At 40.7% G+C, this 245,039-nt stretch overlaps 2 protein-coding genes and 1 non-coding gene across 4 annotated transcripts; 2 read left to right on the top strand and 1 right to left on the bottom strand.

The window, feature by feature from the left end:
* Positions 1-8,281: 8,281 nt before the first annotated feature.
* On the bottom strand, positions 8,282-219,979 carry LOC126458450 (CBY1-interacting BAR domain-containing protein 1). Of its 2 annotated transcripts, XM_050095515.1 has the most exons (8): positions 219,836-219,979; positions 171,391-171,492; positions 149,263-149,391; positions 124,141-124,321; positions 93,195-93,419; positions 54,655-54,687; positions 20,579-20,743; positions 8,282-8,432 (listed from the first exon to the last, which is right to left on the bottom strand). In XM_050095515.1, the coding sequence occupies exons 1-8, from the start codon at positions 219,868-219,870 to the stop codon at positions 8,328-8,330; spliced, it is 975 nt and encodes a 324-aa protein (XP_049951472.1). In that variant the 5' UTR covers positions 219,871-219,979; the 3' UTR covers positions 8,282-8,327. The 2 variants fall into 2 exon arrangements, with proteins under 2 accessions (XP_049951472.1, XP_049951473.1); XM_050095516.1 differs by lacking the exon at positions 54,655-54,687.
* On the top strand, positions 128,010-128,084 carry Trnas-cga (transfer RNA serine (anticodon CGA)). The gene has a single exon. It is a non-coding gene; the product is annotated as a tRNA-Ser (tRNA).
* A 102-nt stretch (positions 219,980-220,081) lies between the features above and the next one.
* LOC126458449 (uncharacterized) lies at positions 220,082-221,960 on the top strand. The gene has a single exon (XM_050095513.1). It carries the CDS (start codon positions 220,443-220,445, stop codon positions 221,877-221,879), a length of 1,437 nt encoding a protein of 478 aa, XP_049951470.1. The 5' UTR covers positions 220,082-220,442; the 3' UTR covers positions 221,880-221,960.
* Positions 221,961-245,039: the final 23,079 nt, after the last annotated feature.

Consider the following 245,039-nt stretch of genomic DNA (forward strand, 5'->3'; position numbering starts at 1 on the left):
AACGGCAATAAAAACTAAACGAGCAGCGATAGAAATACACCGTTTGTTGCAATATGCTTGGGACAACAGTACATTTTCAGGCAGACAAACTTTCGAAATTACAGTAGTTACAATTTTCAACAACAGATGGCGCTGCGGTCTGGGAAACTCTACAGTACGACATTTTCCACATATCCACCATGCGTAGCAATAATATGGCGTAGTCTCTGAATGAAATTACCCGAAACCTTTGACAACGTGCCTGGCGGAATGGCTTCACATGCAGATGAGATGTACTGCTTCAGCTGTTCAATTGTTTCTGGATTCTGGCGGTACACCTGGTCTTTCAAGTGTCCCCACAGAAAGAAGTCACAGGGGTTCTTGTCTGGCGAATAGGGAGGCCAATCCACGCCGCCTCCTGTATGTTTCGGATAGCCCAAAGCAATCACACGATCATCGAAATATTCATTCATGAAATTAAAGACGTCGGCCGTGCGATATGGCCAGGCACCATCTTGCATAAACCACGAGGTGTTCGCAGTGTCGTCTAAGGCAGTTTGTACCACCACAAATTCACGAAGAATGTCCAGATAGCGTGATGCAGTAATCGTTTCGGATCTGAAAAATGGACCAATGATTCCTTTGGAAGAAATGGCGGCCCAGACCAGTACTTTTTGAGGATGCAGGGACGATGGGACTGCAACATGGGGCTTTTCGGTTCCCCATATGCGCCAGTTCTGTTTATTGACGAAGCCGTCCAGGTAAAAATAAGCTTCGTCAGTAAACCAAATGCTGCCCACATGCATATCGCCGTCATCAATCCTGTGCACTATATCGTTAGCGAATGTCTCTCATGCAGCAATGGTAGCGGCGCTGAGGGGTTGCCGCGTTTGAATTTTGTATGGATAGAGGTGTAAACTCTGGCACATGAGACGATACGTGGACGTTGGCGTCATTTGGACCGCAGCTGCAACACGGCGAATGGAAACCCGAGGCCGCTGTTGGATCACCTGCTGCACCAGCTGCGCGTTGCCCTCTGTGGTTGCCATATTCGGTCGCCCTACCTTTCCAGCACGTTCATCCGTCACGTTCCCAGTCCGTTGAAATTTTTCAAACAGATCCTTTATTGTACCGCTTTTCGGTCCTTTGGTTACATTAAACCTCCGTTGAAAACTTCGTCTTGTTGCAACAACACTGTGTTCTAGGCGGTGGAATTCCAACACCAGAAAAATCCTCTGTTCTAAGGAATAAACCATGTTGTCTACAGCACACTTGCACGTTGTGAACAGCACACGCTTACAGCAGAAAGACGACGTACAGAATGGCGCACCCACAGACTGCGTTGTCTTCTATATCTTTCACATCACTTGCAGCGCCATCTGTTGTTGAAAATTGTAACTACTGTAATTTCGAAAGTTTGTCTGCCTGAAAATGTACTGTTGTCCCAAGCATATTGCAACAAACGGTGTATTTCTATCGCTGCTCGTTTAGTTTTTATTGCCGTTTCAAATATACCGGTCATTTTTGAAACACCCTGTATAACTCAATTGCCATCAATACTACCACTCTGAAATCATTCCACATCTTTTCTCTGCTTACGTGATCAGAACGGAAGGAGTGGAGACTGTCTCTTAAAAAGGCGATAAGAGCATTTGTATCAGCTTTTTTTAAATAAATGTACTTTGCGTTTCTTTTTGATGGTTAAGGGTGTTACAGTATTCAGCCTAGCAGCAACTGCCTTGTGATCATTAATCCCTGTAACCATCAGGATACTCCCTATTTGTCCAGGAGTATTTGTTGCTAAGAGGTCAAGTAAGCTTTCACAACCATTTACGCTTCAAGTGGGCTCATGTACTAATTGTTCAAAATAATTTTCTGAGAAAGCATCAGTACAATTTTGGATGATGTTTTATGCCTGCTGCTGGTTTTAAACATATAATTTTTCCAGCATATCAAGGATAGATTGAAGTCACCACTGACTATAATTGTATGATTGGGGTATCTATTTGAAATAAGGCTAAATTTTCTTTGAACAAGCATTAAACAATGCAGCATCAGACCCTCGCCAAACATTTATTTGATAAGCACTTATCTAATAGGAAAATGCCTGATTAGGGGGTTGTGCTGCTAGTTCAAAATCTGGGTCATTTTTTTTTTTCGCACTGTTGTAAATTTTTTCTCACCTGCCTCACTGTTTATTTTATTTTACTGATGCTTATTTTAACATACAACAACACATTTTATTGCTGTGTTATCTGAAGCAATAATGAAGGAATAGAAGTGCATTCACAACTGTAAAACAACAGTGGAATGGTACAATACAATGTTATTTGTGTTTGGCACCCTTTATACATAGACTTGTGCACTAGAGGGTTAATTATTTCTTGGTGTCGCAATTTTTTTCTGTCAGTGTGTATAACACACATGATGAAAAGATAGAAGAAATTATATTTGTAAGGGGTAGAACCGTAGCAAGTAAGTTTACCCCTTCCTGCCCTTGCCCTACCTTGCTACATTTCAGTCTGCCTTTGATTTTGTACAGATATGTAACATGGGGTATGACTGCTCAGGTAGTTCATCAGTCCATTACATGGGTTAAGGAATCTCATTTTAAGTCTCTCCCTGATGGTAGGAAGACATTCACATTTGTAATATGCAATCTTGTAATAACTTTTCCGTATTGGCTTCATTTCCAAGCATCTTTCATACTTCCATTTGATTGCATTTTTAATCAATAAAGGGCTCCACTCTTCTGATTTCCAAGTTTGAATTGCTAACAATGCATCTTTCAGAGTAGTGCAGTAGGTGCCATTTAACCTTAGTAGCACTCCTCATTGAACTCTTTTGACTAATGAAGCTGGCTTTACAAGCTGCAATCTCTGAATCCAAAGAGTTTCATCATACACTATGATTGCTGCTAATACATATTGGTGGTACAATCTCCCCCCCCCCCCCCCCCCCCCCCCCACGAGAGTCTAAATTGACTATTTGTGATGATTACAGTTTTGTTCATCTCATTTGTACCTTTTATGCCTGTCTCCTCTACATGATGTGGACTATTGGCTATCGCCTTATGTTAAAAATATGGTTCAGACTGTTGTTATTCTGATTTATAACATTTAAATAGCATTTACAAAAAGTCTCACAAAATATCCGTAATTTTTACGTAATCAAAGCTTAAAAATCATTAAATATCAAGATTTGGTCACATGATCGAAAATGCTCTGTTATTGGCTTACACTCTGGTGACATCACAGACCAGGAGTAAGATGAAGCTTTACACATGTTATAGGAGTGTTAGATGAAATTATGAGGTTTTTATGTACTTTTTCTGCAAACAGTTTAGCTCTTTAGTGATTGAAAATGCAATTACAACTTTTAAGCAACAACAGAAAGTAATTTTGTGAACACCAATGGTGGCAGACTTGCAAAAGTTGATGCGCTTACACTCCACCCATTCGGGGTGGCAGTATGTACAACAACAGACATTATTTTCCCTATTTCCTGCAACATCATTAAACTCGCTCAAAAGTAAGGAATTGTAGAACTTTTGCAAATGGGTCTGTATATTACAACTAGATTGTCGACTGTCAGTCATGAGCTATGATCCAAAGCACAATAAATTTATTCTTGGTAAAACTTGGTGGTGATTTGCTATTTAGAAGACATTTAGCAGTGATAGTTTGTTTAGCATGAAGCAAGTGGTGCAATGGATAGCACAACTGCAAAGTATGAGGTCATATGTTTTTAAAAGTTTTACGCAAAATACAAAAATAGAATTAGCAAGAAGGAACTGTAGCAGCTGTTTTAATTGTGGAACTTATTATATATTGCTTCACATCACTCTCAGCCTGAGAAATAGACAACAGAGGATAAATGCATTTACTCATGAAAAAACAATTCACTTTTTTGGAAAGCATTGCTAGTAGTGACGATATCACCATACGTCCACAGTACAACAATGTGTAGGATGATGAGGTTATATGGAGAGACATAAAGCATGTACAACATGCAGGTAACATAAACGTAAGGGGTGTACTGTTTGTGAGAGTAAACTAATGTTAGTGTCTGAAGCAGACTTACCTTCGTCTGTATGTAAGATGATGAAACAGCAAAAGTTTAAACAATAAGAATCTTAGCTGGGCAGTACAAAGATGAAAACATTGTTTCTAATAAAGTAAAAAGTGTGTGGTCATATTAAGTAGAAAATATCTTTTTGATCGTGATGTGTGAGCAGTGATTGCAAATGTAAGTGCATGTGAACAGCAAGGAAAACACATTGAAGTTTTGTAGTTGTGATTTGTTTTCATGCCAGATGACTGTTGAGTTGTTTTAGAAATTAATTAAAAGGCTCCTTCAGCCTAGATTCAAACCAGCGATCTATGGAATAATCTTATAAAATTCGACAGTCTACCACTCTAACAACTGAGCTACCAAATAACTGAGGTGTAGTTGGGTAACATGACAATTTTCACTAGAAGTTTAATTTCTTTAAATGATGCTGTTCTTCATTGTAACAGTGGGAGAGAACATCTTGGAAGTAAGTTAATGATAACTTCACACTGCGACACATTTTTAATTAAGTTAGTAAACTTATGTGTCAATGTGATGACAATTATCCGGTACAGTGCAACCACATTTTACACATCTTCTCCTTGTCTGGAACTCAAAAACAACTTTTCAGGAGTTTTTATAAATGTATTTGTACAGAATGGTAATACACATTGTTTGTAACCCAGTTTCCAAAACATAAATTACAAAACATGACATCACAGTGAATTAGCATTATGACAGCAGGAGCAACAAGCGAGCCAGTGACATCACAGGTGTCACACGACTCAAATGGAGTATTTTAGTGGGCTTTCAAATTATTTGGATTTCATTTCCAGTTTTATAAAAGAATACCAAAATTCAAGGGGGGAAAAAAGCATGTTAGGAGCATAAAGTGATGTAATTAATCACTTAAGACAATTTCCACAAAATCTTCACATACCCCTACTATAACGTTCGTCCAGGAATACTTGTAGATATCATGTTAGTGCACTACTTTGAAACAACACACTGTTTAATTTTATTTTAGAATTACTTGCTGGATTCCCTTTCAGCAGTAGGTATGTAGCATTGTGAGGTGCTAGTGACAATCGGACACCATACTTCAAATTCATCGATTGCTGCATTATATTTGTCTTCTATACTTCTACTTGAGTCACCACTGACAGCTAACAACACATCATAAGCAAATGCTACCAGTCAATTTACATTACTTCTGTAATGTAACTTCTGTAGTGTGGACTCTAATTCTACATCCTGAAACTGAACAACACACTCATCCTTGCGGACAGTGGTCTTTGTCATTTCCTTTCCTTGACATATTAAAGATACACGTCTCCTGCAGCGATGCTCTCTTGGCAGTTGTGCAGCACTTCTGAGTACTCCTCCCTAAGGCAAGCAAAGAAAGACAGCCACCATAGGTTATCGAAAGTGTCAATAACATCTGCCATCATTGCTAGAGCATTCTTAGAATAGATGTCTGTTGTTTGCAAGATTACATTATAACTGAAACTTCTGTTGAGTTGCCTCTTTTAAACCTGCACTGGCAGGGACTCATCCCATGTAGCATTTTATGATTTTGTAAATTTTTGCCAAATAGTTTTTGAAATACCTTACTGGAAACATTCAGAAAGCAAACTGGTCTGAAGGATTTAGATGTCATTGGATCCTCGTCTTGCCTATTACTAATAATCACAACATCAGCATTCTACCATGGTGCAGAGACTCTTCCTTGTAAGAGACACTCATACATTTCACACAAACAAATATCTAATATGTCATATAAGGCTTGTATTGCTTCAGCAGGGATCCCATCTGGTCCTGGAGATTTTTCCTTTTTCTTTTGGGCTACTTTGAAACTTAAATTAATAAATTCAAAGAAATGTTGTAAACCAAACATGACAGATTTGAAAAAAAAATATGGAAAAGAGTTATTCATGGCCAACATATGGATGAACCACTAACTAAACATCCTAGGTATGATGCTGCAGTCAATTTGGAAGCAAATTTCAGAATAATTTGCAGTGAATTTTGGACACACTGATGAGACAGTTACAAGACAGGTTCACTAATTTGCGCTCTCTGTTATGTTTAGAACTTCCAAATGTACATTTTTGTCAATATAAATAGTGTTTCATAGAATTTGCATTAAAATTACTAAAAGACTACAATGGATCTACTTTTTATTTTTCCTTTTTAAGATCAGAGCTAGTGGTTATGCATATTTCAGGAGAAATGCATAATAAAATTGCTGGTATTTGTTGAGATTTATTAAGTCACATGAACTCCAAACAGTGTACTGAAGAATCGTATAGCACTGTGAACTTATTTTGACTATTTCTGCAACCAGTGGCTCAGTTGAGAGAAGCTTTTCAGTCCTAAACAATAAACAACTATGTACATAGTTCACAAACTCAAGAATGGTTTACAAACTTAGCTCTATTATCAGTGAAAAAGAATCTCCTGCACCAGCTGACGTCTGAACCTGGATTCAAAGAATTTGTGAAGAAGGAAAGGAAGATCCAGCTTATTACATATAAGGTACTTTCACATACAAAAATGGCCTGTTGTTGCTTTGTATCTGCTTACCTTATTTTCGTACACACCCTCAGTCTCCATTTAAGGTTTGATTGTTAATGTGCAAAAGGAACCATATTTAATTAGATTACACTCTCAAAAGTTTGCAGAAATAACTTTAAGGTTGACATTAATGTGCTTGATGCTCACTGCTCAGCAAGGAACTAATCCAGTATGCAATTAACACTCTCATAAACTGCAGTTATCATTGACCTCTTATTTCTGAATCCAAATTGTTCATTAAACAGAATTTTGTTTTTATTTGCAAATTCCACAAGTTTGTCATACACAACTTTTTCTAATATTTTTGAGATGCAAGAGGAAATGGTGATTTCATTGTTTCCCCCATTTCTTTATAAACTGGAATTACCTTAGTTGCTTTCAGTACATTAAGGAAAGTGCATGCTTGAAGTCAACAGGCACATATATGTAGAAGTATTTCAACTAGGTTTAGAACACTCTTCTTTAAGATTGTTGCAGAAACACTATCAATTCCTACAGAGTTGGAGTTTTTTATTCCTTTTATTGCTTTGCTACATCATCTTGTGTGACAGTGCTAATGTATGTTGACCTACAACATGTGCTTATTTTATATTTATTTATGTTTTATTTTATCATGTTTTCTGTAACACCCATGAAAAAGTTGTTTTGTTGGTTATTTCTATGGGGTTTGTTATATTTTTAATTCCTAGTGATGCTATTGCATGATGTGTCACTGTCAACTTGATGAAACTTGGACCATACTTAGAGAGACATGCTACACTCTGGTACAGAAGGTAACTGAAAAGATATGCAATGTGACCAACAGATATCACACTTTTATTCACTGGCAATAATTACATTGATGTCACTGCCATTTATGGTCATCTCCTGGATGTTACAAAAGGTGAGATGAGATGTGGTTCTTATTAGGATGTGTGATCAACTGGATGGCAATGTATGCTCTACAACATTTTCCCATACTGGACGATAAGCAGTTCTTGTGGTACAACATCCCATTCATCCACCAGTGTGGTTGAGAATTGCTGCACTATTGGTGCATGTTGACCTGCTGCAATACCTGTCCCAATGCATCAACATATGCTCAGTGAGATTTAAGTTGGGGTAATAGACAGGACTGTCCATTTGCCAAATATCCTCTTGTTCCAAGAGCTCCTCCACGTGTGCTGTTCAGTATGGTTGCTCAATGTCATCCATACAAACAGAATTAGGGTCGAATGCAACCCTTAAAAGATGTGTATGAGGAAAGCGTACAATGTCACAATAACATAACACCAGGACCACCAAAATGATCATGTCTGACAAAGTTCCTGGGTGTATTATGTGTTTCCACCTCTCACCATATGACAGTATGTTCTTGACTTAAATCCTATATCGCATGTATGGATGCACTGGGGAGATTTTATTGCAACATGTCCGCATCCACAACAACCATCCAGCAGTTGTCATCTGTGCTGGTTGAGGAATGGAATGCACTATCACAGAAGCTTCTTACCAATGTGGAGGTCAGCATGGGAAAATACTGCAGAGCATTGTGATCTGAAAAATAGAATTGGGCACTCTGACTGTTAGATCAAGAGAGAAACAACATACAGATGGAGATATACTCAGTAACTTCTCTGCAGCATTATAGGGAGGTGTCACTCTGTCAGTGTAAAGAAATCAAATAACTGTACTCAGTGAGAAATTCAATGTATTTATTTTTCAAGAAATATAACAGATTACTTAGACCTATTTCTTGAATATTTCTCATATTCTTCCGATGCTACTGATGATGAATCCCCAGTTGCAAAATCTTCTACTTGAGACAGTTCCTTCAAACTTCCCTAGAAACAATAAAAAAAGTTATTTAGGAATTGATGATTCAGGCAATGTATTTTAATAACAGTGAAAATTTCACATAATGCAGGATGTCAAAGCCAATATTCACTATCTTGGCATCACGTGGTTTTGGGTTTTAACCCACAGTCTTGGGCATAGTTTCCCATATAACATTTCATCACCTGCTACAGGGAAGAATAATAATAAGTTATGGAGAAAGGTGTTTGCATCCTACCACATAATCTGCTTCAATAAAAAATACTTCAAGGACTATACTCATAGAAAGAGCAAAAATAGCGAAACATCAGTGGGTAGCTTATTACGATGTTATGCAAACAGTCAAATATCACTAAGTCAAACTGGAATGAGTCCTGAAACTTATTGAGCAGCTGAAATACCATTTAAGTTTTATGTAAAATAAACTCAATTTGACTCTTCTCTCCAGTTAAAAATGATCTCATATTTTTATTTTATTTTTTAAAATTCCTATAATATTTATTTCCAATACATTCTAAATAAATAATGATGATCATTTTTCATCCAAACTGTATGCTAGGTCTAGGAAAGGGCCACATATGATAATAATGAAATAAATTTCGTACAGGGTGCAAGACTAATTATTAGTATGTTAGAACATATGGAGAGGTCAGTGCTTATTCTGCCACTGAATGAACTCCACGGCAATATTTGGATTATTTCATAATGCAGTGGCCACAGCATGTGTATGAACAAACAGTTAAGTGTTCTTGCTACTCCCACTGTTGGAAGTATTTATTTACCAATTTAGTAAATATCATAAAATTTAGAACATCTTTGAATATAGCCTCTGATGTCTGCTAGGCGATAAAATGTAACACAATGAAGACTATTACTATGTCCTAGGTCTCAAGGATATGAAAATTACTTGGTAAATCACAGGACACTTTGATTGATGTGTTTACAGTATAAATTCACCTACATTAAACATATTTGCACTTTTCATGCATATATTAATTAGATATTGTGAACAACACATGTCAGTCATTATATCATCGGGTCAAGAAGTGCGTTAAGAGAGAAACCTAGTAATATACTCACTGTATAGCAGAGATGTTGGGTCACAAATAGGCACAACAAAAAGACTGACAAACAAGTAAGCTTTTGGCCAATACAAACACGCACACACACACACACACACACACACACACACACACACACACACACATGCAAATGCAACTCACATACACATGACCAATGTCTCTGGCTGCCGAGGCCACACTGCGAGCAGCTGTGCATGACGGGATAAGTGCTCTGAGTGGTGTGGGTAAGATGGAGGCTGGAAGAGGCAGTGATAGCAGGGTAGGGGTGGGGGAAAGAAAAGTGCTGCTTGTGGGAGCATACAGGGATGAAGTGTTAAGAGAGTAGGGCAGCTAGGTGCAATCAGGAGGTTAGATGGAGGACAGACTCTCCTATATAAAAGGTACCAACCATTTCCTCCATTGACTCTCCACAATTCCTGTTCTTTTACCACATGGTGCCCTGCTTGACACTATTGATGCCACCTGCCTTTACAAAACATCCCTAATGCCCATGGCTTTGCAACTATTGAATGCCCCTGACAGATTCCAAACCTACAACCTTTTTCCTGGTCACTAAGAACAACTATGTCCTCACTAACAATTACTTCTCTTTTGAAGGCATCACCTAGAATTAAATCTGGCGTATGGAAGTGGCTACTGGCAATCTATTCATAGGCCATCTGGAGGAATACTTTCTACCACCCTGAATCCCAAACTCCTCACCTTGTTTAGAGTCAATGATGATATCTCCACAATCTGGATCAAGGGCGAGACCATTCTATCCACATTCCTCCAGAACCCCAACACCTTCTCCTCCATTTGCTTCACCTGGTTCTCCTCAACTCAACAAGTCACCCTCCTCGATGTTGATCTCCACCTCAAAGATGGCTACATCAGTACCTGCGTCCATATCAAACCTACCAACCTCCAGCAATTAATCCAGTTCAACAGCTGTGTCAATTCCATACCAAGCAGTCCATTCCATGCAGCCTAGACACTCATGGCCATTGCAAGTCTAGTGACAAACAGTCCTCTCAAAATTTAGTAAGGGTCTCACTGAGGCCTTCACAGATCGTAATTACCCTCCCAACCTTGTATCTCCGATGCCTTATCTCTCCAGTCATCCCCCACCACTTCCCAAAATCCCACCATCCAGCCACAGGGGAGCATTCACCTTGTGATTCAATACCACCCAGAACTGGAGCAACTGAATCACATTCTCTGCCAGGGTTTTGACCATCTCTCGCCATACCCTGTAGTGAAGAATGTCCTACCCACTATCTTTCCCACCCCTCCCATAGTAGTATTCTGTCACCCACCAAACCTATACAATATCCTCATCCATTCCTACACAACCCATGCTCCAAACCCCTTGCCTCATGGCTCATATTCCTGTAACAGACCTAGATGCAAGACCTGTCCCACACATCTTCACGTCACCACCTACTCCAGTCCCATCACAAGCATCACCTATCCCACCAGAGGCAGGGCTACCTGTGAAACCAGTGATGTGATCTACAAGCTAAGCTGCAACCATTATGCTGCATTCTATGTGGGCATGACAACCAACCAGCTGTCTATCTGCATGAATGGCCACCTACAAACTGTGGCCAAGAAATAGCTGGACCACCTAGTTGCTGAGCATGCTGGCCAACATAATATTCTTCATTTATGACTTCTTCACAGCTTGTATCATCTGGATCCTTCCTACCAGCACCAGCTTTTCTGAATTGTGCAGGCTGGAACTCTCCCTGCAACACATCCTACGTCCCCTTAACCCTCCTGGCTTCAAACTTCGTTAGTGATTGTTCCTCACCCAACTATCCCCTTTCCTGTTCCCACTCCAGCACTACACAGCCCTCTATTTCACCTACAAACCCACAGTCCTTTTGCTTCTCTCCTTTCTGCTCCCCCCCCCCCTCCCCCAAATAACCTTCTGATTGCACCTAGCTGCCATGTCTTCTCTCCACCTCATCTCTATGTGCTCCCACAAGCAGCACTTTACTGCCCCCACTTCTACCCTGCTGTCCCTCCCCCTCTCAGCTTCCTCCTTACCCTCACCATCCAGATTGGTTCTCCCATCATGTGTAGCTGCTCACAATGTGGCCTCAGCAGAAAGAGACAGTGTTCATAAGTGTGCAAGTTGCATTTGCATATGCCTGTGTGTGTCTATCTGTGTGTGTGTGTGTTTTGTGTAACTCACAGGAAGGCCTTTTGGCCAAAAGCTTACTTGTTTGACAGATTTTTTGTTGTACCTATCTGTGACAACATTTCCAGTATATCGTGAATAGCAATCTACTATTTGCATAACATTGTCATTATTCCATCCTGCATTTTCCATTGTTTGAATCATATTCTTTTACTAATCACAAATATATATAGGTAACACACATGCTTGTTCTTGTAGCATTTATTCATAGTCTTTACTCTTGGGGGACCTGTTTTTACAGTCAACACTTAGTTTTAGTTTTTGAATTGATGTTTGGTGTACACACCACACTGCCTACACTATATTACATAAAAAGAACATAAAACAACGGAAAGTCCAAGATGGAATAACAACAATATGGAGAGGATAGATTTCTACTCATCACAGAGAGCAGGAATTGAGTCACAGACAGGTACAATGAAAAAGGACACACACACACACACACACACACACACACACACACACACACAAACATGCACACACACAGTTATCATTGTGCAAAAAGTATAGAAACAAAAAAGTTTTGTGTAGAGAAACATATAGAAGCATGTGCCTGTGAGCTTAAATTAAATAAAGGCACATTTATAATTGTAACTGTATATAGGTCCCCATCAGGAAATTTTCATCTATTTCTGAAAAATTTGGACTCCTTATTGTGCTATCTGTCAGACAGGGGGGAGCAAATTATTATTTGTGGGGACTTCAATGTAGATTCTCTGAAAGAGGGTAATAGGAAAAATGACCTTGAAGTATTACTCGGTTCTTTCAATTTGACACCCGTTATTGATTTTCCTACTCGGGTGGTAAAGGATAGCAGCTCACTGATAGATAACTTCTTTATAGACCAAGATAAGTTTAACCAGATAAATGCTCAGCCTGTTGAGAATGGTCTTTCTGATCATGGTGCACAGCTAGTTACAATATATGACATAGCTCCATTCAGCAATACTAAACAGTCCTCCAAAGTAGTACGTTCAGTCAACGATTTAACAATTGCAAATTTCAGGGAAAGCCTACAGCAGTTAGACTGGGATGAGGTGTACCGTGAACCTGATGCAAATTTAAAATATAATTTATTTCATGACATTTTTGTAAATGCATTTGAAAACTGCTTCCCCAAGAAAATAGTTAAATGTACTCGTAAGAAACCTTGTAACAAACCATGGCTTACTAAGGGTATAAAAATATCTTGTAACCGGAAAAGGGAAATGTATCTGACAGCAAGAAAGAGTAGTGACCCAGAAACTATCAAAAATTATAAAAACTACTGTGTTATATTAAGAAAAGTTATTAAAAAATCCAGGAGTATGTGTATCATGTCTGAAATCAGCAACTCTGATAATAGAATTAAAACAATTTGGAATATTATTAAAAGAGAAACAGGTCAACCAAGAGCAGAGGAAGACAGTATTACCATCAAATTGAATGAAAGCTTTACGAACAAAAAGTCAGAAGTTGAAAATATTTTTAATAATCATTTTCTAAATGTTGTGGATACAGTAGGATCCAGGTGTTCATTAGAAGATGCTAGGCTGTTAATGGAAGAGGCCATACCTATGCAATTTGATACAATTGAAACCTCACCCACTTCTCCCTCTGAAATTAGGAAAATAATAAACTTGCTTAAAAGCAAAAACTCACATGGAATTGATGGCATTTCCAGCAAAATACTAAAAGCTTGTTCTCAACAGATAAGTAACATTCTCAGCCACCTGTGTAATAGCTCTCTGGAACAGGGCATTTTCCCTGATAGACTGAAATATGCTATTGTTATACCTTTGCATAAAAAGGGGGATAGATCTGATGTCAACAATTACCGTCCAATCTCCCTTCTAACAGCTTTATCCAAAATTTTTGAGAAAGTAATGTATTCAAGAGTAGCTTCACATATCTGTAAAAATGAAGTACTAACAAAATGTCAGTTTGGTTTCCAGAAAGGTTTTTCAACAGAAAATGCCATATATGCTTTCACCAGTCAAATTTTGAATGATCTGAATAACCGAACACCACCCATTGGGATTTTTTGTGATCTCTCAAAGGCTGTTGATTGTGTAAATCATGAAATTCTGCTAGACAAGCTCAAGTATTGTGGCATGAGTGGGATAGTGCACAAATGGTTTAATTCGTACCTAACTGGAAGAGTGCAGAAAGTTGAAATAAGTAGTTCTCGTAACATGCAAAAATCAGCACATTCCTCAAACTGGGGAACTATCAAGAATGGGGTTCCACAAGGGTCAGCCTTGGGTCCTTTGTTGTTCTTATTATATATTAATGACTTGCCATTCTATATTCATGAAGAGGCAAAGTTAGTTCTCTTTGCTGATGATACAAGTGTAGTAATCACACCTGACAAACAAGAATTAACTGATGAAATTGTCAATACTGTCTTTCAGAAAATTACTAAGTGGTTCCTTGTAAACAGACTCTCACTGAATTTTGATAAGACACAGTACATACAGTTCCGTACAGTGAATGGTATGACGCCATTAATAAATATAGACCTTAATCAGAAGCGTATAGCTAAGGTAGAATATTCCAAATTTTTAGGTATGTCCATTGATGAGAGATTAAATTGGAAGAAACACATTGATGATCTGCTGAAACGTTTGAGTTCAGCTACTTATGCAATAAGGGTCATTGCAAATTTTGGTGATAAACATCTTAGTAAATTAGCTTACTACGCCTATTTTCACTCATTGCTTTCATATGGCATCATATTTTGGGGTAATTCATCACTGAGGAATATAGTATTTATTGCACAAAAGCGTGTAATCAGAATAATAGCTGGAGTCCACCCAAGATCATCCTGCAGACATTTATTTAAGGATCTAGGGATATTCACAGTAGCTTCTCAGTATATATACTCTCTTATGAAATTTGTTATTAACAACCAAACCCAATTCAAAAGTAATAGCAGTGTGCATAACTACAATACTAGGAGAAAGGACGATCTTCACTATTCAAGATTAAATCTAACTTTGGCACAGAAAGGGGTGAATTATACTGGCACTAAAGTCTTTGGTCACTTACCAAATAGGCCGGCCGAAGTGGCCGTGCGGTTAAAGGCGCTGCAGTCTGGAACCGCAAGACCGCTACGGTCGCAGGTTCGAATCCTGCCTTGGGCATGGATGTTTGTGGTGTCCTTAGGTTAGTTAGGTTTAACTAGTTCTAAGTTCTAGGGGACTAATGACCTCAGCAGATGAGTCCCATAGTGCTCGGAGCCATTTGAGCCATTTGAACTTACCAAATAGTATCAAAAGTCTGACAGATAACCAACAAGTATTTAAGAAGAAATTAAAAGAATTTCTGAATGACAACTCCTTCTACTCCATAGAGGAATTTTTAGATATAAATTAAGAAAAAAAAGAAAAAAAAAAACAAAACATAAATATTAAAAAAATAAAAAATAAAAAATAAAAATAAAAAATAAAGAAAAACAAAAAAACACACAAAAAATAAAGTTGTTATATTAACTTAAGTATGTTGTTAAATTAACCTAATTATGTCATGTATTGGAAAATTCGACTCGTTCCACATCATTACGAAATATCGTATTCATGATCCATGGAACTAGTATTAATCTAATCTAATTTAATCTAATCTAATCTAATCTAACAGCCACTGTCTCTGAACGTGAAGGCCCGAGTTGGACCACTGTGCAAAGCTTTTACATGTAGCTCCATCATATGACAGTCCACGGGGTAGTACACAAGCTCTCCATGGAACTATACATTCAGGTTACAATTCTTCTTAGACCATGCCAATTGTGTAAATTCCTGATGCAGGAATTGTGGTGATACTGTCCGCAGCTCGTGGTCTTGCGGTAGCGTTCTCGCTTCCTGCGCACGGGATCCCGGGTTCGATTCCCGGCGGGGTCAGGGATTTTCTCTGCCTCGTGATGACTGGGTGTTGTGTGTTCATCATCATTTCATCATCATTGACTTGCAAGTCGCCGAAGTGGCGTCAACTAAAAAGGACTTGCAATACGGCGGCCGAACTTCCCCGCATGGGGCCTCCCGGCCAACAATGCCATACGATCATTTCATTTGTGGTGATACTAGTGGGCAGTTATTGTTTTAGCTCTCTTAGTCTGTTACACATAATGACTTGCTGATTGTAATACCAAAAATTATGAAAAGGACAGATTACTCATTGTAAAGATGAGACATTGTGTTGCAGGCAGGCACAATGAAAAGACTGCTGCACACTATACTTTTGGTCAAAGCCCTCTTCAGAAAATAAAGGAAAACACAGACACATTCCATGAGCAGGCACATCTCATGCACACATGACCACTATCTCCAGCAGCTTTAGCCAGATCGTTGGACTGGAGTATGACATAAGGAATATGATAAAAAGCAAAACTTTTTAATACCTGTGAATCTGTTAATGTTTTATGAGTACAAGGGATGGAGCCTGCCATGTCAGAAAGTGACAATGTTCTTAATACTGAATTACTACATGACTTTGCTTAAGATTGTCAGAATGTAATAGTTGATACTTCCTGGCAGATTAAAACTGTGTGCTAGACTGGGATTTGAAACTGTGACCTCTGCCTTTTGTGGAAGAGTGCTCTACCAATTCAGTTATTCAGAGATGACCCAACCTCACAGCTTTACTTCTGCCAGCACCTCATATCCTCATTCTGGGATAATAGCTAATGATTTTGATGAGTCGGGCTCAATATTACAGAACAGGATTCAATCACAGATGAAACACGGAGCAGAAACAGAGACAGATGTGCGAGTAGTAAGCACATGCAATTTGATTACAGACAATGACCTGAAATTACAACTGGCCTTGCAATTTATGAACCAGGTGGCACTAGGCAAAATTCAGACCAGCAGTTTTCAATTAGGTTTCCAAGTATGGACCAGAAAGTCTCAAATGTGGACCAGAATTTTTTAGATTTTAGGAGTGACTTTGATCAAATTACGTTCTCAATGACAGACAAATTGTATTGAAAGTAAGTATTAAGGGAGGCAGAGAAGCTGGAAAAGGACTGTTCTGAAATTATTTAAGCGGTGGAGACTCATTGTAACAATTAGACAAGAAAATTTAGTGACTGTTGTGACTGACATAGGTAAATAGGAGCATATTGCTCAATAATGAAATTATCTACTGAATACTGCTTAATTCAGGCGAGTGCTCTGAGCAGCTGAGCATGGAGGTCTTTTGAAGCCAAACATACCAAAGCACCAACAGATGTTAAGAGAAGTATCGAGTAGCAAATGAGTGTACTGGAGTCTGTAACTGTATTATAGTAAGGGCACTCTGTGAAGGTGAAAGTATGATAATAGTGATTAGAATGTATGATTGGGGAAGGGACAAAGCAGGTGCTAAAAAATGTTAAAATTTGTGAAATGAATAGACATTTTGTTTTGGTGGGCTACAAGGAGCAAGAAAGTATACTATCCTGATATCTAGGAGGCTACGAAGATGGCTATTGGAAGTGATGTTTGATCTAATTGCTCATTGAAGCATGGTAAATGAAGTACAGATTAAATTTAAATAGGTAAGACAAAAGTACAGACACTACATTTAAAATTGTGGGCAACTGAATTAGAGAGGTCTCCTCTGAAGAGAGAGCACTTCTGTTGCCTTGGCAAATGGTATAATTCAGACTGTCGCATTATGGGGATGTCAACAACTTAAACTGGTGATCAGTGGAATAATCAAGCACAGCATGGACAAGACACATTATATCACTGCATCTGATTGTGATCAGGTCTTAGATTCCTGGCACATAGTCACTCCATCTCTGACGCAGACTAGGCACTGGGCTTTTCATGTGTAATCATATCAAGAATCTAACTTGAATGGAGAAAAATAGCCATTGCTCAAGACACCTGCAGTGGGCAACAATGTGTAAATCATATGAGTATCAGAGGACAAACGGACCATGGTGTAGAAAATTATATGACAAGACAAAAATTCAACCTACGGTCATATAATTTTTACAGAACTCATAAAAGCATTTGACAATGTTAACAGAAATAAATTTTGTAGTACAAGGAAGATAATGAATATTCCAACAAATTAACTGAAGTTATACAAATACACTGATTACATCTTTGCCATATGAACTCTTGGTGAAGGTGACCTGTTAAATTCTTGGAATCTCTAAATGCATTCTCCCAGCTAAATTTCACATGGTCCTATTCTCAATCCCATGCGACATTTCTTGATGTTGACCTCATTCTCAATGAGGGTTAGCTACACACTTCTGTTCACATTAAATCTAGTAACAAACAACAGTACTTACACTTTAACAGTTTCCATTCTTTCCATGTCAAATGTTCCCTCCCACACAGTTTTGTCATTTGAGGCAAACATATTTGTTCAGAAACAGACTCATTACAGCAATACACCACAGTTCTCACCTCAGCCTTCACTGGACATGATTGCCCTATCAGCCTAGTTCAAAAGCAAATTTCCTGGTCCATCACATTTAAACCTGGTAATGCTGATCCCTCCAATAAACAGCTTAGAAGTACACCTTTTGTCATTCAATATTATTCCCACCTTGAATGTATTAATCAGCTATTTGGACAAGGCTTTGACTTCCTAAAATCATGCCCTGAAATGAGGTCCGCTCTGTTTGACATTTTGCCCATTACACTTAGAATAGTTGTTCGCCACCCTTCCAATCTCTGCAATATCCTTCACAGACCCTAAGCTCCTTCTCCAATCATTTTCCTACCTATGACTCCTACCCCTGTGACCATCCCCATTTTAAGACTTGCTCTTTTCACCTTCCTACCACCACCTACACCCGATCTGTAAGTGGCAAAACATGTCCTATTAAAGGGAGAGCGACAGGTGGAATGACATGTGTTGTGTACCAGCTACAATGTAAACACTGTTTGGCCTTTTACATTGGCATGACTAGCACGAAGTTATTAGTTACAATAAATGAGCATAAGGAGAGCGTATTTACTGGTGACACACAACAGCCTGTTGCCGAGCATGCTCTTACAACATGACAGTCTTGATCTCAGTGCCTGTTCCACCAAATGTGCCATCTGGATTACAACCAGACACCAGTTTCTCAGGACTCCACAGGTGGGAACTGGTGATATAACATGTTGTAGGTTCTTAATACCTATCTGGCCTTAATTTATGTTAATTTCTTTGGTCTCACCATTTTCTCTTAGTAACTATTCCTTTCTTACTCCCTTTTAGTTTTCTATTTTTTGACCTGTCAGTAACCCCCCTCCCTGTTCTTTCTACCCCATACAATGCACTTAGCCTTTTGCTCTTATTAACTCATACACAATGATTTGTCAGCAATCTCTGTCTTGCATATTACCTTATTTTCCACCCTTAAGCTTTCAGATTTTCAAATTTCATCCTGTGCAGTCCCCAACAATTAATCTTTTCTTCTCATGCCGCACTATAAGTCTTCTCTGGCCTGGTGTACCAGGCAAATTTTCCAAACTCTCCCCACTTCATAACCCCAGGAGTCCTTTTTTCTCACCCCTCTTCCTTCTCCTTCAACCCTTCTGCCAGAAGACAGGAGCCTTCGGTTAAAAAAGCTACCAAACTTCAACCCTTTATATGTGTTCTCTCCTGCCGCTGCTTAGTGAGCAGTTTTTTTTTTTTTTTTTTTTTTTTTTTTTTTTTTTTTTTTTTTTTTTTTTTTTTAAAAAAGATCTGGTTACACTATATTTTCAGAAGCCTATGCAGAGGAAATAACATAATGCTGCATGGACTCCACCCAGACTGTGTGGTATTGTTAGTGTTGTTTTGGCATTTATATGAGGTTTCAATTCACAGCACCTGCTACACATTCTGATGTAAAGTTGTTTTTTGACCAACATGCTGGTGTTCTGTGACAAGTATTTCTCCTTCACATTTTTAGCACTGATAGGTGAGATGGCTGTTGGGATCTTAAAAAATATTTAATTTATGTTGGAAAAAACACAAAAAAATAAAGTTGTTATATTAACTTAAGTATGTTGTTAAATTAACCTAATTATGTCATGTATTGGAAAATTCGACTCGTTCCACATCATTACGAAATATCGTATTCATGATCCATGGAACTAGTATTAATCTAATCTAATCTAATCTAATGGTAAATAATCTGTTGGATTTTGCAATGAGAATGCATGCAGGTCAAGTTGTCTTTCTGGGCTCATTAGAATCACAGATATACTTTTGGTGAGATATATTAATTGTAAGATATGGATAAAATTGGGTCAACTTTTTAATGCATTTCAAATTCTACATGCACTCTCCCATGAGTTCTCAGGATGAGCATTATACCTAAAAAGTAATATTCAGACTGGGCTGATGAAATGTTGTCAGTTCTTTGTTCTGAAAATCGATATACAGGATGGACAACATAAAACTGGCCCAAAAATTGTGAATGCTAACTGGTATGTGCACAAACTGTTTAATCCATAAGTGAATCAACTCACAGAAGAACAACTGTATGGATATTTTCAGCAAGATGGAGCAAGTGCACGCACTGCCTTGATGACCCAGTCATGACAGCATGAGGTGTTTGGTGAGGAGAGGACAATAAGCAGAGGCAGTGTGATCTTCTGGTCTCCTTGATTGCTTGATCTCTCTCCCTGTGATTTTTATCTGTGGGACAAATTGAATGGTTAAGTGTACTCAAATAATCCTCATACACTGGAAGAGTTACAGTAGAACATTCAAAGTGCTACTGCTTTTATCCCTTAGGCAAAGCTATTACATGTGTCCCACAGTTTGATAAATCAAGCACAGCACTGCATCGATGTCAGTGATGGTGATTTCCAGCATCTTGTATGATTTTCATTAACAAGAGGCAATACTATGTAATCTTATAGTAAATAATTTCTGAGTCAATATTATTTTGCCCATCCTGTAAGTAAATGAATAATAAACTTACAGAAGATTCCCTTGCAGATGATCCAGTTGACTGAAGTCCTCCATGTGTTGAATGAGGTGTAGCAAACAGATTCGACAAAGAAAATGAAGAATTTTTAAATGACATTCTTTTCACTGTTTCCAGTCGTGCTACTGAATCGGGAATCTGAAGTGCATTGCGAAAATCCTGAAAGCATGAGAGACAAAATTGTTACCTTAGAACATAATTACATGCAAACATTTTGACATTAACACAATGGAAATTAATAATTTTTTGTAGACAGTTTCATTTACATGTGTGCAGAAGTGCATTGCGAAAATCCTGAAAGCATGAGAGACAAAACTGTTACCTTAGAACATAATTACATGCAAACATTTTGACAGCAACGCAATGGAAATTAATAATTTTTTGTAGAGAGTCTCATTTACATGTGTGCAGAAGTGTAACAAACAAATATACTCTTATTCTGAAATAAGTAGTTACTCATATACAGTGCTTCAGTGACTGAAATAAGATGAAATGTTCAATGCTTATAAAATATACTGGTTTATATACATGCTTATCCACCAGTCCATCTTGAACATTGGAAATGCTTCAGTAGTTACTTGTTCCAAAAATAATTTGCATGACTTACCATATAATAACACAGAATGACCCAATATATAGGTTATTTAACAAAATTGATTTTTACACCAGCAAACACCTCAAAGAAGACACAACAATGGCAAACTGCTACACTGCTCTGTACGCTACATTATCAGTCATATATATTATTTCTAAACACATTTGTTTTTAAATTAGTGACTGAGACATCATTTTCAAGATTTTGTTCACCATTAATGACAAAAGCATGCAAATAGTTTAAAGTTGCTGTTCTCATTAAAAACTTTACTTTGAAAACATTTTGATAAAAACAATGTAGAAGGTGCCACCTATTGACAGTCTGTTTAACTATCATGAATGCCAGCTGTTGCAGTTGTCTAGATTAGATACACAAACTAGTCTATCACGCGATTTTGGTCGCACCTGTCGATGTAAGGAGTTTACAGAATGCGATCGATTGACAATCTTATGTTACTATTACACACAAATGTGGTTCCAGTTGTTTAATTTCTTTGAGCGACAACTGTGTACTGCACAAAAGTGATGAGAAATAATGTCCAATAAAAGTAGCATTTGCTATGACCATTACCAAAGCACTAGATCAGACAATTCAAAGGGCTGGATTGTATTTACCAGAACCTATGGCTTTGAAGAAGGGACCGGTTGGTAGGACATGTTCTGAGGCATCAAGGAATCACCAGTTTAGTATTGGAAGGTAGCGTGGAGGGTAAAAATCGTAGAGGGAGACCAAGAGATGAATACACTAAGCAGATTCAGAAGGATGTAGATTGCAGTAAGTACTGGGAGATGAAGAAGCTTGCACAGGATAGAGTAGCATGGAGAGCTGCAGCAAACCAGTCTCACGACTGAAGACCACAACAACAACAACAACAACAACAACATGGCTCTGTCAGGAGTTCGCACTTCCAGTGATATTTATGTTTGTCTTAAAGACACATACAGCCAAAAAGTAAACAATGATCATATTCTAACTGATAATATTGTTTTGGAAAATGTTTTCTAAAATAAAGAAGTTTTTGAAACATAAAATTAATCTGACAAGGGCAATATTTGCTTTTTATGTTTTACAGTTAACCATATTGTATATAATGACATCAGTTTTTTACAATTTACCGTTATTTTACAACTATTCAAAATATAATACATTTTATTAATAAATACTTGCATTTACTTATTTGCCTTCTAGTGACTGGGCAGGATAGAGTGCAAATTATTTGCATGAGTCAACTACTTAACTGTTATTAACAATAGGTATCATCCATTAATTACCAATGGTACTGTATATATACTGTATTACAGTTATAAGTATTGCATTTAAAATACATCTGACAACCAAGGAGTGTTTCTCTTTTAACGCAATACTTTGATGCGCAAGTCGCCAAAGTGGCATCAAATCAAAAGACTTGCACCTGGCGAACGGTCTACCTGACGGGAGGCCCTAATCACTGGACACTTACTTATTTAACACAATGCTGTGATGGCCAGAATGCCATAATCAACACTTTCATCAACACTAAAGTGTGCAGAAGTCATATTTTGAAATGAGGATCACAGAACCTAAAATGCATTCCTCAAAACTGACAGCTGCTTGTTTTTCTCCATCTCAACCCATATTTCTCTCACTAAGTTTATATTTGTCTGATGACCTCTGATACAAATTCTGTCTTAAATTAATTCACATATCATTTGTATGACTTTAAGCTATACCAAATGCCAACTTTATGTTGCTCTGACAACTATTAACCATTCAAAGAGATAAATGGTCACAGACAGAGTCTACACTGTCAACAAAAAATGCAATCACAAGCTATGCTCTAAAAGGCAGTTGTCAAAATCTGCAACTCTTATGCCTGAATTGTAACATGGGTAATTTCAGTTCATAGTTTCAACAGTTGTAACACACAACTTGACAGGAGACTTTGCTCCTTAGCATAATAGTAATAACACTCAACAGCTATATACTCTTACTCAGTGGCTCATTCAAAGAAGATGAAATTTTTACTACATATATTTCAAGTTCAATACTTCTTTCTAAAAATAAAATAAAAATGATCACAAAAATTAAATGTAAAACAAATCTCATAGTACAGAAGAAGTATTCATTAGGAAAAGTGTAATATTATGTTTATTGTTCAGATTCCTGAAAGACTGCAGTCCCACAAATAATTATATTTAAGCTAACAATTCAAATGCCATTTCCAACTGAATATGCAGTCTATAATCGACAAACTGCCTATTGGCTTCTGTCTCAGGTTCTTCGGCCGACATTCATCTAATGATTTTACTGATGTTTCTCAAGCATGAGTGGTTGGCATTGTCAAAGCTTCACCCTCCAGTGCTGGTCGTGAACTTAAGCCGAGCTCGCTGCCGCAGCCTACATGTACCTGGCATGCCAACATCCGAGGGGTTCTCCGTGGTCAATTCCGGTGCGGTTCTCCCCTTGCCACCTGTGACAGTCGTTCGCTGCAGTACGGGAAGCCAGGATCTGTTTACCTTAAGGCTTTCCTCTTTCTTGTTGAAGCTGTTCCCGTGTTTGTGTATTTCTACAGCTCCACTAAATAAGTGGGCATGATACTCTACAGCCAGAACTTCCATGTCGGCGAATTTTATTACATGGTCGGTCTCACTCAGTGCGTGCTCTGCCATGACCGATTTCTCCACCTGTCCCAACCTGCAACGACGCTTATGCTCTTTGATCCTGGTGTTCATTGATAGTCCAGTCATTCCGACATAAACTTTTCCACATGTGCATGGTATATGGTATATTCCCGACATTGCAAGTGGGTCCCTTTTCTCCTTTGCTGATCTAAGATACACTTTGATTTTCGTTGATGGTTTGAAAATCGTCTTTACGCCATGTCTGCGCAATATACAGCCTATTCTGTCCATCACTCTGGGAATGTATGGCAGAAAGGCGGTACCAAACATTTCTTTTTCTGATTCCTTACTTCGCCGAGTGTTTGGCTCTATTACACTTCTAATATAATTTGTGGAGTACCCATTGCTCCTCAGAACACTTTCCAGGTGTTGCATTTCTCGTCTGAGGTGCTGCAGCTCAGATATTCATCCTGCTCTCATTATGAGCATATTAATTGTGCCTCTTTTGTGGCTCGGGTGGTGGTTTGATAGTTTGTGCAGGTATTGGTCTGTGTGTGTGTCGGTTTTTGATACACGCTGTGTCCCAGGTTTTTGCCATCCATTGTGACCAGCACATCTAGAAATGGCAGTTTCTTGTCCTTTTCTACTTTGATGGTAGATGTTATGTTGGCATGGAGGCTGTTCAAGTGTCTTAGGAAGTCACTGAACTGCAGCGAACAACCGTCGCAGGTAGCAAGAGGAGAACCGCACCGGAAAGACCACGGAGAAGCCCTCAGACGTTGGCGCGCCAGGTACATATAATCTGTGGACGTGAGCTCGGCTCCAGTTCACCACTGGCAATGGAGGGTGAAGCTTTGACAATGCCAGTCACTCACGCTGGCGAAACATCAGTAAAATCATTAGATGAACGTCGGCCAGAGAACCCGAGACAGAAGCCAATAGGCAGTTTGTCAACAAGTGGCCACAAAAGCCTTAACAATTCAGTCTATAATTGTTAAAATAATTGAAATTGCAGGATGGAAGCAACAATGAGGGAAAGCAATTACTCATCCACAGATGACTGCTCTGTGGCACCTAGCAGATCAGACAATTCCTAGAACTTTCACTCTTTTTTCTTGTGTAAGTACACATACAAGCAAATGCAAATTAGCACACACATGTGTGCCCTTACTTCCCTATAACTGCATTCATCTCTAGTTATTTTAACAAGGACTTGGAATCTTGTTGAGATGTATTCCCACTTACAAAAACATTGAAGTTATTTACATAACTATTTACACAACAATAAAAAATGAAGTATTTTTCTGATGTCCTGCAACTATTTCTTATTTACTCAGAAACCTTTTTTCAGTAAAGTTCCATTTTTTGTTGTTATTTCTATACCCTGCCAAGAACCAATGGAGAATTTAGTTAACATATAAAATGTTATCACATATTAAATCTGTGTACCATGGCACGTACTATGGTGACTGTATGACTAATTTTACTGGGACTACTTTACAAAATTGGTAAACAAATTTCCAACTAATCTGAGTCTGCAAAAACAAAGCAATTTTTTTTATTAGGGTTTTCACTGAGTTCTCTATCATATAGCTCATATTTCTCATTTTTACTAATTTGGCACAGTGGTTAACATACTGAGCTCATATTCAGACTGGACCAGGATTCAAATTCCTATCTGGTAGCCACAGTTATGATCTGTATGGTTTCTTTATAACTTTAGATGCATGCCATGATGGTTGCTTGAACACCGCATGGTCAATTTCCTTTTACAGACTTCAAATGAACTAGTTCTCCATCTCTAATGTCCTGTTGATTGACAAGGCATTAAACTCTAACCTTCTTATCTCTTAATATTTCCATTTTAGAAGTGTGCTGGCATAAGCTGTCACCAGCACATGGGTCAGCAAAGAGGTTGCAAAAACATCAATAATTGGTGCTGCAGCAAGTGCGTCTATCAGGTGTGAGGTCAAAGGCAGACTCAGAAGCAATGCGCCACCAACCCCCTCTCAACCGCCAATATTTAGATCGCTGCTGTGGACCAGAGGGTCCAGTCAGTTGCAGACCCACAGAGTCAGTCACAGGCAGACAGCTCAGTTGCAGATCACAGTCAGTGGCAGTTCTAGCTCAGTCACTATTCTAGTTGGTGTCTGTCAGTTTACATTCCCGGCTATAAGAGTGTAATGTTTACAGCAGGACTTGTACTTCACCAGCAGTGAGGCTAACATGGACTATTACGGAAGAGCCTGTACCACAACACATGGACTAGCTTAAATATAAGTAGCTTTCTCTTCTGGTAAATAAAGAACCCTGTTTCAGAATAGCCTGTACCACAACACATGGACTAGCTTAAAGATAAGTAGTTTTTTCTTCTGGTAAATAAATAACCCTGTTAATACATGTGTGGAGTTGTGTTGCAGAAGAAGATACTGGCCACCAAACAATGTCCTCTCCCTTGCTTCCCCTGGTACAAGAGTCTACAGTGTCAATGACGACATGAAAGTAGCAACGAGGATAATTCAATGCAGAAGAAGATTTTGCTTGCCTCTCTTTTGTTTTAGCTTGCAGGGCTTCTCATTTTGCTAATTTCTTGTTGTGCTCTTGCATGTATTCCAGGAGGGGAGCCACAGAACTAATCACATTTCTCTTTTCCGAGGCTTCGCTTGTTTCTTTGCTATAACGTAATTGTGTAATCCATGGCTACCCAGCCCCCTCCACCCCCTGCCCATGCACCTTAGCTGCAGACAGCCAATGTGATGGATGTAACACAAGAATTTCAGTTTCAGAACCAAAAAATTGCTGCCTTACTGATGACAGTACAACAACTTCTGGCTGCACAAGCTGCATTGGCTACACAACAACAACCAACCGACTGACCAGCCCAACAAGTGCAACTGACCAGCATAACAATGTTCTGACAATTTAATGACACAGTCCCAAGCACATTGTCAAGTCCATAGTGTTCAAGGTACTATAAAGCTACAATACTATCTTTCGATTATTGCAGGGTCCCCAGTGTTCAGGTTAACATAAAAACTATTTCCAACTGTGTCTCCTGGCGAACACAGATATGACCATGTAATCGCTACATTAACTCAATATTATGACCAGCAAGCCCATGTTGCAGCAGCCGGGTATCAGTTCTTTTGCTTGCAGGAAAAGCTGGAACAGATGTACTGTCAATGGTACACAGAGGTAATGGGCATGATTAGGGAGTGTAAATTTAAGTGTAGTTGGGCAATTTTTACAGTGGTTTAATGATTAGGGATGCAATAACATTCAGTGTCCCTGATAGTAGAATATGGGAACAGATCCTAAAGTATTCTGATCCATCACTTCCTCAAGTGTTGCAAATCTTAGAGCAATATGATCTGGGTGCCATAGTGGCTGCTAAGTTTGACCAGGCCCCAATTTGTAAGGTTGAGTTGCCCCTTTCTCATGACTGCCCCCAGCAGCCACAACAATGAGTATACACACAACTGCACTGACAGCTACATAGACATGTAAACAAGCCTATGAATTTAGTGAAGTCTATGTTTTGCTCGCCATAAAAGACAGGACTGCCCATTATGTAACACAACCTGTTCATGTGTGGAAAATAAGGCCATGTCCAAGCAGTTTGATAGTAATAGCACAAAAATGCAAAAATGCCAATCTTACCTGCTCCCCCCCCCCCCCCTCAAAAAAAAAAAAAAAAAAAAAAAAGAAAAGGTGTGACAAAAGTAAGATTAAGGTTGTGCTTCTTTCTCATCCCAGTGCTGTGCAACAGCGTTCTAACAAACTATTTGTCTCATTACAAATTGCTGGCTGTCATGTGAACTTTTGGTTAGACACAGGTTGCTTAATCGTGCCACGTATGAACAATTAGGCTCACCACACCTTTCTAAATCTAGCAGGCACCTCACTGCTTACAATGGACACGAAATTCCAGGGCTTGGACAGTGCAGTTTGCCTGCCACCTACGAATCTCACCCTAGGACGCTGAACTTTACTGTGTTGAAATCCAGAGACAGTGAGACTGTTTTGGTTTAGATGCCTTTGATCTGTTTGACATTAGGATCCACGAGAATATACCATCAGCCTCTACATTTGCATGAAAGACAGTTTTGCTAGCTTGCTTAAAGAATTTCCTGAACTATTTTCAGAAGGAATGGGAAAAGCAAATAACTTTGTAGTGCATTTTACATTGAAAGACAATGTGCCACCTAAGTTTTTCCAGGCCTGCCCTGTTCCAATTGCTTTAAGAGACAAAGTAACCAGTGAATTCAAAGAATTGCAAGATAATGGTGTAATTGCTTCCATTCAAGATAATCAATGGGCAGGTCCTCTCATTTTGTTGTCTGAGCCTTCTGGTATCATTCACATTTGTGTTGACTTCAAGACTACAGTCAAAAGTTGACACTTATCTGTTACCTCGCCCTGAGGAACTCATGGACAGGTTTGGTGCAAGACATTACATTTCTAAGATAGGTTTGTGTGATGCCTACTTGCAAATTCCATTGGATAAAGAATCACAGAAACTGTTCAATGTAAATACACACTTACGACTGTTCAAGTATTTGGGTTTGCCCTTCGTCAGTGTTTCTGCACCCACCATTTTTCAACATTACTTGGAACAGCTGACTGCAAAAGTGCTATTTTGTTCAAACTACCTTGATGATATTGTCGTCTCAGATTGTACACCACAGGAACACATTGCCAATTTGCGTACCCTTTTTTGAGAGTTGTCAGAAGCAGGACTCAAGTGTTACCTCGAAAAGTGTGATCTTTTTCAATCTGAACTACAGTACTTAGGTCATGTGATAAACAGTCAGGGTGTGCATCTCCTCCAATCCCATTTGCTTGCAATCCATGACCTGTCTGTTCCTCGCAATGTGTCTCAACTGCAGTCAGTACTAGGCAAGATGGCATACTACATTCGGTTCATACCAAATACCACTCAGATCATGGCTCCACTGCATTGCTTGCATCACAAAAATGTATGTTTTGTTTGGAGTAAAGATTGTTGAGATGCATTTAAGAAACTCAAAAATGCTTTGCTTGGTGACAGACATTTAGTGCATTTTGACCCTGCCAAGCCAGTAGTTTTGCAAGTCGATGCTTCTTCCTATGGAATTGGTGCTGTGCTTTCACACAGAATTGGTGGTCAAGACTGACCTATTGCTTTTGCCTCAAAATTGTTAACTCAAACTCAGTGTAGTTACTATCAGATTGAAAAAGAGGCTCTTGCTATTGTGTATGGTGTGACAAAATTCCATCACTATGTGTATAGATACAAGCTCTATATAGTTGCAGATCACAAGCCTTAGCAGTCCTTGTTTCATCAGTCAAAGCCAGTTCCTACATGCGCTGCTAAAAAATTGCAACAATGGGCTTTGTTGCTTTCACAGTATCAGTATGAAATTGTGTACAAACCTACGGCAAAGCATGGCAATGCAGACGCCGTATCTCACCTTCCGATTGACTCAGACTCTGATTTTGGTCCCTTTGCCACATCTTGTTACCAAACTGATGCACAGGACTCTGAATTGCTGGAATATTTTCCCTTGCACTACAGAAAAATAACACAGGCCATGGAAGCAGACCCAGGTCTCAAGATTTTGTTGCATTACATTTGAACGTTTTGTCCTTGTTCATTGAACAGTATCCAGAACTCAGTCGTGCACTGATACTTTGCTCATCAGCATAATGTTACAGTTCAAGAATGTGTGATTCTAGTTCAAAATGACGGTGGACAATTGCATGTGCTTATTCCCAAAGTGTTGTAAAAGGATGTAATGTGATTGCTCCATCAAAGACATTGGGAATTGCTTGTACTAAACAGTTAGCGTGCCAGCACCATACTTGACAAGGCACGGAAGCCCACATTGAAAAGATGACGTCACAGAATTGCACATGTGGGGAAAAACAATCCATTCCACCACAGACATTCTCAGCTTGGTCTAAGACTCAATTGCCATGGCAAAGAGTGCACATAAACTTTGCATAAGCATTTTGGTACTCTCGTTGGCCCATAGTGGTAGACTCTTTTAACAAGTTTCCATTTGCAGTGCCTGTGAACTCTACCACATCACATAGTGTGGTATCGATAGCAACGATGCCACGGCGTATTAAAGTTATTAGGTTCTAGGCACTACGACAGACACCGACGACAGTGCCCTCTAGGCGGTGCTGTGCAGATCTACAAGCTCCGCTCCAGATACAGGCCTTTTGATGAAGAGCAGACGGCCGGGACACTCCGCACCACATTGCAAAGATTATGTAGTCTTCTTGCTAGAGTAAAGGTAATTTAAATTCAGACTGCAGTACCAACATGTTTTACCTTTTCCTGCTCCTACCCATGTGCTGCCTTCCAGGCAGGATACAAAACATAGCACAATTCAAGTGTTGTCCTCCACATTTTGCATAGAAGGTTTGCCAGAAGTACTTGTGTTGGACAATGGACCACAGTTCACTTCATGCGATTTTGAACAGTTTTGTGAACAAAATTCATCATCTAACAGGTGCTCCGTTTCACCCCCAGTCCAACGGAGAAGCAGAAAGCTCTGTAGGCACTTTCAAACAAGAAATGGCCAAGCTTCACATGCCCCACACATGAGAACAGGTGTTGCAACTCTTTCTCGCCTCCTATCATTCCCACCCATGAGATAGACCATCACCAGAGGAACTTCTGCATGGTCGCCACCATCAAACACTGCTACACTTACTGCACTCACTACAACATCCAGCGCCACCAATGATCCACAAGTATCACTTTGCGCTGCACAATCTTGTTCTTTTCAGGGTTTATGACAACCGTGGGCACTGGGAAAGAGGTGTGATCCAGGAATACATTGGCTCTTTTATGTATTTGATTGCAGGTCCTGATGGTTTGCAGTGCCGTCACCAAAACCAAATTCGTCTGTCATTTGGCCCATGATTCTGCCGCTTTTCTTCCGCCACTTTCATGGCGTCATGGGACCATAAGGCCTTTACAGCCACCCACTGATGGCACCAGGGCATCCCAGCAGGAGTGGATGGATGATGCACCCTAGCCCCCGCTATACCCGCTCACCGACTCGATGGACCTGGACCTGCCACCACCATCACCATCGCCGTAACTGTCATCACTCCAGGACACGTCCTCAGACCTGGACGTGTGCCCTGGCAAGCTAGATGGTGGAATATAGTTGGAAGTAAGCTGTCCTCCACAGCTATGGCTCCCAGCTCACCTCTACATCCACCATCCTGCCTCCCTCCCAGTTGTCATTTGCAGCCTCACTCCATGACAATGGTGCATCATTTTTTTTGGGAGGGGGGGGGGGGAGGGGGAGGGGGGGGAAGAGGGAAGAATTTGTTGGTGTAAGCTGTTGTCAGCTTGTCAGCACACAAGTCGGCAAAGAGATTGCAAGAAGATTGATAATAGGCACTGAAGCAAGCACACCCATCAGGAGAGAGGTCAAAGATAGACTTGAAGGCAATGCACCGCCAATACCCTCTTGACCCCCAGTATTTAGATCGCCACCGTCGACCAGAGGGCCCAGTCAGTTGCAGACCCACAGAGTCACAGGCAGTCAGCTCAGTTGCAGATCACAGTCAGTCACATTTCTAGCTCAGTCACTATTCTAGTTGGTGTCTGTTAGTTTACATTACCGGCTTTGAGGGTGTAGTGTTTATAGTGGGACTTGTACTTCACCAGCAGTGAGGCTAATGTGGTCTAATACAGAAGAGACTGTACACACAACACATGGACTAGCTTACAGATAAGGAGCTTTGTCTTCTGGTAAATAAAGAACCCTGTTAATACACGTGTGTAGTTATGTTGCAGAAGAGGATACTGGCCATAACATCCTCTCCCTTGCTTTCCCTGGAGCAAGACTCTACAGTGTCAATGACAACACGAAAAGTAGTTTTAAAATTTCCTTAATCAGTAATTTTCATCTAAATGAAATACATATAATAGAGTGTAAAAATAATAATAAAATTTCTAGGACATGTAAAATGGATCAAATATTGAGACTGAAAGGGAGATTATCAAAAGTTTGCAAGAGAAAATATGTATTTGGCCTTGGTAGCCAGAGACTGTGGTCATGTGTGTCTGAGTTGCATATGCATGAGTGTGTATGTTATCTAATTCTTGTGAAGACCTTTTTGGCTGAAAGCTTTCTTGCTGACAGTCTTTTCCTGCGAATCAGCATCTCCACTCCATGGTAAGTAGCAACTATCCTTTCCATAATATTGTCATAGTTGTAAACATATATAATAATAAGATTTTTTATAAATTAGTTACATTAAAAGCAGACTGATGATAGAAGCACCAGATGTTATAAACATACAAACATCAAAAAGAGTTTTGCATCACCCCATTTCCCAGAACTCCTGAAGACATATGTTGACTGTGGATATTGTATCACAGACATAGTCTCTTTGACTGTTCAGAGATGTCATTAAACCTGCCCAAAGATGTAAACAACCATGCATGAGCAGTGCCTATTAGACAGAGGGGGTCTGACAGCTGATCAGTCCCAGTCATTCCACCAGGAAGGAGGTACACAGCTCACATTGTCTGTAGTTCAACCATGCCTAGACAATCACATCTGCATTGTTACTTTGTGTCAGGAAGGGCTCTCAACAAGGGAAGTGTCCACGCATCTCGGAATGAACCAAAGAAATGTTGTTTGGACATGGAGGAGATACAGAGACACAGGAACTGTCAATGACATGCCTCGCTCAGGCCGCCCATGGGCTACTACTGCAATGGATTACCACTGCAGCTCAGAATATCCCTGACAGCAATGCCACCATGTTGAACAATGCTTTTCGTGCAGCCACAGGACATTGTGTTATGACTCAAATTGTGTGCAATAGGCTGCATGATTTGCAAATTCACTCCCGATGTCCATGGAGAGGTCCATCTTTGCAACCATGACACCATGCAGCACAGTACAAATGGGCGCAACAACATACCAAATGGACCGCTCATGATTGGCATTGTGTTCTCTTCACTGATGAGTGTCGCACATGCCTTCAACCAGACACTTGTCAGAGACATGTTTGGGGGTAACGCGGTCAGGCTGAATGCCTTAGACACACTGTCCAGTGAGTGCAGCAAGATGGAGGTTCCCTGCTGTTTCGGGGTGGCATTGTGTGGGTCCGACGTACCCCATTGATGGTCATGGAAGGTGCCGTAACGGCAGTACAATATGTGAATGCCATCCTCCGACTTACAGTGCAACCATATCAGCAGCATAATGGCGAGGTATTTGTCTTCATGGATGAAAATTTGTGCCCCCATCAAGCACATCTTGCAAATGACTTCCTTTAGGATCATGGCATTACTTGACCAGAGTGGCCAGCATGTTCTCAAGACATGAACCCTGTCGAATATGTCTGGGATAGATTGAAAAGGACTGTTTATGGATGATGTGACCCACCAACCACTCTGAAGGATCTACGCCGAATCGGCACTAAAGAGTGGGACAATCTGGTACAACAGTGCCTTGATGAACTTGTGGATAACATGCCACAACGAATACAGGCATGCATCAATGCAAGAGCACATGCTACTGGGTATTAGAGGTACTGGTGTGTATGGCAATCTGGACCACCACCTCTGAAGGTCTCGCTGTATGGTGGTACAACATGCAATGTGTGGTTCTCATGAGCAATAAAAAGGGAGGAAATGATGTTTATTCCAATTTTCTGTACAAGTTCTCGAACTCTCAGAACTGAGGTGATGCAATATTTTTTTTGATGTGTGTAATGTAATGATAAAATTCAAAATAGAAATAACAAAATATACTGAATTAAAGCTTGAAAGCAACAAGCTGAGAGCAAACACATAAGCAATACCGTGCACTGTGTGGTAATAAATATAGATCTGGGTTATCTTACAATTGTGTCAGACATATCAACATATTAGTCCATATAATGACAGATATGCCTGGTGAGATCATTACGTGTGGTGCAGAGTGATTCATCTGGTAGCACCAAGTCATACAGGTAAACAACAGTGACAGATTTAAGGACTGCCTAGGACCGTCTCCGCCATGGCACCCTAGACAGTAGGTGCCAATGACACCATGCGCAACATATCCATTGTGCGGGTTGCAGCAAGCTAAGCTCAGCCCCTACAGTTCAGATACCGCAGGACTTTGCAACCCCAGAACTCAGGGCCCAGGCCAGCAGCTGGCATAAACAGTGCTCCGGCCAGGCTATAAGGCAGTGTACATTGTGATGACAGAGGTCGTTGACAATCTGCACCTCTTCATGGGTTGGCCAAGTCACATGCTGAAAAAAGGCCTGCAAGTATCCTTCAGTGAGGTGGCTATTTGGCCAGTACATGAGCTCTGGACAACAGCTTTGTTGCAGCCAGTAACCGGAAGATCTTCCCCTATACCGCACCAAGGACTCAGCTGCAGCCTTGGGCAGAACACTGCCTCCAGAACCGTAGTACTCTCACTGTTTTGTGATGTGCCCACTGGTACATGGTATAATTTATACCACTGTTCTACTGTCTGACAAGATAGCATCAGACTTAAAGTTTTCTATCCTTGTTAGACTTATAAATTTTTGTAATGGTTGGACTCTTGATACTTCAGCAAGTAACACATCAGTCTCAGCCTCACTTATCTTAGCTTGCTAATGTGTACTAAGTGCCCTGAAGTGGACTTATTTATTATGACCTAGCAATATTCAGCTATTTTTGGGACACTGATATGGGCTCTGTTATTCCCAGCTATCAATGTTGGGCTTGCGCAACAGACATATCTATTATCCTAATGGAGTGCATTCTCTGTTCAACTGCATTTTGTAGCTAGTGTGAGTGCACCAACAGCATGAATGTGGACCAAGAGAGTGGTCTGTAGAGTGCTCCCCAGCCTGGCAAAGTTACAGTGTTCCCCAAAACTAACATTTGAATTACTCAGTTAATCTTCAGAGTGCTTTAATTGTCAAAAGCTATCCACTTCTAGAAGTATTTGTTTCTGTTGGGTCCAAGGACAGTCAGGATCCATTATTTTTTGTGCTTTCATCATCATCATCATCATCATCATCATCAGTGTTCTGCCAAAAGGCAGGTTTTCACGTGGTAGTTCTCCAGGCTGTCTGGTCTTCTGCCATTCTCTTCAGGTCTGCATAATTTCCTCTTCCCTTTAAGTCGTCTATCATCTTGTATCTCCTCCTTCCTCTCAGTCTTCTCCCACAAACCAATCCTTCCCAGGCATCTGCTAGCAAGCACTCCCTTCTCAATGATTGACCCAATCAGTTCTTTTTCCTCTCTCTTACAACCTTCAGCAGACATCTCTCACCAACCCTTTCCAATACTCTTTCATTACTCACTCTTTCTATCCAGATTATTCTCTCCATTCTCCTCCACATCCACATCTCAAATGCTTCTAACCTTTTTTCATCCTCTCATGTTTCTGCCCCATATAGTGCCACATTCCAGACAAAATATTTGCCAAGCCATTTCCTTAGACCTTTATCTAATTTGCCACATAAGAGTCTCCTCTTTCTGTTGAATGCCTCCTTCAATATGGCCATTTGAGTTTTCACCTCCTGGCGACATCTCAAGTCTTCAGTTATTGTACTTCCAAGATATTTAAATGCACTTACTTGGCTAATGGTAGATTGTCCTATTCTAATATTGAACAGTCTGGTTCTTGTACTGATGACCATACTCTTTGGTTTTGCTGTGTTTATTTACATCCTATATTCCACACAAGCTTCATTCAGCTCTTTCAGCATGTTATTCACTATCCGCTCACTTTCTACCACTAATACCGTGTCATCAGCAAATCTTATACATTCTGTTCTCTTTCCACCAATACATATTCCTCTTTTCCCATTTAAGCCTTTCGCAATAATCTCTTCAAGGTATGGGTTAAACAACAGTGGGGAAAGGCAACAACCTTGTCTAACACCTTGTCCAATGCTGCTTCCTTCTTACATTTCATTTCCAATCCTTATCCTTACTTTCTGGTGTAAATACAGATTCTGTATCCATCATCTCTCTTTCCAATCCACTCCTTTCCTCTTCAAAATATCCATCACCTTGTTCCACTGAACTCTGCCAAAAGCCTTTTCTAAATCTATAAAAACAGCGAAGATTTCTCTACCTTTTTCCATATATCTTTCCCCTACAGTACTTAACAGGCCAATAGCATCTCTTGTTCCTTTTCCTCTTCTAAATCCGAACTGCTCCTCTAAAATTCCTCTATCCAGCTTGCCATATACCTTCTATTCAACACTCTCAACAAGACTTTGGCTGCATAAGAAATTAGACTGATGGTCTTATTTTCTCTTTTACTCTATTGGTATAATAATATCTCATTACGGAGGTAGACTATTTCTTTTTTTGCCTTGTTTCCCAGACTCTTCAACAGTTCTGCTGGCAAATAATCAATTCCACATGTCTCCCTATTCTTTGTCTCCTTCAGTGCCTTTTCTACTTCTGCTTCCAAGATGGTAAATCCCTTTCCATCTTCCAGTACATATTGCTCCTCTTCAACCTTAATTTTGCTTTGTATCTCATCCCCCTTATACAGACATTTCAGTATATTCTTGCCATCTGTTCAAAACCTCCTGTGGTTCTTCTGCTAGAGTACCATCCACTCTTTCTATTTCCACGTTATTCCTCTTTCTTTTACGTTAAAAAACTATCTCACTAGCCAGTCTATACATCATTTCATACTTTCCCTCTTTCTTCATTTTCTCTATTTCGTCGCATTTCTGTTTCATCCATTTTTCCCTTGCTTCTTCAGTTTCTCTTCTTAATTCATTATTCAGTTTCCTGTACCTCTTTTTGCATTCTTCAGATTCTACTTTTCTCCAATTTCTCCACTCTTCCATCTTTTTCAACATGTTTTCTGTTATCCATTCTTCCCTGGTACTTTGGGATTCTCTAATTCCTATTACTTTTTTGGCACACTCCATGAGTCCTTCCCTCATTTTTACCCATTTGTCATCAACACTACCCCTTTCCCATTTTTCAATAAATCTGTTTTCCAAATCTGATGCCTTTCCTAACCCTTTGAGTCTTTATGTGTTTAGTCTTTCTTTTGCTTTACCTCGTCAGACTTTTTTCAACTTCACTTGTATTCCTCCCACTAATTGGTTGTGGTCTGAATTTATATCCACTCCTGGATAAGCTTTGGCATTCTTCAAACAGTTCCTAAACCTTTTTTGTATCAGGATGTAGTCCAATTGATATCTTCCCCTATTCAAATTTGATATCCATGTGTAACGTCTCCTTTTGCGGTGTTCAAATAATGTGTTACCCACTGCTAATGAATTTTCTTTATAGAAACTAATTAGTCATTCATCTCTCTCATTTCTTATCCCTAATCCAAAGTTTCCTACTGTATCTTCATCTCTTCGTTCACCCACCACTGCATTCCAGTCCCCCTTGATGATAAAGGCATTTCTATTTTCTTTCTTGATGAGTTCTTGTATCTTATGATAATATTCTTCCACTTCTTCATCTCTATGCTGGATGATGGTTGGCATATATACCTGTATTAACACCAAATCTTTTGAACTACCCTTCAGTCATATTATCATCAGTCTTCCATCATAGAATTTACCTTCATTACCTTACTTTTCAGTTTTTGCCCTATCAATATCCCTACTCCGTTTTCACCGCTCTTGATTTCCCATGAGTAAAAGAGCTTATAATATCCACTTCCTATCTCCCCATTCTCTTCCCATCTCATTTCACACAAACCAAGGGCATCTAATCTGTTCCTTTTCATTTCCTCTTTTGTGTTCTCTAGCTTTCTTGCTTGCAGCGCTGTCCTCACATTCCATATTCCAATCATTATCTTTCCTTCCTTCTCTGTCCCTTTCTTCCTTTCAAATATGTCTTCTCTTAATGTGTTCCCCTCCCAGAGATCCGAATGAGGGGAAGTTTTAACTCCGGAGTCTTTCACATGGAGAGACATACCATGTACTGCTTGGAAATGTAAAGTGGTAGTTTCCTGTTATTTTCCACATAAGCAGTAGGGTGCCCAGCCCAAAATCAGCCACTCACTATGAGTCAGACGCTGTCTGTAGCTGCCCCTCTGGGGTACAGTCACTATGTGTACTCTTTTTGTACCCAAAGAGAAAAGGTGCCTCTTCTGCCTGCTTCACCATTCCGAAAGACTCTTTCTCCGCTGTTGCAATGATTGAGGTCTTATACGTATAACAGGAAATGACAGGAAAAGGACATGGAGAGGACAGGTTTGGGATAGGAAAGGGGGAGCGATAGGCGATTGTGGGACACACTTTGTCTGGCTCCTCTCCTTTGGCCTGTTTGGCTTGGGCGACCCTTCTGATAGCTAAGCTATGGCGGGCATAGCCTTCCGGATCCAGAACACACAAACCTCCTGACCCACAAGGACAGTGCTACATTAAAGTAGTGTCCCCTGAGGAGGTTCAGTGCTTTAATAGCATTTAACTGATATTCAATAAATACTGTGTTGTTGAGGAAACAGAGTTACAATAGTAGTTGCGAAGATTGTTTGGAACTACAATGCACAAATGTAACTTGAAAAATGCTCCTTCTTTCAGCTTTCTGCTAATCACATTGATGTGTCTTTACTGGAAAGATCTTAAAAAGATGCCAGAGAACATGGGCTATTTCCTATATTTCAATACCAAAGAACATCAAGGATATGAAGGCTTCTATGATTAAAGTTATGTATTATGTGTAATTACAGCTAGTTTTCCCTTAAAGAGGAGTAGCCCCATATACTATAAGCATTTATAGTAAATAACTCTGTATTTGAGTTTGCATAATTAACCTCAAAATGTTTTAGAAAACTAGTAATTTTTACCACACGTTTCTGTGTTGCTATAATAGAAATCTCATTTTGTGTAGTTGTTTCAGTTCTTACAGGGAATTAGCTACTTTTTAGCTCAACAGATTAAAAGATAATCAGTGGCATTAATTTAAAGTTCATTTTTCACTGCCTTGTAATAAATACACTGCACCACCCAAAATACAGCCCCACTGTGAATGCTGTTCTTGAACCCGGGTTGAACTGGTTGAAGTTCGTAAGCAGCTGGAAATGAGCCCAATTACTGTCAAACAATTGGCAGCTGCTGTGAAATGCTGTTTTGGTAGAGTTTGTGAGTTGTGTACCTGTGATATTGATATCAGAAGAACCTCAAGTACTACCCTCTTCTGTGTATCCTTTGCCCTCTGCAAAAACAGAGGCTCTGTCATTACTTGCCCACTTGACTGCAAGTGGTGTGGCAATGACAGATCTAGGCATCCTGTACAGTTGAACAGGGAGTAGGAAGGACACAAGGTGTTGTACCAAGCCTCGTAACCAACAAGTTTGAGGTACTCTCTCTCACTGAAACTGAAACTGAGCCAGTTGGGACTCACTTCACCTACTTTGGGGAAACCTGTTCTGTGTGGTGGTAAGAGGAGGCAAACGCAAAAGGGTAGTGGTCTATTAATCATCAGCAGTTCAACCATACGGTGAATGATGGTACACCTCAGAGAAATGGCAGCAAGGGATGGGAAAGGGCACAAGGTGCATTCAGTGTGTATGCCTGGGGCTTCATTCAGCATGTTGAAGAGGCTATATCAGTAGCCATTGAGGGAACAGGGTGCAACCAACTTCAGCTTGTGGCACACATTGGAACAAATGATGCTTGTTGTCTAGGCTCCAAGGTCATACTTGGATAATTCTAGTGACTGGCAGAGAAGGTTGAGAAGACCAGCCTTGCGCATAGAGTTTTAATGAAGCTCACAATTCGCGGCACTGTCCCCAGAACCGTTTGAAGTCCTTGGGTTCTGAGATGAATGGAAGGACTGAACCAGAGACTTCAAAGGTTGTGTGACAAGCTAAGCATTGACTTCCTCGACTTGCACCTTAGGTTTGAGAACTGTAGGGCTCCCTAACTGGGTCAGGTGGCACTGCACATCAGGGGCTGCTACCCAGGTAGCTGATTATGTGTGGGGTGCACACAAGGTTTTTTTTTAGATTAGATGACTCTCCATCCAATCCAGATAATGATAGTTGTAGAAAACCCAGAAGTATCAGCGTGAGACTGAAAGACATGCCTGCTGAAGCATTCGCAACAAACTGCCGGAATTTGAAGTGCTCATGAAAAACAGTAAAGCTCACATAATATTAGGCACAGAAAGTTTGTTGAAACCTGAAATTCATAGCAGTGAGATTTTTAGTGAAATTTTAAATGTGTATCAAAAGCATAGGCAAATGGGAAATGGAGGTGGTGTATTTGTCACTATAGGCAAGAAACTCAAATCCACTGTGATAGAAATTGGAGCTGCATGTGTTTGGGCAAGACTCATTATCAGGGGTGAGCACAAAATGATAACTGGACCCTTATATCACCCACCAGACTCGTCTCCTGATGTAAGTGAAAACTTTAGAGAAAACCTCGGTTCACTTGTACATAAGTTCCCCAATCATATTGTAATAATTACTGGAGACTTTAATCATCCAACAATTAACTGGGAAAATTATAGTTTTGTTAGTGGTGGGCGTGATAAGACATCCTGTGAAACAGTACTAAGTGCCTTCTCTGAAATCAGGCAAATGCCGGGATGGTTCCTCTGAAAGGGCACGGCTGACTTCCTTCTCCATCCTTCCCTAATCCGATGAGACCAATGACCACGCTGTCTGCTCTCCTTCCCCAAAAACAACCAACCAACCAACCAAACTTCTCTGAAAACTTCTAGAACAGATAGTTCAGAACCCCACTCATGATGGAAACATATTGGATCTAATGGCAACCAACAGACCTGACCTCATTGAGGGTGTCCACATCAAAACTGATATCAGAGACTATGACACAGTTCTGGGAACAATGATTACCAAAGTACAATGGACAACTATACCAAGCAGAAAGTTAAATATGTTCAGCAAACTAGATAAAAACAGTAGTGTCATATCTCAATAAGGAATTTGAAGATTTCAGGACAGGGCAGGAGCATGTAGAGGAACTATGGCTCAAGTTTAAAACAATAGTTGACCGTGCACTGAACAGACATGTACCCAGTAGAAAAGTCCATAATGGGAGGGAATCTCCATGGCATACAGCCACTGTAAAGAAATAGAGATTACTGCATAACAGGTGTAAAACAAGGTGTAGGGCTATAGACAGAGAGATGCTGAATGAAACATGTTTGGCTGTCAAGAGAGAATGCATAATGCCTTCAATGACTACCACAGCAGAATATTGTCAAATGATCTTTCACAGAACCCAAAGAAATTCTGGTCGAATGTAAAGACTGTTAGAAGCACCAAAATTAGTGTCCAGTCTGTAGCAAATGGGACTGGAACTGAAATTGATGGTGATAAAGCAAAAGCTGAAATGCTTAAATCCATTTTCAAATGTTCCTTTACAAAGGAAAACCCAGGAGAACCACCCCAATGTAATCCTCGTACCTCTGAAAAGGTGAATGAAATAGGTGTTAGTGCCAGTGGTTTGGAAAGTTGAACAAAGCTCCAGAGCCCAATGAAATACCTGTCAGATTCTATACTGAAATTGTGGTTGAGTTAGCCCCTCTTCTAACTATAATCCATCGTAGATCCCTTGAACAAAAAAGCCATGTCCAGTTCTTAGAAAAAAGCACACATCACACCAATCTATAAGAAGGGTTGTAGAAGTGAGCTACAAACTACCGTCCAATATCCTTGACATCAACTTGATCTACACTCCTGGAAATTGAAATAAGAACACCGCGAATTCATTGTCCCAGGAAGGGGAAACTTTATTGACACATTCCTGGGGTCAGATACATCACATGATCACACTGACAGAACCACAGGCACATAGACACAGGCAACAGAGCATGCACAATGTCGGCACTAGTACAATGTATATCCACCTTTCGCAACAATGCAGGCTGCTATTCTCCCATGGAGACGATCGTAGAGATGCTGGATGTAGTCCTGTGGAATGGCTTGCCATGCCATTTCCACCTGGCGCCTCAGTTGGACCAGCGTTCGTGCTGGACGTGCAGACCGCGTGAGACGACGCTTCATCCAGTCCCAAACATGCTCAATGGGGGACAGATCCGGAGATCTTGCTGGCCAGGGTAGTTGACTTACACCTTCTAGAGCACGTTGGGTGGCACGGGATACATGCGGACATGCATTGTCCTGTTGGAACAGCAAGATCCCTTGCCGGTCTAGGAATGGTAGAACGATGGGTTCGATGACGTTTGGATGTACCGTGCACTATTCAGTGTCCCCTCGACGATCACCAGTGGTGTATGGCCAGTGTAGGAGATCGCTCCCCACACCACGATGCCGGGTGTTGGCCTTGTGTGCCTCGGTCGTATGCAGTGCTGATTGTGGCGCTCACCTGCACGGCGCCAAACACGCATACGACCATCATTGGCACCAAGGCAGAATCGACTCTCATCGCTGAAGACGACACGTCTCCATTCGTCCCTCCATTCACGCCTGTCGCGACACCACTGGAGGCGGGCTGCACAATGTTGGGGCGTGAGCGGAAGATGGCCTAACGGTGTGCGGGACCGTAGCCCAGCTTCATGGAGACGGTTGCGAATGGTCCTCGCCGATACCCCAGGAGCAACAGTGTCCCTAACTTGCTGGGAAGTGGCGGTGTGGTCCCCTACGGCACTGCGTAGGATCCTACGGTCTTGGCGTGCATCCGTGCGTCGCTGCGGTCCGGTCCCAGGTCGACGGGCACGTGCACCTTCCGCCGACCACTGGCGACAACATCGATGTACTGTGGAGACCTCACGCCCCACGTGTTGAGCAATTCGGCGGTATGTCCACCCGGCCTCCCTCATGCCCACTATACGCCCTCGCTCAAAGTCCATCAACTGCACATACGGTTCACGTCCACGCTGTCGCGGCATGCTACCAGTGTTAAAGACTGCGATGGAGCTCCGTATGCCACGGCAAACTGGCTGACACTGACGGCGGCGGTGCACAAATGCTGCGCAGCTAGCGCCATTTGACGGCCAACACCGCGGTTCCTGGTGTGTCCGCTGTGCCGTGCGTGTGATCATTGCTTGTACAGCCCTCTCGCAGTGTCTGGAGCAAGTATGGTGGGTCTGACACACCGGTGTCAATGTGTTCTTTTTTCCATTTCCAGGAGTGTAGAATCTTACAACATGTTCAGATCTCAAATGTAATGAGGTATCATGAACAGAATGACCTCTTCAGTGCCAACCAGCATGGAATCTAAAAACATCGATCATGTGAAACACAACTTGTACTTTTCTCACATGACATACTGAAAGCTTTGGATCTAGGCAATCTGGTAGATGCAGTATTTCTTGACTTTTGAAAAGCATTTGACTCAGTACTGCATCTATGCTTATTGTCATAATGTTTGATATCAAGTGAACTTTGTGACTGGATTGATGACTTTTTGGTAGGGAGGGCACAGCACGTTATCTTGGATGGTGATTCATAATCAGATGTAGAAATAACTTTGTGCATACCCCAGGGAAGCATGTTGGGACCCTTGCTGTTCATTTTGTGTATTAATGATCTTGTAGACAAATCAGGATTTTTGCAAATGATGCAACTATCTGTAACAAAGTGCTATTTGAAAGAAGCTGCATAGATATTCAGTCAGTTCGTGGTAAAATTTAAAAGTGGTGCAAAGACTGGCAACATGCTGTAAATGTTCAGGAATGTTCTGGAACTTTGTCCACAAAATTTTTGTATGTTTGCCTATTACTTATTATGCATGGTCTCCTTTGAGATACTCTCCTCCACAATTGATACACTGCTCCAACACCATTTCCATTGGCTCTTGCTGGATCTTGTGAAGCAGTTTCTGTGAATTTTCTTTTATCTGATCTATCATTGCAAATCTTTGTCCTTTCAATGGTGTTTTCAACTTTTAAAATAAAAAATATTCCACAGGGGGAGGTCTGGAGAGTATGGAGGATGATGCAGCACAGTGATTTCATTTTTTGTGCAATAGTCATGCACCAATAGGGATGAATGTGCAGATGCGTTATCATGATGCAAGAGCCATGAATTGTCTCGCCACATTTCAGGCCATTTCCTTCTCATATTTTCTCAAAGGCATCTCAGCACATCTCGACAGTACCATTAATTACCAGTTTGTCCCTGTGGTATGAATTCATGATGAACTAATCCTTCAAAGTCAAAGAAAACTATCAGCACGGCTATGACGTTTGACCTGACCTGATGAGCTTTTTATGGTCATGGAGAACCTTTCCCAACCCATTGTAAGGACTGAATTTTAGTCCCAACATCATAACTGTAGATCCACGTCTCATCAACAGTTATGATTCTCTAAGCAACAGCTCATTCTCATTTGCGCAATCGATTTCTGGTCTTCACTCATGAGCCATGGGATGAACTTGGAGGCAAAATGATGCATTCCAAGATGCTGTGTCAGGATTTCATGACATGATCCAACTGAAATGTTACAGTCTTCTGCAATCTCTTGGACAGACAGTCTTCGATTGGCATGCACAGTTTCATTCCTCCTCTAACTCTGTCATCTCAAAATTCGCAAACTGTGCAACACAACATTCTACTCAATGCAGCACTGAACAATTACTAACAGACATACAACAATGAAACTTCTGGCAATTATACATTAAACACAGGCATGTGCAGGGATACCAACCACATTTCACTCCAACACACCATTGGCGTGAAATTACGAATGTTCTGGAATTTTTTGAACAGAATCATATTTGGTTAGAAGTGGTACATCAGTATGATAAATATCAGGGTTGTCAGTTGTAGCCACTGGCACTGCCCCAAACCTACACGCTGTGGCCTATGGCTACCTTCAAAAATACCCATCATTTCTAGCCAGAGGTGTTCCAGGCTGGCAGCACCAATCTCAAGGAGAGGGCTGCACCAGGTGACAGGGCAATATGGTTCTGTAAACAGCCGCCACACCTTTGGGCTTCTACCACCACTGGTCCGACTGCAGGCTCTAAGTCTACATGCCTTCCCACTGGCAAGCCCCCTCCTGCCCTGGTGGGCAGCTGTTCAAGATCAATGTACTGCAGCTACTTGCCCTTCTACACTGGTGTGGGCATCCTGGAACTTTGTGCCTTCACTTGCAAAGGAGAGTTCCACTTCCAAGGGCTGATATCCCCTGCAAGAATTACATGTACCTCTGCACTGCTGGCACACCTTGCCACAAGCAGCTGCACTGTGCGTAGCCAGTGCACATGTTGCTGCACAGACTCTACACATAAGTATTATTCTAGTCGCTCATGTCACAGCTGGCCTCTGGATGCACACAGGCCTCAGTAGTTCTCCATATGCTGTCCTCACTGTGCACCAAAGGAGGGTGTGGTCACTGTGAAGCAGTATTATGAGTGTTGCAGCATGAATATGAATAAAAGTTTTGACTATTTATACTGTTTTCATATCTTACTGACAGCCAGCATCCTGACAATGGCCCACTGCTGCCACTCAACCTGGCCACCATAGAGTCTGAGCCACTACAACTGGCATCAGAAGAGTTGGAATAGTTGACCACCACCGACATGTGCAGCCACAAGCAGCATCACATCACACTCACAGCACACAGTGTCAACAAATCATGTGGTGAGTGAATGGACTGATTTGTTCCTCCTATTTTAGTGTGCATGGGAGGTGAGTTCAAGAAAGGTCTGTCATTGGAATTTAAAGATGGCATTTGTGAAGCTGTTATAATCAACTAATTTATCACAATTTCACAGCAATGCCAAGGAACACTATTTGTAACCAAGAAGGTGCTCAAAGGGCAATCTACTATCACTCTGCACCATTACCTGAGTCTGTATGACTGGAGTGTTTTACATGCTGCCATTATGGCCAACTGGTAGGCAATGCACTGAGTCAAAGTAGCTATGGTTTGACACCAGGTGTGTGTGTGGTATGTTATGGTTATTAGTGTGTAAACTATCATTTTGGAGTGCTATTGTTTTGTATACTTGATCAAGTTTTGAGGGTAAACGCTCCACAGTGGCGGAGTCTGGGATGCAGGGTGTTTTTGTGTAGGGGGCAAGTCAGTTACTAGGTAATCGGATAGCGCAGCTGTCGATGGATAATGCAGAGAGGCACAGACAACTGGCAGCTATGAAGGGAAAGGAGATGTTGTCAAATCAGCTAGCCCTCTAATAGATTCAGCTATCATTACTTTGATTACTCCCTTCCATGGCAAGTCAACTGAGGCTGTAATGTCTTTCTTGGATGACCTGGAAGCAGCAGCATAAATTGGGATTAGGTGGATACTCACCTACTGCAAATGGAAACGTTGAGGTTGACAGGAAAAGTAAAAAAAAAAATGTCAGATTCTTGGAGGGTTAAAAAATGCACAGATGTTTGAGGAGTTGAAGCAGGGCCTCCAGCAACACCATAAAAAAACAAAAGTGCAATGTTTTCCCACAGGCAATTAAGTGGAAATGCGAAGAAACACAATGAGACAGAGGAAAGTTTTGCTGACACAATACAGAAAATTAATGTACAGATTTACAAGCTGGGGGAAATCAATGAGGAAACAAGATTATACTCCAAAAAGCTGAGCACAGGGCACTAGATACCCTCCTGAGGGGCCTTCCACTTGAAATTCTATGACAATTCAGACAGGTATCACGAAAGACCTGTGCGCTGCCATCAGTATGGCTATGGAGTTAAAGGAGATTGATATAGTGACAGAGGGGAATGATACACAAGATTTCCACTGACATAAGATGTTATAGGTATGAACAACCAAGGCATGCCCAGAGACAAAGTTGTCAGCTTCAGTGTGAAAAGAGTGGTGTGGCAGGACACTGACAATGGGGTTGTAAAAGGAATGGATGTTAAGTTTTGATGCTACAGATATGCATGCAGAGACTGAATGTGGTGCAGTATGAATTGTGAGGAGCTAGAAACATAAAATTTCTGTTGGACACAGAGATGGCTATGTCAGTGGATCTCACAGGGAGGAATGATGTAAAATCACTAGGTTCAGTGGTATTAACTTTTCAGGTTGGGGATGAGAAATACCAGCAACATGTAGTAGTGCCTCATGGGAGTGAAGGTTACTGCACAATCCTGGGGTTAGACTTTCTGCTCCAGCTGCATGCCAAAATTGACCTTCAGTGACACATGGAGAAACTTAGAGGGCAAGCTGTTGCCAGTGAAGAACTGTTGCAGTGTTTGTGTATCTTAAAGGGCAAATTGGTTAAACTTTGGACAAAAACACTATGGCTTAATTTGCTTGTTATAGTGCATGGTAAGATGCTTTGGATGAGTATGGAGCAGGAACTGCCTGTCGACATGTTGTATGCAGTGCAGCCACTAGAAGAAAATGATATGTTAGATGCATCATATTGTTTTGTTTGGAGAAGCATTGTACACGTACAGGAGACAGAGGTAGCTTAATTTTGGTGCCACTGAGGTGAAGGTGATCAAGGGGCTGCTTGTAGCTACTTTAGATGACCTAGATAATGACAACTGGGACACACAATGTGCAGACCATGTCCAAAGAGAGGAGCACAGAGGGGAAAGAACTGGTGGGTGCACTGGCAGAGAGCAGTGCACAGTAAGGGCAAGGGGGTGAGAACTGAGAGGAGATGGTGGGACAGAGGGGGTGGAAACTGTTTGGTGGAGGGTGTGGGACCAGTAGGTTGTTGTGGGTTGACGCTAGGTTCATTTTGGGAGCAGAAAATGTGTTGTAAGAATAAATCCCATCTGTGCAGTTCAGAAAAGCTGGTAATGGAGGGGACGATAAAGATGGCTCAGGTTGTGAAGCATTCATTGAAATGAAGCATGTTATGTTCAGCTGTATGTTGTGCTACAGGGTGGTCAACTTTGCTCTTGGCCACAGTTCAGCAGTGACCATTCATGCTGGTGGACAGCTGGTTAATAGTCATACCAATACAAAAAGTTGTGCAATGATTGCAGCAGAACTAGTATATGATAGGCAATCAAATTCTGATGAAGGATGTGGTTCAGTTGTTCCAATCTGAGGTGGAATTGGATGCCTAAGGGAGCAGTGCTTTGTAGTTGGTTTTTCGGGTGGTGGGAGTATAGGCAGGAATGTATGGGCATATGGCATGGGAAATCTGTTTGTGGATTAGGTCTGGGGGACATTGTCTGACTATGAAGGCCTTTGTGAGACCGTCAGAATACTGGGCATGGGCATTCTTGTCACTGCAGATAAGCTGTCTCCAAGTGTCCAGGCTGTATGGCAGAGACTTTTTGGTATGGAAAAGATTGCAATTGTCCAAATGCAGGTACTGTAGCTGGTTGGTTGATTTAATGTGGATAGAAATGTGGATGGACCTATCAGAGAGAAGGAGGTCAATGCCCTGGAAAATGGCACATGCATTGAGGAGAACCAGTTAAAGTGGATGGGAGAGAAGGTATTGAGGTTGTGAAGGAGTGAGGATAGGGTGTCTTGGCCTTGAGTGCAGATCATGAAGATACCATCAGTGAACCTGAACCACACCTGGGACTTGAGCTTTTGGGAAGCAAGGAAGGTTATGTACCTTCCCTTCAGAGAAGGTATAGTTGTGTGTTATGATAAAGCTAGTAAGGTGTATGAGGTAGTGGGTTTGAAGTCTGAAGGACATTTGGAGAGTGGCAATGTACCAATGTCATGGGAATGAAGGGTATTGGTGTATGGAGAAATGGCATTAACAGTGACAAGTAGGGATCTATGAGGTAAAGGGGTGGGAATAGTGGAGAGTCTGTGAAGGATGGTTGGTATCTTTGATGTAGGATGCTAGATTTTTGGCAATGGGTTGGAGGTGTTGGTCAATGAGGGCCAAAATTCTTTCAGTGAGGGCACAATAAGCAGTTACAGTGTGGTGTTAAGGACTGTTGAGTTTCCGCGTTTTGAAGAGCATGTACATAGGTGTGCTGGTTGTCACTGGGGTGAGGACGGAAATAGATTCAGGGGATAGATTCTGGGAAAGGCTAAAGGCTTTAAGTGGTGACTTGAGGTCATGTTGGACATCTGGGCTGGGATCACTCTGGCAGAGTTTATATATGCAGGAATTAGACAACTGGTAGATGCCTTCCACAAGGTAGTCACTGTGATTCATAACAGTGCTGGAGCCTTCGTATGCAGGTACTTTGAGTAGGTTAGGATCTGCGTTGAGGCTGTGTAAGGGTGTCTATTCTTCTGCTGAAAGGTTGGTGGTCTTAGGAAGGGACTTGGGAAAGGATGATGAGGCCAGAATGAAAGTAAGGAATTTATCAAAGAAACCAGGAGCTAGTTAGGTGGGGGGGAGTCACAGTTGAATGGTGATATGAACTAAGAGAGGCAGGGTTCAATGTTCAGATTACGTTGGCTTTGGTTGGATGGTGGCAAATAAGTGTTTCCATTGCTGGAATCAGGAGAAAGAAAGTACTCTTCTGACAAGTCCAATACTCCTTTACCACCTGGATCCCTACTCGTCATTGTTGACACCACCTCACTATATACCAGTCCTCATGCCCACGGTCTTGCCAGTATTGAACACTACCTCTCCCAATGTGCTTCAGACTTGAACCCACTACCTTTTGCCTGGTATACCTTACTAACTATGTCCTATTACATTGCTACTTCTCCTTCGAAGGAAAGGTATACTAACAAATCTTCGGTACAGCCACGCACACCCACATGGTGCCCTCCTGCACCAACCTGTTTATGTGTCACCTGGAGAAACCATATTATCCTCCCAAAAACCCAAGCACCTGGTCTGGTGCAAGTTCACTGATGATAACTTCTGGACCTGGACTCAGGGTGAAGACATCCTGTCATCACTGCTTCACAACCTCAGCACCTCCTCTCCCACATGCTTCAGCTAGTCCTCCTCAACTCAATGTGCCACCATCCTGGATGTTAACATCCTTCTCTCTGATAGCTCCATCCACATCTCTATCCAAACTAAACCTACCAACTACCTGCAGTACCTGCATTTGGACAACAGCCATCCCTTCATTACCAAAAAATCTCTCCCATACAGCGTGGTCACTTGGGGACAACATATCTGCAGTTACAAAAGCTCTCTTGCCCAGTATATTGAAGGTCTCACAAGACTTTTATCGACAGGCACTGCCCTCAGTCCTAGCCCGCAAACAGATTTCCCATGCCACATTATAACACAACCATCGCAATCCTCCCACCACCCCAAGAACCAACTAAAAAGCATTGCCCTCTTAGGCATCCAATACCACCTCTGACTGGAACAATGGAACCATATCTTTCATCAGGCTTCAATTGTCTATCATCATGCTCTGAAATGAGGGACATCCTACCCAAGACCCTTCCCACCCCTCCTAAAGTGGTGTTCTCATGCCAACCCAGCCACCCTTTCCCTAAGTCACTCCCAGTGCCAGGCTCTTGTTATTGGGATTATATCCACGTGGAAGATCTAGGTGCAAGACATGCCAAATCCACCCACCCAGCACTTCCTGTTCTGGTCCTGTGACAGGCTTATTCTACCCCACCAGAGACCAGGCTGCCTGTGAATGCGGCCATGTCATATACCAGCTCTGCTGCATTAATTGCACAACGGTTTTATATTGGCATGATTACTGACCAGCTCTCCATCGCAATGAACTGCCACTGTGAAACTGTGGCCAAGATCACAGTGGACTGCCCTGTGGCACAATATGCAGCTGAACATAACTTGTTTGTTTTCCATGGGTGCTTTACACCCTGCGCCATCTGGATCCTCCTCTCCACCACTAGCTTTTCTGAAGTGCACAGATGGGAGTTATCCTTACAACACATTTCTGCTCTCAAAATTATCCCATCCTTAGCCTACTACAAACCATAGTCTGCACACCCTCCACCCTACAGTTTCCACCTCCTCTGTCCTACAATCACTTAGTCCCAATTCATGTCCCCACATTCTCAATGAATGTCACTCCCTAACAATGCACCCATCAGTCTTTTCCCCTTTCTGCTCCTCTCCTTTTCTGCCCACCCCCCTGACCGCTCCACCTCCTCCACAGCCTTCTGACACTTTGCGTGGTAACCTTGTCCTGGCATCTTCTAGTCCCTGCTCACACTCCGCCAGGCACTCCCCCAATCCATACCGTGCTTTCCACCATGTTCCTTGCCTCAATCCAGATTATAGCTTTCATTTACAACAGTTTCTGTCTGGCCAGAGTGGCCAGAAATAATGCTCGCACATGTGTGAGGTGTGTCTGCTTGTGTGAATGTGTGTGTGTTCCCCATTCTTTTCTGAAGAAGGCTTTGGCTGAAGGTTCAGTGTATAACAGTCTTTTCATTGTGCCTGTCTGCAATTGAACATGTCGTCTCACCATATAGCGGAGATGCTGAGCAGCGATAGGCACAATAAAAAGATCCACACAATCTAGCTTTCGGCCATTAAGGCCTTTGTCAGCATTAGACACACACACATACACACACACACACCCACACACACCCACACACACACATGAAAGCACAACTTGCACACACATCTGCAGTCTCAGAGAGCTGAAACTACACTACGAGCAGCAGCACCAGTGTATGATGGGAGTGGTGGGGTAAGGAGGAGGCTGGGGTGGGGAGGGGGAGGGATAGTATGGTGGGAGTGGCGGACAGTGAAGTGTTGCAGTTTAGACAGGGGGTAGGAGAGAAGGTGCGGAGGGGGGAGGGGGTAAGTAGCAGAAAGGAGAGAAATAAAAATAAAAGAAATTAAAAGACTGGGTGTGGCGGTGAAATGATGGCTGTGTAGTGCTGGAATGGGAACAGGGAGGGGGCTGGATGGGTGAGAACAGTGACTAACAAAGGTTGAGGCCAGGAGGGTTATGGGAATGTAGGATGTATTGCAGGGAAAGTTCCCACCTGCACAATTCAGAAAAGCTGGTGTTGGTGGGAAGGATCCATATGGCATAGGCTGTGAAGCAGTCATTGAAATGAGGGGTATCATGTTTGGCAGTGTGTTCGGCTACAGGGCAGTCCACTTGTTTTTTGGCCACAGTTTGTCGGTGGCCGTTCATGTGGTCAGACAGCTTGTTGGTTGTCATGCCTACATAGAATGCAGCACACTGGTTGCAGCTTAGCTTGTAAATCACATGACTGGTTTCACAGGTAGCACTGCCTTTGATGGGATAGGTGATGTTAGTGACCGGACTGGCGTAGGTGTTGGTAGAAGGATGTATGGGACAGGTCTTGCATCTACATCTATTACAGGGGTATGAGCCATGAGGTAAGTGATTGGGAGCAGGGGTTGTGTATAGACGGATGAGTATATTGTGTAGGTTCGATGGACGGCGGAATACTACGGTAGAAGGGGTGGGAAGGATAGTGGGTAGGACATTTCTCATTTCAGGGCACGACGAGTGGTAATCGAAACCCTGGTGGAGAATGTAATTCAGCTGCTCCAGTCTCAGATGGTACTGAGTTATGAGGGGAATGCTCCTCTGTGGCCGGACTGTGGGACTTTGGGAGGTGGTGGGAGACTGGAAAGATAAGGCACGGAAGATTTGTTTTTGTACCAGGATGGAAGGATAATTACGGGGTGAGATCCTCAGTATATTTAGAGAGGGACTGCTCGTCACTGCATATGCGATGACCACGGGTGGCTAGGCTGTACGGTAGGGACTTCTTGGTACGAAACGGATGGCAGCTGTTGAAGTGGAGGTATTGCTGGTGGTTAGTAGGTTTGATATGGATGGTGGTACTGATGTAGCAATCTCTGAGGTGGAGGTCAACATCTAGGAAGGTGGCTTGTTGGGTTGAGTAGGACCAGATGAAGCAAATGGGGGAGAAGCTGTTGAGGTTCTGGAGGAATGTGAATAAGGTGTCCTCACCTTCAATCCAGATAGCAAAGATGTCATCAATGAATCTGAACCAGGTGAGGGATTTAGGATTCTGGGTTTTTAGGAAGGATTCCTCTAGATGGCCCATGAATAGATTAGCATAGGATTGTGCCATGCGGGTGCCCATAGTCGTACCGTGGATTTGTTTGTAGGTAATGCCTTCAAACGAGAAGTTATTGTGGGTGAGGTCATGGAGACTAGGAAGGAGGTTGTTGGTTTGGAACCCATAAGGTGTCTGGAAAGGTAGTGGTCGATAGTAGTAAGGCCATGGGCATTAGGAATGTTAGTGTACAGGGAGGTGGCATTTTATTTTTATTTTTATTTCTCTCCTTTCCGCTACTTATGCCCTCCCCCCTCTGCACCTTCTCTCCTACCCTCCGTCTAAACTGCAACACTTCACTGTCCGCCACTCCCACCATACTATCCCTTCCCCTTTTCGCCCCAGCCTCCTTCTTACCCCTACCCAGTCACCACTCCCATCATGCACTGGTGCTGCTGCTCGCAGTGTAGTTTCAGCTCTCTGAGACTGCAGATGTGCGTGCAAGTTGTGCTTTCATGTGTGTGTGTGTGTGTGTGTGTGTGTGTGTGTGTGTGTGTGTGTGTGTGTGTGTGTGTGGGTGGGTGTGTGGGTGGGTGGGTGGGTGGGTCTACTGCTGACAAAGGCCTTAATGGCCGAAAGCTAGATTGTTTGAATCTTTTTATTGTGCCTATCGCGGCTCAGCATCTCCGCTATATGGTGAGTAGCAACTTTCCTTCTCTCATATTGTTACATACCATCCTGAATTTTCCATTGTTTGATTTGAACATGTCATCTTTATGATGAGTAACAGTCTAACCTTTTCATAAACGTGAAAGTTTAACTGTGGTGTGTTGACTATGTTATCTGTAATTAGTATACTGAACAAATGTCCTGATATTGCATACTGAATTGCAGGCACTGTTTATAAGAGAAGTTATTTATATTTTGTCATGTTGAGTCACACAACCCACAACTCAAGCTGTAGATTTTAAGTTAAGTGGGCTCCTAGGAGACTGGCATGTTTAAATTTGCTGGAAGAGCTGGGATACGCTAAAAACATCAGGACTGTTATATTAATTCTTTCCAGGTTTCAGATTTGCATCATAAAAACATAAATTTGGAAGGAAAATGTTAAAAATCATGAAAGATTATGGATGTCAAAACCAGCATTATTAGCCAAGAATGTGACTGCATGGCAGGACAATGATTATGAGGAAGTGATTTATGGAAAATATCTTTGTGGAACATCATCATTGTGGACACCAAAAGATAAGTTTGTGATATTTACATATTTTCTGTTCAGTTGCAAAGGTAGTTAGTTTTGTTCAAAATGGAAAACAAAAATTGGTTAACAAATCATGAAACAGTTTTAGTCACTGACATAGAAAGTCTTACGAGTTCGAATTGACATTTTTTCATGATAACAAACATTGCAAGAGGTGAAAGGAGTGATAAGTGACAGATAAAAGCTTAGAACTGACAAAGGATCAAACCCTCAGACTTTTAGGTTTGTAATCTGGCAATTACCCACTGAGACACCAAGTTGAGATACCATTAATATTACCCTATATTGTCACGCAATTTACTTCTAATTCTTAAATTGTGAATGTGCTAAGATTAAAATGTTTTTCCATTTTTATTATCTTCCATACATTATTTTCATGGCAAGCATTATGGTATGGAAAATTTCAATTAAACAAAAGATTGCATAACAATTTAAAAAATATGTATATGAAGCCCCCACTTTCAAACTTGATTATATACATGATTCCAAAGTTTTTTACCTTTCTTTCACATTTTTCTTTGCAAAATTTGTGATTCATATATGCATTGTAGCTCACGGTGGTTTATTATTTTATTTCCTCTCCATAATTCTTTCTTGCAGCATCATAATGAGTCTAGAATTAATTAACACTTACTGATTCAGCTGCTAGGTGATATCAAAGTTTGAATGAAAGTGGCTGGCTTTTATTTTTTATTTCTATCTGTGATGAATAGTTGTTGCAAAAGCAAACTGATGTGCAGACAAAATAAGGAAGCCATATCATGCAATGACAGAATATTATAGTTCACATTCAGGATGCGTAAGTGAAGTTGTTGTATGCAACATGCAGAAAATAACAATGTTTTACCCCATCAAAGTTTCCTCTCAACTGCTGAAAGTTCTGAAAAATTACCATTTCTTTTAATTTCAAATAGTCATTAGATACAGAAGATATAATCTAAAATAATACAATCAGTAATAACATTGACAGAAAAACTGCAGTAGTGATAAAGCACCACTAACAAAGAAGACTAGAGACACACACAGTAATAATTTACACTGAAGAGCCAAAGAAACTGATACATCTGCCTAATATTGTGTAGGAACCCCACGAGCATGCAGAAGTGCTGCAACATGGCATGGCATTGACTTGACTGATGTCTGAAGTAGTGCTGGAGGGAACTGACACCATGAATACTGCAGGGCTATCCATAAGAGTACGAGGGGATGGATGTCTCTTCTGAACAGCACACTGCAAGGCATCACAAATATGCTCAATAATGTTCATGTCTGGAGAGTTTGGTGGCCAGCGGAAGTATTTAAACTCAGGAGAGTGTTCCTGGAGCCACTCTGTAGCAATTCTGGATGTGTGGGGTCTCGCTGGGTCCTGCTGGAATTGCCCGAGTCTGTCAGAATGCACAATGGACATGAATGGATGCAAGTGATCAGACAAGATGCTTACATATGTCTCACCTGTCAGAGTCATATCTAGACGTATCAGGGGTCCTATATCACTCCAACTGTACATACCCCACACCATTACAGAGCCTCCACTAGCTTCAACAGTCCCCTGCTGACATGCAGAGTCCACGGATTCATAAAGCTGTCTCCATGCAAGTATATGTCCATCTGCTTGATACAATTTGAAATGAGACTCGTCTGACCAGGTAACATGTTTCCAGTCATCAACAGTCCAATTTTGATGTTGATGGGCCCAGGCGAGGTGTAAAGCTTTGTATTGTGCAGTCATCAAGAGTACACGAGTGGGCCTTCTGCTCTGAAAGCCCATATCGATGATGTTTGGTTGAATGGTTTGCATGCTGACACTTGTGATGGCTCATCATTGAAATCTGTGGCAATTTGCAGAAGGGTTTCATTTCTGTCACGTTGAACAATTCTCTTCAGTTGTCATTAGTCCCGTTCTTGCAGAAGTTTTTTCCAGCCACAGAAATGTCAGAGATTTGATGTTTTACCAGATTCCTGATATTCACAGTACACTCGTGAAATGGTCATACGGGAAAATCCCCACTTCATCGTTACCTCAGAGATGCTGTGTCTCATTGCTTGTGCGCTGACTATAATACCACGTTCAAACTTACTTAAATCTTGATAACTGCCATTGTAGCAGTAGCAACCAATCTAACAACTGCGACAGACACTTGTCTTATATAGGTGTTGCTGACTGCAGCACCATATTCTGCCTGTTTACATATATCTGTATTTGAATACGCATGCCTATACCAGTTTCTTTGGTGCTTCAGTGTATAACAGTCATATTAAGGAAAATCTTACTATGGAACTGGGACACAATGCTCAAATGTGTATCATTTTCTGTTGATATGTGAGTAAGACTATCTTAATAATTCTTCTCTCCAAATTATTTGCGTTCTGCCAGAACTTTTACTTAATATACCTAGTATGTTTTCAGTATAACATTTTCGAAGGTGGTGTGCACACAAGGACTTTTTTTTTTTTTAGATGACTTTCCATCAATTCCAGATAATGACAGCTCTAAGAGATTCCCAAGTGAGTCCAAAAGAAATGAATCCCATAAATGAAATAATTAAAATACTACTTATAAATTGCTGGCGCAATTACAATAAAGTACTGAGTTTGAAGCAGTCTTAAAGAGCAAAGGAGCTCATTTAGTACTAAGTACAAAAGTAAGATTTTTGGGGTAAGTGTAGGTGTATATGAAAAGGAGAAGCTAGTGGGCAATGCAGGGAGTGTTTTAATCACAGTAGACAAGAAACTCAAATCCACCAAGACAGAAACTGAAGCATCTGAATGTGAGATCATTTGGACAAGACTTAGTACTAAGGGAGTGCAAAAACTTACAACTGGGTCCTTCTATTAACTACCAGACTCACCTCTAGATGTAACTTAAAAGAGAACCTAAGCTCGCTGATGTGCGTCTTCCCTAGTCATATTGTCATGATCGGGCAAGGTTTGGACAACTAAATTTTTGTAAAAGGAAGGCTAGAAAAGACATTAAGCAATATAATACTAAACATTTTCTTTAAAACTAATTATAAAAGATAGTTTGGAAACCTACTCATGACAGAAATGTATTGGATTTAATAGCAACGAATAAACCTGACCTCACTGAGGGTGGTCACGTTGAAACTGGTATCAGTAACCATGAGAGAATGATAGAAACAATGATTAAAAGACTAAAATGGTCAATATCAACACAAAGAAAAATTTACTCATCCAGTAACCAAGATAGTGGCAGTAGCGTCACTTCTCAAGGAGAAATTTGAAACATTTAGTTCTGGTCTGAAGCTTAAAAAGGAACTGTGCCTCATATTCATATGTATACTTGATCAAGCACTGGATATCATATTTATCTAGTAGAGCAGTTGAGTTGATGATGGGAAAGATCTCCATGATAGGCAGCCTCTGTAAATTATCTTCTAAAACAGCAACTACTGCACAGTATCAGTAGAACAAAACTAAAGGATATATACAGAGACATTTGTTAGTCAAAAAGGCAATAGATGCAGTCCTCAGTGACTACTATAACAGCATCTTATCAAAACACAACTCATGAAACATGAAGAATTTATGGTCCTATGTAAAGACTGACAGTGGCAACAAATTAAATGTTCGGGCACTTCATCCGTGACACAGGAACAAAGTGAAACTGAGGGCAGTATAACAGAAGCATAAATGCTGAACTCTGTTCCCAAATATTCCTTTACAAAGGAAAATTCAGGAATACTAAGACTGTATAATATTACGTCACTGACAATATGAGTTATTAGCAGCAGTAGCTTTAAGAAGAAGTAAAACTGCTAAAACTGAACAGAGTTCCAGAGCCCAATGGAACTCCTGTAAAATTCCGTACAGAATCTGTGACTGTGTCAGCCCCTCTCCAAACAATAAAGTACTTTAGATATCTCTAACAGGTAACTGTGCCCAGCAGAGGGAAGAAAGCAAACTCCACACCTGTTTACAAAGAGGGTAATAGAAGTGCACCATGCCATCCAGAATGAATTCCTATAACACTGGTGATGAAAAACCAAACTTGTGCTTTTCCCCACACAACACCTTGAAACCCATTGATCAAACCAGTCAGGTACCAAATCAGTGCTGTTTAACAAAAGTATGGAGAGAGAGTTTGTGGATTTAAGACTTAGAGTTGTTAGTAGGTGTAGAAGTAACTTTGGGCATGTCCCAGGGAAGTGTGTTAGGACTCTTTCTGTTCATACTGTATATTAATGACTTGACGAGTACTATTAACAGTAACCAAAGACCTTTTACAGAAGATGCAGTCATAAATGATTTGAAAAACACTGCACAAATATCCAGTCAGATCTTAATAAAATTTCAAATGCAAAGGTTGGCACCTTGCTTTAAATGTTCATAAATGTAAAATTATGAACTTCACAAAAGGGAAAAATGTAGTATGCTATGATGACAGTATCAATGAGTCACCACTTGAATCAGTCATCTCATACAAAACTTGGATTAAATAACTTGTATGGATAGTTAGTTAGTTGTTTACATGTTCCATGGATCATTTTCCGTCATAGATCATAATGAAGTGGAATGAGTCATTTTACATTCACTTCAAAAATTAATTTGTGCGTATGTGTACATTCTGAACATTTCTAAGATGTTTTTTTTTTCAAAAAGATATGCTGATGTTGGATTTACTATCCCACATCAGGATATATTTTTGGAAAAATGCCATCCTACCCACCAACTTTTATGCATCACAACAACAGAAATTCTTCTAGGGAATTGGAGTTGCCAAGGACAAACTTTCTCAGTTTGTTTTAAAATTTTACTTTGTTGTCAGTCAGACATTTTATATAACTGGGAAAGTGATCAAAATTTTTTGTTGCAGCACGGTGAACTCCTTTTTGAGCTAAACACAACATTAATGTGAAATAATGAATGTAATTTTCTCCTCCTGGTATAGTAATTATGTACACCATTTCCTTTTGAGCCGCAGTGTATAAATTACAACAAACTTCATGACAGAGTAAATACACAGTGAATGAGTTATTCCATATTCCCCTTACAGCATGGTTTTGTGCAATGAAGTCTTTCTTTCTTAAAGATGGGTTATCCCAGAACATTATTCCATATGACATTAAAAACTAAACTAAACTCCATCCGAACAGGCCATGAAGGCCCAACAATACTGACTGGCCGCCGTGTCACCCTTAGCCTACAGGCATCACTGGAAGCAGATATGGAGGGGCAGGTGGTCAGCAAACCGCTCTCCCGACCGCATGTCAGTTCACGAGACTGGAGCGCTACTTCTCAATCAAGTAGCTCCTCAGTTTGCCTCAGTTTTCCACCCAGCTCGCCAACAGCACTCGGGAGACTGGATGGTCACCCATCCAAGTGCTAGCCCAGCCTGACAGCGCTTAACTTCAGTGATCTGACGGGAACCAGTGTTACCACTGTGACAAGGCAGTTGGCTCCATATGACATTACTGAATGAAAATATGTCAACTTACTGATTGTCTCTCCCCAAGATTTGCGATGATTCAAAGTGCATATGTGGCTGAAATAAGTTGTTTTAGGAGTTCCAGAATGTGCTTTTTCCAATTTAATTCTCATCAACATGGACACCTAAGAATTTTGAAGTTTCCACACCATTTATTATTTCCGCAGCATGTGTTACACTTATCACTGGTGTAGTACCCCAAGATGTGCAGAACTGAATATGTTGTGCCATTTTAAAATTGAGAGTGAACATTTGCAGAAAACCAGTCAATGATACTTTTAACAACTATGTTTACCATTTCTTCTGTTTCTGTATGTATGCTTCAGATTATTACAATATTAGTGGCATCTGCAAAAATAACTAATTCTGCTTGTTGTATACTAGACGGAAGATCGTTTCCACATATGAGGAACAATGGTGGAGCTTAGATTGAGTCTTGGTGAACTCCATAGATGATTTTTCTCCAATCAGAATTACATGCCTGAACTGTATTGGTTGAATTACTAAGTATAACTTTCTACATTCTTTCAGTTAGATATCCCGTTTTCCATTGGTTGGCTATACCATAAACCCCATAAAACTTCAATTTATCTAGGAGAATACTGTGATTCACACAGTCAAATGGCTTAGAAATGTCACAGAAAATACCAACTGGAGCTGTATTATTACTTAATGCTTGTACAATCTGGTGAGTGAACATGTAAATGGCATTCACAGTAGAGCAGTCCTTCTGAAACATAAAGAGCAACCATTCTGAAACCAAAACTGTGATTTGTTGAGGATATTGGTGTTTATAAAGTGAGATACTATTCTAGAATACATCACCTTCTCAAAAATTTTGGAAAATAATGTCTGAGATTCCTGTGAGCATGGAGGAAATGGACATCAACTGTGGATAGGTGGTGTTCGGTGGGAATGTGCATCAGCCATGAGACGCGTCACGGTAGTTTATGCAGTTGCAATGACCCTCTATCCCGGATGATGCAGTGGTTAACGCAACTGCCTAGTAAGCAGGAGATCCCAGTCCAGTCAGTACACATTTTTGCTCATTGCCATTGATTCTGTGTAATGTCCCAATGCAGATTACACCAGTAATCCCTTCCCTTTCCATTCCTTTCTGCCCCCCTTCCCCTTCAATTTAGATGTATTCTATACAGAAAAGAATAGATTGATACACTCCATATAGAGAAGACACTGAGTGGCCACTCATGACAGACAGCTTGTTAGTCATAATGCTAACATAGAAAACAGCACAGTATTGCAGCTTAGTTAGTAGATCACATGACTGTTTCATGGGATGCCCTGCCCTTGACACGCACAGCAGATGTGATGACCTTGGGTGGCTGAGGTGTATGGAAAAGACTTCTTGGTATGGAAAGGGTGACAGCTGTTGAAGTGGAGGTGTTGCTGGTGGTTGGCAGGTTTGATATTCACAGAGGTACTGATTTGGTGAAGGTTAACATTGAGGAAGGTGGCTTTTTGGGTTGAGGAGGACTGGAAGAAGTGAATGAGGGAGAAGGTGTTGAGCTTCAGGAGGAATGTGGATAGGGTTTACTCACCCTCAGTTCAGATCACGAAGATGTAATCAATGAATCTGAAACAGGTGAAGAGCTTGGGATTCTGGGTGGTTTGGAAGGAGTACTCCAGATTGCCCATGAATAAGTTGGTACAGAATGGTGCCATGTGGGTGCCCACCGCTGTATCATGGATTAGTTTGGAGGTGATGCCTTCAAAGGAGAAATAATTGTGGATGAGAATACCTGGGTGAGGATACTCGTGGGTGAGGATACTTGATCATGATAACCAGGAAGGAGGATGTAGTTTTGGAGTCAGTCAAGCATTGGGAAGCATGGTGCACAATAGTGGCGAGGCCGTGGGAATTGGGGATATTACTATAGAGGGAGATGGCATCAACAGAGAAGAGCAAGAGCAGGGCTCTGTGTGGTAAAGGAAAAGGAACTGTGGATCATTGATGGAGGAAATGGTTCATGCCTTTCATACAAAGCATTAGATTATGAGCAATAAGTTGAAGCTGTTCATCCATGAAAAAAGAGATTCTCTCAGTGAGGTTGGAATTGGGAGTGGCATAGTTATGGACTAGGGTGTTGGGGAGGTTGGGTGGGTGACAGAAAACCACTTTAGAAGTGGGAAGCATCTTGGATAGCATTTCCTTCATTTCAGGGCATGATGACAGGTAACCAAAGGCCTGATGAAGGACATGGTTTCCTTCCCGACACACCAACAGCCCCCATGCCCATGCCCATGCTCTTGCTGCTGCTGAACACTAACTTCCCAATGTCCTTCAGACTGCAGATCCACTGCCTCATTCCTCATACACCCTACTAACTTTATCCTAACACACAACTAATTACCCTTCGAAGGAAAGGTATACAAACAAATCTGAGCTCCTGCATGGTACCATTCTATGCCAACACGTTTATAGACCATCTAAAGGAAACCTTCCTAGCCTCCCAAAACCCCTGGTCTGGTACAGGTTCACTGATGATATCATCATGATCTGGACTCCAGCCCAGGACATCCTACCCTCACTTCTTCACAACCTCAACACTTCTCTCCCTTCTGCTTAACCTGGTCCTCCTCAAACCAATGTACCACCTTCCTGAAAGCTGAACTCCTGCTCTCTGCTGGCTCCAATTTCACCTCTGTCCACATTAAAGCCACGAACCACAAACAGTATCTGCATCTCAGAGCTGCCATCCCAACCACATCATAAAATCCCTCTCATACACCTGGCTACCCAGGAAAAACTTATCTGCTGTGACAAAACCTCCCTTTCCCAGTATGCTGAAGGTCTCCTCAAGGCCTTTACAGACAGGCTCCTGCAAATAGATCTCCAATGCCATTTCCCCACACAACCCATTCCCCCACCACCCACAATAACCAGCAAACAAAGGAGTACCTCCCATCAACACCCAATACCACCCCAGACTGGAACAACTGAACAACAGGCTTTGTCAGGTTTTCCTAGTCAATTGCTATTCCACCCTCACTCCCACCCTTTGCCATGAGGGTCATATTTCTGTGGAAGGCCCAGGTGCATGACTTGCCGAATTCATCCACCCAGCACTTCATATTCCAGTCCTGTCACATACTTATCCTATCCCATCAGAGGCCACTCCACCTGTGAAAGCAGCCATATCGTATACCAGCTCTGCTTCAATCATTGCACAGCTTTTTATATTTGTGTGGCTATCAAACAGATTTCCACCAGGATAAACAGCCACCGCAAAACTGTAGCCAAGAGCTTGGTAGACCAACCTGTGGCACAACATACAGCTGAACATAACACGTTTGATTTAAATGGCCGCCTCACAACCCGGGCCATGTGGATCCTCCCTTACACCACCAGCTTTTCTGAACTACACAGATGGGAATTACCCTTACAACACACACATACTTCAAAGATATCACAATCTAAACCTATGGTAATGCTGCCAGAGATGGTGGTCATGTTTGCACGAGGTGTGCTACAGTTGACACAGCATAAGAAGATCACAGACAGCTCGCAGCGCTGTCGCCAGCTTTCAACTGCAAGGTACTAACAGCTACAGGCAAAACCGGTAACTGCCTATTGAGCTGTGACAATACTGAAGGATTGCTGTAGACACGTTAACGAAATTGTATTACATTACTGGCTAAGATAGGCCCATGAAACTGCCATGGCCAGCCCACTACAACTGTCAGAGGATCAACTTACACTGACTCAACTATAGGTTGTGTGAATGTGTGTGTGTGTTTTTTCATTTCTGAAGTAGGCTTCGGCTGAAAGCTAAACATGTAACAGCCCTTTCATTGTGCCTGTCTGCAACTCAATGAGTCATCTTTATGCTGAGTAGCAATCTATCCTTTTACTAATATTGTTGACATTCCAGGCTGGACTTCCCTTTGTTTGTTTTTAAGAATAGGTCACAAGTGATGATCTGTGATGAAATTTATTATTAAAAAAATGCTAACATAATGTTTAATCTCTTCCATGATAAATTTGTATCACTACCTGAAAACAGCTTTCTGCATTAGCTAATCAGAAAAGACATTAAACAGCCATGTAAAAAACCATGAATAAGTAGAGGCATCAGAATATCTTGTGGAAGGAAAAGAAAACTTTATCTTTTAGTAAGAACCAATAGAAATCCTCCAGTATTTGTACTGTTGTCAGGTGTCCTGCCAAGTACGGTCATTTATGTAACACTATATGTTGACAGCATACCTTGTCATCATCTTCATCTGATACCTGTAGAATGAGCACCTTTGCTATGTTCTGCCTCCCTTATACTCTTCAGCCCCCACCCCTTCCTCCATTGCTGACTACAAGCCATGACAGGTTCAATGGTGACGTGGGAAGGGACCATACTTTGCTGGAAGCTGAGCACAAACTCTGGTCCCTTAGTACTCCCGTGGCCTGCGTTGGGTGCAGAAGTCACTCTCACCTGATACTGTGATTTTAGTTGGCTGAGTGCTGGGTCCCAAGCTTTGCTGCAAGTAAACCCAGTGTCTCTGTTAATCAGCCTGTCAGGCACTCATATTTCGATAGCCTGCTTCAGAACACAGTCCAAAAATGACGAGGTCTGTCTTAACACTTCCATTTCTTCATGAAGTCCCATCAAGCCATACAGTGTTCTGCAACCACAGATTTTGTTAGTTGCTTAAGTTCGGTATGTCTTCTGTGTTCCTTGCGTCTTTCTTCAATTGTCCATGTAGTCTCCCCAATATAAGCATTATAGCATTTACATGAAACACAGTAAATACCTGGTTTATGGAGTTCCAGCTCATCTTTCAATGTACCTGATAGGGCATGCAATCTTGCAGGTGGATGAAAAATGCAATTAATGTGACATCGCACCAGCATTCTGCTGATTTTGTTCGAAACTTTTCTGGCTTATGGCTGGTAAGCAATTGTCTTTTCCTCCTCATCATTTTCTGTCTGATGGACTTGTACTTTCTGCCTGAAAGCACTTCAGATTTCTCTCTCACCATATCTGTTCTTGAAAATGTGCTTAGGATGGTTAAGCTCCCATGACAGGCTTTCTTCTTCCAATATTGCGCAGGCCTTGTGTACCAGTGTACATAGCACACACATCCTCACAGTGTGAAGGATGATGGAAGCTGGAACTGTGGAGATTCAAATCTGTGTTGGTGGCTTTCCTGTGTACATTGTGTGCTACAATGTGGTTCATTCTGCACTTGACTAAGACATACAAAAAGGGAGTTTGTCATTCTCTTCAACCTCCATGATGAATTTGATAATTGTGCAAAGAGTTCAGATGTTGGAGGAACTCTTGAAGTCTTTTAGTCTCATGTGGCCACATCACAAACATGTCATCAGCATATCTGAAAAAGCATGTAGGCTTCAGTACAGCCATTTCCAGGGCTTTCTCCTCAAAGTTCTCCATGAGCGAATTTGCCACAACTGGTGACAAAGGGGACCCCATTGCAACGCCATCTGTTTGTTCAAAATAGTCACCACTGAAAAGAAACAATGTTGATATGAGGACCAATTTGAAGACATTAGTCATTGTCAGGTTGAATCTCCCCTTCACCAACTTGAGGGAATCAGCAAGTGGCACTCTTGTGAATAGGGATACCACATGAGAGGTAAGGTGCTGGCCACAGAGGCATAGTTCTTGCACCTGTTGAATGAAATGTATGGAGTTCCTGATGTGATGCTGAGATTTATCAATTTAGGGGCTTTATACTGCCATTAGATGTTTGGCCAGCTGGTATATTGGTGTACCTATGTTGCTTATGACAGTATATATAGGAATATCCTGTTTGTCAACCTTAGGTAAGCCACAGAACCTTGGTGGTGCAGCAACTCATGCTCAAAGCTTCTCGATGATTTCATTTGGTGGCAACTGGTGCAGAAGATCAATAGTCTTCTTCTTCAATCTGTTGGTCAGATCTTCCTACAATTTTCTATATGCTGGATCCTTGAGTATGTCATACATTTTGTGATTGTACTCAGCAGTGGTACTAGAACTGTGGCATTTCTTTTGTCCACATATAGAATGACTGTCTCAGATTGTTCCATAGTTCTAAAATGGCAACTCTTTCTGCTTTCATGATGTTCGTCCTCAGTGGGACAGCTCTATGGAGGGCGCGGCATGCTTTTTCTGGTGTACCTCTTCAGCATTGTCACTAGGGTGGAAATTACTTGTTCTGCAGCACTGATGAAATTTGCAACAGGTATAGCAGTCGGTGTTGGTGTGAAGTTGACCCCTTTCTGCAGAACTGATATTGCTGCATCCTCCGGAAACATTCCACGTAGGAAAAATATATCTAAAAACAAAGATGATGTGACTTACCAAATGAAAGTGCTGGCAGGTTGACAGACACACAAACAAACACAAACATACACACAAAATTCAAGCTTTTGCAACAAACTGTTGCCTCATCAGGAAAGAGGGAAGGAGAGGGAAAGACGAAAGGATGTGGGTTTTAAGGGAGAGGGTAAGGAGTCATTCCAATCCCGGGAGCGGAAAGACTTACCTTAGGGGGAAAAAAGGACAGGTATACACTCGCACAAACACACATATCCATCCACACATATAAAGACACAAGCAGACATATTTAAAGACAAAGAGTTTGGGCAGAGATGTCGGTCGAGGCAGAAGTGCAGAGGCAAAGATGTTGTTGAATGACAGGTGAGGTATGAGTGGCAGCAACTTGAAATTAGCGGAGGTTGAGGCCTGGTGGATAACGGGAAGAGAGGATATATTGAAGAGCAAGTTCCCATCTCCGGAGTTCGGATAGGTTGGTGTTAGTGGGAAGTATCCAGATAACCCGGATGGTGTAACACTGTGCCAAGATGTGCTGGCCGTGCACCAAGGCATGTTTAGCCACAGGGTGATCCTCATTACCAACAAACACTGTCTGCCTGTGCCCATTCATGCGAATGGATAGTTTGTTGCTGGTCATTCCCACATAGAATGCGTCACAGTGTAGGCAGGTCAGTTGGTAGATCACGTTGGTGCTTTCACACGTGGCTCTGCCTTTGATCGTGTACACCTTCCGGGTTACAGGACTGGAGTAGGTGGTGGTGGGAGGGTGCATGGGACAGGTTTTACACCGGGGGCGGTTGCAAGGGTAGGAGCCAGAGGGTAGGGAAGGTGGTTTGGGGATTTCATAGGGATGAACTAAGAGGTTACGAAGGTTAGGTGGACGGCGGAAAGACACTCTTGGTGGAGTGGGGAGGATTTCATGAAGGATGGATCTCATTTCAGGGCAGGATTTGAGGAAGTCGTATCCCTGCTGGAGAGCCACATTCAGAATCTGATCCAGTCCCGGAAAGTATCATGTCTCAAGTGGGGCACTTTTGTGGTTCTTCTGTGGGAGGTTCTGGGTTTGAGAGGATGAGGAAGTGGCCCTGGTTATTTGCTTCTGTACCAGGTTGGGAGGGTAGTTGCGGGATGCGAAAGCTGTTGTCAGGTTGTTGGTGTAATGCTTCAGGGATTCCGGATCTCTGCCCAAACTCTTTGCCTTTACAAATGTCTGCTCGTGTCTGTGTATGTGCGGATGGATATGTGTGTGTGTTCGAGTGTATACCTGTCCTTTTTTCCCCCAAGGTAAGTCTTTCCGCTCCCGGGATTGGAATGACTCCTTACCCATACCCATACCCCTAAAACCCACATCCTTTCATCCTTCCCTCTTTCCTGATGAAGCAACCGTTGGTTGCGAAAGCTAGAATTTTGTGTGTATGTTTGTGTGTCTGTCGACGTGCCAGCACTTTCATTTGGTAAGTCACATCATCTTTGTTTATATATATATATATATATATATATATATATATATATATATATATATATATATATATATATATATATATACCAAACAAAAGCGCTGGCAGGTCGATAGACACACAAACAAACACAAACATACACACGCCCCGACTGACATCTCTGCCCAAAAAATGCCCAAACTCTTTGCCTTTACAAATGTCTGCTTATGTCTGTGTATGTGTGGATGGATATGTGTGTGTGTGCGAGTGTATACCTGTCCTTTTTTCCCCCTAAGGTAAGTCTTTCCGCTCCCGGGATTGGAATGACTCCACCCTCTCCCTTAAAACCCATATCCTTTTGTCTTTCCTTCTCCTTCCCTCTTTCCTGACGAGGCAACCATTGGTTGCGAAAGCAGAATTTTGTGTGTATGTTTGTGTTTGTTTGTGTGTCTATCGACCTGCCAGCGCTTTGTTTGGTAAGTTTCATCATCTTTCTTTTTAGATATATTTTTCCCACGTGGAATGTTTCCCTCTATTATATTCATATATATATATATATATATATATATATATATGTCTGCTTGTGTCTGTATGTGTGGATGGATATGTGCGTGTGTGCGAGTGTATACCTGTCCTTTTTTCCCCCTAAGGTAAGTCTTTCCGCTCCCGGGATTGGAATGACTCCTTACCCTCTCCTTTAAAACCCACTTCCTTTCGTCTTCCCCTCTCCTTCCCTCTTTCCTGATGAGGCAACAGTTTGTTGCGAAAGCTTGAATTTTGTGTGTATGTTTGTGTTTGTTTGTGTGTCTGTCGACCTGCCAGCACTTTCATTTGGTAAGTCACATCATCTTTGTTTTTAGATATATATATATATATATATATATATATATATATATATATATATATATATATATATATATAATGGTTCATCATTGTTACTCTTCTTGTGACTTGTGTGGCAGTAGCACTGCATTGAGGTCGGCCCCCATGAGCCCAAGAAACAGCATCAGTCCACTCCCAAGAGACAGTTGAAAGTAAAAAAAGCCATCTCTAAGTGGAGTGCTACTAATTCCTTACATGCTGTATCCAGGAACCGGCATGGGTATCAGATCCTTTCCCTTACAAGATCACAGAATCCTGCAATAGCAGCACACTACAAAAACTACTCAAAGTTATTAAGAAAGGTTATTACAAATCAAGGGACATGTACATAGAGTCATAAATTAGTAATTTCGACAACAGACATAAAGCTATATGGAATGTAGTGAACGAAGAGAAAGGATAATCTGCCAGAGAACAAGATAACATCACTGTTGAACTAAATGGAAGGGTTATAAAAGATATGTCACAGGTAGCAAATATGTTTAAAAATAATTTTTTTAAATGCAGCAGAAAGTACAGAGCCAAACATTTTAACAGAAAACTCATAGGAGAATGCCAAAGAAATAACTCTCATACAATTCAAACATATGAATGTATCACCAAAAACCACTTCTGAAATTAAGAGAATTATACATTCACTCAAAAATAAAAGCTCATCTGGTTTTGATAGTGTTTGCAATAGAATACTACAGAATTTTGCTCCATATGACAAGCCTGGTCTCACCTGAAATATGTAATGCATCACTAACTCAAGGCACCTTTTCAGACCAGCTTAAATCTGCCATTGTCTACCCATATTTAAGAAAGGTGATAGGAGAGATGTCAATAACTACCGACATGTTTCACTGCTGACATCATTTTCCAAAACTGTTGAGGTGATGTATTCCAGAATAGTATCACACCTTGCTGTTGTTGTTGGTGTTGTTGTTGTTGTTGTTGTGGTCTTCAGTCCAGAGACAGGTTTGATGCAGCTCTCCAAGCTACTCTATCCTGTCCAAGCCTCTTCATCTCTGAATAACTACTGCAACCTACATCCTGCTTAGTGTATTCATCTCTTGGTTTGCCTCTACACTTTTTACCCTCCACGCTGCCCTCCAATGCTAAATCTGTGATCCCTTGATGCCTCAGAACATGTCCTGCCAACTGGTCCCTTCTTCTTGTCAAGTTGTGCCACAAACTCCTCTTCTCCCCATTCCTATTCAATACCTCCTCATTAGTTACATGATCTACCCATCTAATTTTCAGCATTCTTCTGTAGCACCACATTTCAAAAGCTTTTATTCTCTTCTGTCTAAACTAATTATCATCCACATTTCACTTCCATGTAAGGCTACACTACGTACAAATACTTTCAGAAAAGACTTCCTAACACTAAAATCTATACTCAGTGTTAAAAAATTTATCTTCTTCAGAAACACTTTCCTTGCCATTGCCAGTCTACATTTTATATCCTCCCTACTTCAACCATCGTCAATTATTTTGCTTCCCAAATAGCAACACTCATTTACCACTTTAAATGTTTCATTTCCTAATCTAATTCCCTCAACATCACCTGATTTAATTCTACAGCATTCCACTATCCTCATTCTGCTTTTGTTGATGTCCATCTTATATCCACCTTTCAAGACACCATCCATTCTGTTCAGCAGCTCTTCCAGGTCCTTTGCTGTCTCTGACAGAATTACATGCCATCTGAAAACCTCAAAGCTTTTATTTCTTCTTCATGGATTTTAATTCCTAGTCAAAATTTTTCTTTTGTTTCCTTTACTGCTTGCTCAATATACAGATTGAATAACTTCAGGGACAGGCTATAACTCTCTGTCACTCCCTTCTCAACCTCTGCTTACCTTTTGTGCCCCTCGACTCTTATAACCGCCATCTGGTTTCTGTACAAATCGTAATAGCCTTTCCTGTATTTTACCCCTACCACCTTCAGAATTTGGAAGAGAGTGCTCCAGTCAACATTGTCAAAAGTTTTCTCTAAGTCCATAAATGCTAGAAACATAGATTTGCCTTTCCTTAACCTATCTTCTAAGGTAAGTCACAGGGTCAGTATTGCCTCACATGTTCCAACATTTCTATGGAATCCAAACTGATCTTCCCCAAGGTCGGCTTCTACCAGTTTTTCCATTCATCAGTAAAGAATTCATGTTAGTATTTTGCAACTGTGTCTTATGAAACTGATAGTTCAGTAATTTTCACACTTGTCAGCACCTGCTTTATTTGGAATTGGATTATATTCTTCTTGAAGTCTGTGGGTATTTCACCTCTCTCATACATCTTGCTCACTAGATGGAAGAGTTTTGTCACAGCTGGCTCTCCCAAGGCTATCAGTAGTTCCAATGGAATGTTGTCTACTCCTGGGGCCTTGTTTCGACTTAGGTTTTTCAGTGCTCTGTCAAATTCTTCATGCAGTATCATATCTCCCATTTCATCTTAAACTATGTCCTCTTCCATTTCCATACCTCTATATACTCCTTCCATCTTTCTCCTTTCCTTTCTTTGCTTAGGACTGGTTTTCCATCTGAGCTCTTTATATTCATACAGGTGGGTCTCCTTTCTCCAAAGGTCTCTTTAATTTTCCTGTAGGCAGTACCTATCTTACCCCTCATGATACATGCTTCTACATCCTTACATTTGTCCTCTATCCATCCCTTCTTAGTCATTTTTCACTTCCTGTCAATCTCATTTTTAGAAGTTTGTATTCCTATTTACCCGCTTCATTTACTGCATTTTTATATTTTTGCCTTTCATCAATTACATTCAACATCTCTTCTGTTATCCAATGATTTCTAATAGCCCTCATCTATTTACCTACTTGAGCCTCTGCTGCTTTCACAGTGTCATCTCTCACAGCTACCCATTCTTCTTATAATGTATTTCTTTCCCCTGTTCTTGTTAAACATTCCCTAATGCTCTCTCTGAAACTCTCTGAAGCCTCTAGTTCTTTCAATTTATCCAGGTCCCATCTCCTTAAATTCTTAACTTTTTGCTGTTTCTTCAGTTTTAGTCTACAGTTCATAATCAATAAATTGTGTTTAATCCATCTGAAACCTTCCAGCGTCTCCAGGCCTCTTCCACATATACATCCTTCATTCAAACCAAGTGTTAGCAATGATTAAGTTACCAGTATGCTCTGTGGAAAATTCTACCAGATGGCTTCCTCTTTCATTCCTTACCCCCAGTGCATATTCACCCACTACATTTCCTTCTCTTTCTTTTCCTTCTACCAAATTCCACACCCCCATGCCTATTAAATTATCATCTCCCTTAACTATCTGAATAATTTCTTTTATCAAACAATGGAAAATCCAGGACAGAATGTAACAACATTATGAGAAGGAAAGTTGCTACTCACCACATAGTAGAGATGCTGAGTCGCAGATAGGTACAACAAAAAGATTTTCACACTTATGTGCTGCTGGTGTCAACTGCAGCTGTGGCCGCCCTGCAGGTGCTAGTGTCCAGGCTGTTGAGGTCCACACGACCGCGCACTCTCGCTCTGGTATGCTCTGCACGTCACCTCCACTCTCATTTACCACACTGTCTTTGTCACAGCTTGATGCATAGTCATGCCGGTTCGCAGTTGCGGTCTGGGCTTTTGCCCATGACAGAGATTCTCTTAGATGGCAGGGGCAGTGATGGCTTTGGCCGGCCCTCTATCACCTGCTGGACTGCCTCCTGCCTCACCTCTCTATGCCACTTTTCAAGCAACAACACCTGATCGCCTGCACCAGGAAGATATCAAGCAGCTCATAAGTGTGAAAATCTTTTTGTTGTGCCTGTCTGTGATGCATCATCTCTGCCATACGGTGAGTTGCAACTTTCCTTCTCATAATATTGTTAATTTCTTTTATCGCATCATATATTTCTTCAATCTCTTCATCATCTGTGGGGCTAGTTGGCACATAAACATGTACTACTGTGGTAGGCATGGGCTTCATGTCTGTCTAGGCTGCAATAATGTGTTCACTATACCGTCCGTAGTAGCTTATCCATATTCTAATTTTTTTACTCATTATTAAACCTTAGCAACAACAATATCCTCAACAAACCACAATTTGTGTTTCAGAAGAGTTGCTCCACTGAGAATGCCATTTACATGTCCACCATGCCATTTACACATTCACTCTCCAAATTTTACAAGTATTAAATAATAAAATAGTGCTGATTAGTATTTTCTGTAGCCTATCTAAGTCATTTGATGGCGTGAACCAGGGTATTCTACTAGATAAATTTAAGTTTCATGGGATTGATGGTGTAGCCAACCAATGGACAATGGCATACCTAATCAAAAGAATGTAGAAAGTTGTACTTAGTAATTCAATCAATATATTCTGGGCATGTAATTCTGACCAGAGAAATCATATATGAGGTTCTCCAAGGCTCAACCTTAGATCCACTATTTGTTTATTTGTTTGTTTTGATCCTCTGAATCATACATTGTATAGAAATACATATGATGATATAGGACAGGGTATTTGATACATATTAGGCATTTATAAGAAGAGGTACACGTCTATTAAACTATAAAAACTATTGTTCCTTGTACATGGAAATGATCTTCTGTATAGTATATAACAAGCAGAATTAGTTATTTTTGTAGATGACTATGGCATTGTAATCAATCGAAGCATACATACAGAAACAGAAGAAATGGTAAACTAAGTTCTTGAAAGTATCATTGATTGATTTTCTGCAAATGTTGGCCCTCAGTTTTAAAAATATACAACATATTCAATTCTGCAGATCTGGAGGTACTACACCAATGGCAAGTGTAACATATGGTGAGGAAATAATAAATAGGGTGGAAACTTCAAAATTCTTATGTGTCTTTATTGATGAGGAATTTAAACTGAAAAAAAGCACCACATTTGCTCTTTGAATCATTGCAAATCTTGGGAAGAGACAAATCAGTAAATTGGGATATTTTGCATATTTTCATTCAATAATGTCATACAGAATAATGTTCTGGGATGACTCATCTTTAAATAGGATGTCTTCATGCTGTAAGAATAATATGTGTTGCCCACCCACAATCATCTTGTAGACATCTGTTTATGAAGTAAGGCATTCTGACTACTGCTTTACAGTATATTTACTCACTCATGAAGTTTGTTGTAATTAGTACACTGCAGTTGAAAAGGTAATGTTAAACATAATTACATTACCTGAAGGAAAAATGGCATTCATTATTCCACATTAAGTTTGTCTATAGCACAGAATGAGTGCATAATGCAATAATTAATTCTGATCACTTACCCAGTGATATAAAATGTCTGACAGACAGCAAAGTAAATTTTTAAAATAAACTGACAAAGTTTCTCCTTGACAACTCCTATTCCCTAGAAGAATTTCTGCTGCTCTCTCTCTCTCTCTCTCTCTCTCTCTCTCTCACACACACACACACACACACACACACACACACACACACACACATACACACATGCGAATATATCAGTTTGTGATGTGAATGTAAAATTATTTGTTCCACATCATTGCAATTTGTCATGCTGAGTGAGCCATGGAATTTGAAACAAACAAACTAACTAACTAAGTGTCACATCAAAAATAACATTGATAGTTGCTGCACAAACATGTCCATGACCATGAAACAAGAGTTAAACTGAACTTACATTTACTAAGAAAGAATAATCATAAGACTCAAAATAGCATTTCTACCAAGGCATAAAACTGAACAACAAATTGCCCAGGGAGATTCAAAGAGATTACTAAAACAGTCCTATGTAAAAAGGCAGTTTAAAAAAGCAATACATACTGAACACTGAAAGATTACTCAACTCAGACAACACAGGGTACTGATTTAAAGAAAATGTCACACACACAAATAACAATAACAATAAAACATATATAACTTCACATATCACTTTTACAGTATGTTTTTTCTTCCTTTTGTCCTTTTATGGAAAAACTTACTCCCAAAGCTATGGAATGTATTATACCAACACCTTATTTTCTTTCTGAGCTCAACATCCCACTTACTACAGAGACATGCTGACCCTGTTTTCAGGTTAGCAAATGGGAAGCTGCAGTACCCAAAATGGAAACAGACACTGAGACAATGGCCCTGACATCAGATGAGAGACTGTGTAGTGTTAAGGTATGAACAATTTTTATATCATGTGAGTAGTGTGTGCACTGACCAGGAGTGAGAAATGAATGAACAGTGTAGCACTAACCTTTCATATTATTCAATAACTTCGTAGCAAAATGAATGAGATAGCACTGTTTTACAAATAGAAATACAAATGTTTTATTCCACCATTGCGCATATTTACATGCAATTGGTGTCGTCAGTGTTAATATAATAATAATAATAATAATAATAATAATAATAATAATATAAACTTCAACATTACAAATGTTATTAACTACAATATAATAATCCAGGATGGATACAATACATATTTGTGCAAATTTCAATAACAGGAAGAAGTTTCCCAATAGATCAATTACAAGATAAATGAACTACGTAGTTCAGTGAATAACAAATAAATAATTAAACAGATAATTAACAATAAGTATAAGAAATAGTAATGAAATAGTTGCACAGTGTGGCATATGTATGGTTTGCAATTAATTTAAAGGTCATTCTCATAAGGAATGTGGGTCATTTGTCATATACTCAAGGAACTCTTGAGCAGAGTAAATTACTTTACGTTTGATCCACTTCCAAAGACTAGTTTTGAATTTATTTACTGGCACTGTGCAGGCATTTTCAGGTAATTTTTTGAAGTAGACAGGACCAAAGTATTCGTAGTTGTTATGTGTCTTTGCAAGCCTACCATATGGCACATCAACTGTATGTCCATTTCTTATGTTATGGTCATTAACTGTTCTCCTTAAGTCAAATTTACTCAGATTCAATTTAACGAAGACAAGGCAGTTGTAAAGATACAGGCCAGGCACTGTCATTATATTTAGTTTCTTAAAATAATCTCGACATGATTCATTTGTGCTAAGTTCTACTATGCACCCTATGGCTTTCTTTTGCCATTTAAACACTAATTTTGAGCCTACAGAATTGCCCCATGTGCGGATAGAAGAATGCAAAATATGCATACAACAGAAGTTCTTTACAGATACTGCTCCTCAGCTAGTATAGCAGATATATGGCATGTGCCAATTTGCCACATATCTTCCCTGTGTGGGTATCCCAGCTGAGCTTTTTATCTACATGAAATCCTAATAATTTTACTGTTTTGTTATCATGACTAGGGGCATTCAGACTGAATACAATAGCTTCAGTTTTACTATAATTCTTCTGCAGTACACTTGCCTCAAACCAAGTAGCGCACCTCTCCATTGCCACTGCCATGCTGTGTTGCACATTTTCAAGATTGGTATCACATGTGATGAGTGCTGTGTCATCAGCATATAGCACTGCATCACATGATACAACTGCAGGTAAATCATTTATATAAATAATGAAAGGGATAGGTCCAAGAACAGATCCTTGAGGTACATCCTTCACAACTGCCAGACATTCTGACATCTGATTATTTACCTTAATTGTTTTCTATTGTCCAAGTTTGACTGCATTATGCATTGTGCATTCTCTCTCACTCTGTAGTGGTAGAGTTTTTTTATCAGAATATTGTGGGAGACCACATCAAAAGCTTTCCTGAGGTCTAACAGTGTTGCACAGATAATATCTTTATTTTTAACAACAATTGCATATTTTTGCTACCATACTCTTAACTGCTTTGACTGTAGAAAGGCTAGATCTGAAACCATACTGTGAGGAGGTGAGGATATCATTATGATCAAAATATTGACCCATCTGTTTATGCATGCAATAGTCTATTATTTTTGATATTATGGGTATAAGTGATATTGGTCGATAGTTATCTGGTGATGCTATATCTCCTTTCTTATTTACTGGTTTAACTACAGATATTTTTAAACATTCTGGATAATTACCTTCATATAAAATTTTGTTGATTATTTTAGTCAGTGGCATTAATATTTGTTTTCTAATATATTTAATAACATAATTTGAGAGACCATAGTAATCCTATGCTCTAGAATTACTGAGCTTAGCTACTGATTCATAGACCATCTTCTCAGCTACACAAGTCCAGTGAAAGCTGTCTGTCTGCTTACTGTTCATTTCTGGCAGCAGCGCCTCTGCCTTACTCATATTCTAGATTATGCTGTTACCTGATTGTGGACTGACAAAATGTGCATTTAGATAGAATATCAGGTGGAATTGGTGTCTGGTATACTTTATCATCACAGTTAGTTTCTGTTTTAATGATTTCCCATGGAGCTTTGCATTTATTTCCTGAGTTCAGTATATATGTATCATTTGCTTTGCACTTAGCTGCCTTGATTTCAGACCTGGAAATCTTTTTCACTTTCATGTACATTTCCATGTCAGCATTATTGTGCTTGGACTTATCATGATAGAGTAGCATTATGATTCTTATTCTACTTAGAAGTGGGGTGTAGCAGCTTTTTAGATGTTGTGGTTTGGTGTAATGATTTTGCTTTGATATTTTCTTGTAGCATTTAGGACAACATGCTTCAAAATTTTCAGTCAACAGTTCCAGAAATTTGTTGGTAGATTCATTTGCACCTGCAGTGGTTATTATTTTATCCCATTTTATTAAATTCATTTTACTTATCAACTTAATTGGTCTTATAATTTTTCTACAGTCTGTGGAAGTTTCAGTTGCTTTACTGTTAAGAGTTTGTGTGAGCCATAGCCCTCATGATCTGAAATGCCTAGCTTGATTGTGTTGAATTCTGTTTTGTTTAGATGAAAACTACAAATTATGTTATCTAGACATGCTTCCTGTCTTGTGGGTTTGTCATTTACGCAACTGAAGTTAAGGGATCTTAAAGTATTTAGCAAGTGATCAACCTTTCTCTTTTTAAACTTAATGTCTATATTGATATCACCAAATATTAGTACTCTTTAGTTTTTGTATTTGAGTAGCAACAGTATCAGTTTCTCCAGAAGCTCCACAAACAGGTCTTCATTGTGTGTGTGTGTGTGGTTTTTTTTTTTTTTTTTTTTTTTTTTTGGGGGGGGGGGGGGGGGGAGGGGGAGCGGTATACTGACTGAAGCTATTATAATTTCCTGGTTTGGCAAATTATGGCTGCACCTTCAAATTTTGCTTCTGTGCACAGTCCACTTACATCTATAACTTCATAGATTAGGTTCACACTATTTTTAACATATACAGATACACTACCAAGTTTAACCCTTTGAGTCACACAAATACTTTTGGACTTGATATGCACTGAAATTTGATATTATCCTTCTTTATTGCATTACTGGAGCATACTACAATTTTTTTAATTTTTTTCGATTTTTATAAAAAATATATATAGGTGGTTTCACTATGAAACCAATGTGATGCATGGGGTTGTTCAACATATTTCAAAAATCCATTAATTTTTGATTTTCAATATTTTATTACACTAATGTTCCATTTTCTTTCATACAATTTTTTTTATAAACTGATGTCCCAAAAAATTTTTTTGTTTAATGCAAAATTTCAAAGTACATTACATACACTTGTTTTCTAGTTTTCATGATACTCCAAAAAACAGTTTTTTTAACTGTTAGGCACAATCCGACATCACATACTTTGCATGACCATCTGGTTCTATGAGGCTCCTTTTTTGAACTACAATTTGCACAACGTTTTGATTTGCAATGAACAGGAATACAGGAATATGTGGTTCATTGGATTGTCTTTTATCCACAGAAACTTTCATTCTAAATGTGTTCTTAGATGATGATGGCCGGGAAATTGCTTTCCTTTTCCTGCCAGGAGAAATTCTGCTTTGCACAAACAGACCCTCAACCACTAGTATCCTAAAATCTTTTAATTTCACTGGTATTCTTCCAGTTTTTATTTTATATATGACATAGGTATCCACGACAGTGACATCCGAGCAATGGGAAAATATTCTGTGCCACCACTTCTTGCTTTTCCTGTCTAATTCCTAAGTTGATTTAGTTGATTTGAGCATGTCTGCATTATCAACATAACCCATTGAAGTGTTGTAGTAACATACCACTTTCGGACATTTCATTGCTTCCTGAGAGCCATGTTTCTTTCTTCGGTACACTGTGGCTTCTTGGCTTGGACTATGGAAAATGGAGAGAAAAAGAACAGGTCTTTTGTCCATCCATTTAGTGCAGGTTACTCCCTCCCAGTCCCTCCACTCTGATTCCCCACGAGTATACATTTATCAGATTTAAAATCTTTTGGCAAGTATTTCCTGACACTTTTAATTGTGCCTCAGGCATATATTTTATGTAATAGAAGGTTTTTGAACAATGTCACTGATGTAAAATAGTTGTCTATGTAGATTTCATAACCCTGACCTACCAGTGATCTTGTCAAATCAGTAACAACTCTCCCACCTAGGTCCTTCTCTACCTGGGATCCATTTTTCCCTGCGTAGATTTGAAACTCACAAATATGCCCTGTTTTGTCTGCCCTTACCCACACTTTGTAACCCCTTTTTATGGGTTTCTGTGGCATATAGATTTTCATAAATGACTGCCCTTTGAAATTAATCATTGACTTGTCAATGCCTTGTTTCTTAGATGGCTTGTAACAATTTTTGTAGGTTGTGGAGAGAGAATTTAGTAATGGTTGTAGTTTATATAGTTTCTCATAATATGCTGATCCCCTCTGTGGTGGTTTTTTGTTGTCATTTACTTGTCATTTACATGTAAATTAGAAAGGAGTCACACATATCTATTCAATGGCATTCTTTGGGGAATGTATTCATCCCACAATGCTGGGAGGGATGACTAGTAATCTCTAAAGCTAGGTTGTGCTTTTACACCCATAAGTAAATTAATACCTAAGAACACTTCCATCTCATTTATATTTGTAGGATGGGGATTGATGCAACCAACCTTTTGCACAGCATATAAATTTGTCTGATACACTATTTCCTCCAATTTCTGATTAGCAAAAAGTTCAAGGGAAAAGTCAACTGGGGAAGAAAAATTATCAAAATTGGGCGAAGGCCCAGTTTCCTCCACAAGATTTACATGATCATAATCACCGAACTCATGTGACCACTTTGGTTCTGTCAAGTCTTGGGTGGAAGGAAGTAGTTCACTGACATCAGCTGGAGCTTCAGAAACTTCTTTCTCAGCTGTTAAAGAAGGTAGGAGCATGGGGGCTTCCTGTGCAAGGGCCTGAGTAATACCCTCCAGATTACCATCTTCATCCTCTTCAGATTCTGATAGTTCTGACAAATCGCTTAGAATATCCTCAAAAAGTAGGTTGTAGACAGTAGCCTCGTCTACTTCCACCAAGGTGTATCTTTTATCCATCTAAATAGAGGTAAAAGTTAAATAACTTACTGTACATAAGAATAGAAGCTTTATATGGCAAAGGTATCATATTAGCATAGTGTTTTCACAGTGAAACCACCAACATTTGTGCTGCTCATTGTTTCAAATAATGTGCTATATTCAAACTTTAGACATATTTTATCTAGAACCTATGTTGTAGCGTGTATAAAAATTTTACTTACATTGAATAAAGTACAGCATCTGAATAACACAAAACAATGTGTCTGAATTGAAATATGTCTCACTTGCACAGAAAACACGTGATGAATGCTGGTTCCCGCTCGCAGTCTTGCTCTCTCAAGATTTGTTGAGTTAGTTCATTGAAAATCCACTAGAGTGCATGAACAAACAAAGGTGAGATGGTGGTTTCACAGTGAGTCGTCTATACTGCAAAGGGATACAATGCAGCAAAAAGTGGTTCGCAGTGAAACCACTGTGACACAAAGGGTTAATACTTGTTCTACAGTAGCTGGTTGCCAATTCATATCCAAATGGTACACTTAATTTTAGTTCCTCATTGCTAAGCCAGTGTTCATTTATTGAAATAACAGTGCAGTTTAAGTTTTCCAGCCAATACTGAAGTTCATTAAGTTTGTTCTTAAGAGACTGCACATTAATATGTAAGAACATTACACTTGTACTTATCTTACTGTCGTTTTGCTGTAGCCTTGCAGCAAAAAAACCATTGAGATGGGATGGAACCATTTGATGGTTTTTCCAATGTTGACTGCTCCTTCAGATGACATGGTGGTGAAGTTTTTGTCTTGTTAAGGGGATGAGTGGCTGAACATAAAAAACGTTGGATTTGCTTTCTGTTGCATGTAGGATGGGCAACAGTTCCTGCTGCATGTGTTGATGTTCCAGCTGTTGGTCCTGCCACTGACAATTCTGCTGCTTTTGACAATGCTGCTTCTCCTGTTGCTGAGACTGGTCCCATAACGGTACATGGAATTTTGCTGTTTGCTCTCTTCCTGTTCACAATGATTTCATTTATCGTTTTACAGACAAAGTTGTTTTTTCCTTCGTAATTTAGATGCATTCTGTGTTCTGTATGCTGACATCTGTCTGATTTGCCTATATCAAGGACACTACATTTTCCAAACAAAGAACACATTTGTTTTATTTTAATGTTAGTTTTTCGTATTTCTTTGTTGACACACTAGTGATACATTAGATCATATATGTGTGGTAATGTTGCAACTATTGTATTTTGTTGTTTTAGACAGACTGGCCTTATATTTGGGAGGATGGAGGTTCCAATCTTCATCTAGCCATCCTAACTTAGGTTTCCCATGGATCCCATGAATTACTTCAGGCAAATGCTGGGATGGTTCCTACTACAAGGCCCGGGCCAAGAGTCCTGTCATTGTTGACAGGAATGTCTGTGTAAATGAATTATGTATTTTTCCTGTTCTTAACACTAGAGTGCACATGCCCTTAACACTCATTGAGCATACAGACAGGCTACAAGCGTGGCCCGACAAGAAATTTTGTTATTTACAAATTAGGACATAATTTAAAGAAAACATTTTGTACAAATACCACACATCTTTATCTTTACCACCCTTATACATAAAATTAATGAAATTTAACTTTTTATCCATCATAAACAAAGAAATAAAAAACCCTTTAAAAACTCAATGTTCAAACACCAGTTTTGATGATTTTCACATAATTTTAATTTCAAAAATAATACTTACCAGTTTCTTGATTTATGATCATCTAATGGAACTAATAAACAATTTTTCAAAATCATCTTCATTTAGATGGCATACATTCAGGGCACAAGACAGACTGATTATCGCTACAAATGTGTCTCGTGCACCTGCTGCATTGTTTATGCATGCTGCGATCATGAGACCTGCTACAAAAAGAACAGCAGCCAGTTCCTCCCTGAGTAAGTATAACAGGGTGCATGGGTTGTTCTGGAAGTCCAAGAAGTAGTATGCCTTTCAGTCTGATAGCTCTGGGAATGTTTTGTTGCAATAATAGATGTTCAATATAAAGCCTTGCTAGTGCAAATCCAACATTATGTAGGTAGTGACAGGAGACGACTTTCATTTTATTAAAAACATTGATGCCACACTTTGTTTGGTTATAAAATGTGATGATTTCCGGTTTTATAACATCACCACTAGCAGCATCGATTTTGTCATCACTGTAAAGTGTAAATAACAGAAAAACTACTTTAATTTGCTTTGGCACATAACTGACTAGTGTGTAATCAGGTCAAAATCCAAAAATAGATCGTTTATTTCTCAGTTGTGTATTGTTTTGAACAATTCAGGTATCTCCGATTTATTCTTTCTTAGTGTTCTTATGGCCATAATCTTGTGGGTCAATGTTCTTTACATGTAGGAACACTAGCAAAGCAATTGTCCATAGCGATATTGCATCCACAGCCATATAATGGATTCAGAACTTGATGGACAATATCAGGCACTTGTCATCATTGTGCAGTGTAGATAACAACAAAACTACTTTCACTTTGGCACGTAACTGACTAGCATACAACTGCCTCTCCAGGGCACACCACCTTGATGAAGCACTATCCGTGCGGGTGCAGAGGCTTGTGTATCTGTGAGAAGCTGAGGGCTATGCTGAAGGTAGAGGACCTACTGCCAGAAAGGCCCTAGCTGATGGATCAGACTAAGAGTGTCCTGCAATGTGCTGTCTTTCTTATCCGCTCCTAATCCTTACCCAATTCCCTTCCCAACCTAAGGTGTGATGTGATGTGGGCAACCTCACTGAGTAAGTATACACCGTGCGGTGTTTTCGTGGTGTGGAGCATGTAGATCCCCAAATCTTGTGGGACACAAAAAAAGAAAATAAATTAAAACAAACTGAGGAGCAAACTAAGACCTCAGACACCCAAACATTGGGGTCAGGACTAATGGAGTGCACTCCCACAACTGAATCAGGGTCTAACCTGAGCCAGAAGTGGGAACTGTAACTGAGAAGTCGTACCAGATCAAGAGTAAAGCCTTGTCTGGGGACCAGGGGAGGAAACTACTCAGGGAAAAGAGACAAAAGGAAGGAAAAGAATGGCTTCCAAAACACAAGTGGAGGGAATTAAAAGGGGTCGAGCCTAAGACCCCTCAGAAAAAACTGTCTCAGGTTGAAGGGGATATGCAGACCCCCACAATGTCAAAGACATGTAGCAAGAGGATAAGGGAGGAATTTAAGACTCCCTCCTCCCTGGACAAGTGAGCCCAGAAAAAGCAGAGGCAAGAAATAGGGAAACAGACATTTAGTACTGCAGTCTCAGTTTTTAAGATGGCAGTTATCCAGGAAGGCTATCCACTGGTAGCCATAATCTTGTAGCAGGAGGAACTTGTACAGATGGCCCTATTTGGAAAGATTGGGAGGAGACGCTGGTCCAGGACCCAACTTCAGGAGGGTCTATTTAGATCATGGTGCCTTCTTCTTTGTCTATGTGGGGTGCACATGGTGGAATGGCTTAAGGACAAGGTACCCATGATATCCCCATGGGAGGATGCAAAGCTGTTGATCAAGACAGTAGCAGAGCTTGTTAAGACCACAAAGGTATAAATATGGGTACCAAACATCCTTAAGGATGTCTCTTCGAAGATGCTGTTTGAGAAAATAGGGGTCCAGAGCCAAAAAGTCTTGACAGAGGACTGGAGAGTAATCAACCAGAAGTTTGTACTGGAAGGACGAACCCTGGTGGTGGGTGTCAGAGAGAAGGTCCTGAAGGCGATGTGAGAGCAAGGCCTCAAATTGTTTTTAGGGTTCTCTCAGGTCACTGTGAGGGTAATCAAAGAGCTCAAAGGCAATGATGGCAGCACAGTAAAGGGGCCACTGCTGCCCTGAGCTGCTGCCTAGAGAGACAGGAAGTGGACGTAGCCCTGATACAAGAACCCTACCTATATAAAGGGGGCTTATCGGGCCTTGGTGGCACTGAAGGTAAGCTGATTTATGCTAGAAATCTAAGAAACTCCAGAGCATGCATCTAGGTAAGAAATGGAATTGCTTTCATGCCAATAATGGATTTCTGCTCCAGGGACCTAGTGACTATCAGGATGCAGCAACGTGAGGAAGGTATCACAAGGGACATTGTTTTGGCCTCAGCATACCTTCCTTATGACAACAGCCCTCCTCCTCCTTTGGAGGTGAGGAGACTGACAGAAGCTTGTCATCGGCAAGGCAACCAACTGTTGGTTGGATGTGGTGCCAATGCCCACAACCTAGTGTGCGGCAGCAAGGACACCAACAATAGAGGTGAGTACCTTCTTGAATTTCTCCTGTCTAACAACTTGGAGGTCCTGAATAGGGGCAATAAACCTACATTCAGGAATAGCAGAAGGGACGAAGTAATTGACATAAGCTTTGGCTCCATGATGATGGGCAGCTATGTCAAACAATGGCATGTGGCATTAGAGCCATCCTCATCGGACCACATGTACATTAAATTCAAGGTTGAAATGGGAATCAGACAGACCACGGCCTATAGGAATCCCAGGAAAATAGACTGAGAGATGTATACGAGGGACCTTGCCTTAAGGTCAAAACCTAAAAATTGATTTGCTTATTTCTTGGTTGTGTATTGTTTTGAACAATTCAGTTATCTATGGTTTATTCTTTCTTAGTGTTCCTATGCCTGTAATCTTGTGGGGCAATGTTCTTTGCATGTAGGAACACTAGCAAACCAATTGTCCTTAGTGATATTGCATCCCAGGCCATATAATGGACTCAGAATTCGAGTGATGATATCAGGCACTTTATTTTACTCTCTAAATGGTTCCTCTGGTTGCTTGTCTATGTAAATCTCAAAATTATAGGAATATGGATACTTGACGACCACAACCATAATGATAATGATTTCTTCTGGTTTGTTTGGCATGTACATCATAGAACCACAGCGTCCCTTGAAAGTGGCTAACTGCTCAGCAATCATAAGATTTTCACTTGAAGTGTAATATTTCTTACAGTTCTGAAGCATTGTCGGTAATTTCTTGTATGGAAGCCAATCGGTCATCTGGTTGATGACCCCGCCTGTCTCTTACACCCTCAAAGCAAAGATCTCGCAGTAGGAATTGCAATCTACTCTCTGACATAGCTGTATATACTAGTCCAATTCCATAACTTTTCGTATTGTTCCAAAAATCCTTTAGAGTTCTTTGCCCTTTATGGTAAGTACCAATTACTAATAAAATGTCTGTAAGTGCCTTGATTACTATCAGGTCAGTATGATATGCATCTCTGACTCTGACATTTGCTTTTTATGGTGTCAATGTAAATGTTTGACAAATCAACAAGAATGTTCCAAACATCACCATCAAAAAATAGCAGAAATGATAAAAGAGCTGTTTTAGCATCTTTGGCCAAACCTATTGGGCCTGGTGGATGAGCCAAAATGTTGAGAGATCTGGTTCTGGAAGTGAGTGGTGGAAACTTGCTCCATTGTGTGCCATTACGAGACTGAAAGGTAGCTAAAGCTGACACAGGCATCTTCATCAGCATTGTCTTTCTCGCCTTCCTGTTCCATATTAGACTTGTAAGGAGACACAGGTGGAACATTTTGTTCCACAAACCCTTCTTCCTCCAGTTGCCGTCTCTGATTTTTTTTATTTTTTTTTTAATTTTTTATTCCATCTTGTTTATATGATCCAGCATCTAAACATATAATATACAGAACAAGAAATAACTAACTGCAAAAATGCCTACAAATGACAATACTATAAAATGTGCACTGCTTTTGTAGTATTTATTACAGCAACTGTATCATATTTACCTCAGTTTCACAGCTTGTGCAATCAGAGATTTAACTTCCACGAACAGTCACATGGGCTACAGATGTAGCCAACAGATTTCAACGACAGTTTATTTACACATCCTTGCACCGTGGGGGTCGGGACAATACTAGCAAGAACTGAAATTCTTACCTGAGGAATACATAAAATGTTGGCACTGTAATGCACCAATTGTTGAAAATAAATGACTGTTTTACTCACTGGGCTACACATGTAGCCCGCGTGTGCGCTCTAGTGTTAAGTTGTAATACCAACACATGTCCAATATCATTGTAAAAATGCTCTATGGCTGAATAAAACTTCTGCAACCGTGTGCTTCTTTTACTTGTTGTAAAAGTGATGCCCATGTATTTAAATATAAGATTTTAATTTGCAGAACCTCATGTCCAAATATTTTCGGTCATCTTCCCCCACTACCATATACTCCATCTTTTTTGTGTTTATTGTTAGGGCACATTTTGAGTATCGTTCGCGCAGTTCCCTGAACATATAACTGGAGTCATCTTTGTCTCCTGCTGTCAGGACTTGGTCATAGTGAAGATTAAAGAATATAGTATTTTTTTGCCCTACAAAGACTACCATTCCAGATTTCCTGTGCCAATTTTGCTAAGCGTCCTCTACAATGTCCCAGTTCCATTCCTTTTCTTCTTGTTTTTCAATTGATTTTTATTTTAAATTCCTTATTGTTCCTTTCTTTATCAATTTCTGCTTTTCTGCATTTGTGACTTATATCTTTCATGGTTCTTATCACTTCTGGATTTATTTCTAAGTTCGATTACTCTTTTTCACATTTTGATTGCTTTATATTAATTAACAGCCTGTTAATAATATATGAATTAGACAATGAAAAATGGGAACCAGTTTACAATGCAACAAATGTTAACAATAAATGGGACAATTTCTGTAAACTATTCAATAAAACTTTAAATGAAACATGTCCTTTAGTAAAACAAGTAAACAAAGCTAGTAGTCACAAAGATAAGAATTTCCCTTCTGAAAGCATTGAACTGAGAGAGAAAATGAAGCACAGTTACATACTCATTCAAAATACTACATTACGACACTCACACAACGGAAAATCCAGGAAGTAATGTAAAAATATTATGAAAAGGAAAGTTGCCACTCACCATATAGTGAAGATGCTGAGTCACAGATAGGCACAACAAAAAGACTGTCACACATAAAGCTTTCGGCCAGTAAGACCTTCATCAAAAACAGATCACACACACACACACACACACACACACACACACACACACACACACAAACGCACAAACACTTACATAAACACAACTCACACACATGACTGCAGTCTCGGACAACCAAAACCACACTGTAAGCAGCAGCACTAGTCCATGATGGGAGTGGTGACTGGGTGGGGGTAGGAGGAGGCTTGGGCAGGGAGGGGAGGGATAATATGGTGGGGGTGGAGGACAGTGAAGTGCTGCAGGTCAGATAGAGGTCATGGGAGAGGTGGGGAGGGGGGTGGGGGCATAGTGGAAAAGGAGAGAAGTAAAAAGTAAAAACAATGGGTGTGATGGTAGAATGACAGCTGTGTAGAGCTGGAATGGGTGAAGACAGTGACTAATGAAAGTTGAGTCCAGGAGGATTACAGGAATGTAGGATGTATTACAGGGAAAGTTGCCACCTGTGCAGTTCAGAAAAGCCAGTGTTGGTGGGATGGATGCATATGGCACAGGCTGTGAAGCAGTTATTGAAATGAAGGATGTCATGTTTGGCATGTGGTCCACTTGTTTCTTGGCCACAGTTTGTAAGTTGCCATTCATGCAGACAGACAGCTTGTTGCTTGTCGTGCCCACATAGAATGAAGCACAGTGGTTGCAGCTTAGCTTGTAGATCACGTGACTAGTTTCACAGGTAGCCCTGCCTTTAATGGGATAGGTGATGTTTGCGACTGGACTGGATTAGGTAGTGGTGGGAGGATGTATGCGACAGGTCTTGCATCTAGGTATATTACAGGGATATGAACTATGAGGTAAGGGGTTGGGAACAGGGGTTGTGTAAGGACGGATGAGGATATTGTGTAGGTTTGGTGGATGGTGGAATACCACTGTGGGAGGGGTAGGAAGGATAGTGGGCAAGACATTTCTCATTTCAGAGCATGATGGGAGGTAGTCAAAACTCTGGCAGGGAATGTAATTCATTGCTCCATTCCTGGGTGGTACTGAGTTGCGAGGGGAATGCTGGTCTGTAGCTGGACAGCGGGACTTTGGGAGGTGGTGGGAGACTAGATAGATAATGCATGGAAGATTTGTTTTTGTACAAGGTTGGGATGATAATTATGATCTGTGAAGACTTCAGTGAGACCCTTGGTATATTTCGAGAGGGACCGTTCATCACTGCAGATGCATGGCTGGCTGGGCTGTGTGGAAGGGACTTCTTGGTATGGAATGTGTGGCAGCTGTTGAAGTGGAGGTACTGCTGGTGGTTAGTCGGTTTGATATGGACAGAAGGTATTGATGTAGTCATCTTTGAGGTGGAGGTCATCTAGGAAGGAGGCTTATTGGGTTGAGTAGGACCAGGTGAAGTAAATGGGGCGAAGCGGTTGAGGTTCTGGAGGAATGTAGGCAGGGTGTCCTCAGCCTCGATCCAGATCACAAGGATGTCATCGATGAATGTGAACCAGGTGAGGGGTTTAAGACTCTGGGTGTTTAGGAAGGATTCCTCAACATGGCCCATGAATGGGTTGGCATAGGATGGTGCCATGAGGATTGCTACAGTCGTACCCTGGATTTGTTTGTAAGTAATGCCTTCAAAGGAGGAATAATTGTGGGTGAGGATATAGTTGGTCATGGCAACTAGAAAGGAGATAGTTGGTCTGGAAGCCATCAGGCATTGGGAAAGGTATTGTTCAGTAGTGGTAAGGCTGAGGGCATTAGAAATGTTAGTGTAAAGGGAGGTGGCATCAATAGTGATGAACAGGGCACTGTGTGGTAAAGGGACAGGATCTGTGGAGAGTCAATGGAGGAAATGGTTGGTATCTTTTATGTAGGAGGGTAGGTTCTGGGTAATAGGTTGAAGGTGTTGGTCTACGAAAGCAGACAGTAACCGGTCACAATGGGGCATCCTGGGTGGTTATTTATGGACTTAAGGAAGCATGTAGAAGGTAGGAGTGCAGGAAGTGGTAGGGTGAGTAGAGAGATGGACTCCGGGGAGAGGTTCTGGGATGAGCCTAAGGATTTGAGCAGGATCCTGCTGGATTTCTGGAATGGGACCACGGTGGCGAGGTTTGTAGGTGAAAGTATCTGACAGCTGTCAGATTTCTTCTGCCGGGTCCTGACAGTTCAAAACAACTGTGGCAAAGCCTTTGTCTGCAGGTAGTATTATAAGGTTGGGATCAGTTTTTAGAAGGTGGACTGCAGTTCTTTCTGTGGATGTAAGGTTAGTTTGCATGTTGAGGGATTTGGGAAATGATGGTGAGGCAAAATTTGATGTTATGAAATTCTGTAAAGTTAAAATGGGCTGATTTGGGGGTAGTGGGGATAGACCACGGTTGGATGGAGGAGTGAACTGAGTTAGGAAGGCAACCCAGTCGCCACTCCCATCATGCACTGATGCTACTGCTCACAGTGTGGTTTCAGTTGCCTGAGACTCTGAGACTGCAGTCGTTTGCGTGAGTTGCATTTCCGTATGTGTGTCTGTGTGTTTGTGTGTGTGTGTGTGTGTGTGTGTGTGTGTGTGTGTGTCATCTATTTTTGACAAAGGCCTTACTGGCCGAAAGCTTTATGTGTGACAGTCTTTTTGTTGTGGGAGTCAGGGTCTCTACTATATGGTGAGTGGCAACTTTCCTTTTCATAATATTGTTAAATTGCAATACTATTTAAGAAATTACAAACTGATCAGAAACATTACAGAGCTTCCTTGACTAATCTTAAAGCTCATAAATATGCCTATCAAATAAGCAACTTAACTTGTTTTAGTAAAACTGACTGGAAAATAATGTATAAAGAATGTGGGAGACAGTAATCTCATGAACACACCAGCATAATGTTAAAAGAAAATGAATGTATAAGAAAGAACCCAAAAAAAAGTGTGTGGGAAATTCAAACAGATGTTTAGTACAATTGGCACAAGTGAAGCACATCACTAGGTACCCAATTTAAATGTTACAAATAATAGCCAATCTTTTATTCATCCACAGCATTACTCAGAGGGACCTCCTAACAGTCATTTAAAAACTTAAAGCTAAAATACACTCCTGGAAATGGAAAAAAGAACACATTGACACCGGTGTGTCAGACCCACCATACTTGCTCCGGACACTGCGAGAGGGCTGTACAAGCAATGATCACACGCACGGCACAGCGGACACACCAGGAACCGCGGTGTTGGCCGTCGAATGGCGCTAGCTGCGCAGCATTTGTGCACCGCCGCCGTCAGTGTCAGCCAGTTTGCCGTGGCATACGGAGCTCCATCGCAGTCTTTAACACTGGTAGCATGCCGCGACAGCGTGGACGTGAACCGTATGTGCAGTTGACGGACTTTGAGCGAGGGCGTATAGTGGGCATGCGGGAGGCCGGGTGGACGTACCGCCGAATTGCTCAACACGTGGGGCGTGAGGTCTCCACAGTACATCGATGTTGTCGCCAGTGGTCGGCGGAAGGTGCACGTGCCCGTCGACCTGGGACCGGACCGCAGCAACGCACGGATGCACGCCAAGACCGTAGGATCCTACGCAGTGCCGTAGGGGACCGCACCGCCACTTCCCAGCAAATTAGGGACACTGTTGCTCCTGGAGTATCGGCGAGGACCATTCGCAACCGTCTCCATGAAGCTGGGCTACAGTCCCGCACACCGTTAGGCCGTCTTCCGCTCACGCCCCAACATCGTGCAGCCCGCCTCCAGTGGTGTCGCGACAGGCGTGAATGGAGGGACGAATGGAGACGTGTCGTCTTCAGCGATGAGAGTCGCTTCTGCCTTGGTGCCAATGATGGTCGTATGCGTGTTTGGCGCCGTGCAGGTGAGCGCCACAATCAGGACTGCATACGACCGAGGCACACAGGGCCAACACCCGGCATCATGGTGTGGGGAGCGATCTCCTACACTGGCCGTACACCACTGGTGATCGTCGAGGGGACACTGAATAGTGCACGGTACATCCAAACCGTCATCGAACCCATCGTTCTACCATTCCTAGACCGGCAAGGGAACTTGCTGTTCCAACAGGACAATGCACGTCCGCATGTATCCCGTGCCACCCAATGTGCTCTAGAAGGTGTAAGTCAACTACCCTGGCCAGCAAGATCTCCGGATCTGTCCCCCATTGAGCATGTTTGGGACTGGATGAAGCGTCGTCTCACGCAGTCTGCACGTCCAGCACGAATGCTGGTCCAACTGAGGCGCCAGGTGCAAATGGCATGGCAAGCCGTTCCACAGGACCACATCCAGCATCTCTACGATCGTCTCCATGGGAGAATAGCAGCCTGCATTGCTGCGAAAGGTGGATATACACTGTACTAGTGCCGACATTGTGCATGCTCTGTTGCCTGTGTCTATGTGCCTGTGGTTCTGTCAGTGTGATCATGTGATGTATCTGACCCCAGGAATGTGTCAATAAAGTTTCCCCTTCCTGGGACAATGAATTCACGGTGTTCTTATTTCAATTTCCAGGAGTGTATCTTGTGTCTGGAATGAGATTTTACCTAGGCTGATAAAGGAATGCAGAGGAGAGTTAGTGAATCCTCTGACACATCTAACAAATATCACCCTCTGCCATGTAGAATTCCCTGATCTTTTGAAAATCTCTGAAATCCTACTGTGTATAAAAAGGGAATAAAAACTGACATGAAAAACGATAGGCCTATATTATTAACTTCAGAGCTTGGAAAGTTACTAGAGAAAGTAATATTAAAACAGTTTGAGGCACATTTTGTCAAACATAATCTACTCAAAAATCTGCAACATGGTTTTAGAAAAGGAGATCTACTTTAGCAGCAATAGCAATTTTTATACATGAAGCATTAAACAAACTAGAGGAAGGAGATAAGGTAACAGGATATGAGTAAAGCTTATGATATTGTGAACCATACAATTCCACTGCATAAATTATAAGCATGCAGGATGAGAGGGGTGGCCTTACAATTACGTACCTCCTATTTGAAAGACAGGAAACAATGTGTCAAATGAACTTACAAGTAACGGAATAAACAGTTGGTAACAATCAAATTGGGCCCACAAGATACTTCATTGTGGTGTACCCTGAGAAGGTGTACTGGGGCTTTTTCCATTTCTTGTGTACGTTAATGATTTAACTGAACCCAAAACTGCGTGGTTATAAACTATGCTGATGACATATCTTTTGTCAGCTGGGGCCATGATATGCAAACTACTACAAACATTAGTGAAATCTTTATAATTTTGTGTTATAATATAATAATAAAATATTATATATTTTATAACATATATATAAATAATATTATAATAAAATTATCTTACTTCAAATAAGCTACCTGTAAATAAAGAGAAGACAGTAACAATGCAATTTATGCTTACCTATAAGCAGAACATAAATAATATTCAATTTACACCGCCATTGAGCCTCAGCTAGACAAACAAACACAAATTTTTGATATAATTGTTGATGAACACCTCTTATGGAAAGAACATATAGACCATATCTGTAAGAAAATCAATACAAATGTATATCTACTGAAATGGTCTCAGTCTTCCTGGACTATAACATCCAGAGACAAATATACTTCGGAGTGATACACCAACATCTTCAGTATGGTACTGAGATAAGGGGTGGGCCACAAGCTGTCTTCACTGACAGGCTCTTCAGACCACAAAAAAAGGCAGTAAGAGTGGTAGTTGAGGTAAAAAGGAGAGAGAGTTATAGAGAAATCTCCAGAAAATATAAAATACTAATCATTTACTCTATATACATTTTACAGACCATAATGTTTGTGAAACAAAATCCAGAATATAATGTAACAAACAGTAATCCACATAGATACAATATACTGGGAAGGGAAAACTTTCACAGAATCTCAAGTAAAAAACAAAGGCTGCAGACTGTAGTCAATGTACAGTAGGAACAATCTTTTATAACAGACTACCATCTGACCTCAAGACAGCTAATTTAAACACTTTAAAGAATAAACTTCTCTCCAGTACTGCTCTGTATACATTTAGTACTCGTATGTTTGCTTTTATGTCCTGCATCATATATTTACATTCATGGCATGCACTACACATTTTAAGTGCGCTACACATTTTAAGTAACAACTAATGCAATATGATGGCTTAACCTTCAATCATTTCAACAACAGAAATATATATTATTTAACTGACATCTCATTCATCCTTGAAAGAAAAATTGAAATTAATGCTGTTATCATAATTCTGGTGTAGTGTAAAGATTACTATCCTTGGTTGTTACAAAATGCCATGTTAGTCATTTACCATTTGCAACTATATGAACGTGCAAAACATGGTTCTTAATTTGTGTGTCAACAAAAAAATAAATGCTGCAAGAGGCTTGCTTCTGAATCTGTTATGAGAAATGAACATTCATCTATAAAGCCTAGTATTAAGCACACCTGCCAGAATAAGATTTTGATTATGTTATTTTAAATTTAAGTTACTTCAAGAATTTTGAATACTTCTGAGGTGTTCAGCTGGTTGGTGTCATGCAGAAGGTGTGATATTTTCACAAACCGGCTTCTTGACACCTTCAGGCATTCCTGATGACTGATAGTCATTTTAGAAGTCAGTCAATCATCAGGAATGCCTGAAGGTGTCAAGAAGTTGGTTTGCCAAAATACTGTGCGTTCTGGATGGCACCATTTTGGCTAAATACCTACGAAATATTTGAAATCTGTCTACACTGGGAAAATCTGAAATCTTGCTTCAAGGACGTTTGTGTTAGTTTTGAAATCACTTTTTGTTGCAAACAAATACTATTGCAATTAATGGTCATTTTTGTCGCAAATTTTGCAAAAGATTAAGAAACTCTAGTCTAGAAGAAGGTACACATTATAATGTAAGCAAATATCAATTAATCTGAAATCCCTTGTAATCATCTGTGAATCATATAGCGGAATAACTGCATACCAACCACAACAATAAAATTGTAGTAGATACTAAAGTCAGAGACAAGATCAAGAATTACTTACTCCACTTGTGCATTTCTATTGATGATAATGTAAATGGATACAACTGTGCTTACCTCCATGTCTTCCTCCTCATCCACTTCAGAAACCTGTTGATACGCTTTTGTAAATAATTCTACAGCTTTTGCATGAAAGCTTAGTTCAATTATAATGTAATTTAAAATGATAGACTTAATATCATGTAGCTTTTTCTTCTCAAACATGTCAGTCTGTTCTTCAAGAGATCTGACTGTGCGAGAAAGGTCAGCTGTTGCTTTTAGCAACTCTGACTCGGCTATGCTCTGTAAAATGAATGTTAAGGAAATCGTAATTTACCTCCATGGGATGTGTAAGTGTCTCAAACATTCAACTTTTTCCCATGTTACTAGATATTATTGCATTCATAAAATATTTATATCACAATCTCTTTCCCCACCCCCGTTGTCAACACGTGAGGTCTGCCATGTTTGAAAGTCTTACTTATAATAGTTTGCTTCTAATAAGTTTGTCACTAGACAGCAATTTTGTACATTCTAGTCTGGCAAAAAAGAAATTTAGATTAATTATGAGCTCTAGAATGGGGGGCTACAACCATCTATAGACACAACATCACTGTATATAGTTTTGTTCACAATAGCAACAGCTCATGCCTCAATAATTTTCGCCCTGCCTACCAGATGTGACATGACAGAATTAAACAAACTGCTTACAAAAATGCTTTAGAACTACAGTAAGATGTTAATGTTATGAAATGTGTGTAATTTTGGAAGTGGTTGACAGGTTATACCTTGATACAAGTGAACAGTGTCTCGATACAGTGGTAGCATTATGATGGCTGTACACTCATCATGTATCCTGAACAGAAACACTACTTTGCTATTCAATGCTGTGCACTTTAGTAGTGGAACCCATTAAAATGGTATATCAGTGAAAGCATGTCACCTTCCTATGTAGCAACTTTACTTTAGTGTCTCCATTTAAAACAATACTCAATTCAGGTAGTGAGTGAGAAATGTTCATGCAGTCCAACTGAACTGTAGTGAAGCCTGTCAACCATGGTCATACTTTCACAGACAAAAGACATCATGCTAATACTGCACACAATCACCGTAACTCCTGATAACAGTCAAAATTTGGTGAGGAAGAATGTCCACTAGTTTCTTCAAGTATTCCATATGCAGATGAAGCTGTTTATTGAATATTAGGTCTTACAGAGCTACCGAATTGTGGAAATGCTGATTCCTGTTTCACCCACTGTTGCAAATACTGCCAGACCCTTTCTATGGGTTTAATATAAGGTGATTTACAAAGCCTGTTAAGGCATAATAGGGAGCCTGAATGTTTGTAAAACTGGGAACATATGAGTGCAGCCTTATGAACAAGACTGTTGTCATTCTGAGAGATAGGATTGTGAACAATATACTCATCATCACAAAGTAGAAGAAAGGAGAGCACTTATTTAATGAAAAATGTTGAAGTAAAAATCCCGGTTCATGTTCAAGGTAAACTGAATGACTGGGCCAAAATCACTGTATGAAAAACAACTCCAAAACATAACAGAACCAACTCTGGCCTGGACTATACCCTCCACAAACTGCAGGTTAAATACCTCATTGGGCTGTCAGTGCACTTGACATACTGCATCATTTGGAAAGAGGAAAAGTTGTGCATTGTCAGACATTACACACCTCCATTCTGTTGCTCTCCAGCTTCTGTGTTGTTTGGCCCTTGAATACATGCAGCTTTATGTGCCACTGAAAGCAATGGTCTTCCATACAATCGACTGTCAGGTACTCACTACTTCACTACCATAACTTATGTTAGCAGAGGAGGGTCAGTTCTACCCCAGTAGATCTCCAACTGTGAGTGCAATTACAACAAAGGCTGCCTGTGTAGAGGTGAGACAAATGTGAGGTTCTTGAAAACATGCAGCAGCCTTCTCAGTAGTTGCAGGGATAACAGTCTAGTTGATAAACTGATAATCATTGTAACCTTAGCTAAGATGGTCTTGCTATTGTAGTACTGGGTATGCAGCTCTACTACATGGCTTAATAATGATGACATTCAACAGAGTAAAATACTGCTGAGATAAAATTCTCCCCCATTCCAATCTCTGGCCACAGACTACTCTCGAGAATGGAAAAAGAAAACCAGCATTCTATGTGTCAGAGTGTAGGATGAAATAGTGAATGCAGCAGAGGAAAGGGGGAGAGGGCAGGTCCAGTAGAAATCCTTGGATAGCACACAAGATATTGAATTTAATTGCTGAAAAGAGGTAATATGAAACTGTAGCAAATAAAGCAGGCATAAGGGAATGTAGGCATCTAAAAAGTGGAAGCGACAAAAGGTGTCAAACAGTAAAGTAGGACTGGCTAGATGCAAGGCTGCAGAAGAATGTGTGAGAAGGGTAAAGATAAATGCCATCTACAGGCAAATTAAAAAAGATATTTGGAGAAAAGAGATGCTGCTGTATGAACATCAAGAGCTCAGACAGAAGGCTAGTACTGACCAAAGAGGGAAAGTTGAAAGCTGGAAGGAATATATAGAAGGGCTAGACATGGGAAATGAACTCTATGAGTATGTTATACAGGGGAACAGGTAGCAAATGAATATTTTTGTTGGAAATATAACAATGCATCTAGAGTTTAACAGAGATATCAACACTCAATAATACTTACTGAAGTTCAGTACAATATTTACACACATTAGTATTGTAAGGATCATTAGTTTACCACATACCATAAATTGTAATTGTTATAACCTTTAATCACTAATAAAGTGCGTGGAGATACAAAAGTAGAAACACTCGCGGGTTACATGTTACTAACTCCGTATCTGTCATTTGACTGCCGGGCCGTGACATGCGGCCGGCGCCGTTCATAACCAGGTGGCGCTCCCGCGCTCGGCCGAGCTGCGGAGCGCCTCTATCGCCGTGTTCGCGTACTAACGTAGCGGCACTTTTGAATGTCGTGGCACTGTCACAACACTTTTCCCCCCCTTGAAAAAAAAAAAACGCTCACTTTCGTGGAGACACGGACAGTGCGGAGACATCCATGGCCTCTTGGGAGGTCCCGAGAAGATCCCGCGGAGAAACACGAGAGTATGGTCGAAAATGTCCAGGACGGAAGCTGGCGCGTGGAACGTGCCTCCTGGACGAGATGATGGGTGAAAACTCCGGAGCAGCATCCATAGGTGTCGTGGACCTGGGGGTGTGCTCCAGCGAGATGGGTCCCGGAGAAGGCGGCGTCGCGACTGGGGCCGGTTCCGGCGTACTCGGAAGCGGTAGCGACGGCGGCGGCAGCAACACGCCCAGAAGATCGGCAGCAGCGACAGGACTGGCTTCTCGGGCTGGTGGAGACGAAAGAAGGGGCGGTGGTACCGGCGTGGCCACCACTCGTGGGCGCATCTGGTCGTAATGGCGAACAACCATGCCGTCGTCCGTACGTATTTCACAAAGCCGGCGGCCGCGAAGAGCCTGGACCACCCCTGGAATCCATTTAGGGCGAGATCCATACCCCCGTGCCCACACGTCGGCGCCCACCGGGTATTTTCCCGCACTAGGGGACACAGTACAAGGCCTGACAGGGTGAAGCAGATGCAGTAGGGTGCGCGGTTGGCGGCCATGCAAGAGTTCAGCAGGGCTGCGATCACCCAGAGGCGTGAAGCGATAAGAACTCAGAAATTGCAACAGAGCGTCATCTGTGGAAAAATCACTAAGGAATTTTTTCATTTGGCTTTTGAAAGTGCGGACAAGGCGCTCCACCTCCCCATTCGATTGCGGATGGAAGGGCGGTGCTGTAACATGATGAATCCCTTGTCCAGTACAAAAATCACGGAAGGCCTGCGAAGAGAACTGAGAGCCATTGTCCGTGACAATCGTGGATGGAAGACCTTCTAGCGCAAAGATTTTTGACAAAGCCAGCGTCGTCGCCGCAGTGGTGGGCGACGGACAGCGAACAACAAACGGAAACTTCGAGAAGGCGTCAATCAACAGTAGCCAATAAGTGCCGAGGAAGGGGCCGGCAAAGTCAGCGTGCACCCGTTCCCACGGCTGCGCCGGATCAGGCCACGGAGAGGGCAGAGTACGAGGCGCAGCCAGTTGTTGAACACACTGATCACACGCAGCGACCATGTGGGCGATGTCCGAATCGATACCGGGCCAATAAACGTGCCTGCGGGCCAGGGACTTAGTCCGAGAAATCCCCCAATGGCCCTCATGCAATAGTTTGAGAACAGCTTTGCGAAGAGAGGCGGGCACCACAACCCGTGGAGATGCGCCATCCGTGGCCAGAAGAACAACACCCTCACGAACAGACAGACGAAGGCGCAAGGCATGGTAGTTGCGAAGGGGATCCGACGCCCGGCCCTTGGTCCTGTCCGGCCAACCCCGCTGAACAAAACCAATCACCTGACGCAGGACCGGATCCCGCGCAGTAGCCGACGCGACCTGCGAACCTGTAAGTGGAAAACCCTCGACCGCACGACGTTCTTCCTCATCAATGTGGAAACAGAGGAGTTCATCGCGATCGAAAACCGGGTCGGGGCCCATCGGCAAACGCGACAACGCGTCAGCGTTGGCGTGCTGGGCCGTGGGGCGATAGTGAATCTCATAGTGAAAACGAGACAAGTATAAGGCCCAACGTTGCAGGCGGTGAGCTGCCTTATCCGGAAGCGACGACGAGGGGCTGAACAGAGAGACCAGCGGCTTGTGGTCGGTGATGAGGTGAAACTTAGAACCATACAAAAAAACGCTGAACTTTTTCAGAGCATAAATGATAGCGAGCGCCTCCTTTTCTATTTGAGAGTAACGCCGTTGGGCATCGTTGAGGGTCTTGGAAGCGTAGGCGATGAGTCGTTCCGACCCATCCTCATACCGATGGGTGAGAACAGCCCCTAGGCCATACTGTGACGCGTCAGTTGCCAGAACCAAGTGCTGACCCGGACGGAATGTGGCAAGACAAGGCGCCGACTGCAAATGAGCCTTCAGGCGGACAAAAGCCTGCTCACACTCGGCGGACCAACAGAAAGGAACGTTTTTGCGTAACAGCTGATGCAGAGGATGAGCCACCGCCGCCGCGGAGGGAATGAATTTGTGATAATAAGCAACCTTGCCTAGAAACGCCTGAAGTTCTTTGACCGTAGACGGCCGGGGTAGAGCGGTAATGGCCGCAACGTGCTGTCGTAGAGGGCGTATACCCTCACGGGACAAGTGGAAACCAAGATACACAATGGAGGGTTGGAAGAACTGTGACTTGTCCAGATTGCACTTCAACCCTGCTGAATGCAGAACCCGAAACAGTGAACGCAAATTGCGAACGTGCTCCTCAGTGGAGGCCCCCGTGACAACAATGTCATCCAGGTAGTTGATGCAGCCGGGAACGGAAGCCGTGAGCTGTTCCAAAAACCGCTGAAAAATGGCCGGCGCGCTAGAGACGCCAAATGGTAACCGCTGGTACTGATACAACCCACAAGGAGTGTTGATGACGAGAAATTCCTTGGAAGATGCATCCAATGGCAACTGATGGTATGCCTCCGATAGGTCAAGTTTGGAAAAGAACTGGCCCCCAGCGAGCTTGGTAAATAACTCCTCAGGACGGGGAAGAGGATAAGTGTCAATGAGGCTCTGAGCGTTGACAGTGGCTTTAAAATCACCACACAATCGCAGACTCCCGTTTGGTTTAGAAACCACCACGATGGGCGATGCCCATTCGCTGGAGGTAACAGGAAGGAGAATCCCCGAAGCCGTTAACCTGTCTATCTCAGCTTTGACAGGCGCACGCAACGCCATCGGAATAGGGCGTGCCCGGAAAAACTTAGGGCGAGCCGTAGGTTTAAGAGTAATGTGGGCTTCAAAATCCTTGGCACGACCCAGACCAGCAGAGAACACGGACGAGAATTCAGAACACAAGCCATCCAGCTGGGGATACGGAATGTCCTCAGATATGAGGTGCACATCATCATCAATGGAAAACCCGAACAACTGGAAAGCATCATAACCGAACAGGTTTTCAGTGCCCGCATGATCCACCACATAAAACGTGAGGGGCCTAACAACAGACTTGTAGGCAGTGGAAGCATCAAACTGGCCAACGATAGGAATTTTCTGCTGATTATAAGTTCGTAGATTACGCGTAACAGGAGACAAGGGAGGGGAGCCCAACTCCAAATACGTGCAAGAATTAATGAGAGTTACTGCAGAGCCAGTGTCCACTTGCATGCGAATGTCTTTATCCAGAACACGAACAGTAACAAACAACTTATTCGTTTGAGAAAGCACACAGTTAACATCCATGTCCGAAGCCTCGTCCTCGTCGACAGGAACTTTAGGGGACTGACACACAGAAGCAATGTGGCCTTTTTTCCTACAGGAATTACACGTGGCCCAACGTTTTGGACACGCGGCTCTGTCATGCTGCACGAAACAACGTGGACAAGAAGGAAGGGCGGAACGAACCTGCTTCTGTGGTTGCTGTTTTCGCTGCGAGCGTGGCGGCCCAACGCGACGTTGTTGACGCGAGTGCACCGCCACCACATCGTCGTTTCCCTGTGAAACAGGCACATTGTCTGCGTCGAACGTGGTCTGGACAGCGCCTACATCACACCACGCATCGATTTGCGCACCAGCAGCGTGAGACACTTCAAACGATTGAGCGATGCTGAGAACTTCCGACAACGACGGGTTTGGCAATTGTAAGGCACGTTGCCGAACTTCTTTATCAGGAGCAAGCCGTAAAATAGCGTCCCGAACCATTGAATCAGCGTAAGACTCATGATGACTGTCCGTGACAAACTGACATTTCCGACTCAGACCGTGTAGTTCCGCCGCCCAAGCCCGGTAAGATTGATGGGGCTGTTTACGACACCGGTAAAAAGCCACGCGGGCGGCAACGACATGGGTGTTTTTTCGGTAATAGTTAGACAATAAGTCACACATTTCTTGGAAGGACAGAGAGGCAGGTTCCCGCAGAGGGGCTAACTGAGATAGCAGCTGATAGATCCGTGGGGAAATCCAAGATAGAAATAACGACTTACACATAGGAGCGTCGACAACGCCGAAAGCCAAGAAGTGTTGCCGCAAACGCTTCTCATAATCCTCCCAGTCTTCAGCGGCCTCGTCATAAGGAGGGAACGGAGGCGGAGAAGAGGAAGACAGACGATGAGTAAGCGACGTCGACAATGCCTGAATAGCAGCCGTCAGCTGTGTTTGTTGTTCAATAAGCGCTTGCATAAGCTGTTCCATGTCTGCCCCGACACGAACACACAAGTCCACAACGCAGGGAAAAAAAAATATCCGACCTTGTCGCCAAAAAGTGTTATAACCTTTAATCACTAATAAAGTGCGTGGAGATACAAAAGTAGAAACACTCGCGGGTTACATGTTACTAACTCCGTATCTGTCATTTGACTGCCGGGCCGTGACATGCGGCCGGCGCCGTTCATAACCAGGTGGCGCTCCCGCGCTCGGCCGAGCTGCGGAGCGCCTCTATCGCCGTGTTCGCGTACTAACGTAGCGGCACTTTTGAATGTCGTGGCACTGTCACAACAGTAATTTCATGAAATCTTCTTATTTATTTATAAAAAGCATTTGAAACATCATATGTCTAGCTTGTGTAAGCAAGCTTTTTCAAAAAGAATACACATATTAAAAAGTATTATGTTATTAAAACTATCAAATGCTGTGCCATAGCTTGGTTATTGGAGGAATAAATACATTATTTAGTTTATCCTCACTACCGGTAGATGTTGGTTGTCTTCTGTTCACTTGGTTACCGTCACATGTTGCAAAAATGGCTACTTCACAGCAGAAATCATTTTGTGTTCTCACATTAATGAAGCATAATTCTGCAAATACAGAGCAAAAATGTTTCAGGTTGAGGTACCAAACTGATCCTCTTACTGGATGGAACATTCACAGATGGTATTGACAGTTGGTAGACACAAGATGTTTATGTAAGTAAAGAGTCCTTGCTGCCCTTGTATTTCCAATGAAAATATTGCATGAATCCAAACAGCTTTCCAGCACAATCCTACAAAATCAACTTGTCATACCAGTCAGGAAATACAGCTGCCTATAATAACAACTTGGTCTGTTTTGAGACATCAGTTGGTTATGATGCCGTAGAAGTTACAGCTGTTGCAGGCTCTGTCATGATGACAAATGCAAACATATGGCATTTTTCGAAAAGATTCAGAATGCTGTTGACAGTGATAACACTTTCTGTGATTAAGTGACTTTCCCCTTAGTGGGAAAGTAAACTAACACAACGGTCAAATTTGGGGCCTACAGAACCTACATGCCCACACTAGACTTGTATGGGATTCACCCAAATTGAATGTGTTCTGTGTGATATCCCACTCATCTGTTTATGGTTCATTCTTCTTTGATGGAAAGTAAACTAACACAGTGGTCACATCTGGGGCCTACAGAACCCACATGCACACAATGACCATGTACAAGGTTCACCTAAAATGAATGTGTTTTGCGCGATATCCCACGCATCTGTTTACAGCCCATTCTTCATTGATGAAAACATGGTTAAAAGTCAGCAGTATCTTGCTATGATACAGAACTGGTTGTTTCTGAGGCTCAATGAGGATAACTTCATTATTCAATAAGATAGAGCACCCCCTCACTGAAGTTGCCAAGGGCATGAATATCTGAATGAAACTCTATCAAGTCATTAGATTGATCATCAAACAGCCAGCAACTCAGCATTTCTTACCTGGGCTCCACAGTCATCAGATTTTGTACCCTGTGACCTCTTCCTTTGAGGTTTCATTAAGGGCAACATTTATGCACCAACACTACCACAGAACCTAGAAGAGTTGAAGAACAGGATCTGTACTGCCACAAAATCAGTGCAATGGACATTCTTACCCAAGTATGGGAAGAATTCAAGTATTTATATCATATTATTCATATCACTAGTGGAGGACATATTGAACATACATAATCTAAACTTGAGAGATCAATATCAAACAATGAAAAATCGAGGATGGAATGTAACAATATTATGAAATGGAAAGTTGCTACTCACCATATAGCAGAGATGCTGAGTCGCAAATAGGTGCAACAAAAAGACTGTCACAAATTAGCTTTCGGCCATTATGGCCTTCATCAAAAATAGATGACACACACACACACACACACACACACACACACACACACACACACACACAAGACTGCAGTCTCTGGCAACTGAAGTGTGGCTGCAGTTGCCAGAGTCTGCATGTGTGTGTGTGTGTGTGTGTGTGTGTGAGTTGCATTTGCGTGTATGTGTGTGTGTGTGTGTGTGTGTGTGTGTGTGTGTGATCTATTTTTGACAAAGGCCATACTGGCCGAAAGCTAATTTGTGAGTCTTTTGTTGTGCCTATCTGCAGCTCCGCATCTAAACCTGAGGGACTCATAAATACTTGTCACAAGTTTCATAGCTGTATGTCTTACAGTTTAATAAATATATGCTTTTTTACAATTCGTCAAGTGAATATCACATTATTCAACTGTTTGAAAAAATTAGATCTGATGTGAATAGCCTATGATTTAAGGAGCTTACTTGCCCATAAATCACTGAAAGATACCTGTTAGAACACAATAAACACAATGTTTCACTTCACTGACAGTGCTTGGTACATGCACAGTCTAAAGAACATGTTGGGTACAGAACAACATGCAGCATTATTCTGAGCTCTAAATGTTATAAACCTACATCTACACCATTTCCAGTCTTACAGCAAGCCTTTGACAATGTTGACCGGAATACACTGTTTGAAATTACGAAGGTAACAAGAATAAAGCACAGGGAGTGAAAGGGTATTTGTTACCTGTATGGAATCTTGACTGCAATTATAAAAGTAAGACAGGACTGTTGACTCTTCCTGATGCTATTTAATCTGTATATTGAGCAAGCAGTAAAGGTAACCAAGGAGAAATTAGGAAAGGAGACAGAAATTCAGAGAGAAGACATAAAATTTTTAAGGTTTGCTAGTGGTATTGTAATTCTGTCAGAGTTGGCAAGAGAATTGGAAGAGCACTTTAATGGAATGGATTACAGTTTGAAAGAGTTTATAAGATGAACAGCAACAAAAGTAAAACAAGGGTAAGGTAACCACATCAGTGATGCTGGGGAAATTAAATTAGGAAATGAGACATTAAAATTAGTAGATGAGGTTTGCTATCTGAGCAGCTAAATAACCGATAATGGAGAAAATAGAGAGGATACAAAATGCAGAGTGGCAGTAACAAGAAAAGCATTTCTGAGAAAGAGAAATTTGTTAATAGCTAATATAAATTTAATTGTTAGGAATTCATTTTTGAAGGTATTTGTCTGAGATGCAGCCTTGTATGGAAGCAAAATGGGGATGGTAAACAATTTAGACATAAAGAGAAAATTCTGATATATGGTGCTGTAGAAGAATGACAAATATTAAATGATTAAATGGGTACATTGAACAACTAATGAGGAGGTTCTGAATTGAAATAAAAATAATATATATATTTAGCGCACAACCTGACTAAAAGAAAGGAATAGTTGACAGGACACATTGTAGCAGTTCCACCTGCTTTTATTTCTTCATTTGTTGCTCTCGGTGTCAACATACTGCGTTGCTACACTGGCTGAAAAATGGAGTTTGTAATTTGGACACTGACTATGGTAAACAAGGTATCCGACAGATGCACAGTTACGTTTCACTGACTTTTACTTTCACATTGCACAATCTCCCAATAATACACAGTTATATATGGATGACCAGTGCACTATTGTTTAAACTTTCCATAAGCCTCATTAATAGTTTGCAGGTGAACCTCCACATATTGCTACAATAGTTTACTGTTGAACATCTATGAGCAGTACAAACATGACCAAATAATTCACAGTTCTTGAAGAATAAACAGATACGTATGGAGCAGACACTGTCATTGCTTTTACACATGGCCTAATTGTTTAACAGTTATTCTACAGTTAAGTTGAAGCATTGTTATTGTTCTAACCAACACAGGTTCCTCATCTGAAACTCAGCCATGGGCTGATTGACTTGTGACCAAAAATAGGCCCTTATATATCATCACAATAACAGGTGCTGAAACTACACACTGTTTGAGGTTTAATTTACAGAAATTACAATTAAAACTTAACTCATTAAATTAACTGACTACATCAAAAAATTGGTTCTTTTCAACAATTCCTTCTACTGCAAGGGTTAAGCCAAATTATTTTTTTAAATCATGAAATTAACAAATATAGTTATGCAAACAATACTTTTGACAAAACTGTTAATTACTTTGGAATTAATTCAGGGCTGGTTTTGCTAACATGTTTTCGAATAGGGCCAAATAGATACTTTAAGGTTCTAGTATTTTGTCTTCCAAATGTTTATAATTAGTACAGATTTATATTTGTTTATATGTCAACAGTATAATTTAAGTTACAAAACAATTACTGATTTCACCCTATAATGAAAGATTCTAACTAGTAATAATCAAAATAAATTAGAAAATCAATTACATACATAAAACTAAGCACACTGGTGTTATATTCTTTAAAAACTAAGGGCCAGTCTTTCTCTTTTATGAAAATACAAACTATACTCACATATGTAAATGTTAATTAAGTCAAAATGAAAAAATGAATTTTAAAGAGGCGGATGACAAAACAAGAGGGGAATTAAAGGTATCCCAGCTTGCTTCACCACAAAATCCTCAAGCATCAAGGAATGAACATTTTGATAATGAACGAAGTGAGGTGGTAACAACTGTAGACGAAGACCAAGGATTAAATACTGTCAACCAGGATAACTTTTTACCGGACAGGGTAGGTATCTTTGTACCACTTACCACTTTTGTTACAAAGGCTGTTGCTCCACCCACTTGCATTATTTTGTACTAAAAGTAACTGTTTTATTACCTCTGAGATTTCTAGTTAATATTTCAAATGTCTTTCCAACTTCCTAGGAACTCTCAGGCTTGTGATTGACCTTTAACTGTGTTGGCAGTGAAGAGAGCTTAACGTTTTCCTGAAGGACAGTGCAACTTTGTATCAGACTTAAAATTTACATTTTACTCTGACAGGGCATAGTTAGTATTAAAATTGAAATTTTACTCTGATAGGGCATAGTCAGTATAAATTTTCACTTTTCCAAGCACTCAATAATTACAGATGTAAAATGTTACAGTGTCCATTGTGATGTGTAATTTATTGTGTACAGTATTTTCAAGAAAATAGTAAAAAGTGGTACAAAGTTACCTCAGTTGGCTGTACTGTAAGCAAATTCAAATGGATGTAGGCTGCAGCAGCTACAAAGAGATGAAGAGGCTTGCACAGGTCAGACTACTGGAGCTGCATTACACCTGCCCTCTGACTCAAAACAGCAATCCAGACTGCTTATTACTTGCAAGCCAAGGTTACGCTGTTTTATACTGCTCATGGTACTCACCTGCTGAGAGACATGAGGACAAGTGCCTAAGTCTGTCACCTCGAACTTCAATGCCATGCCACTTGGTTAATGTGACGGGCGGTGAAAGGGGAATTTTGTAAAACAACCACTTTTACAGTCATGATAAATATCTCTATTATGTAACGCCTTTCTTTAAGTCCCTTCCACACCTCACTTCAGCCTCCACTCACCATATACCAGCTTTATGGAAGGAGAGATATCTTAGCCAGTATACCTGGCGTAGAAGAATGAATCAGGAATTTCGCTGTAGATGGTGCTATCCATCATTGTAGGGCCCATGAGACCGTGTCTACAGTGCCATCTGCTTCCTGTAACAGCTGACGATGAATGTCAACAAACAGTAACCCAAGTTCCTTACATTGGTATCAGTTTCAAACCCATGAACATGTTAAGTTTTGTGGCTATGTACTATGATTTGTGGACAGCATTGGTTTGCTGTTGTCATTTGAAGAAAACTGCTGCAGAATCACATCAAGTGCTTGTCAAACCTCTCAGTGAACATGCTATTGGGAAAACACAGTGTTTTGAATGGTTCAAAAAATTCGAAAGTGGTGATTTTAACTTGAGAAATGATGAGCACAGAAAACCACTGAAAAATTCGAAGGCAATGAATTGCAGGCCTTATTCAATGAAGATGATACTCAGATTCAACAGGAATTCTTGGAAATTTGGTTGACAGCTGTGGGAAAGGTGCAGAAAGTGGGAAAATGGGATCTGCACCAACTGAATGAATGACAGCAAGCAAATCAAAAGACCACTTGCGAAATGCTGCTCACCATATACAAACGAAAGTCATTTCTCTGTCAAATAGTAAAAGGTCATGAAAAATGGATATATTTTGAGAATCCTAAGCATCGTAAATCATGCGTGAATTCAGGCAAATCATCGGCATCCAGTGCTAGATCAAATCACTTTGGAAAGAAGACAATGCTCTGCGTTTGGTTGGGTCAGAAGGGTGTCATTTATTATGAGCTGCTAAAACCTGGGGAAACCATTAACACTGATCGCTACCAACAGCAAATGATTGATTTAAATTGAGCATTACATGAAAAATGGCCAGAATATGGAAAAAGGCAACATGTGATAACACACCATTGCATGCCGCAAAACAGATCAGGAAAGAGATTGAGGAATTCAGTTGGGAAATACTTGGGCATGCGGCTTATTCTCCAGACTTGGTCCCATCTGATTATCATCTCCATCCATCACTGGGACACTCTCTCGCTGAACAACACTTCAATTCATATGAAAATGTACAAAAATGGCTTGCTGGCTGGTTCGCTTCAAAAGAACTGTTTTTTTTTTTTTTCTTTTTTTCATGGCATTTATAGCCTGCCGGAGAGGTGGGAGAAATGTATAAACAGCAATGGAGATTATTTTGAATAAAATATTGTTTATCAGTTTTGAACAACAGATGTGTCATTATTGCACCAAACTCTAGTTTCATACTTCTACAAGTGGTAAATGTAGTTTCAATATTTTTTGTACTGCCATCCAAGTTTTACAATTCATTGTGGTCTATCTGTCAAAAACAGGATCATTGCCTCAGCAAATTGGTGACAAAGAATGTGTCTCCTGAACACCAGACATGCACAGCCAAAATGTAACTTTTGGGAGGCATTACATTTCTGTTACTGGGAGCCACTGAGGTCCATCAGCCCCTACCATTTGTTCTTTCATGGGCCTGGACACAACCAGTTAGGATGTACTCCTTTTGTCACTTCTACATGACATAAATCCATACTTTCAAAGTCAGTCTTCAGCACCATCACATCCTGGCCCTGTTCAGACCAGCTGACACATGGGTAGGCAACTTGGGCACACAGTATTGTAATATGTCCAGTAATAAACCATTACTTTTTAAAGAAATATTTTACATTCTCTTTTGGAACAGTGTTACCAACTTCTCAGTCTATTCCAACAGGTACACACCCTGTACATTTTCAAGACAAAGAGTGCAAACAAGGAAGGATATCATGTGTTCACGTACACTGGCCTTTCAAACTGCAACACCATAAAGGAGAACAAATAATATTTTACTTACTGTGCATTTATAGTATAGTAAGAAGAATAAATAATTAAATTTGTACATGATTTGGGGATATACAGGGGGAAAAATTTAATATGCAGAGGTGCCATCTCTGGCAGTAACAATGGCTCTAATCTGGCTGGGTGCGGGGCCAAACTGACCTTGGATGACAGACATAAGTGACATTCCAAACCACTTCAACTCTGTGACAAATCGTAGTGGGCAGCAGGTGTTGACATCTTAGTTTCTTGGTAACCCATAACTATATGATTTCAATGTGTGCAAGATCTGAAGAACATGCTGGCCAGGGCAACAAACTTCTCTGTATCAAAGTAGGTCAGGAAATCAATGGCAATATTCACTGTTGCATCATCTTGTTGAAAGACAATGTAACAACCCACCACTTTAACACATCAAAAATGTAATGGCTACTGTTCAAATTACTGACTATGCAAACCAGACAATTCCAGAATAAATTTCCACTCTGCAGTGGGGTATGTGCTAATATGAAACTTCGTGGAAGATTAAAACTGTATTCTGGACCAGTGCTTTCTTCCAAGAGTGCTAGTCCTGCAAATTTTGCAGGAGAACTGGAAGTAAAGCCATGAAGACAAGTTGTGGGTCATGTTCAGGTAGCTCAGTTGGTAGAGAACTTACTTTTGACAGGCTTAGGTCTCAGGTTCATGTCCCAGCCCAGCATACAATTTTAACCTGTCAGGAACTTTCAAACCAAACCTTACCATTATGCTAGGTGCTGGGCCAGTGCAAGGGGGTAGTCAAAAAGTTTTACAAACTGAAACACTCATTCCATAGTACTGAGCTACACTACCAAGGGAACCAAACAAAATGTTGCAGCCAATATCCTCTTTATCAATGACATTACAGCTACCCCTCATATACACTTCACTTTATCAACAGGCTGCAACATTTAATTTTGATTCAGTACAATCATATTGTACTAGCAATGCAGTCGAGTTGTGACTACAGTGTAATCATCCAGAACAATGCAAATGTGCACCTATGTTTCTGTGCCTATTCTGTACTAGATGCTCTGAAGAAGGGTGTCTTTGAAAGACTAGCAATATTTTTCAATCTTATTTATGTGCCTATTAATTGCCCCATGACACTATTATATGGTAATTTGTTATTTCTGCCCCTTTCACTGCCAGTAAAAGCAGCAGCAAATATGAATTAGTGAATGAAACAAGAAACATGATTCGTATAGCAAGAAGTCTTTATGAAGGATCCAGGCTCATACTTAGCAGAATCGTGAAAAGGAGGTCAGTTAGTGACAAATACACATCCAAAATAAACAGTGCCATCAAACAAGAGTGTGATTGTCTCAGTGCTATCTTCATAGACCCAAACAAATTCCTGTGTGAAAATTGACTGGGAAAGGATGGCACACATTTAAATAGATTAGGTTCAGTAACCCTCACCAGAATGTATGCAGATGTTTGTAAAATCATTAGAAACAAGGGAAACTAACATTGTATAGTGGAGGTGAAAATTAGGAAATCTGATATCCACCAAAAACAGTGATAACAAAAAAGAATATAGGACAAAAACAAACATAGAATCAAGATATTCAATTACAAAAATAATGCAACAGAATATAGAATACATAAAAAATAAGGTAACCCAGTTAGAAATAATGCTAAATGAAGAAACTCCTGACACTCTAGCTCTGACAGAATAAGGTCTAAATGAGCATGAAATGCTAAAGCTTACTGTTGCGAATTACAATGTAACAGCTAGTTCATGCAGGAGGAATAGTAAGAGTGGTGGAGCTGCTATACTAACCCATAACAATATAAACAGAAGCCATATAAACAGCCTTGACTTATGTAAAAAATACAACATTGACAATGTAGTCGCAGTAACAGCCCAAAAAATAGTTTTAAGTAGTTCCTCACTGTATATCTTAAACATCAAAAAGACTGCCAAATGGGTGCAGAGAAACGTTCATTGAAAACATAGGAGAGCTCTTACATATCCTCCTAAACAAGAACTGTGCACTTGTACTAATAGGTGACCTAAACATAAACACATTGCAAGACACCAATGACAGTAGGGAGCTTCTAAGCACAATGAAAACATATGGCTTATACGATGCAATAGCTACTCCAACACGGATAACCGCAAACTCCTGTACTCAAATAGATCACATCTTCACAAATTTAAGGGACTTTCAGTATAAAACTGAAGTTGTAGAAATGACCCTTTCAGGCCATGATGCAATAAAAATATGTCTAAATCATATCACCACAAATGAAAAGACAAAAAATATGGCAAAAAAAGCATAAATGAACAAAACTTAACAGCCCTTAGGATAAAACTTGAAAAACAGGGATGGGAAATACTGAAAAAAGACTCTCCATCAGTGGATCATAAAGTGACTTATTTCATTGACACAACTCAATATTACATGCCCAGTAATAAAAACTAAAGCCAAAACCACAAATAAAAACAAAAATGGATAATAAAAGGCATTTTGGTCTCTAGGAACAAGATAAAAATGATGCACAGAATATATAAAACTAGCATTGATGAAAACTTTAAAGAGTATGCTAAAGTACTGCAAGCAGCCTAACGACTAGAAGCGAAAAAGTACATAAATAGTGCTGATAATAAAAGCAAGGCTTGTTGGTCTATTACAAATACACTTTGCAAACCCTCCAACCCACAGGAACACAGCAAAATACAGTTAATGATCAGCAAAAAAACTATAACTGAACAGAATAAAATCATAAATCTCTTCAATGAGTATTTTGTCACAGTAGGCCAAAATCTAAAAGAAAAAACAAATAACAAAAAAAAAGACAATAACACATGAAAAACTTTTATTAATCCCCAAGGAAAATCAATGGTACTTTTCCCAGTGACAGAAGAACAAACATTAAAGATAATAAAAAACCTAAAACAAACAAAGTCATGTGGAATTAACAGCATATCAAGTATAGAAATTAAACACTGAATGTAGGAACTCAAGAAACCTCTTACACAACTAATCAATTCATCATTCCTAGAAGGAACTTTTCCAAAGGCTTAAAGACAGCACTGATAAAACCAATACAAAAAAGGGGAATGAATACAATCCAGAAAATTATAGGCCTATAGCTCTTTACCAGTCATATAAAAAATATTTGAATGAGGTTATGCACAGAGACTCATTGCTTTTCTGATGAAATATGAAATAATCAACAAGAATCAGTTTGGCTTCCAGAAAGATAAATGCACCATAGCTGCAATAATAGATCTCATCGAAAATGTCATAACAAACTTGGACTCCAAAAATAAATAAGTAGAAGTATTTACGGCTCTAACAAAGTCATTTGACTGTGTAGACCACAAAACTTTAGTAGAAATATTAGGAGTATATAGCATAAGAGGAAATGCAGGAGACTGGATTCTCTCATACCTGACAAACAGGAGCCAACATACTGAAATTACAAAAACTACTGCTGAAAAAATAAGAGCTAAAACAAGAATTTTACACTTCTCTGTGCCACAAGGCTCCATTCTTGGCCCAATACTCATCATTCCATATACAAATCACATCCCAAATATGATTAGGTATGGTAGTATAGTTACCTATGCAGATGACACAACTCTTCTGTTCAACGATAAAGACACAGAAAAGTTAGTAATGAATGCCAAATTACTGAATTAAACCTGCACAACAATATTACTAACACACTTTGTGTAAACTTCAGACTTCAAAACTGTCACAGTGAAGATATCAATATATGCATAGATGAGTGCATAGCAGGTAACACCAAATGTACAAAATTCTTTGGGATAATTATCGATCAAAATGTAAACTGGGATAACAATGTAGAATGTATAAGGGGGAAATTCAGTGCAAACCTATATGTGCTGCACAAACTCAGCTACCTAAAAGATACAGGCATTATGAAAACAATATACTATGCATTAATTCATACAACATAAAGTTATGATGTAATTTTGTGGGGAGGTACCACAAAAACAAACATTAATAAAGTACTTAAATTACAGAAAAGAGCCATAAGAATGATAGCCAACCTTAAATGGAAAGATTCATGTAAACTAGCATTTAAAGCTCTCAAAATACTAATATTACCCAGTATATACCTATACGAACTCCTCTGTTGGACAAAATTCAAATATTCTGCAAATACTAGAGATAAGAACACACAACACAACCATGACACAAGAAAATGGAACCTCTTCCATGAGCCTACACACAAGGCCACAAAATACAAAAAAAGCCATCATATGCTGGACCAAAAGCCCTTGAAAAACTACCTTCATTCTTGAGAGAAATAAACAGTAAAATATTTTCAAAAAAGTCTCAAAAATTTTCTATTTGAAAACTGTTATTACAGTGTTAATGAATTTATGTGCACTACAGCTCAAAACAACTGAAATGCCATTATTGTATCAAAAGAAAAATTGTACAAATCTAATTTAATATTAAATAGCCTTAGCATTATTTTGTAATAAATTATATTTTTTTGTTAAACAGTTGTTGTTGTGGTCTTCAGTCCTGAGACCGGTTTGATGCAGCTCTCCATGCTACTCTATCCTGTGCAAGCTTCTTCATCTCCCAGTACTTACTGTAACTTACATCCTTCTGAATCTGCTTAGTGTATTCATTTCTTGGTCTCCCTCTACGATTTTTACCCTCCACGCTGCCCTCCAATGCTAAATCTGTGATCCCTTGATGCCTCAGAACATGTCCTGCCAACTGGTCCCTTCTTCTTGTCAAGTTGTGCCACAAACTCCTCTTCTCCCCAATTCTATTCAATACCTCCTCATTAGTAATGTGATCTACCCATCTAATCTTCAGCATTCTTCTGTAGCACCACATTTCAAAAGCTTCTATTCTCTTCTTGTCCAAACTATTTATCGTCCATGTTTCACTTCCATACATGGCTACACTCCATACAAATACTTTCAGAAATGACTTCCTGACACTTAAATCTATACACGATGTTAACAAATTTCTCTTCTTCAGAAACGCTTTCCTTGTCACTGCCAGTCTACATTTTATATCCTCTCTACTTTGACCATCATTATTTATTTTGTTCCCCAAATAGCAAAACTCCTTTACTACTTTAAGTGACAGAGGGGCTGGCCAGTACTTACCTCAGCTCAGTACAGCCGATAGATACACATAAAACAGAACTGAAAATTTACATTCCTAGCTTTCGGAACTTTGTTCCTTCATCAGGGAGGAGAGAGGGGAAAAAAGGGAAGAAGGGAAAGTGGATTCAGTTACTCACAACCCAGGTTATGAAGCAACAGGGAAAGGTAAACAGGGAGGGTAGCAAGGATGGAGGCATGGTTGTCAGAGGGGAAGCCAAAGATATTCTACTGTAAGTACTGTGCCAGCTTCAAACCAAAGAGGATGCATACAGAAGTAAAGAGGTATATAGTATAAACACAACTATGTAGGATGAAAAGATGCATGAACGGCTAAAGAGGAAAGGGAAAGAGGAGAAGACTGAAGAGTGAATGGGAGTGAGGTTGTTTAACGTAGGTTCAGTCCAGGGGGATGGCGGGATGAAAGGATGTGTTGGAGTGCAAGTTCCCATCTCCACAGCTCAGAGGGACTGGTGTTGGGTGGGAGAAGCCAAATGGCACATACGGTGTAGCAGGTTCCTAGGTCCCTAGAATTATGCTGGAGGGCATGCTCCGCTACTGGGTATTGGGCATCTCCTAGGCGGACAGTTCGTCTGTGTCCGTTCATGCGCTCAGCCAGTTTGGTTGTTGTCATGCCGATGTAAAAGGCTGTGCAGTGCAGGCATGTCAGTTGATAAATGACATGTGTAGTTTCACACGTAGCCCTGCCTTGAATTGTGTATGTTTTACCAGTAGCGGGGCTGGAGTAGGTGGTTGTGGGGGCATGCATGGGGCAGGTTTTGCAGCGGGGTCGGTTACAGGGGTAGGAACCGCTGGGTAGAGAAGGTAGTCTGGGAATATTGTAGGGTTTAACAAGGATGTTACGGAGGTTAGGGGGGCGACGAAAGGCAACTCTGGGTGGTGTGGGGAGAATTTTGTCAAGGGATGATCTCATTTCAGGGGTTGACTTGAGAAAGTCATATCCCTGGCGGAGTAATTTGTTGATGTTTTCGAGGCCAGGATAATATTGGGTGACAAGGGGGATGCTTCTGTGTGGTCTGGGGGTAGGAACATTGTTGTTGGACGGAGAGGAATGTATTGCTCGGGAAATCTGTCTGTGGACAAGGTCTGCAGGATAGTTGCGGGAGAGGAAAGCACTGGTCAGGTTATTGGTGTAGTTGTTGAGGGATTCGTCACTGGAGCAGATACGTTTGCCACGAATACCTAGGCTGTAGGGAAGGGAGCGTTTGATGTGGAAAGGATGGCAGCTATCAAAGTGGAGGTACTGTTGTTTGTTTGTGGGTTTGATATGGACAGAGGTGTGGATGTGAGCTTCAACAAGATGAAGGTCAACATCCAGGAAGGTGGCTTGGGTTTTGGAGAAAGACCAGGTGAAATTCAGATTCGAAAAGGAGTTGAGGTTATGGAGGAAATTAAGGAGTGTTTCTTCACCATGAGTCCAGACCACAAAGATGTCATCTATAAACCTATACCAGGCCAGGGGAAGCAGCTGTTGGGTCTTCAGGAAAGCCTCCTCCATGCGGCCCATGAAGAGGTTGGCATAGGAGGGAGCCATCCTGGTTCCCATGGCCGTTCCCCTGATTTGTTTGTAGGTCTGGCCTTCAAAAGTGAAGTAATTATGGGTGAGGATGAAGTTGGTAAGTGTGATAAGGAACGAGGTTTTTGGAAGATCTTCGGGTGGGCGTTGGGAGAGGTAGTGCTCAAGGGCAGAGAGACCATGGGTATGTGGGATGTTTGTGTAAAGGGATGTAGCATCTATGGTGACAAGAAAGGTTTCAGGTGGGAGAGGAGTGGGAATGGATTTGAGGCGTTCTAGGAAGTGGTTTGTGTCTTTGATGTAGGATGGGAGTCTGCGGGTGATAGGTTGTAGGTGCTGGTCTACCAGAGCTGAGATACGTTCGGTTGGGGATTTGAAGCCTGCTACAATGGGACGGCCAGGATGGTTCTCTTTGTGGATTTTGGGTAATAGGTAGAAGGTAGGGGTACGTGGGTCAGGTGGAGTGAGTAAGTCTATGGAAGCCGTTGTGAGGCCTTGTGAGGGACCTTGGATTTTTAGGATTTTTTGCAGCTCAGTCTGGATGGAGGGAATGGGATCCTAGGTAACAGCTTTGTAGGTTGAGGTGTCAGAGAGTTGCCGCAGTCCTTCTGGCACATACTCCACACGGTCAAGTACGACAGTTGTGGAGCCTTTATCCGCCGGGAGGATGACAATAGAGTGGTCTATTTTCAGCTCCTTAATGGCACGGGATTCAGCTGGGGTGATGTTGGGGGTTGTCAGGATGTTCTTCAAGAAGGACTGGGAGGCAACACTGGATGTGAGGAATTCCTGAAATGTCTGCAAAGGATGGTTTTGGGGGAGGGGAGGAGGATCCCTTTGAGAAGGCAGTCGGAACTGTTCTAGACAGGGTTCAACACTGGGTCTAGTACTTGGGGGCTGTGTTTGGGTAGTGAAGTGATATTTCCAGTTGAGGTTCCGGGTGAATGAGAGGAGATCTTTAACCAGGGCAGTGTGGTTGAATTTAGGTGTGGGGCTAAAGGTTAAGCCTTTTGATAGAACAGATGTCTCTGGAGGAGAGAGGGATCTGGATGAGAGGTTTAGGACTGAATTGGGACTGGTGATATGTGGCATTTGACTGTGGTTATAGTTGAGATTTGGTCTGTGTGGGGTATGTGCTGGGATGGGGAGATTGAGTAGGGTGGCTAGGCTAGGTTTGTTGGCTATGAGGGGGGTTTGTTGAAGGTTCTGTTGTGGTTGGTGTTTGTGAGGGATAGGGAGAGGGACTCCACTTCTTAGGTGTTGCACTAGCACTGTGGATAGTTTTTTCAGGTGGTGTGTGGCATGGAACTCAAGTTTGCAGCTGGCTTCTAGGATGATGTTCCTCAGTGTGTTCTCCAAGCAAGGGTTTGAGAGGTGGACAAGCAACAAGAAATCGACGGAAATGGATGATACTGGTAGGTGTGGAAGAGATTGTTGGCTGGGAAACAGCGATTAACGAACGTTAAAACTATGGAATGTTGAATAAATAAATCAATAAATAAAAAAGAGAAGAGGACTATAAACGGAACAAGATAATAGGAGGAAGATGAAACTAGCACAGTTGGTGACGAAAATATTTATTTATGTATATATAAAACACTGAAGAAGAGAAAGTGTTAAGATGACAGACGTAAGTGATAGCTAACAAAAGGGACAAAACAATGAAGGATGTGGACCATATAGGTGATCTAAATGATTAATGGAAAATCTCATATAAGATATGAAACAAATACTAACAAAGAGATAGAGGGGCTGGCCAGTACTTACCTCAGCTCAGTACAGCCGATAGATACACATAAAACAGAACTGAAAATTTACATTCCTAGCTTTCGGAACTTTGTTCCTTCATCAGGGAGGAGAGAGGGGAAAAAAGGGAAGAAGGGAAAGTGGATTCAGTTACTCACAACCCAGGATATGAAGCAACAGGGAAAGGTAAACAGGGAAGGTAGCAAGGATGGAGGCATGGTTGTCAGAGGGGAAGCCAAAGATATTCTACTGTAAGTACTGTGCCAGCTTCAAACCAAAGAGGATACATACAGAAGTAAAGAGGTATATAGTATAAACACAACTATGTAGGATGAAAAGATGCGTGAACGGCTAAAGAGGAAAGGGAAAGAGGAGAAGACTGAAGAGTGAATGGGAGTGAGGTTGTTTAACGTAGGTTCAGTCCAGGGGGATGGCGGGATGAAAGGATGTGTTGGAGTGCAAGTTCCCATCTCCGCAGTTCAGAGGGACTGGTGTTGGGTGGGAGAAGCCAAATGGCACATACGGTGTAGCAGGTTCCTAGGTCCCTAGAATTATGCTGGAGGGCATGCTCCGCTACTGGGTATTGGGCATCTCCTAGGCGGACAGTTCGTCTGTGTCCGTTCATGCGCTCAGCCAGTTTGGTTGTTGTCATGCCGATGTAAAAGGCTGTGCAGTGCAGGCATGTCAATTGATAAATGACATGTGTAGTTTCACACGTAGCCCTGCCTTGAATTGTGTATGTTTTACCAGTAGCGGGGCTGGAGTAGGTGGTTGTGGGGGGATGCATGGGGCAGGTTTTGCAGCGGGGTCGGTTACAGGGGTAGGAACCGCTGGGTAGAGAAGGTAGTCTGGGAATATTGTAGGGTTTAACAAGGATGTTACGGAGGTTAGGGGGGCGACGAAAGGCAACTCTGGGTGGTATGGGGAGAATTTTGTCAAGGGATGATCTCATTTCAGGGGTTGACTTGAGAAAGTCATATCCCTGGCCATACTTTTCCTCCAGTCCTGGTTAACCTTTGGAATTACCCCTAAAGGGCTTACCTTAAAAGTTCCCATCTCCGGGTGCAATTCCTCCTTCCACCAGTCTCTCCTGGACTTCCAGAACCTTCAATCCTTAGCCCTTACCCAACTTGTCCTAAATCTCTACACTACTTCATGCAACCACCACTCCCAACAGCTCCTGTCTCTCTTCAAAGTCCTCCACCTCTCAAACCCTTGCTTGGAGAACACACTGAGGAACATCATCCTAGAAGCCAGCTGCAAACTTGAGTTCCATGTCACACACCACCTGAAAAAACTATCCACAGTGCTAGTGCAACAGCTAAGAAGTGGAGTCCCTCTCCCTATCCCTCACAAACACCAACCACAACAGAACCTTCAACAAACCCCCCTCATAGCCAACAAACCTAGCCTAGCCACCCTACTCAATCTCCTCATCCCAGCACATACCCCACACAGACCAAAGCTCAACTATAACCACAGTCAAATGCCACATATCACCAGTCCCAATTCAGTCCTAAACCTCTCATCCAGATCCCTCTCTCCTCCAGAGACATCTGTTCTATCAAAAGGCTTAACCTTTAGCCCCACACCTAAATTCAACCACACTGCCCTGGTTAAAGATCTCCTCTCATTCACCCGGAACCTCAACTGGAAATATCACTTCACTACCCAAACACAGCCCCCAAGTACTAGACCCAGTGTTGAACCCTGTCTAGAACAGTTCCGACTGCCTTCTCAAAGGGATCCTCCTCCCCTCCCCCAAAACCATCCCTTGCAGACATTTCAGGAATTCCTCACATCCAGTGTTGCCTCCCAGTCCTTCTTGAAGAACATCCCGACAACCCCCAACATCACCCCAGCTGAATCCCGTGCCATTAAGGAGCTGAAAATAGACCACTCTATTGTCATCCTCCCGGCGGATAAAGGCTCCACAACTGTCGTACTTGATCGTGTGGAGTATGTGGCAGAAGGACTGCGTCAACTCTCTGACACCTCAACCTACAAAGCTGTTACCCAGGATCCCATTCCCTCCATCCAGACTGAGCTGCAAAAAATCCTATAAATCCAAGGTCCCTCACAAGGCCTCACAACGGCTTCCATAGACTTACTCACTCCACCTGACCCACATACCCCTACCTTATACCTATTACCCAAAATCCACAAAGAGAACCATCCTGGCCGTCCCATTGTAGCAGGCTTCAAATCCCCAACCGAACGTATCTCAGCTCTGGTAGACCAGCACCTACAACCTATCACCCGCAGACTCCCATCCTACATCAAAGACACAAACCACTTCCTAGAACGCCTCAAATCCATTCCCACTCCTCTCCCACCTGAAACCTTTCTTGTCACCATAGATGCTACATCCCTTTACACAAACATCCCACATACCCATGGTCTCTCTGCCCTTGAGCACTACCTCTCCCAACGCCCACCCGAAGATCTTCCAAAAGCCTCGTTCCTTATCACACTTACCAACTTCATCCTCACCCATAATTACTTCACTTTTGAAGGCCAGACCTACAAACAAATCAGGGGAACGGCCATGGGAACCAGGATGGCTCCCTCCTATGCCAACCTCTTCATGGGCCGCATGGAGGAGGCTTTCCTGAAGACCCAACAGCTGCTTCCCCTGGCCTGGTATAGGTTTATAGATGACATCTTTGTGGTCTGGACTCATGGTGAAGAAACACTCCTTAATTTCCTCCATAACCTCAACTCCTTTTCGAATCTGAATTTCACCTGGTCTTTCTCCAAAACCCAAGCCACCTTCCTGGATGTTGACCTTCATCTTGTTGAAGCTCACATCCACACCTCTGTCCAAATCAAACCCACAAACAAACAACAGTACCTTCACTTTGATAGCTGCCATCCTTTCCACATCAAACGCTCCCTTCCCTACAGCCTAGGTATTCGTGGCAAACGTATCTGCTCCAGTGACGAATCCCTCAACAACTACACCAATAACCTGACCAGTGCTTTCCTCTCCCGCAACTATCCTGCAGACCTTGTCCACAGACAGATTTCCCGAGCAATACATTCCTCCCCGTCCAACAACAATGTTCCTACCCCCAGACCACACAGAAGCATCCCCCTTGTCACCCAATATTATCCTGGCCTCGAAAACATCAACAAATTACTCCGCCAGGGATATGACTTTCTCAAGTCAACCCCTGAAATGAGATCATCCCTTGACAAAATTCTCCCCACACCACCCAGAGTTGCCTTTCGTCGCCCCCCTAACCTCCGTAACATCCTTGTTAAACCCTACAATATTCCCAGACTACCTTCTCTACCCAGCGGTTCCTACCCCTGTAACCGACCCCTCTGCAAAACCTGCCCCATGCATCCCCCCACAACCACCTACTCCAGCCCCGCTACTGGTAAAACACACACAATTCAAAGCAGGGCTACGTGTGAAACTATACATGTCATTTATCAACTGACATGCCTGCACTGCACAGCCTTTTACATCGGCATGACAACAACCAAACTGGCTGAGCGCATGAACGGACACAGACGAACTGTCCGCCTAGGAGATGCCCAATACCCAGTAGCGGAGCATGCCCTCCAGCATAATTCTAGGGACCTAGGAACCTGCTACACCGTATGTGCCATTTGGCTTCTCCCACCCAACACCAGTCCCTCTGAACTGCGGAGATGGGAACTTGCACTCCAACACATCCTTTCATCCCGCCATCCCCCTGGACTGAACCTACGTTAAACAACCTCACTCCCATTCACTCTTCAGTCTTCTCCTCTTTCCCTTTCCTCTTTAGCCGTTCACGCATCTTTTCATCCTACATAGTTGTGTTTATACTATATACCTCTTTACTTCTGTATGTATCCTCTTTGGTTTGAAGCTGGCACAGTACTTACAGTAGAATATCTTTGGCTTCCCCTCTGACAACCATGCCTCCATCCTTGCTACCCTCCCTGTTTACCTTTCCCTGTTGCTTCATAACCTGGGTTGTGAGTAACTGAATCCACTTTCCCTTCTTCCCTTTTTACCCCTCTCTCCTCCCTGATGAAGGAACAAAGTTCCGAAAGCTAGGAATGTAAATTTTCAGTTCTGTTTTATGTGTATCTATCGGCTGTACTGAGCTGAGGTAAGTACTGGCCAGCCCCTCTATCTCTTTGTTAGTATTTGTTTCACATCTTATATGAGATTTTCCATTAATCATTTACTACTTTAAGTGTATCATTTCCTAATCTAATTCCCTCAGCATCACCCAACTTAATTCGAACACATTCCATTATCCTCAATTTGCTTTTGTTGGTGTTCATCTTATATCCTCCTTTCAAGACACTGTCCATTCTGTTCAGCTGCTCTTCCAAGTCCTTTGCTGTCTCTGACAGAATTACAATGTCATCATCGAACCTCAAAGTTTTTATTTCTTCTCCATGGATTTTAATACCTACTCCGAATTTTTCTTTTGTTTCCTTTACTGCTTGCTCAATATACAGATTGAATAACATTGGGGAGAGTCTACAACCCTGTCTCACTCCCTTCCCAACCACTGCTTCCCTTTCATGCCCCTCGACTGTTATAACTGCCATCTGATTTCTGTACAAATTGTAAATAGCCTTTCGCAACCTGTATTTTACCCCTGCTACCTTCAGAATTTGAAAGAGAGTATTCCAGTCAACATTGTCAAAAGCTCTCTGTAAGTCAACAAATGCTAGAAATGTAGGTTTGCCTTTCCTTAATATTTCTTCTAAGATACGTCATAAGGTCAGTATTGCCTCACGTGTTCCAACATTTCTACAGAATCCAAACTGATCTTCCCCGAGGTCGGCTACTATCAGTTTTTCCATTTGTCTGTAAAGAATTTCAGTTAGTATTTTGCAGCTGTGACTTATTAAACTGATAGTTCGGTAATGTTCACATCTGTCAACACCTGCTTTCTTTGGGATTGGAATTATTGTATTCTTCTTGAAGTATGAGGGTATTTTGCCTGTCTCATACATCTTGCTCGCCAGATGGTAGAGTTTTGTCAGGACTGGCTCTCCCAAGGCTGTCAGTAGTTCTAATGGAATGTTGTCTATTCCTGGGGCCTTGTTTTGTCTCAGGTCTTTCAGTGCTCTGTCAAACTCTTCACGCAGTATCGTATCTCCTATTTCATCTTCATCTACATCCTCTTCCATTTCCATAATATTGTCCTCAAGTACATCACCCTTGTATAGTCCCTCTGTATACTCCTTGCACCATTCTGCTTTCCCTTCTTTGCTTAGAACTGTTTTTCCATCTGAGCTCATGATATTCATATGAGTGGCTCTCTTTTCTCCAATGGTCTCTTTAAGTTTCCTGTAGGCAGTATCTATCTTACCCCTAGTGAGATAAGCCTCTATATCCTTACATTTGTCCTCTGGCCATCCCTGCTTAGCCATTTTTCACTTCCTGTCCATCTCATTTTTGAGATGTTTGTATTCCTTTTTGCCCACTTCATCTACTGCATTTTTATATTTTCTCATTTCATCAATTAAATTCAATATTTCTTCTGTTACCCAAGGCTTTCTACTAGCCCTCGTCTTTTTACCTACTTGATCCTCTGCTGCCTTCACAACTTCATCCCTCAGAGCTACCCATTCTTCTTCTACTGTATTTCTTTCCCCCATTCCTGTCAATTGTTCCCTTATGCTCTCCCTGAAACTCTGTACAGCCTCTGGTGTAGTCAGTTTATCCAGGTCCCATCTCCTTAAATTCCCACCTTCTTGCAGTTTCTTCAGTTTTAATCTACACTTCATGACCAATAGATTGTGGTCAGAGTCCACATCTGCCCCTGGAAATGTCTTACAATTTAAAATCTGGTTCCTAAATCTCTGTCTTACCATTATATAATCTATCTGATACCTTCTAGTATCTCCAGGCTTCTTCCATGTATACAACCTTCTTTCATGATTCTTGAACCAAGTATTAACTATAATTAAGTTATGCTCTGTGCAAAATTCTTACTCCCAATCCATATTCACCTACTGTGTTTTCTTCTCTTCCTTTTCCTACTCTCGAATTCCAGTCACCCATGACTATTAAATTTTCATCTCCGTTCACTACATGAATAATTTCTTTTATCTCATCATACATTTCATCGATTTCTTCATCATCTGCAGAGCTAGTTGGCATATAAACTTGTACTACTGTAGTAGACATGGGCTTCATGTCTGTCTTGGCCACAATAATACGTTCACTAGGCTGTTTGTAGTAGCTTACTCGCACTCCTATTTTTTTATTCATTATTAAACCTGCTCCTGCATTACCCCTATTTGATTTTGTATTTATAACCCTGTATTGACTTGACCAAAAGTCTTGTTCCTCCTGCCACTGAACTATACTAATTCCCACTATATCTAACTTTAACCTATCCATTTCCCTTTTTAAATTTTCTAACCTACCTGCCCGATTAAGAGATCTGACATTCCATGCTCCGATCCATAGTTTTCTTTCTCCTGATAACGACGTCCTCTTGAGTAGACCCCGCCCGGAGATCCGAATCGGAGACTATTTTATCTCCAGAATATTGTACGCAAGAGGACGCCATCATCATTTAACCATACAGTAAACCTGCATGCCCTCGAGAAAAATTACGGCTGTAGTTTCCCCTTGCTTTCAGCCGTTCGCAGTACCAGCACAGCAAGGCCGTTTTGATTAGTGTTACAAGGTCAAATTAGTTAATCATCCAGACTGTTGCCCCTGCAACTACTGAAAAGGCTGCTGCCCCTCTTCAGGTACCACACGTTTGTCTGGCCTCTCAACAGATACCCCACTGTTGTGGTTGCACCTATGGTATGGCCATCTGTATCGCTGAGGCCCGCAAGCCTCCCCACCAATGGCAAGGTCCATGGTTCATGGGCGTAGATGTTAAACAGTAGACAGTAAAAACTATGTACCTGTTGGTGCATGAAATGAAAATATATCTTCATCTATACAACGTACTTTGCCAAAGGAGAAATAAATAAATTTATACTTATAAATAAAATAGAAAGAAACATTCCACATGCGAAAAATATATTAAAAACAAAGATTCCATGACTTACCAAATGGGAAAGCACTGGTAGATAGACACAATAATAAAACACGCAAACACACACATGAAATTTCAAGCTTTCACAACCAACGGTTGCTTCGTCAGGAAAGAGGGAAGGAGAGGGAAAGACGAAAGGATGTGGGTTTTAAGGGAGAGGGTAAGGAGTCATTCCAATCCTGGGAGCGGAAAGACTTACCTTAGGGGGAAAAAAGGACAGGTATACACTCGCACACACACACACACACACACACATATCCATCCACACATATACAGACACAAGCAGACATATTTAAAGGCAGAGAGTTTCTTTGTCTTTTGATTGAAGCAGGTTCTTCTGCAATATGTAATTCAATGATAAATTGTGTGTGTAATATACATATATATATATTATGAATTTATATGTATAATGAAGTCATCCATACAAAGAAATTTGTTTATGGATGAATAAATAAATAAATAAATAATAAATAAAACTTTTCAGATGATGGGGAAATTTTGTGCGTTATGTGTGTGGGGAGTGGGGTGGGGGGTGAGGGTGGGGGGTTAGAGGAGAGAGAGAGAGAGAGAGAGAGAGAGAGAGAAAACTGAGTTCATGGTCCAGTTCTTACTTATACACCCAGCTACTCCTCAGTGTCTTCACATCATGAGGAGACACTTTCATTTAAAGTTTGCAACTAGCCAGTATTTTATTTTCCCACTTTTTTCTTTCACATACTTTAGATTTAGCACCAAAGAAGGCAAGGATTCAAAGAACTGAAGCTCCAATAATTACATTTCTATCCTGTAGTTACAGCAAAAAAGACTCCCAAACCAAAACTCTCATAATGACATTTCCATCCTGGAATCAGAGTAAAAGGATACTCAAAATTTGTAACAATACTTTCCTATGTGTATGTATTCTAGGCTATAGCTTTCTATTCCTATCTTCCTCCTTCTTTAAAATGTCAGAATCTAAAGACTCTGGAGTGAATGTGCAACAGAATAGCTTCTGATTGTAATTAACTGCCAAATTCCTTGAGTTTTCATTGTTATCACATACATAATGACAATACTTATTTCTAGTGTGTCTTGTCTTGAAGTATTTTGCTTAGAAAGGATACAATCTGTTGTCTATTGTGTGGATTTCTCTCCCTTACACGATCTAATTGTTTTCTTCTTGCTAGTTCTCGATCTCTGACAGAAAGTGAATTCTTCACAGTTTCTTTTGCATGTTTGCATATTCCATCATATGCCGACAGTTCTTCAACTACTTTCTTTTCCAGGCGTTTGACCTTTGCATCTCTGTGGATAAATAGTAACAAATTACTCATAAAGATAAAAACTTCAAGCAATATACATTCTGTGATGATTTTCTGGACCTCAGAAACACTTACAACAAACTAAAATTTGTGAAAATTAAGTACAAGGGCTATTCATAAATTAAAATCCAACTTCTTATTATAAATAAAGAAACACTTGTAGCTTTGTGGCACTTATGTGGTTGGAAAAAGAGACTTCGTTGGTCATGTAGCACCAGTCAGCTCTCTGTTTTGTTGGTCAGTGTGTAAGTAGCAAGCTACTGAAATGGACTGTGTTGCTGTCTCCCATCATTTGTGAGGTATGTTCTATGATTTGCTTCCTGTAAGCAGAAGGAGTCAAGGCCATCAAGATTCTTCATCTACTGGGTCACATGTATGGGTATGGATGATGCTGTTGTAAGGAAATGGTGAAGAAAATTCATGGCTGGTGACACAAATGTGCATGATGACAGCAGATATGACATGAACTTGTGCAACATGTTGATGAAATTGTGCAACCGAGATGTTCATTTTCAGTTTCTGAACTGTCTGAACACGTGCCTCAGGTTTCAAGGACAACCCTTTTTAAGAGTCACAGAAAGGTTAGGTTACTGTGTTTTGTGCACTTTGGGTACCAAAACGTTAAACCAATGCTCACAAAACTGAAAGAATGTGTCTGGGCTTAACATTCCTTGAATGTTAGCATGAAGAGGGGGGAGAATTTCTGAACAGAACTGTTGCAAGCAAAATTTGTGACATGTATACGTGTCAGAAGAGTTTTAGATACTGACATATGCTAATGCACAATGTAAGTAATGTGTTATTTTTAAATTTTTTATAATATTTTATAATTGCCTCGTGCATGGCATCTACATCTACATCTACACTCCACAAGCCACTTTAAGGTGTGTGGCATGGGGTACTTTGGGTACCAGTGTAATTTACACCTTTCTTGATTTAGTCACATATGGTTTGCGCAAAGAACTTCTGTTGGTAAGCCTCTGTTTGGGCTCGAATCTCTAATTTTATCTTAATGGTCTTTTTGTGTGACATGCTTAGGAGGAAATAATATATTAGTTGACTCTTCTAGGAATGTATGCTCTTAGAATTTTAAGAGTAGACCATACCACAGTACAGAATGGCTCTCTTGCAGTGCCTGTCACTGAAGTTGACTGGCCATCTCCGTGACCCTTTTGTGTTTACTTAATGACCCTATAACAAAACATGCTGTTCTTCTTTGGATCTTCTCTATTTACTGTATCAGCCCTATCTGGAATGGATCCCAAACTGATGAGCAATGTTCTAGTACTGGTCGAATGGGTATTTTGTAAGATACTTCCTTTGTTGACGGACTACATTTCCTGGAAATTCTTTCAATGAATCTCAGTCTGGCACCTGCCTTACCTGCAATTACTTTTATGTGATCATTCCACTTCATATCACTCTGTACACATACTCCTGCATATTTTATGGAAGGAGCTGCTTCCAGTGATTGTTCTGCAGCTTTGTAATAATAGATTAATGGATCCTTCTGTCTATGTATTCAAAATATGTTTCATTTGTTTATGCTGAGGGTCAACTGCCACTCCCAGTACCAAGCATAAATTCTCTGTAGGTCTTCCTCGATTTTGCTACAGTTTTCTAGCATCACAACTTTCCTGTATACAAGAGCATCATCTGCAAAAAGCCTCATGGAACTTCTAACATAATGTATTGGGTCATATATATATATATATATATATATATATATATATATATATATATATATATATATATATATATATATATATATATATATATATATATCATGAAAATATCATGAAAATTAATGGTCCTAAAACACTCCCTGGGGCATGCCTGAAGTTACTTTTACATCTGAAAAATTCTCCCCATTCTGACTGACATGCTGTATTCTATTTACTTGAAATTCTTCAGTCCAATCACTCAGTCAGTCTGATATTCCATACCTCATATTTTGTCAATTAGGTGGCAGTGAGACCTGTATCAAATGCCTTCTGGAAGTCAAGGTATGTAGTATCTGCCTGGACATCCATATCTACTGCTTTCTGTTTGTTGTGGATGAACAAAGTAAGCTGGTGGGTTTCACACAGTCATTGTTCTCAAAACCCCTGGAGGTTCCTACAGAGGAGAGTTTCGGTCTCCAGAAAAGCCACAGTACATGAGCATAAAACATGTTCCAAAATTCTACAACAGACTGGCATAAGAGATATAGGCCTATAATTTGTGCATCTATTCGATATCCCTTCTTGAAAATGGGAATGACTTATGCTTTTTTCCAATCGTTAGGAATGCTTCTCTCCTCTATAGACATATGGAACACTGCTGCTAGCAAAAAGGCAAGTTTATTTGCATACTCTGTGTAAAATCGAACTGATATCAAGACATCAGGTCCAGTGATTTTTCCTCTGGTGAGTGATTTCAATTGCTTTTCTATCCCTTGGCAACTTATTTCAATATTTGTCATTTTGTCATTCATGGTGATATAGAGGAGAAATTACAGTGTGATCTTCCTCTGTGAAACAGTTTTGAAAAATGACATTTAGTATTTCAGCCTTTTCATTTTCAATGCCATTATGGTCACAGTGTGTCTGGACAGATGGCTTCGATCCATTTACTGATTTAACGTAAGACCAGAACTTCTTAGGATTTTTTGTCAAGTTAGCACCATTCTATATGTACACTCTATGTTTTTTTAATTTTTATGTTTTACACTATACTACCTTATAATGACCACACAGCTAAAATAAACAACTTTTACAATCAAAGGTAACTTTGGTGTCATTTACAACAAGGTGTCAAAAAGTAGAAAAATTAGATGATGACGATAATATATACTACTCAGAGGTGGGGAAGACCCTAAACAGCAAGCATCATGAAAGTGATCTAGGGCCGATACTGTTCTTAGTATATATTAATGACCTACCTGATAAACTCCAACAGAAGGTCACCCTAATTGTGGATAACATGAATATTTTAATTAAGGGGCTGGATCTGGAAGAAGCTACACATTGTTCTGCAAGCATTGTGAGCTTTAAAAACAATTTTTAAAAAACCATACAGAGTTAATGCAAAAAATCAGTGAGAACAAAGCTTTCTGTAAAATTTCTGAGACTTCACCTCAGTAATAAATTAACATGGGCAAATCAATCAGTAGCATAATCAGTAAATTAAATTCAGTCTGCTAAGCATTACTTAAGTTAGCCAAAACTGTTAGTATTGAAATTGGGGCAATGATTTATTTGCATGTCATGAGAATATCAAGACGTACACGTGTACTGTCTGACATGCTCAGTTTTGTTATTTCTGTCATAATAATTTGAGTCTAGTGCATTAACTTTCAGTTTCCTTTAATGAACACTCTTTTTTGCACAAGTGAAGAATAAAAAGCTAATCCTGTATGTTGTAAAGCTATGAGCATTTATTTATATAGGTAACCTAAGAGGCCACATAAGGCTGATCCTGTTTAGAAACTTTCATGCCTTCCCATGAACAACATTTTTGACAAATGGCAGAAATATTCGTGGAAATAAAGAAGTATGCACGAAGATTGTTCCACTCTATCACTGGCAAAATCAAGAGTCTTCTGCGAGAGAGGAAAGCTTCTGTAAAGTTTGGAAGGTAGGAGATGAGGTACTGGCAGAAGTAAAGGTGTGAGGATGGGGCATGAGTCGTGCTTGGGTAGCTCAGTTGGTAGAGCAATTGCCCGCGAAAGGCAAAGGTCCCGAGTTCGAGTCTCGGTCCGGCACACAGTTTTAATCTGCCAGGAAGTTTCATAACAGCGCACACTCCCCTGCAGAGTGAAAATCTCATTCTGCTAATTTTCTGATTGTTGTTGTTGTTGTTGTCTTCAGCCCTGAGACTAGCTTGATGCAGTTCTCCATGCTACTCTATCCTGTGCAAGCTTCTTCACCTCCCAGTACTTACTGCAACCTACATCCTTCTGAACCTGCTTAGTGTATTCATCTCTTGGTCTCCATCTACGATTTTTACCCTCCACACTGCCCTCCAATGCTAAATTTGTGATCCCTTGATGCCTCAGAACATGTCCTACCAACCGGTCCCTTCTTCTTGTCAAGTTGTGCCACAAACTCCTCTTCTCCCCAATTCTATTCAATACCTCCTCATTAGTAATGTGATCTACCCATCTAATCTTCAGCATTCTTCTGTAGCACCACATTTCGAAAGCTTCTATTCTCTTCTTGTCCAAACTATTTATTGTCCATGTTTCACTTCCATACATGGCTACACTCCATACAAATACTTTCAGAAACGACTTCCTGACACTTAAATCTACACTCGATGTTAACAAATTTCTCTTCTTCAGAAATGCTTTCCTTGCCATTGCCAGTCTACATTTTATATCCTCTCTACTTTGACCATCATCAGTTATTTTGCTCCTTTGCTCCCCAAATAGCAAAACTCCTTTACTACTTTAAGTGTCTCATTTCCTAATCTAATTCCCTCAGCATCACCCGACTTAATTCGACTACATTCCATTATCCTCGTTTTGCTTTTGTTGATGTTCATCTTATATCCTCCTTTCAAAACACTGTCCATTCCATTCAACTGCTCTTCCAAGTCCTTTGCTGTCCCTGACAGAATTACAATGTCATAGGCGAACCTCAACGTTTTTATTTCTTCTCCATGGAATTTAATAGCTACTCCGAATTTTTCTTTTGTTTCCTTTACTGCTTGCTCAATATACAGATTGAATAACATCAGGTACAGGCTACAACCCTGTCTCACTCCCTTCCCAACCGCTGCTTCCCTTTCATGCCCCTCGACTCTTATAACTGCCATCTGGTTTCTGTACAAGTTGTAAATAGCCTTTCGCTCCCTGTCTTTTATCGCTGCCACCTTTAGAATTTGAAAGAGAGTATTCCAGTCAACATTGTCAAAAGCTTTCTCTAATTCTACAAATGCTAGAAATGTAGGTTGGCCTTTCCTTAATCTATTTTCTAAGATAAGTCATAGGGTCAGTATTGCCTCATCAAAATGTCAATTTTCTGATTATTGGAATGTAAATCATTATGCATCCAAAATAATAAAATAGAAGTAACTGTCATTAAATTTTGGTAAACAAAATATTTGCAAGTAAAATTACACATAAGGTAATTAGTCATAAACTGTAAAAGAACACGTAATACAATGTACAATGGCATCTATGTATTATGCCATAACCTGTTCTACATATATATTAAATTGTAGGGAACACTATGCAGATGTCATTTTACAATCAAAATGTCAAGGACTATATGCAACGATACAACATGTATCAACTGTAATACATCAAATGACTGAAAAAAGCAAAAAATAGTGTCCCATTTAGTGCATTAGATGTTTATAAATCCTAAATGTGGAGAACTTTGAAATCCTGAAATATCATCTAATGTCGCAACACCTTTTTCATCGCATAATCTTGACTGATACATAATGAGCCTTACTGTGTTAATATGTCATGGTACACCTTCTGCATGCCATCTTTGCCTCTAGAGAAGGGTGTGCCATTTTGATGTAAGTAAATACCAGTGTAAGAAGTGACTCAGCCAGCAGCATGCGGCAGAGCACGAAGGGCTCTTCCTGCATGCCTTGTTGTCATTTTGTCATTTGAGCCATGCTGTTTCTCTGTCAGAAAACTGAGCTTCAGTATTCCACTTGGAGCTTCATGTGCAAGAATAAGTTTTCATCCTGGCAGCTCCAGAGGACACAAGGGAGACCAAATCTATTCCTAATGCTGAAGTCAGTGGTTGCAGTGCCTTGGTTAAGGGGGAAGCATGACATCTTAAATCGAAGGTGAGGTACCTTAGTTCAGACGAGTGAATTGGTTTGCTTATTGTACTAGCATAAACTTATTTTCAGTAACTAAGACATACTGTGTTTTTACATTCTTATATATGAAAGCTTTGTGGAGTCTGGTTTAAGTTACCTCATTTGTTGCTGTGAATGGCTTTGATGCTTGTTAGTTAACTTGTTAATTCTGGGAGAAAAGGATTCATGCAAATTTTGTGGTATTTAAGACATAGTCTGCTAATGTAATCAAAGTTCCTTTACCAACCATGTACATAAATTCAAATCTTGTTGATTTTGCATCCTGCGTGGCGGACCTTTGCTACCATTAGGCCATCGACCATTGTTTTTAAACTGAACAGCGATTGGCTGGAAAATCTTCTTATCTCCTTGTTCAGATTTTGGTATGTGTTAAATAATAAGGCCCCAACTGTCTTTTCTATTAATACTGTAGGATTTGGTTTCTGCCCCTTTATTGGTACATGGATGTGTAATCGTGCTCATAGCCATATGGTGTTCAGTTCCATGATTGAGAGGTTAACCATCATTTATAATTTAATTATTTGTTGAACTTAAAGATACTTTCCCTTGCCAGGTAATACTAGCAGTTACTAGCGTCATGCACAGAATTGTCCCAATTATGTGGGAGATGTCCATATCTGATTTATGCTGAGTAACTCTCCTGGGTGCAGCCACTTGGATTCTGAGGTCACGGGTTGCGCTGCCTCTTGATCAACAATAAATACTCACATGTTGAAAATAAAATAAAAAAAAGCTTGACACAACATTGCATCTCTCTCATTTTTGGGGGATTGAATGTGAATTTTAAGGCCATCGTCTTAGTAAGTTTTCATTAGTTTGGTCAGTAGTGTTGTGGAACATTCTATGATGCAAAGCAATTGTAAATCATTAAATAGGCTGTCAGAAAATATGATAAAGTGAATTGCTAAATAGCTTGGGACACAAATCCTTCTTGTAGTTGCCATTTTGAAGCATAGATGCTGTATTTAATTTTTGCATAAGCTTCTACAAATAATAATAATAATAATAATTTGTGGCCTAATAATTACATGGTATCTCATTATAAGAACTGACACCTAGTGATAAGGGGTTGATTCTCAAGGAACTGCAACACATTTCTTTGCCTCTGTGATGTAAGGTGTTGAAAGTATTTGCTTCCATAGCTGTGATAGTTACACGCAAAGCTCATTTGTTGTCTTAGAACTACACGTTTTCATAACCATACACAACATTTTGGGTTACCTATGTCTTTAACAGTGCAATGTGCATCAGTGTGACAGAGTATTACAGTCTGACTTGAATGCAAACTAAACACTGCAGCACATGTTCGGGGATGTGCACAGTTTTGAAATGCAATTACTTTGAGACTTCTTGTTGTTGTTCTTAATGTGTTTTTAATTAGTTGTCGAAAACTTACATGTAAATTTTTCTTAATTGGTTTCATTGATCTTTAAGCATACATTGTTCAATAAATATTCTGGTCACGAATGATGCTCAGCCCTTGCTTGGGTTTAGTCCTCCCCCTCCTAGACAACATCACGCAATAGCTGTGTATCATTGTGGTAGCAGAGTGTGGCTGTCTTTGGGTGGAGAAGATATCTACAGCATTGGACATTATTTGTACAATTTTTTTGCATAATTAATTGTTGCAACTAGATGAGTTTGTTGCTTTTTTTGGGTTCTGGTGCTGCAGGTCCATTGCTTTCCGATTGGAGCCCCAAGTTGTGATTGGAGGGGGGTTGTTTGAGAAAGGAGCAGCCTCAGTATAAATGTAAGATCCAAAACCTTTTAGATGATGGGGACGTTTTTGAGTTATCAGCACGACTGTGGGCGACGGCGGGTGTTTCGTTGCAGGTAACAGTGGAGCTGATTTAGCAGGTAAGCATTGCCACGCAGTACTGTGCTGCTTCCCTACCTGAACTCAAGGAAAACTTGAACCTTTCAAAAGATAGTGTTCCTTCATATTATCAGATTTATCATAAGCATGCTCATATTTTGCACTGGCTGTGGAGGATACTCGATCTTGTCGCAGTTGCTACTGATCCCAAATTTCAATCTGTTATCAAGCACCTGCGTAGCAAAATAATTAGCTTACAAATTGGTTTGAGTAACTTAGAGTGAGGCAGCAGCCATGTTGGTGGGGAGATAGATTCTGAGGTTGTCGAAAGGAGTATAGTTCTTCCGGGAGCCTGAAGTCAGGAGGTGGAGGATGCACAAGTGCCCTTCCCCAAGTTAACTAATCCTTTTTTGCAGGTGTTTCTTGGGGTAGAGCAGCTCAGTCTCATGGCCCAGAAGGAACTAGTTGAGTTTTTGTGGTTTATCATGAAGTTACAGGTGCAAGTTAGTGTTTTCCAGCTATTATGGACAACTGTTTTTGGTTCCTATACCTGTCATGCCAAGGATCCTTGTCAGAGATAACTGGGAAGGTCCTTGTCAACAGGGCGTCCATAAAGGAGTTGTGCATGTGTACTCAGAGAGCATCTCTCAACCAGAGGCAAAAGTAACATTGTTAATGAACATTTATGTCACGTTCAGGATACTAAATAGAGTTTGGCTAAGTATGTAAGAGAGGTGTGTGCTGCTGCTGTAGCCCCTGATTTGCAACTCCCTGAGCAGGAAATTGTTGCCATTACCCTGCAAGGCATTAAGCTAGTTTTGTTTGTGAAGCGACCAAGGACTTACTGTGATTTGAATTATTTTGCCATGCTTGTGGAAATAGTTAAGCAAGCGGATCAGAGAAGTGGAGAAGCCAGGGCAGTACTTTTAACACACATGGACTCCAATCCAGAGGTTCCCTCTTTTAGTAAAAAACACAATATTAGAGGAAACTGCAACTGTTGCAGCTGCCAGCCTGGCCATCTTGTCTGCCAGTGCTGGGCTGATGTCAAATGTGCTCAGAACAGCTGATGCTAGAGGAGCAGACAATGGGGGGATGTCCTCTGTCATGTCTGCATGTCTGTTCACTGTAAGACATTGAAAGCTGTAACTACTAATCTTCTTTCCTTCTTGTGTACTTATGTTAACAATGGTTGATTCGGGTAGCAGCGTTTCCTCGATGAGCCAACAGTGGTACGTTACGTATCGCCACATTTATAAGTTTCTGGATTTGCATTCAGTGGGTTTTTCCTGCAGAGCTGTTAATGGTGGAGCCGTTCCTGTATTGGGATGTGTATGGATTTTCTGTTGTGTTCGTGGTCTTTACAGTTCTGTAAAGACTTTGGTTGTGAAGGGTCTGCATACTGATCTTCCATTAGGTTGTAATTTTGTCAACAAGACAGGGCTTGTGTTGAATTATGCATTTAAATGGTTCTACTTCGGTTTCTGCCTGGAGGTGAAGTTTCCTATAGCAACCACAGAAGTGTGAACAAGGAAGGGTATTTTGATGTGGGGTGTTTGGAACATGAACATGCTTGGGCTCTTCTTAAGATGTTGCATGATTTCCCTGAGGTTCCAAGCAACGAACTGAGTGTTACCAATTGTATAGAGTATTAGATTTTGTTGGCTGATCAGGTTCCAATTACGCAGTCGCCTTATCCATTGTCACCTCCTAGAATGAAAATATTGTGGGAGCTGATGAATAAGACGCTCACAGAAGACGTTATACAGCTGTCCACCTCACTGTATGCCTCACCAATATTCCTAGTTCTGAAGACTAATGGAGGGGCTTAGAGCAGTTGTTGATTATCAAATTCTTAACCACAAGGTGATCCTGGAGTCTATACCCCTTCCCAATTCGCATGGGTGTTTCTTGTGGTTTTTGAAGGCCCGTTATTTTTTGGTCATTGATCTTATCCAGAAGTATTATGAAACTCCCTTAGCTGATGAATCCAAGCCAGCCACCATCTTTTGCACCAATTGGAACCTCTTTGAATTTAATAGGTTTCCATTCAGGTTGTCCACTGGAGCAGTGGTCCTATCAAGGTTACTTGATTCGGTGCTAGGCAATCTTAAGTTCAAATGTTTCTACAAGTATTTAGACAATCTTGTTATTTATAGTCCCAATTCTAATGATAACGTTCAGCACTTGCATTTGGTTTTGGAACACTGTGAAGCTGACTAATGTCACTCTAGCTCAAAGGAAGATTTCCTTTCTTGGACATTTGGTTTCAGCAGGCAGTGTAAGAATAGATCAGTCAAGGAACTGGTCCATTTATAGCTTTCGTCCTCCCAAAACTAAGAAAGGGGTGGCACTGTTCATTGGGATGACCACCTTTTTCCAGAAATTCAAAAGCAGGTTTGCCAAATTAGCACCTCCTCTGAATATTTTGTGCAAGAAAGAAAAATCCTTTATGTGGATGGACAGTCAGCAAGCTGCCTTTGACTCTCTTAAGATTGCCTTAAATAATGGTCCCGTTTGGCAGCACCTGATTTCAACTAGCCCTTTGCCATTCAGACAGACGCCTACAACACTGGGGTGGCAGCTCTTCAGGAGCAAGGTGAGCCAAGGCCATTGGTCTACAATTCCCAACGTTTACCAGTGTCAGAGAGAAAATATTCTGCTTATGAATTGGAGGCGCCTGTTGCTCTTTTTGCCTTCAAGGGATTTAAATACTACTTGGAACATTGAAAGTTTATTCTAGAGACAGATAATCAGGCTGTCAGCTGGGTTCCGGCCTGTCCTCATAAAACTGGATGCATTGAGTGATGGGCAGTCAGGATTTGTGCCTTTCAGTTCAATGTGTGCCATGTAAAAGGGTGTGATAACACTGTAGCTGATGCCCTGAGTCACTTGTTTGAGGAGCAAGAGTGCTCTCCAGGTACTGCTAACCTGGTGGAACAGCACGTTAATTTTGTTCTTACTGATATTCCTGCATTATTTGGTGATTTGGTTGCGCGTTAGGAAGAGGACCCTCAGCTAGGGCCTTTCAGGAGTAAGTTAGCGTCTTGCCAGTTGGTCCCCGTGTACGAGCTGAGGAGAAACATCTTGTGTTGTAGGGCTGGTCAGGGGCAGGAGGCAAAGATTTGCCTTCTGGCCATGTTGATTCCAGTGGTTTTTAAGTACTGTCATTGTTCAGCATCAAGAGGCCACCTGGGTCTTCATAAAAGAATCCATAAAATCCAGGAATCCCTTACCTAACCTACATTGTATTGAGATATTAGGAGGATTGTTGCTCAGTATCAGGACTGCCAGATGGACAAACCTAATGCTGATGGGCAAAGGGGGCTACTTCAATATACTCAAGCCGAGATGCCCATGCAACACCTTTTATCGAATAAGTCAATCCTCTGCTTCATACCCAGGGTGTGTATTGACATATTTTTGTCATTGTTGCTGGGTTTACCAGGTTTAGCTGGTTGTTGCATAGCAGGGGTTTAACAGCTGCACAAAGTATGAGCCATTTGAGTACAATTTTTGCTTGGTTTGGTCACTCCAGGGTTGTAGTTAGGAATAACGCTCCTGCTGTTACTTCTACAGAGTGTCCTAATTTTTATTTCTGCTCCGGGGTTAAACATGTCACAACTACGCCCTACTATCTCCACCCATAATTTGCAGAACAGATCTACATCTACATCTGCACCTGCATAGATATTATGCATACCACCATACAGTGCATGGTGGAGGGTACTGTGTACCACTATTAGTCATTTCCTTTTCTGTTCCACTTGCAAATAAAGCGAGCGGAAGAACGACTGTCTATACACCTCCGTATGAGCCCTAATATCTCAAATCTTCTCTTAGTGGTCCTCATGTGTAATGTATATTGGCGGCAGTAGAATCACTCAGCAATCAGCTTCAAATGCCGGTCCACTAAATTTTCTCAATAGTGTTTCACATGGAAAAGAAATAAAAACTTTGAGGTTCACCAATGACATTGTAATTCTGTCAGAGAGAGCAAAGGATCTGGAAGAGCAGCTGAACGGAATGGACAATGTCTTGAAAGGAGGATATAAGATGAACATCAACAAAAGCAAGACAATGGAATGTAGTCAAATTAAATCGGGTGCTGCTCAGGGAATTAGATTAGGAAATGAAACGCTTAAAGCAGTAAATACATTTTGCTATTTGAGGAGCAAAATAACTGATGATGATTGAAGTAGAGAAGATATAAAATGTAGAGTGGCAATGGCAAGGAAAATGTTTCTGAAGAAGAGAAATTTGTTAACATTGAGTATAGATTTAAATGTCAGGAAATTGTATCTGAAAGTATTTGTATGGAGTGTAGCCATGTATGGAAGTGAAACATGGATGATAAATAGCTTGGAAAAGAAGAGAATAGAAGCTTTTGAAATGTGGTGCTACAGAAGAATGCAGGAAGTACTAAATAGGATTGGGGAGAAGAGAAGTTTGTGGCACAACTTGACTAGAAGAAGGGATCAGTTGGTAGGACATGTTCTGAGGCATCAAGGGATCACCAATTTAGTATTGGAGGGCAGTGTGGAGGGTAAAAATCGTAGAGGGAGACCAAGAGATGAATACACTAAGCAGATTCAGAAGGATGTAGGTTGCGGTAGGTACTGGGAGATGAAGAGGCTTGCACAGGATAGAGTAGAATGGAGAGCTGCATCAAACCAGTCTCAGGACTGAAGACCACAACAACAACAACAACAGTGTTTTTCAAAAAGAACATCGCCATCCCTCTGGGGATTTGCATCAGAACTCCCGAAGAATCACTGTAACACTTACATGTTGTTCAAACCTACTGGTAACAAATCTAGCAGCCTGCCTCTGAATTGCTTTCACACCTTCATTCAATCCAACCTCGTGCAGATCCCAAACATTCAAACAGTACTCAAGAACAGGTCGCACCAGGGTCCTGTACTGAGAATATGTTCAAGAATCCTGCAGCAAACAGAAGTTAGGAATATGGATCTGTAATTTTGCGGGTCCATTCCTTTATCCTTCATATATACTGGAGTCACCTCCACTCAGTACTTTGTGCTGGGTACAAGCTAGGTAAGAGACCAATGCCATAGAATACTCTTTGTAAAATCGAACTGGCATTCAATCTGGACCTTGTGATCTATTTGCTTTCAAATATTTCAGTTGTTTCTCATTCCAGGGATGCTTATTACTATGTCGTCCGATGATCAAATGACATATTTTTTTATACAATTCTCCTGATTTCTTGAACGTGAAACTTAAAACTTTAGCTTCCGTTTTGCTCTACTAACCTTCACTTGTCATTTGTGCGTTCAATTTTGAAGCGAGAGTGCAACAGCCTTTGCTTCTCCAGTACCCTCTGAATTTTGTTATTAAACCATGATGGGTCTCCACTATCTTTTATCCATTTACTAGCCACAATTTGCTTAAACTTTGTCCATAATTCCTCTACATGTATCTTATTGGAACTAAGTGATGCCAGTTCACTACCTAAGTGCAATTGTAATAACTGCTTATTTGCTCTATCTAGCAGAAACCCTCTCCTTTCTTGACTGATTTATTAAGTTTCGTAATCATAGTTGCTATAATGACATCATGATCACTAATCCCTGTTGTATACTGATATTGTCAATAAGGATTGGATTGTTTTGGGGAAGAGACCAAACAGCGAGGTCATCGGTCTCATCAGATTAGGGAAGGACGGGGAAGGAAGTCGGCTGTGCCCTTTCAAAGGAACCATCCCAGCATTTGCCTGGAGCAATTTAGGGAAATCACGGAAAAACCTAAATCTGGATGGCCGGACGTGGGATTGAACCGTCGTCCTCCCGAATGCGAGTCCAGTGTGCTAATCACTGTGCTACCTCGCTTGGTATTGTCAATAAGATCCAGCTTATTTGTAACAACAAGGTCTAAGATGTTTCCACTGTGTGTGGGCTGCCGAACTAGCTGCTCAAGACAGTTTTTCAGAAAACATGTTCAAAAGTATTTCGCATGAATGTCAGTCTGTACCCCTTGCAATGAATCCATAGACATCCCATTCTATACTCGGTAGGTTAAAGTCATCTTCAACTAGTATTGCATGATCTGCATATTTATGCACTATTGTTCATAGACTTTCTTTGAATGACTCTAGAACTGTCACAGCACAATTGGGTGGCTGGTAAAAACATCCAATAATTAACTTGGTTTCACCTGCACATTTATACATGACCAGATGACTTCACTGTCACACTCAACTTCGACATCAAAAACGAAAATATTTTTGTCAACTGCAATGACTCACTTCCTTCTATGGCTTCTAACCTTTCTTTCTGATATAATGACTCACTAACTATCTCAGAGCTTTCCACTTTGGGTTTCAGCCAGCTCTTGGTCCCAAGAATAATTTGAGTGTGAGAACTTTTCTGGAGGTCAGTAAATTCGGGAAACGTATTATGAATACTTCAACAGTTTACTGATAAAATTGCGAGAGTTGAAGTGCCTTGCCTTCCCTTGCTGCATATCACCCTGGCAAGTGTTCATCAGTGCTCCTCAAACTACTACCTAGCCTAAAAAACCCTCATGAGCACTGCACAAGTACTCTGCAACCTGAGTAGCTGCTTCCTTTGTGTAGTGCACCCCTTACCTATCAAGGGGAGTCCTACAAATCCCCATAATGATGCAGGTCTACAAATCTGCAGCCAAGGCCGTCACAGAGATGACAAAGTCTTTGATTGAGACCCTCCACTTGGCTACAAACCAAAGGACCCCGAACAACTCTCGGAATGATGCTGCAAATTGCAACCTCTGCTTGCTTCCTGCACATGAGGCCAGCAGTCTTCACCACCAGTCTTGGTGCCCATATGACCCACAACTTGCAAATGACTGCACCCTGCACACTCAATAGCCACAGGCAAGGCCACCTTTACATCCTGGACGAGGCTCCCCAACAGACATACTGAGTGCACATTGGCTTTCTTTCCAGCCCTGAATGCTATCTGCCTAATGGGCTCCAAAACGTGCCTAACATTGGAGCTTTGAGTAACTAGTAAACCCGTCCCCCCTGTGCCTGGTCGAACTTGCTGAAGGAGTGGCCACCTGTCCACTATCAGGGTGAATGGGAGAGCCAGGTGACAAGACTCCACATTGGCCCACTGCCTCAAGCAACACAAACGCTTTACCACCTGCCACTCACCCAGCCTTGGGGGCAGATCCACAGCATCGGTTGACTAGGAGGTGCCTCAGAAGCAGAGCCCATGGGAAAAACAAGCAACCCTTGAGGTGTCCCATGTGATGCGCCAGATTCTCCGCCACTGCTGCACCCTGAGGCAGTAGCCTGAAGGTGACTGACCATAGCCAAAAGCTCTTTCAGCTGTTCACAAACTGTGACCCACTCCTTCTGCAACTGCACACAGCATGCACACATCCTAGCCATCCTAGTAAAAGTAAGTGCCAGTGTGAGGAGTGAGTCAGTCAGTGGCACAAAGTGGAAGGACTCTTTAGGCATGGTATGTTTTCATTTGAGCCATGTGATTTCTCTGCCTAACAAATGTGCTTTGGTATTCTGGTTAGGACACATGTCCAAGAATAGATTTTCATCCTGGCAGCCCCAGAGGACACGAGGGGCCAAAGCTGTTCCTATTACAGAAGTCCATGGTTCCAGCACCTTGGTTAAGCTTTATGAATTTTGGTTTAAGTTATCTCATTTATTGCTATGATTGGCTTTGATGCTTGTTAGTTAACTTGTTAATTCTGGGAGAAAAGGATTTTTGCCATTTTTTTAATATTTAAGATACTGTCTTCTAATGTAATCGAAGTTTCTTTGCCAGCCGTATGTGAACATTCAAATCCTGGTGATTCTTCATTCCACATGGTGCCCCGTGGCTACCGTTATGCCATCAGGCATTGTTTTGAAACTGAATTGCCATTGGTGTGTGAATCTTCTTATCTCCCTGTTTCCCTGTTGAGATTTTAGTGTGTGTTTAGTAATAAGGCCCCAACTGTTTCTGCTATTAACACTGGAGGGCTCTTCCCCCATCAACCATGGACCTTGCCATTGGTGGGGAGGCTTGTGGGCCTCAGCGATACAGATAGCCCTACAGCAGGTGCAACCACAACGGACGGGTATCTGTTGAGAAGCCAGACAAATGTGTGGTCCCTGAAGAGGGGCAGAAGCCTTTTCAGTAGTCGCAGGGGCAACAGTCTGGAAGAATTGACTGACGGCCTTGTAACATCAACCGAAATGGCTTTGCTGTGCTGGTACTGTGAAAGGGTTCTAAGAGAAACTATAACCATAATTTTTCTTGAGGGCATCTTCTTAGGTAAAATATTTCGGAGGTAAAATAGTCCCCCAAACGAATCCCCGGGCGGGGTCTACTCAGGAGGCTGTCACTATCAGGAGTAACAAAACTGGTGTTCTACGGATCAGAGCATGAAATGTCAGATCCCTTAATTGGGTAGGTAGGTTAGAAAATTTAAAAAGGGAAATGGATAGGTTAAAGTTAAATATAGTGTGAATTAGTGAAGTTTGACGGCAGGAGGACTAGGACTTCGGGTCAGGTGAATACAGGGTTACAAATACAAAATCAAAATGGCTCTGAGCACTATGGGACTTAACATCTGAGGTCATCAGTCCTCTAGAACTTAGAACTACTTAAATCTAACTAACCTAAGGACAGCACACGCATCCATGCCGAGGCAAGATTCGACCCTGCGACCGTAGCAGTCGCACGTTTCCAGACTGAAGCGCCTAGAACCGCTCGGCCACAGTGGCCAGTAAATACAAAATCAAATAGGGGTAATGGAGGAGTAGGTTTAATAACGACTAAAAAATAGAAATGCAGAGAAGGTACTACAAACAGCATAGTGAATACATTATTGTAGCCAAGATAGACACAAAGCCAACACCCATCACAGTAGAACAAGTATACATGCCAACTAGCTCTGCAGCTGATTGAAGAAAAGTATGACGAAATAAAAGAAATTATTCAATAGTTAAGGAAGACAAAAATTTAATAGTCATAGAGGACTGAAATTCACTAGTAGGAAAAAGAAGCAAAATTCATATATGAATACAGACTGGGGAAAGGAATGAAGGAGGAAGCTGCCTGGTAGAATTTTGCACAGATTATGATTTAATTATAGCTAACACTTGGTTTAAGAATCTTGAAAGAAGGTTATCTTGAAAGAAAGCTGTATACACACAAGAGATCTGGAGACACTAGAAGCTTTGAGATTGCTTATACACTCCTGGAAATGGAAAAAAGAACACATTGACACCGGTGTGTCAGACCCACCATACTTGCTCCGGACACCGCGAGAGGGCTGTACAAGCAATGATCACACGCACGGCACAGCGGACACACCAGGAACCGTGGTGTTGGCCGTCGAATGGCGCTAGCTGCGCAGCATTTGTGCACCGCCGCCGTCAGTGTCAGCCAGTTTGCCGTGGCATACGGAGCTCCATCGCAGTCTTTAACACTGGTAGCATGCCGGGACAGCGTGGACGTGAACCGTATGTGCAGATGACGGACTTTGAGCGAGGGCGTATAGTGGGCATGTGGGAGGCCGGATGGATGTACCGCCGAATTGCTCAACACGTGGGGCGTGAGGTCTCCACAGTACATCGATGTTGTCGCCAGTGGTCGGCGGAAGGTGCACGTGCCCGTCGACCTGGGACCGGACCGCAGCGACGCACGGATGCACGCCAAGACCGTAGGATCCTACGCAGTGCCGTAGGGGACCGCACCGCCACTTCCCAGCAAATTAGGGACACTGTTGCTCCTGGGATATCGGCGAGGACCATTCGCAACCGTCTCCATGAAGCTGGGCTACGGTCCCGCACACCGTTAGGCCGTCTTCCGCTCACGCCCCAACATCGTGCAGCCCGCCTCCAGTGGTGTCGCGACAGGCGTGAATGGAGGGACGAATGGAGACGTGTCGTCTTCAGCGATGAGAGTCGCTTCTGCCTTGGTGCCAATGATGGTCGTATGCGTGTTTGGCGCGGTGCAGGTGAGCGCCACAATCAGGACTGCATACGACCGAGGCACACAGGGCCAACACCCGGCATCATGATGTGGGGAGCGATCTCCTACACTGGCCGTACACCACTGGTGATCGTCGAGGGGACACTGAATAGTGCACGGTACATCCAAACCGTCATCGAACCCATCGTTCTACCATTCCTAGACCGGCAAGGGAACTTGCTGTTCCAACAGGACAATGCACGTCCGCATGTATCCCGTGCCACCCAACGTGCTCTAGAAGGTGTAAGTCAACTACCCTGGCCAGCAAGATCTCCAGATCTGTCCCCCATTGAGCATGTTTGGGACTGGATGAAGCGTCGTCTCACGCGGTCTGCACGTCCAGCACGAACGATGGTCCAACTGAGGCGCCAGGTGGAAATGGCATGGCAAGCCGTTCCACAGGACTACATCCAGCATCTCTACGATCGTCTCCATGGGAGAATAGCAGCCTGCATTGCTGCGAAAGGTGGATATACACTGTACTAGTGCCGACATTGTGCATGCTCTGTTGCCTGTGTCTATGTGCCTGTGGTTCTGTCAGTGCGATCATGTGATGTATCTGACCCCAGGAATGTGTCAATAAAGTTTCCCCTTCCTGGGACAATGAATTCACAGTGTTCTTATTTCAATTTCCAGTAGTGTATAATGGTTAAACAGAGGTTTGTAACCAGGTTTTAAGTTATAAGACATTTCCAGGGGCAGATGTGGACTCTGACCACAATTTGTTGGTTATGAACTGTAGATTAAAATTGAAGAAACTGCAAAAAGACAGGAATTTAAGGAAATGGGACCTGGATAAACTGAAAGAACCAGGGGTTATAGATGGTTGGGGGAGGGGGAAGGGGGCATTAGGGAATGATTGAGAAGTACAGGGGAAAGAAATACTGAACAAGAATGGGCAGCTTTGAGAGATGAAATAGTGAAGGCAACAGAGGAGCAAATAGGTAAAAAGACTATGGCTAGTAGAAATCCTTGGGTAATACCAAAGATATTGAATTTAACTGATGAAAGGAGAAAATATAAAAATGCAGTCAATGAAGCAGGTGAAAAGGAATACAAACTTCTCAAAAATGAGATCGACAAGAAGTGAAAAATTGCTAGGCAGGAATGGCTAGATGACAAATACAAGGATTTTGAAGTACATATCAATAGGGGTTAGATAGATGCTGTGCCTACAGGAAAATTAAAGAGACCTTTGGAGAAAAGAGAACCACCTGTATGAATATCAAGAGCTCAGATGGAAAACCAGTCCTAGGCAAAGAAGGGAAAGCAGGAAAGTGGAAGTAGTATATAGAGGGTCTATACATGGGAAATGTATTTGAGGGTGATATTAAGAAATTGGAAGAGGACATACATGAAGATGAGATGGGAGATATGATACTGCATGAGGAATCTGGCAGGCCACTGAAAATCTAAGTCGATACAAGGCCCCAGGAATAGACAGCATTAAACACTTCCATGTGGTAGGCAAGATGTATGAGACTGGTGAAATACTCTAAGACTTCAAGAAGAATATAATAATTCCAGGCCGATCTCGGGGAAGGTCAGTTTGGATTCCGTAGAAATGTTGGAACACGTGACACAATGCTGACCCTATGACTTACCTTAGAATATAGGTTAAGGAAATGCAAATCTATGTTTTTAGCATTTGTAGACATGCAGAAAGCCTTTGACAATGCTGTACAGAAACCAGATGGCAGTTATAATAGACGAGGAGCTGGAAGGGGAAGCAGTGGTCTAGAAGGGAGTGAGACATGATAGTAGCCTATCCCAGATGTTATTCAATCTGTATACTGAGCAAGCAGTCAAGGAAACAAATGAAAAATTTGGATTACAATTTAAAGTCCAGGGAGAAGAAATAAAAGCTTTGAGGTTCGTCAATGATATTGCAACTTTGCCAGAGACAGCAAAGGACTTGGAAGAACAGTTGAACAGAATGGGCAGTGTCTTGAAAGGAGAATATAGGATGAACATTGACAAAAGTAAAATGAGGATAATGAAATGTACTCGAATTACATCAGATGAGGCCGAGGGAATTAGATTAGGAAATGAGACACTTAAAGGAGTACATGAGTTTTGCTATTTGGGCAGCAAAATAAGTGATGATGGTCGAAGCAGAGAGGATGTAAAATAAAGACTGGCGATGGTTAGAAAAGTGTTTCTGGAGAAGAGAAATTTCATTAACATCGAGTATAGATTTAAGTATCAGGAAGTCTTTCTTGAAAGTATTAGTATGGAGTGTAGGAAATGAAACATGGACAATAAACAGTTTAGACAAGAAGAGAATAGAAGCTTTTGAAATGTGGTGCTACACAAGAATGCTGAAGATCAAATGGGTAGATCACATAACTAATGAAAAGGTACTGAGAAGAACTGGGGAGAAGAAGAATTTGTGGTACAACTTGAGTAGAAGAAGGTATCAGTTGGTAGGACACATTCTGAGGCCACAAGAGATCACCAATTTAGTACTGGGTCGAAGCATGGAGGGTAAAAATCATAGAAGGAGACCAAGAGATGAATATAGTAAGCAGATTTAGAAGTATACAGGTTCCAGTGGATATGAAGAGGCTTGCTTGCACAGGATAGAGTAGCATAGATTTAAGTGCCAAATCTTTTGGACTGCAGCATCTATGTTATGTTTAACAGCATTCAAAGAACTATAACCAATAAATCTGCAAGGTGTCAAAAGCTAGGGTGTTCACTTGTTCTTGTGTTCTTACATACAGCAGTTGTTGATCACCAGTGTGGGAAATTTCTCAGGCAGGTGTGTAGATTAGATTTACTTTCATTCCAATTGATCCGTAGTGAGGAGGTCCTCCAGGATGTAGAACATGTCAGAAAAACAACAATACATGACAAATATTTACAACTCAAACAAATAAGCTAATGTACCATTCCACAGGTCCCAAGTGGCATGGTCGTCATTTTTTAATGAACGCTATATGAAAGAATCATTCTGCAAATACTAATGCACTGAATTTAAAACTAAAAAAGTTTTTTATTTATGTATAAGGTAATCAACGTGTAATACAACTACTATAATACTTATTTAAAATGAACACATTACTGAACTGGTGCAGAAGTTAGATTGTACTTATTCACACACACACACACACACACACACACACACACACACACACACACACTTATTTACAATGAACACATTACTGCACTGAAATTGTGCAGAAGTTATATAATCAGTTGGTTCTACTGAGAAATTCATCAATGGAGTAGAAGGAGTTGGCCAACAATAAATCCTTTAGGATTCTCTTAAACTGAATTTCATTGGTTGTTAAGCTTTTTATGGCTGCTGTAAAGTTATTGAAAATGTGTGTTCCTGAATAATGCAAACCTTTTTGTATAAGATTAAGTGACTTTAAAGCCTTGTGAAGATTATTCTTATTTCTAGTATTGATTCCATGAATTGAGCTGTTTGTTTGAAAAAGTGATATATTTTTAATGACAAATTTCATTAAGAAATAAATATATTGGGAAGCAGTAGTTAGTATCCCTAGTTCCCTAAACAGGCTTCTGCAGGATATTCTTGAGTTCACACCACATACAACTCTTACTGCACGTTTTTGTGCCCAGAAAACTTTAGCTTGGCTTGATGAATTACCCCAAAAAATAATCTCATATGGCATAATGGAATGAAAGTAAGCATAGTATGCCAACTTTTTCATTTTTATATCCCCTATGTTTGACACAATTCGCATTGCAAATAGAGATTTGTTAAGACGCTTCAACAGTTCTGTGGTGTGCTCCTCCCAGTTGAATTTATTACCAAGCTGTAATCCCAAGAATTTAACACTGTCCACTTCTTCTACCTGCTTGTCATCATATGTTAGGCATATATTCGTGGGACACCCCTTACAAGTTCTGAACTGCATATAGTGTGTTTTTTCAAAGTTTAGTTACAAAGAATTGGCTAGGAACCAGTGATTAATGTCCACAAATATTTTATTAGCTGACCTTTCTAAGACTACACTTGATTTGCTATTTATTGCAATGTTTGTATCATCGGCAAACAAAACGAACTTGGCTTCTGGTAATGTTACTGATGAAAGGTCGTTGATATATACAAGAAAAAGTAAGGGCCCTAGAATGGAACCTTGTTGGACCCCACATGTAATTAGTTTCCAGTTGGATGGTGCCTTCACTATATCCCATATTGTCTTTATTTTGTTATCTGATATGACTATCTTTTCCTTGTAATATATTTGCTTTGATGACCGTATTACAGTCTTTAATATTTTGCAGTATTTCTTGTAATGTGCTACAGGATGAACATCGGAACTGTTTTGGATTGACAGATACAGCTTTCTTTTTGTTTTACAAGATACCCCTATTTCTTGAGTAATCCATGGCTTCTTTGTAGACTTTGCTCTAACCTTGGTAAGTTTTGGGGGAAAACAGTGTTCGAATACGGTAAGCACTTTATTAGCAAAAGTGTTATATTTTTCATTCATGCTATGAGCACTCTAAACATCAGTCCAGTGAATGTCTCTGAGGAGTGTCCTAAAATAATCAATTTTTGGCTTATTGATTACCCTCTTGAGGTCAGATTTAACAGATTTTATATCCTGTTCAGTTTTAACATTTAACAGAAGGAACTACATGTCATGGTCTGAGAGGCCATTGACTATTGGTTTTGTAATATAATTTTGTTCATTGGACTTTTCTATAAAGATATTATCAATGGCTGTTTTGTGAGCAATTGACTACCCTAGTGGGGAACTTAACAGTGGGGATTAAGTTGAATGATGGTGTTACTAACTCAAATAAGTTCTTATTGGGAGAGTCTTTAAGGAAATCTACATTGAAATCACCAGCAAACACTGTTTCTTCGTTTTTGGTTGTTAAATGGGCCAGTACAGCTTCAAGTTGGTTTACGAACAGATTAAAGTTACCTGCAGGCGCTCGATATACACTTAATATTATGAAGGATTTTTTGTGAAACTCTACTTCTGTTGCACATGCTTCCATATGCTGTTCTAGGCAAAATTTATGAATGTCTGTGTTCTTAAATTTATGACACTTCCTGATGAATGTGGCAACTCCTCCTTTCTCCATTTCTGATCTACAAAAGTGAGATGCTAACCTAAACCCTGTAACACTTAAAAGTTCTATACCAGTGGTCACATGATGTTCAGAGAGGCAGATTATGTCAGCTGGCTTTGAAGACTCTAATTCATCTATGCAGATAATTAATTCATTAATTTTATTTCTCAGTCACTGAATATTTTGATGCAATAAAGATAGCTGACATTTCACATTAACTAAGTTAAAACTGGGTAGAGTTAAAATATCTGCTGACTGTTGAAAATTCTTAACCAATAGCTGTTTATGCTGATTTAATAAGCTAGAATTAAGTTTTTTGGTTTCTTTCTCAAACTGAAGGTTTGTTTCAGGCCTAACCTCTCTTAAAATTTTGTTTCTTTCTGTCCTCGCTACCCTAAAAAGGGTCTTTTCTGAACGCTATAACCACTGGTATTTTATCACTCATGACAGTGCCTCCCGCCATTAACTTTCCTGCAATTTTCCCAGCCAGTTTACCCTTCCCCTTTGTGTTGAGGTGAAGGCCACACCTAGTATAATCCCACCTATTGAGAGAATCAACAGGAACCACACCAATGCGTGACCCTGCGCCCGACATAAGCAGCCGTTCCAACTCCAAATTAACTCTCTTGACAGAAGAGTTCAAATGAGGTCGGTCATGGCACCCAGGAACAGATACAAACTCAACACTAGTATGCTTTGATGCTGATGAAATCTTTGCCAGGTCACACTCTATACTGTACCCAGGATCTCTGTCAATACTATTACATGCCCCACCCACTATAACCACGGTGTCTTCCTTAGTGAAATCTTTGCAAAGTGATCCTAAATCCTCTGTCATCTGCTCCAGACCAGCACTAGGTTTAAAAAAATTGGTGATCTGGTATTCTGATCCTAGTTCATTCTGCACTAGTCGGCCAACACTTCTTCCATGGGAACTACCAAACAACAACACTTTCTTTCTCTTTACTGATTTCCCTACATTCTCACTTTTCAATTTGCTGGTGAAAGTTTGTTGTGCCCCGTCTACACCTGCAACTGCTTGAGGCTCACCAGCTTCTAACTGAAGCAACAGGTCAAATCCATTTTCTACATTCACCATGAAGCTGTCAGACAAAGTTCTAGGCCTGTTCCTCCTGTTGCCTGTTGCCACTTCCCACCTCTCTTTACCCTTTTCCCTCCTTAACCTGTCAAGATCTCCCCTGGCCTTGTCTAACTCAGCCTGAAGGGTGGCAATTTTCCTCCCCTGTTCTAGTATCTTCCTGTCTCTACTACAAATCCTACAAAACCACTGATGAGTCTCATTTACTTTCCCTATTCCCAGGCCACTACAGTCGCCCACATGGAAAAAAATCACAGCACCCATCACACCAAAGCCCCATCCTAACAATTCTACGGCAAGTCAAACACTTTTCACTCATGATAAACGTAATAGTGTATTAAGAATAAGTCAGTTAAGTTACAGATAAACACGAAAATATGGTTCCACAAATTTGGCCTATATGCAACTGTGTGTAAACAAAAAAAACAGCACAAAGTTTCTGAAACAACAACTTAAACTTTACGCTACTTTCTGGAAATGCTAGTGGAATAATGAAGAGGTACGCTAAGTTAAATTGCTGGAGAGAGCAAAGAACAACTAAACGAAATTCTATAGATTTGATGTGGCAAAACGTAAACAGAAAATACGACTGTACGATCTTTTCGCGTTTTCTGCTATATTACATAAAGAAAAATGAAACCTTTAATGGTACACTTAAAAGGCACACTAATACACCTATTCACCATGTAATAAGGAGTAAACTATATGTTTTCTAATCTAAAATGACTTATCTTCACGAGAACACCAAAACTCGTGCTAGTCACCTGGCTGCAGGGCACAATAACATTTGCATACAGTTTTAACAGAATTGATCCATTTTCTTTGCACAAATACAAGACACTGCAATACAAATACACTTAAGACAGGTACCATGAACAGGCTGGTCAAAGAGCTCAAAGACAAGGATGTCAAGACACATCACATCCCTTGGTCTCAATTTCGGGTTGTTACATTAACTGTTGCAGGTTGTTGTACCCACAACTTCAGTCGATTTCCACTAACAAAAGAGAGATATCTCTGAACTGTAGGATATCTTATTCCTCAAAAGCATCACTGAATGCATATGTTCTGAGGTCTTAGGCTGAAATGTAATTTTTCTGCAAGTAATTGGGTAAATATATATAACATACCTGTAATCACTTACAAATGATAACGTCTGTGAAAACTCCAGTAGACCATTTTTCAGGGATTTGTTGACATTTTCAGACTGTGCATAATTCTGTAGTGACTGCGCTAGATCATCATTTTTATTCCGCACACTGGAACAATAATACACAATTTTAAGTCCCAAATAAGTAACAAATATGTCTTTCCTCCAATTATTTGTAGATCCTTCTACATCCTGACTGTGTGACTCTGTCATTTGTTACAAAAATAGAAGTAAATACTAAACAAACAGCTAATGAAACTGTTCAAGTTTTGCATTACTGTTACAAGTTGTATAGTATGAGTTTTTTAATCATAAACCTGCTTCTCAACACTGTGTTGACCACAGGAAATTGCTATATACAAACACCTGTGTAATGGAAGTAAAAGTAAACCTGTCTTCTTGGTCCAGTACAGTCACATGCTGCAATCATGTCTACAATCATGGACAAGATGGTGCAGCTTATGTGCAGTGCTCAGTTTGTCAGCATGCCTCAAAGTGTCATTTCAAGCTTAGACCAACTGCACATAGTCACTTCGCTACAGGAATGGTTGACAATTTTGGACATCACCATCCAAAATGGTGTGCACTAAAATGACATCATTTGAATATTCAGTCACTATTATAAGACACTAAAAGTTGAAGATCTGTCTTGTGGTGGTAGTCTGCAATCAAAATCAGCTGACAAATGGTAGCTACAAATTATTGTCTGTATACACCATGAGAGAATGCAACAGAACTGCACATTACCTTTTTGACAGCAACTGGGAGCATTGTGTTGCCACAGACAGTATGCAACCATCTCCATCTCCTCTAGGCTTCCACTACAAAGAACAGTACAAACCCCTGTGGTTGGGATGTCTGAAGAAGATACGCATGGGAACACCTGGAATTACTCAGCGACATCCAATTCTCTTTTATGACGAGTGCCAGATCAGTCTTACACCTGTTGATTGTTGTACAAGAGTGTGAAGTCAGTAGGTACCAACACACTTCTTCAGCACACAATCCCATAGGTTCTGCAGGGAAATGGGTCAGTCACGTTTAGGACTGATATTGTGTATAGATATTGGACACCTCCCATCGTTATCTACATTAATTAGAGAGCTGTGCAGTATCAAGGCAGCCCAACAGTCAATATTTTAGTGAAAGCTTTGTCTTTCAAGAAGATAATGCACAAGCACACCACACTCTCCTTGTGAACACTTTCCTCTGGGAGGCAGGATTCGAATGCTTGGAATAGCCTGCAGTATTTACTGATATGGGCCCGACTGACCATGCTTGAGATGAATCATTGCAGAAACCCCACTCACATTCTAGTAGTCATATGAGAGCAGTGGGACAGGCTTCAGCAACATTATCTTGACTGCCTTTTGGGCAGTAAGTCAAGGATGATCCAAGCATGTTGCAATATACAGGGAATAATATGGTACTGAATGCTGCCCACAGCTGATTTTGATTTTACAACTTTGTAATAATGAGCATCTTGAACAAACTCGTTTTATTTTAGCTATTGTTTTATTTTTATTACACTTTAATTCATTACTCCCTCAAATATATGCCCACACACATTAACAATATGCAGGTGGTGCAAAATTCTTTTTGAGCAGTTTATTATTATTATTTTCGATTATTCCCAATTAAGAGAGCGTTTGAACTTGAATTCCCTTATGATGATTGTTTGTGTTTTTTCTGAGCCCAAATTTTCTTCATGTGTTCACTGTGTTGTTTCTTTCGCTCCGCTGTCCATTTGTATCCTGGTCTCTTCTGTGTTGTGGTGTCAAATTTATGTTTTTTGATGATGTTCCTGAATTCAGTTCTATTTTCTGCATCGTTTACTGTTATGTGTGCTTGTCTGAGGTCCTCTTCAACTTCTTTTATCCATTTTGTTTTTCCCCTGCCTGAGTTGATGACTTTAAGAATTCGCTTTGAAATTCTATTTTCATTCATCCTGTGGATATGTCCGTAGAACTGCATTCTTCTTTTCCTTATTGTATCCGTAATCTTGTCTGCGTATTTATATAATTCTGATGTTGGTCTCTTCATCCAGATTCCTTGCTCTTGTATTGGGCCAAAAATTTTCCTGAGAATTTTCCTTTCTTGTTTTCAGTTTATTATTATTATTATTATCATTATTATTAGTCTACCTTACTTTAAAAAAAGACAACTGCTTTTGCAATTATATGCTGTGCCTTCATTGGGTCTATTATTACTTATAAACATGTGAATAACTATACTAATACATTAGAAAATCCAGGATGGAATAATGACAATATTATGAAAGGGATAGTTGCTACACAATACATAGTGGAGATGCTGAGTCAAAGTAGGCAAAACAAAAAGACTGTCAAACAAGGCTTTCGACCAAACAGGTCTCAGTATTAGATGACATACACACACACTCACACAAACACAACTTACACACACATGATTACAGGCTCTGACTGTCAAGGCTAGTCTGCCAGACACTATAGTCGTGTGTCCACGACAGTGAGTGAGGGAGTGAGTGTGTGTGTGTATGTGTGTGCGTGTTTTGTCTAATCCTGATGATGAAAACCTGTTTGGCCGAAAGCTTTGTTCGACAGCCTTTTTGTTGTGCCTATCTGCAACTCAGCATCTCCTTTACATGGTGAGTAGCACCTATCCTTCTCATAATATTGTCATTATAGTAATACATACTTATATTGACTTCCACAGGTGGTTTATTTAACACAGTGGATTATTTCTTAAAGTAATTACAGGATTTTGTCTAATGAGAAACATCAAGATTCATTAAAGTATATATATATATATATATATACACACAAAATTCGAGCTTACGCAACCCAAGGTTGCTTCGTCAGGAAAGAGGGAGGGAGAGGGAAAGACGAAAGGATGTGGGTTTTATGGGAGAGGGTAAGGAGTCATCTCAATCCCGGGAGCGGAAAGACTTACATTAGGGGGAGAAAAGGACAGGTATACATTCACACACACACACATATCCATCCGCACATATACAGACACCAGCAGACATATGTAAAGGCAAAGAGTTTGGGCAGAGATGTCAGTCGAGGTGGAAGTACAGAGGCAAAGATGTTGTTTAATGACAGGTGAGGTATGAGTGGTGGCAACTTGAAATTAGCGGAGGTTGAGGCCTGGTGGGTAAAGGGAAGAGAGGATATATTGAAGGGCAAGTTCCCATATCCAGAGTTCTGATAGGTTGGTGTTAGTGGGAAGTATCCAGATAACCCGCACCGTGTAACACAGTGCCAAGATGTGCTGGCCGTGCACCAAGGCATGTTTAGTCACAGGGAGATCCTCATTATCAACAAACACTGTCTGCTTGTGTCCATACATTTAAATGGACAGTTTGTTGCTGGTCATTCCCACATAGAAAGCTTCACAGTGTAGGCAGGTCAGTTGGTAAATCACGTGGGTGCTTTCACACGTGGCTCTGCCTTTGATCGTGTACACCTTCCAGGTTACAGGACTGGAGTAGGTGGTGGTGGGAGGGTGCATGGGATAGGTTTTACCCCGGAGGCAGTTACAAGGGTAGGAGCCAGAGGGTAGGGAAGGTGGTTTGGGGATTTCATGGGGTTGAACTAAGAGGTTACGAAGGTTAGGTGGACAGTGGAAAGACACTCTTGGTGGAGTGGGGAGGATTTCATGAAGGATGGATCTCTTTTCAGGGCAGGATTTGAGGAAGTCGTATCCCTGCTGGAGAGCCACATTCAGAGTCTGATCCAGTCCCGGAAAGTATCCTGTCACAAGTGGGGCACTTTTAGGGTTCTTCTGTGGGAGGTTCTGGGTTTGAGGGGATGAGGAAGTGGCTCTGCTTATTTGCTTCTGTACCAGGTCGGGAGGGTAGTTGCGGGATGCGAAAGCAGTTTTCAGGTTGTTGCTGTAATGGTTCAGGCTTTCAGGACTGGAGCAGATTCGTTTGCCACGAAGACCTAGGCTATAGAGAAGGGAGCGTTTGATATGGAATGGGTGGCAGCTGTCATAATCGAGGTACTGTTCTTGTTGGTGGGTTTGATGTGGACGGCTGTGTGAAGCTGGCCATTGGACTGATGGAGGTCAATGTCAAGGAAAGTGGCATGGGATTTGGAGTAGGACCAGGTGAATCTGATGGAACCATCCTATCAGAACTCCGGAGATGGGAACTTGCCCTTCAATATATCCTCTCTTCCCATTACCTACCAGGCCTCAACCTCCGCTAATTTCAAGTTGCCGCCGCTCATACCTCACCTGTCATTCAACAACGTCTTTGCCTCTGTACTTCCACCTTGACTGACATCTCTGCCCAAGCTCTTTGCCTTTACATATGTCTGCTTGTGTGTGTACATGTGCGGTTGGATATGTGTGTGTGTGTGTGTGAGTGTATACCTGTCCTTTTCTCCCCCTAAGGTAAGTCTTTCCGCTCCCGGGATTGGGATGACTCCTTACCCTCTCCCTTAAAACCCACATCCTTTCGCCGTTCCCTCTCCCTCCCTCATTTCTGATGAAGCAACCTTAGGTTGTGAAAGTTCGAATTTTGTGTGTGTGTTTGTGTGTCTATCAATGTACCAACACTTTCGTTTGGTAAGTTACATCATCTTTTTATATATATATCAAGATGATGTAACTTACCAAACGAAAGCATTGGTATGTTGATAGACACACAAACAAACACAAACACACACACAAAATTCAAGCTTTCGCAACAAATGGTTACTTCATCAGGAAAGAGGGAAGGAGAGGGAAAGATGAAAGGATGTGGGTTTTAAGGGAGAGGGTAAGGAGTCATTCCAACCCCGGGAGCGGAAAGACTTACCTTAGGGGGAAAAAAGGACAGGTATACACTCGCACACACACACACACACACACACACACACACACACACACACACATACACACACACACACACACACATTTCCATCCGCACATACACAGACACAAGCAGACATTTGTAAAGGCAAAGAGTCTGGGCAGAGATGTCAGTCGTGGCGGAAGTAAAGAGGCAAAGATGTTGTTGAAAGGCAGGTGAGGTATGAGCGGCGGCAACTTGAAATTACCGGAGGTTGAGACCTGGCGGATAACAAGAAGAGAGGATATACTGAAGGGCAGGTTCCCATCTCCAGAGTTCTGACAGGTTGGTGTTAGTGGGAAGTATCCAGATAACCCGGACGGTGTAACACTGTGCCAAGATGTGCTGGCCGTGCACCAAGGCATGTTTAGCCACAGGGTGATCCTCATTACCAACAAACACTGTCTGCCTGTGTCCATTCATGCGAATGGACAGTTTGTTGCAGGTCATTCCCACATAGAAAGCTTCACAGTGTAGGCAGGTCAGTTGGTAAATCACGTGGGTGCTTTCACACGTGGCTCTGCCTTTGATCGTGTACACCTTCCGGGTTACAGGACTGGAGTAGGTGGTGGTGGGAGGGTGCATGGGACAGGTTTTACACCGGGGGCGGTTACAAGGGCAGGAGCCAGAGGGTAGGGAAAGTGGTTTGGGGATTTCATAGGGATGAACTAAGAGGTTACGAAGGTTAGGTGGTTGGCGGAAAGACACTCTTGGTGGAGTGGGGAGGATTTAATGAAGGATGGATCTCATTTCAGGGCAGGATTTGAGGAAGTCGTATCCCTGCTGGAGAGCCACATTTAGAGTCTGGTCCAGTCCCGGAAAGTATCCTGTCACATGTGGGGCACTTTTGGGGTTCTTCTGTGGGTGGTTCTGGGTTTGAAGGGATGAGGAAGTGGCTCTGGTGATTTGCTTCTGTACCAGGTCAGGAGGGTAGTTGCGGGATGCGAAAGCTGTTTGCAGGTTGTTGGTGTAATGGTTCAGGAGTTCCAGACTGGAGCAGATTCGTTTGCCAAGAAGACCTAGGCTGTAGGGAAGGGACCGTTTGATGTGGAATGGGTGGCAGCTGTCATAATGGAGGTACTGTTGCTTGTTGGTGGGTTTGATGTGGATGGACGTGTGAAGCTGGCCATTGGACAGATGGAGGTCAACGTCAAGGAAAGTGGCATGGGATTTAGAGTAGGACCAGGTGAATCTGATGGAACCAAAGGAGTTGAGGTTGGAGAGGAAACTCTGGAGTTCTTCTTCACTGTGAGTCCAGATCATGAAAATGTCATCAATAAATCTGTACCAAACTGTGGGTTTGCAGGCCTGAGTAACCAAGAAGGCTTCCTCTAAGCCACCCATGAATAGGTTGGCGTACGAGGGGGCCATCCTGGTACCCATGGCTGTTCCCTTTAATTGTTGGTATGTCTGGCCTTCAAAAGTGAAGAAGTTGTGGGTCAGGATGAAGCTGGCTAAGGTAATGAGGAAAGAGGTTTTAGGTAGGGTGGCAGGTGATCGGCGTGAAAGGAAGTGCTCCATTGCAGCGAGGCCCTGGACATGCGGAATATTTGTGTATATGGAAGTGGCATCAATGGTTACAAGGATGGTTTCCGGGGGTAACAGACTGGGTAAGGATTCCAGGCATTCGAGAAAGTGGTTGGTGTCTTTGATGAAGGATGGGAGACTGCATGTAATGGGTTGAAGGTGTTGATCTACGTAGGCAGAGATACGTTCTGTGGGGGGCTTTGTAACCAGCTACAATGGGGCAGCTGGGATGACTGGGTTTGTGAAATTTAGGAAGAAGGTAGAAGGTAGGGGTGCGGGGTGTCGGTGGGGTCAGGAGGTTGATGGAGTCAGGTGAAAGGTTTTGTAGGGGGCCTAAGGTTCTGAGGATTCCTTGAAGCTCCGCCTGGACATCAGGAATGGAATTAACTTGGCAAACTTTGTATGTGGTGTTGTCTGAAAGCTGACGCAGTCCCTCAGCCACATACTCCCGATGATCAAGTACCACTGTCGTGGAACCCTTGTCCGCTGGAAGAATGACGATGGAATGGTCAGCCTTCAGATCACGAATAGCTTGGCCTTCAGCAGTGGTGATGTTGGGAGTAGGATTAAGGCTCTTTAAGAAGGATTGAGAGGCAAGGCTGGAAGTCAGAAATTCCTGGAAGGTTTGGAGGGGGTGATTTTGAGGAAGAGGAGGTGGGTCCCGCTGTGACGGAGGATGGAACTGTTCCAGGCAGGGTTCAATTTGGATAGTGTCTTGGGGAGTTGGATCATTAGGAGTAGGATTAGGATCATTTTTCTTCATGGCAAAATGATATTTCCAGCAGAGAGTACGAGTGTAGGACAGTAAATCTTTGATGAGGGCTGTTTGGTTGAATCTGGGAGTGGTCCTGAAGGTGAGGCCTTTGGATAGGACAGAGGTTTCGGGTTGGAAGAGAGGTTTGGAGTAAAGGTTAACTACTGAATTAGGGTGTTGTGGTTCCAGATTGTGTTGATTGGAATTTTGAGGTTTTGGAGGTAGTGGAGCTGGAAGTGGGAGATTGAGTAGATGGGAGAGACTGGGTTTGTGTGCAATGAGAAAGGTTGTGAAGGGTGAGTGAGTTGCCTTTCCGGAGGTGGGAAACCAGGAGATTGGATAGTTTTTTAAGGTGGAGGGTGGCATGCTGTTCTAATTTGCGGTTGGCCTGTAGGAGGATGCTCTGAACAGCCGGTGTGGATGTGGGAGAGGAAAGATTGAGGACTTTTATTAAGGATAGGAGTTGACGGGTGTGTTAATTGGCTGAGTTGATGTGTAGGTGAAGGATTAGGTGGGTGAGGGCAATGGATTGTTATTCATGGGTGGCTTAGAGGAAGCCTTCTTGGTTACCCAGGCCTGCAAACCCAAAGTTTGGTACAGATTTATTGATGACATCTTCATGATCTGGACTCACAGTGAAGAAGAACTCCAGAGTTTCCTCTCCAACCTCAACTCCTTTGGTTCCATCAGATTCACCTGGTCCTACTCTAAATCCCATGCCACTTTCCTTGACGTTGACCTCCATCTGTCCAATGGCCAGCTTCACACGTCCGTCCACATCAAACCCACCAACAAGAACAGTACCTCCATTATGACAGCTGCCACCCATTCCACATCAAACGGTCCCTTCCCTACAGCTTAGGTCTTCGTGGCAAACGAATCTGCTCCAGTCCGGAATCCCTGAACCATTATACCAACAGCCTGAAAACAGCTTTCGCATCCCGCAACTACCCTCCTGACCTGGTACAAAAGCAAATCACCAGAGCCACTTCCTCATCCCTTCAAACCCAGAACCTCCCACAGAAGAACCCCAAAAGTGCCCCACTTGTGACAGGATACTTTCCGGGACTGGATCAGACTCTGTATGTGGCTCTCCAGCAGGGATACGACTTCCTCAAATCCTGCCCTAAAATGAGATCCATCCTTCATTAAATCCTCCCCACTCCATCAAGAGTGTCTTTCCACTGTCCACCTAACCTTCGTAACCTCTTAGTTCATCCCTATGAAATCCCCAAACCGCCTTCCCTACCCTCTGGCTCCTACCCTTGTAACTGCTCCCGGTGTAAAACCTGTCCCATGCACCCTCCCACCACCACCTACTCCAGTCCTGTAACCCGGAAGGTGTACATGATCAAAGGCAGAGCCACGTGTAAAAGCACCCACGTGATTTACCAACTGACCTGCCTACGCTGTAAAGCTTTCTATGTGGAAATTACCAGCAACAAACTGTCCATTCGCATGAATGGACACAGGCAGACAGTGTTTGTTGGTAATGAGGAGCACTCTGTGGCTAAACATGCCTTGGTGCACGGCCAGCACATCTTGGCACAGTGTTACACCGTCCGGGTTATCTGGATACTTCCCACTAACACCAACCTGTCAGAACTCCGGAGATGCGAACTTGCTCTTCAGTATATCCTCTCTTCTCGTTATCTGCCAGGCCTCAACCTCCGGTAATTTCAAGTTGCCGCCGCTCATACCTCACCTGTCTTTCAACAACATCTTTGCCTCTTTACTTCCGCCTCGACTGACATCTCTGCCGAAACTCTTTGCCTTTACAAATGTCTGCTTGTGTCTGTGTATGTGTGGATGGATATGTGTGTGTGTGTGTGTGAGTGTGTGTGTGTGTGTGTGTGCGAGTGTATACCTGTCCTTTTTTCCCCCTAAGGTAAGTCTTTCCGCTCCCGGGATTGGAATGACTCCTTACCCTCTCCCTTAAAACCCACATTCTTTCATCTTTCCCTCTCCATCCCTCTTTCCTGATGAAGCAACCGTTTGTTGTGAAAGCTTGAATTTTGTGTGTATGTTTGTGTTTGTTTGTGTGTCTATCGACGTTCCAGCACTTTCGTTTGGTAAGTCACAAGATATATATATGATAAAAAAACACACAAGCACACACACAAAATTTCAAGCTTTCGCAACCCACGGTTGCTTCGTCAGGAAGGAGAGGGAAAGATGAAAGGACGTGGGTTTTAAGGGAGAGCGTAAGGAGTCATTCCAATCCCGGGAGCAGAAAGACTTACCTTAGGGGGAAGAAAGGACAGGTATACACTCGCACACACACACATATCCATCCACACATATACAGACACAAGCAGACATATTTAAAGGCAAAGAGCTTCTTCCCTCATTCCTGACAATGCAACCGTGGGTTGTGAAAGCTTGAAATTTTGTGTGTGTGTTTGTGTGTTTTTTTGTTGTGCCTATCTACCAGCACTTTCCCGTTTGGTAAGTCACAGAATCTTTGTTTTTAATATATTTTTCCCTTGTGGAATGTTTCTTTTTATATATATATATATATATATATATATATATATATATATATATATATATATATATATATATATATATATATATATATATATATATATCTCTGTGTGTGTAGGCGGGTTTGAGAGGAGGGAGGGAGAGACAGAGTTTTGTGATGATAAGGGAAAGCATTTAAGACCATTCTTTGTCATCAGTCCTCTAGCTGATTTCACTAGGCCTGTTAGGAGCTCTCTACTGTGTCAGCCTCTTCATTTCAGAGTAATAACTAGTTATTGGATATATTTCAGTCTCCAGCTTTCCCTCCAGATCTTACTCTCTCTGTTCCCTCAAGTACCACAGAAGTTATTCCAGAATGTCATATCATATGGTCCCTTCTTTATGTCATTGTTTTCCATATGTTCCTCTTGTCCTGATTCTGCAGAGAACCTCCTGATTTCTTATATTATCAATTCAAATAATTTCATCACCCTTCTACAGCAATACATCTCTAACACTTAAGATTCTCCTCTTTCCCTGTTTCCCTACTGTCCACAAATCACTTCCACTCAACGCTGTGCTCCAAATGTACATAATTAGAAATTTCTTTCTCAAATTAAGTCAATGTTTGACCCTAGTAGACTTCTTTTGGCCAGGAATGTGCTTACCAAGCGCCTGGCCCACCAACTTGTCTATTGGCAAAGCACGGACACTGCAATCACCTATATGGTTACCTCACGCCCCACTGTTAGAGTAGCAGGCCATTCCTCCACATCATTCCTCTGCCTTGGAAAACACTTCTGCCCTCTGGTCTTGGGCACACCTGGATTTCTCAGAGCCCTTCCTGGGATACTCTGGGTTAATCGACAAATATGATGATAGTGCCCCCCCCCCCCCCCCCATGTTCACAGGGCAGACTATTCAAAGCTCCCAAAAACAAGTGTCACAGATAACCACCCTCAATTTACTTCCATGTAGCACTGATACATACTGTGCCCCATCTTGCATCTATTGGTCTAGCCAAACGCTTTTAAATTCTAGCCATCCAAGTTTCACTGCTATCACCCTTTGGACGAGACTCTTAAAAACTTCATGGCTGACCATATCAGTCACAACTGTCTATGATCCATCCCACCAGCACTCGCCCCTCCCCTCAGCAGTCCAGCCACCACCAATTCCCTCTGCATGTTCCCGTGAGGGACCTTGTCTTCACCTAAGGCTGCCAGAATTGATTTCCTGCTGTCATTTCCAATCTTTTGGGATGGGTTACACTTCAAGACAGCGCAGTGCGCCATAAGCACTTAAAAAACTGTGGCCTCACCATTGTCCTCTCCCTGGATCCTATAGTCTACCATCATCTTTCATTCCAGACGCAGAGTCATCCACGACACCCACCCTGGAGACAACTGCCTTGCCTCAGCTCCAGCCTGCAATTGGCGCCCTGCTGGAGCGGCCCTCAGCTGCTCCACATGCCACACCAGTGCCAGCTCCAATGGAGGTGGACCTCAGCTTCCCAGCTGCCAGTAAGGACCCAACCAGATATACTACCAGCTCTCCTCCCCTTCATGGTGGGGAATACTGTGTCAAGGCTTTACATCTACGCAGCCAGCACCAACAACACAGTGAGCTCCCTGCCACCGTTGGATGAGCAGCAGGCAGCAGCAAGTCATAGTCTTAGCTCACTATTTGTTTCATAGTTACAGTCGAGGGACATGAAAGGGAAGCAGTGGTTGGGAAGGGAGTAAGACAGGGTTGCAGTCTCTCCCCGATGTTATTCAATCTGTTTATTGAGCAAGCAGTAAAGGAAACAAAAGAAAAATTCGTAGTAGGTATTAAAATCCATGGAGAAGAAATAAAAACTTTGAGGTTTGCCGATGACATTGTAATTCTGTCAGAGACAGCAAAGGACTTGGAAGAGCAGTTGAATGGAATGGACAGTGTCTTGAAGGAGGATATAAGATGAACATCAACAAAAGCAAATTGAGGATAATGGAATGTAGTCGAATTAAGTCGGGTGATGCTGAGGGAATTAGATTAGGAAATGAGACACTTAAAGTGGTAAAGGAGTTTTGCTATTTGGGGAGCAAAATAACTGATGATGGTCGAAGTAGAGAGGATATAAAATGTAGACTGGCAGTGGCAAGGAAAGCGTTTCTGAAGAAGAGAAATTTGTTAACATCGTGTATAGATTTAAGTGTCAGGAAGTCATTTGTGAAAGTATTTGTATGGAGTGTAGCCATGTATGGAAGTGAAACATGGACGATAAATACACTCCTGGAAATGGAAAAAAGAACACATTGACACCGGTGTGTCAGACCCACCATACTTGCTCCGGACACTGCGAGAGGGCTGTACAAGCAATGATCACACGCACGGCACAGCGGACACACCAGGAACCGCGGTGTTGGCCGTCGAATGGCGCTAGCTGCGCAGCATTTGTGCACCGCCGCCGTCAGTGTCAGCCAGTTTGCCGTGGCATACGGAGCTCCATCGCAGTCTTTAACACTGGTAGCATGCCGCGACAGCGCGGACGTGAACCGTATGTGCAGTTGACGGACTTTGAGCAAAGGCGTATAGTGGGCATGCGGGAGGCCGGGTGGACGTACCGCCGAAATGCTCAACACGTGGGGCGTGAGGTCTCCACAGTACATCGATGTTGTCGCCAGTGGTCGGCGGAAGGTGCACGTGCCCGTCGACCTGGGACCGGACCGCAGCGACGCACGGATGCACGCCAAGACCGTAGGATCCTACGCAGTGCCGTAGGGGACCGCACCGCCACTTCCCAGCAAATTAGGGACACTGTTGCTCCTGGGGTATCGGCGAGGACCATTCGCAACCGTCTCCATGAAGCTGGGCTACGGTCCCGCACACCGTTAGGCCGTCTTCCGCTCACGCCCCAACATCGTGCAGCCCGCCTCCAGTGGTGTCGCGACAGGCGTGAATGGAGGGACGAATGGAGACGTGTCGTCTTCAGCGATGAGAGTCGCTTCTGCCTTGGTGCCAATGATGGTCGTATGCGTGTTTGGCGCCGTGCAGGTGAGCGCCACAATCAGGACTGCATACGACCGAGGCACACAGGGCCAACACCTGGCATCATGGTGTGGGGAGCGATCTCCTACGCTGGCCGTACACCACTGGTGATCGTCGAGGGGACACTGAATAGTGCACGGTACATCCAAACCGTCATCGAACCCATCGTTCTACCATTCCTAGACCGGCAAGGGAACTTGCTGTTCCAACAGGACAATGCACGTCCGCATGTATCCCGTGCCACCCAACGTGCTCTAGAAGGTGTAAGTCAACTACCCTGGCCAGCAAGATCTCCGGATCTGTCCCCCATTGAGCATGTTTGGGACTGGATGAAGCGTCGTCTCACGCGGTCTGCACGTCCAGCACAAACGCTGGTCCAACTGAGGCGCCAGGTGGAAATGGCATGGCAAGCCGTTCCACAGGACTACATCCAGCATCTCTACGATCGTCTCCATGGGAGAATAGCAGCCTGCATTGCTGCGAAAGGTGGATATACACTGTACTAGTGCCGACATTGTGCATGCTCTGTTGCCTGTGTCTATGTGCCAGTGGTTCTGTCAGTGTGATCATGTGATGTATCTGACCCCAGGAATGTGTCAATAAAGTTTCCCCTTCCTGGGACAATCAATTCACGGTGTTCTTATTTCAATTTCCAGGAGTGTAGTTTGGACAAGAAGAGAATAGAAGCTTTTGAAATGTAGTGCTACAGAAGAATGCTGAAGATTAGATGGGTAGATCACATAACTAATGAGGAAGTATTGAATAGGATTGGGGAGAAGAGAAGTTTGTGGCACAACTTGACCAGCAGAAGGGATCGGTTGGTAGGACATGTTCTGAGGCATCAAGGGATCACCAATTTAGTATTGGAGGGCAACTTGGAGGGTAAAAATCGTAGAGGGAGACCAAGAGATGAATACACTAAGCAGATTCAGAAGGATGTAAGTTGCAGTAGGTACTGGGAGATGAAGAAGCTTGCACAGGATAGAGCAGCATGGAGAGCTGCATCAAACCAGTCTCAGGACTGAAGACCACAACAACAACAGTTTAATTCTTAATTTCTTTGCAAGTTTTGGGTACTTTCATAGTTTAATTCACAAATTTCTGGTTTATTACAGTATTTGAGAGTTGTAGCATTGCATTTTAGTACCCATATAGTGTAAATTCCCATAGTTGTCAGTCACCTGTTTGTTTTGAACACCTTGTGAGATAAAAGAGAGGAAAAAAATTGCTAGGGATGGATAGGGACTGAGTCTGTTGTGTACGGATTCAGGGGGAATTGGCCACCATCCGTAATCAGCTGGGAGCTGTGTTGGCCGTGGTTGACAGGCTCCAGGCTGTTGCCCTGGGCCACGGTGACATTGGGACACCCGAGGCAAGCGCTTTGGCGCCTCTGGAACCTGTAGCACCGCCTAGGATTTCTGATGACACTGTGCCCTCAGATTCGGACGTCCCTGCCAGTCGATACTTGCCTGATGGTGACTGGCGAACTGTGGCGGGTTTGCGAATCCCTGGACAGAAGGCGAAAATTGGTGCTGGCGGCAAGGCTGTACCCGTACACCTCCATAACAGGTTTGGGGTACTGCCCACTGCTGAAAATACTTATGAGCCAGCAAGGGCGGCCTTGCCTGTTGCAGCAGTGGCAGGTCTTCCTGAGAGGTCTGGACAAACGTAGAGGGTGGGATTGCTTGTCATTGGGAGCTCCAGTGTTAGGCAGGTGATGGAGCCCCTTAGGGATATGGCAGCTAAGGACGGGAAGAAAGCCAAAGATGGTGGCTCACATCGGCACTAATGACGTGTATCACTATGGATCAGGAGAGATTCTCTCTGGTTTCCGGCAGCTATCTGAGTTGGTGAAGACTGCCAGTCATACTAGCAAGATGAAGGCAGAGCTCACCATCTGCAGAATTGTCAACAGGACCAATATGGACCTTTGGTACAGAGCTGATTGGAGGGTATAAATCAGAGGTTCAGACAGTTCTGCGACCATGTGGGCTGCAGATTCCTTGACCTATGCCATTGGGTTGTGGGGTTTAGGGTTCCACTAAATGGGTCAGGTGTTCACTATACACAGGAGGTGGCTATACGGGTATCAGGGGCTGTGTGGCATGGACTGGGCAGTTTTTTAGGTTAGACAGTCTCGGGAGGGATCAAAAAGGGCTCTAGTCTCAAAGGGTGCAGGGCAAAGAAACAATGAGAATCGACCAAGCAACAGTCAGTACTGTAGCTGTAAACTGTCGTAGCTGTGTTGGAAAAGTACCACATCTTCAAGTGCTCATAGAAAGCACTGAAGCTGAAATCGTTAAAGGTACAGAAAGTTGGCTAAACCCGGAGATAAATTCTGCCGAAATTTTTACAGAGGCGCAAACTGTGTTCAGAAATGGTAGAATAAATAAAGTAGGTGGTGGTGTGTTTGTGTCTGTTGGTAGTAGTTTAACTTGTAGTGAAGTTGAAATAGATAGTTCCTGCAAATTACTATGGGTAGAGGTTATAATCAACAGCCTTACCAAAATAATAATTGGCTCCTACTGACCCCCCAACTCAGATGATATAATAGCTGAACAGTTCAAAGAAAGCTTGAATCTCATTACAAATAAGTACCACACTCATACAGTTATAACTGGTGGAGACTTCAATCTACCCTCGATTTGTTGGCGAAAACACATGTTCAAAGTCGCTGAACAACTAGTTCATGAGCCCACACAAATTGTAAATGGTTGCGAAAACACACTTGACCTCTTAGCCACAAATAATCCTAATCTTATAGAGAGCGTCATGATGGATACAGGGATTAGTGGAGAAAAGGTCATTGTAGCGAGGCTCAAAACCATATCAACCAAAACTACTAAAAATAAATGCAGAATATACCTATTTAAAACAAGCAGATAAAAATTCACTTGATGCCTTCCTAAGGGAGAGTCTCCATTCCTTCCAAGCTAATTATGTAAGTGTAGACCAGATATGGCTCAAATTCAAAAATACAGCATCAACAGCAATAGATAGATTCATACGGCATAAGTCAATAAGAGACGGGATTGATCCAACATGGTACACAAAACACGTCAGAACACTGTTGCAGAAGCAATGAAAAAAGCATATCAAATTCAGAAGAACGCAAAATCGCCAAGACTGGCTAAGTTTCATGGAAGCTCGAAATTTAGTGTGGACGTCAATACGAGATGCTTTTAATAGTTTCCACAATGAAACATTGTCTCAAAATATGGTAAAAAACCCAAAGAGATTCTGGTCATATCTAAAGTACACCAGTGGCAAGAAACAGTCAATACCGTCACTACGCGATAGCGACGGAAATGTTACTGATAATGGTGCCACTAAGGCGGAGTTACTAAATACAGTTTTCCATAATTCCTTTGTGAAAGAAGACAAAGTAAATATTTCATAATTCAAAACCAGAACAACTGTTAGCATGAGTGACATAAAAGTAGATATCTTAGGTGTTGCAAAACAACTCAAATCACTTAAGAAAGGCATGTCTTCTGGTCCAGATGGTATACCAATCAGGTCCCTTTCAAAGTATGCAGACACAATAGCGCCTTTCTTAGCAATCATATACAACCACTCACTTGACGAAAGTAGCACAGGTCATACCAATATTCAAGAAAGGAAATACGAGTAACCCATTGAATTACAGACCCATATCACTGACCTCAATTTGCTGTAGGATTTTGGAGTATATACTGTACTCGAACATTATGAATCACCTTGAAAAAAATGACTTATTTATACATAACCAACACAGATTCAGAAAATATTGTTCTTTATTCCCATGAAGTCATGAGTGCTGTCGACAAGGGATCTCAGATCGATTCCATATTCCTAGATTTCCAGTAGGCTTTTGATATCGTTCCTCACAAGCAACTATTAGCAAATTGCGTGCATATGGGGTATTGTCTCAGTTGTGTGACTGGATTTGTGATTTCCTCTCAGAGAGGTCACAGTTCATAGTGATGGACAGTAAATCATCGGGCAGAACAGAAGTGATATCTGGCATTCCGCAAGGCCCTCTGCTGTTCTTGATTTACATAAATGATCTAGGTGATAATCTGAGCAGCCCCCTTAGATTGTTTGCAGATGATGCTGTAATTTACCGTCTAGTAAAATCATCAGATGGTCAATTCCAATTACAAAATTTCTGTATGGTGCAAAAAGTGGCAATTGGCACTAAACACAGAAAAGTGCAAGGTCATCAACATGGGTACTAAAAGAAATCCGATAAATCTTTGGTATACGATAAATCACACAAATCTAAGGGCTGTCAATTCAACTAAATACCTAGCGATGGAGAGCTGCATCAAACCAGTCTCAGGACTGAAGACCACAACAACAACCTAGGGATTACAATTACGAGCAACTTAGATTGGAAAGACCACATAGATAATATTGTAGGGAAGGCAAAACAAAGACTGCCCTTTGTTTGCAGAGCACTTAGAAGATGTGACAAACCCACTAAAGAGTCAGCCTAGATTACACTTCTCCATTCTCTGCTGGAATACTGCTGTGCGGTATGGGATCCTTAGCAGGTAGGATTGATGGAGGACATCGAAAAAGTGCAAAGAAGGGCAGCTCCTTTTGTGTTATTCTGCAATAGGGGTGAGAGTGTCACTGATATGGTACATGAGTTGGGGTGGCAGTCACTGAAACAAAGGCAGTTTTCTTTGCGGTGAGATCTATTTACAAAATTTCAATCGCCAACTTTCTCTTCTGAATGCGAAAATATTTTGTTGAGACCCACCTATGTAGGGAGAAATGATCATCATAATAAAATAAGAGAAATCAGAGCTCAAATGGAAAGATTTAGGTGTTCCCTTTTCCCACGCACCATTCGAGATTGGAATGGTAGAGAAGTAGTACGAAAATGGTTCGATGAACCCTCTGCCAGGCACTTGAGTGTGAATTGCAGAGCAACCATGTAGATGTAGATGTAGATGGGTTAGGTGGCCATGGACCTTGCACACGCAGCTCTCCAGACAAGTTATGGTCACACTCCGCCCAGCCACCATGTGGCAACCCAAGCGCATGCAGAGGTCACTGGCCCTGCAGACCCTTTCTCCTCTGTGGACCACATGACCAAAAGCAGTATATGTACTATCTTGGTGCTGGGGCAGTATTTAGACCAGCACCTGAACTACGCTCAAATAGTTCACTCCAAGTAAGTTTCATGGACCAGGTGCCAATTGTGAAACCATCCTACTATTAGGATCTTACTCTGGAGCTGCAGCTACAACAACATCATTCACATCAACATTCACCTCCAGGAGCTGCCAGCTATGGACCTACATCATTTGTGGCCTCTACACTGAAGAGACATGGCCTCTGACGCCGTGGCCAGCAGTTTTTCACCAGCAGTACACTGGACTTATACTTTTGCACATCTCTTCTGGACTTTGATTATGGCATGTTTAGTGTATTGACATTGGATTTTGGTACTTTCAATTTACTGAGACATTTTCAGGCCTTCAGATATTATTGTTGATCTTTCAGTATTCAAAAAGTGACTTGTTTTCAATTATTTTGTTCCAAACTTTTCAGTATGCTGAATCTGTTCTTCCAGCAAGCAATCCTTTTTCAATTTCTTCACGTGTGTCCTGTGGCCATTTTGCCTTTGTTTCCTTGCACTTTCTTCCTGTTTCACTCCTAAGTGACTTCTATTTCTGTATTCCTGCCTTTTCCTGACCATTTTTGTACTTTCTTCTGTCATTGATCAAGTATTTCTTTGTTACCTAAGGCTTCTTCACAGTTACCTCCCTTACACCTACATTTTTCTGCCTAGCTTTGGTAATTACCCATTTTAGAGACTGCCCATTCCTTTTCAACTGTGCTGCTTACTGTAGCATTTGACATTCAGTGACCATCAAACAAACATCATCATTCCTCAGTATCCCATTTCATTCCATATCAAATCTTCCTGATGATTTTCTTATACTTCAGCATGCTCATCATCACTACATTGTGGTCTGAGTGTATATATGGTTATGGGTAGCATATACCATATAATTCAGTATCTTATTTCAGAACCTCTCTCTCAGCATGATTTACAGAAGCTCACATGTTTGTGTGCCTCCACGCCATTTTCCAGTTATACCTCTTCCTCTTGTGCTTTATGAACAATGCCAACTGAAGTTTACTGCAGAATTATACTAGTCTTTCTCCTCTCTCATTCCTGCTATGAAGTCTATATCCTCCCATAACACTGTTTTCAATTCTTTCCCCCTACTGCAGTGTTCCAATTCTCTGTCATTCTTAGATTATCCCCTCCCTTTACATACTGTGTTACCTGTCATATTCTCATATGCTCTTCCTAGCTCTTCATATTCTGCTTCTGACATCAGCATGTGTAGATGAATTATTGTTGTTGGCTTTGGTTGGATGATGATTCCGATGAGAATAATCTGATCACTGAATTGCTTAAAGTAACTCACTCCCTGACCTACCTTCTTATTTGTAATGAAGCCTATTCCAAATATACTATTTTTTGTGGGTGTCGATATTACCCTAGATTTGTCTGATGAGAAATCCTTATCTTCTTTCAATTTCACTTGACTGATCCTCACTACATCTAGCTTGAACCTTTGCATTTCTGTTTCCATGTTTTCTAGCTTCCCTACTAATTAACAATATTAACAACTGTTAGAGAATGGAACAACTTCCAGCATTGTGCCAAGGCATACAAAATGGCAGTTGTTTGCCCTTTTAATTGGCAGAGTTTCTAATAAGCAAATTTTTAGTGCCCTTCACATTGACCAGAACATTTTACATCATATAAATATAAGTAGATACCTAATTGGCTATTCTCATGTGGCCTAATAAGTGTCCATGTTCTTTTCTTAGAGTGATTACATGTTGTCCACTCACATTAATGTGACCACCTGTTAAAAGCCTAAACAACAATCTTCTGCAGTACAGATTGCTGCAAGACATGCAGGATGAGAGTCAGTGAGGTTCTGGAAGGTGCCAAAAGGGATGTGGAGCCATGCTGGCTTCAGTGCTGTGACCTGCTGTGCTAAGTTTCTCAGTTGAGGATCCATGGCACAAACGGCCTGATCGAGGTGGTCCCACAGATTCTCAATTGGGTTTAAATCCAGGGTGTTTGGCGGCCAGGAGAGTATGGTAAACTCATCCTAGTGCTCTTCAAACCATGAACATAAACTGTGAGCCATGTGATACATTGTATTGGCGTGCTGGTAGATGTCATCGAGCCAAGAAAAAACAATCTGCATGCCGGGGTGGACATAGTCCCCAAAGAAGGGCCATAAATGAAATCAATATGCTAATCAGTGTGTACTTCACGGATTGCATTATAACTGATTCAGACTGACTATGGACCGATTTATATGCAAGTCTGGCATTACCTCATCACAGACTGCTCCTGATCACAAACATCTGGATAGTGGCACCACAGCAGTTGACAGAAATGCTGCATCAGCTACTCAGCTTCCATAGCTATGTCAGATTGTGGCAGTGCACTTTTCATGCCATTTGTACAGTGTTTTCCCCTCAGAGGTATTACAGTAATTACCCATAATTTAAAATTTTGTTTGTTTCTGATTACTGATTAGTTTCTTTTCTCTGTAAAGGATCCTTCAATACTAAAACCAAGTTACAGTTATCCTTTCTGTTTTGATGTCAAAATCTTCTCTTTTACATCTCTTCACTTTTTCTTTTGAAAATATCGCTTAAGTCACAGAATTCTTACTTGAATCTAGATTACCTGCTCATAATATGCTTGTGAATCTCAGCACTAAAAGAATTTTTTTTTTCTAAATTAAAAAAAAAAAGACTTATAACTCTCTCTGAATGGACACTACATGAGTGATGAAAAATAATTAGTATTTTCCAGCAATATTATATAAGATGTTCACAATGTCACTTGAGTTGAAATTAATTAGTATTATTTTGTGTAGTTTCATATTGTACATAGGTGACACTATTCTGTTACAATTGGGAAGAATTAAAAGTATTTATGTTGCAAAGTAGGGAACATTTCAGAGTAGCTAACATGAGTTTGGAATCAATCAATTATGTGCTTAATATTTCAAAAAACACTGTAAATATAATTTTCATTTAAATTACTAAAGTTAATGAGAGTGTGAAACTTTACCAACCTGTCTGATATTCCATTAGTCTCATGTAATTTCCTTTTTAATTGTCCTCATACGATTATTCAAAGTGGTGAACAGTTACAGGATACACAGAGACACAACACTAAAATTTACATTTTCATTTTCTTCCTATTTATTAATATTAAACCCAGTTAAAACATCAATTTCTTAACATAGATTGGCAAACTAAATGTATTATAAGTGGTTGCATGAACTCACATGTGACATAATAACAAAATATCTTGAAAACAACTTTATGAGCAGGCTGACTGTTGAATCCTACATGTTGAAGACCGACTAACAATATACATAGTCACCATTCTCGCTGAATGCTAACTACTGACTGATTGATAATTACATAATGAAAACCAAATACTGAAAATAAGATGTGCACTCATTAATGACTATTTACCCGATCATTAACAGCCTACATAGTAATTGTGCTACTTGAATGCTAACCACTGACTGACTGGAAATCACATGAAATCTTCCAAAATCTGTCAAAGATTATTGCTTTTTTTTTTTTTTTTTTTTTTTTTTTTTTTTTTTTTTTTTTTGCAACTCAGTGTTTCTGCTATAGGTTATTTGTCTCCTTTACTCCAAAAGTATATACATCCTGCCATAAATTGCCTTACTAAAGTTTATTGAAATATAGCTTAGGCTGTGTAAGAATATGAGGATTTCAAGGATGGATACTACATGAACCACATGTATAATAGAAAACAAAAAAAGCTATTTAAGGAGTAGACCTGCAGTAAATGGAAGTATTCCACCTTGCTGTGTCTTAAGTGACTACATTGTTTAACTTCTTGAATTGCCTGGATTTGAAATGTGAACTGGCATCAAAAACACATTTGCATGAATTTAGCATGAGTTACACATTTGTCAAGTAAATTTTACAGTTGTGTCAGTGATATGCTACTGCTCACTGCACACTGTGTCTTTTACCAGTCACTTATGTTATGGCACTATTCCTCTGGGGTAAAGAAGTTTTATTTGACAAAAAGACAAACATGTGCATTCTATAGAGCAAAATGAGCCTTGTAGCTCACATCCGCAAAACCTAAAAATACCAACAATTCCATCATTGTTAGTACTGTGTAACTTGGAATTCATAAAGAAAAACCAACAGAAACATAAACTGTGACAACCTGTTCATTAATAAACTCATGTTGCAAACAGAAAATGGGCATACAATTGCCAGACTTAAGAAAATAGTTAGCACATATATTGTCTCACGGCATAATGCAAACAAAGGCATTAGAAACACCACATGCAAACAGCTTACAGGAAAGGAACAGTTGTTTTATCTATGTTATATGATTTGAACTTTCTAAATCTTATATTATACTTATGGAACATACTACAAAATAGGATTGTAAATAAATATACCTAGCATTTTTTCTGGTGTATTCTGCAAACACTGCACAGAGGTCTGCAAAGTGTTTTTCAACTGTCGATATTCTTTCTTGAATGAATTTTGCTTGCTGCTCACTGCGAATAGAAAATTTAAGAGCCATCATTCACATATTTTTAATAAATTAAATGGTCGATGAATTTTGAGGTAGTATGTAACAAAAGAAAAAAGAAAAACATGAAAACAATAAACTATAAATGTGGAAAATGTTTAAATTTGGTAGGGATTAAGCTCATAATCGTATTTCATCCCTGTCACCCCATTTCCTTCTCTTCTTTAAATACCACCCATTTATGAATTCAGTATTATTTGACTCAATGGAGAGCAAATCATCACAAATTGAGATCTTTGCTTGTTTACAGGTGAATGCCACCCACAAAGGGTTATGGCAGTTGAAGGACATGTACCACAGAATTCTGTTTCCACTGGGAATTAACAGTAGTAATGAAATTAATAAGAAGAAAGTTAATACTCCAGACAATAGCAATACATGAAGTTTACACTCTGTGTTACTAAATGCAAAATCACTGCAGTCACAAACACCTTTATTTTTATTTGTCTTCAATTTGAGAATAGGGGTCCGTAAAACTGTCGGTTTGGATGACCTTAAAGAAGCCTTTGTAAGATGTGGAGATACCTATTTTCCACAATACTCTTACTGCTACATCTGCTAAATAAAGTATTTATTTTAGGTGCAGAAAATAATTTCATGCTTCAAGGTTTGGCTGGCTGTAAGGGCAGTTGCTCCATCCTGTAGAAAGTAACTGTAGGTCTTTTTCTCTTCTGTTAATGCTGAAACAGATGATTTCAAAATGATGGCAATGTAACGTGCCAGAGTCAGCATCTGATGAAAGAAGATGGGACCAATTATGTGCAGACACTGCACACCAAACCCCAAGCTTCTGATCATGCAATAGTGTTTCATGGAAGTTGTGCAGATTCTCTGCTGCCCAGAACCTATGATTCTGTGAACTGACATAACCACTTACGTGAAACCAGGTTTCATCAGACATAAAGACCAGAACAATGGCCAAGCTATTCATTGTTATCTCAGTGAACAGCCACTCACAAAACCGGAGGCACTGAGGAGCATCTACTGGTTTTAATGCGTGAACAACAGACATTCAGTATGGATGCTTGCACATGTCCAGGTGGAGCATTCATCTGCATGATCGATGTTATATGCTGGCCTCCTATGACAGTCATTGGATTGATTTTGTAGGACTCTGAATCATCTTCTGGTGAACTGCAGCCCCGTTTTATGATGTGTGAGGAGGTTTCGGACTGTTTTTTGACTTATTCCAAACAGATCCTGTCTGACACCATTTTCAGACTAAGTGTTGCATGACACTCTTTGCTGGCACTTTAACACCATTAAACTTCTTAGCAAACAACTGACCAAACGGTTTCCACAACTTTGTTGGCACGTAACTGAGTTATGGCAGCTTCCAAGAGGGCACACGCGTGATCCTACCAGCACCACTTGTGCATTTGTTCCATCAACTCTGGCCCTCAACGTATCATCTTTGATGGGTTATATGTTCCCTGTGGGACTGTATGGTGGTGAGTGGTGTGTCTGACATGGATCTGGACAGGTGTGCCTGAATATTTGGCATCCTAGCAATTTTAGCGAGTTAACGCTTGACCATTGGGCTATGGGGGCTCAAGTTTTCCTGTAGTGTTGACCCTTGCTAGGAGTGAGTTTAGTGGGTAAAGGGGAACTCTCATCGCATGTAACCTGGTCCCTATATGTGACAGTGAGTTGTAGTGTGCTAAATATGCCAAGATGTATTGAATAACTTGTCAACCACGAGCAGCAGTGCAGTATTATCCAGTGCCTACCTGGAGTCCTGAAGATATTGGTCTCCTTGGCATTTGTTTGAAATTATCTATGAAGACTATTTAGTAAGTACTGCATTGAAAGACTGTTAATTCTGCCCAATGCGAGTTAACCAGAAATCCAGTTTCTTTATGCCTATTGGTGACCTAATTAATGCTATGTGTCTCAATTTGGAGGTTTCTGTCTGCGCCAGACTAGTATTTTGCAATGTTAATATTGACTATTTGAAACTAATGATGTAATTTGTATTTGTGTTTGTAACGTCCCCTTAGAAAAATTAATGAATTACTGTGCTGATAAACCTCTTACATTATTTGATTTTCAAACAGCTGAGCAAAACTGAATGTTCTCAGACATTTCTCTCTTGACTTATTCTGATCAACACTAAACTGACAAACAATATTTTTAGCACAACGCAATCTGACTTTCAAAAACCCCTACAAAAGAATGGCCCTGACTAACAATAACCTATACCTTTCGTGAATCAATTACCTCACAAAAATCTTTGTTATTAGAAGTCCTGGGGCGAATTGGATTTGGCCTGTAACTGAAATTGTATGTGCGCAGCCTAAAGGTATGCATGTTTGGGTCGCGTGTGTGTGCATACTTGTATTTGTGCACTCTCTTACTATGTGTTCAGCAGCCCTTCAGGTTATAGGTACAGTTTAACCAGCCATCTGCCATTTGATGTGTATCCCAATTACAGAGTCTATTAGCCCCTAAGAGGCCCTAGTAAAGATATACCTTGATTTTTTTAAAATCTTATTTAAATTATTATCTAATTATTCTTTTAAATGGCCTTGTACATTGCTTCTTGTTATTGCTGGGGAGATTTACTTGCAGTGGTTATGAGTGGGCAGTTCTGATGCTGAACTTTTGATAGTTATATTTTCAACAGCCTGTGTAAGTATTATTGTGTATGTTAATTTTTATCAAACTTGTTTTGCTGTTTGATGTTGGTATGTTGACAGCCTTGTATCTGCAGCAGTTGATACATTTACTGTTCTGCTGGTGAGGGGCAGGGACGTGTTTTCCTTCTGCTTTGCCAGCTTTCCTGTCATTGCACGAGGCCTAAGTGTTGGCAGGTCACACGTGATTCTGCAAATCTCCTGTCCCAGCCTCAAGTTGAGTAGTTTGTTGTTATTCTTTTTGTATCGTGCCACAGTGGGGGTGCCAATGGATTAGGAAGTAACTGACTCAGTAACTCTTGTTATTGGAAGGCCCTTGTGGGCATGTAATGAAAGTCTCTGGGCAAACTGAACAATGAGTTTCTTGATTTCTTAAAAAATTAAGGGTTTAATTGTCATTATTATTTTAATTGCGTTTTAGGAGCCTGGCAATTTAATTAAGTACTTAACGTGGTTTATGTGGAACACAATTGGTGTCAATCAGTGAAGTACTACTGTTGCTTTTTTTTTAGTTGTGGGTAGCCTTTGGGCAGCTTGGCTGTATCTTGTCTGTATCAGAGCAGAATAACCAGTGGAGATGTATGCATTTTCACGTTTTTTATTTAATGCTTGTTGACCTTATATATAAATCCTGTTGTGGGTTAGCCCACAGTTGTGATCCAGTTACGGGAACAGGGTGCCACCGCAAGTTTATTTCAATACTTAACTGTTTGTAGTCGGGCCTTCACTGTGTTGCACAGTTGACATTTTTGAGCACTATTTCTAATTTTATGTATGATGCAATTGTCCTTATACATTATTAATTTCATTTAAAAATCTTAAACATTTCTATGTATTTCGTAAGAATCTTGGTGACTGTCAGGTGTCTCGTGATTGCATTGTTATTAAATAAAACTATTTGTTTGGGAATGACAAATGACTATCAAGTTTGGCCACCCTTTCACATATCTTCACTAAATTAATCCCAATCCTTGTTCTTGGTCTCAGTAACTTTTTATAATGAATACCTGCAGGGGCAGTGTAAAGGGGGGTGGGGGGGCTATGGGGGCTATAGCCCCCCCCCCCCCACCCTTAATGGAATACCATTTTATACTGGATAAAATGACTTCAGAAATCAGCGATTATATTACTTCAACAGATTCAATCATTTTTTTTATAATTATGTAGCAATATGGGTTGCACTGTATTTCAAACACATTTTAACAAAGAATAAGAGCGGCAAACAGCTTACTATCTAAACCAATAAATATCATTTAACTTAAAATGGGCGTCTTATTATTTATTAATATACACTGGTTGTGTATTAATGTACCACTTGCAATAATCAAGAACGCTAAATATGCCAGGTATGCCTACCAACACTTAAATTGCTAACCCCAGACAAAAACTTAGAAATCGCCCGACATATGGGTCAAATCGTATTATGTTCCCGGGCACATACAATCTGTAGACGCGTTGCAGTGCTGGCAACGCCAGCGGGCGCGCGTCACCTACCGACGAGAATTACAGGAATTTGTGAAAGCGCGTTATAGTGACGTTCATGTTTAAACGTAGTACGCGTTTGTAGTAAGGAATATGAATGTAAAGTAAGTCCGTTTTAATACAGCTCAATGAATAGAAGGCAAATGATATTTAAATTATTCAGTTGTCTGTCGAGCGGGGCGACGTCGCGGTGTATACGATCGCCGATTGGTAGCGGCTTCTCATTATCTCAATAAAGAAGTAAGGAAAACACAGGGTGTTCCAAAAGGATCTTTACAAATTTCAGAAAAGTGTTAAAAGGTGATGGTTCATTTATATATGCATAAATTTGAGGGGCAGCATCTGATATTAAATTTTAAAAACCAACCAAAAATTGATATGATAACCGAAAAGTCCGACAGAGAATGTAAATAAAATAACTCAAACCCCGAAACCGAGTGTAAAATTCATTTAACGGCTGCAACCGAGTGAAGAAACCGACTGGACGAAAAAACAATCGACTGACCAATCGATTGTTAAAAACAGTCGGTTGTCCTTCCAACTCTTCCATCTGTTATTTATTTATTTATTTATTTGATTAGCCATCCGTAGACATTTTGCAATGTATGGATGTTGTCAGTTTGGATACAGTGATTTTTGCAGATACATTGACACTTTTATGTGCATTTACAGAGTATACAAATACAATGACATTTATCACTTAAATTACATTCAAACAATTAAATATTCACTTATTGTTTAGAAACAGTGTTCCTGAAAATATAGTTTAAGGGTTTTCTGTAACAGTACATGTTGTTAATTTCTTTGATGTCCTGTGCAGCTTGTTATACATTTACAGAATATACAATACAATGTCATTATGTCACTTAAATTACATTCAAACATTTAAATATTCACTTACTGTGTAAAAACAGTGTTCCTGAAAATACAGTTTAAGAGTTTTTCTGAAACAGTGCATGCTGTTAATTTCTTTGATTTCCTGTGGCAGCTTGTTATACAATTTTACACCCTGATACAAGAAACTTTTTTGGGTCTTATGCTTGTTTCTCCTATCTAGATGAAGGCAGTGGCTTGTTCTTGTGCTATAGCTGTGTAAAATGCTGTTTGTACTATAATTCACTATATTTTTCTTTATATATACTATAGTGTGGAACATAAATAAACAGGGAACAGTTAGAATACCAAGTATTTTGAATAGTTCTCTGCAGTGAGCCCACTTACTGCTTTTAGTTATAATTCTCACTGCTCTCTTCTGCACTTTAAAAACTGTTTGTAAGTTGAGTACATTATTTCCCCAGAAAATTATCCCATAGCTTATGACTGAATGTACATAGCTAAAATATACAGTTCTTAGACATTCATCGCTGCATACTGAGGAGAGAACTCTAAGTGCGTAACACGTTGTAGATATCTTTTTTGTGAGTTTTTTAACATGTTCACTCCACCTAAGCTGGCTGTCAATATGCAACCCTAGGAATTTTGTGGTGGGCACTTCGTCTACAGAGGTGTTATGTAGCTTTAACTTTAGGGGACTGTTTTTTCTGTTTATTCTAAAGCGTATGCTATTTGTTTTCTTAATATTTAAGGTCACTTTATTCTCTGTAGACCATTTGTAGACATCTTTCAGTGATTCATTACAATTTTCCAACATTTGTGCTGATGTCTCACTGGTGATTATAATATTGCTGTCATCGGCAAACAATATCTTCTCTCCATGTCGGATATATTGTGGAAAGTCATTTATATAAATCAAGAACAACACCGGACCCAGCACACTTCCCTGAGGGACCCCAATATTAATATGCTGTGGATCTGACAGGTGTTTTTCTATGAACTTTGATCTACTGGAGACATGCGAGATCTCTACCCACTGTACTCTATTTTTAAGGTATGAATGGAACCATTTGTTGATTACCCCTCTCACTCCTAGTGCTTCTAACTTAAGTAATAGATTCTGGTGGTCAACTGTATCAAAGGCCTTTGACAGGTCAAGGAATATGCCAGATACATAGTTGCCTTCATCCAGTGCTTCTAGAACCACTTTAGTGAAATGTGCTATTGCCATTTCTGTATCTCTGCCTGGTCTGAAACCAAATTGGTCATTTGAAAGAAGGTTGTATTTGTTTAGATAGCTCATAAGTCTGTTCTTCATTATGGACTCTATTATTTTGGAAAATGATGACAGTAGGGCAATTGGCCTGTAGTTCTCAATGTTTTCTACATCATCTTTTTTGTGTAGAGGTAAAATTTTTGCATGTTTCAGATAATCAGGGAAACAACCGGCTTTGAAAGATTCATTTATGATATTGGTTAGGGGGGCTTTGATACTATTTATGCATTTTTTCAGCACAGACATTGGAATTTCATCTAAACCTGCTGAATTTTTGCTCTTTAATTTCCTTACCACATTACATACTTCTTCCTCAGTAGTGGGTAGCAATACCATTGAATTTGATGTATATTCCCGTGTTCGTGGATTATGAGATTTTGAAAAATTTTCCTGTAACTTTGTAGCTATACTACTAAAGTAAGAATTAACAAAGTTTGCTAGTTCTTTTGGGGTACTTGTTAGGTTTTCTTTGTTCCTAATTTGGGTGTTTATTTGCCTTTGTGTTGCTGTTCCTGTCTCTTGTTTCACTATAGTCCATGTAGCTTTACTTTTACTTTTAGCTAGATTTATTAGTCTATCATTGGCCTTTTTTTTTTGCAACATTGAGCACCTTCCTATAGATTTTTTTGTAGTTTCTGTAGTAATGAAGAAAATCTGGATCACTGTTGTTGTTTTTTATAGAGTTTAGGTATTTAAAAGTTTGGGCAGATTTTCTAATTCCTGTGGTAATCCACTTATTTTTGGTGGATGTTCCAGTAGAACTTAGTGCTTTGGGGAAGGCTTCTTCGAATATTATCTTAAACTCCGACATGAATTTGGAGAATGTCAGCTACAGAATTGGAAGCGTCACAGGCTTGTGCATCTAGAGTCTACAATTTCGACAACACAATTTTAAATAACCCTTCCTTCATGTTACTGAGATTTTTTACTAGTAGTTATTAGTTTAATTAAATAAGAGTAGTGCTATTAGGTTTAATCGATAACTAATGGTAAGAATACAGCTGGTTGAAACATAAAAAGTGAGGTCAATTTTTAAATGTACCATTCGCCTATAAGGTGGTAAAATATTTTCTGCACAAATCAGCATTATTTAATTAATTTTTACTGAAAAATAACACTTTATTGTTGTTTCCAGAATGAGAATTTCACTCTGCAGCGGAGTGTGCGCTGATATGAAACTTGCTGGCAGATTAAAACTGCGTGCTGGACCGAGACTCAAACTCGGGTCCCGAGTTCGAGTCTCGGTACGACACTCAGTTTTAATCTGCCAGGAAGTTTCGCTTTATTGTTGTATTTTTTTTTACTAAAGCTGGCCATATGTATTTTTGATATTAATAATATCGACAAAATTTGTAAGATGTGAGATGGTGGTTGCTTATTCTATGAATGAGGACACAACTGTGTATGCTGTAATGACATTTGCTTAATGTTGCAAACTTTTCACAGATGTACATGCTTGTACACAGTTTACAATGTGACAATGTTAAGACAACTGTGAAAATGCCGCATCTTGTCCTCTGAAATTTAACTAATCCTAAACACAACAATGTTAAATTTTATTAGAAGTTTCTTTATAAAACTCTCCTTTTGTTAAGCGATATTCCACTCCGCCAACCCTTCCCCCCCCCCCCCTCCCCCAATTAGCCCCCCCCCCCTAGACCGACTTCTAGAACCACCCCTGAATACCTGCTGCTCCACTGTGAGTACTGTCATCCCCTTTTCACTGTTCCACGCACACTGAAGACTACTTCACACTGGCCATCGTGTCACATAAAGTCCTGTCCCATCAAAACATTCTGCAATGCATTTCAAGTGGCGGCATGCGTACTGAATGTCCCGTCCCATAACGTCACGTCACTGCACTGTCAAGTTTTCTCAGCAACAAAGTTTTGACGGCTGACGTCATCCGTCCGTTATTGATCACGGGACACCCAAGTTAAAGATGGCGCCGATATGCAAGTGTAGTGACGCTTCTCTCTCGCTAAAAAGGCAAAAAAATGAACAGTTCTTCGTGTAGAGAATGTGAAAAGAGTGTGATGAAGGGTATTCTGTGTATCAAATGCAAATTCTGGTTACACGAAAAGTTTGCGAAAGTAAATCTAAAGTTCGTCAGCGATGCTTTTCCGTGGACATGTCACGGTTGTTTACGTGACGAAACGGTCGATCTTGCAAAGTGCAGTTGATACAAAAAACGAAATTATAAAGTTACTACAAAGTGACATTGAGGCATTAAAAACCGAACTTTCGATCATCAAGAAAGAAAACGATACATTAATACAAGAAAGAAGTCCTGTGTGTGTAAAAGCCATCAAACGGAAAAGCAAGAAGATCGCGAAAATACGAGTGACCGATCGGACTTTAAAAACAACAACATTTCAAGTGTTCCCGTTGATGTCTCGGTAAACTCAGTAAGCCAAAAACCAGAAGATAAATATACATGGAAGGTGGTGACATACAGCAAAAGGAAAAACAAGGCGACAGATACGCAACAAAAGGAAAATGACTTTTTAATAATTGGCGGTTTGCTGCTGAAGAAAATCGCTGTCCCCAATTGCAAGATCGACGTACGACCTGGAATTAGAACGCATCAGCTCGGTAAACATTTTAAAAATATGGTAAATGCAAGACAAGATACTACAGAACCAGATTCTGAAACCAGACATAACTATAAAGGGGTGTTTATACATGTTGGAACGAATTCGTTAAGGAGCAGCAGTGAGGAAGAAATGGCAAACGAAACGTGAAACATGATTCGTTCTGCAAGAAATATGTATGCAGGATCTCGGCTGATACTTAGCCGAATCATAAACAGAAGGTCGGTGAGTGAAAAATATATCGCCAAAATAACCTGTGCTCTTAAAGAACAATGTGATCGCCTTGGGGCAATTTTTATAGACCCAAACAAATTCCTATGTGAAAACTCACTAGCGAAGGATGGCTTGCATTTAAATAGACTGGGGTCTGTAACGTTCAGCAGAATGTTTGCAGATGTCTGCAAAATCATTAGAAGCAAGGGAAGGGGGTGAAAAATCATGCACTCTAGCTGGAAAAGAAAAATATAAGCACCATACAAAAAAAGGCGATACTAAAGAATTTGCCCCAGAATACAGTTCACAAAATGTAAACCAACAAAAGCAAAATTACATAAAAGTACTTCATCAAAATATTCAATACTTTGGTAACAAAAAATTAGAAGCAGAAGTATTCCTGAGTGAAGTAAGACCAGACGTATTATGCATAAGTGAACATGGACTAACTGAAAGTAAAATACATAATGTTGCAATAAAGGACTACAAACTAGCTAGTTACTTCTGCAGATCTAAATATAAGGGTGGTGGCGTTTGTATATATATTAAAATAGGTACTCTATCAAAGAATGTAAACAGTGAAGCTGCTACATTGCCCATAGCCAGAGAAAAAGACTTTGAAGTTACTGTTATAGTGGCAGAGGATTTTAGAGTGTTTTGTGTGTACAGGTCACCATGTGGCAATATTAGCATCTTTCTGAAAAAAATTGCTACCTTATTGAGAATGAATATGAAGAGAAATCTTATTATATGTGGAGACTTCAACATTGACATGGGAAAAGACACAAAAATAAGACAGGATTTTGAAGAATTGTTAATACAGCATAACATGAAAGTAACAATAACTGCACCAACAAGAGTGACTTCACAAAGTGAGACAGTTATTGACAACATAATTACTAATATGTGTAACTATGAGTCACATAGTTCATACAGAAATATCTGATCATCATGGACAACTAATCAGCTTTTGCAGAAGTAATGACACAGTATCAGAACCAAAACGAACAACCAAAGAAATTGGGATCATCGGTGAACAAAATATCAACATCTTTAGAACAATGTTAGGTAAGGAAACCTGGAACGAAACTCTACAGGCCCAGAGTGTAAATGAAAAATATGATGCATTTATTTCAACAATTAAGTACCATTTTAATGTAGCATGTCTCAAAGTAAAGAGACAAGAAAGGCAGCAGGATAAAACACAGTGGATTACGAGTGAAATACTAGAACAGTGAAGGAAGCTTCAGGATGTGAGACGGATGGGCGAAGCTGAAAACTATAAAATGTTAAAAAAGAAGTATAGAAAGACAATAAGAGAAGCCAAAGCAAGAGCAATTAACACCACCATAGCGAAATAAAAAAAAAACAAGGCAAAGGCAGCTTGGAATGCAATCAATGCTGAAAGAAAGGAAAAGGATGGGTCAAACAAAGAAGAAGGTATTAGGTCAATTAAAATAGACAACACAGCAGTCACAGATGGTATGGAAATAGCAAACATACTGAATAATAACTATATCAGTGTAGTAGAAAACTTAAAATTGGAAATAAATAGTAAAAAAGAGAAGGGTATTAAGGTACCAAAAAGATCATGCAGTACTATGTTCTTAAGACCAGTCACAGAAGATGAATTGCGGAAAACTATACAGAAACTGAAGTCCAAGAAATCAGCTGGTGATGATGAAATATCAAATCATGTAATAAAGCTGGTATGTGAGGAGATAATAACACCACTGCTGAACATAGCAAACTGTTCTTTCAGAGATGCAATTTTTCCAGAAAAACTGAAGATAATGAAGGTACTGCCTGTGTACAAGAAAGGGTATAAGGATGATCCCAACAACTACAGACCAGTTTTGGTGATATCAGTGATGTAAAAATGTAAGCTAAAGGTGTAGAAAAATAAGTGATAATGAATGACATGTCTTATATTACACGTACATTTACTGCACATAATGTAATCTTACAGGATCAAATAAAATTCAATTCAATTCAAAAGCCCCGATGTATAGCCATGAACAGATATCCCTATATCGTTTGTTGTGGTTTTAGTGGTTAACATCAGTTGTTTTTTGTTCATTATTCACTATAAAACTGTGACGCTTTCTTATTTCCTTTGTTGAAATTTATAGTAAATGACGAAAGATTAATTGAAGCAGTGAGGCAGCAGTCTGAATCGTATAACATGAGCATGCTAAATTACTAGACCTCTATTAGATTTATGAAGTGGATTTCTGTACATACTGGTACGATATTTAATATTTTACAATTAAATACATGGAATATGGCTGCAAATTGAAGTGAGAAAAGTACTGGGGATAGAATCACATTGATTAGTATGAGGAATTTACTTGTATATCGTCAAGCGTTTGTAGTGTTTTGTGAAGAGGAGTCCTGAAACCTGCGGACACTGCAAGTTGTTTGTTTAAACATGTGTTTGTGGCTGGCTTATTTATTGTTAAGTAGCTCTCTGGATTGTGTGTGAAATAGTTTTGCACACCACAATGGTGACTATTTATGTAATTTTTACTAGCTAGCCCCAGTATGAGTAAGGCAATTGAACTATTAAAATCCAAATACAAGACATAAGAAAACCTATAAATCTCGAGGGGAAAGGTATTGAGTGTGATCTGACTATTGCACAAAAATTGGCACTGACCAATAACGCAACTTAACCTTAAACAAACCAAGTTTTGATGGGATGTGATGGCAGCTCATGACACTGCGTTTCTTTTAGCAATTCTGATTGCAATTTGAGATAATAAATAAAAAAACTGATGCTTGAACTTTCTAAAATATAAAATGAAGATTCATCTTTCTTGAGCTCCTTGTATAATGTGCGAAATACCCTTTCTGCACCCCACAATATTTTTGGACACACTCTTTTTTGTGTTGTTTCTTCTGTCTGCCTTCTCTAATATACAAGCTACCCTGCAAGCTGCAAATCATTTGAGTTCAATAAATATATAATTTTAGTGCAAATGTGGACTCAAATAATAAGCTACCATGCTGTGTATGCGCATTTCACATGAAAGAACAGTTGAAAATCATCTTGAGACTACCGCAATTCCCGCGAAAAAAAACAGTTGAGGACAGCCATTCCAGCTGAGATCACGTGACCTGACTTGACTTGAAGTGCTGTGATGTGACAGACAGTATGAAGCTATGAATATATCTTGACGTGACGGTGTCATGACATGAGGGTGCCATGATGGACAGTGTGAACAGACCCTACGCTCTGAACCAGTGTGGATCATATGGTGAGCATACATGCATACATTCACTTCCAATCGCATCGACTCCTCTGGGCCACTATTATTTGCCCCACCTCGTATAATGATAGGAGTATCTTTGCTTTTAGAGGATTCACTTTCCTAAGATTGTTTAGTTAGGCGTTTACCCCAGGAACAGAAGTTAGAACACGGCATGCCACAAGGTATGGTCATAGAACCCACTCCTCTTCTTCATTTTTGTAAATGATCTAAGTGAAGTTGGTGAGACACTACAATTTGCGGCCGACACCACTCTTATTGCCAAAGGGGAAAGTGTTCTGCCCAAGCACTCATGAAGTCTGATGTACAGTTCGAGAACGCTAAAAAATGGTTCATCGCCAACAAGATCAAAGTAAACGAAGAAAAAACCCAGCGTATGGTATGCAGCCTTGGAAAAAACACGTACTCTGACCATATAGAATCTGTGAAACTGTTAGGCTTCACCATAGACCACAAACTCTCATTAATGGACACACTGTACATGTATGCAAGAAACTCTCTCGTGTAATATACCTCCTACGAAGATTAAAAATGTGATTACAGACCACTTTCTGATAACTGTCTACTATTCTTCGTTCCATGGGCACATTCTGAATGGATTACAGCTACGGGGTCATTCAGCAGGCTGTAAGGATGTGCTGCTACTGCAAAGAAGGCAATAAGAATTATTACATCGAGCAGCAGCCAGGAACACTGCAGACCTTTATTCAGTACATTGGGAGTAATGAATCTTTATAGCCACTATGTATTATTATGCCTCATCCACATAAGGGAAAACCTAGACACCTACAGCAAGAGATATAACATCCATAAACATAATACCCACTGCAAAGAAGACATAAATCTACCAACCTGCTGACTGTCCAAAACAAGAGACAGTTTTCCAGTGATCGCTGTGAGGATATCCTACAAACTAACTGTTGGATTGCAGACCCTGCCACTGGACAACTTCAAGAAACAAATTGCTGAAGGCCTAAAACAACGTCCACTATACTCGGTCCAAGAATTCTTTGACTGTGAAGAAAACGAATGGACACAGTGAACATGACATAGTCTATATACATTACCTGTATAAAGTTTAGATGTTATTCTGTAATTCATTATATTGTAAATCACTTGACTGTAACCTTGATGCAGTCTGTACAACCATGGGTGGTGAATGACGAAGACCTGGTAATAAATGGTAGTAATGAATCATATACTTTCACAACTCGGAAAATTTAGGCCCACACCTCATCTGTTTAACTAGTAAATGATATAAAATGTGTTGAAAAGCACGATTTAGAAACGTTGAATTACACATTTATGGTGATAATGCACACTACTGAAGCTAGTAGTTTCCTTGCATTAACGAAATTTATCCTAATAAGGAAACTTAAATAGAATTTTCAATATTCATGTTACACACAAATCGGCCTACATTGTAACTGTCGGAATTTCAAATACAATTAATTGTTTTTAACGAAATGCGCAATAGTAACGCTAAATATTCTCTTGTGCAACAAGAACAGACACTACTGCAAGTATACAACGTCAGGCACAAAAAAATCTTCTTTTTTAAAATTTTTTATACATGATTAGCAAAGTAATTCCCTTACAAACATCGAAGGAAATTGGCAAATGACATAAATAAAACAAAACCAAAAATAACAAATGTAGAGAAAAGTCCAGAAACGTGACCATAATTTCATGTGCAGAAAGTGATCTTGTGGCATAGCAACCATTGGGTTAAATAATTACACAGAAATAGTACCACATAGGCTTCATAGCCAATATTGGTCATTAGAGTAAAATAATAACATTAAAATGTTGTTGTTGTTGTGGTCTTCAGTCTTGAGACTGGTATGATGCAGCTCTCCATGCAACAGTAAAGCTGCATGCCCTCGGGAAAAGTCACGGCTGTAGTTTCCCCTTGCTTTCAGCCGTTCGCAGTACCAGCACAGCAAGGCCGTTTTGGTTGGTGTTACAAGGCCAGATCAGTCAATCATCCAGACTGTTGCCCCTACAACTACTGAAAAGGCTGCTGCCCCTCTTCAGGAACCACACATTTGTCTGGCCTCTCAACAGATACCCCTCCATTGTGGTTGCACCTACGGTACGGCCATCTGTATCGCTGAGGCACGCAAGCCTTCCCACCAACGGCAAGGTCCATGGTTCATGGACAATGCCAATGATAAACAATGAACATACAATTGCACATTACCCAAAACATGATTCAACTTTCAAATTATGTAAAACTGGATGCACATCTCTTATGTGACTTCGTGTCCACACCCGTTAAAACTAATTTAAATTTAATATTATTAACTCTTAAATAATTATTTTTTGTGAAGGAACCTGGGTGTCTTACGCAGTGGCCATCTTGGAAATCAGGAAAATAGAATAGAAAAATTACAGAAAAATAAGTGTAATGCTGCATTCCCTGAACTTAGAAGGATAGTGTCGAAATGTTAAATTGTCACTGGTACCTCACAAAACTATACAAATCCAGATGAAAGTGAATCTACTATGAAATCCAAGAAGAAGAGTAGTAACGAGACATCTTAGGGTATTCCTAGGTGAATGTCGTAATTTCACAGCAATATAACCACGAAGTCAGGCAGGAGAAGTATAAACATGTTGCACAAAATTATGAAAATCACAAATACGCAACTTGGGCTTCCCTTGAAAACAGTCAGTGCAGGTCACCCATCTACATTTTCATCAGTTACAGGCTATGGCACGAGCATGTGGGCACAAAAATTACAGCATGTGAAGCCAGCTGTAGGACTCAAAAGAGTGATAACTGAGTCGTATGGCTGAGATATTAAGAGATGCCTGCTGTATGACCCCTAATGATGCTTAAGAGGCGCCTATTGTACAAGCATGGATGATGATGATGATGATGTTTGGTTTGTGGGGCGCTCAACTGCACAGTCATCATCAGCGCTTGTACAAAGTCCCAATTTTTACTCAATCCACTGTCACGAATGATGATGACGAAATGATGAGGACAACACAAACACTCAGTTCCTGGTCAGAGAAAATCCCCAACCAGGCCAGGAATCGAACCTGCAACCCTGTGATCCAAGTCAGCAGTGCTAGCCACTAGACGACAATGATTGATGGTTTGTTAGTAGTTCTAGGAATATATCCATTGCATTTGAAAATAATAAAAAGAGGAGGCCTTAACGAGTTGAAGAAAGGCGATCAAACAGAGCTACAAACGATACATATATTTAAAAGGTAACGTAGGAATTTCCTTGAGGTTGCTTACAAACAGTACCGTTATTTACAGGAAAGTTGAAACGCCAGAGGGCTGTAGATGAATGTAGGAAGAGCAGTGTAGAAACATGAGACTAACTAACTCAATAACTGGTATGTCTCAACCCATCTCCCATTACTCAGACCAATGCTGTTTGTCGCTCATTCCCTAGTGGCTTACATAGTGTATTTTCTCGAGAACTCCGCTAAAAATGCTCCCAGGAGATTCTCAACATTCCTGAGCCATCAAGAAGGCAGCAGGTTAACAACAGATTCATTTGTTCATTAACAGGAATCTCCTCAATTTCAAGCGTCTCAAGCTAGTGTCCTTCAGGAGTCAGTTAGTCTTTAAATGGGATACCCCTTTCAAAGTGAAGCACAACACTTGAAAACCCTCAACTTCTGTGGGTTTCGGGAAAGCCTCACGACAACTGGGCCTGGATTAACTGGAACCCTTTAGTCCAGAGTGGTGTGTTGCAGAGTATAACAAAATGTCACTTTTTTTCAAATTGACCTTACTTCTCGAAAAACATAGCTTATTACCAATGACCATACTCCATGCATTGTCTCAGTAGATGGAGCTGAGTTTCAACAAGTGGACTAAAGATCACATGTAATTCTTTGAGACCATTATCAGATTACTTATTCCAGTGATCTTCAAACCCTTGTTGCGAGGATGGTAAATAAATTAGGCAAATAAACATTTTAGATAGTGGAAAGTGAACACTGAGTAGAACTAATTGAGTAAAATAAGTCAGTCGTGGTTGTGTAGTGCTTTACTGAACTATAATAAAATTTCAATTTTCTGAAGTGAAACACCAAAAATCCGATGACAAAACCATGAATTACCGGCCCATATATGGCTTATGAGCTAGATATAAAGTGTGTATTAATGACTCAAAAGACGTATCTTACCTTTCAGACTATTGAAGATTTCAATAAATATTTTCGTAGAAAAAAATATAATCTTAACAGTTCTTTTCTAATTTATAAATACAATACAATATAATTTGTCACTGCACAATGGTACATAACAAATACTGCGCACTACTCAAGGTACATGTAAAACCAAACTGTTTCTTACGAGAATTTATTTTTAACTAGCCGGATGATCTTATATTCAGAATAAAAACATTACAAATAAATTAATTACAACACATAAATGTATCATAAAAGTGAAGTAATATGTACTACAGCATTGTAACAGAAAACAGGTACTAAAATGTAATTCCAGAGAAATACAAACAGTGATGTGTCAAAACACTATTAGCAGCTACTTGAAATCGTGTGATCCACATTTAGAATTTAATACAGCAGCGATTCTGCGTGGCAAGGACTCGAAAAGTCCTTGGTAGGTTTCCAGAGGCATTTGACATGAGATACCCTATGCACAGGTCACGTAATTATTGTAAACTAGGTAGTTTGTAGGCACAGAGATGGTGTCTGATAATGTCCCATATGTGCTCCATCAAGTTCAGATCAGATGAATTTAGTGGTCGAGAAATCAGTGTGAATTCACAATCATGCTGGTTAAACCACTGTAGCACAACTCTAGCCTTCTGACAAGGACAGTTACTCTACTGGACGATGCCACCATCATCAGAGAAGATATCAAGCATAAAGGAATGTAGGCAGTCCACATTAATGTTCAGACAGTCTTTAGTAGTTATGGAAGCCAAGATGAATGTTCCCCATGGCATAATACTGCACCCACCGGCCTGTATCTATTTTGTGGTGCATGGCTCGAACAGCTGTTTACTTGGATGACAGGATATCTTGACACAGCCATCGGCTTCGTGCAACAAAAAACATGCTTCATCTGACCTGGGAACACGTTTCCACTAGGCCATAGTCCAATCTCGATGATATCGTATCCAATGCAGTTGTATTTGGCGATGTCGTCGGTTCAAATTAGGAGCACATAGAAGAAGTCTGCTGTGGAGCGCCGTGTTCAGCAGAGTGGGCTGAAGGGTACGCTGCAAAACAATTGTGCCTACACCAGCAGCTTACTCTGTCATCAGATCTGCCACAGATTGCCACCTTTCGTGCCTTACAGACTGAGCAAGCTACTGACATCCACATTCTGTGATGAGACATGGACGTCCAACCCTTGTCGCCTACTTGTGATTTCACCTTTCCTTACCAGGTTTTATAGAAGCTATGACATTACCATGCGAACAGTTGACTAGCTTCATCTTTTTCCAGATGCTTATTACCAAGCACAGGATCTTAACATCTGGCATTTGTCAAGTCTCTTATCCAAATGGCTTCACCCATTTGTTCCCCTTATCGCCACAAGAGTGATATCCATTTCGTCTCTGCTCCACTTGCATACTTCCCCTACCATGCCGTGTGCCTGCAAAACTACCAGATGTCATTCAGTCTCGCAGTGGGCACTGGTCTTGATTAAAACAGCTGTGATGTTCACCAACCAAACTGGATAAAATAAAGCAATCATGATGTTTTGACTCATCAGTATGAATATGAACACCCATGTAAAAATGTAAACTGCTAATGAAATGTATGTGCTTAGTGACTTAAATTATTGACTTACTTAAATGAGTTTTTCCTCATTCTTGTATGTGCAAAAGTCTTGTTATTTTAGAAAAATCTATATTTAGTGCTCTTTCATTTTGATATATATATATATATATATATATATATATATATATATATATATATATTCACCTAATTCTCTGTAAATCACTGTACAGTGCGTGGCAAAGAATACTTTTCATGGAACCATGCATTATAGACTGTTCCTTTTCCATGCCCAGAAGGCACATGGCGAGAGTGACTTCTTATACAGCATTGTGTGACCTGTTTTTATTCCTAATTTTATCTGTGTGGTCTCTGTGGGATACTTACACAGGAGGGTGAAGAATATTTTCTGCAGTGATAGCTGGGCCTTCAAATTTTCTGGGTACATTCTTGCAAGAGGTGCAGCGTCCTGTTTCATGTTCTGTTCATTAATATTTTTCATCATTTCTGTTAATGCTCACTTGTTACTCGGACAACCTGGGACCATATGCTCCTTCTTTTTTCTACTGATAGTATTGCCAGACCAGACAATCGTTCTTATTTATTGTATAAATATTTTTTTTAAATCTTCTTAGCTTGGAAAAATAAGGCTCAGCTTTTGCAACAGGCACTAATTCTATTAGACACCTCAGCACAGATGTGCATAGCCCAGAGAAACTCTGTAGTAGTTCTGCTAAATATTGTACAATGGAAAGTCTCAATGTAGTATCATCAACATCAGCTGTGCTGGAAAATCAGAGAACTGTTACGAGCAGATGCCACTCTAAGTTTTGTAAAGAGTTATATATTCTTCTTTACTAGTTTTATTTGCCTGCTACAGAATGTATTCACAATGCTTCATCTGTTGGAGGCATTGAAAGTTTCATCAAGCAGATAATCGATTAATCCTTTCTGCCAGTAACGTTTCTTAGAGTTCTTATACAGCTGCAATTTCCATACTCTCAAATTTCAAGGTCTTATGTATTGCATTGTTTCTCTCTAGTGCTTTGCATTACATAGCAAAGTTGTAGGATTCAGTTTTGTTTTTAAGACTTATTGTTACATTTCGTTCCTTACTCATAAGAATTATGTCAATAAACATCTCTGTAAGTGCATAGATGGCGTCGTATCTGTCAACCAAATGCGTTGAGTTCAGAGTCTTTACCAATACTTTGAAAGTACTCATGAAACAAGTTTGTCAGTCTTACCATCGTAGCATTGTGAGCCCAAAACATTTGTAGATGTCAACTGTTTTGATATATACAAATATATCTTGATTAGCCTCTTCAGTGTCTTTAAGAACGATTTTCGGATTATGTCTTGATTTTTTATTGCAACGCCAATGTATGCACCTCCCACATCTATGGACTGCCATTCTATAGATTCACCTACATATACAGTTAACCGATGTTTGAGTTCTAATGCTGACCTGTGTGAAGGAAATAAATGAAAGATTTGCAGAACTATCTTTCATTTTTTGAATGCAGCGAAATAATTCGATAAACTGGTCGAGTTATCAAATTTTCATTTAAATTTTAATTTTGGCTCTCTTTTCTTCGTTCTGCCTATTCTCAGGGGTCCCAGAACATTAGCCTCGATGCTCCAGCCTAGTTACACCCTGCTCTGGACCATTACCTTAATTATGTGGTGATTATCTTCAGTGTATCTTCTAAGAGTAATCAAATCGGGACGTGACGTAGTTAACAATATCGTTACTTAGAACCAATTTGAAACGAGATGATTGGCGAGTAACATGAATTTGTCTGTACTCTGACAGCAAAATCTTGAGGAAACCATGTTATCCAGCAAAAGAATGGAGCAACGCGAGCAGTCAGAAGGAATGCCATCAACAACTATTTCAGATTTTCCAATCTGTGGCTCCAGAAATACAGATGTCAACTCTACTGTAGACGTCCAATTTTAATTCTGACAGCCATGTATGTATGATGTATATTGATATTTTCAACACAGCGAGATACAGCTATCCAATCAAGAACAGATTTTTGTTATAAAAAATGTATTCAGAAACTTTTTACGAAATTTCTTCAGTCAACTCCAAACTACTCTCCATTGGATGCAATGCACTTGTCAAATTTGTTTCCCCATTCTCTGAAGCATCTCGGGAACTCTTCAACTTTAATATCGTCCAGTACTTTTTGCGAAGTTTCCCTTTTAGCGTTTTTTTATTCGCGGGAATAGGAAAAGGTTGCATGTGGCTAGGTCTGGGAATTACAGAGGGTCGGGAACGACAGACCATCCCTAAGATGCTAAGTAGTGGGTCACTTCTAAGACTGTATGTGGGGTGGCGTTATCGCGATGAATGAAGCAGTTATGTGACAGCCAAATTTCCGGGCGTTCTCTCTGCACATCCTCTGGCAGACGTCTTAAAACTTCCAAATGAAACTGCTGGTTAACAGTCTGGCCATGGGTACAAATTCCCAATATACAAGTCCTCGAACATCAAAAAAGAAAATGATCATTGTCTTCACATTCATACTTACTTGCTTTGCTTTTTTTTGGTCTGGGGAAGTTGGGAGTCCTCTACTGGCTTGAAGCTTGCTTGGTTTCTGGGTCATACCTGTAAGACCTGTTCTCATCACCTGTAATAACTTTGTTCAAAAAGTTTGGGGCACTTTCAATTTCTGTTTTCAAGTTCTGGCACACATTCATGCATCTTTATTAAAATGTGTTCGATCATGAAATGACAGTCCTCTTTGCTTTTTGGAAGATAATAAATTTTTTCCTCGTTTCCCGATGTTGCAGGGCGTCCTGAATGAGGCTTCTATTCAACACTCATCTCACCACGTTACAGGTGCCCAAACCAGTCAGAAACATGTGTGCAGCTCATAGCAACCTCCTGGAAAGCCTCTTGAAACATTTGGTGAGTCTTTTTGCTTATTTTTTGAATGCAGGAAATTATTACTGAATCGAAAGAGGTCGATCGAATTCGAGCTGCTGATATATTGATTCCTTCCGATTCGAACGTTGGCGATCAAATGGTACTGTGCGAAGTCGACCTGGCAATATACTCGCCTTTGCTTAACGTGGTAATTATATATGTATATATATAATAGGACAGCCAGTCAGTGTATAACACATCATAAAAATTAAACAGATTACAATGTTGTGACTGAAAGTTCACAAGTTGCAAGTACTTTTAACAATCGCTTTCCAAATGTGTAAGGGTGTATAACTGCCTTCTGCACGTCCTCGTCCAACATGAATCGTCGAGTCTTCAAGACCTTTTTCAAGGGACTGAAGGCGTTATAATCGCATGGGGAATTATAAGGACTTGAGTTCCAGTAAGACTTATACTTTTAGCAGATCAAGTGCAGTTAAAAAAATAAACGAAAGAGTGGGATCGAACTCTTGGCTTTGCGTTTATGCTATGCAAAGCTTACCACTACACAATGAGCAGTTACAGTATCAGGACACCTTGAATGAATGGCAACACATCTTGTAGTAACTTCCGTATTTTACAGCTTTTCTAGTTCATAAAGATGGCTGTTATCTGATTTTATTACAGTGATATCAAAACCAAACCGAAAGTATGCATAGAGTAGCTGAGGCAGTTGGTAAATAGTGATGGTGTCTGTTAAACAAGATTACAATCGATCCAGGAAATGAATCTACTGAACAGGTGGGAATTAGCCTCCAGATGGCCACAATTCTCATCCGGCGTGATGCAATTTTTGTTACAAGAAAGTCATGACCCAGCCAAATTTGGGTTTCAATGGCCTGGTGAGTTGATGCTAACTTGTCATGGCCAAGATCTTGGTTTGATTCCCACTCTCTTTTTAACACAGACAAACAGACCCCCTTTACCTATAGTAATGCAATACGAAGGAAAGAAGATTGCAACGTGGTTCGAACTCCACACTAAAAACGACAATGCATCACTACTGGCTGAAGGACAGAAGGTCTAGGCTGGGTCACGACAGAGGCAGCATTCTCAGCAAATTCCAACACCAGTAGGCTTTCTTACACAAGAAATGTTAGTTTGTTTAATGAATCAATCATCATGGGGTGGACACAGGTAACTTATCTCTTATTTTGTTTGAATTTGGTATGATGAAAATTTTGGTGCTGGAGTAGGGTTCGAGCTCCGTTCTCTTGTTTCATAGAATTTGACCTGCTCGAGACGATACAACTACATTGTTTCGTGTTTTTTTCCCAAGATTCCGAACTCTTTGAAGTTTCAACAAAATATGCGTATTTAGGTTCGAATCTTGATGTGGCAGAAAAATGTTCATCGTGTTTTTTCAAGCTGTAACATTTGTGCACCTAACTACTGGTTAGAAATGATTTTGGTTTCTTAACATCATTCGTGTGCTGTCAACAATAACGTTACGTGCTAATTCCAAAATCTAGTTAGACATATCTTTTCATCACGTTATTTAAAGTTTAAATGCGCAAGATTAGATTCCACGCTAGCAAAGAACTTTTCATCTCATCACTTCTAATTCAAATCGCACACCAAAAGCTACTGGTGGAAAAAAGTTCGATATTTAACATTTTCGTGGCTAAAAAATAGCGACTTTAGGTACCAGCTTCGAATCCTGGAAGGAAAAAATTCGTATCGTTATTTCAGATTTAAATATCTCGCTACTGGTAAAAAAACATTTGACTGTACTCAGTTAATCGATTAGGTGTGTGGGGTCTTTCTAGTATGTCTGAACTATAGTATAATACGCAGTTGTTCAGAAGAACGTTTATTACTTTATCACCGAAAAAACAACGATAAACATAAACAAGTCTAAGTCACTATGCCAACAGTGGCAAAGATTATGCTCTAATACGTCAGCGATACGATCGCGCAAAACCGCTGTTGGAACCCGATCCTGTTCTTCCTGTTCCTCTGTGTGTGTTTCTGGGATTTCGTCCATGTTTTCTGGCATCATCATGATGGGTTCCTCGTTGGGTGAACTTGACACCATGGGTTGAGTGCTGGGAGTGTCCGCGTCGATGTAAGCGGGTTTGAGGCGCTCAGTGGACACTGTTTCTTGATTGCCGGTCTTCTCGTTCTGAACCAGTGTTCACCTCTCTCGCCGGCCTTGGTGGCCGAGCGGTTCTAGGTGCTACAGTCTGGAACCGCGCGACCGCTACGGTCGCAGGTTCGAATCCTGCCTCGGGCATGGATGTGTGTCATGTCCTTAGGTTAGTTAGGTTTAAGTAGTTCGAAGTCTAGGGGACTGATGATTACAGTCTGGAAGCTCGTGACCGCTACGGTCGCAGGTTCGAATCCTGCCTCGGGCATGGATGTGTGTAATTTCCTTAAGTTAGTTAGGTTTAAGTAGTTCTAAGTACTAGGAGACTGATGACCTTAGAAGTTAAGTCCCATAGTACTCAGAACCATTTGAACCATTTTTTTCACCTCTCTCTGTCACTCGGTAGGGACCACAGTATGGAGAAACGAGCGGTGGGCGTACTGCATCGTCACTAAGCCACACATGACATGTTTGCGTCAAGTCTTTATGCACAAACACCTTTCGTTCCCCATGCCTGGCAGGGTTGGTAGGCTGGAGTTTTCGCATTCTGCTGCAAAGTTGTTGTGCAAACTGTGTGTAAAGCTCTGAAGTCGCCAATCGAGAGGATTGTGGCGGGATTAATTCCCCTGGGACTCTCAACTCTTCATGTGGAAGTGGTCCCACAACGTCGACATGAATGTGCATAAACCTTGCTGACGGTATTGGAAATTGAGCTAGTGGTGCAAAAACATGCCTGCCGATTTTATTGCGCTGATACGTTAACCATGGCGGCAGTCTTTCTGTCGGATTCCAGGGTGATAAAGATCGTGTAAGGCCTTTAAGATCTCACGGCGGTATTCTTCTGGTATGTAAGGTCTTTGTCTTCCTTTCTGCACATCACACCAAATTCATTCTGGCGCACTCAGAATCGAAATGCGTTTAAGCTGTAATGCCGTTGACTGGCCCTGTAGGAGACGGCACAGGAAAGGATCATGTTGTTGTGCTGTTTCTATATCTGACCACTGTACGGCGTTCAAACTAGCACAGTTGCGTGATAAGCAGTCTGCTACCAGTTTGTTCTTCCCCGCTATGTGGCGTATATTCGATGTGAACTGCGTGATGTATTCTGTCTGTCTACATTGCTGTGGTGAAGTGGGGTCTGTGTCACGCTCAAAGATGGCCACTAGCGGTTTATGGTCTGCGAAAATTGCGAAATTTTGCCCCCCTATCGATGAAAGGAAGTGCTTGACTGCAAGGTACATGGCTAACAGTTCGCGGTCGTTAGCGCTCCACTTTTGCTGCCTTTGGTCCAAGGTTTCTGAAAAAAAAAAGGCGAGTGGCTGCCGTTCACCACTAAGTTGCCAATTGCAGTATCGCTGTTACTGCTGTCTGGCTTGCATCGACCATAATCGCGAAGGACGAATGAACTCTTGGGTGAGCCAGCGAGGTCACTTGTGACAAATGTTCCTTTAATATATGGAACGCTGATTCAGCCTTTGATGTCCATGGTATTACACAGTTTCCTGTAGTATTTTTTTCCTATGAGTAGAGCCGTGAGTGGTTCTTGGGCTATCGCTGGGTGAGGTAAATGGCGGCGGTAGTGGTTGAGCTTGGCGAGGAATCGGCGAAGTCCTTTGTATGTTATTGGGAGGGGCATCCGTTGAACTGCCTCCACACGTTCAGGCAGCGGTGACAGACCTGCTGCCGACACCACATATCCGAGAAATTTGACTGCATGTTTCCCCAATGCACACTTTACCACGTGAACTAAGCTGCCATAGCGTTCAAAACACTGTAAAAGCAGCTGTAGGTGTTTCTTTGTTCTTCCGTCGATGTGGAGAAAACTGAAACATCGTCCATGTAGCAAAAAACGAATGGGAGCTCTCGTAGTACTTCATGCATAAACCGCTGCGGTGTTTTGAACATCTGCTGGTGCCATTGGAATTTGTAAGTACGCTTTCGCACAGTCTATCACACTGAAGATGGTAGCATTGCCGATATTATAACTGAAATCCATCGCATTGGGAATAGGATACCAATCCGGAATTGTTCAAGAATTGAGTGCCCTATAATCACCACATATCCTTCAAGAATTGTCTTTTTTGCGAACCATGTGGATGGGTGAAGCCCACGCACCGTCTGACCTAGTTACTATACCTGTCGCCAAAAGTCGATCAAACTCCGCTTGCGCCGCGAGTAGTTTCTCTGGAGACAGACGTCTTGGACGGAATGCAACTGGTTGGTCGGGCTTCGTGCGGATGTGATGCTGTGTCTTGTGAAAGCACTTCCTGGTGGCATTCGCCAGGCTAGTTATTTCTGAAAAGCGTTGAAGTATGCTGCCAAAAGATGCGTCTTCCTTTGATGTTGTCATATTACCCACAACAAACGAATTGTTGTATTTGAGAAACTTCTTCTTGCATGGCTCACACATGTGCGTCCAGCATTGTTGTAAGCACGAATTAGTAGCGACGCATTCTGGTACGGAGGAAGTGTTAGAATGACCGGGTACTTCACACTGCATTTGCCCCGATGCGGAAGTGAGGGGAGACAATGTCTTTTCCTTGCGTATCGGAATCAATCGTCGATTGACAAGGTCTGGCATAAGGCGATATTTGCACAAGAATCTGCACCAATAATAGGGTCCGGTACATCTGCTATTATGAAAGTCCATACCAGTTTGTAATCAGGTTCGAGATGTAACGCTAATCGTTTCTCATCCTAAGTGGGATTGCAGAGTTGGCACAGTGATGTGACTTAGTTCTTTGGATGCCACTATTTCTTCTAGGATACACATTAACCTCTGAACCTGTATCAATCAGAAACTTCTCTCCCGATGCAAGGCATTGGATGAATAGTCTGTCCGATTTGCTAACCATAGATATCGTTTTCTTTGCACCGTTTCGTTTTCCTCCCGTCTCTGGGCGCCTAAAAGATTGATGACGAACATTCGCACCCATTAATGTCCGTCACCGAAGTTTGGGAACCTGCAGGGTTGGGTACATTGACGAGCAGAATCACGGAAGCGTTAGTGATACCAGCACCAATGTTCTGACTGGCTCTGAGGAATGTCATTCCTGCGTCTTTTCCAGCGTCTGCTTTGTAAATGTTGTTGGTGCTTGGCGACTTGGACGTTACGTTTTGCCACTCGTGCTACCATATGTTCCATGGCGGCTTCTTGCGATGTGTGCTGGTGATGAGAGGAAGTAATGCCTGAACCGGAATCCATGGTGTCTGCTGTATACTCCTGTGCTTCTATTGTGATTTGTATTGACCGTTGCACAATCAGAGGATTCTCTTAAATTATTTGCTATGGTGTCTGCCTTCTTTGCTAACGGTACATCTGTTTGTGCGGCGATGATGGCGCGGATGTTGGCTGGCAGTTTATGTAGCCACAGTACCCGTAAATATTGTTCTGGCAGCAAATCTGGGCCCGCCAATGTGCGTAATGACCTGAGGACTTGCGACGGAAGCTTGTGTTTCACATATTGTTCAGTGAAGATGTTTTGAAGACGTAGTTCCGTCGGTAAAGTGTAGCGTTGTATTGGAGCCTCTTTTAACGCTGCGCAATTGCGTTGTGACAAGGTATCTTCCACTTCTTCTATCGCTTTCAAGTCTAGACGTGAAACTAGAATGTTCAACTTATCAGTGTCACAGGCTACCTTGCGTTGTTGAAATATAAATTCCGCCTGTGGGAACAACAGCTGTGGCCTCTTTGTCCAGGAAGCAGGGAGTTTGACATTTCTTGGCCTATATGTGTACTTCTATGTTCTCCTGTGGAAGAGCTTGCGGCAGCCGACGTACTTTTTTCCTCCTCAAAACTGTTTTCCGCTACTAACGTCGGTGTAATCATTATTCCGACTTGGCGTGTGCGCTGTTGCGTCTTCTTCGCAGGGTCACCACTGTGGAGCCTTTCTAGTTTGGCCGAACTATAGAATAATACGCAGTTGTTCAGAATAACTTTCATTACTTTAACACTCGAGAAAAACAACGATAAACATTAACAATTCTAAGTCACTATGCCAACAGCGCCAAAGATTATGCTCTAATACGTCAGCGATACGATCGCGCTAAACTCACGTGGCAAAGAATGTCAAAGTGTTGCCACAGGTGTTTCATTAGAATTACCATCCCCCACAAAACTTTATGTCACTTCATTACAAGTTCAGACATATGCTTTATTTTATTTTTAAAACTTCATTACTTATGAAATCATATTTAACGTCTTTCATGATTAGCTAACTGGACACACATGCTGCATAGGATTCCCAATCCAATACAAAAATTTGCATCATGAAACTTCAAGTTCAGATTTGTTAATTGATCCTGATGAAAACTTTGATATTTCAAGTCTTGTTTATTCTTAGTCAGCAATGACGATCAGTAGTATGCTTGAGTCTCAGTTGGACACAAAAGCCTTTCTTATTGAACAATGGCTTTAGGTGCTGGATTTCAATTCAGAAGAAAACAGTCTATTATCTCATTTAGAGTCAAACATGTGCATAATTAGTTGCTTGTGAATAGCGTAAATATTTAATCTCACTTTCTCATAGTTAACAAGGACAATAGGCGACTTTAGAACAGCAAATTGGTCCTCATACTATCATTAAAGTGGAATTAATAGTAATACATCGTTGATGTTGATGTTAATCACAGTTTTTTTTCTAACTGATTAGTTCAATAGACTATTTGTGTAAGACTATTTGCGAAGCAAGGGCAATAGTACTTCGAAATATCATAGGAATTTGTCAGTCTGTTTATTGTAGCAAAATTTCATATTAACAAAAAAATTGGGTTTGGCCAAGCACTACTGTATGATTTATGTGATTCAAGTATTAGCTGCACTGGTTACTGATGAGCATAGCGAATTTTCTTAAATTGTCACTTATTTTAATAAATTGAGGACTGTCTCATCTCTGATAATGTGTTTTCTGATATTTAAAGTATTATGGTATAAATTTACATCTGGACTGAAGCTCTCGAGAGGTCGCCTATGGTAATCATCCTGTGTGGTCAAAACACGATACTGAAAAGTGATTAGGTGAAATGCAAGAAAGTTACATTACGTGGGTTGCATGCATATCAGGTAGAACACAATTCAGTTCATTTCAGTACTTATGAGTGTGACAGAAACAGTTCCAATGATGGCTTTGCCTCTTTTTAAGTCGGTATGGAATCGGTTTTGCTTTATCTTTTTCTTCTTTCTTCGTCGCCTTCGTTCTTGTTACCCAAAATTTCTGTGTCAGTCAGGTCACTTTAGACTTTCTATATAATCGTCAAAATGTAAAAAATCATCTAATGTCACATTATCTCATAAATTAGGAAGAAGTCCTCAAGTGTCGAGGAAACTTGAGTCAGATTCTCTGTTCTCTTATATTTGCCACTCATTCTGTTGTTCCTTGATGAATCGTTAGTTTTTGAATAGTTCAAAATCATCGTCGGGGAAACACTTTTCCATCCTTTATCAGCAACAGACATTGCTGCTAATACTATTACTCTGGGCATCTGATCATCTTCAATGTTATCCAACAGGAACATCACAAATTCTAAGTGGTATTCTGTTTTAAAAATCTGAATTATTCCACTGTCAAGCGGTTTTAATTCGAAGATGTATTTTGTGGGACAAAATTTATTTTTCGCGCTGTCCAGAAACGTGCAGTTATTTTTTCATTTTTTCAGATTTAACTGTCAGTATAATAAATCTCTTGTCAGTATAATAAATCTCTTGTCACCAATACCTTTTTGTTGGGGCGGTAAGACATCGTGGAACTAGGCTTGCCATTCGTCCCGATACATCGCACCATCACCGTTCGGGACCTTCTTGTCCCGACATCCCGACAAAAAACAATTTTGCCTCGATTATCAAAATACCGTTACTAGCTTGGCTCAGGTACTGAAGTAACGCCATCTGTTAGCGAAATGTGTAAATGCAGCCTTGGTTTTATTAATGACAACAAATTGATGTTGACAAGGTCGTCTAACAGATGTCGTCGCATGTTGTGAACTCTGTATCGACGATTCGAGCACCTTCTAGATCTAGCGGCATCATTCGAGAAAATAACACAATTCTCCAGTAATGTAGGGCTGGAACTATTTAAGCAGCGCCACGCAAAAAATTGGGCAGTTCCCATTTAAATAGCGATCTGATAAGACGAGTCTTTCTAAACGTAATACGAACAATGAGTGCAAGATGTGCTTTGATGACAAAAGTGTTATTCTCTATTGTTTGCCGTCTAATAGACTTATCATATCTTATGAAAATGCCTACAGATGGAAAAAGGAAGTGTCACTTTTCAGATTATTACGTAAAAGAATGGTCATTAGTCAAGAAAGGACATACGAATTAGAAGCAAAGTATGAGATTTGTAGCTGTTTCATCTTAGTAACTTATGGAGGTAAGGCAGATGTGAGACAGCACATATCTACAAAGAATCATACAAATAGATTCGTGGTAGCATCGACGCCAAAGCCTATTTCTACATTCATAATTAAAGAAGATTCCCAGGAAGAATTGCTCGTTGGCGCTACGGAACTAACAACAGCTTTTAAGATTGTCAAGAATCATCAATCCTTCCTTTCTCTTGACTGTACCGTAAAACTGAATGCCACAGTGTATCCTGAGTCTAAAGCCGCCGCAGAGCAATCTACAGCAGGACCAACGCTACAGCGAATGTTAATAGAATTCTCGCACCACACTCCATGTCTGAATGCATAAAACAATTGCAAGAAGTTTTATTTTACGCCACAGGCAACTATGCATCGAACAACAAGGCTGAAAAGATGTTTCCTTTAGTTGTTCAGTACTTTACTGAAAGTGATGGAATCCTACAGAAACTGTTCAAGTTTAATACGCTGAATAATGAAACATCGGAGAAAAATGGAAAGTTGTGTCTAAACACTTTAAGACAACTGCAAATTCCATTAGATAAATTAATCGCTTTTTATGGAGACAGTACCAATACCAACTTTGGAGGGTTTCATCGATGTGCCAGCGGATTGTGTTTCATCTAATTAAAGAAGAACAAGGAAAAAATGTCGATGGTATTGGATGTCCTGCCCATATTTTCCACAACGGTATATCAACTGCTGCTGGAGTCTTAACTATCGACACTGAAAGAAACAATCATCATGAAAATATTAAATTATTTTTCAATGTACAGGTAACGACAGAGAAACTGATAGAGTTCTGCATATACGTTGGTGCCAATCATCAGATTCTTCTGTCAAAGCAAATATATTACAAGGAAAAGATAGTCATATCAGGTAACAAAATAAAGACAATATGGGATATAGTGAAGGAGGAGACTGGTAGAACCAGACATGAAGGGGAACAAATAGCATTAAGAGTAAATGATACATTGGTGACAGATGTGTATAGTGTTGCAGAACTTTTTAACCAACATTTTGTAACTGTTACTGAAAAGATGGGGTTGTCAGGTTCGGTAGATGCTGCTATGGAATACCTCAGACCAGACATTTCAAGTAACTTCCATAATATGAATTTGACCCTCACTACCGCAACAGAAATAATGTCCATCATAAAATCTTTAAAATCAAAAACATCTAGTGAGTACGATGAAATATCAACAAAATTAATTAAAGAATGTGATTCTGAGCTAAGTAACATATTAAGCTATCTGTGTAACCAGTCGTTTATCAGTGGAATATTTCCTGAATGGCTGAAATATGCTGAAGTTAAGCCACTGTTTAAGAAGGGAGATAAAGAAATAGCATCTAATTTAGGTCCAATTTCACTGTTTCCAGCATTCTCAAAAATTTTCGAAAAAGTAATGTACAGTCGGCTTTATAACCATCTTATCTCAAATAACATACTGTCAAAGACACAGTTTGGATTTCTAAAAGGTTCTGAAATTGAGAAGGTTATCTACACTTACAGTGAAAATGTGTTTAAATCATTAGATAAAAAATTGCAGGCAACTGGTATATTTTGTGATCTGTCAAAGGCATTTGACTGGGTAAATCACAATATCCTTTTAAGTAAATTACAATATTATAGTGTAACAGGAAATGCTGCAAAATGGTTCAAATCTTATATCTCTGGCAGGAAACAAAGGGTGTTATTAGGAAAGAGACATGTATCAAGCTATCAGGCATCATCCAATTGGGAACTAATTACATGTGGGGTCGCACAAGGTTCCATTTTGGGGCCCTTACTTTTTCTTGTTTGTATCAATGACCTTTCATCAGTAACATTACCAGATGCCAAGTTCGTTTTGTTTGCCGATGATACAAACATTGCAATAAATAGCAAATCAAGTGTAGTCTTAGGAAGATCAGCCAATAAAATATTTGTGGACATTAATCACTGGTTCCTAGCCAATTCTTTGTCATTAAACTTTGAAAAAACACACTACATGCAGTTCAGAAGTTGTAAGGGGTGTCCCACAAGTATATGTGTAACATACGATGGCAAGAAGATAGAAGAAGTGGACAGTGATAAATTCTTGGGATTACAGCTTGATAATAAATTCAACTGGGAGGAGCACACCACAGAACTGCTGAAGCGTCTAAACAAATCTCTGTTTGCAATGCGAATTTTGTCAGACATAGGGGATATAAAAATGAAAAAGCTAGGATACTATGCTTACTTTCACTCCATAATGTCATATGGGATTAATTTTTGGGGTAATTCATCAAGTTGAGCTACAGTTTTCCGGGCACAAAAGCGTGCAGTAAGAGTTATATGTGGTGTGAACTCAAGAACATCTTGCAGAAGCCTGTTTAGGGAACTAAGGATACTAACTACTGCTTCCCAATATATTTATTCCTTAATGAAATTTGTCATTAAAAATATATCACTTTTTCAAACCAACAGCTCAATTCATGGAATCAATACTAGAAATAAGAATAATCTTCACAAGGATTTAAAGTCACTTAGTCTTGTACAAAAAGGTGTGCATTATTCAGGAACACACATTTTCAATAACTTGCCAGCAGCCATAAAAAGCTTAACAACCAATGAAATTCAGTTTAAGAGAAGCCTAAAGGATTTGTTGGTGGCCAACTCCTTCTACTCCATTGATGAATTTCTCAGTAAAACCAACTCATTTGTATATAAGTACAATATAACTTCTGCACAATTTCAGTGCAGTAATATGTTCATTGAAAATTGTGTGTGTGTGTGTGTGTGTGTGTGTGTGTGTGTGTGTGTGTGTGTGTGTGTGTGTGTGTGTGTGTGTGTGTGTGTGTGTGTGAGTGTGTGTGTGTGTGTGTGTGTGTGTGTGTGTGTGTGTGTGTGTGTAAGTAAGTACAATCCAACTTCTGCACCATTTCAGTGCAGTAATGTGTTCATTGTAAATAAGTATTATAGTAGTTGTAGTACATGTTTATTACCTTATAAATAAATAAAAACCTTTTTTATTTTAAATTCAGTGCATTAGTATTTGTAAAATGACTCTTTAATATAGTGTTCATTAAAAAATGACGATCACTCCACGTGGGACCTGTGGAATGGTACATTAGTTTATTTGTTTTAGTTGTAAATATTTGTCATGTATTGTTGTTTTTCTGACATGTTCCACATCCTGGAGTACCTCCTCACTACAGATCAATTGGAATGAAAGTAAATCTAATCTAATCTGTATCACTCAAAAAAAAAAATGGCTGTCATTAATGTCCACAGTTGAGAGAATTCTTAAGCTTTGGATTCCATTAAAACAATTTTTTGACGCTGAAGACAGATCACCTAAAAAATTTCAGATTTTTTCAGTAGTCTGATCAGTGAAATTTACTTCGTGTTTCTGCAGTCAAACTTGGCTCTGTTTGAAAAAAAATACAGAATGTGTGGAGAAGAATAAAGTCTCAATAATTGAAATAATAAAAATATTAATCGACACTAAAAGATGTCTGACTGAAAGTAAGACTGCTAGTTTTATTGCCATACAAACCAAGGTGAATATCAACAAATAGAAGAATAAGAACCCTAACCAAGAAATAATTAACTTGTTTTCGAAATCTGAGGAACTGACAATTGTTTTCTATACCATAAAATTTGAGAAATGGTCTATTTGTCTCAATAAATATCAAGTATTTGAGTGCATGACGCTATCTGAAAAACCAGATTGTGTGATGATTGAAAACGTATATTTCATATCTGTCTAAAAATGGTGTGAAGATTTCAGGTGACACTTGTTTTCAGGAATGTATGTATATGAAGAGCTTTTTAGAAACTAAGCATGACTTGGAAGAACACTCTGTGGAAGAAAGGTGGATTTACTTTCGTAAGGAAACCGAAAATCTTGGACCTAAATGCCAGCAGCTAAAATTATGTGAAAATTTGTTTTCTATTTCTGCACACAACGCCACTGTAGAAAGAGTATTTTCGCCGATGTCGGACCAGTGGACTGGCGAAAGAAATCGACTGCTGCCAGGGACTGTGGAGTCAAACTTATAGTGCCAGTTCAACTAGAAGCTGACTTCCTTGGGGTTTTATAAATATGTAAAAGGGAAAAAAGACTTAATGATGAAGGTGAAATCTTCAAAACAATATGGTGAACCAGCTAATTCTACCTTGATAAGTTCCATGTATTGTGTTCTAAGTAAAAAGTAATTATATTAAATAAATTGTTCACTTCATTTCTACACCCTCATCTCAGAGTGTCTCAAAGAGGTCCCAGCTAGATATGGCAACCCTACCTTGAACCATCTAGCGACATTTGGTTTTGATATCAGAACAGGCTGTAGTTTCTGAGATCCGTACATGTTAACTGCAAGCAATTGTGTTATTTCTTCTTTTCTATACCGCCACCCTGTTCCCCCTTCCACCGCTCATGTCATTGTTCATCTTCAAAAGTCAGTGTTTTGTTAGAAAGATACTTGAGAAATGAAGTTTCATTTTGTCAATATTGGACACTTGAATCGCAATTTGACAACTAGCCTCCTAGTTCACTTTTCCATACTGAACGAGTTATCAACGCTGCACTTTCACCACAAATTTGACAAAACTATGTTATGACTCTTTTTGAAGTTAGCGAGCCATCCCTGGCTGGAGACGAGTCCATCAACGTCCAGAATAACAGCGATTGTCTTTTCTGTAAACATATAAAATATGATAGGTAAGTTTTGTCTTTTACGATTACCAAGCGATTTTTATAATCATTCTCCAGGACGTGTGGGAACTCACCATTCCGAATTCTTCTACTTCCACCGTATGATATGTTTCGAGCAATTCGATCTTCCTGCTTCAAGATTGTTGGCTACTTGGTACTTGTTGCTTCCCAGCATTTGCCCCTCAGTGCTTTATTGGGCGATTAAGCATTTAAATCACGATACCGGCACTTTTTTTCACTTTACCCCTGAACAAATGTGCTTAATGAGTTATACAGTGGGACAGAGTTGAGGTCGAGCTGGTCCAACACATGTTCTATCGAGGATAAATCTGGGGATCTTGTGGCTGTAGGACTACCTCAATATCATGCAGACAATTCATAGACTCACAAGTGTGTGGACAAGTACTATTCTGTTGAAAAAAGGCACCACATTCTCTTACACGAGAGGTAGTACATAAGGATGCAGGATGTCAGTGAGATACTGTTGTGAGACATAATTCTCTCAGTCACTACCAGCTGTGACCTACAATTATACATGATGGCTCCCCACATCATGATGCCAGGAGTAACATCAGCAGCAACGATGGACATATATAGCGGTGCAGAATGATGATACTCTGCTGGACACAAGGTGACGCCCTTCATCAGCTGTACATACTTCCTAGCCTCAAAACCTCTACAAAACAGTAGTTCATATTGTGGTGTTAATAGTAGCCTATGCACAAGATTGTAATCCCTGGTCTGGCTAGTGCTAGTCTCCGACCAATGATGTGGGATGACACAGAATGTTGCAGAGAGTACATTACTTGTTGTCGGACAGCAGGTGCATGAGTAAAGAGGTTACACTGTGCTTGGTGCACAATATAGCAATCCTGCCTTGTAGTGGTCAGATATGGTTGACCAGAATCTTGACAATGGATATGCCTGTACACAGTTTCCCATGCACTCTAACATCAGACCACAGCCACATTTGAATGCACAACAAATCTCGATATTATACGATTCAACCAGTTGGCCCAAACAAAACCCACAATTAGGGCCCTTTCAGACTTTGCCATGTGCTGATAATGTTCTCTCGTGTGAGTTTGTGGTACCTTCATGTGCCTCACATTGTTCACTGAGCACCTGACAGTAGTCATGCCCCATATATACCTATCGGCCTTGTAGCAACATTAAACAAAAACAACGCTAAGCACTCTAACCATTTACATACCTGCTGATAATGTATAACAGTACAAAGTTATACTGACATCCAACCAAGTTCTCTGGGTGCTTCATCTTTTTTGTCAGATAGTATGTATTGGTAATATATATTTTATACACATGAAGAAGCTATATAAAATATAGAAGAAATAATATTTCTTACAGCATTTGTGTTAATTGCTATATGGCACAGTTTTGAAATAATTAAATGAAGTGAGCTTCTTTAGCCCTCAATAATTCCATTTTAACTACTGTTTCATGGACAAGCATGAAAATGATGTTTAGTTGTGGTACAGTTGGCACTACAAATTATAGTAAAACAAAACTTATTTCAGTATGTTTTCACTGCAATACAACAGTATATGACTGACATAAATTCGTTTTCAGAACAAAAAATACCGATTTGTAAATTTTAAGAATTTAAAATTTCGGTTTGGGAAAATTTAACTTTCGTGAATGTATTCAAGTAGTAAATACTTTCGAATCTCATAGCAGTCCGAATAAAATATTATAAATATGAGATCTGTACATCAAATATTTTTTAATGTTTGAAAACGAAACAAAACAAAATACATCAATTTTAGGAAAGTTTACAAAATCAACAACAAAAATGAAATATAAAAAACGTTAATTTTGTTTTTTTTATCAGTATATTAAAGCAGACTGACCATAGGGCAATGTCATGCCACAGTCTACATCTAGATCTACATCTACATCCATACTCCGCAAGCCACCTGACGGTGTGTGGCGGAGGGTACCTTGAGTACCTCTATTGGTTCTCCCTTCTATTCCAGTCTCGTATTGTTCGTGGAAAGAAGGATTGTCTGTATGCATCTGTGTGGGCTCTAATCTCTCTGATTTTATCCTCATGGTCTCTTCGCGAGATATATGTAGGAGGAAGCAATATACTGCTTGACTCCTTGGTGAAGGTATGTTCTCGAAACTTCAACAAAAGCCCGTACCGAGCTACTGAGCGTCTCTCCTGCAGAGTCTTCCACTGGAGTTTATCTATCATCTCCGTAACGCTCTCGCGATTACTAAACGATCCTGTAACTAAGTGTGCTGCTCTCTGTTGGATCTTCTCTCTCTCTTCTATCAACTCTATCTGGTTGCGCTATTCAAGCAGTGGACGAACAAGCGTACTGTAACCTACTTCCTTTGTTTTCGGATTGCATTTTCTTAGGATTCTTCCAATGAATGTCAGTTTGGCATCTGCTTTCCCGACGATCAAATTTATATGATGATTTCATTTTAAATCACTCCTAATGCGTACTCCCTGATAATTTATGGAATTATCTGCTTCCAGTTGCTGACCTGCTATATTGTAGCTAAATGATAAGGGATCTTTCTTTCTATGTATTCGCAGCACATCACACTTGTCTACATTGAGATTCAATTGCCATTCCCTGCACCATGCGTCAATTCGCTGCAGATCCTCCTGCATTTCAGTACAATTTTCCATTGTTACAACTTCTTGATATACCACAGCATCATCCGCAAAAAGCCTCAGTGAACTTCCGATGTCGTCCACAAGGTCATTTAAGTATAATGTGAATAGCAATGGTCCTATTACACTCCCCTGCAGAACACCTGAAATCACTCTTACTTCGGAAGACTTCTCTCCATTGAGAATGACATGCTGCGTTCTGTTATCTAGGGACTCTTCAATTCAATCACACAATTGGTCTGATAGTCCATATTCTCTTACTTTGTTCATTAAGCGACCGTGGGGAACTGTATCGAACGCCTTGCGGAAGTCAAGAAACACGGCACCTACCTGGGAACCCGTGTCTATGTCCCTCTGAGCCCTGTGGACGAATAGCGCGAGCTGGGTTTCACACGATCGTCTTTTTCGAAACCCATGCTGATTCCTACAGAGTAGATTTCTAGTCTCCAGAAAAGTCATTATACTCGAACATAATTCGTGTTCCAAAATTCTACAACTGATCGATGTTAGAGATATAGGTCCATAGTGCTGCACATCTGTTCGACGTCCCTTGTTGAAAACGGGGATGACCTCCGCCCTTTTCCAATCCTTTGGAATGCTACGCTCTTCTAGAGACCTATGGTACACCGCTGCAAGAAGGGGGGCATGTTCCTTCGCGTACTCTGTGTAAAATCGAACTGGTATCCCTTCAAGTCTAGCGGCCTTTCCTCTTTTGAGCGATTTTAATTGTTTCTCTATCCCCCTGTCGTCTATTTCGATATCTACCATTTTGCCATCTGTGCGACAATCTAGAGAAGGCACTACAGTGGAGTCTTCCTCTGTGAAACAGCTTTGGAAAAAGCATTTAGTATTTCGGCCATCAGTCTGTCATCCTCTGTTTCAGTACCATTTTGGTCACAGAGTGTCTGGAAATTTTGTTTTGATCCACCTACCGCTTTGACATAAGACCAAAATTTCTTAGGATTTTCTGCCAAGTCAGTACAAAAGAACTTTACTTTCGAATTCATTGAACGCCTCTCGCATAGCCCTCCTCACACTACATTTCGCTTCGCGTAATTTTTGTTCGTCTGCAAGGCTTTGGCTATGTTTATGTTTGCTGTGAAGTTCCCTTTGCATCCGCAGCAGTTTTCTAGCTCGGTTGTTGTACCACGGTTGCTCTTTTCCATCTCTTACGATCTTGCTTGGCACGTACTCATCTAACACATATTGTACGATGGTTTTGAACTTTGTCCACTGATCCTCAACACTATCTGTACTTGAGACAAAAGTTTTGTGTTCAGCCATCAGGTACTCTGAAATCTGCTTTTTCTCACTTTTGCTAAACAGAAAAATCTTCCTACCTTCTTCAATGTTTCTATTTACGGTTGAAATCATTGATGCAGGAAACACTCAGGATAACATCAACAAGCCATATTACACTTACAAGATGTAACCATGACGTTTCCTCATAACATCTCCATCATTTGAAAGTAACTGATACTGATACTTGTGACAAGAATGATCAGGAAATGTGAGAAATTTAATCTTCTGTTTTTTAAGTGAAGGAAGTACATGAGAGGCATGGGAGATGTGTACAAGGACTCAAAAAACTGAAGATATCCTTTATTATTAATATCCAGTGTCTTCTATCATCAAGCATTCAAAACGTTTATTCCAGAAAATGATTTAAAAATCTAAATTCAGAATTTATAGTATTGAGTACTGAAAACACTTTCCTTGTTACTTTATGTATGTATGAAACAAAACCACTTCATTAGTATTTTGATCAATTTTCTATCGATGTCTTGTACAAGTAATGTTATATTTATTAAATTATTTGTGTTGGAAATTTGAAGCTGTTGCTATGAACCCTTTGCATTATTGTTCTCTGTGGTTTTATTTTACATTGTGCAATAGGTAATATTACGTTTGTGCTGTGTGGAAATTAACCTTAAATTTCTAGTTTCAAACTATAATCACTTTTTACTGACTGAATAAAAAAACATCCATATAAATTAATTGTGAAAGTCAACTGTAAATGTTCAGACAATCTCTCTATTTTTTTTTAATCTGAGTTTTTATCATATAACATGGTAGCTGCATGGTGCAGTAGCATGGAAGACCATACAAAAATACATAAATAAAGTTTGAATTCACTTTGTCAAGCATTGCCACACTAAAGATAAATACCATCTCATTCAGACCTCCTTCCTCTCAACGCTTGTCAAGTAATTCTTTAGTGCCCTTATTTATTTTCTATAAAATGCTCCATCCTTCATAGAATTTCAAGGTTTATGAGCAGATAGACAATGATAATTTGATGCTAGTTCTTTTCTAATGGTTCCTAGGAGTTCAAGTGCAACATGGTGTGCATATTATTGAGCATCATTATCATCAAAGAGTAAGTTGTGAACAATAGTGAATGAACAATGACACAATAATTCCAACTGTTCATTATCATTCACTTCGACCCATAAAGAAATGTTTAGATGTGATGGAATGGATGAGAATAGGAGAGAATGAGCATCAAAGCTTATTCTTATAATTATTTCTGTGTTCGAATGATTGTTTACATGTGTTTTGTTTGGTACATTGCTAGAATTGTATTGTGAGCACTCCATTGGTGATAAAGCAAACAAAGTTGCCAGGAAAAGAAAAAAGGAGGGTGACTGTATTTTTACTCTAGCATGAAATGTGTTGTAGTCAGTGCAATCGTGATTGCATTGATGCTCCATCCTTTCTTAGCCATGTAACAAAACATTAGATGTACATCAGTAAACTATTTTAGGTATCTGCTTACTACAATTAAGGAAAAACTACAAAGCAAGACACTAACACCCACAACTAACATCAACAGAAGAAAGATTAGCACATACTATTTAGTTCTTAGCTGGAGACTATTATGTTAGTCTTAAGTGTTTGTTTCACATTTCATCTCTTTCCGAGCTGGTGCTCTCTTCCCTCAGTCCTCTCTTGCAGAAGGCATTTAATGACTTTATCTTCTTTCTCACCTCCCCTGTCGGACTTGGAGTGCTAACAGCTTTTGTTCTCTATTTTGTGCTGTGGATCTCTCTGATCCCACAAGCGTATTTGACATGTATGTTTTGCTCTTAACAATATTACATTATATTCTACCTAACAAAACTATCATTTAATAACGATGGTACTTCAGGCACCAACAGTAATGGACTGCTACAATTCTACATTAAGGTGCACATACTTTTTAAATTCTTCGTACAATATCCATTAAATCTTAGTTTAGCCGATGTAAACTCTGTTCAGATGTAAAACTTCTGTGATGATGTGGTAGTTTCATCAGTAATTGTGAGCGTTCTATCTGTCGGATTATTTATGTAGACTTCTTGTAGAATTTCCACATTAAAATCAGTAACCTTGGACTTTATTTTCTTGTAGGAAACTTGATAATGGATTCTTGCCATACCCAAAATAGCAGACGTCACACACGTATAAATATATACGGCTTGCTAGCCATTAAGATCTACATCTACATCTACATTTATACTCCGCAAGCCACCCAACGGTGGGTGGCGGAGGGCACTTTACGTGCCACTGTCATTACCTCCCTTTCCTGTTCCAGTCGCGTATGGTTCGTGGGAAGAACGACTGTCTGAAAGCCTCCATGCGCGCTCTAATCTCTCTAATTTTACATTCGTGATCTTCTCGGGAGGTATAAGTAGGAGGAAGCAATATATTCGATACCTCATCCAGAAACGCACCCTCTCGAAACCTGGCGAGCAAGCTACACCGCGATGCAGAGCGCCTCTCTTGCAGAGTCTGCCACTTGAGTTTGTTAAACATCTCCGTAATGCTATCACGGTTACCAAATAACCCTGTGACGAAACGCGCCGCTCTTCTTTGGATCTTCTCTACCTCCTCCGTCAACCCGATCTGGTACGGATCCCACACTGATGAGCAATACTCAAGTATAGGTTGAACGAGTGTTTTGTAAGCCACCTCCTTTGTTGATGGACTACATTTTCTAAGGACTCTCCCAATGAATCTCAACCTGGTACCCGCCTCACCAACAATTAATTTTATATGATCATTCCACTTCAAATCATTCCGTACGCATACTCCCAGATATTTTACAGAAGTAACTGCTACCAGTGTTTGTTCCGCTATCATATAATCATACAATAAAGGATCCTTCTTTCTATGTATTCGCAATACATTACATTTGTCTATGTTAAGGGTCAGTTGCCACTCCCTGCACCAAGTGCCTATCCGCTGCAGATCTTCCTGCATTTCGCTACAATTTTCTAATGCTGCAACTTCTCTGTATACTACAGCATCATCCGCGAAAAGCCGCATGGGACTTCCGACACTATCTACTAGGTCATTTATATATATTGTGAAAAGCAGTCGTCCCATAACACTCCCCTGTGGCACGCCAGAGGTTACTTTAACGTCTGTAGACGTCTCTCCATTGATAACAATATGCTGTGTTCTGTTTGCTAAAAACTCTTAAATCCTGCCACACAGCTGGTCTGATATTCCGTAGGCTCATACTTTGTCTATCAGGCGACAGTGTGGAACTGTATCGAACACCTTCCGGAAGTCAAGAAAAATAGCATCTACCTGGGAGCCTGTATCTAATATTTTCTAAGATCATTTCAGTGCAGATGCACTGTCTCTCCTGAGCCCTTGCAGGAATCTAGCACGATGCAATGAGCAATGAGTAAGGTGGACAGAGGGTGCTATGCAAGTAGTGTGTGACAAGATGGGATACAGATAGACAAAGCCCACTTCCATGTGATGGGATATGTCAATACACAAATTGTTGAATATGGACAACGGAAAACCCACATGCAAATCAACCAGTACCACTTCATCCTGGAAAGGTCACTGTGTGGTGCGGGTTTACAGAATCATTTCTCATAGGGCCATATTTTTTTGAAGAGACAGGTGCTTCTGGTCCTGTTACCTGTACCGTCACTGGTAAGCACTATGAGTGTCTTTTGCACAACCTCGTCATTCCAGCTTTCCAACATTGTGGATGTGTGGATGGGATCATTTTTATACAAGATGGCGCACCTCCACACATTGCAAATCCAGTTAAAAGCAGTTTCTTGAAGCGCAATTTCGGAAATATTAAAATTTTCAGCCGTCATTTCCATACAGCCCGGCTGTCCCAATCACCTGATCTTAATCCGTGTGACTTTTGGCTCTGGGGCTAACTGAAAGATGTTGTGTTCAGTGTTCCGATTGGAAGTTTACCTGCATTGAAGGCATGCATTGTGCAACACATTCTGAATGTGACCTGGAAACACTTTGATCAGTTGTGGAAAATGCTGTTTCTCGATTTCAACTTGTTGCAGTAAACGATGGACAGTATATTGAACATGTTTTGCGCCAGTCACACGGAAATTAATAGAGTGATTTGATTCTGATTGATGCTTTTTATATGTTTTTTGGCCTCAGGACAATTAAAAACAGATGTGATTGATGCTCTTTAAGCGGTTTTTGGCCTCATGACAACTAAAAACCGATTTTTCCCATCCGATCTGATATGACCTTGCCATGGTGAATGGGCTTACGTAACTAACAGTATCACACCATACACCCATGTACACTGAGTAGTATAGTTTGTTTAACATCAAAGGTACACCTTAGTTGCATGATTCTTTTGTCATTTGCAGTAGATCACTATCAAATTATGATGGTTACAGCGCCATCTATTGCTACATTATGTAACTATTTATTTTTCTTCTGCTATACGTTTTCTCCCTTCTCCAGTAATATTCCGTTGCAATTTGACATCATTCTTATTAGTGGTGTTATTTATACAGTAGTTTGAAAATTTAATTATTATCACCCTGTATATATTATAGCCAAGAAATGCAGCTTTGCTGAGGTATTTAGTTATAGCCATGTCCACACCCATACCATATAGCAACTGGCCTTGTGCTTAATGTTTATTATATCATATCTCCCGAACTGTGTGTCATGCTGCTATGCTATAATTGTGTTGATGGAATCTGTAGCATCGAAGTAATACATTTACACGTCATGTATAATACAACAGTTCTTCATACATCTCACTGTTTATGATATGATATCTAATGAACTACATGACCGACATGATCTATTGTGATTTGTTGTATACAGAATTAGTAGCAAAGAAGTGATAAATTTAAATGTCATGCATGATGCAGCAGTGTTTCACACATCTCTTGCTTTATGGTATCACACATCCAGAACTATGTGTTGTACGATATGCACTACTGGCCATTAAAATTGCTACACCAAGAAGAAATGCAGATGATAAACGGGTATTCATTGGACTAACATATTATACTAGAACTGACATGTGATTACATTTTCACACAATTTGGGTGCATAGATCCTGAGAAATCAGTACCCAGAACAACCACCTCCGGCTGTAATAATGGCCTTGATACGCTTGGACATTCAATCAAACACAGCTTGGATGGCGTGTACAGGTACAACTGGCAATGCAGCTTCAACACAATACCACAGTTCATCAAGAGTAGTGACTGGCGTATTGTGACGAGCCAGTTTCTCGGCCACCATTGACCAGGCGTTTTCAATTGGTGAGAGATCTGGAGAATGTGCTGGCCAGGGCAGCAGTCGAACATTTTATCTATCCAGAAAGGCCCGTACAGGACCTACAACATGCGGTCGTGCATTATCCTGCTGAAATTTATGGTTTTGCAGGGATTGAATGAAAGATAGAGCCACGGGTCGTAACACATCTGATATGTAACGTCCACCGTGCAAAGTGCCGTCAATGCGAACAAGAGGTGACCGAGACATGTAACCAATGGCACCCCATACCATCACGCTGGGTGATACGCCAGTATGGCAATGACAAACACACGCTTCCAATGTGCGTTCACCGAGATGTCGCCAAACACAGATGCGACCATCATAATGCTGTAAACAGAACCTGGATTCATACGAAAAAATGACGTTTTGCCATTCGTACACCCAGGTTCGTCGTTGAGTACACCATCGCAGGCGCTCCTGCCTATGATGCAGCGTCAAGGGTAACCGCAGCCATGGTTTCCGAGCTGATAGTCCATGCTGCTGCAAACGTCGTCTAACTGTTTGTGCAGATGGTTGTTGTCTTGCAAACGTCCCCATCTGTTGACTCAGGGATCGAGACGTGGCAGCACGATCCGTTACAGCCATGCAGATAAGATGCCTGTCATCTCGACTGCTAGCGATACGATAAACCGAAATCGCGATAGGCTACAATTCGACCTTTATCAAAGTCGGAAACTTGATGGTAATAATTTCTCCTCCTTACACGAGGCATCACAACAACGTTTCACCAGGCAACGCCGGTCACCTGCTGTTCCTGTATGAGAAACCGGTTGGGAACTTTCCTCATGTCAGCACATTGTAGATGTCGCCACTGGCGCCAACCTTGTGTGAATGCTCTGAAAAGCTAATCATTTGCATATCACTGCATCTTCTTCTTGTCGGTTAAATTTCGCGTCTCTAGCACGTCATCTTCGTGGTGTAGCAATTTTAATGGCCAGTAGTATAATTTTGCACTTACATTCAGTGGTATTGTGCATACTGTCTGTTAGATGTGTCGCAAATACAACTAGTAGCATAGAAGTAACAAATTATAGTCATGCCTCAACCAGTACTTTTACTACATGAACAGCAGGAGAGTAATAAGTGATAAACATTTCTCCAATCATCATTTTGTAGGGGTAGTCAGCGAGAACAAATTTTGTAAAAGTTTGAAATTTAGTGTAAGGTTTTTTGCAAGTCGCTAAGTGCACTCATTTACAAATACTGCATGGATAAAGTCTGGGAATTAACGAGTAATGGTCTATACTCGTTTTTCATTAGCACGCCTTTCACAGCTATGTGGTTCTTAGCCCTACAGTGATTGTTGCCTGATTGTAAGATTTATATGTATCATGTTTGGTTGAAATTGATCCATTGATGTAGGAGGAGACATGGAATGCACACACACACACACACACACACACACACACACACGCGCGCACACACATACATACACACACACACACACACACACACACACACACACACACACACACACACACACGCACACACACACACACACACACACACACACACACACACGCACATGAACACAAACACACACATCTAATTATATAATGTGTATGGATATTTGTCCTACTAGCAGATGACAGAAATTTTTTTATGTGCTAAAGGAACAAAATTTTATTTTTTTGTCTGCTTATGAAAGTTAATTGACATACACTGCAAATTACAGAAGTCCTGAGATAGAACCCTGTGGAATAATGTGCCTAGTTTTTATCTAATTCTAGAATGCTTTTGCTTTGTAATGGATACAAATTTAATACACTTTTCTTTGTAGGATGTGGATTAGGTAAGCTGATGGCTATCTATCTGCAGTGTCGACTATTTCATGGTAATTTAAATTCTGGTTGATCATATTGTAGTTATTATAATCAAAAAAACATTCCATATTGTAGCACTCACGAATTGTGATGTATCACCTCTGAGGTTCAATGTAGCTTCTTATACTGGCAGTTCTCTTGGAAATTTGAAATCCATGTCACTGATATTGTTTTTAAATTATCTTGTATATTACCTTCCCACAGCTTCCTGAAAAGCCCACCAATTACATAAAGCAGTAGATTATCACTACTGTTTTATTTCCTCTCTTGTGTTAGTGCTTGAGAACGGCATAATAAAGTCTGTCTAGGAAATTATCACTCTGGAGGTATCTACCGTAATTTTACTGCAGCATAAAATGGTAAAGCAAGTGGGAACTGAAAATTTCCAATAGATAAAGAGAGTATCACAACTGCAAGTTAATAACCTTTGGATAGATCCCAGAATTTGTTTTAGAACAGAAACCTTGTTCACTGGTAGACCAGTAATGATGTCTGAGTATAGAGTTTTCTATATCAAAGGATATCATAATCTGCATGTAGTATTAAGACCGCTTCTTCCTTATTGCCAAATCCAGGAATGATGGCTGTTCGCGCAGGTCGAGAAACAGGTGGGGAATGCATTGTTGCTGGTATCATGTGAAAGTTGTGATACCCAAATAAACACGTTTTGCCCTTGTTGTAAGCATCTATCCTGCAAATTATGTCTCTCACTCACTTATGTAGAATTTTTCGCTTATTACTACCATCAGCCATGGGAACTCTAAACTAATGGAACCATAATTCACTAACTAAATTACTGTAATCACGTTTAATGCTCGCAGTGGGTACGACATTTCCAGCAGAGTTCTCAGAACACTATTTAACGCTCACTGGCTGTCATAGAACGCATGATGTAGGTGTGCAACGAGCGTAAACTCGACCAGCATCATTTCTGATTCCAGCTACAGAGTCCAAAGAACTCTTCTCTGAAAATACATTATACTCAAGATGAAAATTCAGTCTGTGTTGTGACAGAAAGAACTGAAATGTCAAGACCGATTCAAACTGGACATCAACAGAACAAAAGACGATGTCACCATCAAATTCATGTGTTCACATTAGATGGAAAGTCAACATGTCATATGCTTGAAGTCAGATAATGGGATACCATCCATTGTAGGCTACAAAATGTCAGAATATAGTATCAGAATTTAGGAACTAGCAATGATAAAGTTTATGAATGGTCCAATGAAACTTCATGATTCATATTCTTGAAAAATTTTGTATTTTAAACTGCTGAGAAGTGAAACAATACGGAGTGTTTTCCAAAAATTTCAAAACATTGACATTTATTTGGTTGAGAAAATACATAAATACTAACAAAAAATGGCTCTGAGCACTATGGGACTTAACTTCTAAGGTCTGTCTTGTCCTGTGACATGAGCAACCAGGTTGTGGGATTCTTTCTGACTCAGAAAATAGACAATAATGAGAAATGGTTCAAGTGGCTCTGAGCACTATGGGACTTAACATCTGTGGTCATCAGTCCCCTAGAACTTAGAACTACTTAAACCTAACTAACCTGAGGACATCACACACATCCATAACCGAGGCAGGATTCGAACCTGCGACCGTAGCATTCGCGCGGTTCCAGACCGTAGCGCCTAGAACCACTCGGCCACCCTGGCTGGCTGTACTAACACATCAATTATGTTTACAAAGCAATACTTACTGCTTTTGACTTCTTCCATTGTTATAATTTTCTTTCTAAGTACCCACAACGCCGGAAAAGCCTTATTTCTCCAACAATAGAACTGCCTTCTATTAAGATATATAGATAGATATTTAATGAAAATGGTTTCATAAATCCATATTCACATTTATTCTCAATTTAGGCTTTTTCTTTGTCCAAGTATTTTAAAATCTGAGTCATTTTCCGATTTCAAATATCAGATCTCTTTTGTCGAAGAACACTCATGGAAAAAATGTCAGAGAGATTTTGCAACAATTCAGTGCGTCACAAAAGCAAAGCAGACAACAAAACAAAGATTAATAATCACAAATGCATGAATTACACAACAAAGACTGTGAATTCCAATCGGTTAACTTCTGATGTTATGTAGCAGAGGACAAAACAGTCTCCCTACCATCAGCGCCAAAACTTTCTTCCTGAGAAACACTAGCGGCTCGTTCAGCCCCCTTCCATTGACAGTGTATGCCATCTTTTGAAATACACTATGGGATGTTCCATCCCGTTTCGTGACGTCAATTGTGTATCACTTCACAGTAACTATGTCAATATTTCAACGTACTGCGATACATTCTCTCTGGTGAAGTACACTAATAATAAATTGTTGCTAATAATCTTCTTTGAACGTAGGTCCACAGTTACCAAGTAAAAAAAATTTAAAAGCCTCCATAAACAAATCGCAATTTCTGATAAAGTACTTTATGTAAAGAAATGTATGTCAGGAGAAAAATCACGTATTTTGAAAAAAGGCCACTGCTCCTGCTCCTCCTCTTAACGTAATTGTTGCTGTTTCTATATAATACTTCAAAGAGTTTATTTAACTTTGTATATCACATTATCTACAGCCTACCTAGGTCATAATGTCAAAGTCATAGCTTATTTAATACGAACATAAGTGCTATCGTTTAGTAGAATTTACATCTCCAAATTCAAATATCCTGGCTAAAAGGAACTTCTGGCTTAGGTTTGGCAAGGGCGTGCCCACATGATGTGATTGTACAGAGGACAGTGCAGATGTCAGCAATGGATCATCATGACTGTGGGGTCCGATATGACTTCTAAATCCTAGATGGAGATGCATAAGCACCTGGCAATTTTTTTTCCTCTAGAATTCAACAATTTTTCAGCCATTTGTAGAGTACTAATAAAGAACAACTACCAACTATTTTTGGTTATTACTGTTCCCCAAGATACAACTAAGAAATTGTAAACCTGATGCAGGTCGTCATGCTCATTTGTGTGTAATCGACCCTGTTTTATGTCTTGCTCTTTATTCACATGCATTGTATCTTGCTCTTTATTCACGTGCATTGTGGTTACAAACGATGATTCCATTGGTTTTACTGTGAGGTGCTTAGGTTAGGAAATAAACCCCGCAATACAGAATATGTGCGAAACGTGCGTTAAAATCCTAGCAAAATTTTAGTTCTTACCAAGCCATATTCTGTGCCCGGTTGCTGGACATCATCTTCTTTTTTCACATAAAGGCGATTCAGTTAGTATACGCGAAGTATTTGTGTCAGTTACGATGAAAACTTAACCTACTGACAAACAGTAACACATTACACATTAGGTACGTCGACTTCAAAACTTGTTACCATGGTTACTGTTTGCAACAAACGCCACCTGCGTGTTCGATTAATCGTTTGGTGCGTATTATCGATGTACTTGCCAATTTGTTGATCATTGATATTTTGAGTTAGGAGTTTCGTGCTGGGCGGTGTTATATATATATTATATAGTATACACGAAATGTGTGGAAGTATGCGGGAGAAGCGAAGAAGAAATACTTGATTTGGAAGTAACACAACTATCTCAGATTGATCTGGAGCCAGCATTCAGCATTGTTGTGAATTCTATTAATGAGTGTAATATCATTAATGTGAAGAAAAACGTGTATTGGAATAATTTTCCTTGTTAGTCCACAACATTTCGAAACACCTTCGGAGTCGGTGTGACAATGTACACTTTACGTATCAGATGATCAATGCGTGTTTTTTACCATATTTTACGGAATTTGTGAGCTATTAGGACACTGTAATGATGGACAGCGTACAATACAAAAAGCTTCAGAATGACCATGTATCAAATCTTAATGGAACAACTCGTTTTGAAACCATATTACAAGTGGCACCTATCCCATTCTCAACATTACTTTCGTTGTTAGCGGTACCGCTATTGGTATCCGTGAGATGCGGAAGCCGCACAGCACACTTTGTTAAGTTTTCTGCCGAATTTTGTGTATTAGTTTTGCCTATTACTTTAACACTGACAGTCTTTAATGATGCGTTACATTTGGTTATTATTTTCTTAATGTTGCTGGTGTCATTAGCAACATATACACACACAAGAAACTGTCATCGCACAGATTATCTTAACTATTTACAAGAACTTTGGGTATCAAAAATTTCTTGTAAGAATGTGCCTTTTGTAACAATGTTCAGAGCAATAACGAACCTGGTAACTGTGCTGTGTATATTAGCCGTGGATTTCACAATTTTTCCACGAAAGTTTGCAAAAACAGAGTATTTTGGCTATTCGGTAATGGATGTAGGTGTAGGTTTGTTCTGCATTTCAAATGCAATTGTTTCTCCTGAAGTTAGACATGCAAATAATATGACATATAATTCCTCAAAATATATTTTAAAGAGTGTAATTAGCTGTCTACCACTATTTGTCCTTGGAGTAGCAAGGTTTTTCACGTTGACAAACATTGAATATCAGGTACATGTTACAGAATATGGTGTTCACTGGAATTTTTTTCTAACCCTTGCTTTTGTGAAGATTTTTTCATCTGTGATAATATATTTAATCGGCTATGAATATGTGGGGTTATTGTCAGTATTAGTGTCATTTTTTCATCAGTGTTTTCTGAATGCTGGCGTTCAAGATTTGGTACTCTCTCACAACAACACACGATCCAGTTTTTTGACAGCTAACTGTGAAGGACTTGCTTCACTAGCAGGTTACCTAGCTATTTATTTTGCCGGAATGTATATTGGTGGAATTATCAGAGATACAGGGAGTCTTTTCTGTGACTATGTGTATTTAACATTAAAACTTGCACTTGGAATTGTGATTATGTGGGAAAGTACAATTTTAGCAGAGTACTATTTTGGGGTATCACGCAGACTTGCCAATACTGGCTATGTCATTTGGGTTCTGTGTGTATCACTCGTATTCTTCGAAATGTTTTTGTTTTGCTCTCTTGCAGTTCATTCTATAAAAATGTATACAACTAAAATGACGAGACAGTTTGAAATTAATTATGTACCAATGCTGTATGATGCTGTGAATTTTAATGGCCTGGCATGTTTCCTGTTCGCAAATATTCTTACTGGTGTAGTAAATTTATGCTTCTACACACTAACCTTTTCAAAATTTTCTGGTATTATCATGGTCATATTGTACATGGGCACTGTATGTTTAAGTATTGCAACACTCTACTGGAAGAAAATAAAGCTTAAATTTTGGTGAAAATTGTTTTGGTTTGAAACATGATCTTATGAATCATGTGAAATGTAGATGATGTGATAGCATTAAATCAAGTAAAATATTCCATTGACTATGTATGGAGATAATTTGATTGCCATTCAGAACATTAAGAGATTGATTGAGGTGATGCTGCAGTGAGACAGAACTTATATTCAGTCGGAGGAGAGGGTTTCAAATCTGCATTCAACTATCATCACTTAAATTTTCTATATTAAGGCTGAGGTGTTAAGTTCAACTAGGCCACTGCCAAAAATAAAAGTGGCAGGGAAGAACACTTATAAAGATAAGATGAGAGGAATTAGTAATGGAAAATTCCTAATTTTGTATAAATAGTTCTCATTCGGTTGAATGATTTTTGTGGTCATGGACTATCTTGCAGCTGATGAAGGGGATTAGCATGCTTACTAAAAGTATGAATTTTTTAAAACTAATGACTGATTGTATATAAAGATGACATCTTGAGCTGTTGTGTTTTCTGTTGGATATCTGTGTCGTCCATGCACAATATTTGAACAGTGTGACTCCATCTGGTGCACCTGATGAAGGCGAGCCATATTATTGAAATGTTGTGCATGGTCAACGCTGATATCCAGCAGAATACCTGACACCCCAAGATGTCAACAGATTGGCAGGAAAGCCTGAAGAATTACAGTAAAATGGCTGATGAAGCATACATATTCTTCAGTGAGATCTGAACTTACAGCGAAGTCATCCTTCTGTTCGAAAAGTGACCACATTATGCTGAACTTATCACCTGCTACTGTGTTGGTCATTCTATCATTGCCATAATATTATGGCTAAAGTAGATAATTTGGAAACTGAAAAATAAGTTTAGGTCCAGCTTCTAGGTGGAATGGATTTCCTGGGCTCGAAAACTGAATTTACTAACTCGATGTTATACCTTAAGTGAGAGTCATGCCGAATATTTCATCAAAATGATAAGAAAATAATGAGAGAATTTCTGGAGCCAATCTGTTTCTTAAAGTGAACCAAGAATGTCACACACTTGTGAAGCATGGCCTGCTGTCAGCTGACTGTTAAAAACGTGGTACAGGCAGATGCCAAGTTGACCAGGGGCGAAATAGCAAAAGAATTGGTCAGTGAGTTATGTACCCATTTAAGTAAACTGGGATGAAACATTGCAGTTGCCTACGATGTCCTGAAGAAATTAAACCAATGACTGTGTGCAATGTAAGTTTTTTTTCTTCTAGCTGCTGTATCAACAAAAGAAGAAGCAGTTGTCATAAAAAGGCCTAGATTGTGATTGTTAAGCAACACTGTTTTTCAGTCTCTAATAACCAAAAGAGCAAAAAGTATTATTTAATTGTAATGATTACCACATGACCACTGAGGATTCTGTGTCAGAAAAAGCAAAAGGTGCCTTATGAATGAGCTTTTCAATCTTATGCTTAAGGAAGCAAGAAACCAGAATAACAATAAGAGCAGGAGGGTCAGAAAGCTGAATGTTGGGTGTAGCTTCTATGGAGCTTTGTACAGTTGGTTTGTATGAGAGCGTCGCACAAATGCGCAACAAACTTAGTAACAAAAGCTGTAATTGAGGTGGTGTGCATCATGGAAGGGTTTACTACTTCCTCACATATACATCTCTCAAAATGACCACAACGAGAAATTAGCGCTAATAGGGAGGCTTACCGATGGTCATTTTTCTTATGCACCATTTGCGAGTGGAACAGGGAAGGGGGGGTTCAGTAAGTGATATCAGAAGTATCTTCCACCAAACACCATTCGGTGGCTTGTGGAGTACAATGTAGATCCTGTATCTCCTATCTTTATCACTTAATGGGTAATCTAAGTCGTGGTTCATGGTGCCCTGTCTCAGTTGCAGGTTGCCTAAGTAACAGCTTCCAGGGGCTACAAAAATGTGATTTTCAGTATTTCATATAATTACTGATCCAAAAGGTAGGGAAGGTTAAAGGAATAATGAAATTTGTTTGACATGTGTAGTGCGTTTGTCAAAGAAACAACATATTAGAGGCTAGTCTGACCAGTTCTTTAGTACTACTACAGCATTTATAGCCCTGAAGTAAGCATGATGGCAGAGACCGAATGAACTGAGAGAGGACATCTATCTTGTATCATTACTAGTCATTTCCTTTCCTGTTCCACTCACAAATAGAGTGTAGGAAAAATGACTGTCTACATGCCTCCATACAAGCCCTAATTTCTCTTACCTTTGTTTTCCATATATGAAAAGTGGCAGCAGTAGAATCGTTGTGCAGTCAGCTTAAAATTCCGGTTCTCTAAATTTTCTCAGTAGTGTTCCTCAAAAAGAATGTCACCTTCCCTCCAGGGTTTCCCATTGGGGTTCTTGAATCATCTCCGTAGCACTTACATGTTGACTGAACCTACCAGTAACAAATCTAGTGGCCCGCCTCTGAATCACTTCATTATCTTTCTTTAATCCAACCTGGTGGGGATCCCAAACACTCTAGCACTATTCAAGATTGGTTCACACTAGTGTACCATACACAGTATCCTTTACAGATGGACCACACTTTACTAAAACTTTCCCAATAAACTGAAGTCTATTATTTGCCATCACTATTAAAATCCAGAGATACGTACTGTGGGGTAAGTTTAATATAGCGTTCAAAGTAGTTTCTGCTAAAGTTCTGTCTCCATCATATATAGCATGTAGGGATCATCAGAATAAGATAAGGGAGTCTGAGGTGTGTAGCGATTCATATGAAATATCATCCCCCCCCCCCCCCCCCCCCCCCCCCGTATGCAAATGTGGACTTGTGCACTTCACAAAATGAAAAAAAAACAGTATTCGATGACTATAATAGCAATGTGTCACGTTGAAATTGGCATCTCATACAAATACATTGGTCTATCACTTTGTAGGGATATGAAATGGAAGAATCATATAGGCTCAGTCGTGGATAAAGAGGTGGTAGACTTCAGTTTATCGACAGAATGCTAGGGAAGTGCAGTCAGTCAACAAAGGAGAGTGGTTACAAATCACTCGTGTGACTGGTTCTAGAATATTGCTCCAGTGTGTGGGACCCTTGCCAAATAGGATTAACAGAGTTCGGCATGGCAGGTTAGAAATCGCGTTGCGTAAATGTTTGATCACTTATCTTTCATCATACTGTGCACTACAAAAGTTCCACCTACCTCAATATGGAGTCTGAACACCAGCCCATTTCTCTGCATACGTAGATACTGTCCAGACAATGTTAAAAGCAGTGTTGTAGAAAAACACCATCAGTACTTATGTGTGCAAAGTCTGAATAAACTCTGGTAGCGAACTATCCTGTAATATCTTATAACAAATTTCGGTTGGAGGGCATTTGCTTCATCTCTTCAGAAAAATGACAAAATTCAGCAATGAGTTCTTTATTTTCTTTAGGTTCAAAATTAAACACTTGCCATCAGCTTGTATTCAATTAATGAATAATATCACTGTCCTCAGCTCACAGTTCATACAACCCATTACACACACACACACACACACACACACACACACACACACAGGCAGCCAGAAATATACAAGTCTGACCCGAATTATTATGCGATTTACAGTCATTACTCTTCAAATGTATGAGTGAGTTGAATGTCCCTATGGTGAAATGTCCAAGTGATGCTAAAATTTGTTCCATCCTTATGTGGCAACATCCTGTCAATGGTCATCACAGTAGCAATGACGTGTTCTGTGAGCTGTTCCAGTGTTCTCGGCGTGGGGATATGTAAACACGGTTCTTAATGTACCCCCAAAGGAAAAACTCACAAGGCATTAGGTCAGGCAATGTAGGGAAGAGTCACATCATCTTAACTGCTACGCCTAATTCACTGATGAAGAAGTTGGTCATTTAGTTAGCGATGAACTTTGATGCTCCAATGAGGGGTTGTCCCTGTCTTGTTGGAAGATTAAATTCTCAGAATAAGCAGTTGGTTGTGGAAACAACCATAACTGGAGCATATCAAGATAAGAGGTACCCATCAAAGTCTTTTCACAGAAGAAAAATGGTACATACAGCTTTGTCTGTGACACTGCACAGAAAACATTAATCTTTGGCAAATGTAGTTCTTGTGCCACAAACTGATGAGGATTGTGGCAATTAGCCCTTCCATTTATGAAAGGTCGCTTTGTTGCTTGATATCAGCTTCAAGGTGAAATATTCATGCTCTTGCTTTGTCGCCATTTGTCAAGGCACTGCACTTGTAACTTGAACTGGTGGGCACAAAGCAAACTCAGTGAGTGTACAGTTCTATTCATGCATCGGTCATATTTACACTCGTAGTACTTCGGAAAATGTAGACCTATGAAAATAATGAATGATTTGTAGTAGCCCTATATTATCAGAGATTGAAGTAACTTTAAATGTCTGAAAATACCCTGGGATCAATTGGGCACAGAGTACAGAAACGTTTCATTAATTATTTCTGACATCCACTGAGATACCAATGCCCATATTGTGTATGTCCATAGGTGGTAATGGGGTGGATGGCTGTGTTTACTAATGACATATTTCACTCCTCACCAGTTTCCACCAAGTTATGTGCATTAGCTGTCAGAATGTATGTGTCACTAATGGTAATGGCATGTTTTTTATTGTGCCAGTATATGACCCTACATACACAGAGGCTCCCAGAGACCTTCTTAGGCACTCCCCCATCTATTCCCCCTAGATATATCCCCCCCCCCCCCCCCAGTGCACATACAATATTTGAGGAATTTTGTCAACACTTACCCCCAGAGTGAAGTTATAGATCAGTTTGTTACAACTGTACCCCATGGGGCACAAGTGCCCACCAAGCAGTCACAGGTGTTAGGATATTGAATTGAATTGAATTGAATTTTATTTGATCCTGTAAGATTACATCGTGTACAGTAAATGTACATGTAATATAGGACATGTCAAAGTATTAAAATTGTTTATCAATTATTTTTCTACACCTTTAGCTTACATTTTTACATCACTGATAATGAGTAACACTATATACAAATTTAATGGCATAAGTATTCTGCAACACTGTAAAACTCTTTTTCAATGAGATAGTCTTTAAGATTCTTTGTAAATTCGTTGTGAAGTACACTATCTTGCAGGGTTTTGGGCAGACTTCTTAGTAGTCTGATACCAGAGTACTGGGGTCCTTTTTCTAGCATTGCCAGCCGGTGGGGTATGCTCCGTACTTCATTCTTCTTTCTTGTATTGTGGGTGTGTACACTAGCATTTGTAATCCAGTCCTCACTACCTTTTGTGATGTACATTATTGTTTTGTATATATATAATGATGAAAAAGTTAAGATACCTAAATTCTTGAAACAGTTTCTGCATGTTTCAGAGGTCTTTCTTCTTAAAATGATCCTAATTGCTTTTTTTTGTAATGTGAACACTCTTTTTGTCTCTTGTTTGTTTGAGTTTCCCCACACCGTCACTCCATACTGTAAGTATGGTTCGAAAAGTCCATGATACACTGTACACAGAAGGTTCTTGTCTGAATACTGTGATAGCTGCATCATTAAGAATATGACAGAGCTCAGTTTCTTACAGACATTATTAATATGTTTTTTCCATTTCAGTTCATTATCCACAAGAATACCTAAGAATCTAGCAGATTCTACTTCTTCCAGCCTTGTTCCGTCAACCTCTAAATCCATGTCTACAGCCTTTTCCTTGTTTTTAAACACTGCATACATAGTCTTTTTTAGATTTATAACCAGTTCATTTTCCAACAGCCATTGAGCTGTTACATTTGCAGATATGTATGCTCTTCTCTCAAGCTGTTCCATATTTTGGTCACTATTTAGTATTGTCATGTCATCAGCATACAATATTTTCTTTTCTTCCTCCTCAACACCTATATCATTAACAAATACATTAAATAACAATGGCCCCATTACCGAACCCTGCGGCACTCCATATTTGATGGATTTGGTTTCTGATTGGTACGAGTTTCCTAATGATACATACTGCTTGCGGTTGCACAAGTATGATTTTATCCATTCACCTGGTTGCCCCCGAATGCCATAGTTGCTTAATTTTTGTATCAACATTTCATGGTCAATGGTGTCAAATGCCTTTGAAAGATCCAGAAACATTGCAGAGACAACCTTTTTCTCATCTAAGGACTGTAAAATGTATTCTGTTAGACTGACAATTGCTGATTCTGGTGGCCTTATTGCATCATGTTCGTGTCTTGTTCTGTTGCACTAACTCAGCCTCTCTCACTGACATGGGCCACTTTAAACAATATGCATATGATTCTTCAGTGTGTGGATTTACTGATTACTAACATCTGTAATAAAATTAACACATTCACAAACAAATTGTATCTATTTAATAGGATGGTTGGTACAGAAAATTTAGCTTCTTTGAGATGTCATTCACTGTTACAATTACCTCCAGGCACATGGTTTGTGGTTTATTTACAAAAGTTGTGCAGCTTTGATGGAGATTTGAGGCAATGATTCAGGACTGGAAAGTCCTAGAAAATAAATTGAAATGATATAACACTTCATTTTCATATACTCCATATGCTCCACCACTGCCTGTGAACTGCTGGCAAGCTGGTAAACTTGTACAGCCTGTCACAGAGAGCAAGGCACACATCTCTGCACCTCAACAAGATTCTTCTGAGCCATTGTCCAATTCTGCCCATTTGTTCTTGTGGGAAGAGGGAATGAAAATAATTTAGGAGTAAATGAGACAACTGACCAGATAGTAGTTTGAGACACCACCCAATGCACAAATAAGAATAAGAATGAAAATCACACATATACGCACACTTCCAGCCTGCTACTTTATGCCAGCTGAACACGCAGTGACTGCAGTTTGGCAGGTAGATTGGGGTGAGGGTTTGTGTCAGATGGTTAGTAGAGGGAGGAGTAAAGGTCGGCAGGGGTGGCTGATAGCTTGGAGGGAGGCAGCAGGTATGTGAGACAGCAGTGTAGGAGGAGAGGTAGCATGTGTACAGGGTAGGATGTGACACATAGTCACTTGAGCCGATGAATTTGTACAGCTTACATTCACGATGATCAGGAGGAGGGGACATAGGACAGAGGAAAGGTAGTCTGTTGGGTAGAGGTTGCAGGTGCAGTGGGTTAGAGGAGATAGAGTCCAGGAGTATTACGGGAGTGAAGGTTGTGTTCCAGTGACAACTCCCATCCGCACATTTCAGAAGATCTGGTTCTGGGGTGGAAGGATTGATATGGTACAGGTTGTTGAAGCATGTTGTGCTAACAGCAAGTTCCACCACAGGGTGGTAAACTCTGCTCTAATTGAGAAAAATGGCACTGTGGTTGGCACACTGGACTCGCATTCAGATTCAAATCCCCTTCCAGCCATCCAGATTCAGGTGTTTCCCTAAACAACTCTTAGGTAAATACTGGGATGGTTCCTTTGAAAAGGGCATGATCGACTTTCTTTCCCATCCATTCCTAATCGTAGCTTGTGCTTTATCTTGGATGACTGTGGTGTCAATGGGATGTTAAACTCTAATCTTTCTTCTATGTTTTTTAATCTTTTCTGGGCTGGTGTGGGCATTCATTCTGGTGGACATCTGGTTTGTGGCCAAGCCCACATAAAATGATGTGCAGAAATTGCAGCAGAGTTGGTGTGTGATGTTGCTGCTTTCACAAGTGGCCCTGCCTCTGATGGGATAAGATAAGCCAGTGGGAGGACTATTGTAGGACATGCTGCGTGGTTGGATTGGGCAAGTCTTGCACCTGGGTCTTCCACTGGCATATAACCCCTATGTCAATCTCTTGCTGAAGTTCAGTGGCTGCTTCACAACCTATACCATGTATCTCCTTCCCTCCAGCACTGTTTTTCCTGAAATATATAGATGGGAGTTGTCCTTTCAACACATCCTTCACTCCCATAATCCTCCTGGGCTCAATCTCCTATAACCCAATTCACCCACAGCCTCTACCCAGCAGCCTCTCTTTCCTCTGTCCTGCACCCCCTCACAATCCATTCCTCCACATTATCTTCATTGTGCGCCATACAAACTCTTCAGCTCCAGTGCCTGTGTGTTGTATCCATATCCTGTATGCCTTCTGCATTTCCATCCTGCATTCCTCTCACTCATTCCTAATGCCTCACTCTAAAAGTGTCAGCCACTGCCTCTTTTCTCCCTCTACTCGTCCCATCCAACACAAACCTCCACTAGATCAACCTTCAACCTGAAAAACAGCAGTCATTGTGGGTTCAGCTGGTGTGTGCACACACATTGTGTGTGCTGTTTGTTTGTGTGCTTGTTAACAACTCATTTCTTCTACTATCTGGTGATTTGGCTCCTTTACTCCTAAATTATTTACATTCTGCCAGAAATTCCTTTTTTCTGTTCAGCTTTGCACATGTGCATAAATTTCCAACAGAGGACTTACTCATGCACATTTGTGCATGTGTAATTTCCTGGAAATTGAGGCAAAACTTAAGGTGCATTGCTTCCTGCCTTCGGTGGGAATCTTTGTGCTTTTTAACAGATGAAAGGCTGTTGGGGCCGTAATGGGGGTATGCAAAGCTCCTCACCAAACTGCTAGAAGTAGAAATGAAAGACAGTGATGATGCAAGACGATAAATGAAGATTCCCAAATTTGTTGAGTCTGAGGATGTTAATCTACATATAATCATTCATGATTAAAGTTGTGTAAGGAACTTTTGTACACTGGTAACATCAAGTACAAATGACACATCAAAAGTTAGTTGACCTTCAAATAATGACTAAGAACCTACCTCAAGTATTTCTCAGCCTCAGGAATAATCACTGACATGCTTTACACTGAAATTCGAAATAAACAGTTCAAACTGGTATATAAATTACCAGTTACTAGGTATCAGAATATTATTGCCAGTTTTGTTGCTGCAGTTTCTCAAGAAGAAAATCTTAAAATCTCTCTGTGACTACCTCCTGAAATTTGCAAACAAAACATTGTTGTTACTTTGTATTTTTTGTACCTCTTATTTAGGTACTTACTTTTGTACAGTCACTTCTGCATTTTCTTTTTCTGTCACCTTTTCATCACAATAGACGTTGCATAAGCTCCCAATCAGTGAAGGGGATCCATAGGAGCTGCTTGTGCAGTGAGGCAACAGGCAGACATGATAACGCCCTTGCACCCATGTGCCCATGCGTTTATGGGAACTTCATTCTAGCAAGATGTAATTGAATGACAAAATAGTATCGATATGGACAATATATAATCTGAGAACAAAGAATAGTGATGGTTGTTATGCCTTTAGTGTTCAAGAGATCTGGTACTGGACTGCCACTGGTCAGATGCTTATGCGTGTGTTGTTTCACTTAATAGCAATAAAACAGTATTCACAAGGTATCCCAATTAGTGCTTCAGTCCACACGAGTCCTACTATGGATTATCTAAAGTGGAGATCCCGTTTCCACGCAGCAGTTCATTTGTCGGTTTTGGATCTGTGCGACATTCAAGTACCCATTCCGCAATGGATACACTACATGTACATCCATTATTCCAATAACTCATGCAGAATAGTGAATGACTAGTGTTCTGCCAAATATTATTGTGTCTATTGATCATAATCAGATGGAACTAAAACACATAAGTGTTGCCATGATGCAATGCACAGACAACGCCGCTTATGGCGGCCATGCATGGGAGCAATATGTATATCAAGAAATTTCACCCAGCTAACATTAGTTCGTTGATGTTGGTGCTATAGAGCATCGGAGTATTACTCCAACTACTGTGATCTGTACTATGGTCACAGAAGTGCATTGCGTAGTTCTCCCACACCATGCTGTTTGAGATGACAGACGAATCCTTTCATGCCACAAAGTTGTGATCAACAGGTTGAGCCCTGTGTCGTGTACCTTCAGCTTCCTTCTGCATCGTGTTGATGCAGCAAGTTTACTACTGCCATTCCTGGTCAGACTTTACATGCGTCGCATGGACAATGTTTTGGTGAAGTGATGTTTCATCTGGATCCTGTGATTAAACTGCCTACTTTTCAACCAGATCACCCAGAGATTTGATTTCAGGTGGTTGAATTCACTTTGGATTTTTATGGTACTATGAATGACACACAGAAATCCGTAACTCTGATGTGCAACCTCTCCAGTCAGACACACATCGTCAGTGACATTCTACAGACACCCCTACGTCAGTGACATTCTACAGACACCCCTACCTACAGGGAAAATTGAAGCAGTGAAGACAGCACTTCTACGATGTCTGACAATTACACCAGAACAACAACTTTGACAAGTCATATTGGAAGAACAAATTGGTAGCAACATGCCCTCACAACTTTGGAGAGCACTGCGAGAATCCGTCTCACAGGATATTATGCCATGCAGCACATTGTGGGTAATTTGAATGCTTAAAATTCCTCTGCTAATTCAGTTTGTGTTAATTGTGAGAAAACATGATACTACAGAGAACAGGTTTTTCAGCACTTGCTATCCATGGTCGTGAAGGGGGGACAACTGCTCTGCCGACCAAGCAGTCATGACCAATCTTGATGATACACGATGAGGGTTCATTGACCTTTGGCCTACATCTGCCTCACCCTCAGCTGACTCCAATGATTGTGGAGGTCATTATTTTCTTATTTACTCAGGCTCCATGGTGACCACCTTACCTGTTACTTCAGGCCCTCACATTGGAGGAACTATTATGAGCAGCAAATGACACTCCTGTTAAATATTATGGAATTGTAGAACAAACCTTAGACTTTGGCCTTAGCAAAAAGTGCACCCGACAATTTTTTTTATCACAGAGGTGAGTGAATGAATGAACCAATGTTGGGGGCCAATTTGCTAAGTTTTTCTCAATCTCACACCTTATGTAGTAGCAGAATTACTTCACCGGTCGTGGAATGAGGAGACAGTTTACAGCTACTCTGGGCCACCTCTAGTCCCATTACCTCTTTGTCAGCAGCAGGACTCTTGCAATGAGGATGTGGGACTTGAGAAAGTTTTAGAATAAGATTTCTTCAGCATGACAAAGAAATCAGAGGATACTAGACAGGAACCACTGAATTTGTGTCCTGTGAATGCAGAACTGAAAAAGAAACTTCTCATCTTTCAAAAGGACTTGAGCAATGTTCATGACTACATTGTCCTCTTACAACAATAGCTTTAGTGACAACAGCAGCAACAGTCTACTCAGCACCTACACCACAAGGCGTCACTGCCTTCATGGGTATCTGGTACAAAACAGGATGCCGATATTAGTTCAGTGCACGATATTTTAAATGTAGATTTCACCCTCACGCAAGTGATGAATGACACTATCAAGCTGTGTGTACATTCAGCCGTACACGGTGTGAATTATGAGACAGTGCGCCATATCACTATAATGCCGGGGCCACCATTTCATTGTAAGGCTCGGCATCTGGTGCAACAAATTGCATGTAGCAAAGTGTATTACGGACGAGCTACTTGATGCTGAATTTGTGAGACCATCAGGCAGTGCTTGGTCTTCACCAATACATATGGTCCTGAAGGAGGGCGTGTCTCATAGAATATGTGAAGGCCATAGTTCACTAAATGCTTGAATGGTATGAGGCAGATACCCCATTCCAAACATTCTGGATTTTTCTCACACTTTGGCAGAGACATCTGTCTTCAATGTAATCAATAGCAAAAAGGCATACCTACAGATACTCATGGCTGGGGAAGATGTGCCAAAGACAGCTGTCATTATGCTGTTCAGGCTGTACTGGTTCCTTTTCAGGTTTTTTTTTTTTTTTTTTAATGCCATGCAAATGTGGCAACATTTTATAGATATAATTTCAAGACATTTCCTTCTTGTGATTCATACCTTGATGACATTTTGATTTTTTTGTCTTCTCTGGTAGAGCATTTGGAACATCTTTGCCCTATGTTTGACACCCTTGATCATCGTATTGTCGAGATTGATGTGGACAAGTGCCAACTACACCAGAAGGAAGTCATGTTTCTAGAAAACGTGGTTAATGACCCCAGGATCACAGAAAAGACAACAGTGATTTTAAGCTCTACCTCAGACACTAACCTACGAAGAATTAAGGCATTTTTTGGGAACAATCAGCTTAAGGTAACACTACTACAGGTTGCGGCATTTCTAGTTCCTGTCACAGGCAGGCAAAAATAAACATGGTAGGCAAATGCTGGCATGGACTATGGAGATTCTCATAGCCACTTCACACTCCAGAAGGCTGTGAATAGTACATTGTGTAAGTGGTGCTCGCTTATCCATCCCTATTGAAGCGAATGATATGGTTATCGGCATAGTGCTCCAAAAACTATTTGGTAGTGTCCAACAACTGCTACGATCTTTTCCTCAGAAACTTACGAAGTCACAGCACAAATGGTCTGCATTTGACCAAGAACTGTGAGCAGTGTATGAGGCATAAGTCATTTCAAAATGGAAGTGGAGGATGGGACCTTCACTGTTTTCACACATCACAGACTGCTAGCAGATGCTATACCTGGGAAAGAGTGCTCTCACCATATTTTCGCCATTTGAACTACATAAGTCAATTTACAACTGAAGTGCAACACATTCAAGGGGCTGACAATGTTGTGGTATAGATCCTCTTGAGAATGGATGCCCTTTCATTGTGCATTAACTAAGGTGAAATCGCATTGGCACGGGAGACAAAGATACACTAATCAAAGAACTTTTGCAGAACACTTTGACTGGCCTTTGGCCCAAAAACAGACAGATAAGTCTGGTGTGATATATCATGAAGGTACATTCGACCGTTGGATGCATCACAAATGAGAAGACTCATGTTTGATAATCTCCACAACTTGTCACACCTGGGTACCTGCTCTACGACCAAACTCGTAATGGACTGCTTCATTTGGCTGTATTGAAGCATCACTGTAAGATGTGGACTTGAGCCTGCAATGTGTGCCAACACTGCAAAACAGGCAGGCATGCTAGCCCGGAGCTAAGCCACTGCGACATTCCAATGGGCGGGTTGTAGTATATACAGTTGAATTTGGTTGGTATGCTGCCTGATTCTGGTGGATAAAATTACATTTTGTTGGGTGTCAATCGTGTCACACATGGGTCGAGTCAGTTCCTGAGATGATGGCTAAGGCTTTTGTTTGTATACAGATCTCGCAGTTTGGTTGTCCTGCTGCCATAACAATGGACAAGGGCAGGAAAATTTGAGTCGCACTGTTCTTAATTTTCCTGCTTCCTGGCCCTGTAAGGTCTCTGTGTCCCTAATATTTAAGGGTCAAAAGTAAATAACTTACTTTTCAGCCTAATGTATGATACTTTTCTACTAAGAAGTGACTCATGATTCCAATAACATGATTTCACTAACTTCCTGTGTGGGTTATCTGGACAGATAGTAAGATGATGGACCAAGTGAAAACACGGGTTGAAAACACTCTCGAAACAATAGTTAGTATCGCGGAAGCAGGCGGTTACCTAAAGAACAAAAAGGAGGAGGAGGAGGAGAGAGAGAGAGTAAAAGCGGTAAGCGATATAAGAAACTGCTTTGATACAATAACAAATCTAGATAAAGATAAGAATAAGGAAAGCAACGACCCTGGAAGTGAGGTTACAGAACCCCAAACAAAAGACACATCAGAGGGGGAGTGCAGCTCTGCCTCAGGACAAGTGGCGCCATCTGTTGGTCCCCTCAAGGTACTGTAAGCAGCAGCCAGCTACTGCCATCTGTCGGCAGAACGCAGAGTTCGCACATTTCAGAGCAGGAAACATCATGCACACAACAAAACGAAAATGTGAACAAGTAAAACAAGGAGCTGTCAAATATGCAAGAAAACATGGGATATATAATGGACTTCATAACTAACAAGCTAAGTACAATTATAGAGGATAAAATAAACCGGATCCTGACTAGGCCTACACACACAGAAAATGAGGTGGCATACAACACTGAAGACGGGGAAGAAAATTACTAAATTACCAAAGAGAACCAGAATGGAAACCGGTAACTAGAAACAGAAATAATCAATCCATCAGGGGAACAAGGGTAGTCGAAGACGACCTGCAAGCTGCAACCAAAATGGCCTGGCTTTATCTAGGCAACTTGAAGGGAAATGCCACAACAGAGAAGATTAAACAGTATTTAGAGAGAAGTGGAGTTAAAGGCAATGTCCAATGTAAAGAACTACACACACTAGGGGGGAGGGGGGGCGAAGGTCTTCAAAATAGGTTTCCCATTCGAATTCCTCAAACATACAGAGCGAGCAGAGTTCTGGCCAATAGGAATAGTCGTAAGACGTTTCCGTTTTTGGAGGACACACTACGCCGAAGGTGGAGAATCATCGTACCTACAGAAAGGTTCCTAACAGAGGAATACAACATACAAGGATATTACAGAATCCATTCATTCAGCCATCAGACTGCAGGAAGACCAGCAGGAGGGGTCTCAGTTTTTCTCAAACTGAGTATAGGAGCAATAAAACAAATAATAAAAGAAGAAAACACAATAATTGTAAAGACTAACCAACTCTTAATCATCGGCATGTATGCACAACCACACATGTCAATAGAAGACATAATTGAAAGAATTACAGAACTGCTATCACAAACAAAAACAGATGATAGGAATTCTCGCAGGGGACATCAACGCTAGAGTAGATAAACCAACCATAAAAACGGAACTGATAAAGGAGACAATAGAAGAAGCTGGATACTCTCTCATTAACGATCCCAACATGAAAACTTATATTGATCCAAATGGAACCAGTACCATAGACCTAGTCTTCTACAGAGGAACAGACATCAAGTCACTCAACAAAAATGAACTATGGAACTCGGCCATGGCTCCGATTAGGAAGCATCAACCAATCTCAAAAAACCTTAGAAATCACTCGCCAAGAACAAGCGCCCATACCGCCAAAGAAGAAAATATCTAGGAATTTAGATACGGAGAAACTCGGACACAACACCGAAGAAATAGACAAAGCAAGACAGTTAATACGATGACATGAATTAACTAAAGCAGTAAAAATATGCACAAGAACTGTACAAGCCTGCCAGACTCAAAAGAAATAAACAAAATATGGCAACCATGGTTTAATACGGGCTGCTATATAACGAACGGAAAAAAAACCCTGCAACCACTACATTGAGAAAAGGATACAAATCACCCAAATGACCTATTTTGAGTCATAACATGATGTCCTGTGGCTGCATTATTTAACATGGTGGCACTGCTGTCAGGGTTCCTCCAAGCCATAATTCGTAGGCAGCTGTTATCCACTGCAGTAGTAGCCCTTGGGCGGCCTGAGCAAGGCATGTCATTGATAGTTCTTGTCTCTCTGTATCTCCTCCATGTCCAAACAACATTGCTTTGGTTCACTCTGAGACGCCTAGACACTTCTCTTGTTGAGAGCCCTTCCTGGTACAAAGTAACAATACGGCTGCAATCGAACCGCGGTATTAACCATCTAGGCATGGTTGAACTACAGACAACACAAGCCATGTACCTCCTTCCTGGTGGAATGACTGGGACTGATATGCTGTCAGATCCTCTCCATCTAATAGACGCTGCTCATGCATGGTTGTTTACATCTTTGGGCGGGATTAGTAACATCTCTGAACAGTCAAAGGCATTGTGTCTGTGATACAGTATCCACAGTCAACGTCTGTCTATCTTCAAGAGTTCTGGGAACCGGAATGATGCAAAACTTTTTTTGTTGTATGTATATTGAACACCTAAAGGAATTACTTCATGTCATGCAAGACTACTGGGTAGAACTATTCAATGAATGCATCGACTCCAGGAAAATACCAGAGCAATGGAGGTCCTCATTAATCAAGGTGATGTTCAAAGGGGAAGGAGACCCATGTGATCCTGACTCATACCATTGTATAGCACTTGAAAATACATCCTTCAAGATATTCATGAAAATCTTAACAAACAGACTAACAAAAATGATATGAATATAATAGAGGGAAACATTCCACGTGGGAAAAATATATTTAAAAACAAAGAAGATGTGACTTACCAAACGAAAGCGCTGGCAGGCTGATAGACACACAAATAAACACAAACATACACACAAAATTCTAGCTTTCGCAACCAATGGCTGCTTTAAAAAAGAAGATGTGACTCACCAAACGAAAGCACTGGCAGGCCGACAGACACACAAACATACACACAAAACTCCAGCTTTCGCAACCAACGGCCGCTTCATCAGGAAATACGAAAGGATGTGGGTCCCAAGGGAGAGGGCAAGGAGTCACCCCAATCCCGGGAGCGGAAAGACCCACCCTAGGGGGCAAAAAGGACAGGCACACACACAGACACAAGCAGACATTTGTAAAGGCAAAGAGTTTGGGCAGAGATGTCAGCCGAGGCGGAAGTACATAGGCAAAGATGTTGTTGAATGACAGGTGAGGTATGAGCGGCGGCAACGTGAAATTAGCGGAGGTTGAGACCTGGCAGGTAACGAGAAGAGAGGATATACTGAAGGGCAAGTTCCCATCTCCGGAGTTATGACAGGTTGGTGTTAGTGAGAAGTACCCAGATAACCCGGACGGTGTAACACTGTGCCAAGATGTGCTGGCCATGCACCAAGGCATGTTTAGCCACAGGGTGATCCTCATTACCAACAAACACTGTCTGCCTGTGTCCATTCATGCGAATGGACAGTTTGTTGCTGGTCATTCCCACATAGAAAGCTTCACAGTGTAGGCAGGTCAGTTGGTAAATCACGTGGGTGCTCTCACACGTGGCTCTGCCTTTGATCGTGTACACCTTCCGGGTTACAGGACTGGAGTAGGTGGTGGTGGGAGGGTGCATGGGACAGGTTTTACACCGGGGGGTGGTTACAAGGGTAACCCAGAACCCCACTTGTGACAGGATACTTTCCGGGACTGGATCAGACTCTGGATGTGGCTCTCCAGCAGGGATACGACTTCCTCAAATCCTGCCCTGAAATGAGATCCATCCTTCTCGAAATCCTCCCCACTCCACCAAGAGCGTCTTTCCACTGTCCACCTAACCTTCGTAACCTCTTAGTTCAACCCCATGAAATCCCCAAACCACCTTCCCTACCCTCTGGCTCCTACCCTTGTAACTGCACAGACAGGCAGACATTTGTAAGGTCTGTGTATGTGCGGATGGATATGTGTGTGTATGCGAGTGTATACCTGTCCTTTTTTCCCCCTAAGGTAAGTCTTTCCACTCCCGGGATTGGAATGATTCCTTACCCTCTCCCTTAAAACCCACATCCTTTCGTCTTTCCCTCTCCTTCCCTCTTTCCTGATGAAGCAGCCGTTGGTTGCGAAAGCTAGAATTTTATGCGTATGTTTGTGTTTGTTTTTTTGTGTCTATCAACCTCCCAGCGCTTTCGTTTGGTAGGTCACATCTTCTTTGTTTTTAGACTAACAAAAATGATAGACTCACAAATACCAGAGAATCAATTTGGCTTCCGAAAAGGAAGTAGCACGCTACATGCCATAAGTTACCTAATGGAGCAAGCACAGGATACACTCAGACATCCCAGAAAGAAATACTTAGTAGTCTTCGTGGACTACCACAAAGCCTTTAACCTCATCGGCAGAGCGACACTAGTCCAAAAACTCATCCATCCAATAGGAGCCACACACCCGTTGGCAATCACTATCTTAAATATCCAAACAGAGTTCTACAAGGAGATCCAATTAGTCCAATGTTATTCAACATCATGACCACAGACATCAAAGACATAATCAGACACACCTCAGCATCACTTATTCCATATGCAAACAACATGGCAATAAGCTAAGAAAATGCAGAAGAGCTCCAAGAGGTCCTCAACAGGCTCACATCATGGGCAGAAAGAAACTGATTGCAAATAAATCACAACAAAACCAAACAAATGATTTTTAGGAAAGGAGGGAAACATGTTTTGAGAAATACAATGATCTTGCACAATAAACCTTCAGAGGTAGTGCCAAAGTTAAAGTATCTTGCAGTCACCCTGCAAAGCACCTTGTCATCCTTCAGTAACCACGTCACAGAAAGAGCTGCCGCAGCAATAAAAGCCATCTACCACATCCAACAGACTCAACAAATATCATTGGATACAGCACTGTTTCTGATGGGATCAGCATCATATGGGAAAAACTCACCCTAAGCGACCTTATAACAATAGAAAAAGTCAAAACTCACTACCTGAAAAGGATTCTAGGCATCGGGAAGTCAGCACCCTCAAGGCTAACATATGAATTAACCAAGGAAACCTACTTCATCAATGACATGAAAATGCATTATTGGCTGCCAAATACCAAGCCCTATGAGAAAGCACGTCAAACCCCCACCAAGAAGTACAGAGCCATCTGGCCTGATTTCTACTCCACAGACGCCATGACGACGGATGAATGGAAACAAGCAAACTACAAGCTATGACACGTAGTAATGCGTTCAATCACACATGGATTTCACCATAGACTCTGCCAAAACGAGATTTCACCAGCCGGACGAAGACTGTATTTGTGATTTGCGTAAGAAACATTGAGAGAGATACCACGCTCAAAATTGCAAAATGAGGAAAACCTCAATTATAAAACTGGCTCTGGATAACTCTTCACTTGTAATTTCTCTTTGCACATTGTGCACTTTTCAATTAATAATATGTGGGTTATCTGAAACATCTATTTTTATATATCTAGTGAAGTATGAATCCAGCGTTTCACTTCCACTTGGTCACAGGCCACAAGATGTAAATTTCGCTTTTTGGTGCCTGAGCAACACTAACTCAAAGTTATCCAAATTTGGAAGAAAAGAAGCAGAACACACCTCACTTTTTGAGTGTCCCTTGTTACATATTCTGATACATAATTAGAATACTCAATAATTATGTGTAATGATTTTAATAACTACTACTGCTGAACCATATTAAAGCAAGTGTAAGCAGCCAAATTACTGAGGTGGTAGTAGTTTTTATTAATTACTTATTATGTACAAGAGATAAAACTTCCAATTACAAACCATTACATTTCAGTTTATTAATTATTATGTTCAAAAGATAGAACTTCCAGTTACAAACCACCACATGTGACGATTTTGCCAAAAGGCACTGACTGATTTTTCCGTGGCTACCAGACCTACAAAAGATTGTACCAAGTTTCTAAATACTTGGTAATGTCCGGGGACACTCATATTTGAATGAAGTAAATGTTTCATTTTTCTGCGTGGTTTTTTGCTTAAGTGAAATCTGTTCTTGCCCAAGCCGTGTAAGTCCGTGTATTCAACTGGTCTCTGCATGACTTTTCGTCTTACACTAAGATAGATATCATTTAATTTGGATGACATGGATTTTAATTAATTTATTGTCTTAGGTTTGAGAGAGACCATTTCTCTGTAAAGTGACCGGTTTCTTGCTCACATCAGTAATTCCCTAACTCATTATCATTTTGTTATTTAAACATCTCAAAAGAATGAGTAACTCACAAAATCATATCATTGTGGAATACAACAGAGTACTGGCAGTGCGACAAAAAGAAGGATCAGCTAAAAAGTCAATGGTTTGAAAATTCCTGGCAGATTAAAACTGTGTGCTGGACTGAGACTCGAACTCGGGACCTTTGCCTTTCGCGGGCAAGTGCTCTACCATCTGAGCTACCCAAGCATGACTCACGCCCTGTCCTCACAGCTTTACTTCTGCCAGTACCTCATCTCCTGCTTTCCAAACTTCACAGAAACTGTCCTGCATTCCGCTGTAGAGTGAAAATCTCATTCAGTCAATGGTATGTTTTTAAGTATCATTCAGTTAATGTAATGATATCAACATGGTTGTGTGGTGATTAAAGAAGAAAAACATTTGTTGTGAGAGTTTCATTGTAATACATACATAATTCGTAATACAATGATATTTTTGTATCAACAATATTTATCATGGGTGATCTTAGGGCTTTCCCGGCAAATTAACTGTTTGTACTGTTCTTGGGTCTCCAGTCGGGTGCAGTCGTCGTGTTCTGAAGGAGGCGATTGAAATACAGGGCGTTTCAAAAAGAAAGAGCAGATTTCAAACATTTATTTCTCACAAACTACAAATGATAGAAACACAATTCAAACGTTTCTTGTCAGAGAAAGGTTCAAAGTTTTTCAATGGTCCGCGCAGAAGTTCCATGCAAATCCGCAGTGGCGCTGGCGTTTGTTTGTAGGAAAATGGCGACGACACCACAGGAACGATCATTTTGTGTGCTGCAATTTGCAAAGTTAGAGTCCATTGTTGGTGTGCAACGTGCATTCCGCCGTCAATTCAACAAACAGCCGCCTCGTCATAAGCAAATTTATGAGTGGCATCACAGATTCGTAGAAGATGGTTGCATCTGCAAGCGAAAAAGCACGGGTCGTCCACGCACATCGGATGAAAATGTCGAGCGTGTCCGTGCAGCTTACGAAAGGAGCCCTAGAAAATCCACGACACGGGCAAGTCACGAACTAAACATGTCTAAAACAACGGTATGGCGCGTTCTGAGTAAGCGTCTGCACATGAAGCCGTACAAACTGCAGTTATTGCAAGCATTGCGTCCTGACGACCACAACAAAAGGTTCGAATTTTCAACTGCAATTCTACAGGACATGGAAGAGGACAATTTTGCCGAACGATTAATTTTTTCAGATGAATCAACGTTTCACATTTCTGGTAAAGTTAATCGGCATAACGTACGAATTTGGGCGAGTGAAACTCCGAGGGACGTTATTCAACATGAAAGAGACTCACCAAAGGTTAACGTCTTTTGTGCAATTTCGGTAAACAAAGTTTATGGACCTTTCTTTTTCATGGAGAAAACTATCACAGGAACCATTTACCTGGACATGTTAGAAAACTGGCTATTTCCTCAACTTCAGGAAGATTCAAATCACTTCATCTTCATGCAAGATGGCGCCCCACCACACTTCTCTGAACCTGTACGACGGTACCTAAATAACACCATTCCAGGACGGTGGATTGGAAGAGCAGGAGCACAAGATCAATGTCATCGTCTGTGGCCTCCCAGGTCACCAGACCTTACTCCCTGCGATTTTTATTTGTGGGGGTACATAAAGGACTGTGTTTATGTCCCACCTATGCCCGCTACTCTTCAAGAGGTACGACATCGAATTGTTGCGGCCGTGAATTCGGTAACTAAAGACCAGTTGCGTCGTGTGTGGCAAGAAATGAGATACCGGTTTGATATTTGTCGTGTAACAAATGGTGCTCATATTGAGGTACAGTTTTGATATTTGTTGTGTAACATTTGGTACTCATATTGAGTGAAGGACCGTTGGAATTGTGTTTCTATCATTTGTAGTTTTTGAGAAATAAATGTTTGAAATCTGCTCTTTCTTTTTGAAACGCCCTGTACATGTAGATGATGGGCTGATCAGCAGAGACGCTGGGTTCAACCTCAGCAAACCCTTGGACCCAGTACTCAGCCAACTAAAAGCACAGCGCCGACCCAAAGCGACTTCTGCGCCCGACGAAGGCCACAGGACATCTGATGGTCCACAGTTCGCATCCAGCAGCCAGCGGCCCATCCCTTCCCACCACCACCCCATGCAGCGCTGCGTGCGGCAGGACACGGGAGAAGGGGTGGGGAGCGATCAGAGTATAGGGGGGGGGGAGGAGATTCAGTGGAGACGCTCAGTCTGCAGGTATCACCAGAAAATGACGGCAAGGAACGCTGTTGAAATATCGTGGTTTGAAAATGACTGCACCCGGCTGGAGACCCAAGAACAGTACAAACAATATTTATCATCTCGGACATTAACTAACAGATTTTTCTCATTTAAGATTATCACAATTTTCATCTGATACATTCTCTTTCTACATGTCTTTCCAGCACTCCAAGTGTCAGATACTTTTAAATAGTCTTTGCTAAATCATTAGTTACATCTGTCTTACATACGTTGTGTTATTAGTTGATGTGAATGACTGTATATCATTATCCCATTACTCTGTATATATATTACTGTGTACATTTAGATGCAGGTCTCCCTCCCCCAACCTCTCCCTCTCATGTATATGATGAATGTCATTTTGAATAAACTAGCCAACTTAAGTTCCAATTGTTTTGAAAAAGTGGCTATAATATGGTAAGATTACACTTAAGCCCCACATACGGATGGTCACATTAAAACTGACTTGGAAAAAGTTTATAAGTCAGATGAGTGCAGTGCCCCCCCCCCCCCTTTTAGATCGCACATCCATACTTTTTGCTTTTGTGATAATGATAATCTGGATGTCAAGAGGTACTAATTTAATACTTTGCTGTTGGATTTACAATGTCACAAAATACTGAACACATGTGGGGCAGCATAGTTGCTAGTTCCTTAACAAAGCATTTCCTATTGACTCGATGCACATTCTGAAGACCAGTAGACTGTGCATTTCTAAAACTAGTGGGGTAACAGTTGCTTGTGAAAAAGCAGCTGGTAAAGTATTCATTACGACCTGACTGTCACTTCCCCCCCACATAAGTACTGTATTCCTATGATGGTATAAGCTGCACATAGGTATAATTCCTTACTATCAACATTCTTGTCCCAGGTCTACCACATAACAAATATCTCCCTCCCCCCCTCCCCTCCCCTCCCCCCCCTCTCTCTCTCCCTCCCTCCCCTCCCTCCCTAACACACGTGCGCACACACACACACACACATGCACACGCACATAGTGGTTCATGAATATATTACAGTAATTGCTTAAAAGATTACTTTAGCTTGTTTTATTACACAATACATTACAAAATATCATATAAAAGATTATCACAGCACAAGACATCAATAATGACAACACTGGCTAGAAATGTTTAATAACACCATGTTGTTCAAGTTTTTAGATTTCAGACAAAATATTAATTTAAATAAAGTTAAACTTTCTTATATATAATTACAAAAGTAAGCTGATAAAAGACAGCCTACAGATTATAATGACATGGACACAGCTTGTCTTATTTTAATGGTACTCTAACAAACGACAGCCTCATAACCAAGCTGCAGTACAAAGCCAACTGACCATTATTGTGACTTATGACCTGCCATCACCCAGTAAGTTTGTCAGAATTAGTAAACAAGCTGGTGCACAATCTCTCAAATAAGTATTATATCACATAGTGCCCATCACCTATAATATAAACCATTGTAGAAAATTTTGAGTAGTCTGTGAACTAGCTAACAAATTTGTTTACTGGTGACAAGATCGGCCTTCTCTTTTAAGATATAAAATATAATTGGTGAACTA

This window comes from Schistocerca serialis, chromosome 2 (genome assembly GCF_023864345.2).
Source record: "Schistocerca serialis cubense isolate TAMUIC-IGC-003099 chromosome 2, iqSchSeri2.2, whole genome shotgun sequence".
NCBI lineage: Eukaryota > Metazoa > Arthropoda > Insecta > Orthoptera > Acrididae > Schistocerca > Schistocerca serialis.

Bases quoted from the DNA above. Each gene is read 5' to 3' on its own strand.
- LOC126458450 (XM_050095515.1), bottom strand. From the start codon at position 219,870: ATGATGTCCAGCAACCGGGCACAGAATATGGCTTG. The intron at 171,493-219,835 runs GTAAGAACTAAA...TTCTATTCGCAG, and splicing joins CGGGCACAGAATATGGCTTG to TGAGCAGCAAGCAAAATTCA. The intron at 93,420-124,140 runs GTATCCTTTCTA...TTCATTTTACAG, and splicing joins CACACAATAGACAACAGATT to AGCATAGCCGAGTCAGAGTT.
- LOC126458449 (XM_050095513.1), top strand. From the start codon at position 220,443: ATGATGGACAGCGTACAATACAAAAAGCTTCAGAATGACCATGTATCA.